At 39.1% G+C, this 282392-nt stretch overlaps 2 protein-coding genes and 1 pseudogene across 2 annotated transcripts; all 3 read left to right on the top strand.

Moving 5' to 3' along the window:
• The first annotated feature begins 32903 nt into the window (after nucleotides 1-32903).
• LOC149214728 (peroxisomal fatty acid beta-oxidation multifunctional protein AIM1 pseudogene) lies at nucleotides 32904-34149 on the top strand (annotated as a pseudogene).
• Nucleotides 34150-44328: 10179 nt separating this feature from the next.
• LOC149214727 (KH domain-containing protein HEN4-like) lies at nucleotides 44329-44962 on the top strand. The gene has a single exon (XM_089389491.1). It carries the CDS (start codon nucleotides 44408-44410, stop codon nucleotides 44960-44962), a length of 555 nt encoding a protein of 184 aa, XP_089245617.1. The 5' UTR covers nucleotides 44329-44407.
• Nucleotides 44963-50382: 5420 nt separating this feature from the next.
• On the top strand, nucleotides 50383-221353 carry LOC149214726 (uncharacterized). Its single transcript, XM_089389490.1, has 3 exons — nucleotides 50383-50878; nucleotides 74344-74461; nucleotides 221119-221353. The coding sequence occupies exons 1-3, from the start codon at nucleotides 50383-50385 to the stop codon at nucleotides 221351-221353; spliced, it is 849 nt and encodes a 282-aa protein (XP_089245616.1).
• Nucleotides 221354-282392: the final 61039 nt, after the last annotated feature.

Here is a 282392-nt window from a genome sequence, read left to right as displayed (position 1 = left end):
TCCACAAGTCATCACATAGTTGTCAGACCACTTTGTCACCTCGATGTACAAAATGATATTTGAGCAAGATCCACCTTGCATGTCACAGGCAGCAATGGAGGCATTAATCAACATAACATATTGGAATGCCTCACCCCTTGGCACCTTCATACAGATGTACAATGTGGAGAAGCCCCCGCATGTTTTACAGAAGTTTTCCATGGAAAACCTCGTCATGCAAGAAGTGTCATAACACATCTTGATAGGGTTGTCAACTAGACTGCACAGGAAGAAGAAGGCACCTTGGCTTGCTCTTCCTTTATGGATCGGGTTATAAGAGATACAAAATCTCAAACATGCTAACGCTAAGATGGAGGAATTCAAAAGATTCAATTTCAGCGCCATAATTTTCAACTCGTATGATCCACATTGCTTTGTAAAAGACCACTGTGTGAGAGTGAAATTTTCGTGGATCCACGGGCGTGTCATTGGCCTGAGGAAGACCCATGGAGATATTGTCACAGCTTCTCTAGGCTCAATGAATCGATCTTCATAGTTGTGGAATGGTTGGCAAAGAGGCGCGAAGCAACATCTCAGAGGGTACCATCATTCGCAGGAGCAGAGGGTAACAAACTGTGCATGACAAAGGCAAGAGAAATGTTGATAACAGTGCAGAGGCAGAAAAAAGCTGCAAGTTCAAAGAAAATCCACTCGTGATGAAACATCTTTGGAGATTGAGGCTAAGAGGTGACAACATGACAAGCGATACGTGCAAAGGAAAAGAGATAAATAGAGAATGGAGGAAACAGAGAAGGAGTTGCAAGAGTTGAAGCAACAAATATAGGAAGAACAGGAGCTGTGTAGAAGAGAGAAGGAAGAGCAATAGGGATAAACACAATAGGAGGCGCAACATGCAAAGATTGTAGAAACTGTGCCCATATAGGTTATAGACTCATCTGAGTAGCTAGCATAGAGTATGTAGGGTGAGCAGTCCTAGGAGAAGGACTTAGCTCAAGAGATTGAACAGATGCTAGAGAAAATGGATACGGACATGGTACAACTAGAGTTAGATCAGGATACAGACCTCATGCCTCATAACCAAGAGGTCACCCCACCAGCTTCACCAGATTCGGAAGCAGAGATAGTCCCAAGCGATCAAGGACACACAAATATCCTTGAAGACAATCCAAAAGCGGAGATGCACAACATATATGTCAACGAGTCGCAACAAAGAGTTGTGCAATCATGTAGAGTGTCTACTCTGAATGTCCACAAATCTCCTGTGTAGTTTGCAGAACGAGTGATCATATTTGATCTACACAAGCATCCAACAACATTGGTGATGCTACCAGAGCATATGCCAAGGCCACCAGCTCGAGTGTTCAATTCTTGATAGCAGAGAACGAGTGCATGGCTAAGGATTTACAAGAAGCCAAGCAGGGATGAGAGTAGGTTACGTCATTCGCTAGAGCAAAGTTGAAGATGGTGATACCGAGTGAAGTATCGTCCCTCGAAACAATCATGCAGATGTTGTATTCCAGATTTGACACTGTGCATAAGGCAGTTGTCCATCTCAACGGTTGGCAACAGCGCTGTGCTAGGAGAGCACGCATCTTGTCAAATCTACATGCTGTTTTTGAGTGCATGCAGACATGGGTAGTGAGATACAAAAGAGCCTGTTACACAAAAAAATCGTCACCATGATTATTTGCAGTCAGTATGGGTATATCATCACTTTTACTGTCCTCCTAATCAAGTCTCAGACCTCATCTCTTCAAGTCAAGCTTTGAAAATGAGAGAAAGACATTAAAAATCAACAAAGCTCTTGTTCCGCACTTTCTCTCACTCTTGCCTGCGGTCCCACAACCCCTGTTTACAAAAACTGTGGTCCTGCCCACTCTGTCCCTAAAGGAGTGGGTGCGAACCCCTATGAAAGTAAAAAAGGCACAAGTTTATTCTAAAAAAACTCACTTTGGGTTAATTCTAGATGATTCTAGAAGGAATTTTGACGTGGATTGGTCGCTCTTAGGTGGTTCATGCATCCCAAAAGAGAAGGAGCTAATCCCTTGATGAGAGGAGCTATACCTTTGAAGGAGGGCTTTATCCCTTTGAAGGAGGACCTAGTAACTTCCCTCCATTGCACTATAAATTAAGGCATTGGGCTGGTTGCTAGGGAGGTTGGAAGCTGAACATTTTTGAGGGTAAATGCTGGTGGAATTGAGACTTCCTAGTTAAGCTTGAGAGGAGAGATCACATACCTTTTTGGCTTCATTGGGAAGAGAGTGAAACTTGTCAAAGTAGAGGAGACTTCTTGTTGGACCCTGGGAGGAGCTTGTACAGCATCAAGGCACAGGTTGTAAAGTTCTTCTTTGATTTGAATTAATACAATCAGATTCATTTTTCTCAACAAATTTCTTATGTCATTTGTTTCATGAATTCCTTGATCATCATGTTAAGTATGCTTTATGATATTGGCTTTTCAGGTGCTATTTAATTTGTTTGCTTGTTTGTGTTTGCAGATTCGCAACAAGGGAGCTCATTTGGATCAAAGGAGCAAGGCTTCCACAAACTTGCATTGGACCTAAGGTAGGCCTAAAACACTTGTTTGCCTTTGTTTATAAATGCATATTTAGAGAAAGATAGTTTTTGATTGGCTTGCTTGTCACTAGATATCGTTAGATTCTAGGAAGGTCTATCTTGTCTGCAAGATCGACTCATTCCGTGTGACAAAATGGCGACTCCACTGGGGACTTGATTTTTTCCTTGTTTTTACTTTGACCTGAGAAATTGTGTTTTTGTTTCTGTTTTTGGCTTGTTGTGTGTGGAATTGGGTAGATTTAGTAGATCTAGGATTATCTTTTGTTTTTTTCATAACTTTGGGAGAGGACCGCACCCTCGTCTTGTGACACAGTGCACCTATCCGCACTTTTGCTTTTAGCACAGAGCGGTACCGCACCTGTGTTAACTGTGGGCCTGCGGACCCTGTCAAAATTTTGGAAAACCTAAGATTTTCTCTGTTAGTCAGCTTAGTTTTTGTTTAGATGTTATTATCCCTGCCCAAACCTGCATATAACCTGTCAGAAGCTTTCCTTAGGTTATTTCATTGGTGTTAGGGTTTTAGGTGAAATTCCTAGAAGTTTTGTTGTTGGGTTTGGTTTTCATTTTGGTCTTGTAGTAGCTCTGAGCTAGAAGCTGTAGAAACCTCAGATCACCTTGTTTTTACCAGCCTTCTTATGAGTCTGACCATTTGCAAAATCTACCTTTGTTGAGGAATCCACCTTGTGTTTTCTCTTTACGAAACTTCGAAAAGCTTGTGTTAAAAGTTTGGATTTCATTTTTAAAAAGAAAACAAAAATTGGTTGTTTTTTGACTGATTTGTGATTCTGCATAAATTGGTCCTTAGTTTACATCTAGCTAAGTAAAACATCCTTAAAAAGACATCTTGTAAGCTTTGACTTCAAATAGGTTTTTATAGTTTATAGATCTCAAGATTAGTCATTTCCATAGTTTTGAGTGTTTTATAAAAAATAAAAATTCTTTTGGAAAAAGTTTGTTTTGTAGTGGTTGAGTTTTTGAAAGAAAAGGGAAATTTTTGTGAAAATAACTAGTTGTCTCGTTTTGAGTGCATTGGAAAAGACAAAAGCTCTTCTTTTAATTTGTTTGTTAAGAAAGATTTGTGTTTACAAGTATTTGCATTCTCAAACTCTTTCCTAGCTAGAAGTTCATTGAAGGGAAAAGATTGCTTAATCATCTTAAGTGCATTTTTTAGTGATTTCGAGTCGAGTCTTCATACCACGAGTTTCATCTCCGCACCTCTTGACTTAAACAAAAACCAATAAAAATAACGCTTAAAGTAAAATCTATCTAGTAATATTTTTATTTCTAGGGCTCTGATACACCAACATAGCTTAGGCTAGTGTCTTGGAGTAGGGAGTAATTAACTCTCCAAGACAGTAAAACAAACAAGTAGTTGTATCTTGCGGTAGGAGAGAAATCCAATTGTTGCATTTATGCTCTGGGAAAGCTCCTCTTAAAGGAGAAGCACGAGATCGTGTCCGAACCAGTGTGGGAATCAATCCTTCCTCATTGGGAACGATGCCAGATATTCACGTATTAAAAATGGTAAACCTCGGATTAACCATTGTCGAGGAGCCTGGGGTCACTTGTTGGTAAACCTTGGATTATGTCAAGGAGCCTTCAAGGGGATTGAGCTTGTTACTCTGCCCTTGCGTGCGTATCGGATCGTAGACTGTTCCCCCAGGTATATTTGTTTCCGTTGGTAACCTTAGTGACCATATTCTATAGGATTCTTCCTAAGGTGACAGTGGTGGGAAGATCCCACTGTACCTGGAGCAGACGTCGGCTAGACTCACTTGGATTTTCTGGGGGGTTCTCTTCACTCGAGACGGTTTAGTGGAGGAACTTGTGCCAGTCTATTCATTAAGCAGGTTGCCGGGGTAACTGTTCCAACCGCCATTTCTGTATTGAACTCTGCGACGTTGGGCTTCATCACCAACTAGTGTTTTCAGTACGGAAAGTTACTGTTTGTGTGTGTTTGATCTCCTAGATTCTTTAGGCGTGTGATTCAAATTTGTTTGGTTCTTTAGAGGCTTTAGGTGGTTTTCATTGAGATTTTACTTTGTTTGCGTGTGAAGTAGTTAAAATTTTTTAATCGTGGCTGAATTACCGAGGAAGTCCCGTAGACTTCGGGGCCAACCTCCTGAGTTTTCACCGAGCCAGCCTGAAGGGTTAAGAGCCCTCGTAACTCCTAGAGACAGTAGAGTTGGGTCACCTGAAGAAGGAGAGTCTTCTTTGGTGGTACATCCTGATTTTCAAGCTTTAGTAGCAGATTATAATCCACAATCAGTGTCTGTTTCCGAAGTTACTGGTAGCTTTTCATCTACTAGTGATATAGGTGAGGAACCTGAAATATCCGAACCTGAAAGTGAATTTGCTGCTACTCCAACATCGGGTTTACCTCTCCAACTTCTAGTGGTCCTGGTTCACCTAAGGTAGAAAGAATAATTACCCAAAATCTTCCTTCTGGACTTATAGCTATCGAAGAACTTGCTACTCTGGAAGAAGAAGTAGGCATCCCTATCCCTGAAAATCAACCTGCTATTGAACTAAGGGAGCGTGAATCAATTTTTTACAGTCCACCTAGGAGCAGTGCTTGGTATCTTTCTTTGACTAATTTCTTGGAAAACCCAGGGCTAAGTTTTTCACCACCTCGTGTTCCTTATCACCCAACACCTAGAGGTTACTATCCTCCGTTAAATATGTCAAGACAGTCGTCCATGTTTACTCAATCGCCAGAATCCTTTTTGTACGGCGGTCCTTCTGTTCCCTCTGGGTATCAGTCACTTTCTGGTACTTTTGCGGGAGCATCTCCTCAACCCATTGAACAAGGGTTATTAACTGGAAGCAATGGTACTAAGCCGTTGAGTGTAGAAGATATTCTCATGATGTCAGGTACTATTCCTAATCCTCAACCTCAAGGTGGCCAGTTACCGCCTGGGGGCAGCCTCAAAATCCTCAATTATCGCCTGGGGGGCAACCTCAAGGTACCCAATTTGCGCCTGGGGGGCAACCTCAAGGACAGTACATACCTACGGGACAGTACGTTCCTCAAGGTCAACCCCAGACTCAATATGTACCCAAGGTCAACCCCAGTATCAATATGTACCTCAAGGTCAACCCCAGTATCAGTACGTGCCTCAAGGGTATCAACCCCAAGGTCAGTACTCGAACCAAGGTTTCCAACCACCCTCCGGTCAATCATATGTTCAAGGAACGGGAAATGTACCTTTGAATTATCAACCCTACCCTCAACCCGGTTATGGTCCTCAATATTCTCAACCTGTTATGGGTCCGTACCCCGAATGATTTAGTGTGGGATCCATCGCAAACTCAACAGGTCTTGCAACCGAATGTACAGTTGTCATCTCAAACTGGACAACCCTTAGTTTCTGGTTCACCCCAGCAACCTGTCCAGTCTACTATTCAAACTTCTGTACCTTCGGTAGTTTCTCAGCCTGGGCCTAGTACGCCTCGTACTCCGCCTCAAACTTGCAACTGCAACATCTGTTCAATCTACCCCACCTACTTCTGGAGTATCGACAGCTCCGTTTCTACTGTTCCTGTATCTACTCCTCAGACATCTTTACCTCCGTCTGGATCCACAATTCAAACTTCGGTTCAGATGCCTGTAGGACAACCTGGTTCAAGTACGGTTGTCACAAGTCAACCACAATTTACTTATCAACCGTACCAGGGACAGTACCAATTCGGTCCTGCTGTGCAGCAGCCAGTCTATCAGTATCAACCGTACCCTGGGTACACATATCAACAACCTCAACAACCCCAGTACGGTCCGGTTAATCCTGGTTTTCCGGGAGGATACAATATCCCAAATGCAATTCCTATTCCTAGTTATCCTGGATATCCTCCTCCTGGGGCTGGTCTCATGACCCAGAGTTTTAGGGACCCTAATCGTCAGTTACCGTTTATCGCAACTTTGGACTTGCCTGACTTGTCGCGCCTAACGAACGATCCCATTAATTATCTTCCGTTTTGGCCGCCAATGCCGAATAAGTTGCCTAGTGATATTCCTAAGTTTGAAGGCAAATCAGGAGAGGACCCGTCGAACCATGTGATGACTTATCACCTCTGGTGTGCGTCTAACTCCATTTCAGATGATTCAATCCGTCTAAGGCTTTTCCAGCGCACTCTAATTGGTCTCGCGGCCAAGTGGTACATTGAGTTACCGCGAGGCACTTTTTATAACTTTAGTCAGTTAGCTACCTCGTTTTTAACTCATTTTCAGTTGCCAGTCAGATATGACAATGGCACGGAATTACTAACTTCATTAAAGCAGTCGACGTCCACTTACATTTCAGATCACATTCATGAATGGAGACGTCGACGGCGTTTAGTGAAGGTTTTTATTCCGGATCAGATCTTAGCTGAATGGTTTGTAAAATCTTTGTTGCCAAAGATCACTGAGGATGTAGCTAAGGCCGGAGTCGTTACTGAGGAGCAAGTAATTGCTCAAGCACAGTACCTTGACTTGGTTTATACTCAGTCAGGTACGTTACACGAGAAAATCCCCGATCTTCCTAAGCAAAATCAAATCGCTGCAGCTCCTTCAGGGTCTCATGCCGCTGATGGTATGATTGGTACGGTTAACACCAAAAGTAAGAAGAAGTCTTCCAAGAATTCTTCTCCTATCATAACCTTGCCAGATTCCCCGACAGGAGATTCTTCCGCGGAGATTTCCGCCGATATTCACGTTGTAGAGTCATCTACAGCCAAATCAAAATCCGGTGGTAAGAAGAAAGGGAAGAAGAAAAATAAAACGGACAAAAATTCAAAAGAGAAACCTGAAAAAGCGGAATCCAATGATGAGAAACGCAAACCTCGTTATCCTTGTCTCATTTGTGACGAAGAGCATTTTACAAGAGACTGCCCTCATCGTGCAGAGGTTGCGAAGATTGTCAAAGGTTCCCAAACGCCTGCTGTTTTGAAGGATCCTTTTCCAAGTCAAGACAGTAAGATGATAGGTTCTTCCTCGAATGCCAATGAAGAACCCATACTGATGATGTCCCATGTTAGGATTGCGACTCGATCGCATGATTATGGTAGTAAAAGTCCTGTTGATGGTAAAGAAGCAGAATCTTCTCATTCTAACCCATCAACCTCAGCTCCCGGTTCCGATCCACTACAGATCGAGAAACCTAATCCAGACTTAGTAATCAAACCGCCCGCCAAGGGTATACTTCGAAAGTCAGCTTTCAATCCACATGCGAGAGCGGCTCAGAACTATAACATTGTTGAGGATTTAGCTTGTTTCACCCTCAGCAATGTCGGCTTTGGAAGTGCTGCAATCATGTCCAGCACAACGTAAATTACTTTTGTCGGCTATAGGAGCTGTTGACGTTCAGGACTCGAACCTAATAATTTTCGATCTAGAAAATAGTACACCGCGCTTACCTCATCAAATGGCTTTCCAGATCCCAGTGATAGTAAAAAACAGGCCTATTCATAGGACTGTGATTGATGAGGGAGCCTCAACGTGTATTATGTCGATACAGTGTTGGAGATCGCTTGGTTCTCCTTCACTAAATCAATCCCCGACGATTCTAAAGGCCTTTGATGGCCGTGGGTTTCATCCTTTTGGCATTCTACAGGATTTACCTATAGGGGTTGAAGGAAAAACTGTTAATCTAGATGTGGAGGTGGTTGATGCCCCTCTAGATTACAACCTTCTCTTGGGTCGTAGTTGGTCTTACGCTATGACAGCTGTCGTTTCATCGGTCTTTCGGGTTATAAAGTTTCCTCATAATGGAAAGATCGTAACAATAGACCAGCTGGCTTACTTTTCATCTGACCCAGCCTCTTCTGAAAGCATTCAGCATGTCGGTAAAACGACTATCCCGTATAAGGATGTTGGAGTAGGACTAGTTAAAGATGCCGGTTTACTGGGAACTTTTCCTTTTCCTCCGATCAACGCATCGTCTTCTTTTGCAACCATTCATATGATTTCGTCAGACACCATTGTTTATGATGATCCTTGGATCGTTCCTTCTGAATCTGAGATAGACTCATTTGGTGATGTTATGCCTTTGAGTCCATATGAAATTGCGTATGAGGCCGTGCAATCGTTTACCGACCCATCTTCAACCAAAATTGACTTAATGAATGTGGTCCGTGAGGAATCACTTTTCACATCAAGCTCGGATTCAACAACGTTTTCCGAACTTGTTCACTCTGATGAGCAAATTCGTGAAATCCTATGTGTAGATGATTTACCATGGGAAGATCTCCATCACAGATCTTCGTTCTTACCCGAGAATGATCGTTTTGAAAATGATTTTTCATCAATTTTTACGACTGAATATGTCAAGGAACCTCAGAATCCAATGAAAAATCCTGATTCAGAGTTAAATTTGGGAAACATCTCTCGAACTATTCCTATTGACATTTCGGTTAAGCCTGGAATTGTTGAAACATTCATATAGGTGCCTCGTGTACAGAAGATGAAATTCAAATATATAAGGCCCTATTTCAAGAATTCCGCGACGTGTTTGCCTGGTCATATGAGGAAATGCCAGGAATTGACCCCGCAATTGTTGTTCATGAAATCAAGACTTACCCGGACGCTAAACCCGTCCGGCAACGTTTGCGTCAGATTCACCCAAGAAAAGCTGCTGCTATTAAAGCAGAAGTTGAAAAATTACTCAAAGCAGGTTTCATTTATCCGATCCCGTTAACGGATTGGGTATCGAATATTGTTCCGGTTAACAAAAAGCAAGGGACAATAAGAATATGTATCGATTATAGGGACATTAATCGAGCCTGTCCAAAGGACAATTACCCAACTCCCTATATCGATCAAATCATTGATGATTGTGCCGGCAGCGAAATATTCTCCTTCATGGATGGTTTTTCCGGATACAATCAAATCAATATTCTACCTGCCGATCAACCAAAAACGGCTTTCATTTGTCCATGGGGGACATTTGCTTATTGCAAATTACCTTTTGGGCTCAAGAATGCCGGGCAACTTTTCAAAGGGCCATGTCTTATGCGTTTCATGACATCAAGCACATTGTGCAACCCTATCTCGATGATTTGCCTGCTCATTCATTACATCGAGCTGATCATCTCATCCATTTACGAGCAATCTTTATGAGGTGTAGGCATTATCGGATTAGGTTGAATCCACACAAGTGTGTTTTCTGTATAGAAACGGGTCGATTGCTGGGGTTTGTTGTTTCGAAAGCCAGCATTCGCGTCGATCCCTCGAAGGTTGAAGCTATTGTCAAATTGCCTCCTCCTTCGAGTCTTCGCCAACTCCAAAGTTTGCAAGGGAAAGCAAACTTTTTACGACGATTCATTCCTAACTACGCCGAGGTTACAAAGGGTTTTACCCGGTTGTTGAAACAGAATACTCCATTCTATTGGGATGAGATAGCTCAGAAATCTTTTGATGCACTAAAACACGCGTTGACCCATGCACCGTTATTGCATCCTCCCAACTACAACCAGGACTACTTCTTGTATCTCGCCGCCTCTCATTCCACCATTGGAATGGTCTTAGTTCAGGAAGATGAATTCGGTACTGAACATGTGATATATTACCTTAGTCGAACTTTAAATCCAACTGAGCTAAAATACTCACATGTGGAGAAATTGGCATTGGCAGCTGTTCAAGCTGTCCAACGTTTTCGTCACTACATTTTACTACGTAAAACTACAGTAATTTCTGATTGCAACCCTATGATCTACATTTTGACCAAGCAATTGCTAGGGGGCAAGTACTCTAAATGGATTGTCATCCTGTAGGAGTTCGACTTGGAATTTGAAAAATCTAAGTCTAAGAAATCTTTAGTTTTTGCGGAGTTAATGTGTGACTTCCCACGTGCTGACACGGAAACTGTGGCGGAGGAGCCCATTGCGGACGAATCCTTGTTTCTCATCAGCACTTTAGATCCGTGGTATGGGGATATCATCGTTTATCTCCAGACCCAATCCTTTCGACCAGAAATTTCAAGGTCAGAACGTCGGAAAATACGATTCCAGTCCTAACAATTCAGGATTATTGGAGATACTCTTTATCGCCGTGGGGCGGACTCTGTTTTTCGACGTTGTTTAACTCACGAGGAAGCTGAAAGGGTTCTAAATGACTGTCACTCTGGAGCGTGTGGCGGTCATATGTCTGGGTATGCCACAGCCCAAAAGATATTGTGCGCTGGCTACTTCTGGCCGTCTTTGTTTAAAGATTGTATTAACACGGTCCGAAAATGCCACAACTGCCAAATTTTTGATCGAAAGATGCGCGCTCCACCTGCTCCTCTCCACCCTATAATTGCTGTTGGTCATTTTTCCAAATGGGGTATCGATTTTATTACATGTAACCCTCACTCGGCCGGGGGGCATGCATATATCATCCTTGCGGTAGATTATTTTACCAAGTGGGCCGAGGCGATGCCTACATTTGAGGCAGACGGCAAAACAGCTGCAATTTTGTGTTCAATCATATAATTGCTAGGTTTGGTGTTCCACAAGCGATCATCACTGATCATGGGCGTCATTTTTGAAACGTTATGATGACCGAACTTACAGGCCAGCTTGGCTTGCGTCACGATAGTTCAACTCCTTATTATCCACAAGCTAATGGTCTAGTTGAATCCATCAACAAAGTTTTAGTCATCATGATCCGACGAATCATTGGGATTCATCAGTCGAATTGGCATAGCATGCTTTTTTCAGCGCTTTGGGCGTATCGAACCTCAGTAAAAATGTCAACAGGGTTCACTCCTTTCCAACTAGTTTATGGTCTGGAAGCTGTGTTACCCATTGAATGCGAAATCCCGTCATTGCAAATGGCCATCGAGTTACTTCCAGCCACTTCGAAGAGGAAAAATGTTTGTTATACTTGGCTCAATTAGATGAGAATCGACGTGATGCTGCATTGGCGATTGAAACTCATGCAAAACGTATGAAAGCTCAGTATGATCGAAATGTGACCCCTCGAAATTTTTCAGAAGGAGATCTAGTCTTAGTGTACGATCAAGCTAATGATAAATTAGGCGCTGGAAAATTCGTTCCTATGTGGCATGGTCCCTATGTTGTCAAGCGAAAGCTAGCAAAAGGGGCCTATGAATTGGTAGACTTTGACGGGGACTCTTTAGGTAAACCCAGAAATGGTCTTTACCTGAAGAGGTATTATGCTTAAAGAATGGGTATGGAGATTTTTTAGTTAGGATAGTTTTCTTTCTAGCTGGTGTGTTTAGTTTAAAAAGTGTGCTTAGCTTAGAGAGTGTTTTTCGTCATTATTCCTGCTTATCTTGGTTTTACTCTTGATATTGCAGATGTCGATGCCTCTCCAAACATACATTGGTTTCGCTGATGGTGCTTGTCGTAATACACGGAACATTTCTTCCGCAGCTTGGGTAATCTATTCGCCCTCTGACGAGTTGGTATCTATGCATGGGGTAAGCCTCGGTTAAACAACGAACAACATTGCCAAGTATAGTGTAGTGGTTGAGTTATTATCTGAATCTATTTCATTTGGGATTCGGAGTTTGATAGGGAGGTTAGATTCTAAACTCGTTGTATTACAGCTTAATAGAGTGTATGCCATTAGAAATCCAGTGTTATTGAGATTATTTTTGAGAGTGCGTCTCTTGGAACGTGATTTTGATTATCTTGAATATCAGTTTATTCCAAGATCTTTAAATACATTAGCAGATGCAATTGCTTCTCGAATGTTAAGTAGACATTTGCAATAATCATACATGTAAATTTAAAAACATTCCATAACATGATTTACAAGATAAGCCGGTAATAGTGATATATATATATATATATATATATATAAATAATATATATATAGAGTGTGTCAAAAATACATCGTCCTCGATCATAGGTTGAAAAACACCTTATGATCGACAAAAATGATAAGTACAAAAAGCAAAAATGTCATATGTGCCTACAATAGGCGATCATCCTATCACTGGTGATGATCTCGATAAGAAACCACTGCACGGGCCACTTTGCAAAGGAACCTCCTAAAAGGTCCTGGGACCCCAATCACATAGCGCTGAAGTCGACGAGGAATGTCATCTATGCTGGTCTCCAGAATGTCTCCTGTCAAGCGCTCTAGATGACTCTCCAACTCGGCCAAGGTCTCTGCTGATTCGTCCTGTGGGGCTGGTGCGGCTGCAGCTGGTTGTTTCCTCTCATAAGGCCGAGAGCGGCTGGTCGTTGTGGACCCACATCTGCATTTGAAACTTTTACTATCAGTTTTGGGATGATATAAAAAATTAAAAATTAAAAATTAAAATAGGAAAATGTTGAAAATAATTTTACCTGAGTCATCCCATTGCTCTCCTGGTGGAAGAGCCATGTCTGGGTCACCACGAAAATCTACCCCAGCGTAAGGGAAGTCCTGAATAGAAAAAACCTGGTTTTCCAACCATTGGAAATACTCAGGTTTGAATCGAACAACCTCTGTCCCCTCGTCCGGATGACGGGCCACAATTGCAACCCATCGCATCAGTTTGGGCTCTCGAGGAAGCCTAGCTCCAACAGTAAGGTGTTGCGGGACCAACATTGGGACCCTCTCTAGACCAAAGCTCACAACCAAAGCCCCATAACCAAAGGTCTTCAGTTGTCTGTTCTTGGCTCTAGTCAGTTGGCCTTTTACATTAGCCAACACAGCATCGCACCAGTTGAAGATGGTGCCTCGAAAGCAGTCAACTGCCATCCGCATCTGGGATCCGGTGGCAATATGTAGTGCGGCACTCCCGCAAAGTCTGGTGACAGTAAATGCGATCACCATGAGCTCAGGATGGGATATGGTTTTAATGTCTATCCCTTTGTCTCTAGCCTGGCTGTTGCAGAACTCTAGCCGAAGGCTATCGACAGACTGGCCACCTGGCCTAGTCCCGAATAGAGTCAAGTCTTTGCCTCTCTTAGGCAAACCGGTCAAAAAGTATATGTTTCGGCTCAATTTCGAGCTGGTGGCCACCAATGAAGAAGCACTGGTCCTGTATGCTCCACCTGTCTACCAGCCACTGTAAGAAATCCACCTGGGCCCTCATGCCAGGTATGGCCCAAAATTTGTACAAGCCGCATGCCTTCAATGCATCAATCGAAGGTTGGTGATTCAACGCGGCAAGATCCACATCCTCATGCTCCCGTTCACGCCAATCTAGCATGATGTACACTCTACATCCAACAAAAAGGCAAATTAGAATGCAAGAAATTAAATTGTTTGGGTCAAATTTGAGAATTTTTGGGTTAAAAACCCTTGCTGCGGGGACCGCACCCTCTGTGTTAGAGACAGTGCGTGGGTCCACACCTTGCCTTCATGGAAGGTGCGAACCCCTGACTTTTTCCCCATTGAGAAAAAGTCGGGTCCGCGGGCTGCCAGTGTTATGCCTGCGGACCCCCGCGCACGGGTTTTTAGCCTAAAAACCCTCTAAAAAATGAAATAAAACCCTAAAACAAAAATTGAAACGGTTGAAATTGAAGAGTAGGATGATGTGGATTACCTGGAGAAGACGACATTCGATTCCGACGGTTGGATTTTCCGCAATCTTCACGGGAAGTTTCTAAACAAAAGCATTATTTTCTCACCCAAATCTCAAACGATAAAAATGAATTGACGAAAGCCCTTTTTATAAGTTTTTTGAATAAATGAATTGCAAATTTGTTTATGTTTCACTTTAGAAAGGTAATTTTTGCAGCATTTTTATCCATTTCAAACAGGTATGAGTAATGTTTGCATTTTTGTTCAGGATAACGGATTATTCAGGCGAAATCTATCATTTTCAACGAAAAAACATTTAGAGTCACCTTTAAGCTCTTTTCTGACTCCTAAAACATGAAAAGATCGCCGAGTTTTTCTTTTTAAACTCGTTAAAACGGAACTAAAAAGACGGTCCACTTACAACTCTTTTCTGACCATAAAAACATGAAAATATTGTCCGGATTTTTGTCATTTCAAATTCGATATTGGTTATAAAATGACGTGTCGTTGATCGCTTTTTTATTTTTTCGGATCAGGGGCACTAATTACGAAAAGTTACTCCTTGGTCGTAAAGATCAAGCGGTTCTCTCAAGTATTATTTTATACTTTTTCGGGCTTGGGAGACACAAATTTACGAAAAAGGTCAACCCTGGAGTCTTCTTAAGTTTTTCAGACTCTCTAAAATTGAAAAACGCCGAGTTTCTCCTATACTGGACTCGTTAAAATTTCACAGTAAAGGACATGTTCAATTACAAACAGGAACGAACCACTCCTTCTTAGGGTTCGAATTTAAACTAAGTTGGACTCATCCGAAGGATGAGCTTATAATCAAGCAAATGTTATCCTCCTCAAGCTTGTCAAAAATAAAGAGGTACTTGCCAAAAATGGTGGGGGAAAAGAGAGAAAAATGATCCTGTTTGTCACACTTTGTAACCACTCTTGAACACGACACTTTTATTCACCTGGGTTGGGAAATCCTTTGCTTAACATTTGATCAAACCACATTGAAAGTCTTCAGCCGGTTTCTGGGTATTAACTTTGGGTCAATTGTCACCAAACCATCTGTTGTGTCGTTATGTGTTCAAGAGGTCACTGCCAATAAGCCATTCATCTGCAAAATATCTTTCATCCATCTTGACCATCCCTGAGTCATTCCTTGCAACTAAATTTCTTCAAACTTGATCTATGATTTCGTGTTGTGGGCTTGCCTACGACGAATTCTTTCTATCGACTTCGACTCATTATCTAGAAAGATGATCTAGAAATCGTCAGTACCTTGGGATCTGCATGCCTCAATGGCAGGTTTCTCGCCTTCGACGATAGGTTGCATCATTGACCTTCGATCAAAGGACTCCATGACATGTTCGACATCAACACATCTATTCACATCTCATGGATTGTACTGGGTACTTTGAGAGCCATTGACATCACTGGTGGTTTCTCTCACACTTGTTAACAGTTTACATCACCAACTGGTAATCAAGTGGTTTCTACCATGTTCGACTTCAACACATTCATTCGCATTGATAGAATCGTACTGTTTCGGGAAGTAGAAATGAAGACCCTGGATCTAGTTTCCGCAATCCAGGCTGCGAGGAATTTTGTATTCATGATATGATGGACTATTCATAAACAGATGGCTGCGTCCATACTGTGTCCACATGAGTCTATACTTGTGATGTATTACAAGATCATTCCTATATCAGAGCAGTAGTTAGTTTTCTAAGTCAGTTTTGATCTGAGTATGGGAATGCCTACCTCAACGATGATATGATCTCATATATATATCTTGCATTGAATGTTTTTACAGGTTCCATCCGGGCTCTCCACAAGATGATCCTCGAAATGATAAAGTACTTCACTCTTCCTAAATGATAAATGAAATCCTCATCTACTACAGACTTCGCACTTTAGGGGGCAATCTGTTACACAAAAAAATCGTCACCATGATTATTTGCAGTCAGTATGGGTCTATCATCACTTGTACTATCCTCCTAAGCAAGTCTCAGACCTCAGCTCTTCAAGTCAAGCTTTGAAAATGAGAGAAAGACATTAAAAATCAACAAAGCTCTGGTTCCGCACTTTCTCTCACTATTGCCTGCGGTCCCGCAACCCCTGTTTACAAAAACTGCGGACCTGCCCGCTCTGTCCCTAAAGGATTGGGTGCGTACCCCTGTGAAAGTCAAAAAGGCGCAAGTTTATTCTAAAAAAACTCACTTTGGGTTAATTCTAGATGATTCTAGAAGGAATTTTGACGTGGATTGGTCGCTCTTAGGTGGTTCATGCATCCCAAAAGAGAAGGAGCTAATCCCTTGATGAGAGGAGCTATCCCTTTGAAGGAGGATCCCTTTGAAGGAGGACCTAGTAACTTCCCTCCATTGCACTATAAATTAAGGCATTGGGCTGGTTGCTAGGGAGGTTGGAAGCTGAACATTTTGAGGGTAAATGCTGGTGGAATTGAGACTTCCTAGTTAAGCTTGAGAGGAGAGATCACATACCTTTTTGGCTTCATTGGGAAGAGAGTGAAACTTGTCAAAGTAGAGGAGACTTCTTGTTGGACCCTGGGAGGAGCTTGTACAGCATCAAGGCACAGGTTGTAAAGTTCTTCTTTGATTTGAATTAATACAATCAGATTCATTTTTCTCAACAAATTGTCTTATGTCATTTGTTTCATGAATTCCTTGATCATCATGTTAAGTATGCTTTATGATATTGGATTTTCAGGTGCTATTTATTTTTTTTGCTTGTTTGTGTTTGCAGATTCGCAACAAGGGAGCTCATTTGGATCAAAGGAGCAAGGCTTCCACAAACTTGCATTGGACCTAAGGTAGGCCTAAAACACTTGTTTGCCTTTGTTTATAAATGCATATTTAGAGAAAGATAGTTTTTTATTGGCTTGCTTGTCACTAGATATCGTTAGATTCTAGGAAGGTCTATCTTGTCCGCAAGATTGACTCATTCCGTGTGACAGAGCCCCATTTAATTTTACAAAGATGATGAAGCTGAGGGCGGTAGAGTTGAAGGCATGCATCCGAGTTAGATCCAGAACTATGAGTAACTCCCATAACGCATCACCAGTTTGCAGGCTACGCATGCAAGGGTATTTAGAAGCATGGATGTCATTGTGCACGTGCACACGATCCCATATATTGGCACAATCACCGAGGTAAAGTCGAAGAACCAACTCCGAACAGAGTTGGACATGTACTTTGACGAGTTGATGCGTGTAGCCACCAACATAAACTTGGAGATCGGTGCACACGCTATGCATCATTATGTTGCTAGTTTGGCTACACTCAATACTATGAAGCACATGTTAGCAGATGATTTGGAAAGAGGTGCCATATCAGTGTACCCAGATGCAACAGAGGCGAGAGTTCTCTTTCAACAGGATGTCACCATTGAGCACGTAGACACCATCACGGACTACCAAGCTTGGCATCAGTTTGCCACCATCAATCATCATGAAGATGTCGAAGAGTTGGTCTTCCCACAGTTTTCTGAGTCTTAGTGATAGCTTGCATGGATTTCTCAAGCCTATTTTTTCTCACATGGGTACATGTGCAGATTGTAATGTAACATCTTGTAAAAGTGAAAGACCAAGTGTCGATGGCCGAATGTAATAGTCCTGTAGTAGTTGAAGAGTCATAAGGGTAGGTGAAGAGTCACAAAGGGGAATGTCAAGGGTCACCCCACCCTTTGCTATTTATAGAACCTCATACCTCATTGTACATCCTTTTGGGGAGACAAGCTTCCTATAGGTGTATCTTAGAGAAAGCTTGGACTGTATTGTAATGAGCCTTGGCTTCTCCACAGTGCAAAGCTAGTATATCTCTTTGGAGGAGCAGGCGGCAGTGACTGTAACATTCTGTTGTGGGGACCAGTGGTTGGTCATGGTTTCATGTATGATTCAAACTTTCACTTTCCTAATATAACAAATCCAACACATTTCATGCATATGTTTTTATTGTATTTCAGTTGTCTTGGTTACACTAACAATATATGTATTTGTTTGGTTACGCATGTATGTGTGGAATTTTCTATATATGTATGTATTAATCTTATTGAGATGTGTTGTTGGTTTAACCATCACTTTGGATCGTTGGTTTACCTTCCTTCTAGCTGGTGATGTTTCTTTGCTCGTGTATTCCCTTCCAATCCACGTGTTTCCATAGGTTTCCAAGCGGCGCACTTATTCCACCTTCCATGTGTTAGAACCCTTCATGCACCTTCCTTGGCTTTGTCGTGCCAGTCACACCCTTGCTACCAACAAGGACATCCTTCTTGCCTCTGTGTGCAACCACGGTCAAGGTGATACCATACGACCCACTGTTGGGACTCCTACACCAAACTGTCTAAGGTCTAGTTGGTACTTCTTACCGGGGAGATCCCCTGACATGTTGGTGGGTCCAGCACCATCAACATGAGTGAAAGAGTCAATGTCATGTATGAAGAGATCTTCTTGAGCATATATAAAATGTATATGAGTCAACCTAGTGTCTAGAAAAGCCCTCCAAAAAGACAAGCGCAATCCTCTCTTGAAGTCGGTCTGCAAACTGTATGAAATATTCATGTCAGCTCACCTCAAATAGACAATTATTCGGTTGGACACATCAGATAATTTAAGGAGGAAAAAATACTATAAATACCCATATAATATTTTCACATAAAGATAGGTATAGGATTCGATATCTCTGAAATTTCAGATGGGTAATTACAATGAATAAACTTCACATATCTCTGTCTTTTGGCAGAGAAGACAGGTTCAGATTTTCTTCTGAAGTTTTGATGATTAGATATAGAGAACAATTAGGTGATATCTATGTGTTTTTGTATGGGTATATCAGAGATAAAAGTCAGATTTGTGACACAACAAGATAACTCATATTACTCTATATTTTTCAAAGGATGATCACTGTCAACTACTCAGATATCTTTTCGAATGAAGAACAGTGATGGGCTCATACCTTTAGCACAACCATCAAGAAATTCATATCTCTAGCTTTGGTATCATTGCATTAAGTAATTTGGAAGCCTCTCTGTGATTTCGTAAGAACAATAGCTGTGGAGATTTTGTGGTTCGAACTCTATTACAATAATCAAAGAAAAGATACTTGGTGATGGAACTGTGAAGTATACCTCTGTCTTGGCACAATAAGGTCTCATTGATTTGTTGTAACTACAATTTGTATTATGTCTGTGTTGAAGGTCTCAGTTTCAAGGCAGTAGTGAAGATCTTAGTGTTAAGGAAACAATGAAGATCTTGGTATCAAGAATGAAGAATCTCAACACTGTCAAGGCAGATCTCAATATCCAGACAATGATGAAGATCTCGAAGAGGACTATCAAGAGAACATGTGTCTTGATCTTGGAGTGTCTACGAGGTCAAGGGTCTTGGTATTGGTATTCATCATTTAGAAAAGTGAGAGGTTTTCCTCTCAAAGAGTGAGAGGTTTTGACCCTGACAGAGAGCCAACATCTTGTGTTCTTGTCTCTTTTGTTTTGGTAATTATTTAATGAAGCAATAAAACATGCTCTAATAATAATAAGAGAAGATTGTGCTAATAAGAAAAAGTGAAAAATTACAACACAAATAGTTATCCTCGTGAGAAGAATATTATTAACCTAATTACCCTAGATTCTTCAACACATATATTTAAAGGTAATGCTCCACGAAATATATTTTTTGCATTGGATTTATTGGTATTTATAACTTGACTATTTTACAAACAGTATTTGTTGCTCATGGAGGTATGCTAAGTGATATATATATATATATATATATATATAAAACGGTAATCATGATAAGGCCATGCACATGCATTATTATTATTATTTTAATAATAATAATAATAATAATAATAATAATAATGAGTCTTCATTTACAAAAGTGAAATCAACTAAATAGTGGTGAATTTCTCTATAAAAAAAAATAAACTATTTGAAATAATGTAGCTTTTTATGAATAATGATAATAAATTTAAACCAATTACGTAATAAATATCACATTGACTATGAATTAATTTAATTTTGACCAAAAGTTAAACCAACTATTTGCAAAGTCTACTTTATAAAAAAAAAAAAAAAAATCTATTTATTTAGAAACTTATTAGCTCACCAAGCTACCAAGCTTGAGTCTTTTTGTGCCATCATAGATGAAGTACAATCGTCTTCAATTCATTATGCTATTGGCATCCATTGTTGAGTACTACATTGTACAACACTAATTTCATCAATCACCTGCAGGTGGATCCAACTCATTCTACAAAACGACTCCCATGTAGTGTTCATCGAAAGTTGTTTTACACCCTCCCTTGAATTTGTGCTTTGACTTTTGGCTCTACAACAGAGCTGCCAAGAAAAACTCTTTGAATTACAAAGTATATTCCAGTCCCAATCGATCCATGTTGTCTACTCAACAAGTTAAACTCTCTGAACTACAAAGGCTATTCCAGTCCCAATCGATCCATGTTGTCTACTCACCAAAGCGCAATTAAACAACAGGTGTGTATTTTAATGGTAAAGACCAGTAAAATCAACTGCCAACGCCATTAAGGAAGGGATCAAGAACATCTGTGTAGGAAAGATCATCATTCACCCATGACATATAAAGAGGAACCAACCCATCAATAATCCTTTTTTTGAGTAAATTTTGTGTCAATTAATTATCTTTTATAAATATATTTGTCAATCAACTATTTTAACTTTTGACTCATCATATATAATAACAATACTAAAATCTCCTCTCTCCAAAACTAATTATTCTACTTACCATCCAAAAAGACGATCAAACCCTAAAGTCAACCTATTCACAACTGACGCAAAATTATGATGTGGCCATAACAGAATGGATCTAATGCATAATATGACCAGAACTATATAGATTGAGTTCAAGTAAAATTAGCATGTCACATGTATGTGATAAACTTTGTACCTCTAATTTCTTTCACTTCCTAAACTTTCCTCAAACCTTTTATGTATTTGGGTCCATATATTCAAATGTATTTCTCCACGAAAAATATTTTTTGAATTAGGATTTATTAGTATTTATAACTTGACTATATATTCAAATGTATTTCTCCACGAAAAATATTTTTTGAATTAGGATTTATTAGTATTTATAACTTGACTTTTTTACATGTCTGTATTTGCTACTCATGGAGGTATGCTACATGATATTATTTTTTTAGAAGAATATATGCCCATGAAAACGGTAATCATGATAAGGCCACACACAGGCATGATATTTGTAATATGTTATTATTATTTTAATAATAATAATGATAACGAGTCTGCATTTGCAAGATAGAGTCAAATAAAAAGTGGTGACTTTCCGTATAAATAAAAGATAAATTATTTGAAATAATATAATTTTTTTAATGAATAATGATAATAATTTTAAATTTAAGTATTAAGGGGTTTTGGCAGTGTATTATATTAAATGCATTTATGTATAATATTTAATAATAATTATTTATTTTATTATTAAATTTATTTACGCATAATATGTAATAATAATTATTTATTTTATTATTAATTAATAATTGAAATGTAATAAGTTTATTATTTCAAAAAAAACTAATAACATATTAATCTATACCATTTTAATTAATTTTAATTGTAACATATTTTAATAATATACTTAGAATCTATACTAATTTTATTAATTTTAATTATAACATATTTCAACTAAATATATATTTGAGAAAACAAAAAAATTGAAACACAAAAGCAATACACACTCGTAAATGAAATGTGCAATTATGTTAGAGAGCATTTTTGATATGGATTCACTTCCATGTATATTTGAGAAAAAAAAAATAATTTGAAACACAAAAGAAATACACACTGACAAATGAAAAGCAACTATGTTAAAGAGTTTATTTGATATGGATTCACATCCATGACATATATATATATATATATGAATTTTTTATATAGATTCACTTCCATGTATATTTGAGAAAAAAATAATAATTTGAAACACAAAAGGAATACACACTGACAAATGAAAAGCAACTATGTTAGACATATATATATATATATATATATATATATATATATATATATATATATATATATATATATATACATATACATATACATATACATATACATATACATATATATGCAGCAATGTGAGAATTCATTATTAGTCTTTCTTTTTTTAAGTGAAGAAACTATGGTGATTCGCCAATAATTGATTGAATATACATTTAAGAGATGACCGTAAAAATTATACATTAGCAAATCTCTCTAAATTAATCAAAGCTTAAATAAATAGAATTAAAAACTTAAAAAAATGAAGTATTTTTGTTTTCTAATGTCCACTTTAAATTTTGGTGAAAAATGGAATATCCAAGTGTCAATGCATATAGTTCAAACTAAAATCTTTTTGTTTATTTCTTCAAATGTGATAACTCGATTCCCCACACAAATGATATAGTTATAGTTGAATTATTTCTAGTTTATCATATATATAGTTATGATTGTATTATTTCTATAGTTGTGTTATTTCTAGTTTGTCATTGATATAGTTATAATTGTATTATTTCTAATTTGTCATTGTTAGTGTTTGATATATTATAATAAAATTGTGTTCTAGTTAACTAAAACCAATTTACAAAAGGGAATGCTTTTGGCAAGAGTTTGTAATATATTATATCACATCACTTTATTTAAAAAGAATTTACAAATCATCACCAACAAAAGGGATATTAATTTTTATATAAATAATTTCTTCGATTTTCAAAGATTAAAAGGCTCAACTATAACTTCTAAAAATATAAGCCCAAATTATTCTTGACATTTTACCAAACATATTGAATTTTTTCAAGAAGTAGAAGGATTACTCAATCATTATCCATGGCACTTAGTTCCTCGCTTGTGCATTCTTGCAATGTTAATTAATTTAAATATTTGATGAGTTTGATTATGCAATTAATTTTAAAGTTTGAAAAAAATAAATTTATTTATTTATTTGTACTTTATAAAATATCTCTTCATGCAAGATAGAGTTTAAAATTAATACGGATTTGCCATAGTAATTAACAAAAAAATATTATTTTACACAAATTTTATTCATTATTCTTAAAATTTAATAAGAATATTAACAACTTTAATTATTTCCACCAAAATAGTATATATGAGAACGGTTACATACAAAAAAATTCACTATATGATAGTTTTTTTAATATTATATCCATTTTAGCTCCAAATATATTAAATGTCTAGAGAGACAAAATCCCTTGAGGTGAAAAGCTTTCCTCAAGTGTGGCTAGAGAGTTCGCTTGAGGTGCAAACATTATATTAATTATAATAGCAACTTTATAATAATTATATACAATGTTATGTTCTAACAATCACATTTTATAACAACGATGGGGACGCCAACAATTGTTTCTCTCAACAAACTAACCAACCAAAGACCAAGTACCTCAATACCGACAACCTTTTTAATTCAATGATAGTACAACACTTTCTCAGCCGGTAGGTTTACTGCATAAGTAATTATCTGCAGAAGTATTTAATTCTTCCATGATTTGGCAAACCAGTGATATGACGGTACAGGTTCCTACCGCATACAAGCAGTGAAACAATGAAATGATTTTCTTCTATAATGTTAATATTATAAAATTGTGGTTTAACTTTTAGTCAAGGAAAATTAATCGAGATTCAAACATTATAATAATTATAATAGCAACTTTATAATAATTATATACAATAAGCCCACGGGGCTTTGGATTGACGGTGAATGGGTGCGCTGTTAAGGCACTCCTTGTTATAGGTCACCGGTTCAAATCCCCTGTGGGTACTTAGGTTAGTCTAATAGATAAAAAATAAAAAAAAATTATATACAATAACAAATAAGTGTCATAAAAGTACACATATCAAATCTAAATATTTATGAAGCTTAATATTTATAAATTATGTAATTCTCTATTTTTCATTTCAAATTTTTATTATGAAAACCATTTTAAATCCATTTTTCCTTCTTTTATTGTTTATCCATTTAATCTTTTCGATATAAACATGGGTTTTTGAAAAGTTTAAAACACAATGATAACTTATCTTTTCAAAAGAATGAATTGTCCTTTCAAAATATATTTGTTGGTAGTGGTAGTTTGTGATGGATAAATCATGTTCCTCAAGTGTGCATTCTTGCATTCTTAATTAAGGAAATGTGCCCAAAGACCCAAGAAGACATGGATTATATGTCTAAAGTTCCATATGCATCAGCAGTTGGAAGCTTAATGTATGCAATGGTCTGCACAAGGCCTGATATTGCATATGCAGTGGGAGTTGTAAGTAGGTACATGAACAATCCAGGAAAGGAACATTGGATGGCAGTGAAATGGATTCTCAGATATTTGAAAGGTACCACAAATCAAGCATTATGCTTTGGTGGTTAAAACATTTCTCTACAGGGATATGTTGATGCAGATATGGTAGGTGACAGAGATAACATGAGGAGCACTACAGGATATGTATTTACTATTGGTGGAACAGCTGCCAGTTGGGTTTCAAAAATCCAAAATGTTGTTGCACTTTCAACAACAAAAGCAAAGTATGTTGTTGCTACAGAGGCTAGTAAAGAAATGATTTGGTTACAAAGGTTTATGGGTGAATTGGGTAAGGAGCATGATATGGGCACGTTATACAGTGATAGCCAAAGTGCCATTCATCTTGCAAAGAACTCAACATTTCATTCCAGGACTAAACACATACAGCTCAAGTACCATTTCATATGATCAGTGTTGGAAGATGGAGAGTTGAAGCTGGAAAAGATACACACTAGCCAGAATCCTGCAGATATGCTAACAAAAGTTGTAACGAGGGAGAAATTGAGAATATGCTCAGTTTCAATTGGTCTTCAAGGATGACGATGAAGATGAGAAACAGCCAGGTCCAAAGAGGAGTCATTGTCCAGCAAATGAAGCAGCGGTGGAGTTGCTACAATCATTCTCCAAGTGGGAGATTGTTGTGTGTGGAGCATGATTGTTCAGAGGTTTTTTGTTTCAGTCGAATGTATACCCCAGGAAGTTTGTACACCCCTCCACGTGGGGGGGTGCGGGGGGACTTGTCCCCCCTGCGGGGGTCCAGGGGGCCGATATTCTAGGAAGGGCCCTAGAATATCAACAGATATGGCAGGTGACAGAGATAACAGGAGGAGCACTACAGGATATTTATTCACTGTTGGTGGAACAACTGCCAGTTGGGTTTAAAAAATCCAAAATTTTGTTGCACTTTCAACAACAGAAGCAGAGTATGTTGCTGCTATAGAGGCTAGTAAAGAAATGATTTGGTTACAAAGGTTTATGGGTGAACTGGGTAAGGAGCATGATATGGGCATGTTATACAGTGATAGCCAAAGTGCCATTCATCTTGCAAAGAACTCAGCGTTTCATTCTAGGACTAAACACATACAGCTCAAGTACCATTTCATACGATCAGTGTTGGAAGATGGAGAATTGAAGCTCGAAAAGATACACACTAGCCAGAATCCTGCAGATATGCTAACAAAAGTTGTAACCAGGGAGAAACTGAGAATATGCTCAATTTCAATTGGTCTTCAAGGATGACGATGAAGATGAGAAACAGCCAGGTCCAAAGAAGAGTCATTGTACAACAAATGAAGCAGCGGTGGAGTTGCTACAATCATTCTCCAAAGGCCATCAGAAGCTATGAGGATGAATACATCAAGTGGACCACGCTACGGCATGGAAGGGACCAAGACGTGGCAGAGTTTACCAATATTTTCCATACCCTTCGCACAAAGTCGGGTATCAAGGATTCGGAGCAGCATTTGGTACTCAAATACCACGACTTCCTACACAAGTACATCTAGGAAGAAATAGAATTCCTGAACATCCCCTCGCTCGACACGACATACCGATATGTTGTCAAGGTTGAACAAAATTTTAAACAGAAGAAGCAAGACTTTGGATTTGTGAATCCAAGGCAATGGAAAGGTGCCCCCAAAACGTAGAACAAAGGACAAAGCCAAGGCGAGGCAGCCCAAGACAACCCACCAAAGCTACAAGCAAATAACAACATCGTGGAGCTGAAAAAGGACACAAGAAAGTGGTGTGAGTTCCATAAGAGCTCCACTCACAACACAAGTGAGTGTTGGGCTAAGCAGTCACTAGTGGCCGAGCTAAAGGTTTCAGAATCAGATGCATGTTTCAACTCTGAGTCAAAACCTGACAGGGGAATGGCAAAGGGAAGAAGATTATCAAAGTGGAGCCCAATTCCACCGTTGCCACCATGAAGATCTAGAAGGAGGAACCCAAAGATCCAGAGGAGGAGGAGCGTCTCTTCCACTCCCAGATGTGGGTAAAGGGCTCACCGCTACAGTTCATTTCGGCAAAGTTCATGAAGCGGCTGGGCTTACTGACCACAACACATCCACAATCATACACCATCAAGTGGCTTTACCAAGGATGGGATCTTCGCGTGAGCCAGTAGTGTCGCCTTCCATACAACATCAAGCCCTTCACGGATGAGGTATTGTGTGACATTGCTCCCCTTAAAGTTTGTGATGTATTATTAGGACAACCATGCTTGTGGAAGTGACATTTTGTGTATGAATCAAGGCCTCTTGTTGTTATTGTTACTTTGGGAAATAAGTTGTACAAGATACTAGAGGTAGCACCGCTTGCCGCCATCTCTTTGGTTACTGCAAAACAATGCAATAATCTCATTTCCAAAATCGGGAAATTTGTTTTCCTGATGATATGCCCTCAAGGAAAGAAGAAGACGATGGCCACGACTGCATACATGGCCCCTCTGCATGACAACTACAAATGGACAAGGTCGTGGAGGAGTACGAGGACATCTTCACCTCCCTCGCAGGGGTTCCTCTGCACTGTCAGGTCAAGCACTCCATTGATCTAACCCCAAGTGCACCGTTGCCCAATGGACCAATCTATCGGTGCTCCATTTGGGAGAATGATGAAATCAAGAGGCAGATTCAGGAGCTACTGCAGAAAGGTCACATTTGTCCAAGTTCATTGCCCTGTGGGAGCCCAATCATGTTGGTACAGAAGAAGGGTGGCATTTGGAGACTCTGTATTGACTATTGGGCGCTGAACAAGATCACTTTCCATAATAGGTACCCGATCCCATGGATTGATGACCTCCTGGACCAATTGAAGAGGGAAAAATATTTCAGCAAGATTGATTTGAAGTCAGGATATCACCAGGTACCAATCGAACCCTCCGATGTGTGGAAGACTGCCTTCAAATCCAAGGAGGGCCTTTTCGAATGGTTGGTTATGCCTTTCAAATTGACGAATGCTCCTGCAACCTTCATGAGGCTAATGGATGACATCTTGCGGCCATTCACCAACTCATTTTTAGTGGTATACTTGGATGACATCCTGATCTTCAACTAGAGTTGGGAAGAGCACCTCCAATGCATCTGGCAGGTTCTCCAAACACTGCAGCAACACAAGTTATGTGCCAATTTGGAGAAATACACTTTTGGCATGACCAAGGTTCAGTATCCAGGATACATTATTGATGAACAGTGGGTGCATGTGGATCCAATCAAGATCTAAGTCATTCGGGATTGGCCATCTCCAACCACTCTAACAGAGTTCCACAACTTTCTAGGTCTTTCCAACTTCTACCACAAGTTCATGTTGGGATTTTCTCATATCACTTGGCCCTTGAGTCAAGTCATCAAGGGAGGAGCGAAAGAAAAATTTCTTTTGGTCTGAATCTCAACAGAAGGCATTCACAAAGTTGAATTATCACCTCTGCACAGCACCAGTGCTCGCATTACCATACTTGAAACAACCATTTGAGGTCGAGACAGATGCCTCTGACTATGCTATTGGGGTAGTCCTTACTCAACACGGGCATCTATTGGCATATGACAGTGAGACACTTTCAGACACAGTTGGGAAGTATCCCACTTATGATAAAGAGATGTATTCCATGTGCAGGCCTACCGATGATGGAAGCATTACATTTTGGGGAAGGAAATGGTCATCCACACAGACCACCGATCCCTGTAGTTCATACAGACCCAAGTGAAATTGTAGAATGATCGCCATTAGAAGTGGTCCACATACCTACAACAGTTCCATTTGAATGTCAAGTATAAGAAGGGCAGCACCAATAATGTTGCAAATTGCCTCAGTCAACCATCGATCATGGCATTAACCACCGTGCTCAACTCTTTTGGGCACGAGACTTCTGATTGGACACTTCTCTACAAAAGTGACCCAGAATTCGGCCACACATACCAGACACTCTTGGAGGGTCAGCATGTTCTAGATTTTCACCTCCAGGATGCCCTGTTATGCCACCTGGGTCATCTTTGTGTTCCTTCAAGCGAGCATTCCAAGATTATTTGGGAAGCACACTACAGTCGGGCTGCTGAGCATTTCGGGGTTGAGAAAATGGTGGTAGTACTGCAAAAGTACTTCTATTAGCCGAATCTTTGACAAGATGTCGGGAAGTACATCAGATCATGCACTACCTGCACCATTGCCAAACCGACCATCAAGAAGCAAGGCCTCTATACCCCGTTGCTTGCCCCTAGTCGACCTTGGGAATCCATCTCCATGGATTACACGTCAGGCCTTCCTTCCACTAAGCATGGAAATGACTATGTTTTTGTGGTCATCGACAGGTTCTTGAAGATGGCCATTGTGGCGGCCTGCAAGAAGAATATCACAACAAAAGACACTACTAAACACTTCTTTGAAATAGTGTGGCTACACTTTTGGATCTCACAGTCTATCATCTCAGATCAGAACAACAGGTTCCTCAGTACATTTTGGTCTAGTCTCTGGTTGATGCTAGACACCAAACTCACTAAGTGCATAGCCTTCCATCCTCAAAATGATGGCCAAACAGAGGTTGTCAACAAGATGATCGTACAAATTATGTGCATGTACAACTCAAATCATCCGCGCACATGGGATGAGAGCCTCTCCTATGTTCAACACAGCTACAACCGGGCTCTCCACAGCTCGACTGGCCATAGCCCTTTTGAGGTGGGCTTGGGATTCCAGCCACTATGTCCCATTGATGTGGCTATTCCATTTGCAGCTACTCGCGCAAATTTGGCTCATGTCCAGTCTGAAACAGATAAGGAAAATAGCTCCATTGAGCACATCCAACATATTCGCCAGCAGGTCCATGACATTCTGTAGAAATCAAATACCAGGTACAAGCAGCGACATGATCAACATCGGGTGCCACACATGTTTCAGTTGGGCAACAAAGTCTGGTTTCATTTGAAAAAGGAATGCCTTACCGAAGCCTATCGGAAACTCAGACCACTCTGATATGGTCCTTACACCATTACCAAGGCTGTGGTACATAATGCATTTGAGCTCAAAATTCCCCCATTCCTTGGCCTGCACCCAGTGTTCAATGTGGACTGCCTTCGGCCATACTTCCCATTATTGCTAGACACATCTGACTTTGCAGAATAGCTCACACCCACATAGTTAAATCCAGATTGCATGGAACAAGCTGCAACTGATCAGATCATGGACACACAGATCAAGCACACTCGCTAGCAGAATATCCAACTGTATTGAGTTGTCAAAGCAGGCCAACTCCTTCACCAGGGCAAATGGGACACTAGGGACCAAGTTTAGCAGAAGTTTCCTCATCTCATGTAGGAACTCAATGCAATGGGGACCATTGCTTCCTAAGGGGGGAGGAATGATCTAGGTGGATATTGGTGGACACCTTCCAAGTCCACTTGGACCCCCACCATTGTTTCTTTTAGCTTTTCAGTTTCCTTAATTGTAGCACAATTTACTATTTTTAGCGTTTTTTCATGTCCTGAACATCCGAAGTCATTTTGAGGCCTAAACGACGTTTTTTGGGAAAGCTGGGAGCAACATGGGTCCATGAGACCAATGTTTCTCTTCCCAAAATTGTAGTTCTCGGATAGATCTTTCTAACGAGATATTGTGTGCATCAAACGAATATCGTATGACAAATTTACTACCTTGGGAAGTTGATGTACTAATTTTCCCAAACGAGGCCCACAGTTTGTTGTTTCATCTTCTAGGGTTAGGTTTTTGGATGTTTAGGGTTTTCCATTGTTTCTCAATAATAAATAGGCCTTGGAGCCTCATTGTAACACATTTTAGACGCATGTATCCCCACATGTCTTCTCAGAGATAAGCTACCATCGCCCTAGCTGGTTTATTTCCATTGTTGTTTGTAAGCATATTTCATAATTTTACATTAATGAAATGAAGTGTTATTTTCGCTGCATCTTTGTGTTTATGGTTATATCTGTAATTTGTTGTGTTCTTGTTTAAATCCAGATCACCGATCAGCGAGGGTAAACATGCGACGAGAGAGGTCACTATAAGGGATTCAACTTCCTTAATGTCCTTAACAAAATGGAATTTATGAAACACATCAAACAAACCCATCCACATCAGCAAAAATACCCTTAGGAAGCATGTCAGCCACTCAAACATCCTGTCCCTAAGTCCCAATGATGTTTTAAGCCTTTTAACCCCTAGTTTCTCTCGTGCTATAAGAAAGAAAGTGTTTAGAAGCCAAAGTCACTCTCATAGGCCTATGTGCCAACGTCCCTGGACATTTTTTAGCAGACTTGTGCCAATGTCCTCAGGATTTGAGCCACTTTTCTAGCCCAAAATCTCGATGTTTGCCCATAACTTGTTACAACCTCCAAAATCCATCAAACACATGATGACAAGATAAACAAATCAAAAATAAACCTCAGGGCTAGGCCTGAGCATCCCCAACTAGGACTGACATTTTGTCAAACACTTGGCATCAATGCAACTTACAGGTCTAGGATACAAAACAGAGCATAAATGACTGAAAGAATTTATGAAACATAACCAAAAGGATCACCACCTTCTCCATTGAAGTGTTATAACATCCATTAGGTCTTACATCTATCCATTTAACAATTACAAGTAAATACATGAAATAACCATGACATGAACCAGTTATATAACCATGCTTATAACCAGCATAAAACCATATAAATATTAGAGATATGGAAACCATTAAATCAACATTTAAACAAGTGAAAAAGTAAGAGAACTTAGATTTTATAATCATAGGTGAATCCAACCAGGTTTGGGACTTCCACGTACCGTTCAACCATAGACATGGCTGAACCAAATCTCTCTTTCAACCAATCACCCTCATGCCATATTCCAAGCGTGAATGTGGGATCTCATAGAAAAACCAATCCAAGAACAACCAGGGGAATCCAGAGGCTAAACCACCTCTACTTTCACCAAACTGTGATTACACCAAAATCAGTGCTCTAATTACAACCGAACCGAACATGGAATTCCATCCAAAAAAAAGGGGCCAAATCAATAGTGATCCCTAATGCCAAATTTATTTTTGTTTAACAGAAGTTTCAAAGGGCCGCATTATTGTGAGAAATAACAGTGAGACTCGGGCCAAATTTATTTCACAACGTAAGGAGGCTGATTATTTGTGTTTATTTGTGTAGTTGGTAAATCAATTATGGAATCCTTGTCTCAGTGGGCTGCGTTGTTATTACTATAGCAAAGTTATCATTTATAAGTTGATGAATCTTCCCTCATCATCCCAACTTTATCCATTAAGGGGTCGATTCCTTGCGGTGTATTCTTGGTAAGCTGAGTGGACTTGTTGAAGTTCTTGGCATCAGTCAAATAGGAGATCAAATTATAGAACCATTGTTCCATATCAAAAAACCTTGTTCTCATATGCTAGTAGCAGTTCATTTGGAAAAATGGATGAATTGATGTTGTACCTGTAGCAGTCTTTCTAAGTGGCTAAATGGATTTCAAGACTTTCCCAAGACGAGTTTGGTGGATGGTGTATGTTCCAAGAGTCAATTCTATAAGTGGCACTATAATTTTGTTATATGCTCCAAATAAAGTTCATTGTTTGCCTCATATTTTTCTCTTCTAGTCTATACACAAATAGTTTGAAAATATTTCTGTGTCATCTACTTGAAGCAAAATTCTGGAGTTGCATTCAAATTGTTGGTAGAAAGAAATCAACATTTTTGGAAATATTTGCTTGATAAGTTTAAATTGAACACTCTAAATTACCTAGGTACATTACAGTGGTATCAGAGCATGACTCTGGCTAGTTGTGGATGATATCGAGGAGAAGAATTCGAGGACCAAAATTGAATGCTAAAGGCAAAATGCTCCCAAGCAAAAAAATTAAAGATTATGACCGAACCTTCGCAAACATGTTAGAATGAATGGAAATGTGGCTATTATCAAAGAAAGAAAAGAGAAATTACAAACTTAAAATTCAAGATTCTAAAGAAAAAGATAAAATGGAAGTTGGGATTACAAACAGAACTAAAGAGGCAGTTGAAGAGGAAGACTTGGAGGTAGCTGAAGGTTAGGAAGCTTTGAAAAGAAAATCTGAAGGGAGCAAGGAAACAATGGATAGAGACTCTACTAATAAGAAGACTTGCACTACCATCTCCATCAATGGGGAGAACTATAAATTGCCACAGTTGATTGAGGAAGCCACAAATTCAAGCCTACAAATATATGATCAAAGTTAACCTTCTGTCAATCCCAAGAATTATGGTGCTCCAATGGAGTAAAAATTTCAGCAAAGGGGTGACACTAAACCTGCCTTAACTAAAATCTATGGGACATATTTGAATGGGCATTTCACAAATGAAGTCCTAGTTGGCAAGGCCTTAAGAAATCTGCCCGATGAGAAGATTCAACTTGCCAATAAGTTTGGCAATGTCATAATAGAAGGACCAGTGAATGAGAAAGAAATTGATTGCCTTTTTAAGTGATGTATGCTGACTATTTTTACTACAACGAAAAGGAGGAAGAGGAGAAACTTGACTACCATTTTATTTGATTAAGGCGGGAGTAAGGATATGACCAGAATAGTTGAGTGCAAGGGCCAAGGAGCATCAGTGAAGTGCTTGAATTCAAATGAATGTTTCTTGATTGAATTTTTACCCTTAGATGGTTTCAGTACAAGCACACAACAATTGCCTCGATTGGTTGAACTTCAACATGTGACTCACACGTTACTGGTTTCAAAGACTTTGAATTCCAAAGAGGTGCTTAAAGTTGGACTTGTAGATGATGTTGTGGCTCATTCAGACCTTTTTACAACAACTTGGAGATGGGCATTAGACATTCATGGAGGTCATCGTCCTTGGCAATAGTCTCTCCATAGGATAAATAAGCTAGGTTCTTAACCAAAAGCGCTAGATGTTTTGGAAAATGCCAAAGCTAAAGTAAAGAAGGCATATACTTATGTTCCCTATCTTTCAGTATTGTTGAATGTAATCAAGAAGGGGCTGGTGAATAGTGTTGTTGTAGGCGTTAGGCTGGAGGGGAAAGCATGGAAAGATTTGATCATAACTTCTGAAGTAGGAGGACTCATACATGTTATTTTTGCACAATGCTCATCTCCTAAGGTTCCTAAAGTTACAAACCAAGGGTTGATTCCTCACCCAATTAGAAAAGTTGCCATAGTTGAAGATACTCTTATGAGTTTGGAATAACAAATGCTCTAGCTTTGAAAGAAGTTGATTCAAAGCCATTGGAGGCTGGGATATGGAAAATATATGCCAAATTGAAAAATTGTGCTTCAAGTGGCAGAATTATGGAAGAAAAGGAAAGACGTGTTGTGGTACTTGTTAAGAGCGTTCAAAATTATGAAGATTTCTACAAGGTAGATATTGTAATTGAGGTAGTAACTGAAATTATGCCTTTGAAGAAAAGGATATTTTGTGAGTTGGAATAGGCAAATACTTCTCATTGTATCTTAACATCATCGATTGATCTGGAAGTAAATGGTGCAAACGTTAAAACTCAAGATTGCTTGATTGGGGCTCATTTCTTTAGTCCTGCACATGTCTTGCGACTACTTGGGATAGTGCGCACTAATAAGACGTTTTTGCAAACCATAGAAGATGTGCTTGAGTTTTAAAAAAGGGTACCAGTTGTGGTAAAAAGTCCACCTGGATTTGCAGTGAACCATATATTCCCCCCTATGGAATGGGTGCACATTTTCTTGTTGATTTTAGTGTAGAACCTTACAAAATTGATGTTGTGATTAAAGGCTTCAAAATGCCTATGGATGGAAGATCTTGGTGGTTTTCAAACTAATATTCTAGTTGGTAATATATGGTCACACTTTATCTAGGCCATGTATATGCGTTCAAGTGAAAGCAGTGGGAAAGCGCTTCTGGCACGTGGGTACAGGTTCAAAGAGTAAATATGAGGTTTTGGCGACTTTCTTACAACAAACAACAACTTCTAAATTCAAAATTGCATAAGGAGAATCTTTCTGAGGCCATGAAACTTTTCTTTGTTAAGCCCCCTATAGTAGGAGGAGATGATCACTATACTGTTGGAGAGATCATTCCACGTTGTCGAGATTGCCAAGATACTAATACGACACTCAAGAAGAACAAGCCAAGTGGAAGATTCATGGTTGTTGAAATGTGACAACGAAATAATGTAATTATGGGTAAAATCTTATTTTTTTACTGCTAATTAGTTTTGTAACGAGATTCATAATGAATAACAGTTATGTAATGGAGGAGAGACCATATGAAATTGGTGAATGCCCGAGAGGCTGTATCATGGAGAATCATTCTTGATTAATAAAGATTTCCAATCCCTTGCCTTGTGGAGGTTTCCTTGACACACTGTCAAGGTTTTACCACGTAAAAATATTTGTGTTTACTTGTGTGTGTATTTCAGTTTCCCATTTAGTTTCTTTATATTTATTTCTTGTTTAATGAACTCTTAAGACCATCAAGTGGTATCATAGCCTGAGGATCAGAGCCTGAGGGACGCACTATGTGTTGGTTTTCTGCTTCCATTGTTAAGGAAAGGGAGAAGTGCTACCGTGTTGAGAAAACTCCACTGTTGTGAATGAGACTGTCTGTCCACCTTGATTTCTGAAGAAGACCTGTAAAGATGGTACATTGTAGATAAGATAGCCCCTGCCTGTCGTTTAAGAAAACGACGAGACTCTGATCTGTTGAACTTACTACCGGAGGGAAGAGCCCGATTGTTTCCACCGGTTTGTCAAAGTCATATTACCTTGTCCATCATTGTGAAGGGGAAAAGGAGATGCCAGTTTAAATAAAGGGAGCAACAAAGCCATCGTTTTCATAGAGGGAGCAACCAAGCCATCATTTTTTTTAAGAAGACTGGGCTCAAACTCATCGAACTAAAGAACCCTACCCATTGGAAAATGAGTCAAGTCATTCTCTAAAGTTGAGGAACGTTATTGGAGAGGGGACTGCCGACAGAGTGTCGTAGAGGCAAAGAGATTCCACTGAACTCCACTGGAGAGTTTGTTGAAAACATCGTTGTTGTTCATACAGACCGAGATTTTTTTTTTTTAATTTTGACAGCAGAAAGAACAAAAATATTTTTTTATTGAATGCGGAACTTTTTTTCCTAGTGGGGTTTCTTCAGTTGAAAAAAAAAATTTGAGTAGTGAAACTAAAATTGAAATAGGGTTTTTTGTGAAAATTCTAGAATTTTTTTGGGCAATTTCAGAAATGTTTTTTAAAGAATTGAATCAAGAAGCAAGAACAAAGTGAAACTAAAATTGGAATAGGGTTTTTTGTTCAGTTTTTCTCTGAAATTATAAAAAAATGGAAACCCAAGAAACTAGAAATCCAAAAACCCTAGCTGGAAGAAGGGAAGTCAATTTTTTTTAGAAACCCTAGTTGAAAGACAGAAACCCCAGGAGGAAGGATTTGTAGGAAAGAAATGGCTAAAATGACAAATGCAAAGTTCGAGGTGGAGAAATTTACCGGCAAGAACAACTTTTCTCTATGGAAACTGAAGGTTACGGATTTGCTTGTGGAACAAGGGTTGCACAAAGCATTAGACGAGGTGAAGAAGAAACCTACTAGCGTGACAGATTCAAATTGGGAGGACTTGGATGCCTGAGCTCTAAGTATCATCAGGTTATGCCTGGTGGATGAAATTCTCTTCAACATTGTTGAAGAGAGTACAATGGCAGGTTTATGGGAAAAACTGGAAAAATTGCATATGACAAAATCATTAACCAATAGAATTTATTTGAAAAGACAATTGTATAGTCTTTGAATGAAGGAGGGTACAAAATTTGCAAAACATTTAAATGTTTTTAATACACTTATTTGCCAATTATCAGATATGGAAGTTAAAATTCAAGAAGAAGACAAATCTATAACCTTGTTGTGTTCTCTGCCCGAGTCATGGGACCACTTCATAAATTCAATCAGTTTGAGCACTGCTGATTCTTTGAAATTTGAATCAGTTGTGTGAGCTTTGTTATCTGAAGAAGTATGAAGGAAATCTAGTACTGAGACATGTGCACTAGAAGCCATGATAGCTAGAGAACAATCAAAGGAAAGAGGAGAGAAAGAAATGGGTTCTTCCATATCAAAATCAAAGGGCAAGAAGTGTAAGGAGAAATATTGGCACTGTAATAAAATTGGACACCTCAAGAAAGACTGTTGGAAACGGAAAGAGTCTGAAAACCCAAAGAAGGAAGAAAATCAAGTTGATTCAGGTATGATTGATGAAGTTTTATTTGCTGAAGAATTATGTATGGTAGATGAAATTTTACTTGTATGTAACGTATTTCAGAATGTTGAAAATTGGCTATTAGACTCTAGTGCTTCTCAGATTCACATGAGTCCGCACAAAAATTTGTTTACTTCATATAAAGTTATAAATGGTAGTTTTGTGTTTATGGGTAATAATGTATCCTGTCAAACTGTTGGGATGGGAATATCAGGATTAAAATGTATGATAACACAATTAGAAAATTAACTAATGTTAGACATGTACCTAAATTGAAGAAAAAATTGATTTCTTTGGGAGTGTTGGACTCGGATGGTTATAAGTTTATAGGTCATAATGGAGTGTTGAAAGTCTCAAAAGGTGCCCTAGTTGTTATGAAGGAAGAAAAGGTCAGAAATATTTACAGACTCAAAGGAAGTACTCAGGTCAGTGAGGCAACGATTGTGTCAGAGAAAGAAGAAGAAGGTACTCGCCTATGGCATCAACGATTTGGTCACATGAGTGAGAAAGGTCTTTAGGTACTGATGAACCAAAAATTGCTTCCTGATTTGAAATCCTTGAAGTTGGATTTCTGTAAACATTATGTGTATGGAAAACAATGTAAACAAAGGTTTAAAACTGGAAATCATGATAATAAAGAAATTTTGGAATATATTCATTCTGATCTATGGGGACCATCTCCTATTGTATCGTATGGAGGTGCTTTATATTTCTTAACGTTTATTGATGATTTCTCCCGGAAAGTTTGGGTCTTTATGTTAAAAAAGAAAGTTGATGTATTCAATGTTTTTAAATAATTTAAAGCAATGGTGGAAAATAGAACACAAAAATCAATTAAATTTTTGAGAACTGATAATGGTGGTGAATTTAGTTCTCTAGAATTTGAACAATACTATAAGGATGAAGGAATTGCTAAACATAAAATTGTTGTTTATACCCCTCAAAAAAATGATGTTGTGGAACATATGAATCAAACTCTTATGGAAAGAGCCAAAAGCATGATCAACAATGCTAACCTGCAAAAGGAGTTGTGGGCAGAAGCAGTATCCACTGCTTGTTATGTAGTTAATAGATCACCTTCAGTTGCAATTAATTGTAAAATACCTGAAGAAGTTTGGTCAAGTCAGTCTTGTGATTATTCACATTTAAGGATATTTGGTTGTGATGCCTATGCTCTTATTCCTAAAAATAGGCATTAAAAGTTACATCCAAAATTGAAATGTTATGTCTTTGTTGGGTATGACTATGCAGTGAAAGGATAGAGGTTGTGGGATACTACTTCACGAAAGATAGTCATTAGTAGAGGTGTAATATTTAATGAATCTTCTCTTTTAAAATCAGATGTTGGAAAAATTGAACAGGAACGGGTATCGCCAAATCAGCAAATGCAGTTGGAGACTAGACCTTTTTTCAAAAAGTTGAAAGGAAGGAGAGACTTCTGGTGGAAAAGGTGAAGAAGATGCAAAAGAAGTTTTAGAACCAATTCAACAAGCAGTCACTCTTAGAAGGTCTAAAAGGGAAAGAAAAACACCCAAAATGTATGAAGATTTTGCCTCATCTTTTGGATTGATTACTGAATATGGGGAACCTTGTTGTTATCAGGAAGCAGTGGATGATGCGGATGGCTGCAAATGGAAAAAGGCTATGGAAGAAGAAATGGATTCCTTAGCCAAGAACAATACCTGGGATCTTGTAGAACTTCCTAAAGGGAGAAGTGTTGTTGGGTGCAAATGGGTCTTCAAATTGAAATGAAAAGTTGATGGAAGTATCAAAAGGTATAAGACAAGGTTGGTAGCAAAATGGTATTCTCAGGTTGAAGGTATTGAATTTCATGAGATTTTCTCACTAGTCGTAAAACTTGTTTCTATTCGTATTGTGTTGGCATTAACTACATTACTTGAACTTGAGTTAGAACAGTTAAATGTTAAAACAACTTTTCTACATGGTTATTTGGATGAAGAGATATGTATGGAACAACCAGAAGATTTTGTACAAGGTCACAACAGAAGATTAGTTTGCAAGCTCAGGAAATCATTATATGGTCTGAGACAGTCTTCCAGTCAATGGTACAAGAAGTTTGATTCCTTCATGGTGAGCAAAAAATTTATTAGAAGTGAGCATGATCATTTTGTATACTTCAAGAGTTTCAGTGGCATATTCATTATCTTAGTTTTGTATGTTGATGATATGCTTATTGCAAGCAAAAGCATGCAAGAGATCAACATGTTAAAGACTTAGTTCTCTAGGACATTTGATATGAAGGATCTTGGAGCAGAAAAACATATCTTGGGCATGGAGATACATACAGACATGAAAAATGGTAAGCTATGGTTATCTAACAGAAGTATGTGGAAAGAGTACTTGAAAAGTTCGGTATGAACAATGTGAAACCTGTTAATGTTCCATTAGCTTCCCATTTTAAGATTTCTTCGGTTTTGAGTCCTAGAACTGATGAAGAAAAGTAGTATATGTCTCGTGTACCATATGCAAATGATGTAGGCAACTTAATGCATGCGATGATATCTAGAAGACCTGACATTTCACATGCAATTGGAGTTGTCAGCAGGTTCATGGAAAATCCAGGTGAAGAACATTGGTGAGTAGTGAAATGGGTGCTTCGGTATTTAAGAGGCACAAGTGACGATTACATCATCTTTAATGGTAGTGAAGGATCAGTCTACAGATATGTGGATGTTGATTATGCAGGTGATTTGGACAAAAGGAGATCTACTACAGGTTATGTATTTACTCTTGTAAGTGGAGCAATTAGCTGGATGTCAATGCTTCAAGATACAATTGTGTTGTCCACTACCGAATCAGAGTATATAGTTTCTTCAGATGCTAGTAAAGAAGCAATCTAGTTAAAGGGCCTACTTGATGAGATTGGAAGGATGCAGGAGAAAGTGAATGTATTCTGTGATAGTTAGAGTGTTATTCATTTGGCTACAAATCCAGCTTATCATAGCAAGACCAAGCACATTGATGTAAGGTATAATTTTCTAAGGCATGCGATCAATGGCGGAAAAGTAGCTCTCAATAAGGTCCATACGTGAGAGAATTGTGCAAACGTATTCACGAATCCAATTCTAGTAGAGAAGCTGCAATGGTGTTTGGCTTCTCTTGGCTTGTAGAAGAGATAATGATTGGACATGGGCAAGGGATTAGTAAAATTTTTGTCAAGGTGGAGTTTTTTGAAATGTGACAACAAAATAATATAATTATGGGTAAAATCTTATTTGTTTTACTGCCAGTTAGTTTTGTAACGAGATTCATAATGAATAGTAGTTATGTAACAGAGGAGAGACCCATATGAAATTGGTGAATGCCCAAGAGGCTGTATCATGGAGAATCATTCTTGATTAATAAATATTTCCAATCCCTTGCCTTGTGGAGGTTTCCTTGACACACTGTCAAGGTTTTACCACGTAAAGCTATTTGTGTTAGTTGTGTGTGTTTTTCAGTTTCCCATTCAATTTATTTACATTTCTTTCTTGTTTAATGAACTCCTCAGACCATCAATGGCTTACTGTCAAAATTTTCCATGCCACAAAAATGTTATGTGGTTGTCTGGATGGATATTTGAGGCATCTTTAACCACTCAATTGGGAAATACCTATGGACTAGGTCCTATTTACAAATATCAATTCAAGTTTTGGTGAATGGAAATACATTCACTATCATATATTGGTGCCACTCTTAGTGATGAGCCAGTTCTCATTAACACAAATCTTAACCAATTCCATATAGTACTTAGAAATGAAGCAACTATAGATGATGACAATACTGAGGTTGTAGCAGAAAGCTACAAAGTAAAAGATCTCATTAACACAAATCTTAACCAATTCTAGATAGTACTGAGAAATGAAGCAACTATAGATGATGACAATATTGAGGTTGTAGCAGAAAGTTACAAAGAGAAAGAAATGCATGAGGCATCGACAGAACTGTTTGGGACATTCAAATACATAGGGGAAGGAAAACTAAACACAAATGAACTGATATTGTAACATCCAGGGCTAAAACTGTTTGAGGGGAAGCAATTTTAGGCAGGGAGGACTTTAATGTGTCATATTACATGAGTTAGAGACATGGTTTTCCCCTCGCCTAGTCATCTCCTAATAAGATAGTGAAAAGGAAAAGTTAATCTAGGAGATCCATTTTAATTTACTCAATTTTGCTATTATTATATAAAAAAGGTAAATAATAAGAAATAGGAAAGACAACGTATTTTATTTTAAAAGGGGAAAAATCACTTAGGAGGGAAAATTGACTTTTTCAATAAAATAATATTAAAGGAAAATCGAGAAGCTTGGAGAAGTCTCAATGAATGATCATAAAAAGAGAAGGGGGCGATGATTAATTATTCCATTTCATCATATCATTTGCTATTGATAAGGAGCTCAATTGAACACTTTTCTATTAAGATATTACTAAGGATATCTTATGGGATATATAACATGACCAACAAAGTAAAACTATAAGATGGACTATCCTCTACATCCTCTCCACGATTGTAATCACATGGAATCAATGTGGGGGTCCACCGTGGAGAGTTTTTATTCAAGAAAGTACAATGTATTGAAAGTGTTTTAGTATGTCATAAGTGGTTGTATGTCATTCTTCATAAGCCATATCATTCAAAGCTTTTAAGTGATCTGTTGAGACACTCGATATCTGGTGCATATTATAGTCGAACTGACACTTCCACTGTTCCATAGGCGACATTGTGACATAAGATAACCTTCATAGGTGAGTGGTGAGTCGGTGACACTTTGACAAGCCTCTCACCCAAACAATCCAATAAAGTTGGCTGGCCAATACACTCAGGGAGAGCAAGTGGCTACAAGAAAGATTGTGGTCCAAATTTATTATGACAAGGAAGAGGTTTTGTTCTTTCATCTACGTAGGTTCAATGATGCACTAACACACTCATGGATTGATTGTTTGTTTCATTCAAGTGAGAATTTTAATGATGTTTGCATAAGAGATATATACATATTCATTGGATTTCAAGGAAACTATTTTGACTCGGATTCTAATCCAACTTACAGTGATCAAATGAAAGAATTGTGAGTTATTGAACAACATTCCTTTTAAGGAGTATGAAATATATATTTTTTCTTCCCCTTGTCCCTTCTAGGTGACACCTATGGGAATTCAATAATACTAAGATCGAGCATTTGATGAGACCTCATCATGAACAAAAACATTTCAAACCAAGCCAAATTTGTTGTGTTGTGGGCATATATATATATATATATGAATGACATTATTTGATATAAAGTCTCTATTATACTAGATGCTTATTGATCACTTAGTTTTCTAGATATATATTTAAGTAGACTAGGTAATAACCTTTGTTGAATGGTCTCAGATTCATTTTCCATGGTTGTGTATCTTTAGGCTATAGGTTAATAAAAATATGTTTTTCTTTCTATGTGTGTGCATACTCAAATTCACTCAGGAACTCTCTTCAATTGGTATGGTCCACTCATATGCACCTCAAGTTGCATCAACAAGAAAGCAAATTATTCAAAGGTGAAAAAGGGGCCTAAATATATTTACCCAAGGAAAATTGAAAGCTTGTAATATTAATGGGACAAAAGATAATAGAGAAAATCTAAGAATGTGAAGCCTCGGAATAAAAATACGTAAAATTGTTATCTATAAGTTTATAGTTTCTTTTCGTAATGATTCCTAAAGCATAAAAGAGCCAAACAAATGTCATTTCTAGATGGTTTTGCCAAATTATTATGTTTACAATTCAATTCTTCAACACCATATCTACATTTATTAATTTTAATGAATTAATAAATAGTTTCTAGTGATCCATTTCTACATTTATTAATTTTAATAAATTAATAAATAGTTTCTAGTGATGTTTTAGATTCGTTTCATTCTCATAGTCAAGTTGTAAAATTAATAAATTAGATTTTGGTTTACTTAAATGCTTAACCCACTTAACGTACTACACGTGTTTAAGCTCACTTAACGTACACCTTGTTGGTGATGGATAGAGTAAACATAAACCATAGTAATAGTTAAATATATACACATTTTTTACAAATTTTATAGAAGAATTGTATTTATAAATCAGAATTGTTGATGATTTTATTTTTAGTTCTATAGTATGCCTTAAAATTGCTTTTGTTTGGCTAAGAGTTTGATTTCATGGAATTTAAGGAAATAGGTTAATAGCCCAAGGCTCAAAGACATTTGGTAAGAGTGAAATGCACACTCAGAATTCTAGGGTATGGTTTTTCTTGAATAACCATGATGAGTCAACCTGCATTAGGTAATTCCAAGGCCATGATGAGTCAACCTGCATTATGGATAGCTATGAGTGATGATTGTCCCCAATGTGAATTTCACAACTGAATTATAATCATTTTCCCCACTATGTTAAAAAAATAAACAAAAAATATTAAAATATTATAGAGAGAAATTCACTAATTTTAGTGAATATATTTCAAGTATATTTTTAACTAAAACATCATAAAGAAAACACTAAACTTTTTTTAAAAATTGCATTTGTCAAATTTTAATGGTTTAAAGTTGAAGAGAATTTTAAACATACGGAATTGAATTATACATTTAAAAAAAAGGTGATTTAATCCACATAAATCCACAATTTCTTTAAAACATACCCTACTTAATTCCAATCCAAAAAAAATATATAGTTAATAATAACCTAGCTCTGAGCTGGATGGTCATGAATAATATATTTCATCAAGTATTGTCGAAGCCACAATCATGGAGCGTATCATCCACACGAATTTTAATTTCAGCCACACATGTGTAAAATAAAGCCGAGGAAACTGACTTTATCATCCTCATATTTTTAATTAAAATATCATTAAAAAAATATTAAATTTCATATATATATATATATATATATATATATATATATATATATATATATATTTATTTATTTATCAAATTTTTAATGGTTTAAAGTTAAAGAGAGTTTTAAATGCACTGAATTAATTTATACATTAAAAAATGATTTAATCCACATAAATCTACAATTTGTTTAAAACATATTATACTTAATTCTAATCAAAAAAATAGTTAATAATAACCCACCGCTTTGAGCTGGGTGGTCATGAATAATATATTTCAGCATTTATTATCATCGAAGCCACAATCACAAAGCTTATGATATACACGAATTTTAATTTCAGCCACACATTTATGTAAAATAAAGTCGAGAAAACTGCTCTTATCCTTCTCTCATTTTTTCAATCCTTCAAAATAATCATCAATGAAGCAAGTAGGTTTCTTTTCTATAACCAATTTTCAAACCCTTATTCACAAATTGACACAACTTCAACAACTCTACAAATATTATGGTCATAACCGCAAATTGACACAACTTCAACAATTATACAACTCTACAAATATTATGGTTATAACCGCAAGACTAGAATAACCAGGAAATCCTATAATTATGAAGATAAAATTACACTGCAACCAAATTGTTCGGATTTCAAAATTACACTGCAAGCCCATTGTCGGGATTTCAAAATTAAGTGTTATAGTAACACTTCAAATTTAGTGTCCGTTCCAAGATGAATGGAAAGGTATGTACTCTGGATAAGATTTCAATAACGTTTTCAGAAAAACCTTAGCCGTCAAAAATACGTTCTGTATCCTTCCAAACACGTCATGCCTGACGGTCATTTAAAAAAGTTCAACGTATTTTACGGGCGAAATGGCCGCCCGTCAAATTCCAACCCTGAGTTGTATGGATATCAACAAGGTTGCAAAACAATCTATTTCCAGAAAAACCTGTTTCAGTTGCTGGTGTTGGATTTACCCTGAGCACATGCCTCCAGTTCCTGGACCAATGGCACCATTCAGGGGAAGACCTGAACCTGGTTTGTCTCCTGGAATGTATCCACATTATAGAGGACCCCTACAGGACATTGATCAAGGAGAACGGTTACCTCACAATGTTGATCGTCCAGGATTCCCTCCCAATGTGCATCGTCCTGTAGGAATGAATCACAACATTGACCAACCACCACCACCAGGTCCATGGGCAGTGCAAGGAATGGGTGATGGCAGTGCACAGAGCATGACTGACTATGGAAGAGGATATCCACAAAGAGGAAGTCTGGGAAGTGGAAGTCAATCAGCTGTTGTGAGAAATAGGACTGTAGAGGTTGTTGTCCCAGAACGTGTCATTGGCTCTATGTATGGGGAGAATGGCAGCAACTTAGCCCATATTCAACAGACTTCTGGAGCAAAAGTTATAATGAATGACCCTAGACCTGGGGCAACTGAAGGCCTTGTTATAATATCAGGAACACCTGAGCAAACTCACGCTGCTCAAAGCCTTGTTCAAGCTTTCATTATGAGTGGGTTCACAGAACGATGAACAGGCATTAAATTTGTCACTGCAACAGGAGGCGGGGTCTCTGGTGGAGCTTACAAATGAGCTAGGGTTTAACAGAGGTGGGGAGACTGTGGATTGGCGGTTAGAAATGGAAACGAAAACGAGAGTAAAATGAGACCAGGCACTAGAGATAATTTTCCCTCCAATTTGAGAATTCATGTCCTCCACTTCATGCCCGAACGCAGTGAATGAATTCTTAAGGAAGCATTTGATGCCATTGCCAAATGGATAAGCCTTTTCTTCAGCACAATGAGTTTGTGACACAATCCACATTACATATGCCCTCTATAGCCATCTTAAACCAAAATCAACTCTAGATTGACATGTGAGAGGTCCCTTCATTTTAATGTTCTTCGCTATTGCACTCCTTGCAAGTAGATAAATTTTCATTGCTTCTTGCTTTGAGATGTATTCCCACACGATCGACCTGAGACAATCCTCCTCGAGCTTAGAGAACACAATTCCTTTAGAGTTGCTCTGCGTAATTCCCGTCTTTATTCTTCATAATTAACGAACTGTAGATTGAAGGATCCATCTTATCGCCAAGACTCCCACCATAGAACAAATTTGCCAGGGTATAAATAAGGCAATTAACCACCGTGTAAGACAATTCACCCTTCTCAATATTCTTCTTTGCCAGGGTATAAATAAGGCAATTAACCACCGTGTAAGACAATTCACCCTTCTCAATATTCTTCTTGCACTTCAAGGTTTTCAATTTATTAGTGTTCATGGGATGTGACATATGGATAATGTGTCCTCGTCCTCCCTAAGTTCACCTTGCTCCACTTTAAGGGCCTGTTCATCTGCCAACACATTATTATTCCTCCTAATATGATAAATTTCTATGCTTTCAAAGTCGTCCAACATCATATAAATTCTTTGCATAGTTGGCTTTGCATTCGAGTCCTTATTTTGAAACCATTTAAAACATTATTGAATGGTGATAAGAGAGTTTCCAAAAACTGATAATTGTGATATTCCTTCAAATAACAATAATAACACCTTTCAATCTAACCTCCTCCTCATATATATATATATATATATATATAATCAACATCGATTCATCTTAACTCGAGATATACCAATCATTGAGAGGATTTAAATTTCTGTAGTTGTACTTTTTTCTTCAATTTTGTTTTCATGATTCCTCTTAAGGCTTAGTGAATCCTCAGTTAAGAAAGATTTATATTGGTTTAACAAAGTGTTGAATGGGAATTTATACCTATCTCATAAAATAGAGAAGTGGTTAAGCGATGACCACTAAGTTGCATAATACATCTCACATTGCCAAGATTTAAAAAAATAATAAAAACTAACTAAATTATAACTTTATTTTAAATTTATAATTATTATGATTAATTATAAAAATAATTAATATAAGTTAAAAATATATAAATTTAAAAATATATATAGGAAAAAAAAACATAGTATTACAAAATCTAGCAAAAATAATTGCTAAAAAAAGTCAAAAATCTTTCGCATGAAGTTAAAATTTGCTTTCTTTATTAAAAGAAAATTAACACCTAATGATTACTAGATCAAGATAACATCATATTAAAAATCAGTTTTGAAATATCTTTATTTTCCGTATATTAATAATTTAAATTAATAAATACTATTTATACAATTAAGAAAAACTATTTTGGTAGAAAGTTTGAAACGCCTTGGCTAAAAATTTCTCTTGTGTGATTTCTACCGAAATACATTTTCTTAATTCATTATGGATCACAGAAATTTGAATTCAGAAACTATTTATACAATATAATATTATCTATTAGTTGATAGCTTGCATCTTAATGATGGTCCCAAAAGTGGTAATGGAATAATCCACGATGCAAGCACATAAGAACATGTGTGTGCTTATGTGCTCTTAGGAATTAAGGTTTGGCAAGTCTCGAACTCCTAACCATGATGGCAGCGAGGGTGTGAGGTTGACATGGCAAAAGAACATGCACATGTTCTTGGTGTGACACAATTTTATATTCCATGGCTAATTTTTTTTACCATGTTGGATCACACAACACATTTTTTGTTGTTATTAAGTGAAATGTTTCATCTTCTTTTAATTCCAAGTAAGCATTCCAATGGTATTTCTTTGTTTTTTTTTTGAAATTTTGATTTAAAATTGAAAAGAAAACCTAAATGATACCCTGAACATAAACATCATGTTGAATTGCATGAGACTTGGTTACCATAGATCATAGTGAGAACCCAAACTTGCCATCACCAAACTGCAACTTAGAACAACCAAACCCTAACCTAGAATAAAGAATCCCAAAGTTGAAATCAATACATCATTGGCTATTTTGAGGGTACTCATATAGGATATCGAAAACACCATAAAATCCTCATGATTATCTCTTGCAAGTTCATTAAACTCAATTGTATTATCCATTCCAAAAGCTCAAAGCCTTTTAACTAATATTTCCCATTATAGACTATGACGCATGAATACTATAAAATGCTCTATATAAATACCAAATTAGAGACGTGAACATTACTAAATAAGATTTGTAGTCATGTTCATTGATGCAAGAAACAATCAATCTATACTAGTTAATAAGAAATACATTTTTATGTATTGGTCCACCTACTAACAAATTTGAGACCTTTGGATGAGTAGGTGGTTCATGGTTTTGAGAACCTCTTATTAATAGGGAGGTACGCCTATACTTGTTGAGGACATTATGTGAAAAGTTTAACCTAGGGGTCCAAGTCATCTACTTGATATGTGAGTTTTCTTAAGATGGATAAAATGCTAGGCACAACTTAATACTAGGTCCTTGTCCATCTAGGGAATACCTAATCCCCTACCCAACATCCTCTAGTAGTGGATAATATTATTGTAACCTAGATAATAATAACCACCTTGACACACACCATAGTGAAATGTGATACCTTGGTAGGATCGCCATGCCAGGAGTGACCAAGGTGGATGGTAGGGGATGACGGGTGGTGGGAATGGAAAAAAGGAAAGAAAATCCACTAAAAGGGTTGAGAGAGGAGGTGAGTAGAAAGACAAAGTGGATGGGTATAAGAGGAGAAATGGGAGGGGGCCAAGAATGAGAGATAAATGAGACTAGGAGATTTGGGCATGAGGGGGTGGAGTGAGAGGGGCAATGTGGGAAGAGGTGAGAACAAGTAAAGGGTGGACGAGTAAGGGAGTGGGGAGTGGTGGGAATGAAGGGTAAGATATAACTTTAACCAAGGTTTTATACATTAGGAATAGATATGGGAGTAAAGTGTGGATGGGCTTGGGGGAAGCTAGGGCATCAATGATTAGGATTCAAAGTTGGTTTGAGGCTTAGGGAACTAGGATGAAGTTGTAAGGGATTTGGGTCCTTGCTCTTAATTCCTAGATCAACAACCAAGACGGTGAGGTTGTTTCATCCAGTTGTTCTCTTCAAGAGAAAACATCGATTTATTCTATTGAGGTGAATGTTGAATCCGGCCTCTCCTTTGTGGTTTCTTATTTGTGCGTTGATGACCAAGGCATGTCTCCAGCTAAACGACCGATCTCCATCAATGATGATCTAACTGTAGACTCCAAGACAGTTTCTCTACATGGATCCTCTTCTCCTCTTACCTTGTCGACTTGTTGTGCTCTCTCGTTGGCTGACTCTTCTTTATCCTTTCTCGTTATCCATTCCCCTCCATTGCAGATAAAACTCCCTCCGATCCTTGGTAGTTCTCCTGTCCCGGTTATCGAGTCTTCCCTCACATCCCTAAACCCTCCTAGCAGTTCCTATGGCCAATCCGGTTTCTGTGAGTCCGTCAATCCTCCTCCATCACCCTTTGAACCCTGTCCTGCTCAGATCTATCAGAACTCTGATTCCTCCCGGGCGTCCATCAACCTTACCTGTCAATCCACTAAACCTTCCTAATTCCCCTTAACCTGCAGATCTGATCCCAATCCTCCCTCCCGCTCCGTTAGTGCCCTCAATTTGACTCCCTCAAGAGTTGCTCATGCGTCCCCTTTTGATAATGTCCATAAGGTATATTCTTCCACTTTTAATTTTGACAGTAACCTGATAACCAATTCTATTTCCTATTATAATAAATACAATAATGGCAATTGTTATCATTTCTATAATAACAATAATAATTCTTCCAACTCTATTTCTAATACAAATTTAAATAATAACAATAATATCTTTAGGTCTTCTAATAATAACAAAAAAAAATAACCTTAACAACTCTAACTCATCCAAAATAATTCCTATTAAATATAAATGTAATATTATTTCTCCTCCTAATAATAATAATAATTCCCTTAGTAAGCCCCATGGGGGTAGGCGAGTTGGTAATCACAATGCGGTGAAGTTCGTTAGAAAGGTGGGCTCCATACTAAAGGTCACGAGTTCAAATCCCCCAGATTTACACTGGAGCTATATAGAGAGGTGGGCGTAGCTCCCAATGGTTATAGAGGTAGCGATCAGAAACGAACCCATGTAATGCGAGTCGCGAGGTTGCCCCTGTTGCCAATTCCACTGTAAAAAAAAAAATTAAAAAAAAAAATCCCTTAGTCTATCTAAAAATGTGACTAATCTTTCAAGTTTTGATTTAAACCTTTTTGTTCTTCGTCTCTTAAATAAAGGGGTTAATTTTTCCCTTAGGCCCCTAGAAAAATTCCAGTTGATAACATTATTTGTAACATTGAATTTTGAATTTGTGACCTTCTCGATAATGTCAAGGAGGTTATTCGGCAAGACTGCACTATTGTGCTTAGGAAAGCTAAGCTTCCTAAAAGAAACATTAGCAAAAATGAGTTTCTTGCCATTAAAACCTTAAGGGATAACCCCAACATTGTCGTCATAAACGCTAATAAAGGAGGGGCGGGTGCTATCCTTGATAAGACTGAATATTTTAACAAATTATTGACCATCTTCATAATAGTGGTAGTTACATTAAGCTTAAAAACAATCCCCTTAAAAGAGTTTCCAAAGAAATCGTGCAAGCCATAAAATCTAATATTTCTCTTAATCCTATTAGCAAAAAGCTGATTGAAAGCAATCCTCTTACCCCTATAATTTATGTCCTCCCGAAGGTCCATAAAACTGGGACCCCCCCGAGACCTATTGTTAACACGATAGGTGGGCCCTCTTATCTTCGCGCTAAATTCCTGGCTCAAAAGCTCAAACCTCTTGTTGGTCACACTGGGTCTTTTGTCAAAGACTCGGTGTCTTTTATCAATGAAGTGAAGGATATTAGGCTTGGCCTAGGTGATTTGTTAGTAAGATTCGATGTTGTATCCTTTTATATGAAAATCCCTATCAAGAAGCCATCGAAGTCATTAATCATATAATTGAAAATGACACGGCTAGATTGGTATGTTTGTACCTTACCTCCACTTTTCCAGCTTCCATGGTGATTTCTTTGAACAAACTTGCGGGGTTGTGATGGGTTCTCCCCTTTCTCCCATAGTGACCAACTTATTCATGGAATATTTTGAGACCAAAGCTTTGGCCTTTGCTCCATTCCACCCCAAGAAATGGAAGAGGTTTGTTGACAACACATGTGTCATTTGGCCCCATGGTCGTGAGAAATTGGATTTGTTTCTCAACCATCTTAATTCCCAATCTGAATCCATCAAATTCACGATGGAAGTTGAAGTTAATGGGTGCCTTCCGTTCCTTGACATTCTCCTCTCCCATAAGGATGATGGTTCTATTTCTCACCAAGTTTTTCACAAGAAAACTCACACAAAACAGTATCTCCATGCCTCTTCTCATCATTTTCTAGCCCAGAAGGTAGGGGTTCTTAACACTCTTGCCACCCACGCTCTTAGGATTTCTGATGAGAATCACTTAGAAGAAGAAAAATCTCATCTTTTGAAAGTTTTTGAAAATAATGGCTACAATAGACATCAGGGCCTCAAAGCATTCCAAAGAGCCTGTAAAGAAGCTCGTGTTAAGCCAGCTCATGATGATCATATTTCCAATGTGTCGCTTCCCTTCATCCAAGGGACCACAGATAAGATTTCTCATGTTCTTAAAAGGAATAAAATTGCTACTACTTTCAAACCCCTTAATACCATTAGAAATTATCTTAGATCTGTTAAAGACCCAATTAACCTTAAAGACATGAAAGGGGTATACTCAATTCCATGCTTGTGTGGGATTCCTTACATTGGTGAGACGGGTTGCTCCATAAACCAAAGAATCCAAGAGCATGCGGCAGACATTAGGCACAATTTCTCTCGTTCCTCTGCCTTAGTTGAACATGCTGCGAATTTGAAGCACCATGTTTGCATTGAGGATTCCCAGGTCATCGCTAGGGTTGATCATTTCCATCATAGGAAGCTAAGAGAATCCATTGAGATTGAGAAGCATTCTATCAACCTCAATCGAGATGATGGTTGGAAATTAAGTAGGAGCTAGATTCCTGCCCTCTCCTCTTGATGGTTCCTTTTTTCTATTTTCATATTTTTTGTTCCATGTTCATTCGATCTTTTCTTTCTTTTCTTCATTCTTGATTCTTTGTTTCCTTTTCCAACTTCCTCTTTTTTTACCTTTAGCATTTTATTATGAATTATTATACTATAACTATGTTTGGGTCCTCATTTTAATTTATATATAACTTTTTTATTTTATCATTAATAATTACATCTTTAATATAATTCTACCCGCTTTCCTTTTGTTTTCTTTGATCTATTGGTCACTAATTTACAACTAGTAATAACCACTTCCCTTTTTTAGCTTTAACATTGATATTAAAAATAAATTAGTAATATATAAAATTATATCTCTTTAATTTAGTATTAGATTAGATTATACTATTATAAATACTAATTTGATACATAAGAACATTGAGATTGTATTTAAACAATTAATAAATAATTTAATATTATTTCTCCTTAACTAATTCTTAACAAACTTATTGATATTATTTTTCCTTAACTAATTCTTAACAATCTTTTCCTAATAACTAGTTTATAACAGCTAGTTCCTAGCGGCTAATTCCAGGTACGGATGCTTCTCTGCTATTTAAACCTTTGGTAAGATTGATTTTTTCACCATTTTTCTTGAGGATGAACCACATTAGTTGGTTCGAAACGTCGACCAAATCTCTACCATGTGATTAATCTATAAGACAAACATATTATCGACATGGATCACAAAAGTTTAAGACCTAACATCATTTTACATTATTAGCCTCAAATCCTACCTTGAACAATTTGGTTATTTATATTGATTTTTAAAGGATTTTCATAGTTTAGAAAGATCCTAAAATTTCGATTTTTTTTCCTTTTTATAGAAACATATTCCATTGTATTTCAATAACACAATGATCTATCATTCAATAGGTAAAACTATAGTCAAGGAAGAATACACATAGAATATACAAGTGGAATCAAATTGTTTGAAACCCTTGAAACCCTTGTTGCTAAGCCTTTGAATAAGATGTCATAAAACAATACTCATATGAAATATTACTTCAACATACTTTTAGTTATATAGGAATTCCCCTACACATACCTAAAATTTTCTTTAAATAAACTAATCAATTGTCTTGTTGGTATATAACACCAAGACCAACACTTAGAGAGACCACTCTCTAGTACTTTGGTAGTTGATTTATCTAGCGAAGGGTTTGGTTGAGCCTCTTTTGTTAATTCCTTGAGATATTGGACTGAAACTACTATTAGACCCCACATATATATCATAGACCTATAACACCTAACACTCTCTTGTTAGTAACCTTTGTTAGTAAGCACCCAAGATGAATACTTATAAACTACCTCGTATCATATCCCCAATTAATATGACCATCCACACTACCTCAAACATATTGAATAGCTTGGAGAGCTATTTTAAGAATATGGATGAAAGATTAGAGTAGTTGGATGAGCAGTACAAAAATAAAATAAAACTAGCCAAGTTCAATTAGAGATTAAAGAAGTTGGATGACACTGAGAATATGTTAATCAAGAAGTTGTTAGGTGTGCTAGCTCATGGCATCTTGGAAGAACAAAACTAGATTGCATAACACATTGAGTCACACTAGGATGAAAATTCCAAGTTAGGGTTATGTAGCCACCCAAAATCCTCTTTAGATATGCACAATAATAGAATAATGAATAATAACATATCACACCATTCCCCTAAAGTGGAATTGAATAAGTTTGATGGTTTCGACCTGTCAAGATGTGTCACTTAGATGGAATATTATTTCACCCTTTAGAGGATTATTGATGACATAATGAAAATTATGGTATGGAACAATGGAAATGACAAGAAGTTCATAAAATTCCTTTTATATGATCCTATCCAAGATACATAATATGGAGTTATTTTATTAAAATTGTTAATGCATGTTTAAGGGAGATACTCAAAATTTAGGGTATCTTATCAAGTCACACCAAATAGTATAAGTCATTGACTTTAGGGGATCCTTCAATCAATTAAACATCCATACAAATAACTTAAATATTCCTTATATAAGAAATGTTTCATTGGTGGCATCAAGAAGGATACTTTAATTTGAGCATAAATTAAAATGCAACATCCTACTATGTGGTAGAAGCAACTAAGAGGGCCCTAGAAGTTGAGATGGTGATAAATACATAAATAAAAACACCATCATTTATTCCCTAATCTCATCCTCCCCAATTCCCTAAGAAAAAAGTCCTACTAATCCCTTGAAAGTACAAGGGTTGTCTCTAGCATAAATCTTAGATTACCAAAGACATGAGCTCTACTATAAATTGATGAAATATATACTAGAGGTCATATGTGTAAAAACATAAATTGTTCCAAATTGCTATAAACACACAAGACCTAACCAATGACATAAATACCAAAGATACCACAATTTCAAGTTGAAGGTAGCATTAGGGGAATTTTGAGGTCTAAAATGGGACTCCTGGGAAAAATGTACAACCAAAATAAACTTTATAAGAACCAATAGGATTCAAGATGATGATGTCAACCATGGGGGATGATTCACCATTTTTGGAGTAAAAAAGTAAACAGATTAAAAAATAATAAAATAATAAAACTATTTTTTCAACTTGTATTTTCAACATATCTCCCTAAGGTTTTATGAAAATTTCAAGCGGTAGTGCTTGTTGGATGCAAATTTTAATTCGTCATCCAAGTAGTACACATGTTGCATACTTTCTATGGACGTTGCTACACGAAAAAAATGAGAAGTATAAGAAAAAACATGACCGCAATCACGTTTTTCATGTATTTCTCTTTTTTCATGTAGTAGGGTCCATAGAAAGTATGCAACATGGGTACTGATTAGATGTGGAATCAAATTTTGCATCCAACAAGTGTGGTCACTCGAAATTTGAGTAAACCCATAGAGAGATAAGTTGAAAATACGAGTTGAAAAAATGGTTTTTCCTTTTTTCCCTCTAAAATTTGATGATGTAATCTAATCTTATTTTATTATTTCCACTATTATTTTATAATTTCCTTAGGAGGCCCATTTTATACCTCAAAATTCCCCTAATGTAAGGCTTAGACTTAGGTAAATTTTGAACCTCCATGTCCGCATGAAGAACCCCTAATCTATATACATGCATTAATGATCATTTTAACTTTGAAAACCTTGAAATTAATGGACTACATCAAGCATCAAAAAGTTATAGTCCTAGTTGATCGTGGAAATACTCACAATTTCATTTACAAGAGAGTGGCAAAATAATCTCATTGTTTTGTATCCCCGGTTTGCAACTTTCATATCATGATTTAAAATGGAAGTATAAGGAAATGTGGGGGAAGATGTGAAAATTTCTAACTCTACATGGGATACTATCAAATCAGAATCCATCCATTTTCCATCCATATGCATGATTGTGATATAGTATTGGTTGTAGAGTAGTTATGCATGTTGGGACTAGTCATAATGGATTTCAAAGAAATCTTTATGATTTTCACTAAAAAGGGACATGCACACACACTTCAAAGGCCTTTGGGATGTCTCCCTTTAAATATTCACGTCCTATCAAATGGAGAAGTCTTTAAATAATTGATACTCTGGAACTATTACCCAATTTAATTGCATATAATATGACACATGAAAATCACCCATGCCTATATTTGGTTCTTGAAAAACATCATTAAGTGTTTGAGACACCAAAATTTTTAGCCAATTCTTGAGGAGAGTATGATCATGTCATTCCTATGATTCTAGGAACTCAAGCATCAAATGCATGTCCTTATTGGCACCCTTTCACACAAATGAATGAAATATAAAATATCATTTAGAAACTAATGCAAGTGGGGGTCATATGTCCCAATACAAGCCCTTACTCATCATCAACAGCCAAAATTCTATAGAAGGGTGGAAATTGGCACATGTGTCCTCATTTTAGGGATCTCAACAAGTTCAAAATCAAGGGAAATTTCCCATCCCAATTATTGATGATCTTTGGGATGAACTTCATGGAGATTTTTTTTCAATAATCTTCATCTACATTCATGATACCAGTAAATCAGAATGAAATAGAAATTTATCCCTAATATATAATTCAAAACAAATGAAGGTCATTATGGGTTCTAGTGATTCCTTTTGGTCTTCATAATGATCCATCAACCTTCTAGAGCCTCATGAAAAAGATTTTCAAACCCTTCCTGCACAAATTTGTGCTGATCTTCTTTGATGATATCTTAATATCCAATAAAGCATGGGAACCACACATAGAACATGTTGATAAGTCCTAACAACTCTTGTGAGAGAACAAATTAGTCATGGAGCAATATGAATGTGTTTTTCTGGCTCTTGAGGTCAAATATTAGGGTTACATTGTAAGTCAAGAGGAAATATGAGTTGATCTTAAAAAAGTGGTGGCCAAGCAAGATTGGATCCATCCAAAAACATTTAATATATTGAGGAGACTCTTAAGACTTGAAAGTTTCTATATGGTATTTTTGAAAAATAATGAAAGAGTTATAGCTCCCATAACATCACTCCTTAAAAAAAAAAATCTCTTGTTTAGAGTGAGGAAGCAACATAGCGTTCATTGTTTTAAAAGATTCCATGTCCACTACTCTGATATTAGTATGTGTTAACTTTAATAAGAATTTCATCTCGGAATACAATGCCCCAAATAGAGCCTAAAAGTAGTGGAGATGCAAGAAGGGAATTCCTTGGCATTCAATATTAAGTAATTGTGTGACCACAATTTGGTAAAATCCATATATGTGATATGGAATTGGAGGAGAATTTATCCTTCCTAAAAATCGACCATCCTCTGACGCTTTGCAAGTAAAAATGGGTCTTATTATATCAACAAGTTTTATGGTTTCTTCAAGGATAATGAGTTAGTTTTCATGTGAAATTTAAACAAGAAAAATATCATCATTTAACTCAAAGGAAAACATCAAAAGAGACAACACAGAATTTGGTTCATCCCTCCTGGGCTACATCTTCGGGCCTACTAATGTAGCTAGATCGCTTCATAGATTTAAGTGATAAAGAGTACATAAAGTGTGCTGACAAAATGAGTGGCTAGTTTCCCCTTCAAGGAAACATTCTCTTGCAAACAAATCTCACTCTAAAAGCATGACCACCTACATTTAGTCATGAAACAATCAACAAGAAAAGGCTCTCATATCAAGACCCTGTACTCCATCTGAAAATGAGCATACATGTACAATACAACAATTCCATATTGAAGTACTAAAAGAAAACTTTCCTCAAAAAGATATAATGAGAAAAGACAAACATGATTTTCACCATAGATGTCACAGCTATTGCAAATAACATATGAAGGTTGGAAAACCTCTACAAGGTTTTCTCCATGCTCAGAATGCCTTCAAAACTACTCCAAACCGTTGATTACCCTTGTCACTCCAAGACTCAAACCTGCAAAAGTTTCTTCCAGAAGTGCTCCAATCAGTTAACAAAGGCTTCCATTGGATTCAGAATGTCCAAAAACCCCTATCTGAGCTCTTCTTGGGCTCCAAAATGCCAACAACTCCTCAAGTTATGGCTCTCCCCAAGTTTTTTTTGTTATTCGTCCTCCGAATTGGATGAACCTGCAAAGAGAGCAACAGTTTTTCCCTTTAATCCGCTTGGGAGGCGACAAATTCACCCATAATAGGTGCAAATTGTCACTTCTTTTAAATTTCCAACAATCCCATGAGCGCAAAAATATGGCCACATGGACACCATAAGGTCGTCGGTTGGACCAACAATCCACCCCCACTCACCTTGGTGCCTTTTTCTCCGGGTTGTTGGTCGTGTGGGGTTGATGTGGTTAGGGTATGGGGCTAACCGCCCGCGCCTGTTGCACTATCTCCTGATTATTTAGCCAATGGTTATGCACTGAACAAATGACCTAGGGCCAAATCTAAAACTCTGCCCTTGTCACTAGCCCTTACCTCCTTCGTCCGCAGTCGCATGTACTGTAATGGGACCCAGGGCTAGGGCTTACAACCCCGCCACCTTCACCAAGCACCTCAACCCTTCACGTTTTTCTTGTGGGTTGTTGCGTGACCATAGGGAGGGGAAACTCCCCTTCACCTAATTCTTCTCACGGTAGTGCCAAGGTCCTATGGGAATGAACATGACCAGGGGTTGGTCCTATATGTGCTCCTTCCCTTATTTTCCTTTATCGTGGTCATGTGGAGATACATGTGACCAACGACTAGGCTTAATTCCTAACCCCACTCCTTTGCGCTGATGTTGGTCCTGTGTGGTAATACAACCAAGGGTCGGGGCTCACCACATGACCCCTCTTCCAAAACTCGACCATACATAAATTTTAAATACGTGTGGATGAGTATAGGGTTAAGAACTACCCGTAAGAGAGTGGTGAGGCATTGGATTGTGTATTGGAAGGTCACCCAATGAAACCCTACCAAGGCCATCCGACCCATAACAAAAAATTTAGTCAGTGTGGAGGCACCACATGGCAGCCTTCGATTCGGCCCGGTGGCAGCCTCCCATTGGGCCACCAAACATAAAATAACCAATCAGATTCGACCACTTGCACCTGTATGATCTCGACATGGGTCGAGCTATGGTTGGTCCCGTATGCCTAATTGACATGTTGACATCAACAGTATGGATTGCCCAGTCAGCAGCCTAATCAACCCATGTGCAAATTTTTTAGTTTTTGAGCCAAACGATCAAAACATCATAACTTTTTCATACAAAGGATCGAGGCAATTTAAGTTTCCTTGAAATCAGAATGACGAACATTACAACATGAGGCTAGTTTAAATATATTCTAGGCACTTTCATTATTGACAAAAAAATTGATCTCTAAATCATACATCCCCACTAAGAACTTTTGGACTCCAAAAGTTTATCTTCTCCTAGTAAAAAATCTTAATCCTTAATGTTCTTTTTTCAATTGGTGCCTTCAAGCTCCAATCAAGGTACTCCACCTATCCTCTGCGTGAAGTCCTCACCTTCTTGTCAACAATCGAGCCATAATTCGTAAAATCATTCAAGAACAAAAACATTGATGGATGGAACCTGAACATTCTCTCCTAACCAATTTCTCATGGCTCAAACAACTTCATCTTGAAGTTCCCTTGTTGAAGACAAACTTGATTTTCCATCTTGGAAATGAGAAGCACTTAAATGCTTTCCATGCACTGATTCAACATTTCTTTACTGTCCTCAAACTTTGCTTGTACAAAAAAGTATTCTGGCTACAATAATTCAATGACACAATTGCCTTTGTCCACAAAAACATAGTCATTTCTTGTACAATATTTATCAAATATTTCATTCACAACAAGATTCATCTTGAACACTTGCATTGGTGAGTACATGACATAAATGTAGACAAATTGAATGACAACACATGTTCATCCCAAAGAGTCCTCAAACAATTGGACTCATAAACAAGACAACATAACATGACATGTCAATGAAAAGTATACTTTTTGCAAATAGTGATCATTCTTGTTTCACTTTACAAAGTACCCAAAAACAGGTAATGAAAAACAAATATTTACAATTTATAAAGCAACAAACTGTACAAACAGTCTACCCAATCTTTGCCTCTCCTAGGCTTATGGGTTCTCTTTCTGTGTCTATTCTTGTTTGAAGGTTTCCTTAGGAACTATTCTAGTATTATCTTTGCCACTTATTTCTTTTCTCGCATTGGTTTTCATAATGTATTTATCCTTCTTGGGACAAAGTTTTAGATAAAGTTTTCAACATATTTCATTCCCATACCCATTCATGTTACAATGGGTGCAAAAGTACTTTCTCTTGCCCATCGACAAGGAAGTCTTCAAACTTAAGGGAGATCCTTCATGCTTGATGCCAAGAATTTGGTCCATTGTTTTGACCATCACTTTGAATTGCTCACAATTAGCCACACAATGATCAACTGCATCACAAAAAGTGCAAGGATACATGTCCCACAAATAATCAAAATTACCAACATTTGGAAAATTCCCATGACATTTATACATGTCCCTTGGGTTGTAACTTTGACGATGTGGAATGGATGATGACATGAAAAGTGCTTTGAAGCATTCATCTATTTTAGGAGACAAATTGAAATTATCACTACCATCTTGGTGTGACATATCATCATCTTATGACTTCTTTTCCTCAAAAAATTTAAAACACTCTCCAAAATCTCTATGACCATATCCCAATCCTTGATATCTTGGTCTCTCTTTCACCATGATAGGATTAGTAATACATTGGCCATTAATTCTAAGGCCTCCTCCTTCATAACCCATCCAAGCTAACAACTTCATACCAATGCCTTTAGTATGTTGTTCAAAGGTTGAAAAAGATGTGTTATTAACATAAACTGAAGGATTTAAACTAGAGATGTTGATTACCTCCTTGTATTTTCCACCCATCCTTTTTGCTTCAGATGCCGATGACGAATTTTAAGATGACTCAAACCATCCACTTTTACCAACAGGCACATAGTGAGAATCTTTGAGATGCCGACAAAACTCACAACCATCATTCTCCACATAGGGTCCATAACCTGTGTTTGGACCATGCCCACAAATTGGCTCCACTTTGGAGGAATTCTTTGCTTCTTATGGAGTGGAACTCTCACCAACGTGTTCCTCAAGCACATGCTACAACTGAAGGAACATATGCCTCTTCTCCTCTTTGGCAACTTCAAGCATTCTTCTCAATTCATCATTCTCCATTTGAAGAGACAAGTTCATCTCCTTTAGCTCTTGGAGACTTTCCAACTTCTTTCCCATACCTACAACTTGGTAAGAAATTGCTCTGATACCAATCTATCTGAAATTGGAGGAGAAGTTCTCCTTCATAAAAATTGACCGTCCTCTGATGCTTTGCAAGTAAAAATGGGTCTTATTATATCAAGTTTAATGGTATCTTCAAGGATAATGAGTTAGTTTTCATGTGAACTTCAAACAAAAAATATCATCGTTTAACTCATAAAGAAAAATATGAAGAGAGACAACAAATAATTTGGTGACGAAGTTCACCCCTCCTAGGCTACATCTCTGGGCCTACTAACATAGCTAGACCGCTCCATAGATTTCAGTGATAAAGAGTACATAAAGTGTGTTGAGAAAATGAGCGGCTAATTTCCCCTTCAAGGAAATCTTCTCCTACAAAGAAATCTCACTCTAAAAGCATGACCACCTATAGTTAGTCATGAAACAATCAACAAGAAAAGGCTCTCACATCAAGACGCTATACTCCATATGAAAATGAGCATACATGTACAACAATTCCACATTGAAGTACTAAAATAGAACTTTCCTCAAAAATACATAATGAGAAAAGACAAACTTGAGTTGTAGCATAGATGTCACAATTGTTGCAGATAACATATGAAGGATGCAAAACCCCTAGAAAGTCCTTTCCATGCTCATAAATCCTTCAAAATTGCTATAAACTATTGATTATCCTTGACACTCCAAGACTTAAACCTACAAAAATTCCTTCCAAAAGTGCTCCAGTCAGTGAACAGAGGCTTCCATTGGATTTATAATGTCCAAAAGCCCCTATATGGGCTCTTCGTGGGCTCCAAAAGGCCAAAAAATCCTCAAGTTATGGTTCTCCCCAAGTTTTTTTGGCTATTCGTCCTCCAAATTGGATGAACCTGTAAAGAGAGTGACATTTATTCCCTTTAATCCACTCGGGAGGTGTAGATTTTTTTGTATATTCAACATCTCATGTGATATACTAAAACATAAGACAAGAATCTACGCTACTCTTTACAATGGAAGCCAATAATGATCGATGAAAACAATAATAAAAAAGATGAATAATATCAATTGCACATAACAAAATATTTCTCTGGGGAAAGCAACTTCTCGAAACCTTGACTATCTATATTGCATTAACCATAAGCAATGCTTGTTCACACTAGAACAATCCATGCACACATATGATCTAACTTTCTACCTCACAAGTCCACTCTAGCTAAAACTTAGCCAATTCTACTGCCTTCCAAGCCCCTACTTCCTTACGCAATTCCTGAGAGAATCAAACCATATTTAATTGGGAAATCCATCCTCCATAATTGCGCAATCCAAACTTAATTCCTCAACTAATTGCATGCACCATCTGTACAAATCGGAAAATTATACAATGGATAGTACACTATCCCTGCACTCTAGTCTCAACTGGGTCTTCCTATGAACTGACGTGCATGAATTATTTGTGAGAGAATATTTAGTTAACTAGTGTGGCACTGAGGATGCAATAGTGCACTGGCTCACTACTAAACCTCTAATAGTTCCTCCAATAGTTAGAACTAGTTTAATTGACTATAACTCAGTTATAATGAGTTATCTAATTACAACTCAAAATAACTCAACCTAGACCCCTAAAATTTATGGATCTCCCTTACATGACTCCAGATAGACTTCCAACTCAAAATTACTAAGTAAATTAAGTCAATTAAACTTTATTAACTATTTACAAGTTGATATGAGAATAGAATTAGATTTTAATTCACAATTTAATTCAAGGACAAATTAAATTGAAATTTCTTGTTGCTATTTTTAACACTCCCTCTCAGCAAGAAAGGGATTATCAACTATCCTAATCCTATCTATGTGAAACTCGAATTTACATCTTAACAATGCCTTTGTCAAAATATATGCATCCTACTCCTCTGTGGGAATGTACTCCAACAACATAATTTTCCTCTGCACACAATCTCGAAGATGATGATACCAGATATCAATATGCTTGGACCAATCATGAAAAACTGGATTTTCAGAGAGTTTGATACAACTATGATTGTCACAGTAAATCACAATTGGATCCATTTGCTGACCAAAGAAACTAACCAAAATCTTCTTTATCCAGATGGCCTCATAAGTTGCTTGACTAGCAACCATGTATTCTGCCTCTATTGAACTGAGTGCAATTGATCTTTGTTTTCTGTTGTACCAAGAAACAACCACTGAACCAATACTAAAGATTCTTCCTGATGTGTTCTTCCTATCGAATGGACTCCCTGCCCAATATACATTAGTGAAGCCTTGAAGCTTCACTTCCTCTGTCCGTTTGCTCCACAATCCATACTGAGTAGTGCCTCTGAGGTATCTCAGCACAAGCTTGTCCACCTTCCAATACATCTTGCTCGACCTAACCATCACTTGACTAAGTTGGTTAACTGCATAACACATGTTCGGTCATGCGTTCACCATATACATCAATGAACCCACAAGTTTCCTGTAAACAATAGCTTCCACTACTTCACCCGAAGTAGCATCCTCCTTCCTCCAGTTTCCTGATAGAGGAGTCTCCATGGGTTTACTGCTCTCCATGTGGAACCTTTTCAATATCTCGTTGTCATACTTTCCCTGAGAGACAAAAATTTCCCCATCACCTTGCCATACTTCCATGCCCATAAAGTAGTGCATGGGGCCCAAGTCCTTCATTTAAAACTCTCTTGCAAGATCCTCTTTGCAAGACTTGATTAACTTATCATCACCTGTCAGAATCAAATCATTGACATCTAAAACAATAATCAACAATTTACCTTCCACCACAATATAGTACAGGTTCGCATTTGCTTCACTTTTGGTGAAGCCCAACTCGGTGAAGTAGCTATCAATCCTAGTGTACCAATCATGGGGTGCTTTATTTAGCCCATACAATGATCGCTTGAGTTGACACACATGTGAATCATGGTCAAATGTCTCAAAACCTTTAGGCTGCTCAATATACACTTCTTCCTTAATCATTCCATTAAGGAAGGCTATGTTTACATCCATCTCATGTATCTTCCAACCCATCTGCGCTGACAGTGCCAAAATGGATCTGATTAATGAGTACCTTGCAACAAGAGAAAAGGTCTCATTATAATCAATCCCTCTACCTGATAAAATTATTGGGCCACAAACATGGCCTTATGCTTCTCCAAACTACCATCCGTTGCTTTCTTTACCTTGTAAAGCCATCAGGAACTCACCACTGAATTGTCTACCAGTCTTGGGACCACATCCAAAACATTTTTACGAACAATGGATTCATACTCCTCAACCATGGCATCAACCAAATCGATTGTTGCATTCCCTCCTCAAAAGAAGATGGCTTTGTCTCACACATCCACTCATAAGAGCCATGTATCCAGTGTACCTCTCATGTGACCTCCTCTGCTTGCGTTATGATGTGGGTGCTCCCATATTCTCTCTTACATCCTACAGTAACCTATCAGCCTCTTTGGTGCGCTTTCTCCCATATATGGAAGACTTTGCTTGAGTGGGTGTCTCCACTCCTGGATCCTCTGCATGTGGTTGCTCCACATCAATCTGAGGCTCCTCCTTAAGAGCTAAAATCTCCTCAACTGCATGTAGTTGAAGCTCCCTCTCAAGGGAACATCTCATGGCCTTCTCTTCATCGAATTTGACATCCCTGTGAACCACTATCATCCTACTGGTTAGCAGATACACCCAATAGTTGTGAGTTGTATTAGTGTACCCCACAAATATCCCCAACTCTGTTGTCATCTCAAGCTTCTTCCATGCATCTTTGGTCACATGGAAATATACTAATGAGCCAAAAATCCTGAAGTGACCCACATCTGGTTCTCGGGCTCTCTGAGGCTTGAGATGTCTTAATCTATCCCCTTTGGCTTCTAACTGCTTGATGCCATAATTAGAAAGATATGAGCCAGAGGTCTCTTTTTCTAACAACAAAGTAACCAAATTCTAGTAATTTTGTCGTGCTGTCAGGTGGCTCGCTCGTGCCAGCGATGTTCCATGACCATTTCTGTTGATTTGGCTGCCCATGATGTTGTTTTTTCCCCTTTCGACCATATATTCCATTTCAGTTCACTTGTTTAACTGTAAAAAAATACTAACAGAGCCAAAACAGAGCTATCGGGAGCTATCGAGAGCTATTGGAGGCCAAAACCCATCTATATATATGTATATATATATATATATATATATATATATATATATATATGCGTTTAACACTATCGGCGGCATAAAACCATACATATAGGCAATACACTATCGGAGCGGAAAGGCAAAGCTTATATATGTGTGTGCGTAATATACTATCAGAGCGAGCATAAGTATCAGCGACAGTGGAAATCGGCAATTCGGCTATGTGCCATCATCCCAAACCCCCAATTGTGATACATATATGCGGACCCGCTGCAACATTGTGCTCTAGTTTAATGTATATTGCATTCGCCCATCGCATAATGCCCAAAGGGTTGTCCTCCACAAAGCGCCGATTACGATTGCAAGATCGGACCCGATGCAACATTACAATTTGGATTAATGTCATATCGTGTCCATCAGCCATTGGCCATCGGCATCAGCCATCAGCCATTTATTATTGGCGACTGCCAATTGTGATTACAAGGCGGACCTGAAGCAGTTATAGATGCGAGAGTAATATTTTTGAAGTCCAACTTATGGCCAAAGCGGGGAAAGAGGAGGCATGGAGCATCAGGGATAAAACAAGGGGAGATTTTCGTTAAAATAGCAGCAGTGCACCCCAGGGCTAACAGTAACAATGTCCTTTTCTCCATCAGGTTGTGAAAGCTTCATTTCTCCTTCAAGTTCCTTGAGCAGTATTTCCAAGAATTCTATTTCCATATGAAATCTCTCCAGCAGTTCATCACAACTTCCCCTCTCAGCTTCATTCTTTTCCTGGCAATCCTCTTGAGTTATCTTGTTTTCTACACTATCATATTGCAAAGTTCTTTCATCAATTTCATCAGACAATCTCATTTGCTTACCTCCTTGTAATACCACTATGGCATTTTCATTAGACTCCTGGTCCATATCAACTTCATTTGATTTTTTCACACCAAACAGAATTTCATCTATGAACTCCTTTTGCTGCAATAGATCAACACCTTCTTCCTCTAAAAGGAATTCTCCATCATACTTCACCTAAAGAGCGTTATTCTTGTTTGTGACAGTTTCACCAGACTGTCCATCATCCTCTGCATATCCCGCAAACATACACAAACTATGAGAATAAAAATCACAAGGCTTCAATGCCTCATCTGCTTCCCTTGTCATCATATCTTCGAATTGTTCTGAACTATGCCAATAGTCCATGAGATCTTCAACTAATCTTTCATTATTATCTTCACCCAACATTTCATCTTGTTCTAGTCTACAAATGGAAACTTCTATTTATGCTTCTGTTTCTCTGAGTTCCTATGGTTCCTCTTGAGCACTCAATATCTGCTCATTCTTTCTCAACTCTTCTGCTATCTCTAAATCCACTCACTGATTTCTCTTCTCTTGTAGCCTCTACCACCTTACTCTCCTTCTCATGGTCCAACCATGCTTTTGGTCTTCATCACTTCTCTGCAGCATCTCCATCAATATTCCAATCTGGAAATCTATCTCAACTCTCTCTCTGTCAAACTCTTCTTGACTCATCCTCATGCCATTTGCTTTGGCATCTTTCCTTCTGTTGTGGCTTCTTTCTGAACCTCTGTTATGACTATCAGTAGTCATCTTCTTCTCCTCTCTCTTCATGAGCTCCTCACTCCTCTGCAACAAGCCTCTGCAACAGCAAGTCCTCCTTACTATGATCTTACCTCACTAAGCTCTCCTCACTCAGCGTTTTGGTAAGCACGGTCCTCTATCTGGAACCTCCTCTTGAGAAACACCTTTGCTCCTTCTAGGCTTCTGTAATCTCTCACTCTCTCTTGAGAACACTTCAGCTGTCCTCTCTGTCCAATCTCCTATTGGATTCTTCAGGTTCACTACCACTTCAGAGTGCTTTCCTTGCTCTGCTTTTAAGAACACATTTGGTTCTTCTCTCTCAGCTTCTCTTGTTATATAGTGCTACAATATTCACACTTTCTTATGTTGTCACCTATGTTTTGAATGGATTTCCTCTGTCTCTTGCATCTACAAGTTCTGCTACACATCACCTCTGTGTGTCTTCCTTCTGTCAGATTAGAATATGATCCTTCCACTTGCCTACATAAATACTTTAGCACATAACTCCATTTTTAATTCCTTCATACAAAATTTCTTTGTTCTGTTTATCCCAACTAGTTTTAACTACAATTCTGCCCTACTATTAGTTATTTCAATAACAAATCTGCTTTGATACCAAAATTGGCGCAACCCTAAGGCTGCCACAACCCATATACCTTATCGGGACCCATTTCCCCTTTAATGGCCCTGTAAAGCTTCATACCACATATATGCATATCGGAAGTGTTTTACAGGCATTTAGCCTTAAAAATCCCAAATGGATAAAAAATGATCCATTCAATCACCCCGCCAAACATGCCCGTTCCTTTTATAACTATGCCTTTTCATATCGAAAGTGAAAAGCCTTCAAAAAAGACTTAAAACTAGCTTTTTCCATTTCGGGACCGAATACTCTCCAAAGTGCCGAAACAATGCTTTTTCCACCTTTTTACACAGTTATATGTGCTATTGCCGCAGATCTATATCTAGCCAATCAGATGACTCAGATTCAATCACTGTATCAACGTTTGACAGTCACAATGGTCTGCAATATTGACGCTAGTCCTCGGCGGAGGTTCGATGCGATATTGTTATCGGCTATCGGTGATTACAATGGCGCTTAATAATATATAACCCCCACTTCAAAATCCTCCGATGCGATAACCTTGCGGACCTAACAGGCCATCCAATCACCCCTATACCGTTTTGGGGTCGGGTATGTCACGCTATCAGAATTTGGCGATTACAATCCGGTCCCCCTCATTTGCAGTGATGTGATTATGGATCGGACTCGATAAAGTCCAAAAGTGCGATTTATAATATTTCAAGTTCGCTTCTTGAATCCACTCAATGCTTTTGCATTGTTTCTCTGTGTAAATGGGTTTTCTGCCTGCGGATCCAAAGTACACAAAGTTTTCCTTAATCATGGGGATTTCTACGGTAATGCATCGAAACATAGAGCCAATGCCAAAATCATCCACATACAGAGAAAAACAAGCCTTCAGGACCTCCACGGGCCAGTTATATCATTAGACATGCAACATTGGTTTTATTCGCAATGAATCCGCTACAGGGTCTCGGCTTTGATCATATTACAACACTAAACACCTCTGTCTCAAATAAATGCAATTAATTAGACAGTTCAACCCTCAAAATCAATCCTCTGTGTACAAAACATAAATACAAATCTATGTTCGAGGCTCGCTCCCTTCTCTGGCCTAATTAATCTAATTAATGGCCTCTTTCTCCCATGCTTCCCGTAGGCTTACAAGGCTCTCGGGTCTTCTCCCTCTCTGTCACGCTTCTTCCTTTCAGAAAACAAAGGAAATTACATATATGTCATACCTAATAGTTTCCTTCCACAAATGAAGGAATAGACTATACATTTAGAAATCAAATCCTATGCTAATCTAAACAAACTAGACTACTTGGCTTGATCTCCATGCAGGGAGGATCATTTGCCATTTATTCCAAATTCTGTTCAGAATTAGGCAACAAATTAACCACTTACATAATTGAAATTAATACAGTTTCAATAACGAATTCTTCCTCCAACCTTTCATTAGCCACAACATGTGACCACTCCATCACATTGCTAACTAGGCTTAGATGCTCCTGTATCATTCGTCTCTTAAATAAAGGGCTTAATTTTTCCCTGACCCCTAGAAAAATTCTAGTGGATGACATTATTTGTAACATTGTATTTGGAATTCGTGACCTTCCCGATAATGTCAAGGAGGTTATTCGGCAAGACTACGCTATTGTGCTTTGGAAAGCTAAGCCTCCTAAAAGAAACATTAGCAAAAATGAGTTTCTTGCCCTTAAAACTATAAGGGATAATCCCAACATTGTCATCCTAAAGGTTGATAAATGAGGGGCAGGTTTTATCCTTGATAAGGTTGACTATGTTAACAAAATCATTGACCATATTCATAATAGTTGCAGTTACTAAGCTTCAAAAGAATCCCCTTAAAAGAGTTTCCAAAGAAATCTCGCAAGCCATACACTTGAATATTTCTCTTAATCGTATTAGCAAAAAGTTTATTGAAAGCAATCCTCTTACCCCCAGAATTTATGGCCTCCTGAAGGTCCATAAAACTGGGATCCCCCCTGAGACCTATTGTTAACATGATATGTGGGCCTTCTTATCTTCTCGCTAAATTCCTGACTCAAAAGCTCAAACCTCTTGTTGGTCGCACTGAGTCTTTTGTCAAAGACTCTACCTCCTTTATCAATGAAGTGAAGGATATTAGGCTTGGCCTAGGTGATTTGTTAGTAAGCTTCGATGTTGTATCCCTTTATACGAAAATCCCTATCAAGAAGCCATCGAAGTCATTAATCAGATAATTGACAATGACACAACCAGATTGGTAGGTCTTTGCCTTACCTCCACTTTTTTCAGCTTCCAAGGTGATTTCTTTGAACAAACTTGTGGGGTTGTGATGGGTTCTCCCCTTTCTCCCATAGTGGTCAACTTATTCATGGAAGATTTCGAGACCAAAGCTTTTGCCTCTACTCCATTCCCCATGGTTATGAGAATTTGGATTTGTTTCTCAACCATCTTAATTCCCAATCTGAATCCATCAAATTCATGATGGAAGTTGAAGTTAATGGGTGACTTCCATTCCTTGACATTCTCCTCTCCCATAAGGATGATGGTTTTGTTTCTCACCAAGTTTTTCACAAGAAAACTCACACGAAACAATATCTCCATACCTCTTGTCATCATTTTCCAGCCCAGAAGGTATGGGTTCTTAACACTCTTACCACCCATGCTCTTAGGATTTCTGATGAGAACCACTTTGAAGAAGAAAAATCTCATCTTCTAAAAGTTTTTGAAAATAATGGCTACAACAGACATCAGGGTCTCAGAGCATTCCAAAAAGTCTGTAAAGAAGCTCGTGTTAAGTGAGCTTGTGATGATCATATTTCCAATGTGTCGCTTCCCATCATCAAGGGGACCACAGATAAGATTGCTTATGTTCTTAAAAGGAATAAAATTTCTACTACTTTCAAACCTCTTAATACCATTAGAAATTATCTTAGATCTGTTAAAGACATGATTAACCCTAAAGACATGAAAGGGGTATACTCAATTCCATGCTCATGTGGGATTCCTTACATTGGTAAGATGGGTCGCTCCATAAACCAAAGAATCCAAGAGCACACGACAGACATTAGGCACAATCGCACTCGTTCCTCTTCCTTAGTTGAACATGATGTGAATTCGAAGCACCATGTTTGCATTAAGGATTCCCAAGTCATCGCAAGGGTTGAGCATTTCCATCAGAGGAAGCTAAGAGAATCCATTGAGATTGAGAAGCATCCTATCAACCTCAATTGAGATGATGGTTGGAAATTAAGTAGGAGCTAGATTCCTGCCCTCTCCTCTTGATGGTTCCTTCTTCAATTTTCATATTTTTTTTTCCATGTTCATTCGATATTTTCTTTCTTTTCTTCGTTCTTGATTCTTTGTTTCCTTTTCAAACTTCCCCTTTTTTTTTTAATCTTAAGCATTTTATTATGGATTATTATACTATAACTATGTTTAGGACCTCGTTTTAATTTATATATAACTTTTTCTTTTATCATTAATAATTACATCTTTAATATAATTCTATCCCTTTAATTTAGTATTAGATTAGATTATACTATTATAAATACTAATTAGGTACATAAGAACATTGAGATTGTATTTAAACAATTAATAAATAATTTAATATTATTTCTCCTTAACTAATTCATAACAAACTTATTAATAGTATTTTTCCTTAACTAATTCTTAACAACCTTTTCCTAACAACTAGTTTAGAACGGCTAGTTCCTAGCGGCTAATTCCGGGTACAAATGCTTCTTTGTAATTTAAACCTTTGGTAAGATTGATTTTTTCACCATTTGTCCTGAGGATGAACCACATTAGTTGGTTCGAAACGTCGACCAAATATCTACCATGTGATTAATCTCTAATACAAAATTATTATCGATATGGATCACAAAAGTTTAAGATCTAACATCATTTTACATTATTAGCCTCAAATCCTACCTTAAACAAGTTGGTTATTTCTATTGATTTTATAGGATTTTCATAGGTTAGAAATATCCTAAAATTTCAATTTTTTTTTTCCTTTTTTCTAGAGACATATTCCAATGTATTTCAATAACACAATGATCCATCATACAATAGGTAAGACTATAGTCAAGGAAGAATACACATAGAATATACAAGTGGAATCAAATTGTTTGAAACCCTTGAAACCCTTATTGGTAAGCCTTTGAATAATATTTCATAAAAAAATACCTAATATGAAATATTACTTCAACATACTTTCAGTTATATAGGAATTCCCCTACATATACATAAAATTTTCTTTAAATAAACTAATCAATTGTCTTGTTAGTATATAACACCAAGACCAACACTTAGAGAGACCACTCTCTACTACTTTGGTAGTTGAGTTGTCTAGAGAAGGGTTTGGTTGATCCTCTTTTGTTAATTCCTTGAGATATTGGACGGACACTAATATTAGACCCCACATATATATCATAGATCTATAACGCCTAACACTCTCTTGTCCTTATGACCAAGTAACCTTTGTTAGTAAGCACCCATTATGAATACTTATAAACTACCTGGTATCATATCCTCAATTAATATGACCATCCACACTACCTCAAACATATTGAAGAGCTTGGAGAACTATTTTAAGAAGATGGATGAGAGATTAGAGTAGTTGGATGAGCAGTAGAAAAATAAAATAAAACTAGCCAAGTTTAATTAGAGATTAGAGAAGTTGGATGACACTGAGAATATGTTAATCAAGAATTTGTTAGGTGTGCTAGCTCATGGCATCTTGGAAGAACAAAAGTAGATTGCATAACACATTGAGTCACACTAGGAAGAAAATTCTAAGTTAGGGTTATGTAGCCACCCAAAATCCTCTTTAGATATGCACAATAATATAATAATGAATAATAACATATCACGCCATTCCCCTAAAGTGGAATTGAATAAGATTGATGGTTTCAACCTGCCAAGATGTGTCACTTAGATGGAATATTATTTCATCCTTTAGAGGATTATTGATGACATAATGAAAATTATGGTACGGAACAATGGAAATGACAAGAAGTTCATAAAAATCCTTTTATATGATCATATCCAAGATACATAATGTGGAGTTATTTTATGAAAATTTTCAATGCATTTCTAAGAGAGATACTCAAAATTTAGGGTCGCTTATCAACTCACACCAAATAGTCTCAGTCATTGACTTTAGGGAATCCTTCAATCAATTAAACATCCATACAAATAACTTAAATGTTCCTTATATAAGAAATGTTTCATTGGTGGCATCAAGGAGGATATTTTAATTTGAGCATAAATTAAAATGCAACATCCTACTACGTGGTAGAAGCAACTAAGAGGGCCCTAGAAGTTGAGATGGTGATAAATACATAAATAAAAACACCATCATTCATTCCCTAAACTCATCCTCCCCATGGTAATTCCCTAAGAAAAAATCCTACTAATCACTTGAAAGTACAAGGGTTGTCTCTAGCATCAATCGTAGATTACCAAAGACATGAGCTCTACTATAAATTGATGGAAGATATACTAGAGGTCATATGTGTAAAGAACATAAATTGTTCCAAATTGCTATGAACACACAAGACCTAACCAATGACATAAATACCAAAGAGACCACAATTTCAAGTTGAAGGTAGCATTAGGGGAATTTTGAGGTCTAAAATGGGACTCCTAGGAAAAATTTACAACCAAAATAAACTTTATAAGAACCAGTAGGATTCAAGATGATGATGTCAACCATGGGGGATGATTCAACATTTTTAAGGTAAAAAAGTAAAAAGATTAAAAAATAATAAAATAATAAAACTACTTTTTCAAATAGTATTTTCAACATATCTTCCTGAGCTTTTATGCAAATTTCAAGCAGTAGTGCTTGTTGGATGTGTTATCACTTAGAATTTTCCTTAGAAGTATCAGAAGAAGGAAACAACCAAGGTAACCACAAACCAATCTTTTAAGTATAGACTCTAGCCAACCTATGACTCAAAGAGGTCTCTCTCTATATAATTTAGCTTTGTTTTACTGGGATTTTAGGCTAGTTCTTAATGTTCATTGGGGTTTTGGTTTTGAATTTAAGGTTTGGTGGTGGAATTCTTGGAACAGATGGATAGAGCAGGGTCTTTAAGCCATTGGGCTATGGAGTCAACAAATGGATAGCAGAACTGGATCAATTCATTAAAGGGAATGTTCACAGGGTAGGCTAGCAAAGTAAAGAGAAAATCTATAGGCCGAATGGGTGAAATGATCCTAACCAGGGTGAGAGAGCACTTAAGAATCCTTAGACCGGGGCTAAAATGAAGAACAGGGGATAATCATGAACAAAGGGAAATTAAGAATCCTTTGCTATAGATCACAAGGAATAACCTAAACTAAGGAGAAATCAAGAATTCCTTAACTTAGATTTGTGAAGAAAACATTCAATATGCATAACAGTCAAGACAGAGTGTAGTTAAGCAATTTTTGAAATATCATTCCATGTTATAGCATTTAGATTTTTAGAGATACAAATAAGATTATGGAAAACTCAAAGAAAAATAACATTGAACGTGAGAAAATACTTATTTGAACTTCGCTTTGCACAAGAATCCAGTGAAATATCTGATCTTTATTCCTTGATCCAACTAGTTGATCCAGTCATTGACACAATAGAATTTCAGACTTAAGAACAATAAGTCTATAGAAATTCTTGGAATCCACCCTACATACTTCGAATGGTGAAGTATATATACAAATTTTTTTACAAAATATCTCAAACTGTGTTGAGGTTAAATTTAGGAAATACAAATATCTTCTTGCAAGAAGATAGAGACAGATAAAGAACTGTTTCATGTTGTCCCTTTTATTTGGTAATGCTGGCTGTTATGTTTGGATTTGTAGCCCTTTATGTTGCCTTACAGTTGTGGAGTTTCACACTAGAGTCTTCTCTTCTTTCATCTTTCACCTGACACTCTTTGACCCTACTGCCCTATTTTCATCTGTTTACCTGGCTGCCTTCATTTTTACTATGTGGTAACTTTTAGCTGTAAATTTATCACAGTAAATCAGTTATATTCTCCCACCATTTTGCCTCTGGTAATTTTACATTCATCATCCTTCTATAGATATCATCAGCTTTAGTATACTTGGAAAAATTGGGCTTGGTGAGGAATAAATGTTTGACCTCATGTTCTAGAAAAAACAAGTTTTCAAATGTGTCATATAACACTTTGCCTGTTGGCAATGCTTTTATGGATGAAGAGCTAGCTTGTTCCTTGGCCAACTTTCTGAGTCTATCACTATAGTCCAACTGTGTCATGAGTTGGTCGTTGATAACCATAGGACTGGGCAGACCTTTTTCTCTCAAAATCTAGAATTTAGCCATGAACCTATCGATGGCTATCTGCATATTGTGGCACTTTTCCTCTAAGTTAAGCATAAGGTTCCTCTTGGAAAGGACCTTCCTTATTTCCAAAATGGTCTCAGTCCTATCTTCGATGTTTAGCTCATGGAGCTCATATCTATTCTTGTTGTTGAGGAAGTGGATGAGTCTATTTGCATCCTCAAGCTTATCTCCCAATTCCTCTTTTACTTTCTGGATAGCTTCTGTAGCTACCTTTACTAACTCTGTTTGTTCAAAAATAACTTGGATTGATGGCCAAATATCATCGGCAGAGTCAATGATATTGGCCCACAACATTTCCTTGGTTTTTCCAAGTGGTTTCTCTAGTGTTAAATACTTCTCTATAGGATTTTGATTCTCTCACTCATTCTCTGGGCCCTTTGTGCTTCTTCTTTTTGCTTGAGTTGGACAAGTTGGCAGTTAGTTTCCAAGCTTGCCACCTTTTCCTTTAGTCTTTTCATCGTTGTAGCTTGGATAGACATTTCTTCCATGCATTTAATCAATTTTGCTGCTTTTTCTCCTTGTGCACCTATTGTTGTTGTAGATTTTACTGTTATTGGAAATGCTATGGTAGGTGGAGCAGTGGGTGCTAGTGATGCTGCCAGTGTAGAAGGAACTGTTGTAGATACTGTTGGGATGACATCCTTGGAAGTTGTGGCCAAGTCGCTTTGCTTCGATTGAATTAAAGCGTCCAACTCCTTTTCTGTCTCCTTAAGTTGATCATTCAACTTCAGGACCAAGTCCATCAACTCCTCATGTCTGGTTTGATTCTCTAAGACTTCTAGAGTTTGAGGATGATGTAGCTAGGGTATTTTCAATTGCCTCTTAAGTGAAACAATATCATCATTTTTCTTCTTAATAAGTTTCTCTATATCTTTTATATCCTTGGGATCGTGTCGCAATTCAATCACTAAGTCATATAAGGACTTGATCCTTGTATCCTTGGCCTGTGAGGAGGCCTTCTCTAACTGGAATTGTGCTGAAATGTTGTTCAAAGAGTTCTGTAGTTGATGGGAAGCTATGGATTTACCTGTCAGGGTGGAGTATATCATCTCTCCAGCCTGTTTGTGTAGTTCAATCTGGTCTATGGGATGAATATCCCTTGCCAATACTTCAAAATCTACTTTCTTAAAATTTGATGTTGTCTTAGGCTGCTGAGTTGTGGCTTTAACAAAAGTCATATGTAGCTTTCCCTCTTTAATGTCAAAGGCTGACATTAGCCTTGTTTGATTGGTGGGAGTTAGCTTTAGGTATTGTGCATACATTTGGGCTTTAAGCTTTTCATTTCTGGCTTTGATTTCCTTGTATCTTTCCTTGATATCTTGATGTTTATCAGCTGGAATTCTAAAGGAAGACACTTCAACACAAAGCTGCCTTTCCAACATCTGAGTTTGTGATGTGGAAGGCTCTTGCATGCCTTTAGATGGAGTGGTAGGCCTACTTCTTTTTGCTTCTATATTTTTAACCTCAGCTGAGTGTTCAGCATATTCCTGCTTAGAGGCTGGATTTAGGCTTTGCCTCTTGTTTGATTCCTACTGTAAATCAGAGGTGGCCATTCCTGAGGTGGAAGCCCCTTCTCTGTTTCTTTTTGGGATCTTCTCCTCATTTTGAGGAGTCTGCATGACCATAGGGGTACTCATGGTTCTTTTGGTACTTGCAGAAAAGAGCTGTCACCAAGCTACTTTTCTAAATCAATTAGAGCATTCCATACGTCTACTCTGGTGTTGTCTTGGTCTACTAGGGTACCTTCCACCCATTCCATTTGATTTGCATATGCTTTTATTTTAGGTATGGGATGGTGAATGAAAGGTCCTCCCCCACTCGCCTTGGTGCCTTTTTCTCTAGGTTGTTGGTCATGTGGGGTTGATTTCGTTGGGGGACGGGCTAACCGCCCGTGCCTGCAGTGCTATCTCCTTATTCTTTACCTGGTGGTTATGCACCGAACAAATGACCTATGGCTAAACCTAAAACTCTTCCCTTGTTGCTAGCCCTTACCTCCTCTGTCCCCTGTCGCATGGACTGGAATGGGACCTGGGGCTAGGGCCTACAACCCCACCCCCTTTGCCAAGCACCTCAACACTTCACATTGGTCCTATGGATTGTGTCGCGACCATAGGGTAGGGGCTACTCGCCTCCACCTAAGTCTTCCCATGACAATGCTAGGTCCTATGGGAATGAACATGACTAGGGGTTGGTAATGTATGTGCTCCTTTCCCCTGTTTTCCTTTATCGTGGTTGCATGGAGATACATGTGACCAGGGACTAGGTGTAATTTCTAGCCCCTCTCCTTTGCGTTGATGTTAGTCTTGTGGGGTAATATAATGGGGGATCGGGACTCATTTCCCGACCCCTCCTCCAAAATCACCCATACACAAATTTTAAATAGGTGCAAACGAGTATAGGGGTAAGAACTACCTGTAGGAGAGTGGTAAGGCATTGGATTGTGTATTGGAAGGTCACCCGATCGAACCTACCGAGGCCATCCGACCCATAACAAAAAATTTAGCCAGTGTGGAGGCGCCACATGGTGACCTTCGATTGGGCCCGATGGCAGCCTCCCATTAGGCCACCAAACATAAAAAGAACCAATCAGATTTGACCACTTGCAGTTGTATGATCTTGACATATGGCGAGATGTGGTTGGTCCCGTATGCCCAGTTGGCATGTTGACATCATTATGACATCAACAGTATGGACTGCCCAATCAGCCCACGTGCAAAATTTTTAGTTGTTGAGCCAAACAATCAAAACATCATAACTTTGTCATACGACATCGGATTGAGGAGATTTAACTATCCTTGAAATCAGAATGACGAACATTACGACTTGAGACTAGTTTAAAAATATTCTGGGCACTTTCATTTTTGAGAAAAAAATGATCTTTGAATCATATGTCCCCACTAGGAACTTTTGGACTCCAAAATTTATCTTCTACTAGTAAAAGAAATCTCAATCCTTAATGTTCTTTTTTCAATTGGTTCCTTCAAGCTCCAATCAAGGTACTCCACCTATCCTCTACGTGAATTCCTCACCTTCTTGTCAAGAATCGAGCCACAATTCTTAAAATCAGTTAGGAACAAAAACATCGATGGATGGAATATGAACATTCTCTCCAAACCAATCTTTCATGGCTCAAACAACTTCATCTTGAAGTTCCATTGTTGAAGACAAAATTGACTTTCCATCTTGGAAATTAGAAGCACTTCAATGCTTGCCATGCACTGATTCAACATTTCTTCATTGTCCTCAAACTGTGCTTGTACAAAAAAGTACTATGGCTGAAATAATTCAATGACACAATTGGCTTTGTCCACAAAAACATAGTCATTTCTTGTACAATATTTATCAAATATTTCATTCACAACAAGCTTCATCTTGAACACTTGCATTGGTGACTACATGACATAAATGTAGACAAATTGAATGACAACACATGTTCATCCCAAAGATTCCTCAAACAATTGGACTCATAAACAAGGAAACATAACATGACATGTCAATGAAAAGAATACTTGTTGCAAATAGAATTATTCTTGTTTCACTTTACAAAGTACCCAAAATAGGTAATAAACAACAAATATTTATAATTTACAAAGCAACAAACTATACAAATAGTCTACCCAATCTTTGCCTCTCCTAGGCTTATGGGTTCTCTTTCTGCATCTATTCTGCTTTGAATGTTTCCTTAGGAACTATTCCAGTATTGTATTTGCCACTTGTTTGTTTCCTTGCATTGGTTTGCATAACCTATTTATCCTTCTTGGGAAGAAGTTCTCGATAAAATTTTCAACATATTTCATTCCCATGCCCATTCATATTACAATGGGTACAAAAGTACTTTCGCTTGCCCATCGACAAGGAAGTCTTCAAACTTAAGGGAGGTTCTTCATGCTTGATGCCAATAATTTGGTCCATTGTTTTTACCATCACTTTGAATTTCTCACAATCAGCCACACAATAATCAATTGCATCACAAAAGGTGCAGGGATACATGTCCCACAAATAATCAAAATTACCAATGTTTGGAAAATTTCCATGACCTTTATACATGTCCCTTGGGTTGGAATTTTGACGATGTGGACTTGACGATGACATGCAAAGTCCTTTGAAGCATTCATCTCTCTTAGGAGACAAATTGAAATTTAACTACCATATTGGTGTGACATATCATCATCTAATGACTTCTTTGCCTCAAACAATTTAGAACACTCTCCAAACTCTCTATGACCATATCCCAATCCTTGATATCTTGGTCTCTCTTTCACCATGACAGGATTAGTAATACATTGGTCATTGATTCTAAGGCCTCCTCCTTCATAACCCATCTGAGCTAACAACTTCATACCAATGCCTTTAGTATGTTGTTCAAAGGTTGCAAAAGATGTGTTATTAACATAAACTGAAGGATTTGAACTAGAGATGTTGATTACCTCCTTGGATTTTCCAACCATATTTTCTACTTCAGATGTCGATGACGAATTTGAAGATGACTCAAGCCATCCGCTTTTACCAACGGGTGCATAGTGAGAATCTTTGATATGGTGACAAAACTCACCAACATCATTCTCCACATAGGGTCCATAACCTGTGTTTGGACCATGCCCACAAATTGGCTTCACTTTGAAGGAATTATTTCCTTCTTCTGGAGTGAAACTCTCACCAACTTGTTCCTCAAGCACATGCTGCAATTGAAGGCACATATGCCTCTTCTCCTCTTTAGAAAATTCAATAATTCTTCTCAATTCATCATTCTAAATTTGAGATACAAGTTTGTCTCCTTTAGCTCTGGGAGAATTTCCAACTTCTTTCCCATACCTACAACTTGTTAAGAACCTACTCTGATACCAATTTATCTGAAATTGGAGGATAAGTTCTCCTTCATAAAAATTGACCATCCTCTGACGCTTTGCAATTAAAAATGGGTCTTATTATATCAACAAGTTTTATGGTCTCTTCAAGGATAATGAGTTAGTTTTCATGTGAACTTTAAACAAGCAACATATCATCATTTAACTCATAAAGGCAAACATGAAGAGAGACAACACATAATTTGGTGATAGAGTTCACCCCTCCTAGGCTACATCTCTGGGCCTACTAACATAGCTAGACCACTCCATAGATTTCAGTGATAAAGAGTACATAAAGTGTGTTGAGAAAATGAGTGGCTAGTTTCCCCTTCAAGGAAACATTCTCCTGCAAAGAAATCTCACTCTAAAAGCATGAACACCTATAGTTAGTCATGAAACAATAAACAAGAAAAGGCTCTCACATCAAGACCCTATACTCCATGTGAAAATGAACATACATGTACAACAATTCCAAATTTAAGTAATAAAATAGAAGTTTCCTCGACTATACATAATGAGAAAAGACAAACATGAGTTTCACCATAGATGTCACAGTTGTTTTAGATAACATATGAAGGATGGAAAACCCCTACAAGGTCCTCGCCATGCTCATAAATCCTTCAAAACTGCTCTAAACTAGATTATCCCTGGCACTACAAGAATCAAACCTGAAAACATTCCTTCGAAAAGTGCTCCAATCAGTGAACAGAGGCTTCCATTAGATCTATAATGTCCAAAAACCCCTATATGGGCTCTTCGTGGGCTCCACAATGCAAAAAAATCCTCAAGTTATGGTTCTCCCCAAGTTTTTTTTGCTATTCATCCTCCAAATTGGATGAACTTGTAAAGAGAGTGAAATTTCTTCTCTTTAATCCACTCTGGAGGTGTATATTTTTCTATAGATTCAATATCTTATGTGATATACTAAAACATAAGACAAGAATCTACTCTACTCTTTACAACGGAAGGCAATAATGATCGATGAAAACAATAATCAGAAAGAGGAATAATATCAATCGTACATAACACAATATTTCTCTGGGGAAAGCAACTTCTCAAAACCATGACTATCTATATTGCATTAACCATAAGCAATGCGTGTTCACACTAGAACAATCCATGCACACATATGATCTAACTTTCTGCCTCACAAGCCCGCTCTAGCCAACACTTAGCCAATTCTACTGCCTTCCAAGCCCCTACTTCCTTGTGCAATTCCTGAGAGAATCAACCCATATTTAATTGGGAAATCCTTCCTCCATAATTGCGCAATCCAAACTTAGGTCCTCAACTGATTGCATGCACCATCTGTACAACTCGGAAAATTATACAACTGATAGTACACTATCCCTGCACTCTAGTCTCAACTGGGTCTTCCTATGAATTGACATGCATGAATTATTTGTGAGTGAATCTTCAGTTAATTGGAGTGGCATTGAGGATGCACTGGTGCGCTGGCTCAGTACTAAACCTCTATTAGTTCCTCCAATAGTTAGAACTAGTTTAATTGACTATAACTCAGTTATATTAAGTTATCTAATTACAACTCAAAAGAACTCAACATGGACCCCTAAAATTTATGGATCACACTTACATTACTCCATATATACTTCCAACTCGAAATTCCTAAGTAAATTAAGTCAATTAAACTTAATTAGCTATTTACAAGTTGCTATGAGAATAGAATTAGATTTTAATTCACAATTTAATTCAAGGACAAATCAAATTGGAATTTCTTGTTGGTAATTTTAACACTTCCTCTCAACAAGAAAGGGATTATCAACTATCCCAATCCTATCTTTTTGAAACTCGAATTTACATCTTGACAATGCCTGTGGGAATGTACTCCAACAACATAATTTGCCTTTACACACAATCTTGAAGATGATGATACCAGATATCAATATGCTTGGACCGATATTTAATAAACTGGATTTTCAGAGAGTTTGATACAACTATGACTGTCACAGTAAATCACAATTGAATCCATCTACTAACCAAAGAAACCAACCAAAATCTTCCTTATCTACATGACCTCACAAGTTGCTTGACTAACAGCCATGTACTGTGCCTCTGTTGAATTGAGTGCAACTGATCTTTGTTTTCTGCTGTATCAAGAAACAACTATTGACCCAATACTAAAGATCCCTCCTGATGTGTTCTTCCTATTGGCTGGACTCACTGTGCAATCTAGATCAGTGAAGACTTGAAGCTTCACTCCCTCTATCTGTCTGTTCCACAATCCATACTGAGTAGTGCCTTTGAGGTATCTCAACACATGCGTGGCTATCTTCCAATACAACTTGGTCGGCCTAAATATAACTTGACTAAGCTGGTTAACTGCATAGAACATGTTCGGTCATGTGTTCACCATATACATGAGTGAACCCACAAGTTTCCTGTAAACAATAGCTTCCACTACTTCACTAGAAGTAGCATCCTCCTTCCTCTAGTTACCTACTATAGGAGTTTCCATGGGTTTATTTCTCTCCATGTGGAACCTTTTCAGTATCTCGTTGGCATACTTTCCCTTAGAGACAAAATTTTCCCCATCACCTTGCCATACTTCCATGCCCATAAAGTAGTGCATGAGCCCCAAGTCCTTCATTTCTAAATCTCTTGCAAGATCCTCTTTGTAAGATTTGATCAACTTATCATCACCTGTCAGAATCAAATCGTTGACATATAAAACAATAATCAACATTCTACCTTCCACCACAATATGTTATAGGTTTGCATCTTCTTCACTTTTGGTGAAGCCCAACCTAGTGAAGTAGCTATCGATCCTTGTGTACCAATCATGGGGTGCTAGCTTTAGCCCATAGAACACTTGCTTGAGTCGGCATACATGTAAATCATGGTCAAAGGTCTCAAAACCTTTAGGCTGCTCAATATACACTTCTTCCTCAATCATGCCATTAAGGAAGGCTATCTTTCCAACCCATCTGATGTATCTTCCAACCCATCTGCGCTGACAGTGCCAAAATGGATTTGATTGATGAGTACTGTGCAACAATAGCAAAGGTCACATCATAATCAATCCCCTCTACTTGAGAAAATTCTCGAGACATAAACATGGCCTTATGCTTCTCCACACTACCATGCGCTGCTTTCTTTACCTTGTAAAGCCATCAAGAACTCACCACTGAATTGTCTGCCAGCCTTGGGACCACATCAAAAACACTATTACGAAAATGGATTCATACTCCTCAACCATGGCATCAACCCAAACCTATTTTTGCACTCCCTCCTCAAAAGAAGATGCCTTTGTCTCAACACATCCACTCATAAGAGTAATATATCCAGTGTACCTCTGAGGTGACCTCCTCTGCTTGCGCTATGATGTGGGTGTTCCCACATTCTCTCTTGCATCCTACAATAACCTATCAGCCTCTTTGGTGCACTTTCTCCCATATCTGGAAGACTCTGCTTGAGTGGGTGTCTCCACTCCTATATCCTCTGCATGTGGTTGCTCCACATCAATCTAAGGCTCCTCCTTAGGAACCTAAAGCTCCTCAACCACATGTAGTTGAAGCTCCCTCTCAAGGGAACATCTCATGGCCTTATCTTCATCAGATTTCACATCCCTATGAACCACTGTCATCCTATTGGTTAGCAGATACACCCAATAGTTGTGAGGTGTATTAGTGTACCCCACAAATATCCCTAACTCTGTTGTCAGCTCAAGCTTCTTCTGAGCATCTTTGGTCACATGGAAATATAACGATGAGCCAAAAATCCTGACGTGATCCACATGTGGTCTCTTCCCTAAGAAGGCCTCCTTTTGCGTACTCATCTAAAGAATCTGATGAGGAGTTCTATTCTAAAAATAAACATTTATGTTGCATGCCTCAACCGATAAGTATAGTGGTAGGCCCTGATCATGTAACATCGCCTGTGATCCCCCTACAATGCTTCTATTCTTCCTTTCATCCACCCCATTCTGTTGTGGGTTATGGGGTATTGTCAATTCCCGTTTAATCCATTCTACCACACATAATTTTTTAAACTTATTTGACACATACTCTCCCCTGTTATCACTCCTAAGAGCTTTAACCTTCCTACTAGTGTCTTTCTTGACCAATTCTTTAAATTCACAAAGCTTTTCAAAACTCTGATCTTTCTTCTGCATGAAAAATATCCAACAAGAAAAATCATCAACAAATATAACATAGTACTTGTGCTTGGCCGTGGATACTGTTGAGAATGATCCAAAAACATCTGAATGGACTCGATCGAGGATTGCCTGTGCTCAACTATCTTTGTTTTGAAAGGAAGCTTTGGTGAATTTTCCCAAAGTACACCCTTTTCATGTATCAATTTGCTCTAGTGTACCTTTGAGAAGACTGGTAGAAATTTGTTGCATGATTTCCAAAGTGCCATGATGCAAGTGACCCAACCACCTATGCCACAACTCACCAATGTCTCATCTTTGCACCTTCTATGCTTTCATGCTCAAGGCAACACAATATTCTACCTCCAATTTGTAGATATTCTTCACCCAAATCCCTATCCTCTTTACCTATCTCATGGCTATGTGATGAAGGAATGCCTTTCTCTTACTAAAGATCACATCATAGCCTCTATCCTCCAACATGGAAACAAATACCAAGTCCTTCTTCAAACCGGGAACATACATAACATCTAGCAAGGTGCGGGGAGCACTTGAATCCCTATGAAAGGTAACTGTACCCAACCTGGTAGCACTATACCTCCCATCATCACCCATCTCGATATGCATATGGAGATCCTTCTCCTCCAAGTCACTGAAGAGATCCTTGTTACTAGTCATGTGGAAAGAAGCTCCACTATCTAGGTACCATACACTACCCATCATCGATGACACCATGCATGCGATGAGGGTAAAGTCCAATTCAAATTGTGAGGCAAGAGCCTCACCTGCCGCTCCTCCTAAGGACTTCTTCTTGGACTTCTTGAGTGGAAAATTTGTAGCAAAATATCCCAACTCATGACAATGAAAGCACTTGAATTTTGACATGTCCTTCTTTGTTCCTCCATGACAAGAATCCAATTTGGAATGGGATGCCTTCCCCTTCCCTTTCTTTGCCTTACCCGATATGGCACAATTTTCCTCATCATTAGTCTTTGATGAGGACTCGTCTCTAGTGTTCCTCTGAATCTCTTCCTGCACAAAATCCGACCACAATCATTCCCAATCTGGAATTTTCTCCCTCCCATTGACAGAGTCTTGACAACTGTGCCAACTCTTGGGGAGTCCTAGAAGATCTAGGCTCACCATATCATCCTCAACAATGGTAATCTCAACCCTTCTAAGATCATCACAAAAATGAGTGAACTTGGTCAAGTATTTCAGAATAGAGTCGCCCTTCTCCATATTGATCTTTCTGAGTTTGTCCTTCAGTGCCAACTTCCTATGGTCACTATTGTTCTGAAATAGGTCTGTCAATGCCTTCCACATTGAGTATGGAGTTTCCTTGCCATGGAGACTCGAGACAATGTGGTCTCTAACTCCCTCAATAATAATCCACCTCGCCTTTTCCAGACACTTTCTCCATTCATACAGATCTTTAGCATCTAATGTTGGAGGCTTAGGAATGTCTTGATCAATGAATTCCTTGAGGCCATTGTCTTCTAGCATTGCTTCCATCCTATCCTTCCATGCTATGTAATTTAAGTTTCCTTCCAAGGCATACTCAAGTCATAATCTATAGAAAGACATATTTCTGATATGAAGTATGAACTGCAAACTTGATTTTCACATGCACAACAAACTCAAAATATCCTCTTCTATATTGTCTTTAGCTTCGATACCATGTATATTTTTTTGTATATTCAACAACTCATGTGATATACTAAAACATAAGATGAGAATCTACTCTACTCTTTATAGTCGAAGCAAATAATGATTGATGAAAATAGTAATCAGAAAGAGGGAGAATATCAATCGCACATAACACAATATTTCTCTGGGGAAAGAAACTGCTCAAAACCCCAACTATCTATATTGCATTAACGAGAATATCTGAGAAGAAAATACAATTATTTTTCACATTAGAACAATCCCTGCACAAGTATGATCTAACTCGCTACCTCACAAGCTCGTTCTAGCCAACACTTAGCTAATTATGCTACCTTCCAAGCCCCTACTTCCTTGCGCAATTCTTGAGAGAATCAACCCATATTTAATTGAGAAATCCTTCCTCCATAACTGCGCAATCCAAACTTAGTACCTCAACTAATTGCATGCACCATCTGTACAACTCAAAAAATTCTACAATTGAGAGTACATTGTCCCTGCACTCTAGTCTAAACCAGGTCTTCCTCTGAACTAACATGCATGAATTTTTTGTGAGTGACTCTTTAGTTAACTGGTGTGGCACGAAGGATGCACTGGTGCATTGACTCACTACTAAAAGTTAGGTATCACACTTACATGACTCTAGGTAGACTTCCAACTCGAAATTCCTAAGTAAATTAAGTCAATTAACTATTTACAAGTTGCTATGAGAATAGGATTTGATTTTAATTCATAATTTAATTCAAGGATAAATTAAATTGGAATTTCATGTTGCTATTTTTAACAGGAGGTGACAAATTCACTCGCAATATGTGCAATTAGTCGCTTCTTTTAAATGCCAAATAACCCCATGAGCGCAAAATATGGCCACATGGGCACCATAAGGCCACACGATGGGCCAACGGTCCTTTCTCTCCGCTGTTGTGCCTTTTTTTATGGGTGTTGGTCATGTGGGGTTGATTTGGCCAAAGGTCAGGGCTAACCACCCACCCTCACCATGCTAACTTTTGATTCTTTAACCAGTGGTTACGTGTCGAACAAATGACTTGGGGCCAAACCTAAAACTACGTCCTCATCTCTAGCCCTTTCCTCCTTCATATGTGTTTGCATGGACTGTAATGGGACCTGGGGCTAGGGACTACAGACCCGCCCCCTGCGCCAAGCTCCTCAACCCTTCGTGTCGTTCCTGTGGGTTATGCCATGACCATGGGAGAGGGGTTGGTTCCCTCCAGCTAAGTCTTCCTGCGATAGTGTAGAGGTCCTATGGGAATGCACATGACTAGGGGATGGTCCTGTCAGTACTCCTTTGCGTCGATGGTGGTACTGTGGGGTAATATAACTGGGGGTTGAGGCTCACTGCCCGACCCCTCCTCCCAAACATGCTCATACATAAAGTTTAAATAGGTACAAAGGAGTATAGGGGTAAGAACTACCCATAGGAGAGTTGGTAAGGCACTAGATTGTGTATTGGTAGGTCACTGGATTGAAACTTTCTGAGGCCATTTGACCCATAATAAAAAATCTAGCGAATGTGGAGGTGCCATGTGGTAGCTTCCAATTAGGCCACGTGGCAACCTCTTATTGGGCCACCAAAAATTAAAATAACCAATCAAATTCGACCACTTGCACATGTATGATCCCGACACATGGTGAGTTATAGTTGGTCCTGTACGCCTAGTTTGTGTGGTGATATCATCATGACATCAGCAATATGGACTACCCAATCGACAACCCATTCATCCCACCTACAAATATTTTAATTGTTGAGACAAAAAATCAAAACATCATAACTTTTTCATACGACATCGAATTGAGGCGAATCGAGTGTCTTTGGCATCAGAACGATGAACACTACAACTAGACATTGGTTTTAAAAGATTCTGTGTACTTTCATTTATGAGAAAAATTTTAATCTCCAGATCAATATGAGAAAGAAATGTTGGTTATCCCTCATGTAGTGGAGAAGTAATGAGCATATCTCATAGGGAGGAGTTTTCATATCAAGACAAATCACATAGTCTAAAGTACTTCCTTGAATAATGGTTGTATTCACTATAGAAAAATAAATGGGTCACCAAAATGTTGGGATATGAATATGAGATTGTATAAGGGTAAGAGAATATTGTGGATGATGCAGAGGATGGGTCACTCCTTGCCTTATCATTACTAAGTCTACAATTTCTTGGGGAATCCCATAAGGAATGACTAACAAACATGACATTTTGGTGGCTAATAGATCAACTTTAGATTGAACCTAACCCACCTAAAGGTTATACACAACAACAAGATACATTAGGGATCCTTGTCTTGAAAAAATTTGAACCTAAAATAATGAGTCTTAGAGCAGCTAAATTTATCTAAGATATTAGATCACATTGGCTTTTATAAAACCTATATAAGAAATAGGTGTTAATTCTTCTAGGAAGGCATAAACATAGATATCTACAATCTTGTAGCATCCTGTGATTCTTTCCAAAGAAACATGGGATAGATGGAGAAGATATTAGGGGAATTACAACATTTACCTATCCTAGCAAAAAAATTGGATAGACATCTTCATGGATTTATTATTAAACTTCCAAAAGGTGGAAACAAATAAGTCATCGTGGTGGTTCTTGACCATCTTTCAAAAGGTGCTCATTTTTGTGCCCTAAATCATCCTTTGAATCCTCATTTTGTTGCCTATGCTTTGATGGATCAAATATTTAAGTTGTTAGCACTTTGTAATTTCCTTCAGGCTGAGAAAGGATTACAAAGGTAACCACATGCCACTTTTAGGCTAGCATATGGAAAGGGTTTTTCTTAACCTCCCATTTCTCAAGGAAAGTGTGCTCAAACTGTTGGAAATTGGCAATACTCCTATTCGGCATACTTCTAAACCATATATTAGCTTCTCCTTGCAATTATTGAGAAAAATCTCTCATACATAAATCATATTGTTCAATTTCTAAATTGTTAAGGAAATGTTAAAAACCCTGGATGTTTTTTACAACTGAAATCTTGTCAAATCAAACATAGATAGATACTTATAGTGCTTTTCTCGAAATTTATGGATAACAGGAGGTAAACTAAGGGGTTTATATCTCTCTTGAAACTTTGAAGATATAGGATTCAGTACAAGGGATATGACAACAGTTTGGGTCACTTGAGGTTCATGAAAATGATCATAGTCATTATTGGAATCCTTTTCAACATCAAAAGTGCAAGGAAAAAAAGATGTCTTTACAATTTTAAAAGAATGAAAATCAAGTGTAGACTTATGGTCGTCATTAGAATATGACAAGTAAAGGAAAATTATTTTAACATGTTTAGGAAAGGACAAGAGGTATCTGATGAAAAAGAATAAGATTTCTTGCAAAAAGTTGAAGCTTTGATACCTGGTCTTTCTGAAATATCCCTCCATTTATCTGTCAACTAAGCTTTGAATCCGAATGTAACATTGACTGGAATCACCAGGTGAATGATACAACCTCCTTGTGTCTGACTGTTGTCCACCATCAGCAATCAGATTTGAAACTTTGTTGATCTTTCCTGGGGAAGATGGAAATTTTCGTTCCTTGACAATGACACTAGAATGTTAGCATTCTATAATTTCCTTAAGGCTGAGAAAGGATTACAAAGGTAAGAACAAACCACTTTTGTGCTAGAATCTAGCCCTTCTAACCTTGGAGAGGGCTCTCTCACTAGGTTTTCTCCTCAGTCAATTAGATGACTGAATGATTTCTGAACTCAAGCTAGTTATGAGGATAAAAAAAGTGAAAAAGTTTTAATGTTGTGGCTACAGGGTGAAAGAGAGATCCATTGGGCATGGAGTCAAAATAATGTTCAGTAACCAATCACAATCAACAGAGCAGTTTGAACTAGGGTGAGGTAGGAAGACTCCTAGATCTACAAAATTTGTTATAGTGTTTCTAGGATGAAATGAGAGTAAGGATCCATTAAATATAAATCATGTATAGATGAATTCTATATCTAAGTTTAGAAGAAAACACTGAAAATTTTTAACAAGCCCGAGCAGAGTACCAATGTAAATTCTGCAACACAATTTTCTTTCAAATAATTAAGAAACAAAGTATATGTCAAAACTAGAAGGGAAGACAAATCACAAAGTGAGGCACATCACCATTATGTATGACACAAGAATTAGGGAACACAACTTTCTCTATATTGGTGTATTGATCATTGTTTTAAAATTTTCTCCACTGCTGACAAAGTTTTCAAAAGGCACTCTATTCACTCCTGAATCTAAGCCTTTCTACATTCAGATTCATGAATTATCTACAATATGCTCTTCGTAAGTCAAAGGGGGTCAAAATCTACCTATTCCCCTAATAGATAAAACTAATTACATCAAAATAGAAATGATAACAAATTATTTCCCTAAAAAACAGGAAATTGTTTTGACTCATTAATGACATGGTATTTTTTTGAACAAAATGCATTAAATCACTCCCAAAAGATGTTTCATGAATGTATAAATTGGTAATAATAGTTGTCACAGTCATAAAAACCATTTGCAGAAGTTTTGGAGCCAAATTCATTGGTCAAAAGGTTGATTGTCTAAAATGTAGCAAATCTTCTAGTTTCACAACAACTTGCGTAACAGTCCAAGTTGTGCATACCTCCGGTCCATCTTGAAATGTCCCTGAGAAGGTTATGAACTAATGAAACAAATTCAAAGAAACATGCCTCTGAACCACCATCTCCCTTTTGTTATCAAATTCACAACAAACTTGTGCAACAACTCCCCTGTGACTGATTTTTTTTTAATATATCCTAAATGATGAATCATATTGAGCTAAAATTTTGACAACAATCTACTATCATCATACTTCATCTCCGAAAAAAGTTTGAGCCAAATCCGACTCACGGATATTCAGAAAATATGAAAATGGTTGTAGGTGACAGTAGTATGTTTCTCGAAAACCGTGAAGCATGTTTGGATGAAATTTGTTGAGTTTATTCATCTCATCCCCATGCATCTACTATAAAAATTTCAGGTAAAATTTTTACAGGGTTTAAGAGATATGGTGAAAATATGTTTGCGCAATGCACTTACGCAACGATTTATCTTTGCATGGATTTAATCAAATGATTGAACTTTGGCTGAACAAAAATGGATGATTGATGATGTTTCCACCCTTGTAAACCTATTTTAAGTTTCCAAACACAAAAATAATGCCAAAAAAATTTTTAATTAAACCCTAATGCTTCTGACAGTTTCGCAACAACTTGTGCAACATTCCAAGTTTTGTATACTTGCAGCCTTGCTATGAGAAAATGAAACTAATGGGTTGGCTTGAAATGTGTTTGAGATGGTTGTGAACTCCTAAAAAAACTTTCAAACTAAGTGCACACCCCCTAATCATCTAACTCCCTTCTGCAGCAAATGTGCAACAGACTTGTGCAACACCTGTAGCGTTCTCAAAATTTGACCATGTTTGATCTTCTTCCTACACAATCCTCCCTTGACCTTCTTCTTCATCTATGGGGTATCCATCATTATATGTGCAAGATTTACAGTCTTCTTCAAAACAATGTAAGGTGGCTTTCAAAGGTAAACTTTGCAGCATAATGGAGATAGGGCAGATGTGCAGCAGGTAGAGAAAATGCACAACAATTGTGACTAGGGCTCTTTTAGAGAGGCAACCAAACTAGGGGATGATCAATGATACTCAAATAAAGTTCCAAATAGAGATATTTAGGTTCAAATAACACTATATGCAGTAGAGGAACGATTTTCATCCACAATGGTAGGCAACAAGAGCTTGCGCAACAGGAAACACAACAATCATAGTTCTTGATGGTTGGAGGGATTCTCGAGACTTATGATCATCTTGCTAGGGTATATTAGGTTCTCTAAAACATTAATAAGCTCAGATAAGTGATAAAATTTCTTACTCGTAATTGGATTGATGAATTCTTCAAATGCGCAGCAAGACCCTCAGTTGCATAGTAAAATCCAATGGCAGACAACAATGTTCCTTTGGTAGCCTCCAACGTGTTTTGAGAGCAGAGAATGGGTTTCAAATGAGTGAAATGGAGAGCCAAATGCAGTTTTTAAAACTTCATGCACTCTAGAGCCTCCATTTATGTTAATGATGATCCATTTCAAAATGAAGTGGAATTTGTTAAAATCATTGGAACATGACATGGCTTACCATGACAGATTCGCTATAACTGAAATGACTCACCTTAACTAACTCACGATGACCAAATCTTTCATGACATGACCAATGAACCCTTTAAACCATAATACTCATGAAATCAAGACTTAGATTTACAAATGGACTTCAAATGAATAGAATGACTGAAATGATTAAGATCCCTATAATATAAGACCCTAACATAAGCTACATGGTATACCCACTTCCATTATTTTGTATAGGGACTCCACATTCACTAGAATATTTTTGTATGAGCTATTTAGAATTCAAGGTATGCAGTTGAATATAGGCATTGAATATCATACTTAAATTGATGTTTAGATAGAGGTGGCTAACAATTTCTTAGAAACCTATTGAGAATATATAATTTCGAAAATCCACACTAGTAGGAACAATCGCTTCCCCTTACCAAATGGTGGGAAAACAACAATTTTCATGGAGCTACCAAAATGGCACCATGTGAATCTATTTATGGCCAAAACCACCATTTTGTGCCATCCTATGAACTAGAAACATCCAAGTTTCACACAATAGGCATAACACTTAACACTAGAGAATTCATTCTCCATATCCTTACGGAAAATTTTGTTATGGCACAAAATCAAATTAAACAAAAAGGTAATCAATATAGATTTATATGCTCTTTTTTTGAAGGGGATCAAGTGCTCTTTCTCATGTAGCCTTATAAATAGATATTAGTCAAAGATAAAGTTCCTTAAAATGTAGTTTCTAAGTTATATGGTCCTATTATATTGTATGATTCATCGGTTAGATCACCTTCAAGATAGCTTTCCCAACCAACCACCATCACTAGGTCCATGGGCAGTGCAACGAATGGGTGATGGCAATGTAAATGACATGAATGACTATGGAAGAGGATATCCACAAAGGGGAACTCTTGGAAGTGGAATTCAATCCGATTTTTTGAGAAATAAGACTGTAGAGGTTGTTGTCCCAGAACGTGTCATTGGCTCTATATATGGGGAGAATATTAGCAACTTAGCCCATATTCAATAGATTTATGGAACAAAAGTTATAATGAATGACACTATACCTAGGGAAAGTGAAGACCTTTTTATAATATCAGGAAGACCTAAGAAAACTCATGCTACTCAAAGACTTGTTCAAGCATTCATTATGAGTGGGTAGTCATCACCATGATTGCCTTTAATTTTTGAAGACGAAGACAAAGAAGCTTGGAGTCGGAGAGCCAAAAACTATGCAGATTTGTGATTGACACTTCTAAAAACATTTGAGGATCCTAAATAGCAAGTACATTCAAACATTGCAGATTTAGAAGTTGATAAATAGAAGCCAATTCAATTCTAATTTCTTGTGGGTGGGGGTTTTAATGGTTGATTGGGCCCTTGGATATTTCTGAGGCTGAAACAAATTCAAGAAGATGATGAAACATCATTTTTTTGATCCATCGAACGATAAGAGATTACTTTTTGTTGTACTCTTTATGGAAAACATCCTTGCTTACAAGAAAAGCTCTATTTTCATAGTTTACATTAGACTTTCAATTTTCGAACAGACAAACGAGTTCCTAGTGGTTAACTCTATTTTTGAAATGTTAAAATTTAATCTAGAGTTATATGCATGATAGGTTGTCAATGAAAAGGGAGGCCCAGGTGAGTTTACTACAGAGAGAATTGAAGTGATCTGGTACTTTATTTGAATAGTGTTGTTTGATCTACTCCATATGGCCAAGCAAAAGAGAAAAAACCCGGATACAATATTTGGACTGATGAATGAATGAATGCTTGAAGAAGCGACCGTAGGAGGACAATTTTTTTTAATAATCTATAGCCTCAAGATTAACATCTAATGCATTGAATGAAAGCAATCAAATAGGATTAGAAAACAACATCTACACTGAAATCAATGCATCTAAGGCAAGAAATCAAATGAGAATAGATATCAACATATACATTGAAATCAATACATCTAGTGCATGCAATCCAATAGGATTAGAAATCCACATCTACACTAAAATCAATGCATCTACTGAAAACAACCAAATAGGATTAGAAATAAACATCTACACTGAAATCAATACATCTAGTGCAAGAAATCAAATAGGATTATGAATCATCATCTAATAAATGCATCTAGTGCAACAAATCTTCTTCCCTCTCTCCCCCCTGCATCTAATCTTGAAAAATATTTTTAATAATTTACAACCTCAATATTAACAACATCTTATCCATCTAATGCAATCAATCAAATAGAATTAGGAATCACCATCTACACTAAAATAAATGAATCTAGTGCAATAAATAGTATTCCCTCTCCCCTCTTCCATCTAATCTTGAAAAATAGTTTTAATAATTTACAATCTCAAGATTAACAACATCTAATAAATATAATGCAAGCAATCAAATAAGCCTAGGAATCAACATCTACATTGAAAAACATGCATCTAGTGCAAGCAATCAAATATAATTATAAATCAACATCTATGTTGAAATCAATGCATCTAGCACAAGCGGTAAAATAGGATTAGAAAACATGTCCTACACTGAACTCAATGCATCTAGCGAAAGTAATCAAATAGGATTAGAAATAAACATCTACACTAAAATCAATGCATCTAGTGAAAGAAATCAAATATAATTAGAAATCAACATCTACACTAAAATCAATGCATTCAGTGCAAGCAATCAAATAGGATTAGAAATCACCATCTACATTGAAATCAATGCATCTAGTGCAAGAAATATTATTCCCTTTCCCGACTCCATCTATATCTATATCTCTCTCCATATCTCCTTATTTATCTCTTTATATCACCCCCCTAAACACACGTGCTCTCTCTCTCTCTCCATATCCATTTACCTATCCCTCTCTCCCTCTCTCTCTCTATCTCTCTCTTCTTCCCTCTCTTCATCTCCCATCTATATCTCTATATCCTTCTACCTCTCCTTTGTCTCTCTATATCACCCCCAAACCATACATACTCTTTCTCCATTTATATCTATCTCTCCCTCCCACTTCCTCTCCCTCTCCCACTCCCTCTCTCTTCCCTTTATCTCCCTCTCTCCCCCTTCTATCTCTCTTCCCTCCTGTTCTCCTCTCTCTCTCTCTCTCTCTCTCTCTCTCTTATCACTCCTCTCTCTCGCGTACTCTCTTTCTTCTTTCCTCTCTCTCCCACCTCCCTCTATCTTCCCCCCTCCCCACTCTCTATTCTCCCTCCAACTCTATCACTATCTCCCTCCCTCCCTCATCTCTCCATCTCTCCCCCTTCCTTGTATCTCTCCTTCTTTGTCTCTCTATCTCACCTCAAAGTTTACACACTCTCTCTCCATAGAAATCAACATCTATGTTGAAATCATTGCATTTAGTGCAAGTGGTGAAGTAGGATTAGAAAACACCATCTACACTGAAATAAATGCATCTAGAGCAAGTAATCAAATACGATTAGAAATCAACATCTACATTGAATCAATGCACCTAGTGCAAGAAGTTAAATATGATTAGAAATCATCATCTAAACTAAAATCATTGCATCTAGCGTAAGAAAATAAATAGGATTAGAAATAATCATCTACAATCAAAACAATGCATCTAGTGCAATACATATTCTTCCCTCTCTCCCCCCTCCATCTATATCTATGTCTCCCTACATCTATCCTTCGTTGTCTCTCCATCTCACCCCCCCCCCCCCCCAACAATAACACATGCTCTCTCTCCATAGCCATCTCTCCCTCCCTCCCTCCCTCCCTCTCCCCTTCCCTCCCTACCTCCCTCTCTCCCTCTCTATCTTTCTCTTCTTCCCTTTATTCACCTCCCATCTATATCTCTATCTCCCTCTTCCTCTCCTTTTTCTATCTATATCACCCCAAAAACATACACTCTCTTTCTCCATATCTATCTATCTCTCCATCCCTCTTCATATCCCTCTCACTCTTTCTTCCCATTCTATCCCTCTCTCTCCTTTTATTTCTCTTCCCTCATGCTCTCCTCTCTCCCTCTCTCTCTCTCTCCACGTTTCTCTCTACATGTTTTTTTATTACCTCCCTCTCTCTCCCCGTCCCTCTCTCCTTCTCTCTCTCACGTCCTCTCTCTCTTCCTTCCTCTCTCTCCCTTTCTCTCCCACCCCCCCCTCTCTCTCTCTCTCCAACGCAGTCACTATATCCCTCCCTCTCTCCTTCTCTCCCCTTTCTTTCCATCTCTCCTTATTTTTAGTTCTATCTCACCCCAAATCATACACACTCTCTCTCCATCTCCCCCTTATGTCCATCTCTCTCTCTCTCTCTCATATTTTCTTTGTCTATGTATTTATTCTTCAATTCCTCTCTCCCCCTTCAACCCCATCTCTATGTCCCTCCCTCTCAAGTCCACTCTCTCCTCCTTCCCCTCTCTCTCTTTCACTCCTACCTCCTTCTCTCTCCCCTGATCCATCCCCCTCTCTCTACCCTCTAACCTTGTCACTTTCTCCCTCCCTCTCTCCCCCCTCCATCTTGGTGTCTCCCTCTCTCTCTATTACCCTTATCTCCCTCTATCACTCCTTTTTCTCTCTCTCTCTTCATTCCACCTCTTCATTTTATATCCATATCTCCTTTGTCACTCCCTCTATCTCTCCACCTCTATCGCTCTATGACTTTGTTCTTCCCTCCATATATATCTAGAATTAAATATATACCGTGATATATTGATATATATTATAATATAAAAAAAATTGAATATTATATTAAATTGAATATTGTATTAATCCAAAGTTACTAAATTTAATATTAATATTAATATTATTCTTTTATATGGCATGATAACAAAATTTATAATAAAACTACATCAAATTAATAGATATGGTTTTTTCTTTTAAAGATTCATTTTACAAATATTTAATTAAAATAAAGATTAAAATATTTTGGAGTATAATTTTCGATTCTTTGTGTTGAACTAACCTTTTTCCTTTGATTTAAGAAATGGTATTGGCTTTAGTAAAGAGTAAAGATGTTTAAAATTTTACATAATTTGGAACCTTAATGTGGTAAAGAAAATTGTTTTCTTTGTCTCTCTATATCACCCCCAAACCATATACACTCTTTCTCCATATCTATCCATCTCTCCCTCCCTCTTCCTATCCCTCTCCCTCTATCCCCCTTCTATCTCTTTTCCCTCCTTCTCTCCTCTCTCCCTCTCTCTCTATTAGTAATTAGTTGGTGATGAATAAGGGAGATTTACGCTTTGCAAGAGGATGGATTCCGCATATCTATTTCATTTTAAGTCTAGGTACCAAAACTTTTGACAACTAATTAATTCTTAATAGTGTCCCTCTAGGTATTACAGAATATATCTTGAAAATAATTTTTTTTTATAACCTACAGCCTCAAGATTAACAACATCTAATTCATCTAATACAGACAATCAAATAAGATTAGAAAACAACATCTACATTGAAATAAATGCATCTAGTGCAAGAAATCAAATAGGATTAAAAAACAACATCTTGTTACATGACATTTTTTCACATTCCCAAATCCATAGCCGAAGTGTCATCCTTTGCGCCATTGCCGTCACAAATGTCGTAAAGTGACAAAAGTTGTATAAACTCATTCACCATGAATTATATGCTCAACACATCCCTGAAGATATGGAGAACTAATATCTTGAATTAATTCTGGAAAAACTTGTGGAAAACCCTAATTTACAAGACCAATGCTACTTTTAGTAGGAAAATCTGTGGTGGTAACCTTTTGTATAACTAGTGAATAGTGTTTGCAGCGTGACTTTCATAGGAAAATCTGCGTTGATCCTATTCGGGTTAGAAGCCTCGAGAATGACGAGCTAGTAGTTGCTGGATGAATATATGGTTGAGTACTCCCATTTAGAGACTTTAATCCTACCTTTGGGATAAGGACCTTCTTCCCCCTTTGGTGGATCTCTAACCTCCTCTTCATAACTATAAATTTGTTCTTCACTTTCCTCAATGTGTTGGTCATTGCTGGTTGCCATTATTCTACTCGATTGTGCTTAGATGCTTCCATTTTGGTGAGAGAGGAAAGGAGAGAATTTTTAGTTTGACTTGGATTTGGAACCATCCCAAAGGAGGCCTTCAACATCAAGGCACCGATTGTCTGCTTCCCTCTTTGATTTAATTATTAATACAAAGCATGTTTTACTTCTCATAAGCTTGTCTATGATGGTTTACTTAGTACAATACTCCTTGATCTATTGTATAACTTATATTGGAATGCATATGCTATGATCTCTCTTTTTTTTTTCTTTTTATCTCTCTTATAGGTATTCAGATGCAAGGAATAGTGAGGAGCGAGCCTAGGAGCTAAGGCATTGGGATCACCATCAAAGTTCAAGCGCATAGGAAAGAGGTAAGCCATATCCCTTGCTCATTTATAATTTTGATTTAGGTTAGGGAAGTTTTCTTTTTTTTGTCATGGTTGTTACTAGACCCACAAATTGGGCTAGAGGGATCACTTCTATTTGTAGAAGGGATTGCCTTGTTAACACATCTACACTGAAATCAATGCATCTAGTGTAAGAAATCAAATGAGATTAGAAATCAATATCTACACTTAAATAAATTCATCTAGTGCAAGCAATCAAATAGGGTTATAAATCCACATCTACATTGAAATCGATGCATCTAGTGCAAGCAATCAAATATAATTAGAAATCAACATCTGCACTAGAATCAATGTATCTAGTGCAAATAAACAAATAGGATTAGAAATCCCCATCTACAATAAAATAAATGCATCTAGAGAAAGAAATAAAATAAGATTAGAAATAAAAATATACACTAAAATCACTGCATCTAGTGCAAGAAATCAAATAGGATTATAAATCATCATCTACATTGAAATCAATGCATCTAGTGCAAGAAATATTCTTCTCTCCCCCCCCCATCCATGTTTATATCTCTCTCCATCTCTCCTTCTTTGTCACTTTATATCACGTCCCCTCAAACACACATGCTCTCTCTCTCTCTCTCTCCATATCCATATATATATATATATATATATATATATATCTCCCTCCCTCTCTCTCTATCTCTTTCTTATTCCCTCTCTTCACCTCCCATCTATATATATATCTATATATATATATATATATATATATATATATATATATCTATATATATATATATATATATATATATATATATATATATGCTTCTGCCTCTCCTTTGTCTCTCTATATCACCCCCAAACCATACACACTCTTTCTCCATATCTATCTATCTCTCAATCCCTCTTCCTCTCCCTCTCCCTCTCTCTTCCCCTTATCTCCCTCTCTCCCCCTTCTATCTCTCTTCCCTCACGATCTCCTCTCTCCCTCTCTCTATCTCTATTATTAATTAGTTGGTGATGAAGAAGGGAGATGATCTTGTCAAGGATAAATTTTCACTTTGCAGGAGGATCGATTATGCATATCTATTTCATTTTAAGTCTAGGTATCACAACTTTTGACAACTAATTAATTCCTAATAGTGTCCCTCTAGGTATTAGAGAATATGTCTTGATTTTATATAATATATAGCCTCAATATTAACAACATATAGTGCATCTAATACAAACAATCAAATCATATTAGAAAATAACATCTACAGTGAAACCAATGCATCTAGTGAAAGCAATCAAATATGATTAAAAACCATCTACACTGAAATAAATGCATCTAGTGCAAGCAATCAAATGAGATTAGAAATCAATATCTACATTTAAATCAATGCATCTAGTGCAAGAAATCAAATAGGATTAGAAATCTTCATCTACACTGAAATCAATGTATCTAGTGCAAGCAATCAAATATAATTAGAAATCAACATCTACACTGAAATCAATGCATCTAGTGCAAACAATCAAATAGGATTAGTGATCTGAAAATGGAATGTACTTGTTTAAGGGTGCAAGGTATTCATTTCCCATAATTTCAAATGTGAGTTATACACTCCAAGTGACCTCTGAAAATGTGAAAACTTCTTATTTCTTATACAGAGATAGACTGTAGGGGCATTCACCGGACATGTCACCTATAAAGAGAGGATGAGTTCCAGAGGCTACCTGGCCCTCTACAGGCTCTGCCTAAAGAAATAACAAAGTAGACACTTACAAGCCTTTGACATACACATACTTGAAATTTGATGTCTTGCGGAATAAGACAAATAACTTTCTGCAGCTGAATAGGTGATTATGTGTGTATGCAAGTTATGTATATTTGTTGTTTAATACTTTATATCAGTTTTGTTTAGCATATCATCTTCAGCAAATAAAGACATCAAAATGATAAAGCAGTTCACCCCCCTCTGGGCTACATCTGCTGGACCAAACCTCTCAAACTAGGCTTGTCCTCTTGTATTAAAAATGATACAAAGGCTAATACAAGAATATGAGTGTCTCGAAAGACAGATCTGACTATAAATACAGAATTAGAAGATAGGAATTAGCTAAACATGCTCTTTCCCAAACACTAAACATTGAAATTGTACCTTCATACAGTACTTTCCCCAGTTGGCCCTGGTGGCCCTTTAGACTTGCATGGAGAATTTAGAGGTGAATATGACCTCAATTGGTTCTGAAACCTCTTCCATTAGACTCAGAAGGTCGAAAATAGCAGACATAGGCTTTTGAATCACCAAAAATGGATGAACACAGCCTCCAAACAGCTCAAGCACTGAAATGGCCCTGATGGCCCTAAAAGCTTCCCTGAAGCTAAACAGTGAGAAGAATGCCTCAAAAGGAAAAAAGAGCTGTAGAAATGGATTCAAAATGCTGAAAACCTTCAGGAATGACCTTCGTTCCACATTCACTGACTGCACAATTCCCAAAGTAGCTCCCAAACTGATTTGGCCCTAGTGGCTCCTGGAACTTCCACGAAGAAAAATCACCTGCAAGTGACCTCAGATGTCTGTGAAACCTATGCCAATGGCTTCAAAAGGTCGAAGATACCCAAAATAAAAAAAAAATTCATCCAAAACGGACTTTCCTAGCCAAAGTTATGGCCATTTACTCCCAACTGCCAGCTGCCCCTACAAAAACTCCAGATAACTTTAGTTGGAGCCAGTTAGGCCCGCCAAATATGGCGGGACCGCCCAAATTTGGCGCTCTGCCAAATTTTCCGCCATGCTAACTGGCAGCTAACTCCATTTTTAGCGCGCATGTGACCGAGATAAGTGGATGGAGGTTTGCATCGGATTCTGTGTCGGCGGTTAAGTCCTAGCGCCTGGTTCTTGGCATGAGGTCACGTGGTATGGGGGCTGGCCCCCTTCAGTGCCCACCCAAATGAATTATAAACTTTAACAGAAGTTTGTTCCACTTTCACAACAAGGACTTCTGGCATGTTTCATTTGTAAGGCATTTGCCTTGTGGTAAGGAGGTCGTGGTTCATTGGTAAGGCATTTGCCTTGTGGTAAGGAGGTCGCGGGTTCGATCCTCCATCCGTCCAAAAATTTTGAAATGCGCCACTCATATATGCTGACGTCATCTTGGGGCCACATGGCGGCCTCTGGGCCTGCCATTCGCTGCCTAAAAGGACTATTCCAAAGAATATTCTGTGGAATATTCCTTTTTAATTTTTTTTTGAAAAATTCAAAAATTAAGGGTTATTGGGCGATTTTGTTTTTGGCATAACTTTCTCATACGGTGACTGTTTTTTGAACCATTTGTGTCACTGGAATCAAGAGGACGAACTCTATCCAGTCGTTTAGGTTCAAACCAGGTCTGAGCACTTTCATTTTTGACCATTTTACGACACTTGGTCATGAGCTCCTGATCACACCTCCCAAATGAGAAGGCTTTTGGTCCCCAAAAGCTTACTGAATCTCTAAACTGAACTGTACAGCACTTGAGGAATAGATACATCCTCTTCCATTCAGCCAAAAGAGCATACTGATGCCAAAATGTCCTGCCTTGCCAACTGTCGTCATGGTGACTTTTCGCTGCATAAGCCAAGTACTCGTCGAATCCCGACCAAGTTCTTTCGCCAGACAAATTTGAAATTGCAGGAACTAGCAACGAAACTTGCTGATATATGAGCTGAAATATCCCCCTGAACATGTGGGCTTGCTAGCTGTCACGATGCCCATCCATTGCACCTCCGCTCCAGAAGAAGAGTTGCCTCCCAAATGAGAAGGCTTTTACAAAGATGAAACACTTCATAATTTCTCCTCTTTACAATCTTGGAGATCAAATTAACTTTTTCCAAGTCAATATTACATTACATGCATGATTAAAAACAAAGTAATCAACCCTTCAAGTTAATCACATATACATGTTTAAAATACAAGGAAATCATCATGATCCCTGTGCTCATGCATATCATTCTCATGCATGCAGTTTATCCTTCAACTTTCTCTTAAGTACAATCATAAGTACAATATCCTTGATCACATGTACATGTACTTTCAAAGCTGAAATGAATATAACTTTTGTTGCGATAGAGTGAGTCTCATACTCAGCTTTTCCATCCTGCAACTTGCATTCCCTTAACAAAGAAATGCATTCAATCAAAAGACATGCAACTTTAATTGGATAAGAATTCTAACCATTTCTTACCAATCCATTTCAAAGGCGCTTCCTTTAACTGCACATCGATATCAACATGTGTATCATCCTGACACATATCAATGACGGAAAATTCCTTCCCATTCTTGCCATACTCTTTCTCCACTTTCTTCAACTTTCGTGGAAGCAATGTTGGATTTAGAGTCCAACACCTTTCAGCAGTATTTCCATGCTTATGGAAATAAGTGCAACACATATTCATCTTCTTGACAGCATGATTTGCATTGTTCAATGGAACTTTGGCTTCTTGCCTCCTTTCCTTCAAAAGTTTCTTGTATGTTGCCATTCTTTTCCAACATCTAGAAACACTATGGTTAACCAAAGCACAAAAAGAACATGCAATTCTTTTCCAATGCTTGTGTGGAAATTTACCATGCTTTACATGATCAAAGGAAATATGATTGAAATCAGATTTATACATTTCTCTTTCACCTTCATTACCTTCATGAGGAGGTGAATCAAATGAAGAAGAAGCTCCTTTTGGAACACCATCAATCCCTTCAATGGTTTTAGAGCTTTCACCACTTTCTTGTTCAAGTGCATGCTTATGCACACCTTCTTCTTGCAAGGTATGTTTCAAACTATTGCATTCATCAAGGATACAACCTTTACAACCTTGAGATAGAGAACCTGAAATGAAACTCCTTCTAGGAACTGTTTCAATTGCCTTCATGGCTGCTTTGGAACTTTCTCCATAAGATTGTCCATAACCAAGACCCAAATTCTTAGGCCTTACCTCAACCATTATTGGCTCAACTATACCCTGTGCATGTTTGCCCAATCCTTTTCCTTCATATCCCATTTTGGACATCAACTTGGACCCTATGCCTCTGGTATGTTTCTCAAAAGAACCAACATAAACATTCTTATAAGAATTTGAAGACAAACTAGAATTGTTTACCTCTTCTTCAAGCTGATACTTGGCTAAGGCTTCTTTGGCAACAAGGAGTTGTGTCTCCAACTCATGCATCCTTTCCAGATTCATGTTTGCAATATGAAGCTGGCCTTCCTTTTCCTGCAATTGGTCAGAAAGCAACTGCTTCTCTTCCCTCATGGAATTCAACTGCTCTTGAAGTCTACAGCTCTTTCTTTCGTCCTCATACATTTCTCTCACCATATTCATTATGATGAAAAATTCTTGCTTCAAGCCTTCATCAAAAAATCTTGTGAAGGAGGACAATTTTGAGAACTCACTTATGGTAGTTGTCATTATAAAAATGAACAAAAGAGATTCAACAAACTCAAACAACAATTAGTTTGTAGAATAATAAAGCAGTCAATCTTCAACACTGCTTAAGACACCTTTCGAGCTACACAATCAAGCTAGTGATGTCAGTCAAGCAAACCTAGTGCTCTGATACCATCTGATCTGAAAATGGAATGTACTTGTTTAAGGGTTCAAGGTATCCATTTCCCATAATTTCAAATGTGAGTTATACACTCCAAGTGACCTCTGAAAATGTGAAAACTTCTTATTTCTTATACAGAGATAGACTGTAGGGGCATTCACCGGACATGTCACCTCTAAAGAGAGGATGAGTTCCAGAGGCTACCTGGCCCTCTACAGGCTCTGCCTAAAGAAATAACAAAGTAGACACTTAGAAGCCTTTGACATACACATACTTGAAATTTGATGTCTTGCGGAATAAGACAAATAACTTTCTGCAGCTGAATAGGTGATTATGTCTGTATGCAAGTTATGTATATTTGTTGTTTAATACTTTATATCAGTTTTGTTTATCATATCATCTTCAGCAAATAAAGACATCAAAATGATAAAGCAGTTCACCCCCCTCTGGGCTACATTTGCTGGACCAAACCTCTCAAACTAGGCTTGTCCTCTTGTATTAAAAATGCTACAAACGCTAATACAAGAATATGAGTATCTCAAAAGATAGATCTGACTGTAAATACAGAATTAGAAGATAGGAATTAGCTAAACATGCTCTTTCCCAAACACTAAACATTGAAATTGTACCTTCATATAGTACTTTCCCCAGTTGGCCCTAGTGGCCCTTTAGACTTGCATAAAGAATTTCGAGGTGAATATGACCTCAATTGGTTCTGAAACCTCTGCCATTAGACTTAGAAGGTTGAAAATAGCAGATATAGGCTTTTGAATCACCAAAAATGGATGAACACAGCCTCCCAACAGCGCAAGCACTGAAATGGCCCAGATGGCCCTGAAAGCTTCCCTGAAGCTAAACAGTGATAAGAATGCCTCAAAAGGAAAAAAGAGCTATAGAAATGGATTCAGAATGCTGAAAAACTTTAGGAATGACCTTCGTTCCACATTCACTGACTGCACAATTCCCAATGCAGCTCCCAAACTCATTTGGCCCTAGTGGCTCCTGGAACTTCCACGAAGAAAAATCACTTGCAAATGACCTCAGATGGCGGTGAAACCTATGCCAATGGCTTCAAAAGGTCAAATATACCCAAAATAAATAAATAAATCGTCCAAAACAGACTTTCCTAGCCAATGTTATGGCCATTTACTCCCAACTGCCAGCTGCCCCTACAAAAACTCCAGATAACTTTAGTTGGGGCCAGTTAGGCCTGCCAAATATGGCAGGACCGCCCAAATTTGGCGCTCCGCCAAATTTTCCGCCATGCTAACTGGCAATTAACTCCATTTTTAGCATGCATGTGACCGCGATAAGTGGTTGGAGGTTTGCATCAGATTCCGTGTCGACGGTTAAGTCCTGGCGCCTGGTTCTTAGCATGAGGTCACGTGGTATGGGGGCTGGCGCTTAGGGGTTGGCCCCCTTCGGTGCCCACCCAAATGAATTATAAAATTTAACAAAATTATGTTCCACTTTTACAACAAGCACTTCTGGCGTGGTTCATTGGTAAGGCGTTTGCCTTGTGGTAAGGAGGTCGCGGGTTCGATCCTCCATCCGTCCAAAAATTTTGAAATGCGCCACACATATATGCTGACGTCATCCTGGGGCCATGTGGTGGCCTCCGGGCCTGCCACGTGGCATCCTACCATTCACTGCCTAAAAGGAATATTCCCTAGAATATTCCAAGGAATATTTTGTGGAATATTCTTTTTTAATTTGTTTTTTGAAAAATTCAAAAATTAAGGGTTATTGGGTGATTTTGTTTTTGGCATAACTTTCTCATACGGCGACCGTTTTTCGAACCGTTCATGGTGCCGAAATCAGAAGGAAAAGCTCTATCCGGTCGTTCAGGTTCAAACCAGTTCTGAGCACTTTCATTTTTGACCATTTTACGACACTTGGTCCTGAGCTCCTGATCAATTAGAAATCTCCATATACACTGAAATCAATGCATTTAGAGCAAGAAATAAAACAAGATTAGAAATAAACATCTACACTAAAATAAATGCATCTAGTGCAAGCAATAAAATATAATTAGAAATCAACATCTACACTAAAATCAACAAATCTGGTGCAAACAATCAAATAGGAGTAAGAATTATCATCTACACTGAAATCAATGCATCTAGTGCATAAAATATTCTTCCCTCCCTCCCCCCTCCATCTATATCTATATCTGTCTCCATCTCTCCTTTGTTTCTTTATATCAACCCCCCCAAAAGACACATGCTCTCTCTCTCTCCATATCTATCTATCTATCTCTCCCTCTCTCCCTCCCTATCTCTATCTCTCTATTCTTCCCTCTCTTCACCTTCCATCTATATCTCTTTCTCATTCTACCTATCCTTTGTCTCTATATATCACCCCCAAACCATACACACTCTTTCTCCATATATATCTATCTCTACCTCCCTATTCCTCTGTCCCTCTCTCTCTCTCTCTTCCCCTTATCTCCCTCTCTCCCCTTTCTATCTCTCTTCCCTCATACTCTCCTCTCTCCCTTTCTCTCTATCAGTAATTTTTTGATGATGAAGAAGGGAGTCGATCTTGTCAGGGATTACTTTTCACTTTGTAGGAGGATCGATTTTGCATATCTATTTCATTTTAAGTCTAGGTATCACATCTTTTGACATCCAAATAATTCTTAATAGTGTCCCTCCAGGTATTACATAATATATCTTGATTTTTATTTTTATTTTATTTTATTTTTTATAATCTACAACCTCAATATTAACAACATCTAATTCATCTAACACAAACAATCAAATAAGATTAGAAAATAACATCTACATCTAAATCAATGCATCTAGTGCAAGAAATCAAATGATATTACAAATCAACATCTACACTTAAATAAATGCATCTAGTACAAACAATTAAATATGATTAGAAATCCACATCTACATTAAAATCAATGCATCTAGTGCAAGCAATCAAATATAATTAGAAATTAACATCTACATTGAAATCAATGTATCTAATCTAAATAATCAAATAGGTTTAGAAATCCCTATTTACAGTGAAATCAATGCATCTAGAGAAATCAATCAAATAGGATGAGATAAACATCTATGCTAAAATCAATGCTTCTAGTGCAAGCAATCAAACATAATTAGAAATCAACATCTACACCGAAATCAATGCATCTAGTGTAAGAAATCAAATAGGATTAGAAATCATCATCTACAATGAAATCAATGCATCTGGTGCACGAAATATTATTCCCTCTCTCCCCCCTCCATCTATATCTATATCTCTCTCCATCTCTCCTTATTTGTCTCTTTATATCAGCCCCCCAAACACACATGCTCGCTCTCTCTCTCTCTCTATCCATATCCATCTATCTCTTCCTCTCTCCCTCTCTCTCTCTCTATCTCTCTCTTCTTCCCTCTCTTCACCTCCCATCTATATCTCTATATCCTTCTGCCTCTCCTTTGTCTCTCTATATCACCCCAAAACCATACACACTCTTTCTCCATTTATATATATCTCTCCCTCTGTCTTCCCCTTATCTCCCTCTCTCCCCCTTCTATCTCTCTTCCCTCTTGCTCTCCTCTCTCTCTCTCTCTCTTTCTCTCTCACATACTCTCTCTCTCTCTTCCTTCCTCTGTATCCCACCTCCCTCTATACCCCACTCTCTATTGTCCCTCCAACTCTATCACTATCTCCCTCTCTCTCTCCTTCTCTCTCCATCTCCCCCCCTTCCTTGCATCTCTCGTTCTTTGTCTCTCTATCTCACCCCAAAACTTACATACTCTCTCTCCATCTCTCCCTTATAACTCCCTCTCTCTCTCTCTCTCCAATTTTCTCTCTCTATGTATTTCTTCTTCACTCTCTCTCTCTCTCCCCTTCTTACTCCATCTCTTTTTACCTCCCTCTTTGTCCCTCGATATCTCCTTCTCTCTCCCAATTCCTCTCTCTGGTCCTTCCCCTCTCTCCCTGTTATGAAACCAGCTCAAGAAAAGATAGAAAAGATAGATCAACGCCTTAGAATTCAGCCTCTTTGAGGGGGCAACCTCCTTTACATTACATAAATGAACAATTCTTCGATGATTCAAATGACAAAACCTCCTTTCTATATATAGGAGTCTAAGGAGTCACAATATAATCCAGCCGACCTAACAATAATAATATAAAGCCACAAAAATAACAATAGAGGGATTCTATGGGCACATTAATAACAATATGGGGGCAATGGGGGCACAACAATATAAATAAGGGGTATAACTACAATAGTAATGGGGTAATCACTAGTATTATAGGGACCCAACATGCCCCTCTCCTTCAAAAAAGTGTTGTCCTCAACGCTTGAGTAGTTCTGGATACTTCTGCATAAAATTCTCATCCTCCCATGTGGAATCTTCAGCGGATAAGTTCTTCCACTTGATAAGATACTCTGAAATTGATCGATTTCGTAGCTGTCGAGTTCTTGTTTCTGTGACTGCTTCCGGTTCCAATATAATTTTTCCTTCCTCGTCAAGTTCTGGCAATATTGTTTGAACTGGGAGCTTGTCACCTATAACCTTCTTTAAACATGAAACATGGAAAACTGGGTGCAATCGAGAAGCTGCAGGAAGCTCCAATTTGTATGCCATAGTACCAATCTTTTGCAACACCTTGTACGGACCATAATACTTTGGTGATAATTTATTATCCTTCTTAGCTTGCTTGAGGGACATTTGCTTATATGGTTGTAGCCGTAGGAATACCCAATCACCTACATCAAAACTTCTTTCACTGCGATGTTGATCTGCCTGTTGTTTCATTCTATTCTGTGCCAACACGAGGTTATCCTTTAAGAGTTGGAGGACTTGTTGTTGATGTTCGATGTGATGTTCCACTGCCTGAACCTTAGAATTTTCTCTTAAATATGATGTGATGGATGGTGGTTGATACCCATAAAGTGCCATAAATGGGGTCATTTTTGTTGCTGTATGGAAGGAAGTGTTATACCACCATTCAGCCAGAGGCAACCATTTGACCCATTGTGTCTGTTTATCAGATACAAAGCAACGAAGATATCCTTCCAAACATTTGTTTACTATCTCAGTTTTCCCATCAGATTGAGGATGATAAGATGAGCTATGAGCTAACTGAGTACCAAGACAAGAAAATAATTCTGTCCAAAAATTTCCAGTGAAAATGGGATCTCTGTCACTTACAATAATCTTTGGGTTTCCATGTAGCTTTTGAATTGTTTCCATAAATGCAGTAGAAACTGTACTGGCTTTAAATGGATGTGATAATGCACAAAAGTGTGCATACTTGGTAAGTCTGTCAACTACCACCATGATGACACTCTTTCCCTCAGACTTGGGTAAACCTGTGATAAAATCCATTGAAACCTCCTCCCAACGTTGGCTTGGAATGGATAAAGGTTGTAATAGACCCGGTGTCTTAATTGTTTCAACTTTATTTTGTTGGCAAACCAAACATTCTGCCACAAACTTTTGAATATCTGATTTAAGGCCATCCCAAAAAAATTCCTTCTTAACCCTGTGGTAAGTTTTTAAAAATCCTGAGTGCCCTCCTAAGGGAGAAGTGTGCAATTCCATAAGAATCTTTTGTTTTAGCTGGGAATTCTTACAGAGGTATAAGCGATCTTTGTACCATAACGAATCATTTTTCCAGCTAAATGTATCAGACGTACTGGAATCTTGTTGTAGCTTTCGAATAAGTGCCCACACTTCTTCGTCATTCTTCCATTCCTCCCTTGCTTCATTTATCCAATCTGGTTGGATAATAGAAATGGCGCACAACAATGCTTCCACATCCTCATCCTTTCTTGAGAGTGCATCTGCCACCACATTTTGCTTCCCTTTTTTGTAGATGATTTCAAAGTCATAACCCAACATCTTTGTGACCCACTTTTGTTGCTCTTCAGAGGATAATCTTTGTTCTAAAAAGTATTTAAGGCTATCATGATCCGTTTTTACCTTGAAGTGTCTTCCCATTAGGTAGGGTCGCCATTTCTTAAGTGCATGGAGTATTGCCAACATTTCCTTCTCATAAATAGCTTTGCTTAAAAACTTTCCCTTGATTGGACGACTTTCAAAAGCAATGGGTCTTTCATCTTGCATTAGAACAACACCAATTCCATTTCCTGAAGCATCACATTCCACAATAAAGGTTTTTGTGAAGTCCGGTGTAGCTAAGACCGGTGCTTGGCACATTGCCTCTTTAAGATGTTCAAAGGCCTTTGTTGCTTCCGGAGTCCATGAAAATGCATCTTTCTTCAATAATGTTGTTAGAGGTGCTGCTATTCTCCCATAATTCTTAACAAACTTGCGATAATACCCTGTCAACCCAAGAAATCCTCGCAGATGCTTTATGGATGTGGGGATTTTCCATTCCTTAATGGCTTTAATTTTGCTAGGGTCTACCTTAACTCCTTCATGAGATACAATATGACCCAAATATTCCACCTCCTGGACTCCAAAGAAACATTTGGATCTTTTTGCATATAATTGTTTCTCCTCCAATAGTTGTAGCACCCTGTCAACATGTTCAACATGATCCTTCCAAGACTTGCTGTAGATTAGTATATCATCAAAAAATACTAACACAAATTTTCTAAGGAATGGTTTGAAAATTGAATTCATCAAACCTTGAAATGTTGAAGGTGCATTGGTAAGGCCAAAAGGCATGACCAAAAATTCATAATGACCCTCATGAGTTCTAAATGCTGTTTTCGGAATGTCTTCAATCTTCATTCTGATTTGATGATATCCTGAACGAAGATCCAACTTGGTGAAGTAAATTGATCCATGCAATTCATCCAGTAATTCATCAATGACAGGAATGGGGAACTTATCTTTAATAGTGAGCTTGTTGAGCTCCCTATAATCCGGACACATGCGCCATGATCCATCCTTCTTGTGCACCAATACTACTGGAGCAGAGAAAGAACTTTGACTCGGTTGAATTATACCAGCCTCTAGCATTTCTGCAACCATACGTTCAATTTCACTTTTTTGGACATAGGGATATCTGTACGGCCTGATGTTTGGAGGAACACTTCCTGGAATCAGATGAATAGCATGATCATGATCACGCATAGGTGGGAGACCTTTGGGAGTCTCAAATACCTTGGAATGATTGTCCAGGACTTTTTGGAGATCTGGAGAAATAGATGATTCCAATGTGGAAACATCTAGCGAACATAATTGTGCAATTACACCTCTTTGCTCCTTTTTTAGAAGCTTTGTCATACCATTAGAGCTGATTATCTTTCCTGGTTTCCCTGCAATACCCCTTAATTCAACTTCCTTTCCTTCCGTAGAAAATTTGATGAAAAGTTCTTGAAAATTAAAAGCTATTGTACCCAAGGATTGTAGCCATTGGACTCCTAGTACAACATCAGCACCTCCCATTGGAATGGAAAGCATTGGGCTAGTCAATACATATTCTCCCATGGATAGCTTGATATTATGGCACTTTCCAGAGCAATTTATTGTTCCTCCATTTGCAATCATCACTTGACACTCTGGTGCTGGATATAGGAAGCAATTCAATTCTTTTGCTACCCTACAATGAATAAAATTGTGGGTGCTTCCTGAATCAATCAACACTATTACCTTTTTCTTCTTGATTTGTCCTTCTATCTTGATGGTTTGAGGAGTGGTAATTCCCGCCAATGCATTACAAGATATGGTCGGATTTATTTTTTCTTCATCTAGGCTTTGTTCCTGGAGTATATCCTCTTCTTTTGACCTTTCTTGCTCCTTTTCTTCTTCCTCTTCACAATCTATGTAGAATAATTTCTTCTCAGCACACTTATGACCTTTAGTGTATTTGCTATCACAACTGTAACAAAGCCCTTTTGCTCTTTTTTCTTCCAATTGTTGTGGTGTCAACCTTATAGGTTGTGGAAGACTAGGGGCAACAACACTTCCGTCTTTATAGTTGTGAGTGGTATGCTTCCTGGTTGCCATAATTTTGCTTTCCATTTTTCTTGCTAACCTGAATGCCTTCTCTAATGAATCAGGTTCCCAAAGGCGAACATCATGTTGGATATTATCCTTTAAAGACCCTATGAACACATCAATCCTATGCTCCTCTGGAATATCTTTTACCCTTATGTTCAATTTTTGGAACTCCTCAATGTGCTCCATTATTGAACCCTTTTGTTTGAGACTTATCAATTGGCTAAAAAAAGTGTTGCTTTTTGTATCCTCATAATGTGCTATCAATTCTTCCGTAAAAATTGCCCAAGTGATAAATTGTTTACGAGAGCAAAGCCATTGATACCATACAAACTGATTTGGTTCCAAATATAAAGTTGCCATACGTACCTTTTTGTGTTTTGCACATTATTGAGATCGAAGAATTGCTCCATCTGTAATATCCATGTGGCGGGATCCTTGCCATCAAACTTCCTCATATCGATTTTTGGAATATGGTGGGTCTTCGATCCAACATTAGAGTCTATGGAATCATGATTAACATTTCTTTTGTTCACATCATGAGTTTCCTTTACAACCTTTTCACCATTAGTAAGTATTTCTTGTAGAAAATTTGTCAAATATGTCTTCAAATCTGCCATGTCTGTCTTCAAATCTGTCCTCAAATCTGTCTTCAAATCATCCATCTTAGCTTCCATGCCCTTTATCTTATATTCCACGCCATTTATCTTATATTCCACGCCATTTATTTTAGCTTCTGTTAGCTTTTTTTAGCGTGACATTTGTTGCACTTGTTCTTGTAATTTTGATATATCATGTAGCATTTCTTCCTCTTCTTCATGAGTCATGCTAGAGCTTTCAGGTTCCTTACTAGGTGTTTGCATTTTCTTTCCTCGGGGCATCAGTTACCGATAATAATGCTTTACTATGCCCTTTGAATTCCTTCAAACCAAGCTTATGCAAAAATTTAAAAAAAAAACTACACACCTTTTTTCACTTTGTAGAAGCCTGATATTGAATCTGATGTATCTCTGTAATTTCGGATCATCCAGTTCTGAAATTTTGACTTGTAGTAGCCTTCTAAGTCCTCTTTCCAATGCCACAAGTCTGACCCAAATTGGTTTCTCCAAGGAAGAGTTATGTGAAATCTCCCACAGTGACTTGCTTATAGACTAGTTCAGTAGAGCAAACTTGTACGACGTGCCACGAGTCACTGTTTCGACCTATGGATCTAAAAACTGCATACAAGAAACTACAGTCCATCCTCTTTCTGTACCTTCTTACGAAATTTCAATCCAATCCTCATAGAGAACATTATGACGATTTTCCCCAGGTCACCTGTTTTGAATGTAATTCAGGAGTCTGCAAAAAGACCAACTTCCTCAGATCATATCTTCGAACATATCGCGCGAAAAGCTCTGAAATTCGGACCCAAGGTTCAACGCAATTCTTCTCAAATGGGTTTTTTTTTGCAACTTCTGAAACGTCACAGAAAAAATTTATAGCGAAAATGCCACGATGACCTGTTTGGAGCAGCGAAACCCTAGAATCCAAAGCTCTGATACCAAATGTTATGAAACCAGCTCAAGAAAAGATAGAAAAGATAGATCAACGCCTTAGAATTCAGCCTCTTCGAGGGGGAAACCTCCTTTACATTACATAAATGAACAATTCTTGGATGATTCAAATGACAAAACCTCCTTTCTATATATAGGAGTCTAAGGAGTCACAATATAATCCAGCTGACCTAACAATAATAATATAAAGCCACAAAAATAACAATAGAGGGATTCTATGGCACATTAATAACAATATGGGGGCAATGGGGGCACAACAATATAAATAAGGGGTATAACTACAATAGTAATGGGGTAATCACTAGTATTATAGGGACCCAACACTCCCTTTATTTCCTACCTCCGTATGTCCCCCATCTCTCTCTCTCTCTCTATACCCTCCACCCTGTCACTATCTCCCTCCCTCTCTACTTCTCTCTCTCTCTTCTCCTCTCTCCACCTCCATCTCTCTCTCTATCTTCATTCCTTCATTCCTCCACTCCCCTCTCCTTCATTTTATCTCCATAAAATACTCATGATTATCTCTTGCAAGTTCATTAAATTCAATTGTATTATCCATTTCTAAAGCCCAATTCCTATTAACTAATATTTCCCATTATAGGCTATGATGTATGAATACTATAAACTGCTCTATATAAATACCAAATTAGAGATATGAACATTATTAAACAAGATTTGTAGTCATTGTTCATTGATGCAAGAAACAAACAATCTATACTAGTTACAAGAAATACATTTGTATGTATTGGTACACCTACTAACCAATTCAAGACCTTTGCATGGGTAGGTGGTTCATGGTTTTTTATAGCCTCCTAATAATAGGGAGGTACATCTATATTTTTTGAGGACATTATGTGAAAATTTTAAGCTAGGGTTCCATGTAATCTACTTGATATGGGAGAATTTGAGGGGGGTTTGTTTTGGATTTGCTTAATATATAGAAAATGCTAGCACAACCTAACACTAGGTCCTTGTCCACCTAGGGGAATACCTAATCCCCTACCCAACATCCTCTAGTAGTGTATAATATTATTGAAACCTAGCCAACAATAACCAACTTGACACACACCCAAGTGCAACATGTCACCTTGGTAGCATCGCTATGCTAGGAACCACCAAGGTGGATGGTAGGGGATCAGGGGTGGTGGGAATGGAAGAAAGGAAGGAAAATCCACCGAAAGGGTTGAGAGAGGAGGTGAGTAGAAAGGGAAACTGGATGGGTATAGGAGGAGAAATGCAAGGGGGGAAAAGAATAGGAGATAGATGAGACTAGGAGAGTTGGGCATGAGTGGGTGGAGTGAGAGGGGAAAAGTGGAAAGAGGTGAGAACAAGTGAAGGGTGGATGAGTAAAGGATGGGGAGTTGTGGGAATGAAGGGTAGGATGAAGAAGCCAAGGAGGAGGGCAAGTCAAAATTAAGAGGAGGGGTAGATAAAATTATTTTGGTATATAACTTTAATCAAGGTTTTATACATTAGGGATATATATGTGGGATTAAGTGTGGATGGGCTTGGGGGAAGCTACAACATCAAGGCTTAGAATTCAAAGGTGGTTTGAGGCCTAGGGAACTAGGACGAAGTTGTAAGGGATGTGGGTCTTAAGAAATAGGTAGGAATTGGGAACCTATATTCCACATATAGAGGGGGTTGGGGGTTGAGTAGAGTGGGGCTATATGGGAAGATGGTGTTAGGGTCTTACCCAGATCCCATTAGTTAGATACTTTATTAATGTATGGGGCTACCTTCACTAAGCAAGACTTATTAAATAGTCAATTAATGGCCAATTATTGTAAAGTGGGCCCTCTTTGTTAATAAGGCCCAAATTAGTTAGTGGGCTCTTATTATAGGTGGGTGCATAGGTAGTTAAGATTCTCTATGAATAGTTGTATATTGAGTAGAAGGTTATGTAATGTTTTTTTTAGAATCATTATTGTATTTAGAGCATTGTTCTTAGACGTTGCTTCCTTGGAGAGGCAAGTGAACACAAATCTCTATTTGCATTATAAAAGACATCTTTCTTAAGGTTTATCTCTCTTTTGAGTTGTGTTCTTGAGTTTTGCACTACATTATATGTGAATTCTCTAAATTTTTGTTAAATGTTTATGAGAAAAAGAGTTCACCAACATTCATGTTTATTTTAAAAACTTTTTGTGTAGAATTTGGAAATCCATTTCAGAATCTAAATTCTTCTTGAATTAATATTGAATAAAAAGGGAACTTATCCAAAATGGAGTCTAAGAAGTGGAGATATCATTGATTTAAAATCAACATTTTTTAGGCTTTTGTTTTGGATGGTTGCAAATTTCATAGGTTGGATGTATTTTGATAGAGTGCATAGATTTTAGTCAAACTAATGCTAGTAGATCCATAAAAGTTGAACCATTTCATAATTGGGTTCGTAATAGCCAATATGAGAAGTATAGAAATAGTTGTGATCATTTTACATTATTAGCCTACAATCCTACCTTGGACAAGTTGGTTATTTTCTAGTGATTTTGAAAGGATTTTCATAGGTTAGCAAGATCCTAAAATTTCAATTTATTTATTTTCCTTTTTCTAGAGACATATTCTAATGTATTTCAATAGTGCAATGATCTATCATTCAATAGGTAGAACAACAGTCAAGGAAGAATACACATAGGATATACAAGTGGAATCACATTGTTCGAAACCCTTGTTGGTAAACCTTTGAATATGATGTCATAAAACAATACGTGATATGAAATATTACTTCCACATACTTTCAGTTATATAAGAAGTCACCTGCATATACCTATAAGTTTCTTTAGATAAACTAATCAATTGTCTTGTTGCTATATAACACCAATAACAACACTTAGAGAGATCACTCTTTAGTACTTTGGTAGTTGATTTGTCTAGCGAAGGGCTTGGTTGAGCTTCTTTAGTTAATTCCTTGAGATATTGGACTAACACTAATATTACACCCCACATATATCATAAATATACAACACCTAACACTTTCTTGTCCTTATGACCAAGTAACCTTTGTTAGTAAGCACCAATGGTGATTACTTATAAACTTCCTTATATCAACTCCCCAAATAATATGACCATCCACACTACCTCAAACACATTGAAGAGCTTGGAGAACTAGTTTAAGAAGATGGATGAGAGACTAGAGAAGGTCGATGAGCAGTAGAAAAATCACGAAAAAATAACCAAGTTCAATTAGATATTAGAGAAGTTGGATGACATTAAAAAGATGTTAATTAAAAAGTTGTTAGGTGTGATATCTCATGGCATCTTGGAAGAACAAAACTAGATTTCACAACACATTGAGTCATACTAGGAAGAAATTCTAAGTTAGGGTTATGTAGCCACCCAAAATCCTCTTTAGATATGCACAATAATATAATAATGAATAATAACATATCACGCCATTCTCCTAAAGTGGAATTGAATAAGCTTGATGGTTTCAACCTGTCAAGATGTATCGCCTAGATGGAATATTATTTCACCCTTTAGAGCATTATTTGTAGAAATATGGTGATAAAATTATAACTGCTCAAGAAATTTAATCTAAATCAAGAGACACAATTCTACCCTACTACTTTGTGAAAATTAATTCAAAATTTAGAACAACATTTGAAAACATGCATCAATCACATAAACAAGTAAACATATTTATCTAGGGGAAACCAACTGGTAAAAATCCCTTAATCCTACTTACATTAATTGGATGAATAGAGAATGTATTGCAATTGTTTGCTCGCTCTGAGCTCAACCTAAAAGTGAATAAAATTTATCTCTTCTCAATGAGAAGCTCTGACCCAGACTTAGTCAATTTATGCCTCTTCTTGAGCCCCTATTTCCTTGCGCAAATTTTGAGGAATCAGGCCCCTATTTTTTAGGAATTTTCCTCCAATTGATTGTGAAATTCCCAAGGTTGGGCCTATGGCTTCATGCAACACTTGTACACTCAAGAGTAGTCTACAACTGATGTTACAATTGATGTTACACTTCCTTGGAATCTCCACCATAACTAGGGAACTCGAATTATCTTCATGTAAGAAGTAATTTTTATTGATTAATTAGTTAACTAGATGATCACTGAGTTAGATTTTTATCCCACTACATAATTGACCTCCAATTAGTTCTATCAACAACTAGAACTAGTTTAACTGAATACAACTAGAAATAACTGAACTGGATTACTACAAATTAGCAATCACACATGCATAATTGAACTCCAAGCCCTCTAACTTGAATTTACTGAGCTAAATAAGTGACAAGAGTCATGTCACCTCAACTAACTACCTCCAAGTTGTCCGTTGATATGGAAATTCAAATTTTCTCAATTTGACCAAGGCAAAGTCAAATTGATACTTTCATGCTACACTTCTCAACATTATTGATGACATAATGAAAATTAGGGCATGGAACAATGGAAATGACGAGAAGGTCATAAAAATCATTTTATATGGTCTTATCCAAGATACATAATGTGGAGTTCTTTTATTAAATTTGTCAATGCATGTTCTAAGAGAGATACTCATAATTTAGTGTCACTTATCAAGTCACACCAAATATTGACTTTAGGGAATCCTTTAGTCAATTAAACATCCTTACAAAGAAATTAATTATTCCTTATATAAGGAATTATTCATTGATGGCATTATGGAGGACATTTGAGCATAAATTAAATTGAAACATTCCTACTACATGGTTAGAAGCAACTAAGAAGGTCCTAGAAGTTGAGATAGTGATAAATACATAAATAAAACACCAACATTCATTGGCTACACTCATCCTCCCCAAGGGAATTTCCCAAGAAAAAATCCTACTAATCCATTGAGAGTACAAGGGTTGTCTCTAGCATAAATGGCAAAGACATGGGCTCTACTATAATTTTATGAAAGATATACTCAAGGTCATATGTGTAAAGAATATAAATTGTTCCAAATTGATATTAACACACAAGACCTAACCAATGACATAAATACCAAAGAGACCATAATTTCAAGTTGAAGGTATAAATACTTAGACTTAGGATAGATTTAGAACCTCCATGTCTACATGAATAACCCCTAATCTATATGCATGCATTAATGAGCATTTTAACTTTGAAAACCTTGAAATTAATAGATTACATCAAGAAAAAAAAAATTATATTCCTAGATCATGGAAATACTCAATTTCATTTACAAGAGAGTGGCAAAATAATCCCATTGTTTTGTATAGCTGGTTTGTGTTATGCAACCAACTCACAAAATAGAAGAAAAGATAGATCAACGACTTCAAAATTAGCCTCTTCGAGGGGAAAACCTACTTTACATTACAAAAATGAACAATTCTTGGATGATACAAATGACAAGAACTCCTGTCTATATATAGGAGTCTAAGGGATCCCAATACAATCAAAGCCTAGATAACAATAATATTATAGGGGCACAACAATAACAATAATGGGCTTCTATGGGGCACAATAATAACAACATGGGTACTACATGGGCATAATAATACAATAAGGGGGTTGCACTAATAACAATAAGGGGTTACATTAGTAGTATAGTGACCTAACATTCCCCTCCCCTTAAAACATTGTTGTCCTCAACGCTTGAGTAGTTCTAGATGCTTCTATATAAAATTCTCATCCTGCCATGTGGAATCTTCAGCTGATAAGTTCTTCCACTTGATGAGATATTTTGAAATTGATCGATTTCACAGTTGTCAATTTCTTGTTTCTGTGACTGCTTCAGGTTCCAATATGATTTTTCCTTCCTCATCATGTTCTGGCAATAGTGTTTGAACTAGGATCTTCTCACCTATAACCTTCTTTAAGAATGAAACATGGAAAAATGGGTGCACTCGGGAAGATGCAGGAAGTTCCAATTTGTATGCCATAGTACCAATCTTTTGTAACACCTTGTATAGACCATAATACTTTGGTGATAATTTATTATCCTTCTTAGCTTGCTTGAGGGACATTTTTTTGTATGGTTGTAGTTGTAGAAATACCCAGTCACCTACATCAAAACTTCTTTCACTGCAAATTGATATGTCTATTGTTTCATTCTATTCTATGCCAAAGTGAGGTTACCCTTAAGAGTATGAGAACTTGTTTTTGACGCTCGATGAGCTTCCACTTCTTGAACCTTAGAATTTTCTTTTAAAGATGATGTGATGGATGGTGGATGATATCCATAAAGTGCCATAAAGGGGGTCATTTTTGCTGCAGTATGGAAGGAAGTGTTATACCACAATTCAGCCAGAGGCAACCACTTGATCCATTGTGTCTTTTTATCAGATACAAAGAAACGAAGATATCCTTCTGAACAATTGTTCACTATCTTAGTTTTTTGACAGTTTGAGGATGATAAGATGAGCTATGAGCTAACTGAGTACTGAGACAAGAAAATAATTATGTCCAAAAATTTATAGTGAAAATGGGATCTCTGTCACTTACAATAATCTTTGGGTTTCCTTGTAGCTTTTGAATTGTTTCCATAAATGCAGTAGAAACTGTACTGGCTTTAAATGGATGCAATAATGCGCAAAAGTGTGCATACTTGGTAAGTCTATCAACTACCACCATGATGACACTCTTTCCTTTAGACTTGAGTAAACTTGTGATAAAATCCATTGAAACCTCCTTCCAACATTGATTTGGAATGGATAAAGGTTGTAATAGATCTTGGGCCTTAATTGTCTCAACTTTATTTTGTTGGAAAACCGAACACTATGCCACAAACTTTTGAATATCAGTGTTTGGTCAATTTAGAGTGTCCCAAATTGCTATATTAATTTTCAATCCGGGAGTCGTAAACTACTGAAGTGAGGTGCACTATATATGCAAGATAACCGATTTCTTACTTTTTTTCGTTTTTGATTTTTAGTCTTTTTGGGTTTATCTTTGTTGATTCCCTAATGTGAGATGGCAATTCAAATGTTCAAGGCAATGATGTCCTTTAAAATGATTTCCAAAACTTGAAACTTGTAAAAAGGTTTTAAAACATGTAATGATGAAATTAATTCCTAAAAGAGAATGAAAATGTGCCACTATTCTAATTAAACAAATAGTGAGCTATTGACCATGAAACCTAGTATCCTTGCTGTTGTCTAAATATGAAAGAAACTGAACTCAAAGAAATCCAAAAATTGCAAGCAAAGTAAAGCTAAGATAAAATTACATCAACTCATATTCTGACCCCTCACCATTCGTCTTGCTCTGGCTTTCAGAGGTAATCATAAACAACTTGAGAAATCTGATATCTAATTTGCAGAAAATAGAACTAATATTAAACTACACACTCATACTTCAATCCCTCACCATTCGTCTCGCTCTGGCTTTTGGAGGTAACTAAAAATGACATGAGTAATTCAATAACTAACTTGCAGAAAAATAAACTAATATCAAACTACACATTCATACTTCAATCCCTCACCATTAGTCTCGCTATGGCTTTCGGAGGTAACTGAAAATGACATGAGTAATTTAATATCTATCTTGTAGAAAAGTAAATGAGCAAAACTGAAATAATTAAAACAGTGCTGGAACTAAGAACTAAGAAAAATAAATCAGCACAAGGACAAGAATAATTCCATGTCATTAGTCATTATAAAACTAGGTGCAAATGCCCGGGCTGCCTACTGTAATATGAAACAAAGACACTAATCAGTTAACAGCATTGTAAAGCATAAAAACTATGGAAAACAATCAACGTTAATACCATAAGAAGTGCAATATATACAAGTGAATAGTTACGACATAAGGAACGTAAAGAAATAAAGCATGAAACTATACATCAATTAAAAAAACCTAGGTGTGTACAGGGGCCCTCTGCACAACCTCGGGCAATCAGCAATCAACCATGAATTGAGCTTATAAACAGAGTCTTCTCATGTATTAAAATGCAGTCATAACACAAAAATAAAGTCACGGCACAGTGGGCTCGTTAACAGTCAAAATTACATTACAAAAGCTAACTCCTATGTGTATGAGAATGCTTTATTTATAACATAGGATGAAATAACTACTTTCCTAAAATCTGCGCTGATAAAGGACACGTGAACAACCACGTCCAAGAATCTAGCATTATGGTAGCCGTGAAGATTAAATCTATGGAGGGTGGCTATTGGATTCGGTTCATGGAGCAGTCCACAGGTGTTGATATGTCCCCAGAAATCTAGGAATGGCCACGCAAGTCTTCACATGGTGAAAAACAAAGTTTTATCACCGTAGGACTCTTAGGTTGACCACCGCTTGACTACCTTTGACCACGGCCTTCTTTGGTGAATTCGACTGAGCCAATAGGACTCGGTCCATGTCCTCATCATTTGCAACTTGCCCATGTGGCCGGATTTGCCTGAAGACACCTGTAACATAGACTTTAACAAAAAGGTTGCGGAAAGTTGAACTGGCTGCAGAAAGTGACAAGATTCCGCAGTTGAATGAGCAAAAATATAATTCAAACAGCAGACACAAGACATAGTTAGGAAACCACTTTATATGCTCTTTTTAAACTAATATGAAATGATTTAACAGCTTAGGAGGTCTAGGTAAATGGAAAAGAAGGTTAGAAAGGTGTATAGGGAAGATGCAAGTTTGGGGCTCAACAATCAGATTTAAGGCCATCCCAAAAAAATTATTTCTTAACCCTATGGGAAGTTTTAAAAATCCCGAGTGCCCTCCTAAGGGAGAGATGTGAAATTACACAAGAATATTTTGTTTGAGTTATGAATTCTTACAGAGGTATAAGCAATCTTTGTACCATAACGAATCATTTTTGCAGCTAAATGTATCAGATGTATTGGGATCTTGCGGTAAATTTTGAATGATTTCCCATACTTCTTTGTCATTCTTCCATTCACCCCTTGCTTCGTTTATCCAATCTTGTTGGATAATAGAAATGGCACAAAACAATTCTTCCACATCCTCATCCTTTCTTGAGAATGCATATGCAACAACATTTTTCTTCCCTTTTTTGTAGAAAATTTCAAAGTCATAACCCAACATCTTTGTGACCCATTTTTGCTACTCTTTTGAATATAATATTTCTTCTAAAAAGTATTTAAGACTATCATGATCCGTTTTTACCTTGAAGTGTCTTCGCATTAGGTAAGGTCACCATTTCTTAAGTGTGTGTAGTATTGACAACATTTCCTTCTCATAAATATCTTTGTGTAAATACTTTCCTTTGATTGGATGACTTTCGACATAAATGGGTCTTTCTTCTTGCATTAAAAAAACACCAATTCCATTTCCTGAGGCATCACATTCCACAATAAATGTTTTTGTGAAGTCTGGCGTAGCTAAGACTTGTGCTTGGCACATTGCCTCTTTAAGATGTTGAAAGGCCTTCGCTGCTTTTGGAGTCCAAGAAAATGCATCTTTCTTTAGCAATGTTTTAGAGGTGTTGCTATTCTCCCATAATTCTTAACAAACATGTGAGAATACCTTGTCAACTCGAGAAATCCTCACATATTCTTTATGGATGTGGGGATTTTCCATTCCTTGATGGCTTTAATTTTGCTAGGTTCTACCTTAACACCTTCATGAGATACAATATAACCCAAATATTCCACCTCTTGTACTCCAAAGAAACATTTGGAGGTTTTTGCATATAATTGTTTCTCCTCCAATAGTTTGAGCACCGTGTCAACATGGTTAACATGATCCTTCCAAGACTTGTTGTAGATTAGTATATTATCAAAACATACTAACACAAATTTTCTAAGGAAGGGTTTGAAAATGGAATTCATCGAACCTTGAAATGTAGAAGGTGCATCGGTATGGCCAAAAGGCATAACCAAAAAATCATAATGACCCTCATGAGTTCTAAATGTTGTTTTTGGAATGTCTTCAGTCTTCATTTTGATTTGATGATATCTTGAACGAAGATCCAAGTTAGTGAAGTAAATTGCTCCATGTAATTCATCCAATAATTCATCAATGACATGAATGGGAAATTTATCTTTAATAGTTATCTTGTTGAGCTCCCTATAATCTGAACACATGGGCCATGATCCATCCTTCTTGTGTACCAATACTACTAGAGTAGAGAAATTTTTTTTACTAGGTTGAATTATACTAGCCTCTAGCATTTCTGCAACCATACATTTAATTTCACTCTTTTGGGCATATGGATATCTATAAGGCCTAATGTTTGGAGGAACACTTCTTGGAATCAAATTAATAACATGATCATGATCATGAATAGGTGGGAGGCCTTTAGAAGTCTCAAATAACTTGGAATGATTGTCCAAAACAGTTTGGACATCTGGAAAAATATATGATTTTGATGTGGGAACCTCTAGTGAACATAATTGTGCAATTACGCCTTGTTGTTATTTCATTAAAAGCTTTGTCATGCTATTAGAGCTGATTATCTTTCCTGGTTTCCCTACGATACCCCTTAATTCAACTTCCTTTCCTTTACAAAAGAATTTCAAGAAAATTTCTTGAAAATTAAAAGCTATCATACCCAAAGATTGTAGCCATTGGACTCCTAGTACAACATCAACACCACCCATTGGAATGGAAAGAATTGAACTATTCAATACATATTGTCCCATGGATAGCCTGATATTATGGCACTTTCCATAGCAATTAATGGTTCCTCCATTTGCAACCATCACTTGACACTCTGGTGTTGGATATAGGAAGTAATTCAATTCCTTGGCTATCTTACAATGAATAAAATTATGGGTACTACCTGAATCAATCAACACTATTACCTTTTTCTTATTGATATGTCCTTCTACCTTGAGAGTTTGAGGAGTGGTAATTCTTGCCAATGCATTACAAGATATGGTTAGATTCATTTCTTCTTTCTCTAGGATTGGTTCTTGGTGTATATCCTCTTCTTTTGACGTTTCTTGTTCTTTTTCTTCCTCTTCTTCACAATCTATGTAAAATAGTTTCTTCTCAGCACACATATGACCTTTAGTGTATTTTCTATCACAAATGTAACAAAACCATTTTGCTCTTTTTTCTTCTAATTGTTTTGGCATCAACCTTGTAGATTGTGGAATGCTAGGGGCAACAACACTTCCATCTTTATAGTTGTGAGTGGGAGGCTTCCTCGTTGCCATAATTTTTATTTAATTTTTTCTTGCCAACTTGAATGCCTTCTCCAATGAATCAAGTTCCCAAAGGAGAACCTCATGTTGGATGTTATCCTTTAAAGTCCCTACGAATACATCAATTATATGCTCCTCTGGAATATCTTTTACCCTTATATTCAATTTTTGGAATTCCTCAATGTGCTCCACCATTGAACCCTTTTGTTTGAGATTTATCAATTGGCTAAAGAAGGTGTTTCTTTTCGTATCTTCATAATGTGCTATTATTTCCTCCATAAAAATTGACCAAGTGACAATTTGTTTATGAGAGCAAAGCCATCGATACCATACAAACTTATTGGGTTCTCAATATAAAGTTGCAATGCGTACCTTTTGTGTGTTTTGCACATTATGGAGATCGAAATATTGCTCCATCTATAGTATCCATGTTACAGGATCATTGCCATTAAAATTCTTCATATCTATCTTTGGAACATGGTGGATCTTCAATCCAACATTAGATTCTATGGAATCATGATTAACGTTTCTTTTGTTCTCACCATGAGTTTCCTCTACTACCTTTTCGCCATTAAGAAGCATTTCTTAAAGCAACTTTGCCAAACCTCCTTTCAAACCTTCCATGTATTTCTTCAGATATTCAATGTTTACTTCTAAACCATCCATCTTAGATTCCACGCCATCCATATTAGCTTCCACACCATTCATCCTAGCTTCCATGCCTTTCTTTAAACCTTCCATCTTACCTTCTGTTACTTTTTTTCGAGTGAAATTTGTTGCGCTTGGTCTCATAATTTTGATATATCATGTTGCATTTCTTCCTCTTCTTCACGAGTCATGGTAGATATTTCAAGTTGTTTAATACATGCTTCCATTTTCTTTCTTCGGGGCATCAATTAATGATAATTATGCTTCACTATGCCCTTTGAATTACTTCAAACTAATTTTTCAAACCAAACATATGCAATATTTTAAAAAGACTACACACATTTTTTCGCTTTGTAGGAACTCAATCTTGAATGTGGGTTATCTATGTAATTTTGGATCTCCAAGGTATGAAATTTAATCTTGTGGTAGCACTCTGAGTCCTCTTTTGAATCCCACAAGTTTTATCAAGATTGGATTCTCCAAGAAATATTTATTCCAAATCTCCCATGATGACCTCATTATAGATTAGTTTAGTAGAGTGAACTTGTACGAAGTGCCACGTGTCATTGTTTCAACCTTCGGACCTAGAAACAATACATAGAAAACTACATTCCGTCTTATTTCTATAACATTTACGAAATTTCAATCTGATGCTCAAAGGTAAAATTATGACAAGTTTCCAAGGTCACATGTTTGAGATATAATTCAGTAGCTTGAAAAACCATAACTTCCATGGATCATATCTCCAAAAATGTAGCGAGACAAGATCTGAAATTTGGGCCCGTGGTCCATAAATATTTCGACTCAAATGTGTTTTAATTTTAGCTTCTGAAACTTCGTAGAAGAAAAGGTATAATGAAAAGGCCACGATGACTTGTTAGAAGCAGCGAAACCCTAGAATCCAAAGCTCTGATACCAAATGTTATGCAACCAACTCACAAAATAGAAGAAAATATAGATCAATGACTTCAAAATCAGCCTCTTTGAGGGGTCAACCTCATTTAAATTACACAAATGAACAATTCTTGCATGATACAAATGACAAGACCTCCTTTCTATATATAGGAGTCTAAGGGGTCCTAGTACAATCAGAGCCTACATAACAATAATATTGTAGGGGCACAACAATAACAATAGTGGCTTCTATGGGGCACAATATAACAACATGGGGACTACATGGGAAAACTAATACAATAAGGGTGTTGCACTAATAAAAATAAGAAGTTATACTAGTAGTATAGGGACCTAATAGTTTGCAACTTTCATATCATGATTTCCAATGGAGTTAAAAGGAAATGTGGGGGAAGATTTGAAAATTTCAAACTCTAGATGGGATACTATCAAATCAAAATCCATCCATTTTCCATCCATATGCATTATTGTGGTATAATATTTGGATTAGAGTAGTTATGCATGTTGGGACTAGTCACAATGGATTTCAAATAAATCTTTATGATTTTCACTAAAAAGAGATATGTACACACCCTTCAAGGACTTTAAGATGTCTCCCTTGAAATAGTCATGTATCATCATATGGAGAAGTTACTAAATAATTGATACTTTGGAACTATTATGTAACATCCCCTCCCACATTTACCCAGTTTCACCAGCCTGCCAGGGTAAACATGAGACTAGAGTTAATATGACATGACCTAACCTCCCAGCTCCAGTTAAGGATGTGGGGCCTACAACTGACAGCTGACTAACAATTCACAACATTTCTCAGGGCCACATGGACACTCATGGACCAAAGAACCACCCCAAGTGACCAAAGCCTAAGTTAGGGCTCCTTGTCATACAACTTAACCCCGAACCACATGCATGAAAATGCCTCCATGTAGTTGAATGCCTCTAGTTGCAATCACAAGCCTACCTGGGTGCTGTTGTGACCCAAATTGTCTTGTTTAGAGGGTGCGGTCCTAAGATCTTGGCCTCAATTCGAGTTCATCCTCCAGACAGCTGCCCAGAACTTCTGGGACTTCTCAGAATCATTAATGTCATGAAAACAAGGCTAAACATACAAAATTGAAGGCAGAACTTGACCTAGACTGACTAGGAAAAACAAGGCATGTTCAAACACATGGAAAACATGTAAGTTACAAGTCATAAATTCATATATGATCATAAAAGTCTGAAATTCATCTAAGAGTCACCAAGGACCTATGCCCTCTCGACATAGCTACAACAAAACTTATTATTTCATACATTCATCAAACGATTACTAGCAAAACACTTCATGACAAAATCCATAAAATATACACATGTAGGAATTTACAGGGTAAGTTCCACAGAAAGAATACCAAAAGGACACCACTCACAACCAGATCTCAAATCAATACACCAGTATTTTTGACGTGGTTAAAACCCTCAGAGTGCAAGGAGGGAAACAGTCCACGGCCTGTCCCAACGTGGGTACTACAGGCAATTTATTAATCAAAGAATGAAAATTTACATAAGCTTCTCTCATGCACGGATTACCCGAACAATGACCCTCCATGCGCTTTAAATAGAACTCATGGACCAATCGGGTGTCAAGCCACGGATCAAGTGTCGGTAATACCGAGGTGAGAGTGAACCGTCGGATCACTACATATCGTGACCGTCGGATTGTAAGTTACAAAATGTACAACGGTAAAGAAACACACTTTACCTAACTCTAACCTAACTCTATACTAGACCAAGTTGAACTTAACTATATCCTATGTGTCGGAATATCCTAACATCCCCCCTTAAGAACAACTTGGGATAGGATTGAAGGATTTACAAATATGACACAATAGGAGAAGGAAGGAGGCACTAGAGCCTATCCCCCCTTAGTGACAACTTCCTGAACTCCAAGCATATATCGAAGTTTAGTGAACTTCGCCTCTGTGAGAGCCTTTGTGAAGATGTCTGCAACCTGATCATCTGTTGGACAATATTGCACTTCAAGAACATGGTCATGAATGAGCTTTCTGATGAAGTGCATGTGTAGTTCAATGTGTTTGCTGCGCTGATGCTGGACTGGATCTTTGCATAGCTGAATGGCACTTTGATTATCACACCAAAGTGTGGTTGGATGCTGCTGCTCAAAGCCAAACTCTGATAGGATCTGACGAAGCCACAAGGCTTCCTTACTAGCTTCCACGGCACCACGATACTCTGCTTCTGCTGACGAAAGAGAAATGGCAGCCTGTTTCTTACAAGCCCATGTAATAGGTCCTGAACCAAGAGTGAAGACATAACCGGCAGTAGACTTCCGATCATCAAGGTCACCAGCCCAATCAGAATCAGTGAAACCAACTAACAGAGGAGCTGCTTTGGCACTGTAATGAATCCCAAACTGTACTGTACCTCGAACATAACGAAGTATTCTTTTAGCTGCTTTCCAATGACTTTCACGGGGGTTTTGCATAAAACGAGCAACAAGGCCAACAACAAAGGAAAGATCAGGACGAGTATGGGTTAAATACAAGAGTTTTCCGACAAGTTGACGGTATAAGGTAGCATCAACTTCAGGAGAAGTACAAGAGACTGAAAGTTTGACTCCAGACTGAAAGGGAGAAGGGGCTGGCTTACAGTCTTCCATGTGAAAATGACGAAGAATATCACAAGCATACTTGGACTGGGAAAGGAAAATACCCTCTTGGGATTGCAAGACTTGAAGACCGAGAAAATAGTGTAAGTGTCCTAAGTCTGTCATTTCAAATTTCTTTTTAAGGCTGGACTTCACATGGTTTATAAGGTTGGGATCACTACCAGTAAGAATAAGATCATCAACATAAAGAACAAGGATGATAAGAGAGTTGCCCACTTTCTTGGTGTAGACAGTATTGTCAGAATGACACCTAGAAAAGCCAGATTCTAAAAGAAAGCTATCCATTTTGGCATACCAAGCCCGAGGAGCTTGCTTGAGGCCATAAAGGGATTTCTTAAGTCGACAAACGAGGCTGGAGTCTGTTTGTATGAAGCCAATGGGTTGTTCCATATAGATTTCTTCCTGCAAGTCCCCATGCAAGAAGGCAGATTTAACATCCATTTGATGGACTTCCCATTTTAAAGAGGCAGCAAGGGAAAGAACAAGGCGGATAGAGTTCATTTTGGCAACTGGAGAGAAGGTTTCAGTGTAGTCAATGCCTTCAACCTGTGAAAAGCCCTTAGCAACTAGACGAGCTTTATGTTTATCAACTTTCCCATCTGGTCCATACTTGGTTCTGTAAACCCATTTGCATCTAACAAGTTTGCGTCCCTTTGGTAGAGGAACAAGATCCCATGTATCATTTGTCATCAATGAATGATATTCTTCATTCATAGCTGCTTCCCAATGTGGATGGCCTGAAGCTTCTGCAAAAGTGTCAGGATCATGATTTACTGGAGCTTGAGCCAGTAAAGAAGAGGCTCTTTCAAACTGAGAACGTGTACGTCGCTGATCTGTAGGATCACCGGCAAGATCACCTGCTGCATCCCGAGTAGCACGGACCCATCTTGGAAGTTGAGGATCCTGAGAAGGTGGGGGAGGATTATCATCCTCACTTTCATCATCAGAAGAAGAAATGTTTTCAAAGATAGAAGAGATAGGAAGAGGTGGCACATCCGCCGGACTAGGCTCGCAGGCCGATTTATTTTCATCAAATTTTACATCTCTTCTAATGATAACATTTTTGGACTTAAATGGAATAAGTCTATAACCTTTTACATCTTCAGAATATCCAACAAAAGTACATTTCTCACTCTTAGGTTCTAAAGCTTTATGCTTTTCATCTGGAATATGGGCCCATGCTTCACTTCCAAACACACGAAAGTGACTTACATCTGGTTTAATGGAACTCCAAGCTTCTTCTGGAGTGATATTCTCTAGAACCTTAGTAGGAGTGCGATTGATTATATAATTTGCACAATTAATTGCTTCGGCCCAAAAACTAAGACTGAGTCCTTTAGATTGCAGCATACAATTAGCCATTTCCTTTAAGGTGCGATTTTTCCTTTCAGCTACACCATTTTGTTGTGGAGTGTATGGAACAGTATGTTGCATTTGAATTCCATTTTCGGTGCAAAAGTTGATGAATGTGTTTTTAACATATTCTCCACCATTATCAGTTCTTAGCTTAAGAATTTGATGTCCAGATTGTTTTTCAACAAATGCTTTGAAGGCCAAAAAAGTGGTAAATACTTCGCTCTTGAGTTTTAAGAAGTATACCCAAGTGCGTCTGGAGAAATCATCAATGAAAGTTAAGAAGTACTTGCAGCCAGAGAATGAAGCAACAGGAAGAGGACCACATAAATCACTGTGCACAAGCTGTAAAGGGGCTGAGGCGTGCCAAGAGGCACGTTTGTCAAAACTGTCCCGATGATGTTTTCCGAGTACACATCCGGAACAAACACCATCTTTGCAAGATACCATAGGAAGACCTGTCACCATATTTTCTTTACATAGATGCTGAAGGGAGCGATAGTTTAAGTGACCAAACCGCTCATGCCAAAGTTTGCTCACTTCATCATTATGAGCAACAAATACTGAGGGAAGATGGGATGACCCAAAGTTGTGAAACTTATACAACCTTTTGGAATCATCAGCAAGACCAGTAGCTAGAATCTGTTTAGGATCTTTTAGATCCTTGATTACAACATCATGAGGTGAAAATTCAACAATTTTACCTTCACCTGAATGAGTTATCTGATAGACAGATAGAAGGTTGCAGGATAAGTTTGGAACACATAATACATCATTGAACTGACCATTGTCTAGATGAACAGTTCCAGTCCCTACAACATTAAGAGATCTATCATCACCAATATATATATTTTTGGTGTTACAATCATTTAAAGAAGAAAACATGGCTTGGTTTTTGGCCATGTGACAAGAGGCTCCAGAATCAATGAGCCACTCATGAGAATGAGAAGAAGAAGAAGATACATTTAATGCATAACCAGACTGAGATGATTGACGATGACATGCAGAAAGTGCCGTTCCGGAAGTTGAAGTTGAAGTAGGCTCCAGATGGATGTTATGTTTCTTCATTGCGGCTTCCAAGGCTTCCATCTTCTTAAAGCATTTAGATTCTAAGTGGCCATCTCGATTACAAAAGTTACAATGTCTATCAGTCTTCTTCCATTTGTTTTTATTGGTCTTATCATTTTGCTGAAATGATCTTTCATTTTGAGGCTGAGATGGTTTAGGACCATTCTTTTGAGGATATGACTTCTTAGGATTCTTTGAATTTGGTTGCTGCTGGGCGGCTAACGCTTTCGTGGAAGAGTTTCCAAGATTAAGAAGACCAAGGTGTAAGAGTTTTTCTTGTTCTCTTATTAAGGAATCACAAAAGGAGTCAAAGGAAGGGGCCTTGTAGTCTTGTCCTTGACAAATGAAAGCTTCCCTTGTAGAATGGAAAGTGGAAACAAATACAGAGTAGGCTGGTCCCAACTTAGTAAGGATGGAATAAATAAGGTTACCATCTTCTTTCTTAACTTTAACACCTTCCAAGAGATATCTAAGGGTCTTGAATTTGGACAAGAAATCTTCAATGCAAGAAAAATTATTAGGATCCAAAGTAAGCAGCTCATTTTCAAGTTGATGGGCTCTAATTTCATTTTTAATCCCAAAAACTTTAGCAAGTTTTTCTAATGCTTCATGAGGAGTCTCAAGTCTGCAATGTGGAATCTAAGATCAGGAGAAATAGACATCCCTATCAAACCACGTGCTTGATCTTGTCTATTTTCCCATTTTGCCGCCTTGTCTTCATCTGTTGGTTTCTTCTCTTGGTTTGTGGCTATTCTGAAGAGACCTTTACTTCTAAGTAAATCTTCCATGTAGGCTACCCATTGGAAGTAGTTAGTGCTGTCAAGAATGACTTGGCATGGACTTTCCATTTTTAAAAAAACTGAAGCTGAAGATGCTGAAAGTAAGTGTACCAATGGATAGATCTCGAAAAAATAGGCGGTTTTAAAAAAAACGGCTCTGAAAAAGGCTTCCGGATGAAGAAGTTATGGCTTTTTGAAAAAAAATTGTTGACGTTGCCGGCAAAGTGCGCGAATGTGCGGGAATGAAAAAATCCGCCCCCACAAAATGGAGACTTGAACCCAAGACCTCTACTCTCTAAAAATAGCTTTGAACCAATTGATCTATACAAAAAATTTGAGAGAGAGAGAGAGAGAGAGAGGGGGGGGGGGGGGGGGGGGCCTCGGTTTGCGTGCTTGCCTTGAGAAAGCTCTTTTTCCCTACAAAACACAAAACCCAACACGAATATGCAAAGAAAAACGAACCTTGCGGCTCGAAGTTAGCTTTAGCCAAAAAACTAGAATTTTTTTTTTTTTTAAATCTCAAGGTTAGCTTTAGCCGAAAAACTAAATATTTTTCTCAATGTTTCTGATTTTCCGAGATCACACTAAGGTGCAGGGAAAAGAGCATACGCATGAGAAAAATCCTTCCTTTCTGTTTCTGATTTGCCCAGATCGCACAGAGTCGCAGGGCAAAGAGCATACGCAGAAATGAAAGGTATAGATCCAGTTAAAAAAAAGGCTAAATAAACTGAGACCGAAATAAGCAGAGAGAAATTAACAGTAAACTGCAAAAAAAAACACTGTATACCTCCCGATCTGAAAAATGACGCAGCTAGGGCTACCGGAAACCTTTTCGCGTGAAACGAAAGGGGTTCCTCACTGGAACAGATGCTCCGAACGCAACAGAGCAGTCCTCTCGGCCCGAAAGCAGTCAGAAACAGCAGATCTAGGAAACGACAGTCGCATGCAGTTCTACCGGCTTCAGATTTGGATCACCAACGGACGCGGCCCTCAAATAGCTCCGATACCATGTAGGAATTTACAGGGTAAGTTCCACAGAAAGAATACCAAAAGGACACCACTCACAACCAGATCTCAAATCAATACACCAGTATTTTTGACGTGGTTAAAACCCTCAGAGTGCAAGGAGGGAAACAGTCCACGGCCTGTCCCAACGTGGGTACTACAGGCAATTTATTAATCAAAGAATGAAAATTTACATAAGCTTCTCTCATGCACGGATTACCCGAACAATGACCCTCCATGCGCTTTAAATAGAACTCATGGACCAATCGGGTGTCAAGCCACGGATCAAGTGTCGGTAATACCGAGGTGAGAGTGAACCGTCGGATCACTACATATCGTGACCGTCGGATTGTAAGTTACAAAATGTACAACGGTAAAGAAACACACTTTACCTAACTCTAACCTAACTCTATACTAGACCAAGTTGAACTTAACTATATCCTATGTGTCGGAATATCCTAACAACACATAATATAAAAAACATATAACCCGAAAATGATCAGCATATAAATCATGGAAACCCAGCCATAATGTTACCAACATATATACATAAATCACAATAGAATAGTAGCTCTTATTAACATATAAAATTACCAACCAAGTCAGATACTTCCACGTACCACCCAACCATAGCTTGGGCTGAAACAAATCTCTCTTTCAGCCAATCACCCCCACGCCATATTCCAAGCATGAATGTGGGATCTCATGGAATAAAACAAACAGAACCAAAATAGGGATTCCAACGGACAAACCACCTTAAACCTCCACCAAATATTCTACCTCACATTCAAACATCACTAACATTAACCATATCAGACTCTACCCAAGCTATCCAGGACTTTAGGAACTAGTAACCTAACCCACAACCTTCCACGGCTCGAGAGTGTTTGTCCAACCCAACTCCAAGGACTGGTAATACAACCCACCAAGGTATCCAAAGCATTTGTCCCAACCTAGTCTTGTGGAATATTAACTTGGCCCAATTTATTCCAAGGCCTCTAGAGTGTTTGTTCCAACCCACAACCATAAGGAATTATGAGCACCAATAAGAAAACAATCAAGTGGAAAAACCCAAAATACCATGGCTATCTAGGAAATGGAAAGGAAAGGGTAAAGCCACTATCAATCCAAGAAATACTCCATTCCCATGACAACACATAACTAGAAAACCACATGCATCTACCATGCATCCATAAATTAGAAAGGAAATCAAAGATGCAACCTGTTACTTGCAAAGAAATCCAGTTGTAGTTGCTAATCCACTTGTTCCCTTGCACTTTCCTGCTTTCCTTTTCCTTCTTTCTCCACTTCCAATGTATGCCAAAGTGCTCCAAGAATGCTCCAAGAAAACTCAAGTGTGTAAGAGTATGAGAGTGTTAGGGAATAGAAGAGAGCTCTAAGCTAAAAATAACAAAAGGTTCACACACTGACAAAAGCTGTGAACTGGTCCTTAGAAGACATTTTAATTATATTGAGGCCTCTATTTTCTTCATTTCCATTCATTTTTCCTCCTCATGCAAATTTGTGACCTTTCATCTCCCTTCTCTCTTATTTTCCTTTATTTTCATAAATAAAATGCTAATTAATGCCACTTTTCCTTTGCCAATTTCCATAGCCATTAATTAATCACAAGTGATCTCCATCACTATGTTTTACCCAACATTCATCTTGGAATGTGCTTCCCATGACTTTGGTTTTATTTTTATTTACATAGGAAACGAACCATGGGTTGTTACAAACCCCTCCCCCTTGGGGGAACACCGTATTCAGTGTTTAATGACACTTATAAACCAAAAAAGCACATTCTTCCCATGGATCTTTATAACACATCTCGATGCAAAATTTACATCATATCTTACCATGACCATCATAACATGAACACCATAACTCTTATTGGAGCTTTATAACACAACTCGATGTGGTATTTACACACATATGCATATATATAGACATAACCAAAACACAACATCAAAACATATATCAGAATACATCTACTTAACCAATGAATAAAGAAGGATACATATCCTGAATCTAATAAACTATCTCCCATGTAGCTTCATCGGGCCCAAAGTGATTTCATTACACTTTAACTTGCTCAATTTCTCAATTCTGCAACATGAGTATCTTTCACTGCAAAATGCATTGAGGTTCTGGTTGGAATTCTCCTTCTGGTTACACCTATAATACAAACCATTCAATCACATGATCAACATCCTAGACATACTTCTTAAGTAATGACACATGGAAAACATCATGGAATTTCATTGTCAGAGGCAGTGAAATTTGGTAGGTCGTTGGTCCAATCCTCTCAAGGATCTCGAAAGGCCCTCAATATCGAGGTGTCATCTTGGCACATGATCCAATCCTTAAGGAGCTCTTCTTGGGCTTGATGTGTAAGTACACATGTTCTCCAACTTGAAACTCCTTAAATACCCTGTTTTGATGTGCATAAATCTTTTGTCTGTCCCATGCTACCTTTAAATTCTTCTTAATAACCTACATTTCCTATTATGCTTCTGCCAACAATCCATTCCAATCAATACCTTGTTAACTGAATCACTCCTACTGATGGGAATATTATAGATTTTCCCATAAAGTTCCTCAAAGAGACTCATATTCAAATATTCCTGATACCCATTGTTATATTCAAACTCAACCAATGGAAGATACTTCTCCCACCTCCTCTACTAGTGCATAACATAGATCCTCATTATGTCCTCAAGAATCTTGTTGACCCTCTCTGTATGTCCATCTATTTGTAGATGATAACTTGTACTCAAAGCCAAATCTATCCCAAAACCTGCAAACAACTCTTTCCAAAACCTGGAAGTGAACTTGGCATCTCTGTTTGACACAATATTCCTAAGAATACCATGTAACCTCACTATCTCCCTGATGAAGACCTGGGCTACCTCACTAGATGAATTCATAGACTTCACTAGATTGATGTGAGATACCTTAGTCAACCTGTCAACCACAACCATAATAGAATAATGTTGTCTAAATGCCCTCGAAAAACCTATAATGAAGTACATGGAAATTACCTCCCATTTCCATTTGGAATTGGAATCAGCTGCAATAAGCCACCTAGATGCTTACACTTTTCTTTCACCTATTGACAATCCAAGAATCTCACAACAAACTCAGCCACCTCTTTCTTCAAATCCAACCAATGATAGAAATTCTTTACCACTATCAATGTCTTATGATATCTCGGGTGACCTAAATATGACTTAACATGAAATTCCCACAAGATAAGATTCTTGATCTCACTGTTTTCTAGCACATAGATCTTGCCCCTAAATCTGACCAAACCATATGTCGTTAGATGATAGTCCACATCTTGATCACCTGTACCCTACTGCTATAACTTATGTTTAAGTTGTTGGTCCTTTTCATCATGTTGTCTTGCTTGTAAGATCCGATCTTGTAATTCTGTCCCATATGAACTCATAGTTGCAATGTGGTTTACCTACACTCTTCCGCTAATAACATCTGCAAATTTGTTCTCTTTACCCTTAATGTACTTGATGTCGAAGTCAAACTCATTGAGCGTATCTAACCACATAGATTTCCTAACATTTAGATTAGGTTGGTTAAACAAGTATCTCAATCCAATGTGATCACTCATTAAAAAAACCTCCTTCCATGAAGGTAGTGCCTCCACATCGTCAATGTATGAATGATCAGTGCCAACTCAATATCATGCATCATGTAGTTCTTCTCGTGCTCATTCAATTTCCTTGACTCATAGCATACTACTTTTCCTTCCTGCATCAGGAATCCACCAAGTCCTATCTTGCAAGCATCTATATATGCCACAAACTCTTTATCTAGATCTACAATCTTCAAGACCGATCATTTGTAAGCAACTACTCAAAACTATCTGCACACTCCTCTATCCATTCAAATTTCTTTCCTTTTCCTTGCAAAGATGTAATAAGATAGGAAATCCTTGAGAAGTTTCTGATGAACCACTTGTAATAACCTACTAACCCCGTGAATGATATGAACTCATCCACATTCCTAGGAGTTTACCATTCCATGATATCTCTGGTCTTTTTCGGGTCCAATGTTATGCCCTCCTTGGAAACCACATGCCCCAAGTAATTAAATTCTGTCTGAAAGAAACTACACTTACTAAGTTTGACATACAACTAATGCTCTCTTGGAAATTTCAACATTATTTCTAAGTGTTTTGCATGCTCTTCCTCATTCTTGGAATATACCAATATATCATCAATGACCACTACCAAAAACTTCTTCGGATAGTGACACAACACACTATTCATCAAACACATCAAAATAGTTGGAGCATTGGTCAAACCAAAAGGAACCACATCAAACTCAGGATGCCCATACCTGGTTTGGAAAGCAGTCTTGTAGATGTCCTCTTCTTTGATGCATACTTGATGATATCTTGATCTTAAATTAATATTCAAGAACATTGTTTCTCCCTTCAACTGATTAAATAATTCATCAATCCACGACAAAGGGTACCTGTTCTTAATCGTCACCTTTTTCAACTACCTATAATCGATACACAACTTGAGAGTACCATCCCTTTTTTTCAAAAACAACATTGGTGCACTCCAAGGTGACACACTTGGCCTAATGTATCACTTATCAAACATTTCATTTAGTTGTAACTTTAGAGCCACTAACTCTATAGTGCTCATCCTATAAGGTGCCTTTGATGTTGGTGTTGCTACTGGTACCAACTAAATAGAAAATTCCACTCCCCTATGAGGTGGTAACTATGAGATCTCTATTGGAAATACATCCTGAAATTTGAAACTACTGCAAAACCATATACCTCGTCAATACTTTTGCATCCTCAAAATCCTTACCTTTATCATTAGAAATATGAACTGCAAAAAATACACATCCTTTCCTACTAATATGCTTTGTCTGCATAGTTGTAACCATTCTCACCGATGTAGGCTTCTTCTTACCTTGCAAGATTATCTTCTCTACATCATCTTCCAAGCACTTAATAGTCTTATCATAACAATCCACCATGGTCCTGTGAAAGTACAACTAATCCATACCCAACAACATATTGTATGATCCCAACAAAATAACATTTAGATTTGTTGATATATACATACCTTTCAACTCAAATACACAATATCTTACCCAATGATGAACTCTTTTCTTAGTACTTGTAGCCAACTACACCAACCAAGAATATGCATGCACTTATTTTCTCAAGAAACACTTAGCTACCAGTTCAGGACTGATGTAACTATAGTTAGATCTAGGGTCAATCGAAATAGAAACAACTTGATCACAAATATTACCTTAAATCTTGATAATAGATGCCTGATGATGAGTCTTCCTTCTATCCAATGCTACATAAATATGAGGAATACTTTGTCAAACATCCTCAACTGTCTGTCCCTCCTGAGCACTATAGATCTGTAGTCTGCAACCTTGATGTTGTGGAAAATCTTTCCTATGATGATCCTTGCCACAAGTCCAACACTGTAAAGGCTTTATGCCATCACCCTTGTTCTCCTCCTCATACTGAAATCATTGTCCTCTGTCAACTGCATTGAATTTCTTGTGCAGTTTTGCATTCCCCTTGTCATCTGTATTATGAGTTTTTCCTCCCTTCTTAACCCACTTTCCTTTATTCTTCCCATTATCTTTCCAATCTTGCTTAGAATCAGTCATGCATTTGGATTGCTCATAAAAATGCTTCAAATTTCTGATGGCTTCCACCAATGATCTAGGATCATCAAACTCAATCATGTCTTTGAATGATACCAAAAACCCACTGATGAATCTCCGAATCTTTGTTTTCTCCTCCTTAACATAAGGCACATATCTCAAAAATTCCAAGACATTGCTAGTATACTCCTCATCAGTCATAGATCCCTTTTTCAACTCATAGAAATCCTTTGATCTGTCATCATATTACCTTTTAGATAGATTCTTCTTCTTGAAAAGTCTCTTCAACCCACTCCAAGTCAATTCCTCTTCTTGAATGCCTCTGGAATTATTCACACCTTCCCACCAAATGTATGTTTTTACTTTAAGACTAATCTGAAAAAATTATTCATCCCAAGAAACCAAGCTTCTTCATCTTGTGACTTCTTCATTTCTCCATCAAATTTAGGAGGCTTTTCTTTCTTGAAATCATCCAGAAAGTACTACTTCTCATTCCTCCTATACAGATCATGACCATGATGATGATGTTGTCTCTCTGAACCAGAAATAGAATAGAATCCATAATCATTACCCCTCCTCTCAGGGGTATCCAAGAACCTACCATCTTTGACTATGTCATCCCTATCAAACATGTATCCTGATTGAGACTTGTTTCCATATGCACCATTGCTCCTTTCCTCCTCTCCATAACTGATCCTAAGCAACCCCTATCTCTAAAAATATGATAGACTTCGAAGGATGATTTCATTGACCTCTACTTGTTTTTCCTATTCCCTAGAAAGTATTTCTTTTGACTGAATGATCATGTCATTATTTTCCTTACAAATTTTGATCTCTACTTTCAAACTTCTCAATGTATTTACTATGTTGGTGGAGTACTCATCACCATTTTTTTCATCTGATCTGTAGGGAGAATCATGTGAACTATAGTCCACCATTTTTCTTGTCATCTTGATCTTCTTCTTCTTGCTAACATACCATGTTAGATAAACCAAATATAACATAATCAACATACCTTAGTGCAGTTCACAGGAGCTATCTCATTTGCAAAATCAATCCAAATTAATAAAACATATGTATATATAATGAAATCAACATATCAATCATCTCAACATCAACGTAATCAACCTCTACATGACGACACTACTGCAACAATGACCATCACAATGGATGCATAACGAACACATAGAAAATTGAAATGCATACATGATAAACACATTCCACCCATCCAGTCCAAGTGTTTGAACCTTAAAGCTCTGATACCAATCTGTAACCACCCCTCCCACATTTACCTAGTTTCACTAGCTTGCCAGAGTAAACATGAGACGAGAGTTACTATGACATGACTCGACATTCTAGCTCCAGTTAAGGAAGTGGGGCCTACAATTGACCACTGACTGAAAAATCACAACATTCCTCAGGGCTACAGGGACACTCAGGGGAAAAAGAACCACCCCAAGTGACCAAAACCTAAGATGGGGCTCCTTTTCACCCAACTTAACCCTTGAACACATGTGTGACAAAACCTCCATGTGGTTGAAGGCCTCCAACCGCACTTAGAAGCTTGCCTGGTTGTGGTTGTGACCCAAATTGTCATGTTCAGAGAATGCGATCCTGAGATCTAAGCCTCAATTCCAGGTTAACCTTCAAACTTCTACCTGGAACTTCCTGAGACTTATCAAAATAATTAATGACATGACAACAAGGCTAAACATACAAAATTGAAGGCAAAACTTGACCTGGACCGACCAAAACAAACTAGGAATTTCATCAAACACATGGAAAACATGTAAGCTACAGGTCATGATTGCATATTTGATCATAAAAGTCTGAGATTCACCCGAGAATCATTGAGAAGGCCCTATGCACTCTCCACATATTTTAAATAACACTTATTATCCTATACATTCATCAACTGATCAATATCTAAACACTTCATGACAAGAGCCATAAAAGATGCACATCATATAAACAACATATAACCAGAAAATAACCAACATATAAACCAAGGAAACCTAGCCATAATATCACCAAAATATATACATGAAACACAATAGAAGAATATATCTTATTAACATATGAAATTTCCAACCAAGTTAGGGACTTCCACGTACCACCCCTTCATAGATTGGGTTGAACCAAATATCTCTTTCATCCAAAAACCCCGTGCCATATTCCAAGTCTGAATGTGGGATCTCATGGAATAAACCTAACAAAACCAAATCAAGGCTTCCATAGGCCAAACCACCTCAACCCTCAACCAATGATTCCATCTCATGGTTGGACATCACTAACACCAACCAGATTGGTCTCTACCCAAGTTGTTGAGGGCTCCAAGACTAGTAACCCAAACCATGACCTTCTATTGCTCCAGAGCGTTTGTCCAACCCAGATCCAGGGACTAGTAACTCAACCCACCAAGGGCTCTAGAGAATTTGTGCCAACCTACGCTTTAAGACTAGTAACTCAGCCCAAGTTGTTCTAGGGCTTCCAGAGCATTTTTTCCAACCCACATCCATAAGGAATTATGAGCACCAATCAGAAAACAATCAAGTGGAAAAACCAACATCACCATGGCTATCCAAGAAACAGAAAGGCAAGGTTAAAACCATTATCAATCCAAGCGATCCTCCATTCCAACGACAACACATAACCATAAAACCACATGCACCTACCATGGATCCATAAATCAACAAGGAAATCACACATGCAACTTGTTACCTAGAAATAAATCCAGTTGTAGTTGTTGATCCACCTATTCCCTTGTGCTTTCCTTCTTTCCTTTGCCTTCTTTGTCCAATTTCAATGTATGCCAAAGTGCTCCAAGAATTCTCCAAGAAAACTCTAAGCATGAAAGAGCATGAGAGAGTCAGAGAATAAAAGAGAGCTCCAAGCTAAGACTGAAAAAAGGTTCACACACTAACAAAAAGATGTGAACTGATCCCCGGAAGCCTTTTTTATTATATCGAGGCCTCTATTTTCTTCATTTCCCTTCATTTTGCCTCCTCATGCAAATTTGTGACCTTTAATCTCCCTTTTCTCCTATTTTCTTTTATTTTAATAAATAAAATTCCAATTAATGCCACTTTTCCTTTACCAATTTCCATAACTAATAATTAATCACAATTGTCACTATGTTTTTCCCAACATTCAACTTGGAATATGTGTCTCATGACCTTGGTTTTATTTTTATTTACATAGGAAATCGACCAGGAGTTGTTACATATTACCCAATTTAATGCCATATAATTTGACACATGAAAATCACCCATGCCTATAGTTTGTTCTTGAAAAACATCAACAAGTGTTTGAGACACGAAAAGTTTTATCCCCTTCTTGAGGAGAGTATGAGCATGTCATTCCTACGATTCTATCAACTCAAGCATCAAATGCATGTCCTTATTGACACCTTTTCACACAAAAGAATGAAATAAAAAATTATCTTCTAGAAACTAATGCAGGTGGGGGTCATATGTCCCAATACAAGCCTTACTTATCACCAACAATCATAGTGCTATATAAGGATGGAAATTGGCACATGTGTCATGATTTCAGGGATCTCAATAAGCTGAAAATAGAGGGAAATTTCCCATCCCAATTATAAGTGTGTCCTATGTATTTTGTTCTTTTCTCTATTTTATGTTTCATGAGATCAAATATTTAATTAGTGTAGGCCGCATAAGTAATTTGCTTCAGTACTCAGAAGAATAACTTGATGGATGTAATTTAAGAAATCAAGTAGGTGAAATAGATTCAGATTTGCTGCAGTATGGGTTCCTACAATGTAGGAGTTTTCACAAGCTTAAGTCCTAAAAATGCTTGGATTTTTGGAAAGTTTATCTAGTACTTAACGTTTTCCCTTAAATTTAGTCACCTCCACTCAATACCAAAAATGGTTTCTCTTTAAGTTACTATCCGTCAAACTCTATATCTCAGCAAAAAAATTTCAAGCAAAGTTTCCAAGTATATTGGCATATCTTTATATTAACCTCGATTTGGAGAAGGATTAAAAATCTATCAATTTTAAGTTGTTATGAGTGTGCACATTATACAAGCTATTTATCTTAATTAAGTATTTTTATTTTTAAATTCCAAGGAAACCTTTGTGGAAAACCTTTTGACTACTTCCCCACGATCCATGGATGGTAAACAAGGTAAATCGCTAGCCTTGATTAAGGAGCGTAATCCGAAGTTAATCAAGAGAGTTGAACTCGTGACACCCCCAACTTTAGGGGAGAAATAAGTGGTCTCATGCATAGCTCATGACCACTTCAGTTAACCCTTAGGGCTAACCTAATTAGTTATATTTGTTGGGCTTAAGGCACTTGATAAGCACTTCAAATACCAAAAATCCAAATACAAAATCAACTAGACATATAATTAGGCTAGTAACTCAATTAACATAAACCTTTACATGTACATGAAAGAATTTAAAGATCAGAAAATAAACAATGGTACATCATGAAGATTCACATAATACACAAATATTTTACCCTAGAAACCTTTAACAAGGAAAATGAGCCAACATTTGAGCTTCATATCTCTTATATTCTCAAATGAATATTACAACCAATTTTGAATGAACATCCACCATGCTACATACCTAAGACAAATGCACGCATACATCACCTGACCTTTATTGATCATGAATAAATCATCATCTCATCAACCTTACATCATGATCTTTTTATAGGTGCATAAAACCCTAATTCGAAAGTTCTCAAGTCAATACAGGTTGTTGAAGATCATTTGTAAAGATCCAAGGAATCTTAGACTCCCTAACTATTTTCCAACTAATTTTAATTGTAGTTGATTCTCCCTTCAACCACTAGTCTTAGTTGACTATGTGTTATGCTCAATTGTTGATCACATTGACTGCTCATTTGATTATCTAAATTTTATTGATTAATCAAATACCCTTTGACTATTGGAAACTTGACTAAATTGATTCACCCCTCCCCACCCCCCCCAGTTTTCAACAATTGGTATCATTGTTGGTTCCTTTTGTATCAGCTTAACAACTGGAAGGTAGACCTAGTTGAATCATGGAATATTATAGTGTACTTGTACTCAATACTGCAAATTTTCAAGAAAGGAGAGAGAAGGTAAAATCATAAATGATAACTTATGGAATTGATGTATGGAAGCTATTTTATGAAGGATATAGTAAAGATTCCCCGTCTACGCAAAAACACAAGGGAATATTCATGCAAAATGTGCAATTTATAATAATCTTCACAATCTGGATCTTGAGACAGTGATAGATATAAAATATGAAAAAGAAATATGGGATAGGCTGCAACTCATGCATGAAGGTGATACAGTAGCAGTAATGTCAAAAAGGAAAATAAAAAGAGGAAGAAGAAAAAGGCCTCTCAAAGAGAAAATGTTCAATCTAACAAGACATGTTCTGCTAGTGTGAATGTACCTTATTTTTATGAGGAAAAGACTGTAGAAATTCCCATTGTAGATCACTTGATAATGTAATGTACTAAAGCAAAATACTAGATCTACTTCTACAACAAACTTTGCGGAAGCTTAATTGATTATGAGTAAGTCAAATAGAACACATATAACAGATGAAGAGAAAGCAATCTGACGCAAGCCTAGAGCTTGCAATCTCCAGGATCTTCTAAACTCATGTATATGATAACACGCGCCTCAAACAATTACCCAATTCAAAATTCAATACACGGCAATTTTCACCCACTGGCAATCTCAATTGTGCGTTCAACGCTTCCATCCATAGTAGCAATATATGTCTTCAACAGTGTTGAACTTCTATAATGTCCGACTGCATTATACTATTCCACCCTTTTTATATCGTCACTTATATGGTCAATCTTCAATTAACTGAATTCAACACAGCCTCACTAATTTATTCATTTAAATTAGAAACGATGCTACTCATACCTGTAAACGCTTTTCCTAAGAGCGTTCTTGCTCCAATATCAATCAAAGACCTTAAGTTTCAGTGCCTTCAATATGCCCTCATGTGTGAACTCCGCTCTCTACCTTCAACGCATCATGGCATGAATCGGCTTTTGAAATTACACATCCGCTCTCAAATCCGGTCTTTTGTCAACTCTGCAAATGCTTTATTGCAGCGTTCTGATTCTTTCTCTGATAAAATCGACTTTCAACCTCCAGCACTCATAATTGATGCTTCGAATTTCCACTGAATCGAATCTGCGCTTTGTTCAAAAACTTTTACAAGCTGCAAACTAATATAAATCCATCGATTTCTGCAATTAACAATTTAAATACTGATCCACATAAAACAGCGCATCAAAATCCTCTATGGATGAGATCGATTTAAACTACTATTGTTCTGTATTACTGCATAACAATTTGATTAACGCATATAAAAATACCCTGTTTAGTTTAACACTTTTCATAAAGTCGACTTTCCAAATCATTATCCAATTGACGTTCATCTAATCCTCTGCCAAGAGAATCGACACCTGTTCCTGCATTCCTTCAACACATTCAATTCACAGTATTATATGATTTTTTTCCTGCAGATCAACCATGATCTCAACGCACCAACAGATAGCGATTTCTGTTATCGATCACTCAATCTAACATAACATAGTTTAGCGCACTGGATTTCTCACTAAACTGTGAATTTTAAAATGTATTAAAATACCTCTTTACGCAGAGGTTTAACACTTTTTACACTTATCAAACATGCAGAACGGGTTTCACAATTACTGGCGCTCTCCTCTTTCCCTTAATAATCAAATTCAGATCGATTTAACATAACTACTCCCTTGACATAGATAAGCTCATTATACAGAGGACAATTGTTATATAAATATCGATCTTTTTAGCTTGAACATATAAATCGATATCACAATTTCTCTTATTGCAGGCTTCCTTTGGTCGATTTTTAACAATCGATACCTCTACCATTTAACCAGAAATATATATAATTGCACAACCAATCAATGTATATAAACTGAAACAAAACAATGACTTACAACTTTTTCTGGCCAGATGTTTCAATGTTGTGGCCCTTTACAATTGCTGAAGGCTTACAGCCTTACTACTCAAGCCTACTCTCAGTCTCACAATTCTCTCACAATCTCCCTATCCTCTTCTCTCAAAACTTACTCCTATTTATACAATTTAAAAAAATCATTAAATTAAATGCTCAATCCCTTCAATTCCTCAACAAACCCCTAAATCTCTCAACATCCCTAAAGGATAGCTCTTTATCCCTAAAATCTTTCCACTAATTAAATTCCCTCATATCCTTTTATTAAATAAAAATATATTTACAAAAATCCTCACATTTTCCTATTTTATAAAATATTAAAAATCATCACACCCCCTTTTAACATATTTACAAAATAAAAAAAAAACGCCCTTGATGCTCCTGCATCAGACTCCCCATGTAAGAAAATTTATGACCACCTGGTCATAAGTCTGGATATCTCCTCCTGGATCCCAAATTTTATTTTGTAATCTTACCATGCTTGTCGATTGCTTTACTATTGTTGTCATCGCTGTTGTCTTCCAGGTTTCCATATTTTGTGTTGTAGGGCTCCACTTGCTCTGCTCTTGCAATCTTTCACTGTCATTCTCTTGTTGTCGCTCCTTTTCTTTCTTTCAGCTGTCTTTCTCTGGGATGTCTTTATCATCAACCTCCTTATCAACTCAATTTCTCTGTCCAGTATGTCCTCTGTTTGCTGATTATTTCCATCTCTTGATTGCTGAACTCTCATTCTTGCTTGTTCTTAACTTGTTTTGATTCCTTCATTTTCATCCTTACAGTTGTTTTGCACCTTTTCTGCTGCTGCTACTATAAATGTCACCTCACATGTTGCTCTAGTTGTCAATATGAATGTTGCGGCCTCCCAATCTTCCTTTCCCTCTGCAACATTCCTTTGCTTATCATCTGCAATTTCTTTTATGACAATTGCTTTGTCATCCTTCATCAGTAATCTATCCTGGACATTCATCTTATTTTCTTCCAATTTCCTCCTTTGAAAGTCTAATTCTCTATATAACTCAATGATTTTACTTGGAGTGGACTTTGGAAATTTTACACGATCTTCCATTTCCTCACATGCCCTTTCTTCTCCTAAATCTTCCTTAACATCCTTCAGTAGATGTTCTTCCTCTTCTTCCAAACCTGCAATCACACACAAATCATTAGTTTTTAAATCACAAGGCCTTACAGTCTTATTTGATGCTTCAGTCATCAAGTCTTCGGGCTGCTTCGAATCATTCATATGATTCAACTCCTCTAGCTCTTCATCACTTTCAAAAAGTAATGGTCCACTCTCTAGGTAACATAACGAAACTTCAACATCTTCTTCAGCATCTTCATTTTGTTGTAGCTCAACTCTTTCGAGCTTCTCTAACCTCTGTCTGACATCTACAACCTATTCAAGTTCCCTTAGTTCCTTTATCAACTGCAAATTTACCTGATGATTCCACTTCTCTTGTAGTCTTTGCCACCTCAGCTTCTTTCTTATGACATAACCATGCTTCTGGTTTTCCTCATTTCTTTGCAACATCTCCATTAACACGTCAAGCTGAACTGCTATCTCAGCCTTCTCCCTCTCATATTCCTCTTTGCTTAACTGTCTCTGTATGCCAATTGCCTTGGCACCCTTCTCCTTTTGTCCTCTACTGTGGTTTATTTCAGAACCTCTGTTATGACTGTCACTTTCCATTTCTATGAGTCCCCACTCACTTTACTATGATTTGCACTAAGCCTTTTCAGCAGCAAGTCCTGTCCTGCCACCACTTACCTCACCAAGCTCTCCTCACTCAGTATTTTGGCAAGCAATTGGTTCTCAATCTCCGGAACCTCCTTTGAGCACTTCTCTTTGCTCTTCTTGGCTTCAACTCATCTGCCTATTCACAACTGTCTTCCTTATACAATCTCTATTGGATTTCCTCAAGGTTCTGCCACCTCTATGTTTTCACTTAGAAACTTTCACCATCTTCCTTTATCTGTTAGTTGCAATAATATTTCAATGTAAAGACTACAATATTCTATTCTTCAAAAACATATCATCTTACCTCCAAGATCTCGTCTGATCTTGTCCTTCCATCCACCTGCACTTCAGTTACCTTCAGAATCTCACCACTTCTGCAAATCTGTTCCAACAAATCTTTATGCTTCCTCTGCGAAATTTCACTGTCAATCAGATTTTAAAATCTGATCCTCTCTTCCAATCTTCTGGCTTTATCCGGCAAACTTCAGCTGTCAGCAATAATTCCTTCTTTGCTGAGTTTCTTCTTTGCTGCAACCATCAATCCTCAATCCATTTATTTGTCAGTAAAACTCAAATCAAAATTAACCAAACACAATACCTGCACGATTCTTCCTTCATTCAGCTGCATTCTGGTTGCTTGACTGTCATATTAGAATCTGATCTCCTTTGCCTGCATTTTGTTCACTTGCAATTGTATATACTGCATTTCAGATTTAAAATCTGATCTTCATTATACATTCAGTTCAACAAACATTCTTCATTTCAACAGAGCCAAGCTCTGATACCAAAATTTGACGCAAGCCTAGAGCTTGCAATCTCTAGGATCTTCTAAACTCATGTATATGATAACACGCGCCTCAAACAATTACCCAATTCAAACTTCAATACACGGCAATTTTCACCCACTGGCAATCTCAATTGTGCGTTCAACGCTTCCATCCATAGTAGCAATATATGTCTTCAACAGTGTTGAACTTCTATAATGTCTGACTGCATTATACTATTCCACCCTTTTTATATCGTCACTTCTATGGTCAATCTTCAATTAACTGAATTCAACGCAGCCTCACTAATTTATTCATTTAAATTAGAAACGATGCTACTCATACCTGTAAACGCTTTTCCTAAGAGCATTCTTGCTCCAATATCAGTCAAAGACCTTAAGTCTCAGCGCCTTCAATATGCCCTCATGTGTGAACTCCGCTCTCTACCTTCAACGCATCATGGCATGAATCGGCTTTTGAAATTACACATCCGCTCTCAAATCCGGTCTTTTTTCAACTCTGCAAATGCTTTATTGCAGCGTTCTGATTCTTTCTCTGATAAAATCGACTTTCAACCTCCAACACTCATAATCAATGCTTCGAATTTCCACTGAATCGAATCTGCGCTTTGTTCAAAAACTTTTACAAGCTGCAAACTAATATAAATCCATCGATTTCTGCAATTAACAATTTAAATACTGATCCACATAAAACAACGCATCAAAATCCTCTATGGATGAGATCGATTTAAACTGCTATTGTTCTGTATTACCGCATAACAATTTGATTAACGCATATAAAAATGACCCTGTTTAGTTTAACACTTTTCATAAAGTCGACTTTCCAAATCATTATCCAATTGACGTTCATCTAATCCTCTGCCAAGAGAATCGACACCCATGGAAAATTTTAGGGGCTAATGTTCGCCCAGTGGGCTAATTTTGCATGATTTTTCCACAAAAAAGATTCGCCAATTTCCAATTTTATAAAAGACGATTCGCCCAAATTTTAGAATATAAAATTATTTTACCTTAAAAATCGCCAACATTATAGAGAGACTATATATAAAATAATTATAAATTTGATTAATTTTACAAATATATCAATAAACATTTATAATTTGCATATTAGGGATTAGTGAGATTCGCCAATGTTTTAAACTTCAAGAAAATTTTCCATCCTTAAAATTTTCCTTGTCGACACCTGTTCCTGCATTCCTTCAACACATTCAATTCACAGTATTATATTCTTTTTGCCTTGCAGTTCAACCATGGTCTCAACGCATCAACAGATAGCGATTTCTGCTATCGATCACTCAGTCTAACATAACATAGTTTAGCGCACTGGATTTCTCACTAAACTGTGAATTTTAAAATGCATTAAAATACCTCTTTACGCAGAGGTTTAACACTTTTTACACTTATCAAACATGCAGAACGGGTTTCACAATTACTGGCGCTCTCCTCTTTCCCTTAATAATCAAATTCAAATCGATTTAACATAACTACTCCCTTGACATAGATAAGCTCATTATACAGAGGACAATTGTTATATAAATATCGATCTTTTTAGCTTGAACATATAAATCGATATCACAATTTCTCTTATTGCAGGCTTCCTTTGGTCGATTTTTAACAATCGATACCTCTACCATTTGACCAGAAATATATATAATTGCACAACCAATCAATGTATATAAACTGAAACAAAACAATGACTTACAACTTTTTCTGGCCAGATGTTTCAATGTCGTGGCTTGTCACACGGAAAGAGTCGTTAGTGCGGACACAACCGACCTCCCTAGAAGCCTAAGACTTTCTAGTGACAAACAAGACAAATAAGAGCAATCCTTCCCTAAATATGCTTTTACAATATGAGAAATCAAGTGTTTAGATCCTACCTGTAATCCAACGTTGTTGTAGTAGTCCAGCTTCATTGATCCGGATGAGCTCCTCCTTCCCTTCGAAACCTGCATTCACTAACAATCAAACGATTAAATAGCACCTGAATATCACATAAAATAAAACATATTTAACATATAGACCAAGGAGTATATGAAACAACTCATAAATAACAAATTGTTGAGAAGAATGGACTAATTTGTATTAAAAGGTAACAAAAGGAACCATTACAACCTGAGCCTTGGTGTTGTGCAAGCTCCTCCCAGGTTCCACAAGAGTCCTCCTTTACTCTGATCAGCTCACCCACTTCTAAATAGAACAAGCAAAGATGGTAATCTCTCCTCACAAGCTTCTGCAAGGAAGTCCTAATTCTAGCAGCATCTACCATTAGGAATGTTCAGCTTTCAACCTCCCCTCCCTTTGGCCCAATGCCTGTATTTATAGTGCTCTAGAGGAAGTTATTCAGGTCCACCATCAATGGGATAAGCCCCTCTTTGGATGGGATAGCTCCCCTCTTGATGGGATAAGTTCCTCTTTGGTAGGGATACATGAACCATCTGGAGGCGCTTCATACACGTCAAACAAGCTTCTAGAAGGCTCTAGAAATGACCACAAGTAACTTTTTTGGAGTGAAACTTGCACCTTTTGACCTTTACAGGAGTACGCACCCATTGCTTTACATACAGAGCGTACAAGTATGCAGGTATTATGAACTTGGGTTGCGTACACGCAGGTAAGGCTAAGAGAAACTGCGTACCAGAGATAATTGACTTTTAATGACTTTTCTCTCTTTCTTGCAGTTTGAAATGAAGAGCAGAGGCATGAGACTTGCCAAGGAGGATAGTATGACAGTGGATGGAGCCATACTAACTACAAATATTCATGGTGACATTTTTTAGTGTAACAGATTGCCCCCTAAAGTGTGAAGCCTGTAGTAGATTAGGGTTTTATATGATCTAGGAAGGGTGAAGTACTTTATCATTTCAAGGAGTATCTTGCGGAGAGCCCAGTCAGAACCTGCAAATATTCAACAAAAAATACATATATAAGGTGATATCATCACTGAGGTAGGCATTCCAATACTTAGATTGAAAACTTTAACTAACAATCTAACTACTGCTCTGATATAAGAATGATTTTGCAGTACATCACAATCATAGACTTTTGTAGACACAGTATGGACGCAGCCATCTGTTTATGATTAATCTACTATATAATGAATACAAAACTCCTCGCAGCCTGGATGGTGGAAACTAGATCCAGGGTCTTCATTTCTACTTCCCGAATTGGTACGATTCTATCCATGCGAATAAATGAGTTGATGTCAAGCATGGTAGAAACCACTTGATTACCGGTCAATGATGTAAACCGTTAACAAGTGTGAGAGAGACCACCAGTAATGTCAATGGTTCTCAAAGTACCCAGTACAATCCATGAAATGTGAATGAATGGGTTGATGTCGAACACATCACGGAATCCTTTGATCGAAAGTCAATTATGTAAACTCTCGTCAAAGGCGAGAAACCTGCCATTGATGCATGCAGACTTCAAGGTACTGATGATTTCTAAGTCATCTTTCTAGATAATGTGCTGATGTTGATAGAAAGCGACCCGTTGCAGGTAAGCCCACAACACGAAATCATTGTTCAAGTTGAAGAAATGTTACTGTAAGGACTGACTCAGGGATGGTCAAATGGATGACAAGTATTTTGCATATGAATGGTTTATTTGCAGAGACCTCTTGAACACATAACGACACGACAGATGGCTTGGTGACGATTGACCCAAAGTTAATACCCGGAAACGATTGAAGACTTTCAAAGTGGTTTGATCAACTTTAAGGAAAAGGATTTCCCAACCCAGGTGAATGAAAAGTGTCGTGTTCAAAAGCGGTGATAAGGTTCTTCTGTAACAAAGGATGACAAATAGGTTCATTCTTCTCTCTTTTCCCCCACCATTTCTGGCAAGTACCTCTTTATTTTTTACAAGGTTGAAGAGGATAACATATGCTTGATTATAAGATCATCCTTTGGATGAGTCCAACTTAGTTTAGATTCGGACCCTAAGAAGGAGTGGTCCGTTCCTGTTTGTAATCGAACAGGTCCTTTACTGTGAAATTTTAACGAGTCCAGTATAGGAGAAACTCGGCGTTTTTCATTTTTAGAGAGTCTGAAAAAACTAAAGGAGACTCCAAGGTAAACTTTTTCGTAAGTTTGTGTCTCCCAAGCCCGAAAAAGTATAAAATAATACCTGAGAGAACCGCTTGATCTTGCGACCAAGGAGTACTTTCATGATTAATGCCTTTGACCTGAAAAGTAAAAAGCGATCAGAGGCATGTCGTTTTATTTCCAGTATCGAATTTGAAATGACAAAAACCCGGCAATCTTTTCCTGTTTTTTACGGTCAGAAAAGAGCTATAAGGGGACCGTCTTTTAATTCCATTTTAACGAGTGTAAAAGAAACGCTCGGCAATCTTTTCATGTTTTAGGAGTCAGAAAAGGGCTTAAAAGATGACTCTGATGTCTTGGTTCGTGAAAAATGATGATTTTACCCTAAATTCCTTTTGTCCTGCACAAAAACAACACATTACTCATACCTGTTTAAGATGGGAAAAAATACATTGAAAAATATCCTTTCATGGTAAAAAATAAACAAACTTAGCATTCATTTATCCAAAAAACCTATAAAAAGACTTTTTACCATGTCATTTTTACCATTTTACTGTTGAGGGTGAGAAAAGGCCTTTTGGCAAGAAACTTCCCGTGGACTTTGCGGAGAATCCGACCATCAGAATCGAGCGCTGTCTCTTTCAGGTATTTCACAACATCCTCCTCTTCAATTTCATCCGTTTAGAATTTCATTTCAAGTTCTAGTTTGATTTTTTGGAGGGTTTGGGGTTTTAGAGTCCGCTTTTTGGGGGACGCAGGTGCCCCATGGGCGACCTGCGTACCCCGACATTTTCGTATATGGGAAAAAGGTCGGAGTACGCAGCCCACCTTCAGAACAGCTACGTCCCGCCGCTCTATTTTCTAAACGCGGGGTGCGTACTCCGCGTAAAGCGGATTTTCAAACCCCAAACACAAAAATCAACCATCAAATTTTTATTTTATGAATTCTAATCAATGTTTTTTGGTGTGTAGATTTCCCACCATGCTAGATTGGCGTGAAAGAGAACACGAAGATGTCAATTTGGCCGCAATAGGTCATCAACCTTCCATTGATGCTTTAAAGGCATGCGGTCTCTACAAGTACTGGGCCATACCTGGCATGAGGGCCCAGGTGCCATTCTTAGAGTGGCTGGTTGAAAGGTGGAATATTTAGGATCAATGTTTCTACATCGGAGAGCACCAGCTCGAGATAGAGCCCTCCGACATATATTTTCTCATTGGCTTTCCTAACAGGGGCGAGCAACTCTCTCTATTCGGGACTAGGCCGGCTGGCCAATCCCTTGCTAGTCTTCGGCTAGAGTAGTGCAACAATCAAAACCAGGATAAGGGGATAGAAATCAAATACATATCCCGACCTGAACTTATGGTAATTGCCTTTACAGTTACCAGACTTTGCGGCGCTGCCGCTTTGCACATAGCCACTGGTTCCCAAATGCGGATGGCTATAGATTGCTTCTGAGGCACCATTTTCAACTGGTGCGATGCTGTGTTGGCCAATATGAAGGGCCAACTAACCAGGGCAAAGAACGGACAACTGAAGACCTTTGGATATGGGCCTTTAGTTGTGAGCTTTGCCCTAGAGAGAGTTCCAATGCTGATCCCCCAGCATCTTACAGTTCCAGTTGGGCCTCCTCGGGAGCCTAAGTTGACGAGATGGGTTGCGGTAATGGCCCGGCATCCTGATGAGGGAGCAGCAGTTGTTCGATTTCCTGATGGTTACTTTCACTGGCTGGAGAGCCAGGTCTTTGCGATTCAGGATTTTCCTTATGCCGGAATGGATTTTCGCAATGATCCGGACATGGTTCTTCCACAGGGAGAACAATGGGACGACAGAGGTACTTCATTTTTCACAAGTTTTTTAAATTATCTATTTTTTTTTTTTTTTTTTATATATCGTCTCAAAACTGACAGTGACAAATTTTCAAAATGCAGATGTAGGCCCACGGCGTCCGGCCAATCTCCGGGCTTTTGAGAGAAGAGTACCAGTTGCACCGGCACCAGCCCCACAGGATGCGGCCGCAGAGACCTTAGCCGAGCTGGAACAGGATCTAGAGCGTCTGACGGCGGGTATACCAGAGACGACTATAGACGACATTCCTATCCGACTTCAGCGCTATGTGGTCGCAGTCCCAGGACCTTTCAGGAGGTTCCTGTGTAGGGTAGCGCGGGCAGTGGTCTCGTATAGAGAGCACCACCAGTGATTGGCTAGTCACTTTTGTAGACACATGTGACATTTTTGGTTTTTTGTACTTATCATTTTTGCCGATCATAAGGTGTTTTTCAACCTATGATCGAAGACGATGTATATTTTTGACACACTCCTATCTATATATATCATTATTACCGGCTTATTTTGTTAAACATGTGTGATGAAATGTTTATAAATTTACATTTATGATTGTTACAAATGTCTATTTAACATTCGAGACGCCATTGCATCTGCTAATGTATTTAACGACCTTGGAATATGCTGATATTCAATGTAATCAAATTCACGTTCCAAGAGACGCACCCTCAAAAACAATCTTAATAACACTGGATTTCTAATGGCATAGACTCTATTAAGCTGTAATACAACGAGTTCAGAATCTAACCTCACTATCAAACTCCGAATCCCAAATGAAATAGATTCAGATAATAGTTCAATCACTGCACTGTATTCTGCAATGTTGTTTGTTGTTTGACCGAGGCTCACCCCATGCATAGAAACTAACTCGTCAGAGGGCGAATAGATAACCCAAGCTGTGGAAGAGATATTCCGTGTACTACGACAAGCACCATCAGCAAATCCAATGTACGTTTGGAGAGGCGTCGACATCTGCAATATCAAGAGTAAAACCAAGATAAGCCAGAATAACGACGAAAAACACACTCTCTAAGCTAAGCACACTGTCTAAACTAAGCAAACATACCAGCTAGAAAGAAAAATTAACCTAACTAAACTAACTGAATCTCCATACCCACCATTTAAGCATAATACCTCTTTAGGTAAAGTCCATTTCTGGGCTTACCCAAAGAGTCCCCATCAAAATCTACCAGCTCATAGGCCCCTTTTGCTAGCTTTCGCTTGACAATGTAGGGCCCATGCCACATGGGAACGAATTTTCCAGCACCTAATTTATCGTTAGCTTGATCATATAATAGCACTAGGTCTCCTTCCGAAAAATTACGAGGGGTCACGTTACGATCATACTAAGCTTTCATCCTTTTTGCGCGAGTCTCGATTTCCAAAGCAGCATCACGTCGAGTCTCATCTAATTTAGCTAAGTATAACAGACACTTCTCCTCTTCGGAAGTAGCTGGGAGTAATTCGATAGCCATTTGAAGTGATGGGGTTTCGCATTCAATGGGCAACACTGCTTCCAAACCATAAACTAGTTGGAAAGGAGTGAACCCTGTTGATGTTTTTACTGAGGTTCGGTACGCCCAAAGCGCTGAAAATAACATGTTATGCCAATTCGACCGATGAATACCAATGATTCATCGGATCATGATAACTAGAACTTTGTTGATGGATTCAACCAAACCGTTTGCTTGAGGATAATAAGGAGTAGAACTATCATGACGTAAACCAAGCTGGCTTGTAAGTTCGGTCATCATAATGTTTCGAAAATGGCGTCCATGGTCAGTGATTATCGCTTGTGGGACACCAAACCTAGCAATAATATGATTGAATACGAAAATCGCAGCTATCTTGCCATCTGCCTCGAATGTAGGCATCGCCTCCGCCCACTTAGTAAAATAATCAACCGCAAGGATGATATACGCATGCCCCCCGGTCGAGTGAGGGTTACATGTAATAAAATCGATACCCCATTTAGCAAAAGGACCAACGGCAATTATAGGGTGGAGAGGAGCAGGTGGTGCGCGCATCTTGCGATCAAACATTTTACAGTTGTGGCATTTCCGGACCGCAATGATACAATCTTTAAACATGGACGGCCAGAAATAGCCAGCACGCAACACCTTCTGAGCTGTGGCATACCCAGACATATGACCGCCACATGCTCCAGAATGATAGTCATTCAAAACCCTTTCTGCCTCTTCATGAGTTAAGCAACGACGAAAAACCAAGTCCGCCCCACGACGATAAAGAGTATCTCCAATAATTTTGTACTGTTGGGACTGGAATCGAATTTTCTGACATTCCGACTTTGAAGCTTCGGGCCGAAAGGATTGGGTCTGGAGATAAACAATTATATCCCCATACCACGGATCTAAAGTGCTGATAAGAAACAAAGATTCGTCCGCAATGGGCTCCTCTGCCACTGTTTCTGTGTCAGCACGCGGGAAATCACACATTAACTCGACAAAAACTAAGGATTTCTTAGACTTGGACTTTTCGAACTCCAAATCGAACTCCTGCAGGATAACAATCCATTTGGAGTACTTGCCCCCTAGCAATTGTTTAGTCAAAATATAGATCATAGGGTTGCAATCCGAAATCACTATAGTTTTACGGAGAAGAATGTAGTGACGAAATCGCTGGACAGCTTGAACGGCTGCCAGTGCCAACTTTTCCACATGCGAGTACTTTAGCTCGGTTGGATTCAACGTTTGACTAAGGTAATATATCACATGTTCCGTTCCGAATTCGTCTTCCTGAACTAAGACCATTCCAATGGTGGAGTGGGAGGCGGCGAGATACAAAAAGTAGTCCTGGTTGTAGTTGGGAGGATGCAGCAACGGTGCATGGGTCAACACGTGCTTAAGTGCATTAAAAGATTTCTTAGCTATCTCATCCCAAGAAAATTGAGCGTTTTGTTTCAACAACTGGGTGAAACCCTTTGTAACCTCGACGTAGTTAGGAATGAATCGACGTAAAAAGTTTGCTTTCCCCTGCAAACTTTGGAGTTGGCGCAAACTCGAAGGAGGAGGCAATTTGATGATGGCTTCGACCTTCGAGGGATCGACGCGGATACCGGCTTTTGAAACGACAAATCCTAGAAATCGTCCCACTTCTATGCAGAAGACACATTTGTGTGGGTTCAACCGAATTCGATAATGCCGACACCTCATAAAAATAGCGCGTAAGTGGACGAGGTGATCATCTCGATGTAAAGAATGAGCAGGCAAATCATCGAGATACGGTTGCACAATGTGTTTGATGTCATGAAACGCGTAAGACATTGCCCGTTGGAAAGTGGCTCTGGCATTCTTAAGTCCAAAAGGTAATTTGCAGTAAGAAAATGTCCCCCAGGGACAAATGAAAGCCGTTTTTGGTTGATTGGCAAGTAGAATATTGATTTGGTTGTAACCGGAAAAACCGTCCATAAAGGAAAATATTTCACTGCCGGCACATTCATCAATTATTTGATCGATATAGGGCGTGGGATAGTTGTCTTTTGGACAAGCACGATTTATATCCCTATAGTCGATACATATTCTTATTGTTCCTTGTTTCTTGTTAACCGGAACAATATTCGATACCCAATCCGTTAACGGGATCGGATAAATGAAACCTGCTTTCAACAACTTCTCGACTTCTGCTTTAATCGCAGCCGCTTTCCTAGGGTGTATCTGACGCATACGTTTCCGAACGGGTTTAGCGTCTGGGTAGGTCTTGATTTCATGAACAACAATGGAGGGATCAATTCCTGGCATTTCCTCATAGGACCAGGCAAAAACGTCGCAGAATTCTTGAAATAGGACCTTGTATGTTTGAATTTCGTTATCTGTACACGAGGCACCTATATGAATGTTTTCAATAACTCCGGTTTTAACTGAGATGTCAATGGCAATAGTTTGGGAAATGTTTCCCAAATTCAACTCTGAATCAGGATGTTTCATGGGATTCTGAGCATCCTTGACATATTCAGCTGTAAAAATTGATGAAAAATCATTTTCAAAGTCATAACCCTCAGGTAAAAATGAAGATCTATGATGAAGATCTTCCTATGGTAGATCGTCTACACTTAGGATTTCACGAAGTTGTTCGTCAGATGACACGACTTCAGGAAACGTTATCCATTCTAAGGTTGATGTGAAAAGTGATTCCTCACGGACCACATTCATTTGGTTGAGTTGGGTTGAACGCGAGTCAGAAAAAGATTGCACGGCTTCATAAGCAATTTCATATGGACTCAAAGGCATGGCATGACCGAATGAGTCTATCTCAGATTCAGATGGGACAATCCAAGGATCATCGTAAATAATAGTGTCTGAAGTGATCATATGAATGGAAGTGAATGAAGGGTCTGCATTGATCGAAGGAAAAGGAAAAGTTCCCAGTAAACCAGAATCTTTAACTAATCCTACACCAACATCCTTGTAAGGGATAGTCGCTTTACCGACATGCTGGATACTCTCTGAAGAGGCTGGGTCGGATGAAAAGTAAGCCAGCTGGTCTATCGTTACGATCTTACCATTGTGTGGAAACTTTATAACTCTGAAGACCGATGACACGACCACTGTCATAGCGTAAGACCAACTGTGACCCAAAAGAAGGTTGTAGTCTAGAGGGGCATCAACCACCTCCACATCCAGACTAACGGTTTTTCCTTCAACCCCTATAGGCAAATCCTGTAGAATGCCAAACGGATGGAACCCACGGCCATCAAAGGCCTTAAGAATCGTCAGGGATTGGTTCAGTGAAGGAGAACCAAGCGATCTCCAACACTGAATCGACATAATACACGTAGAAGCTCCTTCATCAATTACAGTCTGATGAATAGGCCTGTTTTTTACTATCACTGGAATCTGGAAAGCCATTTGATGAGGGAGACGTGGTGTACTATTTTCTAGATCAAAGATTATCAGGTTCGGGTCCTGAATATCAACACCTCCTATAGCCGACAAGAGTAATATTCGTTGTGCTGGGCATGATTGCAGCACTTCCAAAGCCGACATTGCTGAGGGTGAAATAGCTAAATCCTCAACAATGTTATAATTCTGAGCTGCTCTCGCATGTGGATTGAAAGCAGACTTTCGAAGTATACCCTTGGCGGGCGGTTTGATTACCAAGTCTGGGTTAGGTTTCTCGATCTGTAGTGGATCGGAACCGGGAGCTGAGGTTGATGGATTAGAATGAGAAGATTCTGCTTCTTTGCCATCAACAGGATTCTTACTACCATAATCTTGCGATCGAGTCGCAATCCGTACATGAGACATCATCAATATGGGTTCTTCACTGGCACTCGAGGAAGAACCTATCATTTTACTCTCCTGCTTTGGAAATGGATCTTTCAAAACAGCAGGAGTTGGGGAACCTTTAACGATTTTCACAACCTCTGCCCGATGAGGGCAATCTCTTGTGAAATGATCTTCTTCACAAATTAAACAAGGATAGCGAGGTTTGCGCTTTTCGTCGTTAGATTTCGACTTCTCTTTTTTATCCTTTGGAGCCTTGTCTGCTTTATCCTTCTTCTTGCCTTTCTTTTTACCACCGTTTTTTGATTTAGCCGTAGATGACTCTACAGCGTGAATGTCGGCGGTAATTTCAGGAGAAGACTCTCCTGTCGGGGAGTCTGGTAAGGTTATTATTGGAGAAGAATTCTTTGAGGATTTCTTCTTACTTTTAGTATTCACCGTACCAATCATGCCATCAGCAGCATGAGACCCCGAAGGAGTAGCAACGATTTGATTCGACTTAGGAAGATCTGGGATCTTCTTGTGCAACGTACCCGACTGAGTGTAAACTAAATCAAGGTACTGGGCTTGAGCAATGACTTGCTCCTCAGTAACTACTCCGGCCTTAGCTACATCTTCAGTAATCTTCGGTAATAATGATTTTACAAACCATTTAGCTAAGATTTGGTCCGGGATAAAAACTTTCACTAAATGTCTTCGACGTCTCCATTCATGAATATGATCGGAAATATAAGTGGACGTCGATTGTTTTAATGAAGTTAATAACTCAGTACCATTATCGTATCTAACCGGCAACTGAAAATGAGTTAGGAACGAGGTAGCTAACTGTCTAAAATTGTAAAAAGAGGCCCGTGGTAACTCAATGTACCACTTGGCCGCGAGACCAATGAGCGTACGCTGGAAAAGACGTAAGCGGATCGAATCATCCGAGATAGAATTTGAAGCACACCAGAGGTGGTAAGTCATCACGTGATTGGACAGATCCTCTCCAGACTTACCTTCGAACTTGGGTATATCACTGGGCAACTTATTTGGCATTGGTGGCGAAAATGGAAGATATTGTATTGGATCGTTCGTTAGGCGCGTCAAGTCGGGTAAATCCAAAGTTGCGATAAACGGTAATTGCCGGTTAGGATCTCTAAAAATCTGGGTCACAATACCAGTTCCAGGAGGAGGATATCCAGGATAACTAGGAATAGGAATCGTGTTCGGGATATTATATCCTCCTGGAAAACCAGGATTAACCGGACCGTACTGGGGTTGCTGAGGTTGTTGATAAATGTACCCAGGATACGGTTGATACTGGTAAACCAGTTGTTGGACAGCATGACCGAATTGGTACTGTCCCTGGTACTATTGATAAGTAAATTGAGGTTGACTTGTTACAACAGTACTTAAACCAAGCTGCCCTACAGGCATCTGGACCATGGTTTGAATCGTAGATCGGGACAACGGTAAAGATGTCTGAGGAGTGGTTGCAGAGACAGTAGAAACCGGAGTTGTCGATACTCCAAAAGTAAGTGCGGTAAATGTTGCGGTAGTTGCAGCAGTCATTTGAGATGGAGTACTAGGTGCAATTAGCGGCTGAGTAACTACCGAAGTTACAGAAGTTTGAACATTTGACTGCACAGGTTGCGGTTGCTGGGGTGAACCAGAAACTACGGGTTGTCCAGTTTGAGGTAACAACTGTATACTTGGCTGCAACACCTGTTGACCTTGTGATGTATCCCACACTATCATTCCGGGGTATTGACCCGTAACAGGTTGAGGATACTGAGATCCATAACCGGATTGAGGATAGGATTGATAACTGAAAGGCACATTTCCCATACCTTGAACATATGACTGACCTTGAGGTGGTTGATAACCTTGACTCGAGTATTGACCTTGAGGTTGATAACCTTGGGGTAAATACTGATACTGGGGTTGACCTTGACCTTGAGGTTGATACCCTTGAGGTAAATATTGATACTGAGGTTGACCCTGGGGTACATATTGAGGCTGGGGTTGACCTTGAGGCATGTATTGTACTATGGGTACATACTGGCCTTGAGGTTGCCCCCCAAACACGATTTGCATACCTTGAGGTTGCCCCCCAGGCATTAACTGAGGCTGCCTCCCATGCGGTAATTGGCCACCTTGAGGTTGAGAAACGGGAACTGAACCTGACATCATGTAAATGTCCTCTACACCCAATGGTTTATTACCATTGTTTCCAGCTAATAACCCATGATCAATGGGTTGAGGAGATGCCCCCGCAAAGGTACCAGAAAGTGACTGATACCCGGTGGGAACAGAAGGACCGCCGTGTAAGAAAGATTCGGGATATTGAGTGAACACGGACGACTGACCAGACATATTTACAGGAGTATAAATACCTCCAGGTGGAAAAGGAGTTCGAGGTGGAGAAAAACCTATCCCTGAGTTGTCTAAATAATTGGTTAACGAAAGGTACCAAGTAGTACTTCTAGGAGGACTGTAAAAGATAGATTCACGCTCCCTTAGATAAATAGTAGGTTGATCTTCAAGGATAGATACGCCTAATTCTTCCTCTGGAGCAAGTTCTTCAATAGCTATCAAACCAGTAGGAAGATTTTCGGTGATGACCCTTTCTACCCTAGGTGAATCTGGTACACTAGAAGTTGGAGTAATAGGTTCAGATACTTCAGGTTCTTTGCCTATATCACTAGCATATGAAAAACTACCAGCAAGCTTGGAAACTGCAACTGCTTCAGGATTATAACCTGTTTCTAGACTTTGGTAATCTTGATGGACTACCAACGAAGACTCTCCTTCTTCAGGTGAACCTACTCTACTGCCACTAGGAGGAGTTACAAGGACTTTCAAACCTTCGTAATGACTCGGGACGTCTTGAGGAGGTTCACCCCGAAGTCTACGGGATTTCCTCAACAATTCGGCCACAGAAACAACCTCAGGAGACTTGCCCCGAAGTCGACGGGACTGTCTCGGTAATTCCGCCACAGTTAAAAACTTTTAACTACTGCACACGCAAGCAAAGTAAAATCTCAAAGAAAACCTCCTAAAGTCTCTAAAGAACCAAACAAATTTGAATCACATGCCTAAAGAATCTAGGGCGTCAAACCAAGCACAAACAGTAGCCTTCCAGACCGAAAACGCTAGTTGGAGATGAAACCCAACATCGCCGGATTCAATACAGAAGTGGCGGGTGGAACAGTTACCCCGCAACCTACTTAATGAATAGACCGGCACAAGTTCCTCCACTTTAACCGTCTCGAGTGAAGTGAACTCCCTGGAAAATCCAAGTGAGTCTAGCCGACATCTACTCTAGGTACAGTGGGATCTTCCCTCCACCGTCACCTCGGTAGAATCCTAAAGATAATGGTCACTAAGGTTACCAACAACAACAAATGCACCTGGGGGAACAGTCTACACTCCGACAGCACGCAGGGGCAAAGTATCAAGCTCAATCTCCTTGCCGGCTCCTTGACAATAATCCAAGGTTTACCGACAAGTGACCCCTGGCTCCTCGACAATGGTTAATCCGAGGTTTACCGTTTGTAATACGTGCATGTCTGGCGTCATTCCCAACGAGGGAGGATTGATCCCCTCACTGGTTCAGACATGAGCTCGTGCTTCTCCTTTAAGAGGAGCTTTCCTAGAGTACAAATGAAACAATTGGATTTATTCTATCACAAGATAAGCTACTTGTTTGGTTTTGTTGTCTTGGAGAGTTAATTACTCTCCTACTCCAAGACACTAGCCTGATCTAAATTGGTGTTTCAGAGCCCTAGTAAATAAAAGTTACTAATTTGATTTTAGTTTAAGCGTTAATTTTATGGTTTTTCTTAAAGACAAAAGGTAGTGGAGATGAAACTGGTGGTGTGTAGACTCGACTTGCAACCACTACAAAGATGCACCTAAGATGATTTACACTACTTTTCTTTTTCAATGAATCTCCTAGCTAAGAGAGTTGGAAAATGCAAATTTTATAGAAAACAACTTTCTTGGCAAAGACAGTCAAAGAAACAATCTCTTTATCTTTTCAAGACACACAACTCATGACCACTAATTACTTTACGAAATTTCCTTTTTCTCCTAAAAGAATACAAATGCTACTAGAGCAAACTTTTTTCCAAAAGAATTTTTGTGTTTTTTCTATATTAATAAAGCATGTAAAACTATTTTATCAAATCAAATTTAACAAATCTAATACAATCGAATCAAATTCACTCAAAAGCAAATTAAAAGGAAAATTACCTAAAAGCAAAAATAATGAGGACAAAAGCCTACAAGGATAATTCCCGGATGTTTTACTCAGTCAAAATGCAACTAAGGATCAGTTCATGCAGAATCACAAACTAACCAAAAAACAAAATCGAAATATTTTTGTTCTTTTTTCTCAAGAATGAAATTCAAGGTTTTAACAAACAAACTTTTCGAGATTCGCAAAGAGAAGACACAAAGGTAGGTCTCTCACAAGGGTGACTTCTATGACAGGCCCGACTCCTAAGAGGATTGATCAAAACCAAGGAGATCCAAAGTTTGACAACCTCTAACACGAAAGTCACTAAAGGACCAGTTAAAAATCAAACCCTAAGGCAAAATCCCTATGAATTCCACCAAAACCCTCGACACTAACGGGACAAGTTCAGGTGAAGATCTCTGACAGTAAACTAATGGATCTGGGCAGTAAAAACAAATTAAAAACAAAATCTAAAGAGCAAAAAGAGGAAAAATGGAATTTTCTCAAATTTGACAGGGGTACGCAGGTGATCTGTTGACACAGGCGCGGGTATGCCCTGTGCACAAAGACGCAGTGCGTACAAGTACGCATTGTGCCTAACTCAGAGACTGCGTACTACTGGCAAAGCTAAGAAAAATAAAAATCTAATTTGACTCTAAGCTAACCCACCCAAATACACAGTTAGACAGCCAAAAATCAGAAAACAATCGATTTTTCTCAGACCAAAATATCAAATCAAAAAGAACTCAAACACATTCATGGAGTCCCCAGCGGAGTCGCCATTTTGTCACACGGAAAGAGTCGTTAGTGCGGACACAACCAACCTCCCTAGAATCCTAAGACCTTCTAGTGACAAACAAGACAAATAAGAGCAATCCTTCCCTAAATATGCTTTTACAATATGAGAAATCAAGTGTTTAGATCCTACCTGTAATCCAACGTTGTTGTAGTAGTCCAGCTTCGTTGATCCGGATGAGCTCCTCCTTCCCTTCGAAACCTGCATTCACTAACAATCAAACGATTAAATAGCACCTGAATATCACATAAAATAAAACATATTTAACATATAGACCAAGGAGTATATGAAACAACTCATAAATAACAAATTGTTGAGAAGAATGGACTAATTTGTATTAAAAGGTAACAAAAGGAACCATTACAACCTAAGCCTTGGTGTTGTGCAAGCTCCTCCCGGGGTCCACAAGAGTCCTCCTTTACTCTGATCAGCTCACCCACTTCCAAATAGAACAAGCAATGATGGTAATCTCTCCTCACAAGCTTCTACAAGGAAGTCCTAATTCCAGCAGCATCTACCCTTAGGAATGTTCAGCTTTCAACCTCCCCTCCCTTTGGCCCAATGCCTGTATTTATAGTGCTCTAGAGGAAGTTATTCAGGTCCACCATCAATGGGATAAGCCCCTCTTTGGATGGGATAGCTCCCCTCTTGATGGGATAAGTTCCTCTTTGGTAGGGATACATGAACCATCTGGAGGCGCTTCATACACGTCAAACAAGCTTCTAGAAGGCTCTAGAAATGACCACAAGTAACGTTTTTGGAGTGAAACTTGCGCCTTTTGACCTTTACAGGAGTACGCACCCATTGCTTTACATACAGAGCGTACAAGTACGCAGGTATTATGAACTTGGGTTGTGTACACGCATATAAGGCTAAGAGAAACTGCGTACCAGAGATAATTGACTTTTAATGACTTTTCTCTCTTTCTTGAAGTTTGACATGAAGAGCAGAGGCATGAGACTTGCCAAGGAGGATAGTATGACAGTGGATTGAGCCATACTAACTGCAAATAGTCATGGTGACATTTTTTAGTGTAACATGGCCCTTTACAATTGATGAAGGCTTACAGCCTTACTGCTCAAGCCTACTCTCAGTCTCACAATTCTCTCACAATCTCCCTTACCCTCTTCTCTCAAAACTTACTCCTATTTATACAATTTAAAAAAATCATTAAATTAAATGCTCAATCCCTTCAATTCCTCAACAAACCCCTAAATCTCTCAACATCCCTAAAGGATAGCTCTTTATCCCTAAAATCTTTCGACTAATTAAATTCCCTCATATCCTTTTATTAAATAAAAAGATATTTACAAAAATCCTCACATTTTCCTATTTTATAAAATATTAAAAATTATCACACCCCCTTTTAACATATTTACAAAATAAAAATAAAAAACGCCCTTGATGCTCCTGCATCACAATCACACATGAACACAGAAAAATACTCTGGGGAAAGCTTCAACTAAAAACCCTGATCTCTGTATTATCATACAAGTGGAAATATCTCTGGATTACACAAAGCTTTAGCTCACAAGCTATCTAGCTCCCAGTACAATCCCTCAATACAACTCATAGACTGAGTAGACAACACATATGCCTTCCCTCAACCCTCCAAGCCTCCTATTTCCTTTCACAGTTTTTCCTGGGTTCTAGTGATGCCACCTTTGTGAAGTCTAGCCTCATACAACTCACTAAACTTAGATTGAACCGCACAATCCTCAAGGAATGAATTCCTTCTGCATGCAAGAGATATCCTCCAAGGAATATTCCTACAACTGATAGTACATTGTCCCATCATTTGATCTCAACTGGGTCTTTGACTGAACTGACATGCATGAGTTATTTATGAGAGAATATTCAGTTATTTGAAGAGCAACAATTACATGCATGCATGCATTAGCTAACTGAACTCACAATTAGTTCTACAAACTATTGGAACTAATCTAACCAGACTTAACTCAGTTAACTGAGCTAACTAATTACAAATCGAATTACAACTCACCTTCATATCCTTAACTAAGGGATAAATTCCTCAATCAATGGAGAAACTGTTGCATGTCTTCACATAGACTTCATGTTTGATTTTCTTCAACTAATTAACTCAAGATGAATTAATTAATTATTTTTCAAACAGCTGCTAAGAACAAATTCGAATTTTAATTCTCAATTTTATTTCAGGGACTAACTAAAATTGGAATGTAACCCAAAATGCTATTTATAACAATGCTATTTTTAGCAATTCAATATTTAGCATTTCTTGTTGCTATTTTCAACACTCCCTCTCAACAAGAAAGGGATTATCAATCACCCCAATCCTGTCTCTATGGAACTCGAATTTGCATTTTGACAATGCCTTAGTCAAAATATTTGCATCCTGCTCCTCGGTCAAAACATACAACAACATGATCCTCTTCACCACACAGTCTCAAAGATGATGGTATCGGATATCTATGTCCTTGGACCGGTCATGAAATACTACATTCTCAGAGAGTTTGATACAACTCTGATTATCGCAATAGGTCAAAATTAGATCCATCCTCTGACCAAACAATCCCACTAGAATCTTCCACATCCAAATGGTCTCACATGCTGCCTCATTGGCAACCATGTATTCAACCTCTGCTGAGCTAAGTGAAATTGACCTATGTTTCCTATTGTACCAAGAAACTGCAACTGAACCAAGGTTGAAGATTCCTCCAGAAGTGCTCTTCCAGTCTGATGGACTCCCTGCCCAATCAACATCTGTGAAGCCCTGAAGCTTCACTCCCTCTATCCATCTGTACCATAATCTATACTGAGATGTGCCTCTGAGTTATCTCAGCACGTGCTTCGCTGCCTTCCAAAACAACTTAGTAGGCTGAACCATAGCTTGACTCAGTTAGTTCATCGCAAAGCACAAATCCGGTCATGTGTTCACTAGATACATTAGTGAACCTACAAGATATCGATAAACAGTAGCAGCTACTACCTCACCTGAAGTAGCATCCTCCTTCCTCCAGTTACCTGCTAGAGGAGTCTGCATGGGCTTGCACTTCTCCATGTGGAATCACCTGAGTATCTCATTGGAATACTTGCCTTGAGACACAAATACTTCCCCATCCTTCTGCCACACTTCCATGCCTAGAAAGTAGTGCATGAGATCCATGTCTTTCATCCCAAACTCTCTTGCAAGGTCCTCCTTGCAAGACTTGATCAACTGACCATTACTTGTCAAAATTAGATCATCAACATAAAGAACAATGATCAATGGCTTACCTTCTACCATGATGTGGTAAAGGTTCGCCATTGCTTCACTCTTCGTGAAACCCAATCTGGTTAAATAGTTGTCAATCCTAGTGTACCAAGCACGAGGTGCTTGCTTCAGCCCATACAATGCTCGCTTGAGTCGGCACACATGCGACTCATGATCAAAGATCTCAAATCCTTCCAACTGCTCAATGTACACCTCTTCCTCAATCTTCCATTGAGGAATGTAGTCTTCACATCCATCTGATGGATCTTCCAACCCATCTGAGCTGATAGTACCAACATCGATCTGACAGATGATTACCTTGCTACAGGAGCAAAATTCTCATCATAGTCGATCCCCTCGACCTGTGAGAAACTACGGGAAACAAACCTTGCCTTATGTTTCTCAACACTGCCATCAGCTGCTTGCTTTACCTTGTAAAGCCATTAGGAACTCACTACTGACTTGTTCCCAGGTCTTGGGACAACATCCCACACACTGTTCTAAATGATAGAGTCATACTCCTCTACCATAGCACCAACCCAGACTGGTTGCTACATTGCATCCTCGAAAGAAAAAGGTTCGGTCGCTACACACTCCCCAACTAGGGCCATGTAACCACTGTATCACTCGGGTGATCTCCTCTATTTGCGCTGAGAGGATGGATTCCCCGCATTCTCTCGCACATCTAGCATCAACCTGCCAGCTTCCCTTGAACGTTTCCACCTGTCTCTGGAAGACTCTACATGAGTGGATGTCTCCACTCCTGAATCCTTTGCATGCATTTGCTCTGCATCAGTATGAGTCTCCTCCTCCTTTGGAATCAAAAGTTCCTCCTCTGCATGCAACTTGAGCTCCCTCTCAAGTGATACTCGCATGGCTCTCTACTCGTCGAACTTCAGATCTCTTCGTACCACTATCCTCTGACTGGTAGGCAGGAACACCAGATAGTTGTGGGGTGTATCAATATACCCCACAAGTATCCCCAACTCAGCTGTTGGATCTAGATTCTTCCAGGCATCTTTGGTCACATGGCAATAAACTAATGATCCAAAGATCCAGAAGTGACTCACATATGGTCACTTCCAGGAAAAGGCATCCATTGGTGTCTTTATCCCCAATATAAGGTGAGGACTTTTGTTCTACAAGTATACTATTGTATTACATGTCTCAGCCCACAAATGAAGTGGTAGGCTTTGGTCATGCAACATTGCTTGAGCTGATCCCACTATCGATCTGTTCTTCCTTTCGGCCACCCCATTTTGCTATGGGTTATGGGGTGCTGTCAACTCCCGTTTAATTCCTTCTGTAGCGTAGAAGTCCTTAAACTGTTAGGAGATATACTCTTCACCATTGTCGCTTCACAAGGTTCTTATTTTCTTTCCATATTCTTTCGCTACCAAGGATTTAAACTCACAAAACCTTAAGAAGGTCTGATCCTTATTTTGCATAAAGTAGATCCAACATCTACAAGAAAAATCATCAATAAAAATAACATAGTACCTTTGCTTAGTGGTGGAGGTTGTAGAGAATGGTCCACATACATCTGAGTGAACTCGCTCCAGGATTTCTCCAGCTCTACTATCTCAATCCTGAAAGGAAGATTTTGCATACTTACCTAGGTTACAACCTTTGCATGTATCTGTTTGCTCCAGTTTCCCCTTGGGTAGTCTGTTAGAAATCTGTTGCATGATCTTCAGGGCCCCATGGTGCAAGTGGCCCAATCTTCTATGCCATAGCTTTCCAACATCTTGGCTTTGCACCAACTCAGTTTTGGAACTCAATGCAGCACAGTCGTCTACCTCCAGCTTGTAGAGATTCTTGACTTGAATCTCAATTCTCTTGGTTTGTCCAGTGCCAATATTCCTCAAGAATACTTTTCCTTTACTAAAGATTAAATCATAGCCTTTATCTTCTAGCATAGCAATGGGCACAAGATTCTTCTTCAGACCTGGTACATACTTTACATTAGTTAGGGTCAGAGGATCTCCATGCTCCCTCTGAAACACAACCGTACCTTCACCTGAAACATGGTATTTTCCATCATCGCCCATCTCGATCCACATCTGGAGATCCTTCTCCTCCAAGGTACTGAAAAGATTCTTGTCACCAGACATGTGGAACGAAGCTCCACTATCCAGGTACCAAACACATCCCGCCATGGATGAAACCATGCATGTGGTAAGAGAAAATCCAATTCGAATTGTGAGGTCAATGCCTCACCATATGATCCCTTCGAGGATCCCTTCTTGGATTTCTTTTGTGGACAATTCATAGCATAATGGCTCACCCCATGACAATGAAAGCATCACACTTTCGATTTGTCAAACTTCTTCCCACCATGGGAAGAGCTAGATTTGGATTGGGACACCTTCCCTTTCCCTTTCCTCGCCTTACTTGCTAAGGCTAGATTTTCTTCATCATCTTTCTTTGATGAAGATCCATCTCTGGTGCTTCTCCTTATCTCCTCCTACATCAAATCTGACTAAAGTCGTTCCCAATCTGGCAGTTTCTCTCTTCCATTTATCGTGTCTTGGTGGCTATGCTAGCTCTTAGGAAGTTCGAGGAGAGCTAGACTCACCATGTTGTCATCGACTGTCATGATCCATACACTTCCAAGCTCATCCCTGCAGGTGGTGAGCTTGTTTAGGAATGTAGAGATTGTGTCACCCTTTTCACACTTGATTTTCCGAAGCTTGTCTTTTAGTTCTAGCTTCCTCTAATCACTGCTATTCTGATATAGATCCTTCAATGTTTTCCACATCGAAAACAGTGTTTCATTCCCATGGAGGCTCGAGACAATGTGGTCTAGAACTTCATCCAAGAGGATTCTCCTTGATTTAGCCACACATTTCTTCCATTCTGCCAATTCTTGGGCATTAGTTGCTACAGGTTTGGGGACTTCTTGATCAATGAAGTCCTTGAAAATGTTGTCCTCTAATACCACTTCCGTGCGATCCTTCCAGGCTATATAATTTGAGCTACCATCAAGGGCATACTTGAGTCTCAAACTATTTACTACCATTGATGAAATTAGAGATGTGATAAGAACTCGATATCTATAATCAGTAACTTGAAACTTCGAAATTCTCCCTTCTTGTATACTGTTCTTTTCTTTGATCACCTTTTCTCTGATACGATGTATAAATTCCCACTGTAGATCACATGATAATGCAATCTACTAAAGCAAAATACTAGATATACTTCTACAACAAACTTTGCGGAAGCTTAATCAATCATGAGAAAGATAAAATAGAACACGTATAATAGATGAAGAGAAAGCAATCACACATGAACATAGAAGAATACTCTAGGGAAAGCCTCAGCTAAAAACCCCGATCTCTATATTATCATACAAGTGGAAATATCTCCGGATTACACAAAGCTTTAGCTCATAATCTATCCAGCTCTCAGTATAATCCCTCAATACAATTCATAGACTGAGTAGACAACACATATGCCTCCCCTTAACCCTTTAAGCCTCCCATTTCCTTGTGCAGTTTTTCCTGGGGTCTAGTGATGCCACCTATGTGAATTCTGGCCTCATACAACTCACTAAACTCAAATTGAATTACGCAATCCTCAAGGAATGAATTCCTTCTGCATGCAAGAGATATCCTCCAAGGAATATTCCTGCAACTGATAGTACATTGTCCCATCATCTGATCTCAACTGGGTCTTTGACTGAACTGATATGCATGAGTTATTTATGAGAGAATATTCAATTATCTGAAGAGCAAGAGTTACATGCATGCATGCATTAACTAACTGAACTCACAATTAGTTCTACAGACTGTTGGAACTAATCTAATTAGACTTAACTTAGTTAACTAAGCTAACTAATTACAACTCAAAGTACAACTCATCCTCATCTCCTTAACTAAGGGATAAATTCTTCAATCAATGGAGAAAATGTTGCATGTCTTCACATAGACTTCACATTTGATTCTTTTCAACTAATTAACTCAAGATGAATTAATTAATTATTTTTCAAACAACTGCTAAGAAAAAATTAGTTTTTTAATTCTCAATTTTAGTTTAGGGACTAACTAAAATTGGAATGTATCCAGAAATGCTATTTATAGCAATTCTATTTTTAGCACTTCTATATTTAGCATTTCTTGTTGATATTTTCAACAAAGACATACGAAAACCAAGCTAATTTTGACTCAGCTTGGTTGCAACTTGAAAGACTTGCAAATGAAAACAAAGACAAAAAGAAGTTGTTGCATATTTGTGATTGATCTAAAATGAGGGTTTGATAACTTGTTATTCTTACAAGAACCTCCCACTCCAAAGCTTAACAAATATATGATCTAGCTTATGTTGACATTTGCAGAATTAATTACTTGAAGCAGGTATATTTGTAATTTCTTTTAACTGTTTAAGTGCTTTAATTCCATTTGTTTCTGCTGATATTAAACACACATAACAGCCATATAATGTAGCAAATAAACATCAAGACATAACACCAAATTTAATCTAGGAGTTCACCTGAATATCGTGGGCTACATCTCCTTGAGCTTTTGTCATTTTGACTTGGATCTTTAGGATTATGGCAAAGTTTCTTTTGCAAGTTCCACACTCAACTCCAAAGGTTATTGAACTGAACCAATGGTCTTAGAAAACCATCTATATCCATGTCATGGTTGTCTTCACTCTGTAAACATATTTAAGGTCCCTTAGACTTGATTCCTTCAATCAGTGCACTGAGCTACCCTAAGCTTCTTGATGGCACTAAATCCTTCAGAATTATTCAAATGTCATTGAAACCTCTTTTACTATCTCAAGCACATATCAGACACCAACAATAGACTAATCATTTGCTCAAAATGAGCACTGCATCCCCAAACTAGGCCTTCCTCTGCAGTTGGCACTAAGCTGCCTAAAACTTCCCTGTAGCATCTTTGCCTTTAGAAGTATCCAAATGCTTCTAAAAACCCCTAAAATGGATTCATAAGGCTCATTTCATTTAGGAATGACTGTTGGTTCATTGAGAACAAGTACTGGTAGCTCCCACAACTGGCTCCAACCCCTGGTGGCCCTGAGCTCCAAAATCTCCTTGGATGAAAATCTCCTTGAAGATGGCTTCTTCAGCTTCTCTGGATTGTTCCATTGGCTTCAAAAGGCTCCAATTAGACTAGCTAGCCTCTTGTTTCACTCTCTCTGGTCAAAAAAAACTCCTAGAATACATTTAGTCAGTGTCCCCTAGGGATACTCCACTAAATCTGGTTAACTGCACTTAACTGTAGTTAAATTTGGAAATTCCACCTTTTTAGTGCTCCACCAAACTAAATTGTCAGAGATGACTATTAGCTTAGCCGTCGGGCACGCATGTGATGGGTAGAACCTCCGGTGGTTAGGGATAATGTTGGATTGAGTTGGCGATTGTGTTAACTCCCAACTGCATGTGACTGCAAACAACGGTTACTTTGGTATCAGAATAGGTAAATGGTTTTTGGGTGGTTAATTTGCGTCAGTTTCATGTGAAAAGTATTCGAGGACTGCTGGCAGTCCTAAACCCCAAACCTCAAATTGTTACAAGTTAAATATGCACTGTGACCCATAACTATTAAGAAACAATGTTAGCGGAGTTGGTAGAGAGCTATGTTGGTTTGCCAGAGGTCATGGGTTCGATTCTGTCGGACCCCAACAAAATTTTACAATACCATTCTAGGGCCATGTGGCAGCCTCCGGGCTTGCCGCATGTCAACACCTGATTGGTCACCCAAAAAGGAATATTTCAAGGGATATTCCAAGGAATATTCCTTGGAATATTCTTTTTTAATATTTTCAAAAATCAATTTATTCTTGGTCAAATGTCCATAAATTGTAGTTTACTGGACTTTTCAAATTGCGATAATGCCTTCATACAGTGTTGGTTTTTCAAACCATTCATAGCACCGAAATCAGGAAGACGAGATCTATCCGTTCACTTAGGTTTGACAGTATTTTGAACACTTTGAAATTTGAGCTATCATTAAGGTCCTGGATCAATAGTTGATCTCTCCTCCCCATTGGGAATATTTTGGACCCCAAAAGACTGATATACTGATCTGTACAATAGATGAGAGTACAACACCCTCTTGTTTTCAGCCTCCATACACTTGCCTTGCATGGCTAGTGCCTTTGAACCAAAACTTGAAGGTAGTTGACACTTCCCTTCCTGAATGTGCTTGTCTTCCTATTAAGAATTTTCTTCCTTGAACTCATTCAGAATTTACAAAAGGTAGTTGAACATCGATTCCAAGCCACTTCCATGGAGACCTTTGCTGCTACCAATCTTCTTCTGACATCTTGTCAAAATACAAGAAAACAACTTGGCGACATAAATTCTTGCCCCATCAAAAGAAACAAATTTCACATCATGTCTTTACATCTTGTATACAAATGATCGACTAAATCACAAGCCGACAAAAAAACATGCCTTTTCAGACAATTGACCCTTCAAGTCAAGTATTTACAAAAAGAACATTAATGATTCTTTTTCAAAGATGAAACACTTCATCATTATCTCCTTTTTACAATCTTGGATACCAAATCAAGTTTTCCAAGTCGACATGACATTGCATGCATGTTTAAACAAAATAATATGATGGTCGATTGCTTTCCATCAAGTCAATTACACATACATGTTCAAATACAAGGAAATCATTAACATCCTTGGGTTCACACATACCATTCTCATGTATGTATTCGATTCTTCAACTTTCTCTTAAGCACAATCATAAGTACAAGATCCTCAATCATATGTACATGTACTTTCAAAGCTGAAATGAATATAATTTTGCTGCAATAAAGTGAGTCTACATACTCAACTTTTCCATCCTGCAACTTGCATTCCATTACCAAAGAAATGCAAATAGGTGTGATAAATTTCCTTTCACATCAAAATATATGAAACTTTAATTGGATAAAAACTCTAACCATTTCTTACCAATCCACATCAAAGGCGCTTCCTTTAACTACACATCAACATCAGCATGTGAATCATCCTGAAACACATCAATTATGGAAACTTTCTTTCCATTCTTGCCATTCTCTATTTCCACCTTCTTCAAATTTCGTGGAAGCATTGTTGCATTCAAAGTCCAACACCTTTCAGCAATATGTCCTTGATTATGGCAATAAGTGCAACACATGTGCACCTTCTTGAAAACATGATTTGCCTTGTCCAGTGGACCTTTGGATTCTTGCCTTCTTTCCTTCAAAAGTTTCCTATATGTGGTCATTCTCTTCCAACACTGAGAAACACTATGTCTATCCAAACCACAAAAGGAACATGCAATTCTTTTCCAATGCTTATGTGGAAATTTATCATGCTTAACATAATCAAAAGAAATGTGATTGAAATCAGATTTATACCTTTCTCTTTCACCTTTATTACCTTCATGAGGAGGTGAATCAAATGAAGAAGTAGCTCCCTTTGGAACACCATCAATCTCTTCAATGCTTTTAGAGCTTTCACAACTATCTTGTTCGAGTGCATGCTTATGAACACCTTCTTCTTTCAAAGTATGTTTCAAACAATTACATTCCCCATGAATACCATCTTTACAAACTTGAGGTAGAGAACCTAAAATGAAACTCCTTCTAGGAATTGTTTCAATTTCCTTCGTGGCTGCTTTGGAACTTTCTCCATGAGATTATCCATAACCAAGACACAAATACTTAGGCCTTTCCTCAACCATTATTGGCTCAACAATGCCCTGTGCATGTTTGACCAATTCTTTTCCTTCATAGCCCATTTTTGACATCAACTTGGACCCTATGCCTCTTGTATGTTTTTCAAAAGAGCCAACATAAACATTCTTAGAGGAAATTGAAGATAAACTAGAATTGTTTACCTCTTCTTCAAGTTGATACTTGACTAAGGCTTCTTTGGCAACAAGGAGTTGTGTCTCTATCTCATGCATCCTTTCCAGGTTCATATTTTCAATATGAAGTTGGCTCTCCATTTCCTGTAATTTTTCAAAAAGAAACTGCTTCTCTTCCTTCATGGAATTCAACTCCTCTTGAAGTTTGGTGCTCTTCCTGTCATTCTCATACATTTCTCTAACCATATCCATCATGATGAACAAGCCTCGCTTCATGTCTTCATCAAAGAATCTTGTGAAGGAGGAGGATTTTGAAAAATCACTTGTAGAAGTTTTCATCATCAAAATGAACAAAAGAACTTCAACAAAATTCACAAAGCTTTGAAAGAACTAATGGTTGTAGAGTCAAACTCTTATTCAAACAACCCTTTTGCAAACAAACTTCTTGTGCTTCATGGATTGTCTTGAGGTCCTTTGGGTAAGGAGAATGCCTTCAGCCCTTCTTCCTTCTTGTCCTCTCTTGGACTTAGCTATCAATAGCTTTCCCTTCACCTTTGCAAACTCAAACAATAGTTAGTTTACAAACAATCAAACAGTCAAATTCTTTGTACTGTTTAAACACCTTTCAAGTCAAACAAGCAATATTTTTCTCTGTCAATCAAGCATCCTGCTCTGATACAACCTGATCTGAAATGAGGGTTTGATAACTTGTTATGCTTACAAGAACCTCCCACTCCAAAGATTAACAAATATATGATCTAGCTTATGTTGACATTTGCGGAATTAATTCCTTGAAACAAGTATATGTGTAATTTATTTTAACTGTTTAAGTGCTTTTAGTCCATTTGTTTTTTTTGATATTAAACACACATAACAACCATATAATGCAGCAAATAAACATCAACACATAACAACAAATTTAATCTAGGAGTTCACCCGAATATCGTGGGCTACGTCTCCTTAAGCTTTTGTCATCTTGACTTGGCTCTTTGGGATTATGGCAACGTTTCTTCTACAAGTTCCACACTCAACTCTAAAGGTTACTGAACTGAACCAATGGGCTTAGAAACCATCTATATCCATGTCATGGCTGTCTTCACGCTACAAACAGATCTAAGGTCCCTTAGACTTGATTCCTTCAATCGATGCACTGAGCTACCCTGAGCTTCTTGATGGCACTAACTCCTTTAGAATTCTTTAAATGTCAATGAAACCTCTTCTAGTGTCTCTAGCACATATTAGACACCAACAATAGACTAATCATTTTCTCAAAATGAACACTGCATCCCCAAACTAGGCCTTCCTCAACGGTTGGCACTACGCTGCTTGAAACTTCCTTGTAGCATCTCGGCCTTTAGAAGTCTCCAAATGATTCTGCAAACCCCTGCGATGGATTCAAAAGGCTCATTACAGTCATGAATGACTATTGGTTTGCTGAGAACGAGTATTGTAGCTCCCACAACTGCCTCCAACCCCTAGTGGCCCTGAGCTCCAAAATCTCTTTTGATGAAAATATCCTTGAAGATGGCTTCTTCAGATTCTCCAAAAAGTATTGTAGAAGAAGGTACCAACAACATGACCAGTAAGGGAATAAATAAAGGAAAGGAGCAAAATCATCAACAAAATAATGAGTCGAAGAAAATACAATTTGCTCCTAGAGATGATTTTAAGAAACCTGCAAGAATTGAAAGGAGGAATAATGTCACATGCTTTCATTGAGATAAAATTGGGAATATAGAAATTGACTGTATGAGAAATAAAACCAAGTACTATCAACAGAAAATGCAACAAAAAATGAAGCTACAACAAGCAAACAATGAAATAAGATTCCTTATAAATAGATCATCAACAACTAGGTACATAACTCATTTCTATAGCTACTATTATTTGTGCTATGGTTTTGGACATAAAGCTCTTGACCGCAAATACTATGTAAAGAATAATAGGAATGGTACAAGAAGACACAAGCACTTTCCTCCAATTCTTAGTCAAACAAGATGTTATTTATGTAGCAACCTTGGCCACATGGCCAAAAACTGTAAATCGCCCTATACCCTAAAAAAGTCTAGAAAGGAGAAGAAGGCCACTCAAAGCAGACCATATAATAAGCCAGAAGGAAATGAAAACTACTAAATTCTGGGAAAAGAAGAAATAACAACTAGTGATTTCAGTAAAGAATTGAAGTTAGCTTGGCCTTAGGGGGGCTACTTATGAAAGCAAAGATGAATCTTCTTAATGTCTATGTTCGAGCAACAACATCTTGGAGGAGAGCAACCCCAATAGTGTTTCTTGAATACATGCCAAGTCAATAAATGTGATTCATAGATTGCGGGGGGTTTGTGAATAGGATGCCATTGTGAGACGGTAGGAAAATGAACAAAAATTAAGTTCAAAATATTTGAAGGAAAGAGTCGTATTAAAGATTCCCCGATCCAAAGAGAAAAATTTCAAGGGAACAACGAGCACCACTTACACTCTGTATTCATCATAAAATTTAAAGTGCCACCTCTAAGAAGAAGAACAATGATAAAAGTCAAGATATTCACTCCATTATATTAATCACTATTATTTTCGAATCATCATTCCAATGAATATATCACAAAGGAAAAAACCACAGAGATTGGAAAATTTCATCATACATAGAACTATTAATTTAGTTCAATCTTTAGGAAGCCAATTCTTGAATTCAAGAAAATGTATATGAAGAACATTGGGGGAGGAGGGTTGTGTTGCAGAGGGTGAATCTCCCAAAAAATATTGGGTAGTTTTTTGCCTTTTTTTTGGCACAAGATTTTTGCTTTTAGTGGTTTGTGGCATATGGCAGTTTAGCCCATGATTTTATAATTTTGGTTAAGGATTTGTGGTTGTAATTTAATTTAGGTCAATCGATTAGATGTTTTGGATGCAAAGAGATGATATATATTGTATTGTAAATGATGAAATTGATTAATGATGAAAATTAGAGGTAAAATTCTAAACAATTTGTTGGTTTTCCACTTTGGGCTTCCAAGGTAAATCTTTGTGTAAAATGTGATTATCGTTATTTTAGTTTTATGTTAATTAAGAATATGTGCATGCATTGTAGTATTGTATAAGTTTCAAAAGTTACATTTTGTATCACAACCTCGTTATTGGGTTCAAGGGGATGGCTTTATGGCTAAGGGGTTCAATTATCTTGGGTCTATGATAAACCTTGTTGTATTGGAAGCTTTGATATGGTGATTGTTGTGTTGGAAAAGAACAGTCAATAATTTGAAAATAGAGATTGAGAAATTTCATGGAGAATGTTTTGAGTTGTGGAATCTCAAAATCGAATATTTTTTGGTTGAGAAGTATTAGTGGATTTTTGTGGGTCCATGTATTGCATTAGCGACGATGTTGACAAAAGATTGATCCTATTTGGATCAAAAGGGAAAGAGCATAATACAATTGTGTCTCTCATGTTTAGTATTACTAAAATTTTCAGGAGAAGCTACAATGAAGGAATTATGAAACAAGTTGGGGCTTTGTATCCATTTAAGTATCTAGTAAACAAATTGTTCAAATGGAAAAATATGTATAACTTGAGGATGAATGATGGATATTTGGTGATGGAATATCCAGATGCCTTCAATATTGTGGTAATCCAGTTGATGTCTATTGATTTTAAGATTTATGATGAAGATAATTGTATCAGTTTATTGAGTTTCCATATGAAAGAAATCTCATTGGAAGCAAGTGGGTGTTTAAGAAGAAGTTGAATGTAGAGAAATACAAAGCTCAGTTAGTAATAAAAATTCATTCTTAGGTAGAAGGAATTGAGTTTGGTGAAATTTGTTATCTTGTTGCTAAGTTCTCTTTTATTATATTTCTTTTATTTGTTGTTGTCGCTTTTGGTCTTGAGGTAGAATAGATGGAAGTGAATAGAACATTCCTACATGGGGATCTAAAATATGAAATCTACATGAAATACCCAAATTGTTTCATATTGAAAGGTAAGAATGACGAGTCGATTTGTAAGATGAAAATGTCCATGTATGGGTTAAATCATTCTCTGAGGATGTGGCATAAAAAATTTGATACTTATAAATTGGGACTTAGTTTTACAAGGAGTAAAGCTTATGACTATGTGTATTTCAAATTAGTAGGTGATCACTTTATTTATGTGGCCTTATATGGGGATGATATGTTCTTGATTAGAAACAATGTGGAAATCATTGAGAAGTAAAAATTTGGTTGTCCTCTCAGATTTCACTTGAAGGATCTCGATGTAAGAAATTTCATTTCCGGCATAGAAATTAAAAGGGATGAGGAAAGCATGAAACTTTGGTTAAATAAGAGGAAATGTGTTGAGATAACATTGTATAGGTTTAATATGCAAGAATGTAAATTAGTAAAGGTCCTAAAGACAATTTGTTTCTATAGGATAAAGTACTGAAAGAGTTGGAAGATCATATATGAAACAAAATGAACATCCTTTCTCTCCTTGATGTTGATGAAGCTACCATTCATAGGTTTATTGAGGCCCCCACCAAAGATAATACATTAATTATAAATTTGTTACCTAGTCTTGAGAAGTTTAAAGGAGAATGCATCATAGTGTTGCAACATACAAGGCTTATTTTAAGTACCATAATTTTACCTAAATTACTACAATTATAATTTTTTTGAAGCATCAATTTTTTTTTGCTGAGAACTATATAGAAGAAAAAAGAGAAGCATCTAACTCCGAAGTTAATGAAATGAACAAACAAGGAGTAGAACCAAATATGTAAGAAGGAGAATCAAACTAACTAGTTTCCTCTTCTTATTTTGTAAAAGAAAACATGGATGACATAGTAAAAGGGTTTTCAATTGACAAAACTAATTGCAATTTTAATTAAGAAGCCAAGTTGGCTATTGTTGGAGACTTATGCTAGTGTATGTTTTGATGAGAAACTATTCTGCACTTGCTTATGTTGGATTGAGTGTAAGAATCTGTTCCTTTCCTAGGGACTATTCTCGTGCAATTGTAACTATTTCTTGATGTCATTGTTTCAAATGATTGTTAAATTGAAGATGTGAAATCATAACCTTTATTTTAATTTAGGGTCTCCCAATTTCAATAGTTGTATTTATAAGATTTCACCATTAATATTATGTGAACCATTTCGTGTTTTAATGGTTGAAAGTTATTACTAAATTTGCATATCCTGACACATAGTATATGACTACATTGTGTTGTTATCTTTTCAAATTCCATTTAGAATTTAGATATTTTGAACATAAAGCTCATTTATCTAGTGGCCACTAAACAAACATACTAGAGGGTCTTTTTATCTCAAATCTAGTAAAAGCTAATTAGTCTTTAGATTTGGGAAACCTCCCTTAGTTTGACACTAAACATTAGTCCACATCAACATTTTAATGTTAGAAGGAGGGAACACCTTTATATGGATGAATGTAGCAAAAATTCTATGCCATGAGGCTATTATAAAAATAAATATAGACCTTAACCATCATCCAAGATTCCTAATTTAGAAGGTATAAAAAGAACTAGACCTAAACTGAGTTTTGAAGATATAAAAGTTGAGTTTGAAAATATAGGGATCCTCCAATTAGAATCAACTTTTGAAACTATGCTTGAATATCCTTTTTTAATTGCATGGCATGAGGTTGTCACTTTTAGGCATGTTACTTGAGCATTTCCTCATGATATTGGATAGAAAATTGCTTTACTGCAGCTGTTTCTTAGAACCTATAAAGCTCGTAGAAAGGTCATCCAAACTAAATATTCTTAATATAGTATAGTTGTAGCGGCTACAACCACCATCCAAAATTTTGCCTATGCTTCGATTTTGGAGGTTTCCTTCCTATTCACATAAGTTCATCTTGCATTATCTCAGGTATTCATGCTTTGACTAAGACTTATCTTTTTCATTTGCCCTTGTGCTTGCTTGGTTTCACACTTAGCTAATCTTTCTAACTCACAAGCTAATCTCCCAACTTGGTATCACATCAGTTCTGGCCTTACCTCCAGAAACTGCGCAATCTTTGAAGGTAAGCAGCCTTGATGATAGGAATTGTGCAGTCCTGACTGGAAGTCATCCTTGAGCTCAGAAACTACACAATCATGAGAGGCAACCCATCATTGAGCCCAGAAACTATGCAACCCTCACTAAGATCACAAAATGCACAGTGCAATCAGCCGAAAAGTTGACTAGCTTCGCAGAACTGCGTAGTCTATCCTGGTAGTGTGCATGTCAAGTTTCCTCGAAAAAAAGAAAACTAAAGGGAAAAAAGTATCCCTAGGAAGTAGGGATCCATTCTTAGTATCCCGAAGGAGGCACAATCATTATTTTTAGCAGTTTCTGCCAAGTGTCATTTTTTCCTTGATTTTAGGCATGTGCGCCATAATACCTCATTTGATCAAATATTTTCAATAGATGCCTATAGAGATCATTTTCGCATTAAATATTGAAACTCTAAAATTTCCGAAGAGATCAAGGAACCTTCGATGGAGTTGTCATTGCTTTTCCAGGTGAGTTTTTCTTTTATTTCCTTTTTCCACCTTTTTTGTTGCTTTTGTCGTTTCGCTTGTGTGGTTGATGGCGTTTCAACTTGTTTTAGCTTGTATAAGTGTTCTTTCAAGTTATTTCTTTGTGTTCACAAGTGTCGCATTAGTTTTCCTATTTTTTCACTGATGGTCACCATTACAGCGACTCTCCTCGCATACTTGATTTTCCTTCTATTTGATTAGTTTATGCACTTGATCCACATTGATTCATTCACACTTAGTTAGTTTTTCTCTCAATCTCACATCATCATTCACTTTTTCTCGTTTTTCACACTTCCACTGGGCAGATCTATACTCCCCTTTGTTGTATTTTGCCTTGCCCAACTGAGCACTGCGTAATGCTAAGGCTCAAGCCACAGGCTTAGCCTCTAGAACAACATAGTGCATAGTACAAGTTGGATCCAATTGTGTATTGTGAAGTTCCATGGGACAGTCTATCACCTTGGCCACTGAGACTGAGAAATGTGCAGTCTCTCCCACTCTTTGCCCAGGCTGGGATTGCACATTGCACAGTCTCGATCCACGAGCTTCATCCCTGGCTACTAGGACTGTGCAGTGCGCATTTACCACAGGCAACCAATCCCTCTTGCTAATGAAAATTGCACAATCCTTCCCATCAGATCCCCAGTTTGATGCTTGACCATGCTTTAAAGGTAGATTTGCTAAAACTAATCTTTGCTTGCCATGAGTGTCCTTTTTGTCCCACTTTTACCACACTTGTGAAGCACTTCTCTCTAGTAGTAATTGTTACCATGGAACCAAAGGGAGCTGCTTCAAGAGAGGAAATTGAAAGAAGTACTAGGGAAGTAGTTGAGAAGGCGCCAGTTAACTTGCCAGTATATGTGGACACTCAATTATTTATAGAAAAGAAGTCAACATGAACATGGAAGAAATTCCAGTAGTAGTAGCAGAGGGCAGCAACCCGATACAAGGTAAGGGAAAGAGATATTTTGTGGACAATACATAGGGGGAACAAAGTTGCAAGATGAAAGCAGATCCAATCTTCATGCAGTCAGCTTTGGTGGTAGAATAAAAAGGAAGAAATAGATACAAAGAGTAGAGTGAAGGAAGAGAGAAAAGAAGAGCTCGTAGGAAGAATAACTAAGGTGCAAAAACTAGAACAAGAATTGAGGGAAGAATGGGAACAAAGGAGGAAAGAACACGAGGAGAAAAGAAAAGCAAGAAGAAGAAGAAAATTAAGGTGCAATGTTAGGAGAAACAAGTCGATTCAAGATGAAAATTAAGGACAGAACCAACTAGCAACATAGAGGGAGAGTGAATAGATGCAGGATCTGGAGCTTTCTCAGCAGATTGAAGACTTGATTGAAGTTGTGGACATGGAATTGGAACTAGAACCATAGGATGAAGATGTTGACCTAATTCCCAGTGCACCATAGGTCACCGTTCAGTCTCCACCACCTCTAGCTGTAGAGTTAGCCCCGAGCAAGGAAGGAGACATAGTTCCTCTTTATGATGATATGGTAATGGATGTGTACAATATGTCATATAATGAAATTCAGAAGAGGATTGCACAAGCATGAAGAGAGCATTTTTTGGATGGTCATGCATCACCTACTTTCATTAGAGAAAGGGTGATAGTGGTGGACACTAGCAGGAATCCAAATCCAATTATCGAAGCCAATGTGGCCTTCGTGGGTGTGACAAGATCAAACACTCAATATTTGACGGTTGAGAGTAAGAAATTTATATAGAATCTACAGGTTGCCTGACAAGAGATAGAATAGCTTTGTGGAGCAACACAAAATGCAGCTCCCACACAGGTCTGCTTGGGGGAAATGAAAGCAGTGATACCTGGTGAACTATCAACACTTGGAGAGACCATGCAAGACCTCTATGAGCATATCATGACCATACATAAGGTATTTTTTCTCTTTCATAGCTTTTAGAAGTAGAGCAAGGAATTTGTCAAGGCTCTTAGGAATGTACAAACTATCATCATTGCCATGTAAGAATGGACAATGCGATACAAAGGGGAATTACTTACTTTGGTAAAGAAGATGAAGTCACGGGCAGAGCTGTAGAAAGTAAGGGTTCGAATATTGATTCAAGATGCCGCTCACCTTGTTCATAGGAAACATGTAGGCCTCATACGTACGGTTTTACAACAATTTGGATTTCATATAAAGAACCCATAAGATCCCACCAGTCAGCTTATTCACCAAATGTAAATGCACACACCAAGTTAGGCAGGAGATTGAAGAGTACTTGGAGTAGCTCATACAAGTTTCCACCGAGGAGGATTTAGAGTTGAACAGACAAAACATGTAGAACTACATTGGTGGTCTTGTCCAGATCAAAACCATGTTGCTCCTACTTGAGGAAGAAGTTAAAGACTAGTTCCAAAACACTGTACCTGGATTCTATGGAGGCTAGAATATAATTCTTGCCTGATACTACCATGTAGTTTGGGGATGTCATCACACAATACCATGTTTGGCATCAATACGTGACCGAGAAGCATCAAGTGGAAGTTGTCAAGCAATAGTGTTCCCAAACTCAAGCATCATAGTGTCTTGGCTTGTTAGGCTATTAATTTGTCTCTACCCTATTTTTTCCTATATGGGTATGAGTGTAAAATGTAATAGTATTTGTAATTATGTTGTAAGTGAAATTCCAAGTGCCAATATTGGAATATGAAGATTCATCATGTAATGAAATGTGTCATTTTGTAAAGAAGTTGGAGAGTCATGAGGGTAGTCAAAAGGTCACAAACGGGAGTTGAAGAGTCACCCCCTCTTGTTATAAATAGAACCCCATAACTCATGTAAAGGGATTTTGGGAGACAATGTTTTGGCTAGTCATAGGCTTACAAAGATCTTAGGAGTATTATGAAGAGCCTTGGCTTATCCGTAGCATAGAGAAAGTATACTTCTTTGGAGGAGCAAGTGTTCTTGGCTATAATGTTCCATAATTGGGGCTAGTGGTCATCAATGGTGTATGTATGAATGGAACTTTCACTTATAATAATAAATCAAATCCAACACACTTTCATGCATATGTTGTGAATATATTAGGAATATTCTTGGTGTATTTGCAATGTATGTTATCTAACTTACGCTTATGCTTATGAACTATTTCGTTTGCATGTGTATGAATCTTATTGAATGTGTGTTGTTGTAGTAACTCATCACTGTAACTTGTGGACTATTCCGCATCTTAGCTTGTGACATCATTGTGCTCGTGTGTTCCTTTCAAGTTGTGTACTATTATAGGCTTCCAAGGGGAAAACTTTCTTTTCCCTTCATACCTTGGAACCTTCATGCATCGCACTTGATTCTCCATAGGGTCACACACTTTCTCTCACCCAAAGTTATCATACTTCCTTCTACGTGTTTCCACAGTCAAGGAATAACATTACCACCCATTATTGGGACTCCTACTCCAAACAATGTGAGGTCCAGTTGGGACTTCATATCAAGGAGATCCCCTGAATGTTGGCAGGTCCAGCACCGTCAACATTTCTGGCGCTAGAAGGAGGGACACATGACAAGATGAGGCCTTGAAGTTTGTTTTGAATTCCTGCACTCATTTAATGACTTTTTCCACAATCATAATCCCAACATTTTTTTCCAGAGACGTAAGTCCACAAGTGTCAATGAGCATTGTAGATGAATTGTAAACCCTTAAATTCAATGGCGAGGGTGAGACAACCTTGCTTGAGCATATTGTTCGCTTTCTTGAATTCTACATAGAGAAAAACATCCATTGTAAGGATTTTTCTTGTAGGTTGTTCATCCTCACATTTGAAGGGCACGTAAGTATGTGGTGTCACACATTGACCAATGCCTCTATACACTCTTTTGAGCATCTTCTCCCAGAATTATATCGCTCTTTTGACATGTTCAATCCTAAACGTCTAGGAAAAAAATTATAATTGTGAAAATCATCTTATGAACAATTACATCATTTTCACATTTGTTTTATGCATTTGTGTTTTGAATATCTAAAATATGAAGTTGATTGGGAGTTCTTGACAAGAAGATTTCAATATCTTGTTCACATTTCAGAAAATCTGCACGATTTAGAATATTTTGAGCCTCTCACAACATATCTCAGTGTTTGAGCTTCTAAATTTGTGACGGACAAGGTTGTTGTTCCAAGTGACCCTTCATCCTCCTCTCATCAAACAAATCTAGTTCCACAGGATGAGGTAGGAGAAGTTGAAAATTCATCTGTTGATCTACCACCATATTTTCCCACCTCACATACTCAGAATTTCAGCGTAGGTTTGGACTGTCAATCTAATGATTATGGTGAAGTGTTATATCCTCATCCTCCATCCTTTGGTCCTTCTAATCCTCTAGATTGTGATGTATTGTGTTCACTTATTTCAAATATCTCTTGTTATGTTCATGAGGATCAAGTGTTGGATGGAGTTCGTGTTGAGTAGCCAACTTACGATATCATTCACAATGATTATGTGGGGGAGCCCATAACTAAACAAGAATATGCGATGAATGATTATTCTCTTCCTTCCGCACCTCTCCTTCATCATTCTAACATTTCACATGATTCTTTCATTTCTATTGAATCTTGTGAAAATTTAGTTCCTGATGATGTTAGTACTTCTGATCATTCATAGAACACGTGGGATGTCAGTCTTTCATATGGATGTGGAGACGATGAATCTTCTACTCTTGATCTTCCTAATCTCCCATATCGTCTCTCTGAAAACATAGAGGGTGAAATATATTGCTTTTCATCTTCCCCACTTTGTGATTCATCAGATCATGAGGATGCCTCCATCTATGATATTGAACTTTATGATCATGGCTTTCCAACCGCTTCATTGATTCATTCAGTCACAATTCTTATTTTTCTGCTATTAATTCTTCCCAACCACTGATCTATTATGATCTACCTTTTGATGAGTTGGAACTTCCCGAAGATGTCGAGGCACTTCATCCTGAGCTTATGGTTATGTCAAGTTATCGTAGCCTTGAATTTAGTTCCACTTCCAATTAGAATAGTGTTGAATCTTTTGAGTCTCCTCATCACTCTATCGCACATATTGAAAATCAATTTGTCTTGCAATTGTCAGATCCTCCATCCATATTATTGGATCCTATCGCTCAGTCATTGGAGGATTCGTACGTGGTGAGCACTATTGCAAAACAAAAAGTTTCTTCTTTATTCATGTTGGCTCACCTTCGCAATTCGAAATTTTGTGTTTGTATGTCTTTAACTTGCAGTGTGTCAGGGAACCATGATATAATCACAAACGTCTTTCATGCGCTTTTCACTTTTACTTTTTTGTGTGTATATTCAAACTTCAAACATTTTGGTTTGCACTATCATATCTTTCTTGTTTACTAATTTTCTTGTATATCTTTCTTGACATGCATTCCCTCACCCACATAGGCCAACCAATGCACCGACGGCTGCATTGGAAGTATAATTTCATGTAAGTTTTGCCTATGCACTGTTTAGTAGGAGTAGTTTTTCTTTTCTTTGTTGTTTCCTTTCATTTTTTGTACTTTATTTTGATTTTACTCTACTTCCTTCCTTTCATTTGTTTTCTCTTCAGTTATAAGTTAGTTTTCACATGAGACCATGTTTGGCTTCTGAAGAAAGCATAGTGAAATCCAAGAGGAAGTTGTGTTGCTATAAATGCTTGGTGTTATGTCTATTCCCTCTCTTTATTTGAATCTTGTATTCCTTTAGTCAATGACACTGCAATGGAAAATACATTCGTTTTGGAGAGAATCACAATGAAATAATGATGCTTGCACTTTCAACTAGTATCGCTTACTCTAATCGGTCATCTATTTTTTTTATTAATCCTTGTCAACTAAGTCAAGTAGAGTAAGGAGGGGAGGAAAACCTTAACAAGTATGTCAGAGGTATGGAAAAATTCTTCTACTTTTAATAAGTTGGGATCCCTCTTCTGCCCCCATGAAATAAATAAGTGCATATGCACAGTTGTCTAAAAAAATAAAAATGAAAATGAAACAAAGGGCGAAAGAAGAGAAAGGCTTCTTGCTCAAAGAGGTGAAGCAAGCAACTCCATCAGGGTACTTTCCAGGCTCGCTGGCAGCAAAGAAATGTTTGTGTTCTTGAAGTGATTCCGTCGAGGTACTGTCCAGGCCTACTAGCAGTGGAGCAATGCCAAAGATGATAACTAAGATTTTGACAATCTCTTTTACTTGTGAATTTATATACTCCTCATTCCCAATTGAAACAACTTAGTACGACTTGGCTTGGTATGTGTGATGTCGATGAAGAGAATGGTAGGGATTATATCTTTAACTCAAGCTAAGTGAAGAAGTTGTGATAATTGTTGAATAGAACAATACTTCCATAAGAGTTAGGCCCACTTTGCATGAGGCAAGATCCATACAGAGAGTTTGATTTCTACCAGTGTGTCGTCATTGTTGTAGTAGATACAACCACCCCCCAAAATTTTGGCTATGCTTCAATTTTGGAGCCTTCCTTCCTATCCATGAGAGCTCATATTGCGCTATTTCAGGTCTTCATGCTTTGACTAAGACTTATCTATTTCATTTTTTCTTGTGATTTATTGTTTTCACACTTAGATGATCTTTCTAACTCACAATTTGATCTCTCGACTTGGTCTCACAATAGTTAATATGGGCTTTCCTCTAGAAACTGCACAATCCTTGAAGGCAAGCAGCCTTGATGATAGGAATTGCACAATCCTGACTGGTAGTCAACGCTAAGCTCAAAAACTATGTAGTCATGAGAGGAATCATAACATTGAGCCCAGAAACTTTGCAACCCTCACTAAGCTTAGAAATTGCACAATGCACTGAGCCAGAAAGTTTCCTAGTTCCCCACAACTGCGCATTCTTTCCCAATAGTGTGCATGTCAAATTTCCCCGAAAAGAAAGAAAACTAATGGTAAAAAAGCATTCCTAGGAAGAAGGGATCCATTATCAGTATCTCGGAGGAGGCACACTCGCTATTTTTAGAATTTTCCACCAAGTGTCATTTTTTCCTTGATTTTAGGCATGCACATCATAATACCTTAGTTGATAAAATCTAGTCAATCGACACCTATAGATCTCATTCACACATTCGATCTTGAAGCTCTAGCATTCCTGAAGAGATCAAGGAACTTTGGTGGAGTTTTTGTCGCTTTTTTAGGTGAGTTTTGCTTTTATCTTCTTTTGTTGCCTTTTATGTCGCTATTGTTGTTTCTCTTGTGTGAGTGTTTTTTGTTTATTTATCTTCTTGGTTGCTGGCGTTTCAACTTATTTTAGCTTGCATAAGTGTTTTTCCAAGTTATCACTTGCCTTTCACAAGTGTCACATCGATTTTCTTGTTTTTGCACTTATGGTCGTTGTGGCAGAAACTTCCTTCACGTACTTGATTTTCCTTCTATTTGATCAATTTCTACACTTTACCCACATTGATCCATTCACACTTAATCAATTTTTCACTCAAGCTCACATCATCATTCATTTCTTCTCATTTTTCACACTTCCACCGAGAAAATTTGTACTTCCTTTGGCCATATTTTTCCTTTCCCAACTGATAATTTCATAATCATAAGGCTCAAGCCATAGGCTTGACCCCTAGTGCTTCATAGTGTGTAGTACATGTTGACTCCAACTGCACACTGCACAGTTCCAGGGGTCAATCTCTCACCTTGGCCACTAAGACTACGTAATGCACAGCCTCTCCCAGTCTTTGCCTAGGCTAAGATTATGCATTGTGAAATCTCAAGCCACAAGCTTCTTCCCTGGATGTTGGGACTATGTAGTGCGCAGTTCCCATTGGAAACCAATCCCTATTGCCAATGGAAATTGCACAATCCTTCCCATCAAATTCCCTGCTTTCTACTTCACCATGCTTTGAAGGTAGATTTGTTGAAGCTAATGTTTGTTTTCAATGAGTGTACTTTTTGTCCCACATGTACTTCTTTCTAGCAGTCATTGTTACCATGGCACCAAAGGGAGCTTGCTTCAAGAGAGACAATTGAAAGAAGTATTGGGGAAGTAGTTGAGAAAGCGCTAGTTAGCTTGCCAATATATGCAAATACTCAATTGTTTATAGAAAAGAAGTCAACACTAACATGGCAACAATTCCAGCAGCAGTAGCAGAGGGTAGCAACCCGGTACAAGATAAGGGAAAGAGAAAGGTTGTAGACAGTACATAGGCGAAACAAAGCTGCAAGATAAAAGCATATCCAATCTTCATGCAGACAGCTTGGCATCAGAAGAAAAAAGAAGCAAAAGAAACAAAAAGCAGAGTGCAAAGAGAGAAAAGAAGAGCTCGTAGGAAGAAGAATTGAGGGTGCAAAAAGTAGAACAATAACTGAGGGAAGAATGGGAACAAAGGAGGAAAGAACAAGAGGAGAAGCAGAAGCTAGAAAAAGAATAAAGGCAACACACAATGTCAAGACAAAAAATGTTGATTCAAGTTGAAGAGAAAGGATAGAACCAACCAGCAGCAGAGGGGGAGAGGGAACAGATGCAGGATCAAGAACTTGCTCAACAGATTGAAGACTTTATTGAAGTTGCAAACAATGAATTGGAACTGCAACCACAGAATGGATATTTTGACCTTGTTGTCACCTACTACAAAATATGTTTTAAGCTGTTAAAAGAGTACAAAAGAGTTGATACGTTTTCATTCATCTTCCAAGCCTCAAAAGGACTTAAAGTCAAAATGAAACCATTTCCATTGGAAAGTGCTCTGAACAAGCTTTCCAATGATATGTGGAAGTCCAAAAATGGACTCCTCGATCAAAAGTTATGGTCTTCTGAAATTCAAGGATTAAAGACTAAGGAAAAAAGGAAAATCAGAGATCGCATATATGAGGTAATGCAATTGTGGTACATCGACACCTCACATGTCAGAGGTGCGATTTCGGAGATCGCAATCAGAGGTCCCAACAACATGGCATAATTTCGCATCAAATATCAAAGCTCCTATATATCGTAGGTCCAACAGTTAGGCATATCAACGATCGATGATCGCACATAAGAACTGCAAACACATCAACGTATCGCATGTCAGAAATCTGATATATTGACAATCGGAAATGGAGCAGGCAGTATCAGAAATCGATGGTTGTAAGGATTTCCCCGCAAAACCAAGGGTGAAATGGCCCTTTTCTCTCTCCTCCAGCAGGACCCATGGCAGCATCTGGTTAGTCCTGATAAGCTACACGTGGCGGCACAAGATTGGCTCTGATAGTGATGCATGGTAGCACAGGATTGGCTTCGATAAGCACACATGGAAGATGGCGCCAACATGATGTGACAGTACAAAAGGACACATGTCATGCAGTTTTTCCATTTTGAGGGGCCCTATGGGAGCATGTTTAGGGACATGTATCACCAATCAAGAAGTGCCACATGGCATTGATGACATCATATCACCAATCACATATCGAAGGTTGATGGATATCAGCACTTTACAAAAATGGACACTTGAAAAATGCCCATAAAGGGGCTCTAATATAGGGTTAGCGCACAGTCACAAGAAGAGTCAAAGAACCGAAGGCACTGTTGGGTCCCTATAATACTAGTGATTACCCCATTAATATTGTAGTTATACCCCTTATTTATATTTTTGTGCCCCTATTACCCCCATATTATTATTTATGTGCCCCATAGAATCCCTCTATTGTTATTTTTGTGGCTTTATATTATTATTGTTAGGTCGGCTGGATTATATTGTTACTCCTTAGACTCCTATAAATAGAAAGGAGGTTTTGTCATTTGTATCATCCAAGAATTGTTCATTTATGTAAGGTAAAGGAGGTTGCCCCCTCGAAGAGGCTGAATTCTAAGGTGTGGATCTCTCTTTTCTATCTTTTTGTGAGCTGGTTTCATAACATTTGGTATCAGAGCTTTGAATTCTAGGGTTTCGCTGCTCCAAACAGGTCATCGTGGCATTTTCGCTATAAATTTTTTCCTGTGACGTTTCAGAAGTCGCCAATAAAACCCATTTGAGAAGAATTGGCACTGAACCTTGGGTCTGAATTTCAGAGCCTTTCGCGCGATATTTGCGGAGATATGATCTGAGGAAGTTGGCCTTTTTGCAGACTCCTGAATTACATTCAAAACAGGTGACCTAGGGAAAATCGACATAACTCTCGCTCTGAGGATCGGATTGAAATTTCGTAAAAAGTTAAAGAACGAGGACGGACTGTAGTTTCTTGTGTGTGTGTTTTAGATTCAAAGGTTGAAACAGTGACTCGTGGCACGTCGTACAAGTTCGCTCTACTGAACCAGTCTAAAAGCAAGTCATTGTGGGAGATTTCACATAACTCTTCCTTGGAGAATCCAATTTGGCTCAGACTTGTGGCATTGGAAAGAGGATGCAGAAGGCTACTACAGGTAGCAATTTCAGAATTGGGTGATTCGAAATTACAGAGATACATCAGATTCAATATCAGGCTTCTATAAAGTGAAAAAAGGTGTGTAGTTTTTTTTAAATTTTTTTGTAAGCTTGGTTTAACGGAATTCAAAGGGCATAGTAAAGCATTATTATCGGTAACTGATGCCCCGAGGAAAGAAAATGCAAACACCTAGTAAGGAACCTGAAAGCTCTAGCATGACTCATGAAGAAGAGGAAGAAATGCTACATGATATATCAAAATTACAAGAACAAGTGCAACAAATGTCACGCTCACAAAAGCTAACAGAAGCTAAGATAAGTGGCATGGAATCTAAGATAAATGGTGTGGAATCTAAGATAAAGGGCATGGAAGCTAATATGGAGGATTCAATGGAAGAATTAAAGAAGTTTCTACAAGAAAGGGTCACTAATGGTGAAAAGGTAGTAAAGGAAACTCATGATGAGAACAAAAGAAATGTTAATCATGATTCCATAGACGCTAATGTTGGATCGAAGAATCACCATATTCCAAAAATCGATATGAGGAAGTTTGATGGCAAGGATCCCGCCACATGGATATTACAGATGGAGCAATTCTTCGATCTCAATAATGTGCAAAACACACAAAAGGTACGTATGGCAACTTTATATTTGGAACCAAATCAGTTTGTATGGTATCAATGGCTTTGTTCTCGTAAACAATTTATCACTTGGGCAATTTTTACGGAAGAATTGATAGCACATTATGAGGATACAAAAAGCAACACTTTTTTTAGCCAATTGATAAGTCTCAAACAAAAGGGTTCAATAATGGAGCACATTGAGGAGTTCCAAAAATTGAACATAAGGGTAAAAGATATTCCAGAGGAGCATAGGATTGATGTGTTCATAGGGTCTTTAAAGGATAATATCCAACATGATGTGCGCCTTTGGGAACCTGATTCATTAGAGAAGGCATTCAGGTTAGCAAGAAAAATGGAAAGCAAAATTATGGCAACTAGGAAGCATACCATTCACAACTATAAAGACGGAAGTGTTGTTGCCCATAGTCTTCCACAACCTACAAGGTTGACACCACAACAATTGGAAGAAAAAAGAGCAAAAGGGCTTTGTTACAATTGTGATAGCAAATACACAAAAGGTCATAAGTGTGCTGAGAAGAAATTATTCTACATAGATTGTGAAGAGGAAGAAGAAAAGGAGCAAGAAAGGTCAAAAGAAGAGGATATATTCCAGGAACAAAGCCTAGATGAAGAACAAATAAATCCGACCATATCTTGTAATGCATTGGCGGGAATTACCACTCCTCAAACCATCAAGATAGAAGGACAAATCAAGAAGAAAAAGGTAATAGTGTTGATTGATTCAGGAAGCACCCACAATTTTATTCATTGTAGGGTAGCAAAAGAATTGAATTGCTTCCTATATCCAGCACCAGAGTGTCAAGTGATGATTGCAAATGGAGGAACAATAAATTGTTCTGGAAAGTGCCATAATATCAAGCTATCCATGGGAGAATATGTATTGACTAGCCCAATGCTTTCCATTCCAATGGGAGGTGTTGATGTTGTACTAGGAGTCCAATGGCTACAATCCTTGGGTACAATAGCTTTTAATTTTCAAGAACTTTTCATGAAATTTTCTGTGGAAGGAAAGGAAGTTGAATTAAGGGGTATTGCAGGGAAACCAGGAAAGATAATCAGCTCTAATGGCATGACAAAGCTTCTAAAAAAGGAGCAAAGAGGTGTAATTGCACAATTATGTTCGCTAGATGTTTCCACATTGGAATCATCTATTTCTCCAGATCTCCAAAAAGTCCTGGACAATCATTCCAAGGTATTTGAGACTCCCAAAGGTCTCCCACCTATGCGTGATCATGATCATGCTATTCATCTGATTCCAGGAAGTGTTCCTCCAAACATCAGGCCGTACAGATATCCATATGTCCAAAAAAGTGAAATTGAACGTATGGTTGCAGAAATGCTAGAGGCTGGTATAATTCAACCAAGTCAAAGTTCTTTCTCAGCTCCAGTAGTATTGGTGCACAAGAAGGATGGATCATGGCGCATGTGTCCAGATTATAGGGAGCTCAACAAGCTCACTATTAAAGATAAGTTCCCCATTCCTGTCATTGATGAATTACTGGATGAATTGCATGGATCAATTTACTTCACCAAGTTGGATCTTCGTTCGGGATATCATCAAATCAGAATGAAGATTGAAGACATTCCGAAAACGGCATTTAGAACTCATGAGGGTCATTATGAATTTTTGGTCATGCCTTTTGGCCTTACCAATGCACCTTCAACATTTCAAGGTTTGATGAATTCAATTTTCAAACCATTCCTTAGAAAATTTGTGTTAGTATTTTTTGATGATATACTAATCTACAGCAAGTCTTGGAAGGATCATGTTGAACATGTTGACAAGGTGCTACAACTATTGGAGGAGAAACAATTATATGCAAAAAGATCCAAATGTTTCTTTGGAGTCCAGGAGGTGGAATATTTGGGTCATATTGTATCTCATGAAGGAGTTAAGGTAGACCCTAGCAAAATTAAAGCCATTAAGGAATGGAAAATCCCCACATCCATAAAGCATCTGCGAGGATTTCTTGGGTTGACAGGGTATTATCGCAAGTTTGTTAAGAATTATGGGAGAATAGCAGCACCTCTAACAACATTATTGAAGAAAGATTCATTTTCATGGACTCCGGAAGCAACAAAGGCCTTTGAACATCTTAAAGAGGCAATGTGCCAAGCACCGGTCTTAGCTACACCGGACTTCACAAAAACCTTTATTGTGGAATGTGATGCTTCAGGAAATGGAATTGGTGTTGTTCTAATGCAAGATGAAAGACCCATTGCTTTTGAAAGTCGTCCAATCAAGGGAAAGTTTTTAAGCAAAGCTATTTATGAGAAGGAAATGTTGGCAATACTCCATGCACTTAAGAAATGGCGACCCTACCTAATGGGAAGACACTTCAAGGTAAAAACGGATCATGATAGCCTTAAATACTTTTTAGAACAAAGATTATCCTCTGAAGAGCAACAAAAGTGGGTCACAAAGATGTTGGGTTATGACTTTGAAATCATCTACAAAAAAGGGAAGCAAAATGTGGTGGCAGATGCACTCTCAAGAAAGGATGAGGATGTGGAAGCATTGTTGTGTGCCATTTCTATTATCCAACCAGATTGGATAAACGAAGCAAAGGAGGAATGGAAGAATGACGAAGAAGTGTGGGCACTTATTCGAAAGCTACAACAAGATTCCAGTACTTCTGATACATTTAGCTGGCAAAATGATTCGTTATGGTACAAAGATCGCTTATACCTCTGTAAGAATTCCAGCTAAAACAAAAGATTCTTATGGAATTGCACACTTCTCCCTTAGGAGGGCACTCAGGATTTTTAAAAACTTACCACAGGGTTAAGAAGGAATTTTTTTGGGATGGCCTTAAATCAGATATTCAAAAGTTTGTGGCGGAATGTTTGGTTTGCCAACAAAATAAAGTTGAAACAATTAAGACACCGGGTCTATTACAACCTTTATCCATTCCAAGCCAACGTTGGGAGGAGGTTTCAATGGATTTTATCACAGGTTTACCCAAGTCTGAGGGAAAGAGTGTCATCATGGTGGTAGTTGACAGACTTACCAAGTATGCACACTTTTGTGCATTATCACATCCATTTAAAGCCAGTACAGTTTCTACTGCATTTATGGAAACAGTTCAAAAGCTACATGGAAACCCAAAGATTATTGTAAGTGACAGAGATCCCATTTTCACTGGAAATTTTTGGACAGAATTATTTTCTTGTCTTGGTACTCAGTTAGCTCATAGCTCATCTTATCATCCTCAATCTGATGGGCAAACTGAGATAGTAAACAAATGTTTGGAAGGATATCTTCGTTGCTTTGTATCTGATAAACAGACACAATGGGTCAAATGGTTGCCTCTGGCTGAATGGTGGTATAACACTTCCTTCCATACAGCAACAAAAATGACCCCATTTATGGCACTTTATGGGTATCAACCACCATCCATCACATCATATTTAAGAGAAAATTCTAAGGTTCAGGCAGTGGAACATCACATCGAACATCAACAACAAGTCCTCCAACTCTTAAAGGATAACCTCGTGTTGGCACAAAATAGAATGAAACAACAGGCAGATCAACATCGCAGTGAAAGAAGTTTTGATGTAGGTGATTGGGTATTCCTACGGCTACAACCATATAAGCAAATGTCCCTAAAGCAAGCTAAGAAGGATAATAAATTATCACCAAAGTATTATGGTCCGTACAAGGTGTTGCAAAAGATTGGTACTATGGCATACAAATTGGAGCTTCCTGCAGCTTCTCGATTGCACCCAGTTTTCCATGTTTCATGTTTAAAGAAGGTTATAGGCGACAAGCTCCCAGTTCAAACAATATTGCCAGAACTTGACGAGGAAGGAAAAATTATATTGGAACCGGAAGCAGTCACAGAAACAAGAACTCGACAGCTACGAAATCGATCAATTTCAGAGTATCTTATCAAGTGGAAGAACTTATCCGCTGAAGATTCCACATGGGAGGATGAGAATTTTATGCAGAAGTATCCAGAACTACTCAAGCGTTGAGGACAACACTTTTTTGAAGGAGAGGGGCATGTTGGGTCCCTATAATACTAGTGATTACCCCATTACTATTGTAGTTATACCCCTTATTTATATTGTTGTGCCCCTATTACCCCCATATTGTTATTTCTGTGCCCCATAGAATCCCTCTATTGTTATTTTTGTGGCTTTATATTATTATTGTTAGGTCGGCTGGATTATATTGTTACTCCTTAGACTCCTATATATAGAAAGGAGGTTTTGTCATTTGTATCATCCAAGAATTGTTCATTTATGTAAGGTAAAGGAGGTTGCCCCCTCGAAGAGGCTGAATTCTAAGGCGTGGATCTCTCTTTTCTATCTTTTTGTGAGCTGGTTTCATAACAGGCACGGTGCTGGTGCAAAGCATAAAGGGATATTGGCAATTGGAGAAACCTGAATATCATGACTGTAGAGTAAAAAACCCAATTGGAAACCTAGTAATAGAAAGAGGAACATTGTGGAAGATACGTGGCTTGATTAGAGGCCATCACAGGAAGTGGTGTGGAGATATTTTGGCTATAGTCATCATTTAGTTCTTTCCCATGTTTTGTATTTTTTGTTTTGTTATTATGTTATGCTTTATTTTAAAGAAAGGAATCATTTTGTTGCAATGATTTTGGTGACAGATCCTTAACACGCTACGACAACTAGAGCTTGGGCTAGATATATTTTTGTAACCATTTTCAAAGCTTCCCCTCTCCTTATAAAAAGAGGGAAGAAACAATTAAGAAAGGTTCCTGGATTCTACAAGCAAGAGGCTTGAATTCTGTGGTTCCACATTGGTTCTACTTGCCTGTTCATGAGAGATTTGAGTGATAAGTGTTCAATGTATATGGACTGGTGATTTGGAATGGTCTTGGAGGATTAATGAAACTATTATGTTGATTTCAGTCTCTCATGGTTATATGTATGTTGCAAAGGAGTAATAGTCCATGTATTAATTAAAGATTTTAATGGGTTATTTGATAGCTTACAATACCTTTATGATAATAGATTAACTTATGTTGATTAGTGACAAATGTGTCCATGAGGTATAGAGTATGAGGTCTTAAATTGTGCTCCACAATTTCTACCAATTCACCTCCTCATTCTTTCATACTTCTGTTGGATCTTGATGCTCAGGATTCTGCGTTGTATCCAACCCTCTGCATCAAATTCCCTTCTTTCATTCCTCCTCTTCATGTTACTACAAATCCAATATTAAGGTTGACTATTTTTGTGTGTAAACCACCATAATTAGTCATTTCTCTTTTATATTAACTAGATCTACCCCCTGTGTATTCAAATCCATGTATTTGCTTGAGTCTACCTTAATGAAATACTATTGAACCAAGCCCCCCTTATTACATTTTTCAAATTAAATGACAATTCAAGTGCAGCAGAAATCCATATTCATAATATTCACATTCACTCATCACTTAATATTTCCTAGGAATTAGTCTACAATCAACCCAAAGGATGTTTCTATATTTCCTAAAGCACTTGTGCAACAGGTGATAGAAAAAGCTACAACATCTTTTTGGCAACGTTGCCAAGGAACATATTAGATAATTCCCCCCCTATGTACGAAAAATATTTACATTCCCTCTGTTAGGTGAGCAAGGGAGGTGTGGGTTGAAGATCTCTCACCTTGGTGACTCCACTGTCTCAATTTCATTATAAACACATTGGCGACTCCACTGTCCATATTTTTATTTGATCATTCTGGCTTATAAGAGGCCCCATACCCGCTCAGATACCTCTCAGCAAAGAACACTACCTGTATCTGACCCAAAAAGAATTATATTCAGAAGGATTTGGAAGGAAAAAACCCCAATACTAGTGCTATTGTCTCTTCATTTCCTTAAACATCCTCATCCAGCTCACATAATGCCATAATTCATTTCTCTGATTTTCCTTCTAGAGTTCTTCTATATCCTTTAGAAAGTGGTCAAGTACTCAGTACCACCTCCCTAGAGGTCCAACAAGAAGAAGTTTCAGTAGACACCCCTTCTCTCTCATTTCCTCTCCTCCCTAAATTTGAGGAGGTAAAATATATACTCCAGAGCAACCCTACCCACAATGTGAATAGTTTCTCATTCCATGGTCAGTCAGCTGTCTCATAATTGGTCATACCTTAGTGACCCCCAATAAATCAAGCACCACCCCCTTTGATCCAACTGGTTGTCCTAGGTTTCTTGTTAAACAAATATGCTCCATTAGACCTGCAACAAACTTTAAATGTTATGCCGCCGAACTATCTCAAGCTCATGCCCAGGTTTAATGAAGAAGATGACATATCGATGAAAAGACACATACAAAATTTTTGTGCCTTTGCAGAAAATTTGAATGTCGAGCACCAAGACATAATGTTGAGGCTTTTTGTCCAATATTTGGATGGGGAAGTTAGGAAATGGTTCAAATCCTTGTCAAATGATTCTATTGCCACTTGGGATTCAAGAAGAAATGGAGAATTCCTTTTTAACAATGTAAACTTTGAAACGGGAACTCTGGCCAAAAAACCCCAAAAAAACATAAAAAACAATGCTAAAAACGAAAAGTGTGTATACTGGAACGATGTTTTTATTTTTTAGGCGTTAATTTTGAACATTTTTTAAAAATGGCAGTAACTACGAACTTTACTATGAAATTTTCGTGCAAAATATAGCTTCAAAATGAAAGTGATGATACTGGAATAATGATTTATTTTTTTTAGGGTCAATTTTCAACATTTTTAAAAAATGCTAATAAAACCAAATTTTTATGTGTCAAACAAAGTTGTTTATGAGGAAAAAAAACACATTAATGTTTTTGGTAGAATATCATTTTTCTTTCGTAAGTATAAATTTAACATGTTTTCAACTATAACATGCTAGGGTGGGCGCCACAGCCCGACTCGTCCCCTACCTCTAACCCCCCTCTCGACACCCTCACTACCTTCACCCACACCCTGCGCCCCTGCCCCCTTTAATCCCTACCAACCCAACCCAATGCCCGCCCGAGCACCCTCACCCTTCCCCCTGCCCAGCCTGGGCGCCCTCTCAACCCCCGCCCCCCCAACCCTCCCAACCCCCCCCCCTCCGCCGGCAGGGGCGCCCTGCAACCCTCCCCGCCCGGGCGCGCACACAACCCCCCGGTGCCCAAACCCTCTCAAAGCCCCCCTCCCCTGGCCCGGGCGCCCTCACCCGCCCCCAGAACCGACTCCCCACCCGGCCCCGGCGCCCTAACCCGCCCCCCGGCCCTGGTGCCCTCACCCACCCACCCACCCGGCCTGGGCGCCCTGCCAACCCCCCCCCCCCCCCGCCCGGGTGCCCACACAACCCCCCGCGCCCCAACCCTCTCAACCCCCCCTCCCCCCGGCCCGGGTGCCCTACCAACCCCCCCCCGCCCGGGCGCCCACACAACCCCCCGCGCCCCAACCCTCTCAACCCCCCCTCCCCCCGGCCCGGGCACCCACAACCGCCCCCCCACCCGGCCCCGGCGCCCTCACCCACCTTAACCCGCCCGCCCGCCCAGCCAGGGCGCCCTCACCCACCCGCCCGCCCGCTCGCGTGCCCTCACCCGCCCGGTGCCCGCCTACCAGCCCGGGCGCCCTGACCCACCCTGCCTCGGCCGCGCCCCCGCCTGCCAGGCGGGGGCGCGAGCTGCCCGGGTGACGCCTGGCTCCGTCGCGTAGCAGCGCGACCCGGGCGGCCTGCGCCCCCGCCAAGCAGGCGGCAGGGCGATTCCGGGAATCGCCCTGCCGCCTGTCGGGCGCGGGCGCGGGCTGCCCGGGTGGCGCCTACCTCGGCCGCGCCCCCTCCCGGAAGGCGGCAGGAAGATTCCCGGAATCGCGGGCGGGCGAGGGCGGGCGAGGGCGCCCGGGCGGGTGAGGCGGGTGAGGGTGCCGGGCAGGCGGGTGAGGGCGCCGAGCGGGCGGGCCGGCGAGGGCGCCAGGGCGGGCGGGCGAGGGCGCCCGGGCGGGTGAGGCGGGTGAGGGTGCCGGGCAGGCGGGTGAGGGCGCCGAGCGGGCGGGCCGGCGAGGGCGCCAGGGCGGGTGAGGCGGGTGAGGGCGTCGGGCGGGCGAGCGGGAGAGGGCGCCCGAGCGGGTGAGGGCGCCGGGCGAGCAAGGGCACCCAGGCGGGTGAGGTGGGTGAGGGTGCCGGGCGGGCGGGCGAGGGCGTCCGGCGACGTGCCGGTTGAGGGCGCCGGGCGGGCGAGGGTGCCCGGGCGGGTGAGGCGGGTGACGGTGCCGGGCGGGTGGGCGAGGGCGCTGGGCCGGTGGGCGGGCGAGGGCGCCAGGGCAGGTGAGGTGGGTGAGGGCGTCGGGCGGGCGAGCGGGAGAGGGCACCCGGGCGGGTGAGGGCGCCGGGCGGGCAAGGGCGCCCAGGCAGGTGAGGCGGGTGAGGGTGCCGGGCGGGCGGGCGAGGGCGTCGGGCGGGCGGGCGGGCGAGGGCGCCCGGGTGGGTGAGGCGGGTGAGGGCACAGGGCGGGCGAGGGCGCCGGCTGGGCGAGCGGGTGAGGGCGCCCAGGCGATTCCCGAAATCGCCCTGCTGCCCGGGCGATTCCCGGAATGCCGGGTGGGCAAGGGCGCGTAGGCGGGTGAGCCGGGTGAGGATGTCGGGCGGGCGGGCGATGGCGTCGGGAGGGCGAAGGCGCCCGGGCGGGTGAGGCGGGTGAGGGCGTCGGGCGGGCGAGGGCACCGGGCGGGCGGGCGGGTGAGGGCGCCCAGGCGAGTGAGGGCGATTCCGGGAATCGCCCGGGCGCCCTCACTCGCCCGCCCGCCCGGCGCCCTCGCCCGCCCGGCGCCCTCACCCGCCTCACCCGCCCGGGCGCCCTCGCCCGCCCGCCCGGCACCCTCACCCGCCTCACCCGCCCGGGCGCCCTCGCCCGCCCGCCCGCCCGGCTCCCTCACCAGCCTCACCCGCCCTCGCCCGCCCGCCCGACGCCCTTACCCGCCACACCCGCCCGCCCGGCGCCCTCACCAGCCTCACCCGCCCGCCCGGTGCCCTGACTCGCCCATCGCCCCGCACGGGCGCCCTGACCTGCCGGCCCCCTCGGGCACCCTAATCCACCCTGCCTCGGCCACGCCCCCACCCGGCAAGCGGTATGGCGATTCCAAGAATCGCCCTGCCGCCTACCGGGCGGGCGCGCGGGCCGCCTGGCTGACGCCTGCCTCCGTCGCGCCACCCAGGCCGCCTGCGCCCCCGCCTGCCGGGCGGGGGTGCGGGCCGCCCGGGTGGTGCAACCGAGGCAGGCGCCACCCACCCGGCAGGCGGCAAGGCGATTCCGGGAATCACCCGGGCGAGTGGGTGAGGGCACCCGGGCGGGGGCGGGCGGGGTGGGTGGGTGACGGCACCCGGTCGGGGGCGGGCGGGTTGGGTAGGTGAGGGCGCCGGGCAGGTGAGGGCGCCAGGGCGGGTGAGGCGAGTGAGGGCACCGGGCGGGCGGGCGGGAGAGGGCGCCCGGGCGGGTGAGGGCGCCGGGCGGGCAAGGGAGCCCAGGCGGGTGAGGCGGTGAGGGTGCCGGGCGGGTGGGAGAGGGCGCCCGGGCGGGTGAGGCGGGTGAGGGCGCCGGGCGGGCGGGCGGGCGAGGGCGCCTAGGCGATTGAGGCGGGTGAGGGCGCCGGGCGGGCGAGGGCGCCGGGCGGGCGGGCGGGTGAGGGCGCCCGGGCGATTCCCTGAATCGCCCTGCCGCCCGGGCAATTCCCGGAATCACCCTCACCCGCCCGCTCGCCCGGGCGGGTGACGGCGCCGGGCGGGCAAGGGCGGCCAGGCGGGTGAGCCGGGTGAGGGTGTCGGGCGGGCGGGCGAAAGCGCCCGGGCGGGTGAGGCGGGTGAGGGCGCCGGGCGGGCGATGACACCGGGCGGGCGGGCGAGTGAGGGCGCCCGGGCGGGTGAGGGCGATTCTGGGAATCGCCCGGGCGGCAGGGCGATTCCGGGAATCGCCCGGGCGCCCTCACCCGCCCGCCTGCCTGGCGCCCTCGCCCGCCCGGCGCCCTCGCCCGCCCGCCCGGCACCCTCACCCGCCTCACCCGCCCGGACACCCTCGCCCGCTCGGGGCCCTCACCCGCCACGCCGCCGGACGCCCTCGCCCGCCCGCCCTCGCCTGCCCGCCCGGCACCCTTACCTGCCACACCCGCCCGCCTGCCGTCGCCCGCCCGCCCGGCACCCTTACCCGCCACACCCGCCCGCCCGGCGCCCTCACCAGCCTCACCCGCCCGCCCGGGCGCCCTCGCCTGCCCGCCCCGGTGCCCTCACCCGCCCGCCCGCCCAGTGCCCTGATCGGCCCGCCCCCCCACACGGGCGCCCTGATCCACGGGCCCCCCCGGGCACCCTCACCCACCTTGCCTCGGTCGCGCCCCCACCCGGCAAGCGGCAGGGCGATTCTGAGAATCGCCCTGCCACCTACCAGGCGGTAGCGCGGGACGCCCGGGTGACGCCTGCCTCCGCCGCGCCACCCAGGCCGCCTACGCCCCCGCCCTGCCGCCTGCCAGGCGGGGGCGAGGGCTGCCCGGGTGGCGCGACCGAGGCAGGCGCCACCCGCCCGACAGGCAGCAGGTCGATTCCGGGAATCGCCCGGGCGGGTGGGTGAGGGCACCCGGGCATGGGCGGGCGGGGTGGGTGGGTGAGCGGGCGAGCGGGCGAGCGAGGGTGCCAGGGCGGGTGAGGCGGGTGAGGGCGCTGGGCGGGAGAGGGCGCCCGGGCGGGTGAGGACGCCGGGCGGAAAAGGGCGCCCAGGCGGGTGAGGCGGTGAGGGTGCCGGGCGGGCGGGCGAGGGCGCCCGGGCGGGTGAGGGCGCCCGGGCGATTCCCGGAATCGCCCTGACGCCCGGGCGATTCCCGAAATCGCCCTCACCCGCCCACCCGCCCGGGCGGGTGAGGGCGCCCAGGTGGGTGAGGTGGGTAAGGGTGTTGGGCGGGCGGGCAAGGGCGTCGGGCGGGTGAGGTGGGTGAGGGCGTCGGGCGGGCGAGGGCGCCAGGCGGGCGGGTGGGTGAGGGCGCTCGGGCGATTCCCGGAATCGCCCTGCCGTCCGGGCGATTCCCGGAATCGCCCTCACCCGCCCGGACGCCCTCTCCCACCCGCCCGGCACCCTCACCCGCCTCACCTGCCCGGGCGCCCTCGCCCGCCCACCCGCCCGGCACCCTCACCCGCCTCACCCGCCCGGCGCCCTCCCCCGCCCGGCGCCCTCGCCCGCCCGGCCACCCGACGCCCTCGCCTGCCCGCCGTCCCGGCGCCCTTACCCGCCACACCCGCCCACCCAGTGCCCTCACCAGCCTCACCCGCCTTACCAGCCTTACCCGCCACACCCGCCCGCCCGGCGCCCTCACCCGCCCGGTGCCCTCACCCGCCCACCCGGTTCCCTGACCCACCCGCCCCCCCGCACTGGCGCCCTGACCCGCCGGCCCCCCCGGGCACCCTCACCCACCCTGCCTCAGCCGCGCCCCCCCCCCGCCCCCCGGCAGGCGGCAGGGCGATTCCGGGAATCGCCCGGGTGGCCCTCACCCGCCTTGCCCCCCCGGGCGCCCTCGTCCGCCCACCCGTCCGGTGCCCTCGCCCGCCCAACACCATCACAAGCCTCACCCGCCCGGGCGCCCTCGCCCGCCCGCCTGCCCGGCACCCTCACCCGCCTCACCTGCCCGCCCGCCCTCGCCCACCTGCCCGCTCGGCGCCCTCGCCCGCCCGCCCCGCGCCCTCACCCGCCCAGACGCCCTCGCCCGCCCGCCCGATGCCCTCACCCGCCCAGGCGCCCCCGCCCGCCCGCCCCGGCGCCCTCACCCGGCTGCCCGCTCACCCGATGGCCTCACCCACCTCACCCGCTCGGCGCCCTGACTCGACCGCCCCCCTGCCCGGGCGCCCTGACCCACCCTCCCCCCCCCCCGGGGCGCCCTCACCCACCCTGCCTCGTCCGCGCCACCCGGGCGTCCCCCGCCCCAGCCCAGCAAGCGGTAGGGCAATTCCGGTAATCGCCCTGCCGCCTGCCGGGCGGGGCCGCGGGCCACCCGGGTGGCACCTGCCTCAGCCGCGCCACCCGGGTGGCCCGCGCCCCCGCCCGGCAGGCGGCAGGGCGATTCCCGGAATCATGGATGAGGGTGTCGGGTGGGTGAGGGCGCCCAGGCCTGGCAGGCGGGCGGTGGGGGCGGGTGAGGGCGCCGAGCGGGCGGGCGGATGAGGGCACCCGGCAGGGCGCCAGGTGAGGGCGGGCGGGTGAGGGCGCCGGGCAGGGGGGCGGGTGAGGGCGCGGGTGTTGGGCGGGTGAGGGCGCCCGGGCCGGGTGGGGGAGCGGGTGAGGGTGGGTGAGGGCGCCTGGGCCGGGGGGCGGGTGAGGGTGCCGGGGCTGAGTGGGGGGGCGGTTGGGGGGGGGGGGGGGGGGGGGGGTTAGGGCGCCCGAACCGGGGGGCGTTGAGAGGGTTGGGGCGCGGGGGGTTGTGTGGGCTCCCGAGCGGGGGGGTTTGGCAGGGTGCCCGGGCCGGGGTGGGGGGCGGGTGAGGGTGGGTGAGGGCGTCGGGGCAGGTTGGGGTGTCGGTTGGGGGGGCGGATGAGGGCGCCCGGGCCGGTGGAGGGGGGGGTTGAGAGGGTTGGGGCACCGGGGGTTGTGTGCGAGATTCACAGACATCAAAGACCCATTAGAAGAGGAAAATGAGCAAAAGGAAACAGAAAATATTGTGGAAGAAGGCAATGATGAAACTCTAGAGGACGAAGAGTTTGGATTACGTGACATTGTTGATTAAATTTAAGTTATGCTTGTAAATCAAGCTTTGTAATGTTTTGACTTTGACATTTTATGAGAAGAATAAACACTCAATTAGGGTTGTTATACGTTCAATATCTGTAATATGTGATTTTCGCATTGATTTTTAAGTTAATCATTATTTTTTGAAAAAAAAAGTGATTATTATTATTTTTTTGACATGAAATTCATAAAAAAAACTATTATTTAACCATTTTTAGTTAAAATTATCATATAAAAATTGTGATTTTGACATGTCAATTCTAGCAAAAAATTATCAAAACGTGTAGTTTTTTAGTTATATTTATGTTAAAAATGGTTATTTTTATGTCCATTGTTAAAAAATATTGTTTTTTAGAAACAATTATTTCATGTGGATTGAAAAATTAATTAAGGATGTATAAATATGTAGAATATCGAAAATTCTAAATATCGACCTCCTAATTTAAAAATGCAAAACAATAAAAACCTCACTAAAAAAAAAGTTGAAATTAAAATAAAAAAACAAGAAAATGTGAAGAAAACGACCACTTCAACAATGATCAAATTTACAAAATAATTATTTACATTTTATACATTAGAAAATTTAAAGCCAAAAAACAGGTCTTTTAAAAAAAGGGGGTGATGCAGAATACTCACTTTTTTAAATCAGCATGAAAATCACTACGATTCTAAAACGTAATGTACATAAAAAAATTAAAGTGCCAAAAAGTATGCTCTAAAAAAAACATGTTTGTTCTGCATCACCCCTTTTCAAAATCAGGTCACTTTTTGCTATCTCTGCGAAACGGGTAACAGTATCAGTTCCCGTTTCAAAGTTTACATTGTTTTTTACAGAAATGGGGAGAGAGGATACATTCTTATTGAGTTCAATGCTATGAAGAAGAAGCATGATGAGGATATATTGAGTTTTATAAAAAGGTTTAATAAATTGTACAATAATCTACCTGCTGAGATTAAACCTCCATTGGTCGTTGCTCGAGTATTTTTTGCTAGGGCCTTTGAATCAAAGTTTGGCTTCACACTTAGAGAGAAGAATTTTTGTTCCTTAGTCCAGATTCAAATTTATGCTCTTGAGGTAGAAGTAAATTTTACCTCAACTGGGAAGTCAAGAGGTAGATCTGACCCTGGAGAGAAGAAAAAGGGAAAAGAGGATGCAACTTCCTCAAGTCAAGGAAGAGAATCCCAGAAAAAAGGGATAGAGGAGATGATAAGTTGATATAGAACTTATCAAATAAATTGACAAAAATGGAGTTCGAAAATAAAAGCCTTCAACGACAAAACTTTCTGACTGCGAATTGGGGTTTCAATCCCCAATATAAAACTCCTCCCCAACAAATACTGCAAAGGGATGGGAAAGAGAAACAAGGTCACATTCCTCCTCCATTATATATAGAAGATGATCCAGAGGAACAAACACCAAATGCTAATGAAGTTCAGGGGAACCTGTATTCCGCTTTTTATGATGAATATTAAGAACTCAGAACATATGAAGAAGAGGAGGAGGAGCTTGAGGCAATGATGAATGATGACAAGATCGATGACTCTTGCAAGCAGTTCGTTGATTTCATGTAGGCTTAGCTACATAAGAAATATGATCTACAGTCATTTAGAAAGAGATCAAGAGGCCAAGACCAAAAAGAAGGTACTTCTTCCCCAGATCCTCCTAAGCAAATTGAAAATCGAAAGGGGATTTTAGATCCGATTATTCAAAAGAATAAGGGACCCTCAGAACAAAACTGCCATAAGCCCAAAACCCTCCAAGAAGAGAAATTACCTCCCCCTTCCAAACCCAACTATGAAAAAGAAAAGGAGCTTGTAGAAGTTAACACAATAGAAAAGGGCCCCGCCATCTTCAATCTTCAAAAAGAGCTTGAGAAAGTCAAGATCCCTGTCCCATTATTTGAACTCCTAAAACAACCCACCTATAAGGCACAAGATTCTCAGTTCATGTTTCCATTTTCTTCAGTCCAACCTTCTGATAGTTTAAACCTCCAATAAGAAAGGCCAATGGTCATATTTGGACCCCATGTTGAAGAAAAATATCCCTCCACACCATCTTTATATGTTACTCTAGTGGTACATGACCTCCTGCTCCATAAATGTATGTTGGAGTCAGGTGCCTGACTGTGTTTGAAGACTCAGAACTAGTGGAGAAGCAAATCAAAGACCAATGTCAAACTAAGCAACCTCGACTAAGGGCTTACAGAAATGAGGTTTGGGATTTAATTGACAACTTCTTCCTATCTTTTAATGTCCAATTCTTACCTAGGGAAGGAAATCGAATGGCCGATTTGTTGGCTATAGTTGCCATTAATTTCAAGCCACTGCAAAATCCACTCACATATGAAATTGAAGTCAGATATAGACCCTCAGTGCCTGAAAATGTGAAACACTCGCAGGTGTTCGAAGATGATGAACAAATCAGGTGTAAAATGGAAGTCATTAGGGAATTCTCGAATTTGGTGATTGACCAAAAAGAAGAAGAAGTAATAGAGGAACAACCAACACCTTGGGAGGAAATTATCGCAAGGCACAAAGTTTTGCAACTAAAGGGAAATGTCATTCCCTGTGGTCTAGTTCCTTTTGAGAGGATATTCAAATCCAACAACGTGGCTTCACAACCTGTTGAACATGGATTTGATGAAAAAGTGGAGGATTGCAACATTAGATCGGAGAATGAACCCCGGATGATCAAGTTGTCAAAAGCGATCCCCCAACAATATAAAAAAATACTTAAATCTCTTTTAAACTTATAAATATGTATTCACTTGGTCATATGAAGATTTAAAGACTTTTGATACCAATGTTATTCAACATAATATTACCTTAAAGAATGGTATGAAGCCTTGTAAGAAGAAACTCAGATAGATCAATCCCCTCTTACTCCCATCCATCGAGAAGGAAGTGAGGAAGTTTCTTCAAGCCAAGATACCATTGAGGTACTCAGAGTGGGTGGAAAATCAGGTTCCTGTTAGGAAGAAGAATGGAGAGATAAGAATATATGTGGATTTCAGAAACCTCAAAAATAGTTTTGATTTAAAGACAATTATCCATTGCTGAAAATCGATTATATGTTACAAAAGGTAGTTTGCTCAACTTGGATGTCCATGATGGATGCCTTTACAAGGTATAATCAGGTAGCAATCCATCCTGATGATCAGAATAAAATTGCATTCACTACACTTTGTGGGACCTTCATGTATGCAAGAATGCCATCCAGCCTTATAAATGCAGGAGAAACCTTCTAGAGGGCGATGGATATAACTTTCGTGGGAGAACAAGATAAATTCATAGTGGTCTCCCTGGATGATATCATTGTTTTCTCTAAAAAACATGAGGAGCATGTTGAACATTTGAAAATTACTTTTGAGAAATGTGGGAAGTATGGGTTGTCTTTAAATCCAAATAAATCCCAATTCACTCTAAGCGAAGGAAAACTATTGGGGCATATAGTAGCATAGGAGGTGGCGAAGATCGATCCTAAGCGCATAGAAGCTATTAGTCACATTTCCCTACCAAGAAATAAAAAGGAGGTCCAAGCTTTCTTGGGAAGGATTAACTTCTTGAGAATATTTATAACTAATTATGCAGAGATAGTTAAAGGCATCATGGAGATGTTGAAGAGGAGAACAAAGTAAAGTGGAGCCTAGATTCCCAGGAATTCTTTTCTAGGATCAAGAGAGCTTTTGTAGAAACTCCTGTGCTAGTCAACCCATAGTATTCAATGCAATTTTAGATATTTTATTTTTCCTCCCCTCCCACTATAGTTGTGTGTTATTACAGAAGAATAAGGAAGGTCATGAGTAGCCTATATCATTCTTCAGCCAGGTATTGCGGGAGGTTGAACTGAAATATAACATCTTGGAAAAACAGGCTTATGCCCTGGTCAAATCTTTGAAAGCCTTCAGATTTTATGTTTTACACTCTAACATTATGGATTATGTTTCAGCAGTAGTTGTTAAAGACATCCTGGTGCAAGGGGACAGTGATGGAAAATGAGGTAAATGGATTGCAAAAATCCAAGAGTATGACATGGATATCAAACCCACTAAACTCATCAAAGGACAGGGATTGGCCAAAATCTTATGAGAGTCAAATTTCCAGGCCTTGGGAATTAACTTATTGATAGAAGAAGATGACGAGGGGACACAACAACTTTTTATTAAGGCATCGATCCAAAAGATGCATATCAAGTATGAAACATATACCTGGTATAAGGATGTCATCCACTATTTACTATTCTGGAGGTTCCTAGTGAACATGGATAAATCCAAGTATAGAGCATTAAGATTTCAAGCCCAAAATTTTATTATATCAAATGGGAAACTATACTAGAAAGACCCAATGAGAATTCTTCTTTTGTGTTTGGTAGAAACACAGACTCAAAGGGTGATTAATGATTTCCAAAGTGGCATTTGTGGGGGACACTATAACTGGAATACCACTGCGCATAAAATATTGAAAGCAGGATTCTATTGGCCTAAACTATTCGTGGAGGTTCACTCCTATGTTCGGTATTGCCAGCAATGTCAAGTGTTTGCTAAGAAGCAGAAATTAGCCCCACTCCCCTTAATCCCTATTTGTATAGAAGAGCCTTTTAGACAATGGGGACTGGAATTTATCGAAGAGATATACCCCCCTTCCAACAGGAAACACAAGTGGATACTCATAGCCACAAACTACTTCACAAAATGGGTGTAAGCAATCCCAGCCCGAAATGCAACTAACATTGTGGTCATAAAATTTTTGGAGGAAAATATCCTCGCTAGGTTTGGGTGTCCTGTGAAAATTGTGACTGATAATGCTCAAGCCTTTAAGTCTGCAAGATTTACCAAATTTTTTCTTGCAACCTTGTTCCGCCTCTGTGTGGTCAATAACTCGCCTCTTGAATTCATTGCATTTGGTATGATGTCTACAACTGTTGTTCATGATGCTACTCATTGTGATGTTGCTACTTGATGTCCTTGTCTGCGAACAACTTGATGTCTTCATGAGTAGACAAGCTCATAGACACTTGATCGACTACATCCCCAAGTGTGCTCTGAACGATGTCTTTGTATCCGCTCTCCTGGAAACCATTGTACTTGTACTGCTGAGAGGTAGATGAACACCTACGATACCTGGAGACATGTCAACACTCATAGCAAGCAATCTTAGTCGAAAACCAAAATGAACATGAAAACTAACTTGCAACATACTTGGGTGAATGATCATGAAGGTTGCACAATTTCGACCAGGAGGTCGGGAGACCAACTGCCAAGACTATACAAGGAACGATCTGGGTTGCTGACTATTGGGACTGCGCAATGCACAATTTGAGCTGGGAAGGACTACTGGCCCAGGGACAAATTTGTGCAATTTCTTGGGCCAAGCAACCACTGTCCTCTAGAAATGCATAAAACAGTCCTGGAGGCCAGGGATGGGAATGAATGCACAAATATAGAGAGGAAGGTGAGCCTCCCTTTCCCAGATTGTGCAATGCAACCTTAGTGAAGACAGAGCCCGAGCCAAGGTTGGATCGACTCGCCAACGAGAAACTGAAAGCAAGTAAGTCAGTGAATGCATGTCGACACTAAGTGATAGCTGAAGTGATTAACAATGCATACCAAAAATGAATGAAAGATTCAGCAAACAGATCAACATGCACGTGGGTGAGGCAGTCCGCGAGTTGGGGGAACATTCGTGCAAAACAGTTTCATGCATGAGACAACAATGAGATAGCAATGAAAACTAAAATAGAGCTAGGACAAGCTATTATACATGTAAACTACATAAAGCGTTCAAAAAAATCAAGAAAATAGTACTCCCACAAGCGAAAACACAAAAAGCGACAAAAATGCAGCATAAGGCATGGGAAGCGAGATTACCCAAAAACAACTAAGCTGAATGTGCTGGCTTCTCCTAGATGTGATGTGGGATGTAAGAGCTGCAAGGTTGTAGTGTCCAGTTGATGAATTTTGATAACATCGAGGTTATGACGTGCATGCCACAAATCTAGGGGAAGCGACACTTAGTGGGAGGCTTTAGAATTGTTCCTTGCATGTAACCTCTAACTACTAAACATAGATCCTTGAGACAAGGGATGCCTTTGCATGATGCCTTGGGAGAAGCAGCCCATGCATGCAAGTTTGTTTTGCTCAATCTCGAAGGGAACCAATTAACTCATCTGCACATGTAAGAGACTACTCGACTGCTGGAGAAAAATGTGCATTTTTTACTAGGAGTTGGGTTGGTTTCCCAGGAGATTTGCACAATTTATTGGTTGAGTAGCTAACTGCTACCCAAATTTATGCAAATTCTGGGTTGAACAACCTCTTTCTTCGAAAATTTTCACAAATCCTGATAGGAGGGTTGGTTGGCAAGGTTGCGCAATCTTGGAGCCCAACAGGCTATTAGAGAGGATTGCGCAATTTCTGGAGGGAAGGTTGGTTTCCCTCTAGAAATGCAAGGGGAATCTGCTTAGAATGTAGCTGGACCAGATCCTGGTGAGCAGCCTGTGAGTGGAATGGATCAACTATGATCGATAGGCTCATTTATGCGAGGAAAACTCATGAATCTTGAGTACTTGACGAAGCAAGGCAAAGTGTTGTGCAAGGTTGGGAGGGAGGCTCCAAAACAGGCTAAGGAAAAATTAGGGAGGGTGTTTGTAGTCATTACAACACTTGGCGACACACTGGTAGAACTCTAGCTTTCTGAATGGACCTTGTTTATGAAAGGCAAGTCTAACACCTCCAGAAGTATTGTTCAGCTCTCAGCTCATCTTGGCTTCACATTAGCTTGATGTAAGGTGTAGCATCTGCCCGACTCTTGGTCGATTGACACACATTCCAAGCCAAGGAAACACAACTGTTTTGATTGGGGTTGAGGGGTATATAGGTGAACAGGAAGTATAGTCGTCATATTCTTAGTTTCATCTCTGGTGTTGCTCCACTGCCAGCAAGCCTGGACAGTACCCCAGTGGAGTCACATAGTAACACAAGCATGGTTTCGTTACTAGTGAGCCTGGTCAGTACCCCAACGGAGTTACTTGCATCACCTCCCTGTGTAGGAAGCCTTTCTCTTCTTTCGCCTTTTTCATTTTTCATTTTGAATTTTTTTTACTTTTCATTTTTTTTAATTTTTAACTATCCATAACACTTATTCATTTCAAAGGCGGAAGTGGGATCCTGACTTATTGAGAGCAAAATAGGTTGTTCCAGCAGAGAAGTAGTTAATTGTATCTTTGACGTGCCTATTAAGTTTTTCCCCTTTACCTTACTCTACTTGACTAAGATGACAAGATCTAACCCAAGAACAATCAACTAGAGAAGATGACACTAGTTAGCACGTAAGTGTTGTGTTTACACCAAGGTTCATTTTGAACACTACGTATTTTCCTTCGACATATCATGAACTAAAAGTAACAAGCTCATCATACAGAGGCAAGATGACAGATAACCAAGTAGTGATAGTTGTACAAGCCCTCTTGTACTTTACCCATCTTGCTTCAAGAGTCATACATGGTTTCATGCAAAACTAACCTATGAATGAAACAAGCGAACGAACTAACAATCAACAAAGCAAAGCAAGAGCAGAAGAAAAAAATGAAAGTGAAAAAAGTAAACAAACAAGAAAGCAAAGAAACAAGCATGCAAGAAAACAATTGAAAGCAAAAACTACTCCTACTCCTACACTAACGGTACATGGGTTTGATCACGTGAAGTGATACTTCCAATGTAGCCACCGATGCAGTGGTAGACCCATGTTGGTGAAGGCTTGGTCCATGAGAAACCCAGTTGTGCGAACTAGCAAGCAAGAAAGATATAACAATGAAGACAACCACACTTTGTGATTCAAAGTTCCCATGGGACATAAGTGAGTGCATGTGCATGACGAGTAGTCTGTAGACTTATCATGGTGTTGTGTGACACTACATGCAACTTTGAAGCATAAGCACACCCTTGACTATGACATGTGAGCAAACGAAAGAAACAAAGATAACTTGCTAACTTGCGTCATGCATGAGTGCTTACAATGTAAGACTCCTCCAATGCATGGGAAATGGGATCATGTAGTTCGAGTGGAGGAAGTGTAATTTGTGTGTGAGATGGATCTTCAATGCATACAAATGAGTGATGAGGATCCTTTGGTGATTGACCAATTTCCTGATTGGGAGTGAAACCAACCTTAGGACAGCCAGGGCCTGACATAACCATTAACTTAGGCTAAAGTTCCTCGACGGTTTGTGGGGTTTTGACTTCGTTGAAAAAGGGATCTTTGTAGACTAGTGGCTTAGACAAATTAACAACGAGTGGATCAACATCGTGATTAGATGATGAGGTGAAGAGATCACGAAAACCAAGATCAGAAAATTCTGGATGTTGGTCGGCATCCTCATGATTTGATGAATCACATAGAGGGGTAGATGATAAGGAAGGATGTTCATCCTCTACATTTCTGGGAAGAGTAGATGAAGGATCAAGTGGATTTTCAATGAATTATTAGTCCTCTCCGCTATTAGATGATGGGCTAACATATGCTATGTCCTGCAAAAGATCAACAATGGGTGCATCTATAGATGAAGACACACATGAAAAATCATGGATGGAAGGTTCACCAAAGAGGTTAGGAAAGAACGGAGGGGGCTCAGATGGAAGGGAATCATCCTTCACCGCGTGTTGATGTTCAAGCTCCCACTCATACTCTCCATGAATCACAGCGCATGTTGGTTGTGCAACACCAAATCCGTTAATGGGTTGTTCCTCATTCACAACAAGTGGAAAGTCTAGAATGGATGAACACAAGACAACATCATCCAGAGGAACACTTGAGTGCGAAGACAAAATTCGAAGAAAAGAATGCATATGAGAAATCGAAGGACTCACAATCAAATTTGCGAAAAAATTGAGTGGAGTGATGTTGGGAGAGTGTGAAGGATGAACAGGTGTGTGAGCATGATCCTCAACATCACTAAGCAATGGTGGAGTTGCTGAATGAGAGGGAGGCGGACAACCAATTGATATAATGCCCACTCCCACATGAGATTGCGCAGTTCCATCAATGAAGAATGTTGAGAGAGGCTTGATATCAAGCTTTCTCTTGGGACAGGCAGATTTCTTAAGGAAACACTTGAAGCAGTCCCAAAGATAAGAAAATTTTATCTGGCTCTTTGGAGCTTGAAACTGCAAGTCACAGAAGTGCTGCCAAAAATCAATAACGGATTCATGCAGAGCCCTTCGTTATTGTAACAGATTCCGGTCAAGATAGTTTGGATCAAAAATGATAGAATGTGTCTTCAATGAGATCACATAAGTGCTGAAATGAGTGCATGGTGTCAGCCAGTAGGCTGAGCACCCAAAGAAATGGAGATTCACAAAGTGTGTATGTAAGCAACAAACTGGCCTGTTCGTCAGAAAACTCATCTTCCTCATAGATCATGAAAAGAAAGTTATATAAGTGCTCAGGCCAGGCCACTTCACCTTCACCATCATATGTGTGAGTGGACAAGAGATCGAAAAGCTTCCCTGAGATGGAGACATCTTCACGATTCGAAAAACACCTCGATGGAAGCAGAGTGCAAGAATCTATGAAAGATATGCAAAGGTTCAAAACTGGATGAGAGGATACTGCTTGTCATCAGGCCCTCCTTCTAGCACCACAAATGTTGACGGTGATGGGCCCGCCAACATGTTAAGGGGATCTCCCCAGTAAGAAGTCCCAATTAGACCTCAAACCATTTGGTGTAGGAGTCCCAAGAGTGGGTCGTAAGGTAATGAATTGGCCGCGATGTCGCACAGAGGAAAGTAAGATAACTCTGTCTGTAGCAAGGGTGTGACTGATGTAGTGAGTCAAGGAAGGTGTATGAGAGATTCCAACACTTCAAAGGGGGAAGGAGGTGAAGGTGAGTTCCAAGTAGAAAGGGATCAATCCCAACTCAGCTAGGAACACACAACACAAAATGACATGCACAGCTTCCGGTGGAGCAGTCCACTCGGATACGACACTCACATCATACAAGGTAAGAAAACATGAACAACACTCAGAGATCAGTTCGAGATGAGTGTGACAGTTGTTATAGCAATGTTCATGTGAAAGGTCTGTCTAATGTCCGACAGAGCAGTCGACATGAACAGTGACAACATTAAAAACATATGCAACACATTAACAGTAAGATTCATATAATTTCATGTGAATTAGTTCATACAGAAATACGTAAGTTAAATAACATATATCATTAAGGCAACCGGAACAATCCAACTACAATAACAACATAATCATGAAAATGTGTTAGCTCTTATTATATAAATAAGTGTAAGTCACAATCATACAATACATCCATGTAAACCTGATAGCCCCAACAATGGAACATTACAGCCACATCCACCTTCTCCTCCAAATAGATGTACTAGCTCATCCAGTGGAGAAGCCAAGGCGCATTACAATACTGACCAAGCCTTCTTCAAGATAGTCTTAGTAGAAGCTTGGCTGACTGAAAGCCTATACAATGAGTTATCAGGGACTATTTATAGCAAAGGGTGGGGTGACCCTTGACATTCGCCTTTGTGACAGTTCAACTACCCTCATGACTCTTCACCTACTCTATGACTATTGCATCCAACCATTGACACTTGACTTACACTTGACATGACTCAACATTACAATGCACATGTACTCATGTGAGACAACATGGCTTGAGCAAGCCTTGCAAGAAATCACTGACACTCGGTCCGTTGTCATGAGACAAACTCTTTCACATACTTGTGATGGTAAAGGTGGTGAGTTGATGCCAAGCTTGGTCATCCGTGATGGTATGCATGCACCTCATGGTGACATCTTGCTGAAGCAAACTCTTGCCTCCATTGCAACCGATGCATTGGTTCGATCCCTTCATCCAACTCGTCGGTTAACATGCGCATGGTCTTCTTGGGTGTGGGTGAACTAGAAACACACTAATGCATGGTGTTCGTGCAGATATTCAAGTGTGTACTGTTGGTCATGCGCATCAACTTGTCGAAGTACATGTTAAGCTCTAGTTGGAATTACTTCTTGTATTCACCTTGGTGAGTGTGTTGAATGGTTGGATTACATGCATGCATTCAACACCATGCATGCTGCTGAATCCCTTGCATGTGGTTGACAACAATGCTCACCATGTTTTCTCTGTGTTAGTTGCTAGGATGGATCTTTTAACTTGTACAGGCACGGTTTCATCCATGAGTGCATGTTGTGCCCACTATTGTTCGTTTTCCTACTGCAACTCATTCGTCTCTCTGTGCAGCTTCATGTTCTTCCCGAGTTGTTGCTTCAACACATGCAACTCCTTCTTTGTTCCATCTTCTACCTTTGCACGATATTTATATCGCGCCATCACTTCATAGCCAGAGTCTCCAAAGTTTCTTTCATCATTCATTTCATTTGGTATGTTGTCTTTAGATGTTGTTCATGATGTTGCTCGATGTGATGCTTTTGATTGATGTCCTTGTCTATGAACAACTTGATGTCATTGTGAGTAGGCAAGCTCATAGAGACTTGATCGATTACATTCCCAAACGTGCTATGAATGGTGTCTTTGTCTATGCTCTCCTGGAAACCATTGTTATTGTATTGCTGAGAGGCAGATGAAAACTTGCGATATTTGGAGACATGGAAACACTCATAGCAATCAATCTGTTAGTCAAAAACCAAAATCAACATGAGAACTAACTTGCAACATACCTGGGTGAATGATCATGAAGGTTGCACAATTTCGACCGAGAGGTCAGGAGACAGACTGCCAAGACTGTACAAGGAATAGTCTGCGTTACTGACTAACTGGTTGATTATTGGAACTACACAATGCACAGTCCAATCTGGCTACTGATTGCTGGGACTACACAATGCACAATTCCAGTTGGGAAGGACTACTGGCCCAGGGACAAATTTGCGCAATTTCCTGGGCCAAGCAGCCACTGTCCTCTATAAATGTGAAAAACAGTCCTGGAGGTCTATGCTGGGCAGGAATGCACAAATCTGGAGAGGAAGGTGGGCCTTCCTTTCCCAGATTGTGCAATGCAGCCTTGGTGAAGGTAGAGCCCAAGCCAAGGTTGGCCCAACTCGCTAATGGGCAACTAAAAGAAAGTAAATCAGTGAATGCATGGTGACACTAAGTGATAGCATAAGTGAATAACATTGCATACAAAACATGAATGAAATATTTAGTAAACAAATCAACATGCATGTGGGTGAGGTAGTTCGCGGGTTGGGTGAACATCCGTACAAAACAGTTTCATGCATGTGACAGTAGTGAGATAGCAATGAAAACCGAAACAAAGCTAGGAAAAGCTAATATACATGTAAACTACAACAAGCATTCACATAAATCAAGAAAATAGTACTTCCACAAGTGAAAACACAAAAAGTGATAGAAATGTAGCACAAGGCATGGGAAGCGAGATTACCCCAAAACAACTAAGCTAAATGTGCCGACTACTCCTGAATGTGATGTGGGATGTCAGAGCTACAAGGTTGATGTAAGGAATGAGCTCTGCATCATCTAGTTGATGAGTTTTGATAACATTGAGGTTATGAGGTGCATGCCACAAATCTAGGGGAAGCGACACTTGGTGGGAGGCTTCGAAATTTCTCCTTGCATGTAACCCCTAACTGCTAAACATAGATCCCTAAGACAAGGGATGCCTTTAAATGTTGCCTTGGGAGAAGCATCCCATGCATGAAAGTCTATTTTTCTCAGTCCCAGAGGGAACCATTCAACTCAGTTGCACATGCAAGAGACTGCTTGACTGCTGGAGAAAAAAGCGCATTTATGGCTGGGAGCTGGGCTACAGGAGATTTACGCAATTTCTGGGCTGAGCAACTGGCTGCTACCTAGATTTGTCCAAATTATAGGTTGAACAACCTCTTGGTGGGAAAATTTGTGAAAATCTTGCTTAGAGGGTTGGCTCGCAGGATTTCACAATCCTGGAGCCCAACAGGTTATCAAAGAGGATTGAAATTTTTTTGGAGAGAACGCTGGTTGCATTCCAAAAATGCGCAATTTTCAAGGGAAAGTTGCTCAGCCTGCAACTGGACCAAGTACTAGTGAGCAACCTATGAGGGGAATGGATCAACTGTGATGGATAGGCTGCCTTTGTGCGAGGAAAACTCACGAAGCTTGACTACTTGACAAAGCAAGACAAAGTGTTGTGAAAGTTTGGTAGGGAGGCTCCAAAATAGGCTAAGGAAAAATTTTGGAGGGTGGTTGTAGCTGCTACAATAGACCCATTGACCCTCCATCTAGACAAAAGCAATACATCATTGTGTGCATTGACTATTTAACCAAGTGGGCTAGAGCCAAGGCCATCAAAGCAACAACAGAAGAAAAAGTGGCTGAATTCTTAATGGAAAATGCATTTTTTAAGTTTTTCTACCATAGAGAATTGGTCACTAATCAAGGCAGTCAATTTACATCTCACATGATTGAAAGTTTGTTAAGCGAGCAGAGGATCAAGCAAAGAACATCCACTCCTTACCACCCACAAGCTAATGGGAAAGTGGAGGTAACCAATAGAGCACTGGAAGGAATTCTGACCAAGGTAATTAACAACAGTAGAGAGGATTGGGAAAATAGATTAGTTGAGGCCACTTGGACCTGCAATGCCGCCTAAAAGACCACTACTAGATTCACTCCTTATGAGCTGGTATATGGGAAGAAAGCCCTGATATTCATTGAATTTGAATACAACACCTTAAGAATGGCAACACAACTGGATCTAGATCTCACTAGGGCACAACAAGAAATATTTCTTGAGATGAATGGGTTAGATAAATTTAAGATGCAGGCCTTCTTGCACATAGAGGTGACTCAAGTTCAAAGGAAAATTTGGCATGACAAGAATATAAAGGACAAGCAGTTTCAAGAAGGTGCTTGGGCTTTGTTGTATGATTCCAAGTACAAGGATTTTATAGGCAAGTTAAGGACTAGATGGTTAGGGCCTTATGTCATAGAAAACTGTCATGATAATGGTTTAGTACAGATAAGAACCATTGATGCAGAGACTATCCCTTTACTTGTCAATGGGTATAGATTGAAGGTCTACAAGAAGCCCTTGTCAAAGCAAGAATTCATCAATGGAATCAGCAAGATAGTGAGGGTGGTGGAGCAAGTCTCAGCTTCCACCCCATCAAGTCCTTGAAAAAAGAAAAAAGAAAAAAGAAAAATAAAAAATAAAAAATAAAAAATAAAAAATAAAATAAAATAAAAGAAAGAGACTCAGGTGAAAACCTCCATGAGGCATCCGAGTCCCACTGTTGGGTTGAAAACCTCTTTGGCAGCCCAATGGTGTTGAAAAAAGAAAAAAATATAAAGATCTTTGGGTGAAAACCTATTTTGAGGCACCCAGGGCAGGCAACTAGGATGAAAACATCCTTGGAGGGAGACTAGTTGTTTTCTAAAAACGGAAAAAGAGAAAAAATGAAAAAAGAGAGAAAAGGTAAAAAAAACTTGGAAATGTTGTTTGTAGGTCATAAAAAGGAGAATAAGCTTAGTTTGAGAGGAACAAAAGGACATACAAAATCCATATTTCAATCCCTCCATCTCATATTCTTCATCATTTCATCTATTCTTCCATTTATGAAATCCTCCAGCTCAGTTTACAATCTCTGCATTTTCTACAGGATTCCCTATAATCCTACAAGAGTTTCCTGTAGGAATTACAGTGGCCTTGAAAGCCCAAGAAAAGTGATCTTAGAGCAAGGGGGTGACAAGCCTGTGTCTAAAAAAACTTTCCTGTAGGAATTACAGTGGCCTTGAAAGCCCAAGAAAAGTGATCTTAGAGCAAGGGGGTGACAAGCCTGTGTCTAAAAAAACATCCACTCCACCACATCATCACCATGCCTCCCATTGCCATGTTACCCCTGCATCCATCCAAAAAGTCACTTCAACAATATATATATATATATATATATATATATATATATATATATATATATATATATATATATATATATATATATATATATATATATATATATATATATATATATATATATATATATATATATATATATATATATATATATATATATATATCGTAAACACAAAGATCGTAAAAAGATAGATCACAAACAGATAGATCGCAACACAAAGATAGAAGATCACACAAAATTGCAGCTTCAATTTCTATTACTCCCAAATTTTTCTGGAAACCAAAAGATCTCTTGGACAAAGGCTCTTGTCTCCATATATAGGAAAGATCAAGAAGTCTCCCATTCATCTTTTTCTTATTCGAAATCTATCCTAAATATTTCAATAGTGGAATCCTATGACATAAAGCGAAGATTCCTGATAAGGGGAATGCACAAAAGCTTGTATAATAATATAGGACCATCATTGAAAGTAAAGTGATGGGATACAAAGTGGAGATTCCATACAAGGGGAACCCATGAAAGCCTGTATAATAAAATAGGACTATCACAGAAAGTAAAATGATGGGATAGAAAGTGGAGATTCCTGACAAGGGGAACCCACGAAAGCTTGTATAATATAGGACCATCACGCAAAGTAAAGTGATGGGATACAAATTGGAGATTCCTAACAAGGGGAACCCATGAAAGCCTGTATAATATAGGACCATCACAAAAATTAAAGTGATGGGATACAAAGTGGAGATTCCTGATAAGGGGAACCCATGAAAGCCTAAAATTATTAAAGCTTTGTATTGAAGATTGCAAACAAGAATTACCATTCTCCTTTTGGACTTTGGTTTGAGTCATAATCACTATTGCTAGGACTAGAATCATATTCTTCAAAAAACCTATCCAAATCCAATCCTGGAAGATTTTGTAATCAAGGAGGTTCGCTGCCAAAGCAGGCAAAGAATGCAGATAATCCCATGTGCGGGTCTAGGGAACCTGGAGGAATACCAATTTCACCAAAATAATTTAATTGCATTCTAAAAGAGCCATCTTCGAACTCTATTAGATTTACTCCCTTATACAGCAAATCAAACTCAAAAATGTCATATTGCTCAACTCCATCTTTCATGTCTTGATAGAGTATTAACAAAGTTATAAACTGAGTTAATCTTCCCTGATCTTCTTTTCTTGGACAAATGAAGCCATTAATATTTTCATCCAATTGCTCCAAAAGCAGAATGGAGATGCGACATCTTCACAATACATGATTATGGATACTCTTTCATAAATTTAAGCAGTCTGAAGAATGCAGTAATACTCTGACCAATTCAAGGCTGGATCAAAAACATATACAATCCTTCTGTAAGGATGCATGACTGATCCAAAATAAATATGAATGTTATTTACACTGGAAAGAGGAAGATTGTAACCCATATTAGCATCAATAGAGAAAAACCATTTCTCTATAATTATCTTTTGAATTGCAGTGGGTAATCTCTTAATCTTCTCGAGAAGGCAATCTGTGCAAAATGAATAATGACATTGGGGACATAAAACAAAACAATTTTTCTTTTTCGAGGAGGAAGAGCTTTTTCCAATTTCAAACTTGTTGATTTCCCTTTTCTCTAGTTTACGTGCTCCTTCCCTTGTCATTAGATCAGCAAGATAATTTTCTTTGCCTGCCTTATTTTTGTTTGATCTTCTATCTTTGTGTTGCGATCTATCTATTTGCAATCTATCTGTTTACGATCTATCTGTTTACAATCTTTGTGTTTACGATATATCTATTTACGATCTATATGTGGTATCAGAGCCATTTTCCCATTTTCTTACAGAGTAAAGAAAGAAATCATCGATGCATAAGAGAAGCCCAGGGAGCTCGTAAGGCCGCGATAAGTCTCGTTCTTACGGAAGGAGAGGCGTTAGGGCGTTGGGTAGATTACTCCTACTGTTGCTCTACCACCAGGTGTTTCTATTTCCTTTACTCTCATCGATATGGATAGTATCTCAAATTTTGGTTTCTCTTCAGAATCATGAAAGGCAGCTCATGAAAAAAGATGATCGTGGTTAACTAAGTTTGCTAGTAATGGTCATAAAGATATTCTGTTTGATGATAAAGTAGTAGAACAAGAATTTAATCCCCAACCAAATTGGGAGTTACCTTCTATCGAAACTGATAAGATTTAAAAATTACCCATTTTCCAATTTCATGTTGCTAATCTTTTCAGATTTTCATCAGTAAATATTCCTATTTCAGTAGGACAGAGTGTTTACCAGATTCCTTTAATCAAGAAAGAAGATATTGAATGGGGTATTAGTCATGGATATAAGTATATTCATATTGGGCTCATTCAGTTTGGTATTAATCCTCTGGTCAGACCAGGTTTAAACAATTCATGTCTTACTTGTGTTATGGACACAAGGCACAATAAGTTTGAAGATGCTATAATAGGTGGTTTCTAGAGTCCATTAAACAATGGTCCAGTTTGGTCTTTAGTGGTCCCTAGATATCAAGTATCATTAACAGGCCCATATATAAATGACTTTCTACAAGCATATCTTCATTTTCATGGGTATGACACCACTCCTCAGTCACAGATAGCACAGTTAAAAACACATGTATGTATCTGATTTGTTTCTTCAAGTATGCCTCTTCTGAATCCTAGTTTGTCACAAAGAGCTTTAAAAGAAGGTGTTATTGTTGGCCCTAGAAACAAAACTCCCTTGCAAGTAGGGTTTTGTGATTTAAGTCTACCACCTGAGTGGAATAGCCAATATACGCCAATGTCACAAAAATATCCACAGTTGGTAGATACTTCCTCCAAACAGCTTAAGACTGTTAAAAAACCAGATGGTAGTACAAGTCTTAGGTTTCAACCAAAATCTTCACAACAAATATTACTTAGAAGTCAATCTTTAAGATTACCTCGCCTAGTACATATTACTCCACCCATTGCTAAGTATTTGGATAGACATAAGAACAATCCATTAGAAGACTGTATTTACTATGATGGAAACAAAGAAGAGAAAAAGAAAAAACAGTACCAAACAGTGGTAACAACTCAACATTTAGGACAACATCCAATTTGTCCTTAGTGTATCATGCCTCCTACAAGAGATCTATGTATGATCTCCTTTCCCAGAGAAAAGCTAGGACATAGAATGGAATTACCAGAAAGAAGACTAAATCCAAGAAATAGCACACCTAAATTCAAAGATGGTGCGATCCAAAGTGATCTTTAGTTTTTTCATTATAGAACAAATACAGATACAAAACCTTCTGAGTTTACCAAAATGCAAAACTATGGTAATTATCAGTTAGCCTGTATTTCACAAAATATAGATGGCATAGCCAGAAAAGTGGTTGAATTCAAAGAGCATGTTAAAAATATTCATCAAAGTATTGATTCGATGCATGCTTCTCAAGATATATATGAAGGTCAGCTCAGAATAATCAATGATCAGCTAGGAATAATAAGTAGAGTTGTGACTAGTTTTGAGACATCAATAGTCAAATCAGAGAATCCTCCAAATTATTCAGAGATTGAAGAAGAAGGACCGAGATTCACATTAGCTAAGGATATTGGAAGTTCAAAACAACTTTCACTTAAAATGATGAATAGAAACAATAATGAGCTAAATGCTTTAGTTGAAGGCACTAGCTTAGCCAGAGAAAAGCTAAACCTACTAAAACAGAAAATCCAAAATTTTTGTACTATAGAGATTAAGATGGCAAGTCAGTCAAGGGATGAAGGATCATCAAATCCTCCCAAAAACAAAAGGAATGAAAGCTTCAGCTTTTCAAATAAGAATGCAAGAACAATAGGATTTGACATAGGTTCACAATCAAAGAGTAGTCAATTTAACATGTGGACACAGAATCTTGCCTCCACAGAATTTAGCTATGATGCTTCCTCTGCTCCCAGGCTAGATAAACAAGGAAATAATTTCTTTATAAATTTTGATTGTTTAACTCGAGATAAAACCCTCATCCTACTACAACAGATAAATGTTTGGGTTGTTAGGATATTCCGACACATAGGAAATAGTTAAGTACATTTTGGTCTAGTATAGAGTTAGGTATAGATTTAGGTAAAGTGTGTTTCTTTACCTTGTACATTTTGTAACTTACAATCCGACAGTCACGATATGTAATGATCTGATGGTTCATTCTCTCCTCGGTATTACCGACACTTGATCCGTGGCTTGACACCCGATTGGTCCATGATTTCTATTTAAAGTGCATGGAGGGTCACTTGTAGGGTAATCCGTCTATGAGAGAAGCTTATGTAAATTTTCATTCTTTTATTAATAAATTGCCTGAAGTGGCCGCGTTGGCTCAGGCCATGGACTGTTTCCCTCTTTGAGGGTTTTAACCACGTCAAAAATACTGGTGTATTGATCTGCGATTTGGTTGTGAGCGGTGTCCTTTGGTGTTCTATCTGAGGAACTTACCCTGTAAATTCCTACATGGTATCGAAGCTATTTGAAGGCCGCGTCCGTTGGTGATCCAAATCTGAAGCCAGTAGAACTGCATACGACTTCCGTTTCCTAGATCTACTGTTTCTGACTGCTTTCGGGCCGAGAGGACTGCTCTGTTGTGTTGGGAGCATCTGTTCCAGTGAGGAACCCCTTTCGTTTCACGCGAAAAGGTTTCCGGTAGCCCTAGCTGTGTCATTTTTAAGATCTGGAGGTATACAGTGTTTATTTGTAGTTTACAGTTATTTTCTCTCTGTTTATTTCGGTTTTCGGTTTATTTAGCCTTTTTTTTACCGGATCTATACCTTTCATTTCTGCGTATGCTCCCTGCGACTCTGTGCGATCTGGGCAAATCAGAAACAGAAAGGAAGGATTTTTTCTCATGCGTATGCTCTTTTCCACTGCGCCTTAGTGTGATCTCGGAAAATCAGAAACATTGAGAAAAATATTTAGTTTATGGCTAAAGCTAACTTTGAGCCGCAAGGCTCATTTTTGAAAATATTTAGTTTTTCGGCTAAAGCTAACTTCGAGCCGTAAGGTTCGTTTTCTTTGCATGTCCGTGTTGGGTTTTGTGTTTTTTGTTTTGTAGGGAAAAAGAGCTTTCTCAAAGAAGCTCTCTCTCTCTCTCTCTCTCTCTCTCTCTCTCTCTCTCTCTTCATCGGCAACTTCATCGGCAACTTCATCAATTTTTTTTCAAAAAGCCATAACTTCTTCATCCGGAAGCCGTTTTCAGAGCCGTTTTTTTTAAACCAGCCTAATTTTTCGAGATCTATCCATTGGAACACTTAGTTTCAGCATCTTTAGCTTCAGTTTCTGTTGAAATGGAAAGTCAATACCAAGTTACCCTTGACAGCACCAACTACTTCCAATGGTTGTCCTACATTGAGGATTTACTTAGAAGTAAAGGTCTCTACAGAATAGCCTCTGGCCAAGAAAAGAAACCGAAGGATGAAGATAAGGCTGCTAAATGGGAAAATAGGCAAGATCAAGCACGTGGATTGATAGGGATGTCTATTTCTCCATATCTTAGATTCCATATTGCAGAACTTGATACTCCTGATGAAGCAATGAAACAAATCAATAAAGTTTTTGGGATTAAAAATGAACTTAGAGCCCATCAACTTGAAAATGAGTTGCTTACATTGGACCCTAATAATTTTTCTTGCATTGAAGATTTCTTGTCCAAGTTCAAGACCCTTAGATATCTCTTGGAAGGTGTTAAAGTTAAGAAAGAAGATAATAACCTTATCTATTCCATTCTTACTAAGTTGGGACCAGCCTACTCTGTGTTTGTTTCCACCTTCCATTCTACAATAGAAGCCTTCATTTCTCAAGGAACAGACTACAAGTCCCCTTCCTTTGACTCTTTTTGTGATTCTTTAATAAGAGAACAAGAAAAACTCTTACACCTTGGTCTTCTTAATCTTGGAAACTCTTCCAAGAAAGCGTTAGCCGCCCAGCAACAACCAAATTCAAAGAATCCTAAGAAGTCATATCCTAAAAAGAATGGTCCTAAACCAAAAAAGGGTCCTAAGCAATCTCAGCCTCAAAATGAAAAATCATTTCAACAAAATGATAAGACAAATAAAAACAAATGGAAGAAGACTGATAGACATTGCAACTTTTGTAATCGAGATGGCCACTTAGAATCCTAATGCTTTAAGAAGATGGAAGCCTTGGAAGCAGCGATGAAGAAACATAACATCCATTTGGAGCAATCTTCAACTTCAACTTCATCTTCAGGAATGACACTTTCTTCATGTGGTTGTCAAGCATCTAGGTCTGGCTATGCACTAAATGTATCTTCTTCTTCTCATTCTCATGAGTGGCTCATTGATTCTGGAGCTTCTTATCACATGGCCAAAAACAAAGCCATGTTTTCTTCTTTAAATGATTGTAACACCAAAAATATATATGTTGGTGATGATAGATCTCTTAGTGTTGTAGGGACTGGAACTGTTCATCTAGACAATGGTTAGTTTAATGATGTGTTATGTGTTCCAACCTTATCCTGCAACCTTCTATCTGTATATCAGATAACTCATTCAGGTGAAGGTAAAATCGTTGAATTTTCACCTCATGATGTTGTAATCAAGGACCTAAGAGATCCTAAAAAGATTTTAGCTACTGGCATTGCTGATGATTCTACAAGGTTGTATAAGTTTCACAACTTTGGGTCATCAAATCTCCCTCAGTATTTGTTGCTCATAACGATGAAGTGAGCAAACTTTGGCATGAGCAAATTGGTCACTTAAACTATCGCTCCCTTCAACATCTATGTAAAGAAAATATGGTGACAGGTCTTCCTATGGTATCTTGCAGAGATGCTTTTTGTTCCGGATGTGTACTCGGAAAACATCATCGGGACAGTTTTGAAAAACGTGCCTCTTGGCACACCTCAGCCCCTTTATAGCTTGTGCATAGTGATTTATGTGGTCCACTTCCAGTCGTGTCATTCTCTGGCTACAAGTATTTCTTAACTTTCATTGATGATTTCTCCAGACGCACTTGGGTATACTTCTTAAAACTCAAGAGTGAAGTATTTAACACATTTTTGGCCTTCAAGGCCTTTGTTGAAAAACAATCTGGACATCAAATTCTTAAGCTAAGATCTGATAATGGCAGAGAATATGTTAAAAACACATTCATCAACTTTTGCACTGAGAATGGAATTCAAATGCAACATATTGTTCCATATACTCCACAAAAAAATGGTGTAGCTGAAAGGAAGAATCGCACCTTAAAGGAAATGGCTAATTGTATGCTACAATCTAAAGGACTTGGTCTTAGTTTTTGGGCAGAAGCAATTAACTGTGCAAATTACATAATAAATCGCACTCCTACTAAGGCTTTAAAGAATATCACTCCAGAAGAAGCATGGAGCTCAATCAAACCAGATGTAAGTCACTTTCGTGTTTTTGGAAGTGAAGCGTGGGCCCATATTCCAGATGAAAAGCATAAAGCTTTAGAACCTAAGAGTGAAAAATGTACTTTTGTTGGATATTTTGAAGATGTCAAAGGCTATAGACTTATTCCATTTAAGTCCAAAAATGTTATCATTAGAAGAGATGTAAAATTTGATGAAAATATATCGGCCTGCGAGCGTAGTCTGGCGGATGTGCCACCTCTCCCTATCTCTTCTACTTTTAAAAACATTTCTTCTTCAGATGATGAAAGTGAGGATGACAATCCTCCCCCACCATCTCAGGATCCTCCTTCAGCTCCTCAGCTTCCAAAATGGGTTCTTGCTACTCGAGATGCAGCAGGTGATCTTGTCGGTGATCCTACAGATCAGCGACGCACACGTTCTCAGTTTGGCAGAGCCTCTTCTTTACTCGCTCAAGCTCCAGTAAATTATGATCCTGACACCTTTGCAGAAGCTTCAGGCCATCCAGATTGGGAAGCAGCTATGAATGAATAATATCATTCATTATTGGCAAATGATACATGGGATCTTGTTCCTCTACCAGAGGGACGAAAACTTGTTAGATGCAAATGGGTTTACAGAACCAAGTATGGACCAGATGGGAAAGTTGATAAACATAAAGCTCGTCTTGTTGCTAAAGGTTTTTCACAGGTTGAAGGCATTTACTACACTGAAACCTTCTCCCCTGTTGCCAAAATGAACTCTATCCGCCTTGTTCTTTCCCTTGCTGCCTCGTTCAAATGGGAAGTCCATCAGATGGATGTTAAATCTGCCTTCTTGCATGGGGACTTGCATGAAGAAATCTACATGGAACAACCCATTGGCTTCATAAAAATAGACTCCAGCCTTGTATGTCGGCTTAAGAAATCCCTTTATGGTCTCAAGCAAGCTCCTCGAGCTTGGTATGCCAAAATGGATAGCTTTCTTTTAGAATCTGGCTTCTCTAGGTGTCATTCTGACAATACTGTCTACACCAAGAAAGTGGGCAAGTCTCTTATCATTCTTGTTCTTTATGTTGATGATCTTATCCTGACTGGTAGTGATCCCAACCTTATAAACCATGTGAAGTCTAGCCTTAAAAGGAAGTTTGAAATGACAGACTTAGGACACTTACATTATTTTCTCGGTCTTCAAGTCTTGCAATCCAAGGAAGGTATTTCCCTTTCTCAGTCCAAGTATGCCTGTGATATTCTACGCCACTTTCACATGGAAGACTGTAAGCCAGCTCCTTCTCCCTTTCAGTCTGGAGTCAAACTTTCAGTCACTTGTACTTCTCCTGAAGTTGATGCTACCTTATACCGTCAACTTGTAGGAAAACTTCTGTATCTAACACATACTCGACCTGACCTTTCCTTTGCCGTTGGCCTTGTTGCTCGGTTTATGCAAAACCCACGTGAAAGTCATTGGAAAGCAGCTAAAAGAATACTTCGTTATGTTTGAGGTACACTTCAGTTTGGGATTCATTACAGTGCCGAAGTATCTCCTCTATTGGTTGGTTTCACTGATTCCGATTGGGCTGGTGACCCTGATGATCGGAACTCTACTGCCGGTTATGTGTTCACTCTTGGTTCAGGACCTCTTACATGGGCTTGCAAGAAACAAGGTGTCATTTCTCTTTCCTCAGTAGAAGCAGAGTATCGTGGTGCCGTAGAAGCTAGTAACGAAGCCTTGTGGCTTCGTCAGATCCTGTCAGAGTTTGGCTTTCAGCAACAACATCCGACTACACTTTGGTGTGATAATCAAAGTGTCATTCAGCTATGCAAAGATCCAGTCCAACATCAGCGCAGAAAACCTATTGAACTGCACATGCACTTCATCGGAAAGCTCATTCATGACCATGTTCTTGAAGTGCAATATTGCTCAACAGATGATCAAGTTGCAGACATCTTTACAAAGGCTCTCACAGAGGCGAAGTTCACTAAGCTTTGATTTATGGTTGGAGTTCAGGAAGTTGTCACTAAGGGGGGATACGCTCTAGTGCCTCCTTCCTTATCCTATTGTGTCATATTTGTAAATCCTTCAATCGTATCCCAAGTTGTTCTTAAGGGGGGATGTTAGGATATTCCGACACATAGGAAATAGTTAAGTACAACTTGGTCTAGTATAGAGTTAGGTATAGACTTAGGTAAAGTTTGTTTCTTTACCTTATACATTTTGTAACTTACAATCCGACGGTCACGATATGTAGTGATCCGACGGTTCATTCTCTCCTCGGTATTACCGACACTTGATACGTGGCTTGACACACGATTGGTCCATGATTTATATTTAAAGCGTATGGAGGGTCATTTGTAGGGTAATCCTTCTATGAGAGAAGCTTATGTAAATTTTCATTCTTTTATTAATAAATTGCCTGAAGTGGCCGCGTTGGCTCAGGCCGTGGACTGTTTCCCTCTTTGAGGGTTTTAACCACGTCAAAAATACTGGTGTATTGATCTGCGATCTGGTTGTGAGCGGTGTCCTTTGGTGTTTTGTCTGAGGAACTTACCCTGTAAATTCCTACATGGGCCTCGCAAAAGAAAGCAGATACAAAAGCTTCATGGAAGGATATAGTTGTCCTCCTCACATGGAACTTAATTGGAAATGCAAGATTATGGTGGGAAACTATTAAAAAGGATGAACAAGATGAAATTCTAGAAAGTAATGATCCACTCCAAGCAATAATGATGGCTCTCTCCAATGAATTTCTGGGAGTTATTCCTTCAAACAATGAACATTTTGCCCAAATGTTTATGAGCCAAAGATTATGCAATCTAGATCTCTTACCAGAATATTATTGCACAATGCAGAATCTATACTACAAGATTCCTGATCATGATAACACTGCCTATCTGAGGCATTACATAGCATCTATGCCTGTAAGATTCCAAAATCAGTCCATCGGTCATTAACAACCAAGCAAATCTCTATTGACACTTTGTCACTAGTAGCATTGCATCAACATATTCTCATAATATTGAAGAATGAATGTGCATCATATAAAACCAAGAAAAATGTCAAAAAACAGCTGCATTTCAGTCCTGCTATTTGTGATTCTTTTTATGAGACATATCATTTTAGATGTTATAATAACACCTCCAGGAAGGGTTCTCAAAGAAACCAAATTGACAGATGTTAGTGCAAAACCAAGCCATATTCTTCTAGATCAAAAAAGAGATACTCATCTCCAAAGAAAAGATCTAGATTTGTATTCAGAAAAAGGAATAAGCCAGCTAGACAAACAAAATGTTTTATCTGTGGTAAGCTTGGTCATTGGGAAAATACCTATCCCAATAAGGAAAAGAAAAAGATTCGAAAGACAATTTCCACTGTATTTAAAACTGTACATGATCTAGCAGAATGGGATTTAGTTTCTCAGTTTAATTCTGATTTTGAATGTTTCTCTGTAAATCAAACAGACAATTCCTCTGATCTAGCTGAGGACTTTCGCCAAATATGTTTAAATGATGATCAAAGTGATTGTACATATATATATCAAATTTCTTAATGTTTTCCTTTTCTACTCTCCAACAACAGATGGAAGAATTAGAAAGAGATAAAGCATCTCTTCATCCAAGTCTACTTATACCAAGGAGAAGAATTCAAGAAAAAATAAACCATCTAAAAAATGGTCTTCTCACAGCTCCTGTTAAGATAAAGGAATACCAAGATCCTCCTCTAACAACCAATACTTCAGAACAAATCCTCAACAAAATTCACCAGGTTGAGAAGGAATTGGAATAATATAGGACACAAATGAAGTATCTTGCATACAAAATCAAAGTCCAAATGTAAGAACTAGATGACTTGAATTCTAAGTTTGTTTCTCTCTCTTTTTCAGAATCTCAGACAACCTTAACTACACAATATCAAGCTGACAAGGAAGAAATCCAAGAGATTAGAGGGATTAATGACATGATGGTAATTACTATAAGTATCAAGGTCCCTGGATACAAAGAATATACTCTAAATGCACAGATTGATACAGGGGCTATGAGTAGTTCTTGTAAGTACAAAGCAATACTTTCTTACTATTGGAAGCCTACTCAGATCCAGTTCAGAGTAGTCAACAAACAACTCATTCAAATTTCATACATTGCTCCAGATTTTCCTCTACTATTGGGAACAACAGAAGTTTTGGTGACTCTATTTAATTATGATACAGGAGAAGATATATTGCTAGGGCAAGATTTTATGAAGAAATTTATGCCCATTACAATTGACAAAAATTTGATCATTTTCAATGTGCAGGGAAATAAGGTTCCAGTTCCAGCCAAGAACATATATACACTTAAGATTAAGCCAGATGAAGCTCTTAATCAAGAGTCTACTTTAGCTGATCTTAGTAAGATCCAAAAAATTGTCAAGCATGCTGATACTCATTGTGCCACTGTTCTTACAGATATTAGTCAGAAGATCAGAGAAAATTGTACTTCTAACCATCCTGATGCCTTTTGGTCCAGGGAGAAATATTTTGTCTCTCTCCCATTTAAGAAGGAAGGAATAATTATGGCACAAAAGCATCTACAAATCATATGAGCCCTTCAGAGCAGGAATTATGCAACAAAGAAATTCAAGATCTATTGCTCCGAAAACTAATTGAACCTAGTAAAAGTTCATGGGCTTGTCCTGCATTCTATGTCAATAAACACTTAGGGAAAAAATGAGGGAGAAAAATATTGGTAATAAATTACAAGGCATTAATGCCAATCAGGTATCCTCTTCCGAACAAAGAATTGATATTATCTAAAATTGCTAAAGCAAATGTATTTAGCAAATTTGATTTAAAAAGTAGATTTTGGCAAATTGGGATAATTCCAGAAGTTAGATACAGGACAACATTTGTAGTACCAAGAGGACAGTACCAATGGACTGTCATGCCTTTCGGTTTGAAAAATGCTCCCTCAGAATTGCAGAAAAGAATGGAAGACATCTTTAAAGATTGTTCTTTTGTTATTGCATATATTGATGGCCTTCTTGTGTATAGTAGAGATGTTGCAGAACATAAAAGCCATTTAGAAAACTTTTATCAAATAGTCCATCAATATGGACTTGCCCTCTCAAATTCATCTGACAAATTCATTATTGCCAAAACTCGTATTGAGAATTTGGGGTTATTTATATCATAAGGGAAAGTAGAATTTCAACCTTGTGTTTTGCATTCCTTAGCTAACTTCCTTGATATTCTACCAGACATTAAAACTGTACAAAGATTCTTGGGATGTTTAAATCACATAAGGCAGTTTTATCTTGAACAAGCAAGAGATACCAAACTTCTACAACAGAGGCTGAAGAAAGGAAGTATTTGGTCAGATCAAATGACTCAAGCAGTGAAGAATATCAAGAAAAAGATTGAGCAGCTGCCACCTATCACTCTTCCTCATGAAGAACTTCCTTTCATACTTGAAATAGATGCATCCGATTCTTGTTGGGGGGAAATCCTTTTACAGAAACATGGAAAAAGAGAAGAGGTTTGTGCTTACACTTCAGGTACATTTTCTGATCTTGAATTAAATTACCCTTCCTCACACAAGGAAATCCTTGCTGTAAAAAAGGGAATTAAGAGGTTTAGATTATTCCTTAAGAGTACTCACTTTACAGTCAAGACTGACCTCAGGCATATGAAGGGTATGCTTCAAAATAAAAGACTTCTAGAACAAGGAAATTCTAAAATTATGAGATGGGCACTTTGGCTTGATGGCTATGATTTTGATATAATCTATAAGGCAGGCAAAGAAAATTATCTTGCTTATCTAATGACAAGGGAAGGAGCAGGTAAACCAAAGAAAAGGGAAATCAACAAGTTTGAAATTGGAGAAAGCTCTTCCTCCTCAGAAAAGAAAAATTGTGTTGTTTTATGTCCCCAATGTCATTATTCATTTTGCACAGATTGCCTTCTCGAGAAGATTAAGAGATTACCCAATGCAATTCAAAAGATAATTATAGAGAAATGGTTTTGCTCTATTGATGCTAAGATGGGTTACAATCTTCCTCTTACCAGTGTAAATAATGTTCATATTTATTTTGGATCAGTCATGCATCCCTACAAAAGGATTGTATATATCTTTCATCTAGCCTTGAATTGGTCAGATTATTATAAAATTCTTCAAACTGCCCGAATTTATGAAAGAGTATCCATAATCATGTATTGTGAAGATGTCGCCTCTCCATTATGCATTTGGAGCAACTAGATGAATTTATTAATGGCTTCATTTGTCCCAAGAAAAGAAGATCAGGGAAGATTAATTCAGATTACAACTTTGTCAATACTTTATCAAGATATGAAAGATGGAGCTGAGCAATATGACATTTTTGTGTTTGATTTGTTGTATAAAGGAGTAGATCTAATAGAGTTCAAAGATGGCTCTTTTAGAATGCAATTAAATTATTTTGGTGAAATTGGTATTCCTCTAGGTTCCCTAGACCCACACATGGGATTCTCTGCATTCTCTACCTACTTTGGCAGCGAACTGCCTTGGTTACAAAAATCTTCTAGGATTGGATTTGGATAGGTTTGTTGAAGAATATGATTCTAGTCCCAGCAATAGTGATTATGACTCAGACCAAAGTCCAAAAGGAGAATGGTAATTCTTGTTTGCAATCTTCAGTACAAAGCTTTAATAATTTTAGGCTTTCGTGGGTTCCCCTTATCAGGAATCTCCACTTTGTATCACAACACTTTAATTTCTGTGATGGTCCTATTTTATACAAGCTTTCTTGTGTTTCCCTTGTCAGGAATCTCCACTTTGTATCCCATCACTTTACTTTCCGTGATGGTCCTATATGATACAGGCTTTCGTGGGTTCCCCTTGTTAGGAATCTCCACTTTGTATCCCATCACTTTACTTTCTATGATAGTCCTATTTTATTATACAGGCTTTCGTGGGTTCCCCTTGTCAGGAATCTCCACTTTGTATCCCATCACTTTACATTCAATGATGGTCCTATATTATTGTACAAGCTTTCGTGGTTTCCCCTTGTCAAGAATCTCCACTTTATGTTAGAGGATTCCACTACAGATAGATCGTAAACACAAAGATCGTAAATAGCTAGATCATAAACAGATAGATTGCAACACAAAGATAGAAGATCACCCAAAATTGCAGCTTCAATTTCTATTACTCGTAAATTTTTCCGGAAGCCAAAAGATGTCTTGGACAAAGGATTTTGTCTCCATATATAGGAAATATCATGAAGTCTCCCAATCATCTTTTTCATGTTCCAAATCTGTCATAAAGATTTCAATAGTGGAATCCTATGACATAAAGAAGAGATTCCTGACAAGGGGAACTCATGAAAGCCTGTATAATATAGGACCATCACGGAAAGGAAAGTGATGGGATACAAAGTGGAGATTCCTTACAAGGGGAACCCACGAAAGCTTGTATAATATAGGACCATCACGGAAATTAAAGTGATGAGATACGAAGAGGAGATTCCTGATAATGGGAGCCCACGAAAGCCTGAAATTATTAAAGCTTTGTACCAAAGATTGCAAACAAGAATTACCATTCTCCTTTTGGACTTTGGTCTAAGTCCTAATCATTATTGCTGGCACTGGAATCATATTCTTCAACAAACCTATCCAAATCCAATCCTGGAAGATTTTGTAACCAAGGAGGTTTGTTGCCAAAGCAAGTAGAGAATGCAGAGAATCCCATGTGTGGGTCTAGGGAACCTAGAGGAATACCAATTTCACCAAAATAATTTAATTTCATTCTAAAAGAGCCATCTTCGAACTCTATTAGATCTACTCCTTTATACAACAAATCAAACTCAAAAATGTCATATTTCTCAGCTCCATCTTTGATATCTTGATAGAGTATTGACAAAGTTGTAAACTGAGTTAATCTTCCCTGATCTTCTTTTCTTAGGACAAATGAAGCCATTAATAAATTCATCCAGTTGCTCCAAAAGCAGAATGGATATGCGACATCTTCACAATACATGATTATGGATACTCCTTCATAAATTCGGGCAGTTTGAAGAATGCAGTAATAATATGACCAATTCAAGGGTAAATCAAAAATATATACAATCCTTCTATAGGGATGCATGACTGATCCAAAATAAAATTTACACTGGCAAGAGGAAGATTGTAACCCATCTTAGCATCAATAGAGAAAAACCAGTTCTCTATAATTATCTTTAGAATTGCAGTGGGTAATCTCTTAATCTTCTCAAGAAGGCAATCTCTGCAAAATGAATAATGACATTGGGGACATAAAACAACACAATTTTTCTTTTCTAAGGAGGAAGAGCTTTCTCCAATTTCAAACTTGTTGATTTCCCTTTTTTCTGGTTTACCTGCTCCTTCCCTTGTCATTAGTTCAGCAAGGTAATTTTCTTTGCCTACTTTATAGATTATATCAAAATCATATCCATCAAACCAAAGTTCCATCTCATAATTCTAGAATTTCCTTGTTCTAGAAGTCTTTTATTTTGAAGCATACCCTTCATATGCCTGAGGTCAGTCTTGACTGTAAAGTGAGTACTCTTAAGGAATAATCTAAACCTCTTAATTTCCTTTTTTACAGCAAGGGTTTCCTTGTGTGCGGAAGGGTAATTTAATTTAGGATCAGAAAATGTTCCTGAAGTGTAAGCACAAACCTCTTCTCTTTATCCATGTTTCTGTAAAAGGATTTCCCCCCAACAGCAATCAGATGCATCTATTTCGAGTATGAAAGGAAGTTCTTCTTGAGGAAGAGTGAGAGGTGGCAGTTGCTCAATCTTTTTCTTGAAATTCTTCACTGCTTGATTCATTTGATCTGACCAAATACTTTCTTTCTTTAGCCTTTGTTGTAGAAGTTTGGTATCTCTTGCTTGTTCAGGATAAAATTGCCTTATGTAATTTAAACATCCCAAGAATCTTTGCACAGTTTTAATGTTTAGTAGAATATCAGGGAAGTTAGCTAAAGAATGCAAAACATGAGGTTGAAATTCTACTTTCCCTTGTGATATAAATAACCCAAAATACTCAATACGAGTTTTGGCAATAATGAATTTGTCAGATGAATTTGAGAGGGCAAGTCCATGTTGATGGACTATTTGATAAAAGTTTCCTAAATGGATTTTATTATCTGCAACATCTCTACTGATCCAGGTGGATGTTGGTGGCCACCCACCTATCCCATTTGTACCCCCACAACTGTCTCTTTCGGTTTTTCAGTTTTCGTAATTGTAGCACAGTTTACTATTTTTAGCAATTTTTTGGGTCTTGAACTTCTGGAGCCATTTTGAGGCCCTAAACGACGTTTTTTTTGGAAATCTGGGAGAAACCTGGGTCTATGAACCAATTTTGCTCTTCCCAAAGTTATAATTCTCAGATAGATGTTTCTAGAAAAGGTATTGTATGCGTTAAATGAAGATCAGGTGCCAAAGTTATGACCCTGGGAAATTGATGTACCAATTTACCCAAACGAGCCCACAATTTGGCGTTTCATCTTCTAGGGTTAGGTTTTGGGATGTTAAGGGCTTTTCATTGTTTCTCAACAATAAATAGGCCTTCGAGCCTCATTGTAACATAGTCCTTAGGCATGTAGCCGCCACATCTCTTCTCAGAGATAAGCTACCATTGCCCTAGCTAGTTTATTTCCATTTCTATTTGTAAGCATATTTCAATAATTTACATTAATGAAATGAAGTATTGTTTCCGCTGCATCTGTGTGTTTATGGTTATCTCTATAATTTTTTGCATTCCTGTTTAAATCTAGATTAATGGTATTATAGTAGTCTACTTTTTCTCTGTTTTTCTTTGCATGTCCCCAACAAGGTCGGGATATAAGGAGTTAGGGCTTCAATTGGTCGAACCTTTGCAAGACCAGCCTCAAAGATGAGGGGGCGGGAGATCTTATCAAAATCTTGCTCGAAGAAGCCCTCGAGTGAAAAAGGAATGTGATGATGGACAACTTTACCCAGATCCTTTAGTAGCTACCCAAAGGCGACGCATCAGCTTCCAACAGCTACTCTAGAAATGCCACACCCTTTAAGGTACAAGTTAATTTTGAAATCCCCATATTCAAGGGTCTGATAGAGGCAGATGCTGTAGATAAATGGTTAAATCTGCTAGAGGGTTATTTTTCTGTTCATGAATTTTCAATTCAGGAAAAGTTTGTTTTTTCTCTTCTCAAAGCAGCCCCCCACTTCAAGGACTGGTGGGAAACCTACTGCAAGTAGAAGAATGAAAGTACGGGCTCACTATTTTCAGCCGCACCCACTTGGGATTCATTTCGAGATGCAATCAAGGAGCAATACTACCCTATCAAAATCTATCAGGACAAATACATAAAGTGGACCATGCTGCGGCAGGGACGGGACCAAGATGTGCCGAAGTTCACAAACATTTTTGATACCCTTCACACACAGTTGGGTATCAAGGACTATGAGCTGCATTTGGTACTCAAATATCGCGGCTGCTATAGTGTTCTAGCTAGGGTACTAGACTAGACTATATTTATTATCGACCAGGATGCGTAAGCTTAGAGGCATGCGTCTAAAGTATATAGACATAAAGGATTGTTGGCTAAGTGGTTATGATGTAGGTCACAGGGCTTCTTTACGGAAGACTGGGCTATGTCACCTATCATCCAAACACTCAGGTCACTCTGCTAATATACTTGATTACAATACTATCATTAAATGCATTTACCAAATTAAACACTGAACCTAAACACTGTGTATCACTGCAACAATGATCTCAATCTCCTTACAAAGACATTACACATAAAACCCTTGTTCATTAAACACCCAGCATTCACTAATATTTATACAATATCAAAATATACAGAGATCATAAATGGATTTTGAAATGAAAATAAAGTTCATGACAGTGCTTTTGAAAGACAACACAGGGATCGAATCCCTTACAGGACGCACTTCAAGATCTCAGTGATGGCTGTTCAGGCATTACCACAAACGCAAACCATATGCATTCGGTGGAAATCAAGAGCTATTGAAATCGAAACTCAATCAATTGTAACTGTTGTGCAAACCATATAATACCTATTGAAATCGAAATCCAATCAATCGTAACTACTGTGCAAACCATATAATACCCTAAGTGCGAATAAAATGAAAAGGACAGTATACCGGTTGAACGCAGGGCCCGTCCACGTTCCAGAGGTACACTGGACTATATTCGACCGGCTATCAAATCAATGCACAAGACACAAGTTGTAACTGTAACTGGATCCTTAGTATTAAGTTCAAAAACTCTGTTTCAGAATGATACAACGATTAACCATTCATCTATTACTCGGACTGTATTTACATATGTCTAGAACAACCATGTCATTTCGATAATGAATGTACATTCGGAATTTGGCTGTTGCCACTTTTAATACATCGATCTTTTCAAAATGTTTCTATCCTAACTGATTTCAAAAAGAACAAAAACTAAATCAAATTAGAATGAGCTGTTGTTTCTGCCTTTGTCGTCAGTGTGCCATGCTTTGACCTGAGTTGACCGCGCATGTAGGAGGGTCGATTCGGCTGTATGATAGGTGTTTGTCCATGCTTGGACATTCTACTTTTCATCCATGCCTTTCGCTCTAGCCCAGTTGTTGTGCCAATGTCAAACAATGAGCTAATTACAGGATGTTGGAACTTCCTGTAACCATTTCACCAAAAACTTCTAATTCTTCAACATAAAATTCCTAAATCAATTTCAATGCATTTTAATAACTATAAGACTATTAACTAACCAATTTTCAAGGATTCTAAGGGATATATGATGAAAAGGAATGGGTAAATGATATGTTTTAGGAGGAAAAAGGGGGTCTTGGGATGATACCAACATCTCTCCCCGACTTAAGGAATTAGCATGTCCTCATGCTATCCCTGAAGTGCTTCCCTTGAACTCTGTCCCTGCCTGGATCTCTGCTGCCTTGAGCAATGTGTCCACATTCTTTTTCACCTGGTTATCTTTCTGACCCTTGAGCTCCTGCTTTAACCTTTTGTATTTTTCTTTGAGGGTCTTCTTCTGATTGTACCACTTAGTGGCCCAGTTATAAATCTTTGTTTGCTCAGCCTCCAGTTCACTGATTCTCTCCTTTAACTTTTCATTCTTCTTCTGAGTTTCTTTACTCTGCGCCCGGAGCATTTCATTTTCTCTCTTGATAACTTTTTCTAACATATTAGCCTCCATGAGCTCTTCCTTTAATTCTTCAATTTGTTTTTCCAATTTCTTTTGTCTCTTAATGGGAGGTGGTGAACATTTTTTCTGCTTGTTATTGCTTTCTACCTCTATATCAACTTCTGGTCCTGGTAGTGAATGGTCACCACTCTCAACATCCATTTGTGCAGGTGCATTGGATTCAAGCTGGTCTTCTTGTAACTGGGCTTTTGGTATCCTCCTTGTTCTTCGTGAGTAAGTGGTGAAAATTTTATCTTTTTCGGCCCTCTTAGCATCTTCCTTTCTCATGTTCCTAGTCTTTATGCTGCCCACAGGTAGAGGTGCCTTGCTGGCTTTGGATACTGGGATTTCTTCATCAATATCCTTCATGAACCCTGAGTCCTCTTGCACTTCTTCTTTATCTTCCTCATCTCTAATTTGATTAGCAGCTAGGAATTCTTTCCATGGTTTCCCTCTTCTCTGCAATTCATGCTCAATAAGAATTTTAATTAAGCCAAAGTGATATAGGCTCTTGTCTTCATTCCCCTTCTGCTTCTGGATAGTCTTGGACATCTTGGTTAAGCTTTGTAATAGAAAATATGGTACACTGATAACACATTTTTTCTTCAAGTGGAGCAGTAGTTTAATATGGTATAGATAGACAATACTGTAACGGCCTTCACAGGTTATGAATTTTTGAAGGATGTAAACCATCTCATCCCAGGGATGCATCAACCAACTTCTTGGAACACCCTTCTTCCAGTTCACTGATGAGACTCTGGATCTAGACATAAACTGCGTCCACGATTTCTCTTTAAATTGTTTTGTTTTAAAATACTTCTCCCCTTTTGGACTAATCCCTATTGCCTGAGCTATAGTATCCTCTGAAACCCTGAATGAGAAGTTACCTATCAGGGCTTTCTCTCCATTGAAGGTGAAAGCAAATTGCTTGGTAACCTCCTCATTGCTTCCATGAAATTCTCTAGAAATGGTAACCATTGTATTTCTCTGAGAATTTCAATGCAATCCTCATGATATTGTGAACTGTCGAACACACTCGTCTTGACCCTATTAGTCATGGTGGCAGAGGGTCGTGCTCTAACCCTTCTCTATTTATGTTTCTACAATTTCAACAAAGAAATTTCAAATTTGTTACCTGATATATCGCTTCCCTTAATCTTCAATATGATGCTCGGTCGGTCGACTGTATTATGACTGTGGTGGAAGTCGAAACAGAGTGGTTATACTTTCCTCTTTCGGCGCTCACTGCTTGTTATTATACTTTGAAATTTATGGGAATCAAAATGCGAAAATGATGGTGGAATAACCGGCTGTACTCACTTCACAGCGTATTCATTCATTTTAGAACAGAGGAGTGTTGTACGCTTACATAGATGTCACCACAAGAGCGCTGGGAGCGTATATATATAATGTTGGGTATGATTTTGGGGAGTCCCTTGAATCATTGGGTACGTCGGGTGGTGGAGTCATGATTTGGCTGTCTGGAATAAAATGAATAGGCCGCTTTACATTTGTCTCTTTCCCTTGTATTTAAAAACACAATCCGCCACGTGTCCTATTTCAGTTGGCATTCGGTCAGATGGAGGATGTTGGTATGGCTGTAGGATGTATTTAGCATGACAAGGTTGATGTGCTGGTAGTGGGTTTAGAAGTATGAATAGGTTGAAGAAATGATAAGAATCGGTGGAATAAGGGATGATAGGAAATGTAGGTGTCCTCGAAATCGATCGTAACAGTTCACAGTCATCAAATTTACATTAAAATTCAATCTAAGAAATTAAATGTTTAAGAACAAGAAACATATTACTCTTTTGTTGGTCGTTGTTGTATTGACATGCTGAGTAGGACTAGTACCTTTTTGACTGTTCTTTTGCTTGTTGTAACAGGTCCTCTAAGAAAGATTGAATGCACAGGTCCTTTGAGAAGAATTTAAAGATGTAACAGGTCCCTTGAGAAAAATTTGAAAATGTTCATGCATCTCCTTATATTGATACAGGTTCACTGAGCTTGGGCATTTGATGGAGTCTTGGTGCCCAAATCCTTGTAGAAACTTGATGAAATTCTGTTGAAGTAGCCCTTGGTGTCAATTTCTTTAACAGGTCCCTTCTGAATGTCTTAACAGGTCCCATTACTGCTGGTGTTGGTAGCATAGTTGTCTGGACAGAACAGGTCCCCCTGCATAATGTTTATAACCAGGTCCCTCTGAGATAAAACAATGACAAAACAACTTATTTATTGAAGTCTGGAATGCTGGAACAAGCTGCTTTGGAAATTTACAGTGAAGATATAGGATAAGAAATCTTTAAGAATTTACAATGGAGAGATAAAAGAACAAAGTGCTGATGCCTCTCTCCCCGACTAAAATTTTGACTTGTCCTCAAGTCATGATTCAGCTGATAAATCAAACAGTGAACAAAAGAAAGAGAATTCTTACCCGCCAACGAATTGGTTTTCAAGTAGGAATTTGGGGTTAGAATGTGCCAGAGACTGGTTTTCACATCTATCCCATTATTTTATATTTTTTTATTATATATATATATATATATATATATATATATATATATATATATCTATATATATATATATATATATATATATAGATAGTTTTTGTTTTTTATTAATTTTTTTTTTTATTTTTTTTTCTTTTTGACTCTGAAATTGAAAGGAAATGAAACTAAGGCAGTGATACTACAGCTGAGGGCTGCAGTACCTCAACCTCTCTTTGTTGAGACAGTGTATGGAGAAAATCTTGCTTGCTGATGGGCTTGGTGTATAGTTTCAGGCGATGACCATTGACTGTAAAGGAGTGACCTTCTACATCAATAGTTTTGAGCTTGACTGAACCATTGTCATAAGCCTGAACAATTTGGTATGGGCCCATCCAATGGGTGGTGAACTTGGCTTTATGATCTCTAAATTTAGAGTCAAAAAGTAAAGCCCAGTCACCTTCCTTGAACTGCTTCTTCTTAATATTTGAATCATGCCACTGCTTCCTTTGTTTTTGCATGAGGATTGTGGTTTCTTCTGCTTGCTGCCTCATCTCATCCAGCTAGTTCAACTGCGGAATTCTTTCTTTTTGTGCTTGGTCCAAATCAATTTTTAAATCTGTAGCCAGTTTAAAAGTGTGTATTTGGAACTCAATAGGAAGCATTACCTCTTTTCCGTACACCAATTGATATGGTGTAAATCCTGTAGTATCTTTCCAAGTAATCTTATAAGCCTAGAGTGCATCTTTGAGCTTCTCTTCCCAATTTTTCCTGTTCATTGCAACAGTTTTAGTAATGATGCCTTCCAAGGTTTTATTTGTTGATTCCACCTGCCCATTGGCCTGTGGATGGTAAGGGGTAATTTTCCTATGCTTGATTTGGTATTTGTTTGTGATGTCCTTCACTAGCTTTGAGGTGAATTGAGTACCTTGATCAGTTACAATTTCCCTTGGTACTCCATACCTCACAAAAATCTCTACAAAAAGGAAATTGACTACTGTGTGTTCGGTTGCTCTAACCAATGCTTTTGCTTCAGCCCACTTTGTGACGTAATCAGTACATACTAAGATGTACTTCTTACCATTGGAGGTTGGGTTAATGGGTCCTATAAAGTCTAGAGCCCACTTATCAAATGGCTCTAAGTGAACTTGGGGCTGAAGGGCATCTCATCGGTAGTTGTTGGTCTACCCATTCTTTGGCAGCTATCACAACTCTTTACATACTTCTTGGCATCCTTGAAAATGGATGGCCAGTAGTATCCAAGAGTAAGAACTTTGAATGCTGTCCGCTTCGCTGCAAAATGCCCACCACACGATTCATCATGGCAATATTTTAAAATATCAATTACCTCATCATTTCTTACACATCTCCTAATAATCATATCATAACCGGTGTAAAATAAATCGCCATTAAGCCATGAATATCTAGCACTTTGTTTGACTAGTCTCTTCCTTTCCTTTGCAGTAAAGTGTGGAGGTGTCCTTCCTGTAGACAAATAATTGGCCAAATCAGCATACCAAGGAGTTACTATGGAAATTGCAAATAATTTTTTATCCGGAAAAGAATCTTCAACTGGAACAACCTCACCTGGATTTTGCAGTCTAGAGAGAAAATCTGCCACCTGGTTCTCTTTGCCTGGTCTATCTAACACTGTGATGTTAAATTCCTGTAACAATAGTAACCATCTGGTAACTCTGCCACTAGTTATTGGTTTATTCATTAAATGTCTAATGGCCGAATGATCAGTATGTACAAAGACTTCATAACCAGTTATGTAATGTTGGAATTTATTCACAGCATAAATGATGGCAAGTGTTTCCTTTTCTGTAACTGTGTAGTTTAACTCTGCAGGTGTTAGATTTTTACTAATGAAATAAATGGCATAAGTACAAGATTCCTCTTTTTGGCCTAATGATGCACCTACTGCAGTGTCAGATGCATCGGTAAAAATATGAAATGGTAGACTCCAATTAGGCCCTCTCAAGACTGGTGCGGTAGATAGTTTCTTTTTGAGTTGTTCAAATGCTTGTTGGCAGTTCTCATTCCAGTTGAAAAGTACATCTTTGGTTAGAAGTTTAAACAAAGGTAAAGCTATCTTACTAAAATGTTCAATAAATCTGCGGTAATAGCTTGCATACCCAAGGAAACTTCTTACTTCTCTTTGATTCTGTAGAATTGGCAATTCAGCAATGATCTGGATCTTGGCTGGGTCAACCTGGATGCCTTGAAAAGAAATATAGTGGCCTAACACTATCTCTTCGTTTAACATCCTAAAGCACTTTTCATTGCTGAGGGACAGGTTAGCTTCAATACATCTTTCCAAAACTCTCTCAAGATTTTCTAATGCATGTTCAAATGTATTGCCATATACTGAAAAATCATCCATGTATACTTCAACACAATCATGAATTAAATCAACAAAAATAGCTAGCACAGCTCTATGAAATGTAGCTGGAGCGTTACAAAGTCCAAATGGAAAAACATTGTAAGCATAGGTGCCCCAAGGACAGGTGAATGTGGTTTTGTCCTGGTCTTCAGAGGCGATCCTGATCTGGTTGTAGCCATTGAAACCATCAAGAAAAGAAAATGATGATTTGTCAGCTAGGGTGTCTAACACTTGGTCAATAAATGGCAGTGGGAAGTAATCTTTGAGCGTTGCTTTGTTCAGCTGTCTGTAATGAACACAAATGCGCCACTTACCATTTTTCTTGGGCACTATAACCAATGGGGATACCCACTGACTGTCAGAAATAGGATATATAAAATTAACTCTCAAAAGTTTTTGCAATTCCTCTCTGACAATATCTTGGAGCATGGGGTTCATTCTTCTCTGTGGTTGCCTCACTGGTTTAATGGTGCTATTTGTATAGATATGGTGAGTGCATGTGTCGGGGTGAATCCCATGCATATCGGTGTAGTCCCCAGCAAAGGCTTTTTGGTATTTTCTCAAGAGTCGAATCAATTTCTCTTGCTGAGATGAGTCTAGGTGCTTGCCTATGTTCAGAGTTTTCCCTGGACTAATCTCTATGATCTGACTCTGTGTATTGGTGATGGATTGAACTAGAAAAATGTCGTGAAATGTAGTTTGCAAGGATTGGATGGTGCATGCTTCTTGAAAGTTTTGAGCCAAAAGTACATCTGCAGCATGATATTGTTCATTTCTCAAATTTTCAGACATATTAGGTTGAGAAAGGAATAATTCTACCAAATCATTATTGTCTTCCTGGAAATCATAGATTTGGTCAATGCTAAAAACAGATTGTACTTCTTATTTATCATTAAATTTATCATCAAGCCACAAATTATGTGTTACTGCTGGTGATTGTGCCGATGGATAAAGGGTGAGTTGTTTTCTTTCGGTCCCTCTTGAAATGATCATGTTGCCTGATCGACATCCTATGAATGCATTAGCAGTCGCTAACCATGGTCTACCTAGGATGATAGGGTGTCCTCCTAAATTGGATTTGGGTTGAAGGACTAGGAAATCCACTGGATACTCCCAAGAGTCCAGTGAGACAATGATGTCTTCCAAAATCCCTTCAGGAATGACTTTGGACCTATCAACTAGTTCTAGAACAATCGTTGTATGTTGCAAATTTATGAGTTGGAGTGTTCTCATGGTTTCAAGAGTCATGACATTGATTGCGGCTCCAAGATCTATCAAAGTGTTTGGAATTTGTATGTTGTTAATGATGGTGGTCACTTTGGGAATGCCAGGATCAACATACTTTTCCATGGAGATGGTATTGGTCATAAGGCCTGCTAAATGTCCTATGACATGAATGGTTTGAGGATCAATCCTTTTTCTAGCAGGCTTCTTGAGACATATGTCTTTGATGGCCTTAGTATAGATGGGAATGTCTTTTATAGCTTGCAGCAATGGAATTTTTATGTAGACATTTTTAAGTTCATCTAAGACATCAAATTGTGGTATAGACAGTGGTGGTTTTATTTGGACCAATCGGTCTGGGAAAGGTGGATGCAGTGATTGCATCTGTTTATCTTTGGTATCATTGTTTGGTTTTGTTTGATTTGTCATTTCATTTTCCTTTTCTGAGTTTTCTTCTTGCTTATCTGTTATTGGAGAATCCTTTTGGAGCACCCTACCAGACCTCAAATTAATGTTTTGCAAAGGCAGTGTGGAATATGAGGTTCCTTCTTCTATATTATAGGCTGGCCTCTCTGCTCTATTATTCGGATTTGGGACAGTTTGAGCAGGAATTTGAGTGGGTCTGGGAGGTTGTGAATTAGCTGAAAATTGCAGTTGTGGTGCATTTATTGGTGGAGGAGCAGGCAGTGCTTGTTGAGGAGGTTGGGGCTGATAGGCAACTTGCTGAGGATACTGCTGATATGGTTGAGAATGTGATGGATACGGCTGTTGGTATTGTTGATATGGTTGTGAGTAAGGTGGGTATGATTGAGGATATGTATTATAAGATTGGGAGTACTGTTGAGACGGTCTCCATTGGTTTTGTGGTTGGTTTTGGTGTTGCCATGGCATGGGTACATTCCATGAGTTTTGTGCATACATTTGATCATTCATAGGAAATTGTAGATTTTGATTTGGAAACATACCTTGGGGTGCTGGCCTTGGCTGCCATGGTCGCTTTGTGCCCATGTAATACACGTTTTCCATCTCTGTATTGGCTGCCATATTACAGTTCTGCAAAACTTTAACTTTAGGACAGTTAAACATATCATGATGTTCAGTACAGAAAGCACAAACTTGGATGTTCTCTAGAGGGCAATCTTTTAATGCATGTTTCTTCCGGCATTTTGGGCAGAAAATAGCCATGATATGATCTTCATCTTCTTGTTTCTTATTGGCTTTTAAAGTGTCAATTTGGTTCCCTAGAGTGCTTAACAAATCTGTTTTAAACTCTTCTAAAAGATTCCCTATTTCGGCCCTAGTGACACTTGTAGAGGCAGTTTTTGTGACCCTTGATGACAGGTTTCTCTTTCCCATTTTAGCTTTACTCCTTGAATACTTTTCGCACAACTCAGCGATTTCTTCAAAGGGTAAGGCAGAAATGTCACCTTTTCCCATCAAGTTGAGATCATCCATGTATTCCTCTCGGATGCCTTTCAAGAATATTGTGCGGACCAGATCAAGAGGCATAGTTCGGTGTTTAGATTTTTGTAAGTTATAGACAAACCGTTCTAGATATTCCTCTAAGGTTTCATCCTCTTGTTGGCTCATTCTAAAGATATCATCTTTAGAGTCTTTGGATCTGCAATAAGGCTGATATTTCCTTAGAAATATTCTCCCCATGCCATCCCAATCAACTATAGCATGCTCACCTAGCCCCATGAACCATTTTAAGGCTGATGCCTTTAATGTGGCTGGGAACAATCTGAGTCTATGGGCATCATCTGTATAGCCATAAGTTCGACATACAATGTCAAACTCGAATAAGAATGAGTCCGGATCCTCCGAAGCCATACCATAGAAATTTGGTAGCACGAATGGGGGTATGTTTTTCATTTTGATCTCCTCATCCTCCTGTGGTTCATGTATAGGGAACTTAAAAGTTTACTCCTCTTCATCTCCTTGGCGTGGTACTGATCCAGATCCTTCCTCAACCATTCTAATTGGTCTCTCTATGTCAGTGTCACTTGGTGGAAAAAGGAGGAAGGAAGATTGTTCTGTAACTGTACTACTTTCTCCTTGTGTAGAAGGTCTAGGAAAGTGCTTCTTCTGCGATTTATGTGTGAATAAAGTTTCCCTCTCAATAAGAGTAAGTTGCTGTCCTGAATAAAATTTTTCTTCCAATGTTTGGATCCCTAGAGAGTCTGCTCCAGATGATGATGGGTTAGTTTTTAGATGGTGGGGGGTTTTTACAAATCTACCTTGATTGTCTCTAAATCTAGGCATAAATGAACATGATTTCTAACTGTGTTTTGGTTTATTTTTGTGTATTGAATTTTTTTTCTTTTTGTTTGAATCCTTTAAGTACGCCTCCCCGGCAACGGCGCCAAAATGTAGTGTCCTAGCTAGGGTACTAGACTAGACTATATTTATTATCGACCAGGATGCGTAAGCTTAGAGGCATGCGTCTAAAGTATATAGACATAAAGGATTGTTGGCTAAGTGGTTATGATGTAGGTCACAGGGCTTCTCTACGGAAGACTGGGCTATGTCACCTATCATCCAAACACTCAGGTCACTCTGCTAATATACTTGATTACAATACTATCATTAAATGCATTTACCAAATTAAACACTAAACCTAAACACTGTGTATCACTGTAACAATGATCTCAATCTCCTTACAAAGACATTACACATAAAACCCTTGTTCACTAAACACCCAACATTCACTAATATTCATACAATATCAAAATATACAGAGATCATAAATGGATTTTGAAATGAAAATAAAGTTCATGTGCTTTTAAAAGACAACACAGGGATCGAATCCCTTACAGGACGCACTTCAAGATCTCAGTGATGGCTGTTCAGGCATTACCACAAACGCAAACCATATACATTCGGTGGAAATCAAGAGCTATTGAAATCGAAACTCAATCAATTGTAACTGCTGTGCAAACCATATAATACCTATTGAAATCGAAATCCAATCAATCGTAACTACTGTGCAAACCATATAATACCCTAAGTGCGAATAAAATGAAAAGGACAGTATACCGGTTGAACGCAGGGCCCGTCCGTGTTCCAGAGGTACACTGGACTATATTCGACTGGCTATCAAATCAATGCACAAGACACAAGTCGTAACTGTAACTGGATCCTTAGTATTAAGTTCAAAAACTCTGTTTCAGAATGATACAACGATTAACCATTCATCTATTACTCGGATTGTATTTACATATGTCTAGCACAACCATGTCATTTCAATAATGAATGTACATTCGGAATTTGGCTGTTGCCACTTTTAATACATCGAGCTTTTCAAAATGTTTCTATCCTAATTGATTTCAAAAAGAACAAAAACTAAATCAAATTAGAATGAGCTGTTGTTTCTACCTTTGTCGTCAGTGTGCCATGCTTTGACCTGAGTTGACCGCGCATGTAGGAGGGTCGATTCGGATGTATGATAGGTGTTTGTCCATGCTTGGACATTCTACTTTTCATCCATGCCTTTTGCTCTAGCCCAGCTGTTGTGCCACATGTCAAACAATGAGCTAATTACAAGATGTTGGAACTTCCTGTAACCATTTCACCAAAAACTTCTAATTCTTCAACATAAAATTCCTAAATCAATTTCAATGCATTTTAATAACTATAAGACTATTAACTAACCAATTTTCAAGGATTCTAAGGGATATATGATGAAAAGGAATGGGTAAATGATATGTTTTAGGAGGAAAAAGGGGGTCTTGGGATGATACCAACAGTTGCCTACACAGATACATCCAAGAAGAGATGGAGTTCCTGAACATCTCCTCACTCGACACGACGTACCAATACACTGTAAAATCGAGCAAAAGTTCAAACAGAAGAAGCAAGACTTTGGATCTGCAAATCCAAAGACCAAAGGACAAAGCCAACGTGGAGTGACCCAAGACAACCCGTCGAAGCCGCAATAAAAGAAAAGCACCACGAAGTCGAAGAAGGACACAGGAAAGTGGTGTGAGTTCCACAAGAGTCCCACTCATAACACAAGTGAGTGTCAGACCAAGCAGTCACTGGTGGCCGAGTTGAAGGCTTCAGAATCAGATACATGTTCCGACCTTGAGTCAGAACACGACAAGGGGAATGGCAAAGGGATGCAGATCATCACTGCGGAGCTCAACATCACTGTTGCCACCGCTAAGATCCAAAAGAAGGAGCTCGAAGATCCAGAGGAGGGGGAACATCTTTTCCACTCACATATGTGGGTGAAGGGTTAGTCGCTACAATTCATTGTCAACAGTGGCAGTCAAAAGAACCTCATTTCAGTAGAGGTCGTGAAGCGGTTGGGACTACCGACTACACCACACCCGCAGCCGTAGAGTATTGGGTGGCTTCACCAAGGATGAGATCTCCGAGTTCGCCAGCAATGCTGCCTTCCCTACAACATCAAGCCCTTCACAAATGAGGTATTGTGTGATGTTACACCTCTGGATGTTTGTGATATATTATTAGGCCAACCATACTTGTGGAGGCGACATGCTGTGTATGAGTCAAGGCCTCGTGTCGTCATTATTTCTTTGAATAATTCATAGGATACCGGAGGTAGCCCTACCTACTACCACCTCTTTGATCTCTGCTAAAAATGGAGCAAGATCGTCTCCTAGACTAGGAAATTCATTTTCTATTTGGCTCACTCCCAAAGTAAGGGGAAGATTATTGCCACATCCATGACCCCCACGAAGGATTCCTATACATAGCAGCAACAACAGAGGGATACAGTCATGAATAACACAAGAAAAACTTCTCCTCACCCACAGGGGTACCACACAAGTTTCAGGTGGGCAACAAAGTCTAGTTGCATTGGTAGAAAGAACACCTTACTAGAACCCATCAGAAGCTCAGAGCACTCCGACATGGTCCTTACAACATTACCAAGGTTGTGGGAAACAATGCTATGGAGCACAATATTCCTCCATTCCTTCACCTGCAACAAGTGTTCAATGTGTACTGTCCTTGACCATGCTTCCCACCATTACTAGACACATCCAAGATTGCAGAACAGCTCACCAGGGACCAAGTTCAGCAGATGGAGGAAATCAATGCAATGGGGACCATTGCTTCCAAGGGGGAGGAATGATCCAAGTGGATGTTGGTGGCCACCCACCTATCCCATTTGGACCCCCACAACTATCTCTTTCAGTTTTTCAGTTTCCATAATTGTAGCACAATTTACTATTTTTATCAGTTTTTCGGGTCCTCAACTTCTGGAGCCATTTTGAGGCCCTAAACGACGTTTTTTGGGAAATCTGGGAGCAACATGGGTTTTTCTATTGATTTTGTTCTTCTCGAAGTTATAGTTCTCGGATAGATCTTTCTAACGAGCTATTGTACGTGTCAAATGGAGATCGGGTGCCAAAGTTACGACCCCCGGAAATTGATTTACCAATTTACCCAAACGGGGCCCACAATTTGGTGTTTCATCTTCTAGGATTAGGTTTTGGGATGTTAAGGGTTTTCCATTGTTTCTCAACAATAAATAGGCCTTTGAGCCTCATTGTAACATAGTTCAGAGGCATGTAGCCGCCACATCTCTTCTCAAAGATAAGCTACTATCGCCCTAGTTGGTTTATTCCCATTTCTGTTTGTAAGCATATTTCAGTATTTTACATTAATGAAATGAAGTATTATTTCCACTGCATCTATTTGTTTATGGTTATATCTATAATTTTTTGTGTTCCTGTTTAAATCTAGATCAGTGGTATCAGAGCGGTCTACTTTTTCTCTGTTTTTCGTTGCATGTCCCCAACAAGGTCGGGATATAAGGAGTTAGGGCTTGAATTGGTTGAACCTTTGCAAGACCAGCGTCAAAAATCCCAACGGCCTCCCATGGCGGATGAAAAGAAAGACGATGGGGTAGGAGATCTTATCAAAATCTTGCTCGAAGAAGGCCTCGAGTGACAAAGGAATGCGATGATGGACAACTTTGCCCAGATCCTTCAGCAGCTACCCAGAGGCGATGCATCGGCTTTCAGCAACTACTCTAGAAATGCCACGCCCTTTAAGGTACAAGTTGATTTTGAAATCCCCATATTCGAGGGTCAGATAAACATAGATGCCATAGATAAATGGTTAAATCTGCTAGAGGATTATTTTTCTGTTCATGAATTTTCAAGTCGAGAAAATATTGTTTTTGCTCTTCCCAAAGCAACTCCCCACGTCAAGGACTGGTGGGAAACCTATTGCGAGCAGAAGAATGAAATTACGGGCTCACTATTTTCAGTCGCACCCACTTGGGCTTCATTCCACAATGCCATCAAGGAGCAGTACTATCTTGTCAAAAGCTATGAGGACAAATACATAAAGTGGACCACGCTGTAGCAGGGACAGGACCAAGATGTGTCGGAGTTCACAAACATTTTTCTTACCCTTTGCACATAGTTGGGTATCAAGGACTTTGAGCTGCATTTGGTACTCAAATATCACGGCTACCTACACAGATACATGCAGGAAGAGATGGAGTTCCTGAACATCTCCTCACTTAGCACGGCGTACCGATACGCTATCAAAATCGAGAAAAAATTCAAACAGAAGAAGCAAGACTTTGGATCTGTAAACCCGAAGACCAAAGGACAAAGCCAAAGTAGAGTGACCTAAGACAACCCGTCGAAGCCACAAGAAAAGAACAACACCACAAAGTCGAAGAAGGACACAAGAAAGTGGTGTGAGTTCCACAAGAGTCCCACTCATAACACAAGTGAGTGTTGGACCAAGCAATCGCTAGTGGCTGAGTTGAAGGCTTCAAAATCAGATGCATGTTCCAACCCTGAGTCAGAACGACAAGGGGAATGGAAAAGGGAAGTATATCATTGATGCGGAGCCCAGCATCACTGTTGCCACCGCCAAGATCCAAAATAAGGAGCCTAAAGATCAAGAGGAGGGGGAACGTCTTTTCCACTCACAGATGTGGGTGAAGGGTTCATCGCTGCAATTCATTGTCAACAGTGGCAGCCAAAAGAACCTCATTTCAGTAGAGGTCATGAAGTGGTTAGGACTACCGACTACACCACACCCGCAACCATACAGTATCGAGTGGCTTCACCAAGGATGAGATCTCTGAGTTCGCCAGCAGTGCCGCCTTCCCTATAGCATCAAGCCCTTCATAGATGAAGTATTGTGTGATGTTACACCTCTCGATGTTTGTGATATATTATTAGGCCAGCCATACTTGTGGAGGTGAAATGTTGTGTATGAGTCAAGGCCTCACGATGTCATTATTTCTTTTAATAATTCATTATACAGGATACCGGAGGTAGCCCCACCTACTGCCACCTCTTTGATCTCTGCTAAGAAATGCAGAAAGATCGTCTCCCAAACTAGGAAATTCATTTTCTGTCTGGTTCGCTCCCAAAGGGGAAGATCGTTGCCACATCCATGACCCCGCGAAGGGTTCCTCCATGCAGTAGCAACAACAGAGGGATATAGTCATGAAAAAACACAAGAACAAATTCTCCTCGCCCACAGGGGTACCACAAAAGTTTCAGGCGGGCAACAAAGTCTGGTTCCATCGGCAGAAAGAAAGCCTTACCAGAACCCATCAGAAGCTTAGAGCACTCTGACATGGTCCTTACAACATTACCAAGGTTGTGGAAAACAATGCTTTGTAGCACAATATTCCTCCATTCCTTCGCCTGCACCAAGTGTTCAATGTGTACCGTCCTCAACCATGCTTCCCACCATTACTGGACACATCCAAGATTATAGAACAGCTCACCAGAGGGACATTGTACTAGAGGGCGAAGGGAAAGGTTGAGGTCAACATTCTTTTGATGCAAAATCCATGTATGATCTGCCACGTGATCTTTCTTATGGCAAATACTCTAGGTCTGCTATCTCCTTACTTATTTAATGTTTATGATTTTTGGTGTTTCCATAAGAAGTATTTCTAGTGAATAAGATTACTCGTAATATTTTCAGTCTCCATTAATATTTCTCATAAGATATTTTGATCTCTGTTTCATATTTCTCACAATATTAAATGTGTATTTAGTATTTCTCATAATATTTTCTAGTCTCTATTTTTTTTGTTATTTTTGCATCCTCAAATGTGCACCTTTAGAAAAGTTTTTTAATCAAATTAGACAAGAGATATGTGGACAACTTAACCCCATGAGAAGATCTGCAAGTCAACCGTCCTTCACATGCATGGATATGTAAGTCACTCAACCCCCCAAATTGATAATCTTTAGGTGAATGCTTGGGATCATTTGCAAGTAATCCCTTTCTAATGTGCCCCTTTATAATATTTTTTAATAAAATTAGAGAAGAGATATGTGGACAACTCAACCCCATGAAAAGATGTGCAAGTCAAGCCTCCTTCACATACTTGGATATGTAAGTCACTCAACTCCCCAAATGGACAATCTTGAGGTGAATTCTTTGGATCATTTGCAAATAATCCTTTTCTAGTGAACAATATTATGTACTAAATACAATGTGCCATGTGCCATCTGCAAATGCAAAAATAGACACCCTTAATCATCATAAACAATGTGCATATACTTTGTAGCATGAACCGATCTGCCTCAAATTAGCTGTTGGTTTTCAAATATGTGGTAAGGTATGCTAGATTTTTTTCTTTTTAACACCTTTAATCTCCTCAAATAGGTTGATCTTCTTCTTTCTATGAAGAAGTATTGCCTAGGCTAAAACTTATTATGCAGGTTTGATCTGAATGGAAAATGGCATCACCCATGGTACTCATCCACCCATATTATTCATCGACCCATGGAATTTACCCATGGTATTGCAAATGGCATCCGTCTGAGTTCATCGCCTTGTGGAAGCCCGATCGTGTTGGTACAGAAGAAGGATGGGACGTGGAGACTTTGTATTGACTATCGGGCGCTAAACAAGATCACTGTCCGTAATAGGTACCTGATCCCGCGGATTGATGACCTCCTAGACCAACTAAAGGGGGCAAAATATTTCAGCAAGATCGATCTGAAGTCAGGATATCACCAGGTACCAATCGAACCCTCTGATGTGTGGAAGACTGCCTTCAAATCCAAGGAGGGCCTCTTCGAATGGTTGGTTATGCCTTTCGGATTGACGAATGCTCCTGCAACCTTCATGAGGCTAATGGATGACATCTTGCGGCCATTCACCAACTCCTTTGTAGTAGTATACTTGGATGACATTCTGATCTTCAGCCAGAGTTGGGAAGAGCACCTCCACCACATCCGACAGGTTCTCCAAACACTGCGGCAACACAAGCTATGTGCCAATTTGGAGAAATGCACTTTTGGCATGACCCAGGTTCAGTATCTGGGATACATCATTGATGAACAGGGGGTGCATGTCGATCCAGCCAAGATCCAATTCATTCGGGATTGGCCCTCTCCAACCACTCTAACAGAGCTCCGCAGCTTTCTAGGCCTTGCCAACTTCTACCGCAGGTTTGTGTTGGGGTTTTCTCATATTTCTTGGCCCTTGAGTCAAGTCACCAAGGGAGGGGCGAAAGCAAAATTCTTTTGGTCTGAATCTCAACAGAAGGCATTCATGGAGTTGAAGGATCGCCTCTGCACGACACCAGTTCTCGCGTTACCATATTTACAACAACCATTTGAGGTCGAGACAGATGCCTCTGACTATGCTATTGGGGCAGTCCTTACTCAACATGTACATCCAGTGGCATATCACAGTGAAACACTTTCAGACACAGTCCAGAAGTACCCCACTTATGATAAAGAGATGTATTCCATTGTACAGGCCTGCCGGCAATGGAAGCATTACATTTTGGGGAAGGAAACGGTCATCCACACAGACCACCGACCCCTGCAGTTCATACAGACCCAAGGGAAATTGCAGAATGATCGCCATCAGAAGTGGTCTACATACCTGCAACAGTTCCACTTGAATATCAAGTATAAGAAGGGCAGCACCAATAATGTTGCAGATTGCCTCAGTCGACCACCGATCATGGCGTTAACCACCGTGCTCAACTCTTGTGGGCACGAGAATTCTGATTGGCCACTTCTCTACAAAAGCGACCCAGAATTCGGCCACACATACCAGACACTCTTGGAGGGTCGGCATGTTCCATATTTTCACCTCCAGGATGCCCTATTATGCCACCTCGGTCACCTTTGTGTTCCTTCAAGCGAGCGTGCCAAGATGATATGGGAAGCACACTACAGTCGGGTTGCTGGGCATTTCGGGGATGAGAAAACAGTGGCAGTACTGCAAAATTATTTCTATAATTTGGCCGAATCTTCGACAGGATGTTGGGAAGTACATCAGATCATGTACTGCCTGTGCCATAGCCAAACCGACCATTAAGAAGCTCGGCCTCTATACCCCATTGCCCACCCCACTTTAGTAGGCACCTGCTTCACATTCATCAGTTCAACATAGCAGCATTCGGCTTGGGTTATTTGGAGATGTGCCCTCCCACCCCAGGCTATGCAGGCACCTGCTACTTCATCAGCAACCAACATCATGGTTATGGGTCAACTGCATAAAATCCTTGTCATCGAAGTCCATTTGCTAGGCCGCACACTGTCAGAATCATAGTTGATCACAAGCATTACAGGGTATCTCTATCCACGGATCTTCATTTATCAGGGTTTTGGGTTAACCACATAAAACCCTTATCTTCAGTGGCTCTTCATATTCAACAAAGGCTTTGCAGGAGGGAACTTTACGCAATGGGGACCATTGCTTCTTAAGGAGGGAGGAATGATCTGAATGGAAAATGGCATCAACCCATGGTACTCATCCACCCATATTATTCATCGACCCATGGAATTTACCCATGGTATTGCAAATGGCATCCGTCCGTGGTATTGTAAAATCCACCCATGGTATTCATTCACCCATGGAATTGACCCGTGGTATTGTAACTGAAAAATACTATAAGTAACAAGTCACATTTTGTAAAAGGACAGATTGTCCGCCACAATGTAGCCTTTACAGTTATTATCGGTTTTAATAAAAAGTTTCTTTGTGGTTTTGTTTATTGGGCATTCTCCTCTTTTTTTCTTTTGGCATTGCAAGTTTTCAGATCTTGGGGGTCTCTCCTCCCAAGATCCATTTCAATCTTTTAGATCTTGGGGGCCTCCTAAGATCCGGATCAAGGTTACTACTAGAAGATTAAATTAATGCTACAGGCACCTAATCTAGCCTAATGTAGATTATATTTATTATTGTAGCATGATAAGAAACATTTTTACATTCTTCGTACAAGATTTCTAACCTTCCTTTCAAGTGCTAATGCATGTAGGGCTAACCATAGCATAAATAATACTATTGCAGGATGACAATTGTGGATTAGTGTTGCATCCTCTAGCAGCCTTAGATGTTTGATATCAAGAGGAAGGCCATTTTGAAATAATCTCTTGCACTAAGACTATAATAGGCTTGTGGGTGCTGCCACTATCCAAAAGCCCTCAACATAAGCTTACCACAAATATGCCCCTTAACCTTTCATTTATTCTTAGACCTCAAAATAGATTAGGGTTGACCTTTTAAAGTTATGAATACAAGTAGTGCCAATATAAACTTGTGGGCGTCTTTTTACTGCAAATGACTTGCTTTTTGGGAATGTGTTATTGAATTTTTCTTTTGTTTTGCAATAGGTCTTTGTTCTTGCCTTGAATTTTTTGCATTTGAGATGGTGTAGGATTTGGGGGTAACACCTTTAGAATTTTTGAAAGTTCTTTACAACATTGCTCCTTGATTATCAATTGTGACATATCTCAAGATCTTGATGTTTGTGGTATTGCAACCCTCTTATGGTTTCTTTTTTATGTTATTTTTGTAGATTCCAATTCCATAACGGCTCATAGCTTGCATTGAGGTGATGCATGAACAAAATATTTCTTTTGTTTTTATATTTTTATTTTGCTAGAAAACAAACAAGGTTGAATTTCAAACCTAGAGAAATATTCCAAACCCACAATGATAGGTCTACAACCCTAAAATGGTTGTAGATTAGTGTTACCCTGACTACTTTAACCAACTCTCTCGAGTTTTGTTTGTAATTAGGGACATGCTTTCATCATTTCCATTTGTTTTTTGAAGGTGAGACAACTTGCAAGTTTGTGAACAATAAGTATGACACCCAAAGCAACACTAAAATTTGAACTAGGAACCACAAAAAATGTCTCTATCAAGAGGAATAATAATGCCATCAGATTTTCCTATATAAATGATTTGCCCATCCAGTGCCCCTTTCCAACTTTGATTCAATCGAACCTACATGAATGGATTTATAAATGAATTGTTCCTCCTCTTTATACTATTTTTGTTAACATTAATTTAGGTCTAACCCCTAAAATTATGGCTATATAAATAGGGTCGATTTGGTTAGACACGTAGGTTGGCTTTCTTAACCTTGTTTTGTTTTTTGTCTCCCTTCAGTCTTGTCTTTAATCAAGTTCAGTTTTGAATTAACCTTTCAAATAAGCTACCATGACTATTGTCCCATTCATAATTAACCTTCTAATAAGCTACCATGATTATTGTCCCATTCATAATTGTCGTTGGTGGTATCAAATTCTGGTTGGAAATGTTTTTATGGAAAAGGATTTGCCTCAATGCCTTTTAAGAAAAAAGGCCAGAGTTGATTCACATCTTTCGTGGTAAGAAAGCTTCTCTTACAATGTTTGACATGTGACTATCCCAAAATTATGTGATTTCTAGTCGTTCAGGAACAATTCTCTGGATAGAGTCAGTATGAGGGAACAAAGGTGGAGCATCTCCTTCATGAATGCACCATGACGTCTAACATAGAGTGAACTACAGCTTGATGTTTGTAGTTTAGGCAAGTACTTCTTCATAGGCCTAAGTTTGGGCGTGCAAAATCCAATTAATACACCCTCGAACCTTAGAAATTACTTTGGTAATTAAATTAATTTTTTTCATAAGATAAAAGTGTTTTTAATATAATGAAATGCAAAGGTTCTTTGCAATAGTGGAAATAGATATATCTTAATGATCAATCTCAAGTGAGGCGAGATCAAATTTCAATTGTCAATCACTTTGGAGATTAGGGTTATGAATTCAATCAACAACCGAGCTTATAAAAGAAGAGCTAAGGAGAGGAGAAGAGACACAACAATAGTGAACACAAGGCTTGATAGGAGATTTCAGTAATTGAGTGGAGAAAGTGTGCCAGGTCTGAGGAAGGTACAAAGGTGTAGTAAGGGAGATCCAAATCAACCAAGACAGATTGAGGATAGATCTAGGGCTTAATCAAGTGAATCATATTTAGGTTATTGTTGTATTTGTAGTTTCCTTAGTGCATCGTTATCCTAGTAAGAGAGGTTGATTTGATCAGGAAAAAAAACTTGCGTAATGTGTGATTGATATTGGTTGTACTTCTGTTGAATATTTTTTTTTTGTTTACGCTAAGAATGGATTTGTGCTTTTATTCAATAGATATATGATAAATTTTCTAAGAATTAATTTTCAGGGTTCTGAAATTAGCAAGGTATGATAGCTAAAACTTCGAGAAATCGATCTGAGAATCACTAGGCGCTAGGTGCATTTAGTGATTGGAAGGGTCTACATTTGGCCAACGACTATTGAAGGGATAGTTTTTAGTTTTCATGTTGAGAATTCAATGCATAAGAAAAAATAATTTCTGCAATGTGCGGGGCCAATGGCTTGACAATTACGTGAAGATTTTTTTTAAGAAGGTGGTTGATAAGGTGAACCTGACCTAGCTGCTAACAGAGATATCAAGCACCGCAGAGAATGGTGTGATTTGAGACCATAGGGGATGTGGTAATCATAGAGGTTGAATTGGCAGTCAAAGAGGTAGAGGTCAAACGAGATGCACGTGTAGCATACTAGTCAAGTGACAAGTCCACAACAAAAATAGTAGTTGGAAGTTGTAAGGTAGGCCAACTCTAACATGATATGTATGTGAGGAAGCGGAGGGTTGTCGAAGAAGCATGTAGCCATCGTTGAGTTAGTGTCAGGGATGTATGGGGCAAGGAAAACCAACCGTCGAAGACAACAATTGGCGGGCTAAGAGGAAAAATTCCACTAACATCAGATCTAGCAAGGTCAACAATAGAACTGTTAGCTAGAAAGAGAGTTGTGATCGTAAAGCCCATATGGTGCCGGAGAGTCGTGTTGTAGAGGAATATAGTAGTCAACCATAGATTGACTGATGTCCTAGAGGTGTTGCCGAGAACAAAGCAAATATTATACAAGGGGCATACAAGGTTGGAGAGTTGCATAAGTGTGGTGCCAGATTGTAGTACAATGAGCAGTGATGGGTGGTCACCTCTAAGAGGGAGACCATACCAGTTGACGAGTTGGAGCAATGGTGACAACAGTGAAGGAAGTCGACAGAGCAGTCATAGTTCTATAGTTCATATGGGAGCCACATATCAACCATAGTGTGCAAAGGGTTGAGGGTGCATCTAACTTCACTCCCCCGAAGGTGAGGGTTTCATTGATTCTCATGGAGAATGGCATATGGGAGTTGAACTCAAAACTCACGATGCCTATAGATGCTACAAAATTGGCCATCTATAACTAAAATGATGTGAAAGTTAGGAGAATTATCTTGGATGTTGTGAAGGATCATGTGATTTCTCACCTATCCGAGAAGAAGACAACAAGGGAGATGTGGGAGGCTTTGATGACGCTTTATTAGAGGGATAACACAAACAAAAAAATGGTGCTGAGAGAGAAACTCAAGAACACCAAGATGACCAGAGCAAATACCATGACTAATTATTCAACAAAGATCACATAGGTATGTGATGAATTGGCAACAGTTGGGGCGACCATGACAGGGGATGAATTGGTAATGACGATCTTGAATGGATTCACTAAGCTATGGGCTTCTTTCATGAAGGGCATCTTTGCATGAGAGCATAATCCTAATTGGGAAAGATTATGGGATGATTTTTTCCAAGAGGGGATTCACAAGGAATCTCTAGGAGGCCAACAAAAGGGTGATGATGAGAACCATTCCCATACTTGTTAAGCAAGGCAAGGAAAGAGGAAGAAAAATATAGGTGGAGAGGCTACTTCACAAACTAGAAAGAAGAAGGCTTTGAGCAAAGTGAAATTATTTGCATGCCACAGGAATGGGAACTATGCATCACAATGTTCAAAGAGGAAGAAGAAGAAGGGGAAGTTGTAAAAAACATTAGTGTCAACAATGGTTCATGAGTTTGCATTGAAGTTTAAGAAGGGCTTGTCATTTGTCTCTTGTTTATCAACCAACAGCATCAAAAGAATTAACTTGTACCTGGATATTGGTGCATCATACCATGTGACAAGAGGCATAGGAGCTATTTAACAGTTTGATGGATAGTGGGTTTGACTTGTTTGTGAGGTATTGATGCCAAGTATGCAGTGAAGGGTGTTGGAATCGTTAAGTTCCAATTCGAGTTAGGAGGTTTGTTGGAAGTAAAGGACATGTTATATGTGCCAAAATTAAGAAAACCACTAATGTATCCTCCATCCCATATTTGAAGCAATAGACATAAGAGCCTGACATAAGTGTATCCAACGTTTGGAGTGAACGTCTCCTCGTAATCCATTCTATCCTTTTGGGAAAAGCCTCTAGCCACGAACCTAGCCATGTACTTTTAGACGCTACCATTTGTAGCATGTTTGATCTTGAAGATCCATCTTGAATTGACCATTGATTTCCTCTTTTGTCATGATAGAATTTCCTAGACATCATCCTTCATGATAAAAGCATACTCTTTTACCATGGAATCTCTCCAAACTTGTTGGCCTACTGCCTCCTCATAATTGCTAGGCTCATAGTCAATGATGTCACTCATGAGTGCCATTTAATGAGGAAACTGTCTCAGTGGCGTGCTCCCCTTAAAAGTATTATTAAGAGCCTCCACATGCTCTTGAGCATCTCGTAGTGTCTACTCTAGCCATTTCAGCCTCCTCTTGATAGAGCTATAAGGTGCTTCTTTCTCCTCCTATTGACATGAAGACTGAGTAGCTGTTTCTAGTGTTGTTGGCCTCTACTCTGTTGATTTTTACATGGTCTTCATTAATGATAATTATTTTGATGATTTTTTATGTTCTCATTATTTTTCATTAATTCCATCATTCAATAATTACACATAAGACATCAACCATATAACAAATAAGATAGAAGGATCATAAAGAGACATCCATACAAGAACACAAGATATTTACCCTTAGAAAACCCACAATGGGGAAAAACCCAACAACCCTTTTCAATAGAGAATTCTTCAATTCAATAGAGACACATCTAGGTCAATAACTAGGTCAAACCTGGTCCAAGGTCCATCCTCTACTAGACTGCTTCAAATATTAGTCTTTGCTCCTCTTAGCTGCCTCAGACTTGTACTATATGATGCCTCAAAGATGCGAGTTTATTTGCTTAAGAATTGTGAGCTTCTCTGCCTCAAAGTTGCGAGATTTTATGCCTAAAAAATGTGAGATTTTTTGTCTTAGAGAAGATGAACGAGATACCTCAGAACTACCATACGAACTACCTCAGAGTTGCCTCAAAACATATGAAAAAGCTTGTCTCAAACCATCCGAAATTTCCATAGAAGATGTGAGCTCCTTCTTAGCTTGATGGAAGAACGAATTGGCCGTTTATATAGTTTTTCTTTAGGCCGAATGGGTGCATCCCTTGTTGGAGCCGACGTAACTATTTGAGAAGGCGGACTTGACTAGGAGGAGGTTGACATAACCATTTGGATCCAAAAACTTTTAATTTTGAATTTCTTTCTTTTGAATGTTCAAATGGGACTTGCCACAAAATAATTTTCTTTAGCATTTAAAAATATGCTTTACAAATTCATAATGACTCAAGCATACATTATGAATGTTAGAGAATCTAGCAGGTCAATTATTTAAACAATTTTCTTTATATGAATGTTGGAGAATCTAGTAGGTCAACTATTTAAACAATTTTCCTTATCCTTAATAATTGCTTGTGAACTTTTCTCCTTATCCTTAATAATTGCTTGTGAACTTTAGTTATTTTCTTATTGTTCTTTATTAGATTTTCTTCATCAACCATTATCAAGAGCATGAACCATAAAGATCATAAAAGACAATGGACACAAAATATAGGCTCCAACTGAGGGCAAAACCCCAAGGGGAAAACCTAGAAGGAACTTCTTCTCTTCGTATAGAATCAATTCAAATGAGAAATCCAAGACCCAAAGACCAAAGTTAAAAGCTCCTGCAAGCACCAAGTCAACCCTCCAAGAAATCCTTCCTTAAGCAATTCAAAGTCTTCAAAGTCAACAAAATTCAAGCTTCTTTGAATTTGCTCCAGATCTCAATTTTGACCCTCTACTTCAGACCCCCAGTTTAGGCCTGCAATTCTTGGCCTCCTAGTAGCTACAAAAATCCTAATTTTCGCACGTGTGAGAGAATACAAGCCAAAAATCAGATTTTTCTTCTTTCTCTTTGACTTTATTTTGTCTTCTTTGTCCTTCACTCTTCTTGTCTCCCTTTTCTTGCTTGAGATTGAAATCGAAGTGTTCTCAAATTATTCGAACTCGAAGTGTTCTCAAATGATTCGAACTCTCTTCCATTATATACCCTTCACATTAGGTCAAATGGGCCTCTCCTCGTCTGACTTTTCATTGGCAGGGCTGACTTGGCCTTGGAGGTCAATTTTATCTTTCTAGACACAAAAATAATCTTTTACATGTTACAAATTGCCCAAATTGGTTTTGTATAGATGATAATGACTCTTTTGACTCAAGACAAATATTTTCATGACTTTGACAAACCCTAGGAGCATGAAATGCATGCTTGACCTAGTTGAGCAAATCAAATAAAGCATGAAACCCATGCGTGAAAATAATATTTTTCTTTCTTATTTTGCTTCTTATATAAGATATACATCATGACATGAGTATAATGACAATTATGAAGACCGAAACTAGTTACTTTTTCCAACAATGAAGATCGACCATAGTTACAAAAATCAACATCCTTAACCTTCAAAGCCTCTTGCTCCCAATCATATACCACTGATGGTATGGTAACATGTGACTTCCTTAAGGATTTGTGCTCCTTAAATCTCACATTATTGTTCAACATTGTCTTCCCTTGTGATGGAATGTACACCTTATATGCCTTCGAAGTCTCATTGTACCAAATAGAAAATATCCTTTTGCCTTGAGGGCTTCAACTTTGTCCTCTTCTCTAATGGTACATGGATATACACTAGACACTCGAAGATACCAAAATGACCAACCTTTGGTTTCACTCCTGTTAGCACCTCCTCAAAAGTTTTATCCCCTAAGATCTTGTGAGGACTCTTGTTTTGAATATAGATTGCTATATTGCATCCTTTTTCCCATAGGAACACAGGAAGATATTGATTATGGATCATGGCTTTAACAACCTCGATGATGGCCCTATTCTTCCTCTTAACAAACCCCATTTTGTTGCAGGTTGTACTGAACTGCCAACTCTTTCTTGATGCTTGCCTCTTTGCAAAATTCATTGAACTCATTTGAGGTATACTCACCCTCATTGTCCAACCTAAGGACTCTGATCTTCCTCCTAGTCCGGTTTTCTATGAGAGCTTTGAACACTCGAAACCTATCATGTCCCTTCTCAAACACATTAGTAATAGGGTGCTGCTACACAATTTTGCACAATTTTGACTAAGGAAGAGGGCCCCACACTTTTGACTTAGGGACTTAGGGGCCAAATCAACTTTATCTAGCTGCTCCTGGAATGTGGGGGCCACCCACATAGGAGTTCGAATTAGCCATTCAATATGCGTGGAGGGAAAATCGAATGGGTGGATGGAGGGGCCCACATGAGGCTAAGGGGGACTAAGGAGCTATAAAGAGAGATTAAATCTCATTTTTTTTTTCATCTTTGACATTTGGTAACAAACACATATTTGTTCACTTTGTTGTTTAGCGAGTCTACCGGATGTTTAGCCACGAGTCTCTCACGCAGGAGATTCAACCTCTACTTCGGGGGACCATCTGTGCCCGCCCTAGGGAGGCTGTTCTACAGGAGTTTTCAGGAGTTCCGAGGTTGTGACACACATCAACAACAACGCAGAGGAAGCGAGTGCGTATTTCTGGGTAGTTAGGATTCACGTAGAGGGAGTTTGAGACTAGCAGGGATCACACAACTTGCTGAGAGGTGAGGGAGATGAGGTAGCAACATTGGACATGCATTTTCGCTGGAGCTTTCAGCTAGCTGAGCCAACATTCCAGCAATTCACATTTATGGGCTGAGAGACAATGCAAAGGCTGTCTCACAAAGGCCACACATCAGAATTTCATGGTGCTTGGAGAGTAGCTGGGTCGGGCCAAGAGTTCATTCGAGGAGTTAGGAGTTGGATAGCAAGGGTAAACCCAACATTTTGGAGGAGTTTGCTGGTGGATTTGCAGCTAGTTTCTAGCAGGTCAAATTTGGTAGCCATAGCTGGGGTGAGGCTCCAAGGGAGTTGAAAAACCAAAGTCAAAACCAGCTAAAATCCCTTCTGGGTTTTGGCCAAGGAGTCCGAGGTTAAAAAGATATAATTTTCTGGGTGGTTTTAGTACCCATTCTAGCCATTCGAACTTCAGTAGAGTAGCAATTTTCTGGGCAGTGTAGTGTAGAGTGGTGCAGTAGTTGGGCATCCTCCAGTTCAACCCTTTTCCTACCTGGTCTTAGTCCTGCTTGTCCATTGAGACAAGCTCAGGTGCACCATTCCATCATATATTGTATTTGGCTTGCAGAAAATTAATAAAATGGCTCAAAAGTTCTCCATTTACAGTTTTTAAATGGGTGTTTGCTTAACATTTCGTTTTGTATTTTGCTGCCTAGAATATTTGTTGTTATTACTCCTATTCCCTATTTAGGATCATTACAATGGTATCAGAGCATGATCTTGGCCCAGTTGTGGGTAACCAATAAGATCATGGGAGATTTGGGCATCTATGCATAGTGACGAGATACACCGTACACTATCCATGGCTCAAGGGAGATTCAGTATGTCGAAATTATGGAGATACATGGTGCTATACCACAGCATGCCAGGTGACACTGTGGGGTAGGAGGAGTGACTCGCATCGCATTGAGGACGTGACGGGAGTGATAGGTGCAGTGACACAGGTAGGGCACATGACAATACAGGATGGTATGGCTGTAGCTGGGGGTATTCAATGGTGTATAGAGACAGGTTGCGATATACAGTGGCATGTCGACGAGTGCGGTGATACTGGGTGGTATGTAGTGGTAGATGATGCAGTGCAGTGGGCACTTGGAGCGTTACCTCCAAGCAGAATTATGGACTGGGGCAGTAGGTGTACCATTGGATGCATCTCAGCTAGGATCGATGAGGACATGGTTGAGCATCTAGTGACACCATGTTTAGCGGAGATAGGGCCTAGAGGGGAGTGTAAGCAGATCCAAGGCAAAGACAGGGACATCCATAGGATTACTCTTGAGACTCTTGATAATACCCTTCGGGACATACCCACCCATCCTCCTCCGGTGTTGCTTACAATCACATAGTGTTTGTTTGTTGCCCCTTGACACTCTCCATTTAGGCAGCAAGGCATGGGAGGCTCACCCTAGGCAGTTGGATGAGACACTGCATGTCATGGGCTGGGAGGAGACTCTCTAGTTGAGACACTTGGTAGGTGCACGAGTTGACAGATACATGCTTAGGGATAACATGGTTGATTGTCAAGGTATCATATGTTCCACCCCTAGGCTCACACTTGGGGAGGTGACTGAGAGGGAGTTGTATGGTGCTTTTCCATCTCGACAACTTGAGACATTAGGTGAGCATGAGGTGCGAGGGATGGTAGCCCTTGTTGGCAGGATGATGCCTAGGCTTCCAACAAGACCAGGGCACATCATTAGGAGTTGGGATAGTAGATCTTGCTGTGTGATTTGGTAAGCGTGGAGCAATTGGCTATTCGCAACACATGTTCTTGATGCTCGATGCCTACCTAATGGATACCTACAAGAGTCAAAGATGGGGAACAAAGGAGTCCCAACAACTAGCAGCATATCACAGTGACAGGCAGAGAGGATTGGGGGTTGTGGACCTCTAGTATGGTTATGGGATCCAAGGATCTAGTGGATTGGTGGGATACTCCACTCCTCAGTGAGCATGGGTAGGATAACAGGCGAATTGATTCATTCACAGGCAGACACATGGGGAATCACCAAAGCCCTCACCATAGGGCGAGGTAGATTGTTGTTCAAGATTGGGGCCAACCATGGAGGGATAGGCATTGACATTATTGGGTCGCTTTGGCAGGTTGGGCCTAACCTCGATCATCGCATAGATTGTGGCCGAGACCTATGCGAGAGGAGGCTCTGGTATGAGTATGTTAGACAATTAGTGATGACCGGAGTGTTGCGGGGTCAACAAGACAGTTTCTTGCTACGTTGGCCATGGGACCCTAGCGTCATAGTACTTAGCAGTTCAGATACCCATAGGGTTGAGTTGGTTTCTATAGGGGAGGGTCATCGAATCAGGTTTCAGTGATTCACTAAGGGAATGGGAGACTTCATCAACATTGCAGAATGACCAGCAAGAGGATTTCAAGAGGAGCTCATGTAGGAGGCTTCATTCACATAGGGATTGAGTTGTATCTTCAAAGGCCCACAACCAGAGTGCATGGGGTGGAATGTTCGGTAGAGCAGCTTCATGAGGATTTGGGTAGAGTTTTACATCGTCAGGACACTCTACTTATTGGTGATAGACACAGTGGTTCTAATGCCCATATCTGGCAGGATAGTGAGTGGAGCAAGGGGGGCTTCACGTTGATCAGGTTGGCTTGGGATCCTAGTATCAAGGGACTCCTTCACTATAGGATAGTACAACGATCAGGGACGATCCAATGGCACATTTGGGACCCTGGTGAAGTTGCAGTGATAGTGGGGGTCCATAGTCAGAGAGGGTGTTTTTTCAGGCATTGCTTGAGGACAATCAATGTTTGGTGCATTGGAAGAACTTACTAGATGAGGATGCCACCTAGGAGGGTGAGCATATTTTGGAGCACCCAATTTTAAGATTGCTTGAGGGCAAGCAACATCTGGGAGGGGAGGACTATCATGTCCCTTCTCAAACACATTAGTAACAGGGTGTTGCTACACAATTTTGCACAATTTTGATACAGAGCTACATATTACCAAGTCCGATGGCAGATATAAATATATGTCACAAACCTATATAAAAAAGACTATGGTATGTGGATTTAATGCAGGTTCAACGAATAACGGAGTTTGTTGATGCCACATGTATGCACCATGACACTTGCCATCGAACCGTCGGGAGTAGGTAACGAGCAGATAAACATGCCACAGGTCAAGACGTCGAAGTTAATGTGGTTGCACAACACAGTTGGATTACCGCTCAGTCAACGGGCAGTTACGGATGGCAAGGGCCACCTATGGTCTAGTCAGCTTGCTAACGAGTCGTCGGAGGAGGAGTGCAGTTGCGGATGGCATGAGGTGGATGGCAACGAGCCGTCAGAGGAGGTATGCCGCAGGGGTTGTATGCCACCATGCCACGGAGAGATGACAACGCACCACGCACAACTGATGTGCTAAGCCACAAGGGAATGCCAACCGAGCAACAGATGACCACCAGACTGGACCGTAGCTAGCCTAATCGTCGGAAGTCTCTATCACATGGAAACAGGTTCAAGTGCCAAAGGTTTAGGCGTAACCATCGAGGTGATGCTTCGAAACTTTGGTAAAATGAATATGCGGAGGTTAAAAACTATATACCAACCATTGTTGCACGAATAATTCAAGTGCTATGTATAACATAATGTTTATGGTTGTTGAAGAGTCGAGAGTCGAGACCTCATTTGATGTTAATGCTAACGACCAATGAAACTATAGGAGTTAGTTTTAAAGTCAATTCATCATGTGCTAATAAAAGAATTAGTGATATAGTTTTGAAACTATATACATTATGTATCAATCACTGAGCCATTTCATTTGGCCACCACTTAATTTGGTAAAACAAATCATGCTAAACTTAGCATTAGTCCACCTTATAAATGCTTCGAGTGAATAAGCATAGGGGGAGAAGAAAGTTCCAGCCTTGGCGAGGAGAAGAAGAGAGGCATTCCAGAACCCATCAATATCTTTTCTATTTCAGAGGCGAAACCTTTCAGGAAGGAGGCAAGCATATCCAGGGCGGAAGTTGCTCTTCAGTTTGAGCGACAGCTCAGCTTTAGAGTCAGAGTTTCAATATCTGCATGCAAATGCTCTTTTCAGGGTTTCTTGGCCATCCTTGGGCCTTTTCAAGAATGGAGATATGTGTTGGAAAGCTGCGACAAAAGGCTTTCTTTCTATAGTAACCAACAGTGCCTGCGAGCACAGTTCAATTGGTGAAATATTTTGTAAAGAAACTCTTTGAAGCATTCCTAATAAAAACGGTCACCCATTCGAAGCGGACCTAGAGACGTAGTCCAGGAGGGACAAACTCTGTCACCAATGTTTGCTATTGTTTGCATCTTTGATTGCTGTTGTTAATTATTCATTTTCAGTTCCTTAAGTTTGATGATTAAGGCATAAACATCACTTAATTATCCGTATTCACTCACACATGTGTAACTTTAGTTAATTGGTGCAATTGCTCAAATAATCAATCTTGTAGATTTAAGATCATCCTCTCTCATGCTGCCAAATTAGTCCTACAATCCTGTCATATGATGAGATGCTCCACTGTCCACGAACCATGCATATTTATTAGTAGTGCCAGAAAAACACGTCACTGCCTTGAACTCCTTCTCGAACTTCTTTTGAGTCTATTGATGTTGCAACTTGTGACTTCCCTTTGCCATTCTTTTTGTTTGGATAATAACTTGCATAGAGGCCAAAAATTACTCCTACAATATCGTCATATGATGAGATGCTCAACTGTCCATGAACCATGCATATTTATCAGTGGTGCTAGAAAGACATTTCACTACCTTGAACTCCTTCTCGAACTTGTTGGAAAACTTGCTCACTTTTGAGTCTACTAATGTTGCAACTTGTTACTTCCCTTTGCCATTCTTTATGTTTGGATAACAACTTGCATAGAGGCCAAATTTGTGACATTCAAAGCATTTCACTTTGTTCATGTCCTCCTTTTCTCCCGCTTTTAAGGAATTCTTTCCTCTTGTGTTGTTCTTCCCCTTTCCCTCCCTTGCCTGATTAGCAAGAGCAAGGTTTTCATGATCATCTTTGGACTAACTCCCATGAAAAGACTCCTTGAATCTCCTCCTAAATGAAATAATCCCATAACCTTCATGATCATCTTTGGACTAGCTCCCATGAAAAGACTCCTTGAATCTCCTCCTAAATGAAATAATCCCATAACCTCTCCTAGTTAGATAGGTTCTCTCTTGCTATGATCCCTTTGTTAAAGAATACCCATGGCTTTGAAAATCCATTTAAGGTTGTCTTGACCAACTCATGAACTCTTGATTTGATATTGTCTCCCCATCTATAGCCAACTCATAACTCATGAACTCTTGATTTGATATTGTCTCCCCATCTCTAGCCAACTCATATTGGACCTGTGTGATCTTGGTGAGATATGTAGAAACTATATTTAACCCAGTGTTTTTAAAGCCGGAACCGGTGATCGGACCGGTCCACCTAATGAACCGGTTTACCGACCGGAACCGGTCTAACCGGGACTAGTTTGGTCTAAACGAACCTGTTTTTAAAAAATACATTAAATAATTAATTTTTAATGAAACAAAACTATTTTTAAGATGTAAAACCATGATTCCAAGCCAATAGAGACAAAATATGCAAAGTTTTCTCATTTATATACCATGCAAAGGTGAATATATCAAAATGGCACCGAGTGCAATACATATCATCGACAAAATAGCAAAATACATAAGAAATGAGGCTCTAAATGGCCTATAAAGTCCAAAAACAATGCTGCAAGCTATGAGGCCATTGGCCTACTACAAGTCTACAGTGTACACATGATCAATCATCAAGTCCATCACCACTACTAGACACAGGATCATCATCAGGAGCTACATAGACATCATCTGGTTCAGAGTCTAAGGATGCCTCAGCCTGATCTGCAACATCAGTATCAATGCCACCAATGACAATAGAAGTGGACCTAATGGAAGCACGAGTTTGTCGACCTACACGACTAGTGCCTTCCATTGGTTCCTTGCCTTTCCTTGATGCCGCTACTGATCCTGGTTCTGATGCCGCCACATAATCTGCCTCATCCCCCGCTAAAGCCATGTCGATATCAAAATCAGCCTCAAACACAGGATCTTCAGTCTCCTCCACCCATTCTGATGTTGGATCAATATCGTCCAACACAATGGGATCTAGATCAGGTGATTTGCTCATCATTTGGTTCCTCCTCAGTCGAAGGTTGTTTTGCACAAAAACAAGATCATTTAACCGTTTTTGTTCCAAACGGTTTCTCTTCTTCGTGTGTATGCGCTCAAAAACAGACCAATTGCGCTCACAACCTGAAGCACTGCAAGTTTGACTGAGGACTCTAATTGCAAACCTTTGGAATTGAGGACAATAATTAGTAACTTAGTTTATAATTTGAATTGTAAAGAACGTAAACAATTTTAACTTGAAATGAAAAACAAAATGGAAATTGGAATTGCTTACCTGGTTGGTCCACATCTCTTGCCATCTTTGCCAAGTTTTTGCCAAAAGTACCACTTGCCATATTGAAAATAGTAAGCTGTCTATGTATTTCCAACTGGTCTACATGGTTAGGGACCATGCGCTCCAAGCAATCAATCAATCCAGCTCTGACCTCCCCATCATGCTGATCTCCTAGCCGATTTTTATAATGATACCTTGGGTTCAAAAAATACCCGGTTGCATGTATAGGATGATGGAGTTGATTGTTCCATCTGTTATCAATGATCTCCCATATACGGCCATATTTAGCTAACCTGTCCTTGTAAGCTGCCTGTATCCGCTCCTTTGCCTGATCCATAGCTTCATAAATGTAGCCCATGGCCAATCTTTCCCCATCCACCAACCTTAGCACCTTAACAAGGGGCTCGGTAATTTTCACAAGCTCTACAGACCTTTTCCAAAAATAAGTGTCTAACACTTTCTTTTTGGTGTCTTTTCCATCTGGTCTACGAGCCCACCGAGATTCAGACCATTCTTCAGAGGAAAACATTTTCTGCAAGTTTTTATGTTGACCATTGAGACATTGCAACGTGAGGAAGTGAGTTGCAAATCTCGTAATTGCAGGCCTAACAAGCTCTTTGCCTCCAGTGTGTTTCCTCATTAGGCTCAATACCCATGAGTGGTTGTAAATGTATTTTGTAATGCACTTGGCATGCTCTACAGTGTTTTTTACCCACTCCACCTTGCCTATATCCTCAAGCATGAGGTCTATGCAATTTGCAGCACATGGAGTCCAAAATATGGTCTTATATTTGGCCTCAAGCATCTTTCCAACAAGAACATAGTTTGAGGCATTATCAGTGATGACCTGCACAACGTGCTGCTCCCCAACTTCCTGAATAATGTTATCCAAAATCTCAAATAGAAGGCTTGCATCCTTTACCCTATCAGATGCATCAACTGATTTCAAAAACATGGTTCCTTGAGGGCAAGAAACAAGGAAATTAATGATAGTGCGGTTCTTTCCATCGGTCCATCCATCTGACATAATGGAACAACCTGTTTTGAGCCATGACTCTTTAAACTCAACCAAATACTCATCAATGGAAGATATCTCTTTTTGCAAAAGAGCTCCCCTCAAGTCATGCATACTAGGGCCTTTGAAGCCCTTTCCTGCAGCTATAACAGAGTCCCACATAGCTTGGTAATAAGGTGAGCGAGCAACATTAAATGGGATATCTGAATCATACCACCATCTAGCAATGTATTGGTGAGAAGTTTCTTTGCATTGTTTTTTCCAATGTTGATCCAAAATGGGTTGATAACTTGGTTGGGAGGAAGTGGGATTAGATTTAGAAGAGGCAATGTTGGCAGAAGATGAGAAATAACTTTGGATGTTTGCTCTCTTTGTTCCTTTTGATGGTTGGCCAACTCCAACAGAAGGATGAACATAGTGAAAGGGGTCATTGGTGGAAGGGATAGAAGTGGAGTCTTGAATCTCATAATCATCATACCCACTCTCTTTCATAAGATTCATGGCTTCTATTAATTCCCTCTTCCTTGCAATTTCATCTTGGATGGCCTTCTCCCTAGCCTTATCCTCATAAAATTTTTCAAGCTTGGCAATGTATTCTGCCCTAATAGGACCTAACAGTTCTTTTGGTGCATCACATGGCTTTACTTGGCCTCTTACCCCAGCCAAGTGTTGTTTCAACCTAAGAATACCCCCACCTCCAATAGATTTATGGCATAATTTGCATATCATTTTTCCATCAATTACATCACAATGAAACCATGCACTGTCCTTTCCTTTTGGAGCCATGTTTGCTTGAAATAATAACAATTTGCAAAGAAATCTGCCATTTAAAAAAAAATTGCAGCTAAGCAAAATGGAAAACCAAAGATAAATGTAGAAAAACAAATGCACATGCAAGGCTCAAGCTACAAAATTTGATAGCATAGAGCTAGAGAGTTTATAGCATACATGATAGATCATAGAAGTGAGAAGTTTATAAGTATAACACATTAAAAAAAAATTCATGGACAGCAGACTCAAATGAGGAATTATCAAGTGCAAATCCTTACCTGGAAATGCAAACTAGCTCCCTTAGCCTCCTCTTGAAGATGGCAACTCCACTGACAGCTACACACTATCTCCAAAATAGCTCCAACTCCAACTCCAAGATGACTACTTCAGCAAAAACTCCACACTCTCCAAGCTCACAAACACTCCAAATCAGTTGTGTGAGACAAATGAGAGTGAGAGGGGTCTCTTATAGCAAGTGTGAGGGTGTTTTTGGAGGGAAAATACCTTTCCCTCCCCCCCAAAACCCCTAAACCACAAAACCGCTGCGCTTTTTTCATTAATCGGCGGGCTGTCCATAAACCGGCCGGTTTAGGACGGAACCGGCCGGTTTGCTACAAACCGGCCGGTTCCGCCCTAAACCGGCCGGTTTTGACTGGTTAGGGCCAGATTTTGGGCACATGAGGTATGAAACCGGGTTTTTTAGGCCGGTTCGGACCGACCAGGCCTCCAACCGGCCGGTTAGACTGGTTACCGGTTTTTGTGGCCGGTTTTTAAAACTATGATTTAACCTAGACATTATTTTCTTTTTTGAATTATCACTCTAATGTAACTAAAAGCCTCCCACATTAGAACTTAGTTAGAGCCTCCCACATTTTTCTAGCCAACTCATCTTGGACCTGTGTGATCTTGGTGAGATATGTAGAAACTATATTTAACTTGGACATCTTGGTGTTCCACAACTTCTTCAACACCATTTTCATTTTTGAATTATCACTCTAATGTAACTAAAAGCCTCCCACATTCTTCTTCAACATCATTTTCTTTTTTGAATTATCACTCTAATGTAACTAAAAGCCTCCCACATTAGAACTTAGTCAGAGCCTCCCACATTTCCCTGGCAGATTTCTTCCTATAAAGATGAAGGATCACATGATCTTTCACCCTATCTAGGATGATTCTCTTGTCCTTCACGTCCTTTTGGTTATAGGCATACAGTTGCACGTCCTTTTGGTTATGGGCATACAGTTGTGCTATGCAACATCAGTAGGAGGGGTGAGCACCCTCCAACAAGTCTTCAATCCTCAACCCATTTGCAACCATCCTCACAACTTCCAAATCAAATACTCAAACCCCATAAAATATAATTGCTGGAAAATAAATTATTTTGTTGGTGTAACCCTTTTGACAAATTGATATTCATTTTCCTCAAAGTCTAAAACTTTGATACCATGTTAATTTTTATACCATAACTAATTAAATTTTCCTAACAATTTATTTTATACCCAAAAAGTATTTCACCTAAAATTGTTGAAAATTGGTATTTAACTTCACAATTTGCAGTGGAATTAAAATAGAAAATCAGTCACAATAACAACAATTTGTCCAACAAATTCTCATGAAAATTAGGGCTCCTTTCCCAAGGAAAATAACCCTCGGAGAATACATAGAAAATACATCATTTTAAAAATTGGAAATAGCAACTCCTGGAAATTTCGGTCTGCTAGAAAATTTGATTTTCGGCCCTTAAAAACTCAACTCTTCCTCTTGCAATTCAACCTTTTCTTTTCCATCTATACGGTCCTCTACACAATAGAGAAATCGACCTCTCTCTTTTAGGTCGTGCTCAATCCTCCATTGGAACATGGCCTCCTCACAAAATTCAATTTTGAGTCTTTCACTTTCTAGAAACTTGATCTTCCAAGAATAATGTGTCTTTCACCTCTCCCTTAGACTTATTTAATAATTTCATTAAACCAAATCCCTAACCCTAATCTCCTAGGTGCTGATGAGTGGCTAGGATTAGATCATAAGCCTCACTTGAGATAAACGATAGAGATTCGATCTAATTCCATAGATTGCAAACATTAATCAAGTAAATTAATTAATGTACTTTTCCTAAGTTAGACTTGGGAAAGAAATCATATTAATCACTTACTCCTCATGGGTCGTAATGTGTCTTTCACCTCTCCCTTAGACTTATTTAATAATTTCATTAAACCAAATCCCTAACCCTAATCTCCTAGGTGCTGATGAGTGGCTAGGATTAGATCATAAGCCTCACTTGAGATCAATGGTAGAGATTCGATCTAATTCCATAAATTGCAAACATTAATCAAGTAAATTAATTAATGTACTTTTCCTAAGTTAGACTTGGGAAAGAAATCATATTAATCACTTACTCCTCATGAGCCGTCTTCTGCATGCTTGACTCTTAACCGTCTTTTGCATGCTCGACTCGTAGCCTATGTAGAGGCACCTGTCCGAGCTATAATCACCAACAATCATGTTGGTTTGAGGTGGAGGTCGCACACATGTTTGCCAACCTGTACCCATGGTAGGTGTGGCCACTAGTGGAGGTCCCACGCATGTTTTCCATCCCCTACCCATGGTACGTGTGAGAACTTTTGGTGGTCACTTGTCCAAGCCTCCCTGCTTTATAGTTTGCTCATTACCCCTGGCATTAACATTGATATATCTGAGCAATACCCTTAGAACAACAACTAAAACAGATTTTGTTTTTTAGCTAGACAACAAGGAGATAAAAAGCAAGAAACAAAAGTGACAAATGCATACGAAGATTGAATCCACTGCTATATCTCTATCTCCATTTTTACTTGCTATGATTCTTCCATTTTGCCGCCTCACAATTAATGTGAATTTTAGCCATTGATACTGGGATAGGGGAAAGAACCTATTTGTGATCCTTTTCTTGTGGTTAATATGCATAATAATTATATCATGAGGGTGAATGGTCCTTCTCCTTGCTTAATTGTAAGATGCATAACCATTATATCATGAGGGTGAATGGTCTTTGTCCTTGCTTAATTGTGCTGGTTTAATTTAGAGTGACTACATTTATATGTCCCTTGCACTTGTGACAGCTTTTACCCCTAGCATCAACAGTTCGATATTTGGGTATTTAGGCAAATTAGTTACATAAAATTTATTTGGGTATTTGAGCAAATTAGCTATACGTAAAAGCCACCCACCACAAAAGCAATGGAGAGGAGGAAACTGCTTGACATAATCAATTGCATGTTTGATGCTAGCATTCACTTGTGTTTGAAAAGATGGTCCAGTTCATTAAACTCTGAAAAAACACCTTGACCATTATACCACCTCAGCGATGCCACTATACTTGGTCAGTTGTAAAGCTATTTTACAGGCCGCAAAAAGAGATATACCAATATGGAAATCATAAGAAATAGAGAGAGTACTGCCTTGAGCTTAAATACACCATCTCGATGCCCTTGAACTTAAATATGAGGATCAGTTGTAAATTTATTTTACGGAACTCAAAAAGAGATATACTAATATGAAAATCATAAGAAATAGAAATGGCTACCTTGAGCTTAAACACACCATCTCGATGCCCTTGAGCTTAAATATAACCTAGAGGCAGTTGTCAGGAGTCAGAGGAGACAGAGATCAAAGAACTCTCTCCATAAGAAATAGAGAGAGTACTATCTTGAGCTTAAATACACCATCGATGCCCTTGAGCTTAAATATGAACCTAGAGGCAGTTGGCAGGAGTCAGAGGAGGCAGAGATCAAAGAATACGCTCCAATATCTTAGACCAATCAAACATCCAAACTGAATAGGACCAATGTAAATTTGGATGACCAGCAGATGGTGAATAAATAATTTTTAGGACCTGAAAATGTGCAGAGTTAATATATTTGTTTATGTTCTACTTCAAAGACATTAAATCTAAACACAACCAATTTTGAATTATTAGCTGCTGCTCACTATATACAGAAAGTTTCAATTGGATCTCTCTGGAAATCGAATTATTAAAAGCTGCTCACTATAAACAGAAAGTTTCAAGTGGATCTCTCTGGATTTCTAATTGGTCGATTTTTACCTGGTATGTAGTGTGGCAATAGAAAATAGGGTTTGTTTAGCAGAGATATATTCATAACACTGCATTTTCCACATTGAAAGCTTTCAAGAGGGCCAAGAGACTAGCCAGCAATCACTTTTCCTGAAAATAGATCTTGGCAAAGCTTATGATCAAACTAATTGGTCTTTAATTTGAAAGATGTTGATTAATTTGGTTGTTGGTTTAATTTGAAAGATGTTGATTAATTTGGTTGTCGGTCCGAGGTGTGTAGCAATGAACACTCTATTCATTAATGCATCGACCTCTCTGTCTGTTAGTAATGCCCTATCTCTATTCCCCTCATCTATCCATGCGACATGGATGCCTCTTGACAACTTGGGAGATTGTTTGCTGGTGGAGTATTTACAATGAAATTCAAGCCATGGGAGGAGTCTCACCCATATTTAACCATAACTGAGGTAATCCAATAGCTGCACCCAAAAGCTATGTCCATATTAGCAGAGCCAGAGCCTTTGGTGCAAGTAATGTCTTATGAACCATCTCTGACACCATTGTATGCATGGGGATTATTCACAATACATCCAAAGGTAATGAAACACACACAATTTAGTAAATATTTTTGCAGGGCACAACAATGGGAAAATGTCAATGACAAGTGGCAAAGCACGGTCAGTTTCTGTATCATCTTGTATCTCATTGTCATTATATAGAATGCCTTTTTATAAAAATAAAAAAAAAATTATTTCGTTTATGAGCTTTCCTAATTGCAGTCCTGCTTGAGGATATATTGCATCCTTCGGAACAAAGACAGGGAGGACTGAAAATTCAACGGTCTGTAACAATAATGGGAACATGAAGCCTTGGTTAGAGATAGCAATGAACAAATATTGGTCTATATAACAATAATGGGAACATGAAGCCTTGGTTAGAGATAGAAATGAACAAATATAGGTCTATAAAATTTGATCAAATATAGGCCTTACTGGACAAAATATGTAAAATTTGATCATCCATATCTACAACAATGCAATAACAAATTAATTAATCGGTTCTCAATTGTCGCAGGAAGTGAATTTATATTCCTATTCATTTTGGTTTGTTATCTGTTTCTGTTCATTTGTCCATTAAGTTCAGGACATCTGCATCTATTCATTTGTCCATTGAGTTCAGGACATCTGTATCTATTCATTTGTTCCTGAGTTTAGGACAGATTAGGTGATAATAAAATTGAAGCCATTTTTATTTATTCTGGAAGGTCTCAATTGTCATGCTAGTACTTGTCGCAGGAAGTGCATTTATATTCATATTCATTTTGGTCCGTTATCTGTTTCTATCCATTCGTTTCCATTGAGTTCAGGACTTCTGTATTATCTGTTTCTATTCATTTGTCCATTGAGTTCAGGACTTCTGTATCTATTCATTTGTTCATGGAGTTTAGGGCACGTTAGGTGATGGAAAACTTGAAGCTATTTTTATTTATTCTAGAAGGCAATTACAATCTGCTGCCTCTGAAGCTGCTTATCTCAGTAATATTTTCCATGACTTTATCTCAAATGTCTTTTATGGCCAACATTATTCTGCCAAGGATGTTGAAGATATTGGAGTAGCCGTTAGCAGTTGTTTTATAGCTAGCTTTCTTATTCTGCCAAGACTTGATCTCAAATGTCTTTTATGGCCAACATTATTCTGCCAAGGATGTTGAAGATATTAGAGTAGTCATTAGCAGTTTATTTTATAGCTAGCTTTCTTATTCTTCCAAGCAAGATGAGGATATTGGAGCATTTTTAGCAGTGGTATCTCTGGAGTTGGCTCTTCGGCGACATTCCAGAACAGCTGCTTCGGTGATAAGGTCGTCGGAGATGACAACTTGGAGATGCCTTTATGGGCTGCCTTTACGAGTATTGGAGCATTTTTAGCAGTGGTATCTCTGGAGTTGGTTCTTGGGCGACATTGCAGAACAGCTGCTTCGGTGATAAGGTTGTCGGAGATGACAACTTGGAGATGCCTTTATGGGCTGCCTTTACGAGTATTGATCCTTCTCTGCCAAAATTCTGAACTGCCTGTTGGCGATGTCCAGATTCATGACTGTTATGAGGTTCTTCAGCGCTCGGTTACTGCTTAGTTATGATCTCTTTGGCAGTACTCTTAATGCATGGCCTAAATACTTGAATGGTTAAACATTTAATTACCGGTATGCTTCACTTGCACAGTCACACTTCCGTTTATTGTTGAGAACAGTTTGAGGTTTCAATTGCATACCACTTGCACAGTTACACTTCCGTTTATTGTTGAGAACAGTTAGAGGATTCAATTTCATTCTTTGCTGCGCTCATCTCTGATTTCTAGATGGTGATCATCTACCCTAAATACATGGATATGTGCTTTGAGGACTGTTATACTTGTGGATCAAACAACTGCTTATTAGCGTAGTTCATATGGATCTACTTACTTTGAGAACACTGGCATCATGCTATCAATATTGTTATATGATCACTGCCCTTGTTGGTTATAATTCACTTTGAATATATGATGGAAGATGCAAAAATGCATCTGGAAGATCTCCAAAATTGTTTATGCGAAGAGTTATTTTATGGCAACTGCTTAAAGTTTTGGCTTGGGAGAGATTTTCCTTTAGTTTATGAATTACTTTTTTCATCCTTGGGAGGCAACGGTTTCTCATTTTCTTATGGAATTTGGTACTGTTTTTTCATAATATATTGATAAATAAACAATTTTGACCAAAAGAAAATTGCTTGCTTCTGATGATTTACAGGTATATCTGACCGTTATATTCCAGTTTCATCTTTGTCAAAACTCTTATTAAGACCATAACTCAGATGTCAAAAGATAAGATCCAGGCCAAATAATGGATTCGCTCATTTTCTTATGGAATTTGGTACTGTTTTTCATAATATGTTGATAAATAAACAATTTTGACCAAAAGAAAATTGCTTGCTTTTGATGATTTACAGGTATATCTGATAGTTATATTCCAATTTCATCTCTGTCAAAACTCTTATTAAGACCATATCTCAGATGTCAAAAGATAAGGTCCAGGCCCAATAATGGATTCGCTCATTTTCTTATGGAATTTGGTACTGTTTTTTCATAAAATGTTGATAAATAAACAATTTTGACCAAAAGAAAATTGCTTGCTTGTGATGATTTACAGGTATATCTGATAGTTATATTCCAGTTTCATCTTTGTCAAAACTCTTATTAAGACTATAACTCAGATGTCAAAAGATAAGATCCAGGCCAAATAATGGATTCGCTCCGACCAGCAGTGTCTGATCTTCGCGGGAAAGCATCTTGAAGACTTGATGTGTGACAAACCCTTGCTTATTACAACAATCAGAAATCCTCCACCTTTTTCTCTGTTTGAAGGGCGGTATTGAGATCAAGCCTAAAAAAGGCAGACACTCTAAAATGAGTGCCAGAGCTTCTCCAAGATAGTTGAAAGCTGAAGAAGCGTATTTTTCTTTTTACTGGTATTTGCATAATGCTAAGGGTTTATAGGATTTTCTCCCTTTATATATCATGTATCATTGTCTACCCTGGTTTATAGGATTTTCCCCTTTATCATATATCATTGTCTACCCGAATCCCTTCGGCGGCTCAATAGACTGCGACACCACCACATCTATCCCCTGTAAGAGGTGCAGATCGATGCTCATATCCATTGGCTCCTCTGGGGCTTATTCCAGGAATATTTTGGATAATGAAAATAGGACGTGGGTGCCTCACACCCGACTTAGAGCCCTCTGGATATCTGATGATTCCACTTCTCATTATATCTTTGAAAGAGTTGCAAAGATTTTCAAAATGAATCTTTTAGAAACTCAGACAGCATTATCTGATGCAATAGAGAATGATAAAAGGGAGTGCATCAAGTCACACAAGTAGTCATTATCTTCTACCATATGGGAATGGCATTTCAAACACCAAATGTCATCAATTCCATGAGCCTTTCAGCCTTTCATCCAATAGTTAAGATGGGATTTGAACTATGACAGAAGAGGCATGGTGATTATCGATTTCAAAATAGACGAAGGTCAGTTGAAGATTCCACTGCATATCCAGAGCATGTCATGTTAGTGTTTATCTCAGTACTATTTTCCAAGACTTGATCTCAAATGTCTTTCATGGCCAACGTTATTCTGCCAAGGAGGATGAAGATATTGGAGTAGTCTCAGTACTATTTTCCAAGACTTGATCTCAAGTCTTTTATGGCCAGCCTTCTTCTGCCAAGGAGGATGAAGATATTGGAGTAGTCGTTAACAGTTGTTTTATAGCCAGCTTTCTTATTCTGCCAAGCAGGATGAAGATATTCGAGTATTTTTAGCATTTGTATCGTGGCTTCCTGTTCTCTGGAGTTGGCTCTTGGGCGATATTGCAGAACAACTGCTTCGGTGAGAAGGTCGTTGGATATGACAACTTGGAGTTGCCTTTATGGGTCGTAAAGTATTGTTCATTCTCAGCCAATATTCTGAACTGCCTGTTGGCTGTGTCCAGATTCATGACTGTTCTGAGGTTCTTCAGCTCTTGGTTACTGCTTAGTTATGATCTCTTTGGCAGTACTCTTAATACATGGCCAGTTAAACATTCAACTATTTGTATGCTTCACTTGCAGTCACACTTCTGCAACAGTTTGCTGTCTCACTTTCATTCGTTGCTGCGCTCATCTCTGATTTGTGGATAGTGATAATCTACTCTAAATACGTGGTATATGTGCTTTGAGTACTGTTATACTTCCTTGTGGATCAAACAACTGTTTATTAGCATAGTTCATATGGATCTACTTTGAGAACACTGGTATCATGCTATGAATATAGTTATACGATCACTGCTCTGGTTGGTTATAATACTTCACTTTGAATATATGACGGCAAATGCATCTTGAAAGTTGGCTTCTTCAGGGTATTTTTGAGTATTGTAGACTTTTTCATGGTATTTTTGAGTATTGTAGACTGTTAGTTATAATTTACTGCCATTGTTGGTTGTAATTCACTTTGAATATATGACGGCAAATTCACCGTGAAGGTTATAATGTTTACTTTGAATATATGATTGCAGATGTTACTTTGAACATATGATTGCAGATGTTACTTTGAATATATGATTGTAGATGTATTTTGAATGCTGGGTTTTTTAATGGTGTTTATGAGCATTGTAGAGAGTTGAATTTCACATCACTGGATTGGATGGCAATAGGATAGCACTATGAACAGTGGGTCGAGCAACCTAACATGACATAATTCAGTACTATAATACTTCACTTTGATACTTGACTTTCACTTTGAATATATGACATGACATAATTGAGTATTATAATACTTCACTTTGAATATATGACATGACATAATTCAGTACTATAATACTTCACTTTGAATATATGACAGGCACGCATCTTGAAGGTTGGCTTCTTCATGGTATTTTTGAGCATTGTAGACTTCTTCATGGTATTTTTGAGTATTGTAGACTGTTGGTTATAATTTATAACATGAGTTTTTGAGAATTGTAGGCTGTTGGTTATAATTTATAACATGAGTATTGTAAGCTGTTGGTTATAATTTACTGCCCTTAATTTATAACATGAGTTTTTGAGTATTCACCGTGAAGGTTGGCTTCTTCATGGTATTTTTGGGCAAATTCACCATGAAGGTTGGCTTCTTCATGGTATTTTTGAGCATTGTAGACTGTTGGTCATAATGTTTACTTTGAATATATGATTGCAGATGCATTTTGAATGTTGGTTTTTCATTGTGGGTTGTAATTCACTTTGATATATGACGCAAATTCACCGTGAAGGTTGGTTTCTTCATGGTATTTTTGAGTGTTGTAGACTGTTGGTTATAATGTTTACTTTGAATTTATGATTGCAAATTCACCGTGAAGGTTGGCTTCTTCATGGTTTTTTTGAGCATGGTAGACTGTTGGTTATAATGTTTACTTTGAATATATGATTGCAGATGCATTTTGAATGTTGGTTTTTTCAGTGTTTATGAGCATGGTAGACATGCTGGTTTTTTTATGATGTTTATGAGCATTGTAAAGAGTTATAGAGATGCTGTTTTTTTTATGATGTTTATGAGCATTGTAGAGAGTTGAATTTCACATCATTGAAAATACTTTGACATATTGGATGACATTATTATTACACTATGGACAGTTGGTCGAGCAACCTAACATGACATAATTTAGTATTATAATACTTCACTTTGAATATATGACGGCAAATGCATCTTGAAGGTTGGCTTCTTCATGGTATTTTTTAGTATTGTAGACTGCTAGTTATAATTTACTGCCCTTGTTGGTTGTAATTCACTTTGAATATATGATGGAAAATTCACCGTGAAGGTTGGCTTCTTCATGGTATTTTTGAGCATTGTAGACTGTTGGTTATAATGTTTATTTGAATATATGATTGCAGATGCATTTTGAATGTTG

The sequence above is a fragment of the Pinus tabuliformis genome, chromosome 1_1 (genome assembly GCF_031772625.1).
Source record: "Pinus tabuliformis cultivar Carrire ecotype Pingquan chromosome 1_1, CPIR1, whole genome shotgun sequence".
In the NCBI taxonomy this organism is placed as follows: Eukaryota; Viridiplantae; Streptophyta; class Pinopsida; order Pinales; family Pinaceae; genus Pinus; species Pinus tabuliformis.
This window is presented reverse-complemented; position numbering and strand designations above follow the sequence as displayed.

Coding starts and splice junctions, on each gene's coding strand:
- LOC149214727 (XM_089389491.1), top strand. CDS start 44,408: ATGCCTCCAGTTCCTGGACCAATGGCACCATTCAGGGGAAGACCTGAA.
- LOC149214726 (XM_089389490.1), top strand. CDS start 50,383: ATGGGTTCTCCCCTTTCTCCCATAGTGACCAACTTATTCATGGAATAT. Junction 50,879..74,343: donor CAAAGCATTCCAAAGAGCCT/GTAAAGAAGCTC, acceptor TTGTTGTTGTAG/ATTTTACTGTTATTGGAAAT. Junction 74,462..221,118: donor TCCTTGGAAGTTGTGGCCAA/GTCGCTTTGCTT, acceptor TAATCTTTTCAG/ATTTTCATCAGTAAATATTC.